General features: G+C 52.4%; 11 protein-coding genes and 1 long non-coding RNA gene across 19 annotated transcripts; 8 read left to right on the forward strand and 4 right to left on the reverse strand.

The window, feature by feature from the left end:
* Window positions 1-35,950: 35,950 nt before the first annotated feature.
* TAOK3 (TAO kinase 3) lies at window positions 35,951-80,239 on the forward strand. Its single transcript, XM_066562393.1, has 20 exons — window positions 35,951-36,040; window positions 37,193-37,403; window positions 39,964-40,035; window positions 40,876-40,977; window positions 41,244-41,289; window positions 41,882-41,978; window positions 43,968-44,081; window positions 45,675-45,766; window positions 47,635-47,728; window positions 49,071-49,152; window positions 51,804-51,971; window positions 54,695-54,901; window positions 62,597-62,731; window positions 71,355-71,591; window positions 72,347-72,475; window positions 73,181-73,384; window positions 76,291-76,530; window positions 77,593-77,805; window positions 78,162-78,344; window positions 78,715-80,239. The coding sequence occupies exons 2-20, from the start codon at window positions 37,284-37,286 to the stop codon at window positions 78,874-78,876; spliced, it is 2,697 nt and encodes an 898-aa protein (XP_066418490.1). The 5' UTR covers window positions 35,951-36,040; window positions 37,193-37,283; the 3' UTR covers window positions 78,877-80,239.
* A 917-nt stretch (window positions 80,240-81,156) lies between these two features.
* PEBP1 (phosphatidylethanolamine binding protein 1) lies at window positions 81,157-83,971 on the reverse strand. The gene is made up of 4 exons (XM_066562395.1): window positions 83,777-83,971; window positions 83,356-83,465; window positions 82,655-82,755; window positions 81,157-81,928 (listed from the first exon to the last, which is right to left on the reverse strand). The coding sequence occupies exons 1-4, from the start codon at window positions 83,909-83,911 to the stop codon at window positions 81,711-81,713; spliced, it is 564 nt and encodes a 187-aa protein (XP_066418492.1). The 5' UTR covers window positions 83,912-83,971; the 3' UTR covers window positions 81,157-81,710.
* A 762-nt stretch (window positions 83,972-84,733) lies between these two features.
* On the forward strand, window positions 84,734-91,126 carry VSIG10 (V-set and immunoglobulin domain containing 10). Its single transcript, XM_066562108.1, has 8 exons — window positions 84,734-84,859; window positions 85,072-85,356; window positions 88,053-88,334; window positions 89,091-89,384; window positions 89,465-89,575; window positions 90,186-90,198; window positions 90,310-90,470; window positions 90,586-91,126. The coding sequence occupies exons 1-8, from the start codon at window positions 84,775-84,777 to the stop codon at window positions 90,651-90,653; spliced, it is 1,299 nt and encodes a 432-aa protein (XP_066418205.1). The 5' UTR covers window positions 84,734-84,774; the 3' UTR covers window positions 90,654-91,126.
* A 502-nt stretch (window positions 91,127-91,628) lies between these two features.
* Window positions 91,629-94,044, forward strand: CFAP73 (cilia and flagella associated protein 73). Of its 2 annotated transcripts, XM_066562110.1 has the most exons (7): window positions 91,629-91,781; window positions 92,190-92,325; window positions 92,456-92,560; window positions 92,627-92,827; window positions 92,921-93,142; window positions 93,395-93,553; window positions 93,650-94,044. In XM_066562110.1, exons 1-7 carry the CDS (start codon window positions 91,723-91,725, stop codon window positions 93,743-93,745), a joined length of 978 nt encoding a protein of 325 aa, XP_066418207.1. In that variant the 5' UTR covers window positions 91,629-91,722; the 3' UTR covers window positions 93,746-94,044. The 2 variants fall into 2 exon arrangements, with proteins under 2 accessions (XP_066418207.1, XP_066418206.1); XM_066562109.1 differs by having other exon boundaries at window positions 93,395-94,044.
* An 80-nt stretch (window positions 94,045-94,124) lies between these two features.
* On the reverse strand, window positions 94,125-99,675 carry DDX54 (DEAD-box helicase 54). The gene is made up of 20 exons (XM_066562107.1): window positions 99,607-99,675; window positions 98,942-99,083; window positions 98,785-98,855; window positions 98,517-98,702; window positions 98,379-98,428; window positions 98,229-98,270; window positions 97,890-97,985; window positions 97,676-97,797; window positions 97,454-97,515; window positions 97,201-97,332; window positions 96,748-96,958; window positions 96,348-96,482; window positions 95,912-96,133; window positions 95,749-95,822; window positions 95,461-95,658; window positions 95,160-95,302; window positions 94,971-95,084; window positions 94,781-94,885; window positions 94,500-94,603; window positions 94,125-94,421 (listed from the first exon to the last, which is right to left on the reverse strand). The coding sequence occupies exons 1-20, from the start codon at window positions 99,643-99,645 to the stop codon at window positions 94,192-94,194; spliced, it is 2,478 nt and encodes an 825-aa protein (XP_066418204.1). The 5' UTR covers window positions 99,646-99,675; the 3' UTR covers window positions 94,125-94,191.
* Window positions 99,644-102,989, forward strand: RITA1 (RBPJ interacting and tubulin associated 1). Its single transcript, XM_066562469.1, has 4 exons — window positions 99,644-99,668; window positions 99,740-99,986; window positions 100,111-100,613; window positions 101,380-102,989. The coding sequence occupies exons 1-4, from the start codon at window positions 99,644-99,646 to the stop codon at window positions 101,598-101,600; spliced, it is 996 nt and encodes a 331-aa protein (XP_066418566.1). The 3' UTR covers window positions 101,601-102,989.
* Window positions 102,990-103,976: 987 nt separating this feature from the next.
* TPCN1 (two pore segment channel 1) lies at window positions 103,977-146,331 on the forward strand. Of its 2 annotated transcripts, XM_066562100.1 has the most exons (27): window positions 103,977-104,001; window positions 104,182-104,758; window positions 121,442-121,566; window positions 123,984-124,160; window positions 124,998-125,111; window positions 125,949-126,079; window positions 127,246-127,334; window positions 127,911-127,945; window positions 128,485-128,543; window positions 129,222-129,375; window positions 130,288-130,404; window positions 131,259-131,383; window positions 132,943-132,991; window positions 133,190-133,253; window positions 134,032-134,076; window positions 135,243-135,299; window positions 135,390-135,443; window positions 135,782-135,854; window positions 136,063-136,170; window positions 137,351-137,422; window positions 138,358-138,447; window positions 139,147-139,262; window positions 139,940-139,986; window positions 140,392-140,545; window positions 141,843-141,979; window positions 142,681-142,761; window positions 143,762-146,331. In XM_066562100.1, exons 2-27 carry the CDS (start codon window positions 104,647-104,649, stop codon window positions 143,882-143,884), a joined length of 2,508 nt encoding a protein of 835 aa, XP_066418197.1. In that variant the 5' UTR covers window positions 103,977-104,001; window positions 104,182-104,646; the 3' UTR covers window positions 143,885-146,331. The 2 variants fall into 2 exon arrangements, with proteins under 2 accessions (XP_066418197.1, XP_066418198.1); XM_066562101.1 differs by having other exon boundaries at window positions 104,000-104,758; window positions 129,276-129,375.
* Window positions 146,332-147,233: 902 nt separating this feature from the next.
* SLC8B1 (solute carrier family 8 member B1) lies at window positions 147,234-152,738 on the reverse strand. The gene is made up of 15 exons (XM_066562120.1): window positions 152,275-152,738; window positions 151,699-151,851; window positions 151,546-151,598; window positions 151,391-151,449; window positions 151,055-151,159; window positions 150,795-150,962; window positions 150,611-150,718; window positions 150,472-150,528; window positions 150,176-150,306; window positions 149,880-150,021; window positions 149,415-149,536; window positions 149,082-149,235; window positions 148,915-148,995; window positions 148,345-148,409; window positions 147,234-148,261 (listed from the first exon to the last, which is right to left on the reverse strand). Exons 1-15 carry the CDS (start codon window positions 152,410-152,412, stop codon window positions 148,064-148,066), a joined length of 1,734 nt encoding a protein of 577 aa, XP_066418217.1. The 5' UTR covers window positions 152,413-152,738; the 3' UTR covers window positions 147,234-148,063.
* A 1,287-nt stretch (window positions 152,739-154,025) lies between these two features.
* Window positions 154,026-158,346, forward strand: PLBD2 (phospholipase B domain containing 2). The gene is made up of 12 exons (XM_066562103.1): window positions 154,026-154,263; window positions 154,389-154,482; window positions 154,556-154,714; window positions 155,120-155,220; window positions 155,610-155,824; window positions 155,893-155,987; window positions 156,058-156,218; window positions 156,772-156,867; window positions 157,156-157,227; window positions 157,327-157,479; window positions 157,595-157,757; window positions 157,863-158,346. Exons 1-12 carry the CDS (start codon window positions 154,037-154,039, stop codon window positions 158,028-158,030), a joined length of 1,704 nt encoding a protein of 567 aa, XP_066418200.1. The 5' UTR covers window positions 154,026-154,036; the 3' UTR covers window positions 158,031-158,346.
* A 1,528-nt stretch (window positions 158,347-159,874) lies between these two features.
* On the forward strand, window positions 159,875-164,059 carry SDSL (serine dehydratase like). 2 transcript variants are annotated; one of them, XM_066562286.1, is made up of 9 exons: window positions 159,875-159,963; window positions 160,376-160,722; window positions 160,924-161,118; window positions 161,217-161,256; window positions 161,349-161,488; window positions 161,714-161,802; window positions 161,991-162,218; window positions 162,300-162,424; window positions 162,853-164,059. In XM_066562286.1, the coding sequence occupies exons 3-9, from the start codon at window positions 160,942-160,944 to the stop codon at window positions 163,044-163,046; spliced, it is 993 nt and encodes a 330-aa protein (XP_066418383.1). In that variant the 5' UTR covers window positions 159,875-159,963; window positions 160,376-160,722; window positions 160,924-160,941; the 3' UTR covers window positions 163,047-164,059. The 2 variants fall into 2 exon arrangements, with proteins under 2 accessions (XP_066418383.1, XP_066418384.1); XM_066562287.1 differs by having other exon boundaries at window positions 159,940-159,963; window positions 160,553-160,722.
* Window positions 164,060-166,024: 1,965 nt separating this feature from the next.
* Window positions 166,025-173,783, reverse strand: LHX5 (LIM homeobox 5). Of its 5 annotated transcripts, none has more exons than XM_066562281.1 (6): window positions 172,959-173,783; window positions 171,044-171,267; window positions 170,380-170,565; window positions 169,670-169,947; window positions 168,455-168,620; window positions 166,025-167,506 (listed from the first exon to the last, which is right to left on the reverse strand). In XM_066562281.1, the coding sequence occupies exons 1-6, from the start codon at window positions 173,129-173,131 to the stop codon at window positions 167,139-167,141; spliced, it is 1,395 nt and encodes a 464-aa protein (XP_066418378.1). In that variant the 5' UTR covers window positions 173,132-173,783; the 3' UTR covers window positions 166,025-167,138. The 5 variants fall into 5 exon arrangements, with proteins under 5 accessions (XP_066418378.1, XP_066418380.1, XP_066418379.1 ...); XM_066562283.1 differs by having other exon boundaries at window positions 169,670-169,932; window positions 170,380-170,433; window positions 172,959-173,782; XM_066562282.1 differs by having other exon boundaries at window positions 170,380-170,433; window positions 172,959-173,780.
* A 196-nt stretch (window positions 173,784-173,979) lies between these two features.
* On the forward strand, window positions 173,980-183,341 carry LOC136564297 (uncharacterized). The gene is made up of 3 exons (XR_010784703.1): window positions 173,980-174,051; window positions 174,530-178,881; window positions 182,481-183,341. It is a non-coding gene; the product is annotated as an uncharacterized lncRNA (long non-coding RNA).
* Window positions 183,342-270,589: the final 87,248 nt, after the last annotated feature.

The following is a 270,589-nucleotide window of genomic DNA, read 5'->3' on the forward strand; positions in this document are numbered from 1 at the left end:
CCTCACCGAGGGGAAGGAAATGGGTTTGATCTGAAGCTCTGAGCTCCAAAACCCGCAGCGCCTCTCCCAACCCGCCGAGCCGAGTGCCCAGAGCAGCAGCAGGTCGGTCACACCGTGTTTTCTGAGGGGCAGCAATAATGCAGCGCAGCCACTCGGCTTCCCTGCCGATCATCCCAAAGGTCTGTTTGCCCAGACTGACAATTTTTAACTCGGAACACCCATGCCAAGTATGCTCCGTGCCGCTTTCCTTAAGTCAATATTGCCTCTAACAGGGGACGGGGCTGAGGCACGGCCAAAAGTCGGCACCGCCCCCCCGAGCAGCTCCCAGAACTTCTGGGAGCGTTTTTGTCTCGGGACAGAGACCCCACCAGAGCTGCTCACCAGCCCTCCTTTCCCAAGGAATGCTGTGGGTTATCAGCACGTTGGAAACCCCTCCTTTCCCTTCTCCCCGCTCAGGCAGCGTGGCTGGCACGGCTGCCCGCGGCCCCGGGGTGAACAGGAAAGGGCGTGGTGGCGGCTGCCACATCGCATGAGCTCCTGGTGCCCACGGCTCTGTGCTCTCCCCACGCTCACACCTGCTTTGAGCTCCTAAAGCACTCCCCAAAGCCATCCAGACACTCTGCTAAAAATAGAAACGGGACTGCAGGACTCTAGAAGAGCTAACCAGAGCCCCCTCGGAGCTTTACAAACACCAGTGTTTCCCCTTTCTCCCCCATTTCCTGTCTGTATCTGTTCCATCTGTCCACACACTCGGCTCACAGGCTCCCCTGCCAGCCGGGTTTGTGCTGCTGGGAACACCAAACCAGTTCAAAGTGTGCCTGAACCACAGCAGCCCTCCCCAGGATCGTCTGCCCTGCCTCACTGCTGCCTCAGCACGTCCTGCTTGGAGCTGAGTGCCCTCCCAGCACAGCCCTTCGCACATCGGGCAGGTGCAGGCACCGACACGAGGGCACAGGAACCCCCTGAACAGGAGCCAGTGGGTAAAAAAAAACCTGCAAACTGCAGAACTTTAGCTCATTCTGCGGTCAAAACCGGGATCTCAAAGCTGCTGCTCCCTCCGTGCTAGTTCCTCCTGTTTAATAGGAGCCTGCTGGAGACACCCTCTGCTGTCATCTCTCAGGCATTCAGTGGGAACCCGAGGGAGGAGGCTCAGCTTTAAGGAATGCCATGTTTCCCTTACAAACGCAGAAACTTAACTGTCTCCGCCCCAAGGAGCTGTCAGGGAAAGTGTAAAGTTCTCTGTCGAGCTGTTGTTCTTGGCTCCTGCTTCCATCAGAGCTGTTCTCCTCACAACTCACTCAGTGCTTTGTACTCGCTCCGTTTGGGGAGAGATCTCTGCCTCCTGCTTGCTCAGCACCAGCTTTGCACAGGGCTGCTGACAGATGAGTCGTGCTCACTCTGCTCTTCTTTCCACTCGTAAGAAAGAGGGGGAAAAAATGGGTTCTGGAGCTCAGCTTATAAACAGGAAACTCATTGTGCGAAATTACTCAACTACATTGAGAAGAGCTGTGTTGTACCTTGGCCTCTGAGCACAGGACACACCAACACCCCTCATATGGGACTCAGGGCTCTCAGGTTTCTGTACCTGTGGTTTCACACAGCTCTCTGAGGATGGTTCTAGAAGCCCAAGAAGGGTAACAGCTGTCAGGAGCAAGTTGGCAGAATGAGGCTGCGTGAGGTACTGGCAGATAAAGCTCTGCTCCTTCAGTTTTATTTAGAAAAATGAAGTCATTAACCTCCCCTGTCAAATAAGTCTCTACAACTAAATAATGTTAAGGTTCAGAGGCCACCAAGTGTGGCACAACCAGCATGAACACACCTTACCCTGCCTCTGCTCTGAGCAATTCCTAACGCACAGCTCTCAACCCCTGCTACAGCTCCTTTTCCTTTGGGGCTTTGCTGGCAAATCCCAGCTGCTCCTTTTGGGTAGAGGGGCCTCTTCCTGCCACAGGACACACAGTCCCTGTCAGGGCTCCCCCAACACCTGCAGCACGGGACTGAGGACTCTGAGCTGCCTTTTTACTGGGCCCAAGCACTGTCCCCTCACACTGGTTGTGGGTCCCAACACCCCCCACACCTGAGAGCACTACAGACCCTGACAGTGCACACAAACAAACACACACACACCTCTGAATTAATTATGGGCCCTGACATCCCTCCACGCACACCCCCGAGTCTGATATGGCCCCAACATCCGTTCCCCATACTTGAGACCACTGCAGACCGCAACATCCCGGCACACACCTGAGGTTTCCATAGTCCCTGAAACCACTATGGGTCCGTAAGCCCCTCAGACACACACCTGAACCTGCTGTGGGCCAACGAGCCCCGCACACACCTGAGACCACTGTGGGCCCTAGCACCCCTCACGCACAGCTGAACCCCGGCACGAACAGCCCCAGCTCCGCCCAGCTCCCGCCGTGCCCCTCACGGCGCTCCTGCCATCGCTCTCCCTCAGAGCCCTCTCCCTCCGCGGCACCGCGCAGGCGCCTCAGTCGAGCGCCGATGGCTCGGTGAGGCGGCGCCGCTCAGCGGCCCGGCCCGAGCTGCCAGGCGGCGCAGCCGAGCGCCGAGCGGGGCCGGGCAGGAAGCGGCGGTGACGGGCACGGCCCGGCGGACACGCTCCGTCCCCCTCTCCTCCTTCTCCTCCTCCTCGTTCTTCCCCGCCCGGGCCCCGCGGACGTGGCCCGCTGCCGCCGGCCGGCACCAGGTGAGGCACCGGCAGAGGGAGCGGCGCCGCTGACAGGCGGGTCGCGGCGGGGCGCAGAGGGCAGGGGGCAGCGCTGGGGCTGGCAGCGCGTTCGGGGCTGATACCGGCACTTATCGGCGCTTGGGGCTGGTAAAAGCACTTTGTGGGGCTCGGCTGCCCGGGTGCCCCACGGCAGGGGCTGCTCGGGGCCGGGGCAGCTCCCGCGGGGCTGTGAGTGCGGGCTGTGGGGTGTGGGGGTCTGAGACAGCCCGGCCGGGCAGGACGGGGCAGCAGCCCCGCACCCCGTGCCGGGGCACCGGGAACAGCCGCTCCTCCCTTCCCTTCTCCCTTCGCTTCCCTTCTCTCTCCGTGCCTTCCCTCGCTCCTGTGTGCCGGGAGCTGTCCCCGGGCGCTCTCTGGAAGTGGGAGCTCCAGCAGAGCAGCCCCGAGCGGACGGGAACGCCCCGGTAGGAGCGTGAGGAGCGGAGGGAGAGCGGGCGGCTGCCTTCACCTGGGGCCGGGCAGGGCTCGGGAGAGCGGCGCTGCTCCGGGATCAGCCCGGGATCCGTGCGTGCCGGTGAATCCCGGGGAAGAGGGAGCTGCGTTCCTGTCAGCTTTGAGCGGAGTTGGAAGCAATGACGTCGGTGTGGTGCGAGCAGATGTCTCTGTCCTTTTAATGACACACAGAAATGGTTTGCTGTAGGTGCTGGATGCCATCGAGCAGCACTCGTACTTGCGTGGGAAGGAGAAGGAAGGAGGACACGAGGCAAGTAGTAAGCCTTCAGAATTTTGTTGTATAAATACATCTCCTCGTGTCTCCTCACCCCCCCCCCCTTCCCCGGGAACGTGAGTGGAATGAATTCCCTAATCCTACAACTATGGCAGTTCTAAACTTCATAGCCCTGGTAGATTCCTGGTTTTCCCTGCTCCCTTCCTGAACCTAGGCAGAAGCGAGCAGCAGCTCGGAGCTGGGTTTGCTGTCCCCAGCTGGGGGAGAAGCCCGTGGGACACTGCTCTGGGAGCTCTGTGGAATGCTGGGCTCACACACAGCCCAGCAGCAGCACCGTGTTTGTTTAAAAACAGCGAAGCAGGCAGTGCTGATTCCAGCCCTGCTTGTGCCAGGAGGATTTGGAATCTCCCTGCCTGTCTTTGTGGATAGTGATCCACGTAAGAAGGTGGAAGCAGTCAGGTTCTGCATCCACGTGGATGCAGTTGCACAGCACTCAGGGTGATTTCAAGTTGCTGGGTACAGCAGTGCTGGCTGAAGTTTGTGGTGCTTATGTTGTTTGAGAATAAGTGGGCTCCAGTCTTTTCCCTAAGGTCTGCTGACATATTTTAGCAAATGTTTAGAATGCTGCAGTGCTGGCAGTGATGCAGCTTGTTTCGCTAGTGGTCATTACTCTGACATATCCCATACCAGATCTGTGAGAGGACACGTGTTGGTGTTTCTGTGTTGATGGATTGTTTGTGGAGAGAGATAATACACCATGCTTGTCCTCTCTATGAGCTTAAAATGGGGCTGTTTCTGGTAGGTAGCTATTTTTGTGTTCTCTGGGGCTAATATAACAATATAGGGCATGTTTTACACGTAAATGCCTGTCTGTAATCTCTCTTTTAACACTGAGCTTTGTACAGATATCTGACAATTCTTTCATGCACCCACAGTGAGGCTGCAAACTGTTCCTATCTACAAAAATGTCTCATTTATCAAATCCAGATTTCTTATTTGCTGTCCAACTCATCATATAACTTCCTCTGGCATCTGATTTGAGGAAACCTTGTGCTGGGTTGTTTCCATCCACCTTTCTCTGTACAAGGGCTTTCAGATTGCAAACTAATTCATGTTTGTGTGTGTGTGTTACTTACAGTGATTCTCTCTAAGTACTTCCCTTTTGCATTGTTGCATCATTATGAGTTAAAAAGGATCTTAACAAGTGAAAGCTTTTAAAGGTGAGGTATTTCTACTTGTATGCATTCTAAATGTGGCTCTTGCACCAACAGGGTTTTACTGTTCGATTTGTTTTCCATTATGTGTTGCTGGATGGGGGAAACTTTCAGCAGGAACGAGCTCTGTTCCTTCTGAGTAACCTGCTGTGTTCTTTTAAAGGAAGAACCCTGTTTGAATGGAGCAGGGCTGGAGCTTGCTGGACTGCTGGGGAGCAGAGGAGGAGCAGGGGCAGGGCAGTGGTCGGAGAGTTTGGACCAGGAACACAGACTCGTTGTTTTCTCCTCTTACAAGTTTTTGTTCCAGGTTGTTCTGCAGCCTCGTGGGATGCTGCAACATCCAGGTTATGAGAAATGCCAGGGAAGGAAGTGTTTGTGGAGCATTTTACATTTTATTTATTTGTTGCTTTTGCACAAAAAAAAAAGGTGTCTAAGGTTAATGGTTTTAAATAGGAAATACATCTTTTGTTTTAAGACAGAGCTCAGAGTCTTTTAACAGGACCTCTCTACAGTTCACTCACAGCATTTACACCAAACTGAGTTTGAATAAAAGTGCAGTTTTGGCATCAAAGGTGTTCAAGAAGTAGATTTTTATGAAGTTCTCTTTCAGCATGTGCTCAGTTTTATTAATGGACATGATTTCACACATCAGAGAAAATTCAAAAAGTGAACCCAAAAGAGTATTTTGTTTTATGCTTACTATTTTCAAACTACTTCCTCCTTTGGAGGCCATTGATTAAACCAGAAGGATCTGCTTGCCCTTGGCTGTGTAATAAACATGATGCAATTGCCTGGTGCCTGCTTGGTCATCAGTTCTTCCAGGGGCAGCTCAGTGAGTTTCCCTGACAGTCTTTTTATCACTCCCTGAAATCACTCTGGCAGCTTTGTTCTCGTTTTCTGAGTGAAGTGCATTTTAGAAAGTATTGATCTGGTAAATTTAGGGTTCCCTCTGGGTAAAAAGAAGAAAATCTCCCCTCTGATTTTAATATGGGCAGCACAGGTGGTGACTTTTCATTGTGATTGTGTAGAGGAACTCTCATCTGTGAGAGTCTCAGCTCCTCATTAACGAGGAGGAAAGCTGAAATAGAAATTAAAGTAAATTAATTTGGTGTGGTCGTCCATCTCTTAAGGTACCTAAGGATGTTGGAAATCCAAATTATTAATGGTACTGTGGCAGCTTCTCAATTGTTATAAAGCCCCACTTCCAGCATTAAAGAGCAATGTTCCTAAAATGACATGTTGCCCTTATTCTGTAGAACTAAGCCATGAAATATGAAAAATATATATTTTTAAAGATCAGTAGGTTTTGCTCTAAGATTCAATAAATCTGGAGTACTGCTAGTATTCATTTAAAAATAATTTTAAATTTATTTAAATGAATTAGATACTAAAGTCAGGTTGGCTAATAAGTTTGTTCTTATTCAGGATGGCAACGTACACATTGGATTTGAGCAGGTTGGAAGATTTCTTGTCCATATACTCATGTTTGTGTCACAAATTGTTAGTTTAATTTGTAAGGGCAGGGAAATTTCAAATTTAATATAGGGAGCTTACAAAACAAGTTTGTCTGAGTTGCTAATGAACTAGGCACTTATGCCCTTGGACAGGTAATAGCTTGATGTTGATGTAATTACTTTTTTCCCCCACCCTGAATATTAGGTCAAACTGGACTCTGGTTGATGTAGAATTTAATGACACCAGTCATTCTGTGGGAGCCTGTGGTCACTCATGGTCCCTCCTTGGCTACTAAAGGCTTTCACATAGGGACATTCTCCCAGTTTGGTCTCCATTTGTGCCTCCTCCTGCTGTCACTGTTAATTATGATTCTGGGTTACCTGAGAGCCCAAGAAATTCCTCAAAAGATGGGCAAATTATGACCTTGGTGTTCCATGAGTTTGATTTGGGATGAGCAGGTTCTGTGCTGCAGGTGATGCTGTCTTTTGGGAAGAGAGAGAAAAAGCTGTTTTTAGGAAATAGTCACTGTGAGAGTGGAGAGGTTAACCCAAAATCCTGGATTAAACCTCCAGCTGCATTGCCCTGGAGTTGAAAACACACACATGGGTTTGGTTTGGGTTTGTTACTTTTCTACAGAAAATCCTTCAGGGGAGAACCCCAGGATCCCTGTGGTGCAGAACCTGGCACTGGGAGGAATGGATCTTGTATGCAGTGTGTGTATTTCCACACATATCAAACAGTTTAGGATGAAAGATGTTGGGACTACCAGATACCATCAACATTTTGTGAGCAGGATGTCATTATTAGATTGGAACTGATAAATGTCAAACATTGTGGTAAGTCTGTTTTTAGAGAGATGCAGACTGTGCTCACTTCCTAAATTAAACCTAATTTTCCTCTAATTTTTATGTGTGAGCTGTGATTCTGTTGCACAGAATCTGGCATAATATTGAGCAGATTTATTTAGTGTTGCCCTTGAACGTTTTGAGTGTTTAAGCCAGATTTACAGGAACACAGTCAGTGATGATTCATGTTGAGATGATGTTTTTCTCCCTTGTAATGGAACATATGGGACTGTGTAGCATATGGTACCACTGAAAATTGTTAAATGTGGAGCACTGATTTATTACACAGCAAAAAGGGTTGGGGTTTTCAGTCTAACACTGAGCAGAAAGCTTGTAAACAGCTCTGGCTGTTGGTTTGTGTTTGGGTGCACTACTGTGTTGTGTGGTAATTTCAAAGGATTCCTTTAAATGGCAACAGAATGCTTCCAAAAGTTGTGTGTCTGCCTTTTCACTATGGTACAGCCTTGCTCTGTGGGATGACAGCTTAAAAAACCTGAAAAAAATCCTTTCTCAGATGGGAAGCAGAGGTATTAAAAATACGTAAATATTTTTGTTCCAGTCTTACTATCCAAAACACCTTCCTTCTGTGTTTTGTTTGGGTTTTTTTGTCTTTATGTGACTTCTGGAGTGTTGGTTTGTGTTTTTTTTTACTGATGCAGGGAGAGGAGACAAACACACACCTTGGTCCTTGCAGTGCACAAGGGAAAGTGGACTAAAGTGCAGCTACAGAGAACATAAATTCCAGTCACCTATTTCCTTGTGCTCTGCTGTTTTTCTTAACTCTTCATCTTTGGATGATTGTAATCTCTCCAGAGCAGGCATTGCTTCTGCTCTGGCTCTGTGGGGTCTTGCTCCAGGGTAACTGAAGCTCCCAGGTGCTCTGGTCATACATTGGTAATTAATGGCTGGTCACAAATCTTCATTGATTAAGCTTTTTCAGAAATGATTTAAGCAAGAAACGTCATTTAAACCTTAAAATGGTGCTTGTGTTTGTCTTTTTTGTCTAACAACTCGATTTATTTGTACATCTTAAGGTGCTGATTAAAACAGACTTTATGCTAAATTTAAAATACATAATTAAGAAGAATATATATTGTAAATTTTTGGGATATAAGTCAGATGAGCCTTTTTTCCTCCTTACTTGGTTAGTGACAATCTGCCTCTGAGTTCAGGTTTTCTTGTGTGTCTCTGCTTATTCTGCCTGGTTCAGGTAAAGTTTGAGCATGCTGTGTCCTTTAGAATGGCAACAGATATTTGACATCATTAAAAACTGCTGTTATTTAATAAAAGGAAGTTGTACCTACCCTGGAGGGAATTAACTAATGACCTCTTGTTAACCATCGCCTTCAGGATCTTAGATCCTCCCTTTGCTTGCCTCATCCTTAGTCATACATTGGAAGAGGAAAACAGGCTTTTTTCCCTCCCTCCTTCCCTCCCAACTCTTGAGCAGTTTCTCAACTGGAGGTGAACTGATGGTTGACCTAAACCCTGTGAGGAAACTGAAGTAGGGACCACACTCCCATTCCCCTTGTGGAACATCCTACTGCTGTTAAAACTCACAGCATCTCCATTAACTCCAATTCCCAGCCTTAGCCTGCACATTAAATGTTTTTAAACAAGCATTAGCCCAGATGAATTTTAATTTCTGGCATTTCTAATCTCAACACTGGCAGTGGTGTCAGTTTTAGCTCTTGAAAAGAGGGGAAAAACATTTCTTATCTGGAAAGTATGCGAGTGGCAGAGCAGATAAGATAATTGAGCCCTAAATGTGAGCTGGGATGGAAACAGGCTCTGTTGAGAGTCAGGTCTCATCTGCTGTGCCACAGTCCAGTGGTGCTTTAATGCATAATAAAAATCCAGGGAGTTTGGTCTTCCTGGGCAGGACACAGAGAATTTTCTCTGTGCTGCTTTTTCATTAAGAGACACGAGCCTTTAGTTCTAGTGTGAGACATTCATGTTCTCAGAGTCAGGAGTTTTCTGTCATTTGGGAAGCAGCCAGCCAAAAATAGGATTTTATGCCTCTCCTGCCTGTAACAACAGTTAGCTGCTAAAGTGAGGAATAGAAATTAAAAACCTTCCAACTTGTTGTTCCACTCAGGCAGCCTTTTCTCAAAATTCCTTGTGTGTTTTTAAATGTGCTGTCTTTCCTCTGTGGGGGATCCCCACAGAGGATAACAAGTTTTCCATTTCCAGCTCTTCCCTTGGACTGAGCTCCTGCTGTGGTTTAGAGGTTGTGTGTTCAGCACTTGGGCATGGCCCACATGGGTGGGAGGGAGCAGCACAGGTACCTAAAACCAGAATAAATGAGCAACTACAGGAATTACTACTTTGCTACACAAAGCCTTATTTTTCTTCTGTTTACTCCAACACTGTTTTTGTAGTTTTCCACTTGGTATCGTAGGGTTGCCTTACTAGAAAGTACATTACTCCAAATGAAGTTAGACTCTTACAGAATGAGACATAAGAAGGTTTTTGTTGCAAAAATCAGTATTTGGCTTAATATTTTGCTGCAGGAATGGTAGCCCAGGAGTTAGACCTGCTGCAGGTGTTGAAGCTGTAGTGCAGAAAAAGATCTGCTTCTTTGTAGGGCCATATGGAAATGCCATAAATCAAAATATATCTCACTTAGGCATTTGAGACCTGCAGAAATGTCACGTAAATGTGTGATAATACAGTCTGAGCAGTTTGAATGATTAACTTGTACAAGTGCTCCAGATTTTAGATGTGTTGGGCACCTTTTCTACATTGCAGGTTTCCAGTTCTTGTATTACAGGGAGATTTCTGCCAGTCTGACTTGGTGCCTTAAAGAAGGAGAAAGCTGCTGACTCAGGCTTGTTGTAAATTTGCTTTTTCCTGCCTACCTGAGTATTTTAGAGCAACGCTGTTTATATTTTTAGAGCAGTGTTACATTTTTTGATATGCTGAGCCCAAGCCAGAGGTGGTCAAATGTTGGACAGTCTGTGCTGGATCCAGGCTCTGGAGGTATCCAGGGAGGCAGAGGGATGGGATCCCAGTCCCAGTGCTGTGCAAGCTGCTGCTTGGAGCCCCAGGCTACCAGTGCAGCTCTGCTGGTGTTTAAGGTCAACTCCTTGCAAATATTTTAGCAAGGCTTATATTCAAATGCTATTTATAAGACCAGACTAATTTCTTTCCTCCTAATGATGGCCTTTTGGCTGATGACAGGGCTGGAATCCTGAAGATCTGGATTCTGTATGCCACTAGTCAGCTGTGTATCCACAGGGAAGTTGTTTGCCAGCTTTCTGCCTCACTTTTTTATCTGTACTTAAATGAAAAAAAAAAAAAAGGCTGACTAATACCTGCCTCACAGGCTGTGAGAGCACAGTTAGTAGGCTCATGCTGTAGGATCTTTGGGAAATGCTGTAGGAATGTTCTAGGGGTTTATTATGGTTAAGGTCCTGCAATGAGAGAACTGGTTAAGCCTGGCTTATTGTTAGACCATTCATTAAGGAGCTTTAATAGCTGAAGCTGTGATAGAGGCTGTTCCTGCCTTCACCTGCAATTACCCTGGGCAGATCCAGGCTGCTGCAGCTCCAGAGGCTGGAGCAGAGCTGGAGCATCTGCAGGGTGTTGGAGCCTGCCTGGAGCGCCTCGCTGCCATTTCACGGCTGGCTTTGCATGCAGGTCATGCCGTAGCCTCAGTGGGTTTGGGCACTTCAGCGTGGTGATGATGACTTATTGTGCCACTAGTGAGCCCTCAGCACCTTTTCATGCCAAAAGAAATGCTGTAAAATCAGATGAGTTTTTCCTGTGTGTCCGCCTAGCTCGGAATTTGCCCTGCTTTCGCTTTGTAAATAGAACAAAATTAAAAAAAACCAAACTTTAAAAATGTATTAGCAACAGAAATTTTAGTATTAAAAGGTGTAAACCAACTATTAAAAATCTCTTGGATCTGGTGTGAATGCTGACATTGTGGCTTTTTTTTAAAATTAATTTGATAGTATATTTAGAAAATATCTATCAGAATTTCTTCCCTTCTGGCCACCATTATAATAACATAACTATGCAAGGAAAGGCAAAATCCCCATTTTTGGTAAAGCTAGATACCAGTGTTTATTTCCCAAACCAAGTAGTCATTAGCAATAGAACCTTATTAAACTTTAATGACTTTCTTAAAATTCACACTCACTTGAAAGTCAAGATGCAGCCTTGACAGCTGGAGGTCCTAATCCAGACAGTTTTATTTATCTTTGCAGTTTCATCTCTTCATTATTATATACAAAAGTTGTTTTCTTTGTCTTGGCAGATTGGAAATGTATTGACTGAAAGAAAAATAGAAACTTGGATTGCTGTTGAAACACAGGGCTGGAGGGGGTAGGGAGCAAGGGTTAGGAGCAGGAAATGGATTGGTGGTGAATTTAAGTTTTGAATTTAATATCATGAGTCTGCAAATTAATATTAATTTTGAGCTGATTTTAGAGCTAAATCAAAACCAGCTGTTATTCCACCTCTCTCCCACTGAGCTGGGCTGGCACAAACCTTTGTGCTACCAGGGGTGGTTCAGATCAGCAAACTGGTCCAGCTGTGAAATAACCAGGGCTAGCAAAGCCAGAGATCTGGAGATAGCAACAGACAGAGGATGAGGATGGATGGTACCAACTTCTCCTATTGAATTACACTGTGAGTATTTTTTAAAGAAAAAAAAAATAAACTAAACAAAACCCCTGCCACTGATGGATTTCAGTTAATGAGTAAATTAATGAGTTTCACTTTCTGTTTCTTGGGTGTGGGTTGGCTACAGCAGCTTTTGGGTTATCCTGGGGAAGACTCAAATCATTGTTATCCCTCCTTTCACTGGGTTTTATTTATTTGAAGTGCTTTTTTTAGGAATCCAAATTTTGATGCTTTGTATTACTTGCACTTGCTTTTTTTTAAGGCTTTGTATTCAGCTTTAACTGAGGAAAGGCTTTTCTGAAAGGCTGACACAATTTGCTGTATGTTCATTGCTCAGTGTTTCATAATTTACATGGACAAATATCCCTGCCTTAAAAAGTGGGGGAAAATCCCAAGCAGAATCTTTGTATCAAGGCACTGACAATATTGACTAGATGATGATACAGGTATTCCAAATATGAAGTTGTATTTCATATTTCAGGTATACAGTGGCTTTTTAAAATGTTAGGCCATGGCCCCATATGACAGGAAGGTGAAAAGTGAAGGTGAAAAGTTACTTCATAATATCAAATCAAATTTATTGTTTAGGTGTGAGAATTACTTGCAGTATTTAACCAAGATCCTCAAGGTAGAAAAGGAAGCACCAATTTATAGTAATTGTTTAGAAATAGACTGTTTCATTAATACAAATGAGGAGAGTTTGTTTGTTTTTTCTTCAGGAAAATCATTATTTTGGGTAAACAGTGCAGCACAAGAGAAGACTTTCTGAGCACTGCTAAGCCCACCTGGCTTCCAAAGCCATCCAGGAAATTTGTGATGGGTGTTTGAAGAATAAAACATCTCAGTTTAAAGAGCATTTGGCTGCTGGTGTCAGGGCCTCCCCATCCAGAGAGCGTTTGCAGCTGCCGTCAGTGAGGCTGTGGGTGAGCGCCCCAAGGGTGTGGAGAGAGGAAGTCAGAAAACTTTCATATTTCTGATCTCTGTCTCTGAACAAAGGGGATGTTTCATCAGTGTCATCATTCATAAATTAGGAACTCTTGCACAGCAGAGCTGAAAGGCTGAGGGGCAGGATGAAACCCCCTCTGTGTTCCAGCAGCTTGGAAATTGTGTCAGAGAGGGGATTGTGGGGCTGAGGAGTTCCCACTCACCCTGGCAGGAGGAACTGCTGTCACAGAGCCACGAGGCTTTGCTCTGCTGTTTGTGGCAGGATCTGAGAAGGGAGTGAAGAAACCAGGCAAAGCTCATGTTTTCATGAGTGAAGGGATGGCTGTGCTGGGCTCTGTGCTGCTGGGGCAGGCTGCTTTGTAAAAAGCAGGGGATTTAACAGCAAAGAGCAAAAGCTGGTGGTAGGAGGTGGCCAGGGAGCTGTGTGTGTGTGCAGTGGGGAAGGTTTTGGTTCCTGTTTGGGGATGTCCCCACCCTGCCCAGGCTGCTGTGCCCAGCAGGTATTGTTCCCTCTGGAGCAGGATGAGGTCAGCTCCACCACCTGGAGCCTTCTCCTGGCTCTGTTGGTCTTTTTGGTGTCAAGGCACCAGGAGAACAAAAATTATTATTGTTAAAATTTAGATTCCATAAACTGTCACGTGATGTATTCTGTCTTCTCAGGGGAAAATCTGTATGCAGTGTACAGGGGTTTTCTTGTTCAGGAATTTGTGTGCTGCCTTTTTTTTTTTAGGTCAGGTCAGGGGAGAACACTTTGCCTTTTTATTGGGAGCTTGCAAAGATTTTGGAGGATCTTTGCTGCTTTTGTAGGTTGCTCTGATGTCTTGGACCACCTTTGAGTGGGACATCTGCACAAGTGAGTTTTAGTTTTACATTATCCTCCATCTCCTTTTTTTTCCTCTCCTCCCTCCACTATTGCTTATCATCCTTTGTGTTCTATGTACAAAAAGTAAGCCTCAAACACATTTTAAAATGTCCTCCTTAAGAGGCTGCATGTTCAGGGGTTTGATCCCTGAATTGCCATAGCATTGAGATAAATGAATGTGCTGATGTTCTACAGTGAGATTGGGGGGGGAAAAAAAGAAAAACAGTTAATGAGACATCTGGGTGGAGGGAGCAAGCCTCAAATGAAAGTTGGATTTCTGTTTTACGACAAGTCAAAATATTTTGGAATTAAAAGCAAAACTGAAGCTGAGTAACTTGATTTTTTTTTTTTTGACCACTTATACTTAGAGCTTATTTTTTGTAATTACTGGGGCGTGACTTTAAGTTCTGGGCCGGACTTTGTGGCTTGTTAACATCGGGTTGAGCCTCTGATGTTGCAATGAAGAAGGAAGTGAGCGTGTGTCTGCTTGGGGAGGGGGACTGCAAAGCACTTCTGCCTGCATTAGGTGGGAATTGCAGCTGGCTGGGTATTTTTAGCTTCAGAATACCTCATTTTGAATGTGAATTTTGCTTTTTTTCTTGTTAATCTGTGTTTGGTAAATTAGGCTCTCAGTTACTGTTTTAAAGAGGTTTTTTCATACCAAAATGCACTAAACCAAATTTTTTTCATTAAAGATTTTAAGTTCTTTTTTTTTTAAACCTCAAGAGCTGCAGGACTGGGTGTGATGCATTTCCCAAGTGTTTCTTGTCCTCTGTTGGTTTTTGCAGTTTTACATCCACTGGTGACATAGCAGGGATTGCAGGGAGAGGTGAGGCTTCATAGATCAGCCTCTGTTTCTCCAGCTTAATTAAAGAAAAAAAAAAAGGAAAAATAGTGGATCTGATTTTGTTCCCTCCTTGTAAAAACATGCAGCAATAAAGACTTTTTCCTGGGTTGGAGGGAGAGGCAAGATAGCCTCAGTTTCCATCAGTGTTTTCCAGTCATTTGCTGTAACAGAAGTGATTCACTTCTGTTCAGTTGTTCATCCTGGCCTGAGGTGAGACATATAGAATGTTTCTATTTTAAGCTCTTCAGCATAATGGATGAATAAACTCACCCTTCTCATGGTTTTTGCCACAGTGGGTGAGTTTTCCTTCCTGGCATCTCTGTTTTGCTGCCCTGGCCTCAAATACTCACCCTCTGAAAGCTCTTGGTTTGCTGTCAGCACCGGTGGAAGAAAATGTTCTGACCATTTTGCTTCAGGGCTGCTGATCTTAAGCTGCACTGTTAAAAATAACAAGTTTTCTGAAGGCACACAGTGATGTTTTCCTGGCTCCCTGCCTCTTCTCCCCCATATTGATGTGATTAAATGCCACCAAAACTCAGCAATCCTTAGGTCAAGTGCATAGCCATGTGCGTTTGCTGCAGCATTAATAGTGGCTATTCCAGCTTTCTCAAAGAAAATTAAGGGTGTTTTCATAAATGGAAGTCTTCTGCTTGCCACAGTAAGTACCACACAAGCAGTTTATGTACCAGGGCATAGAGTTTTGAGATTATTTTCATACTGCTTTAAACTGTCTCATGCTGACTCAGTTTGGCTGTAAAAGGCTGAAGTCTTGTGATCTAGAGCAAGTTTGGTTTTTTTTCTGATGGGAGAACAGGTGTCTGGTGGAGTTCAGCTTTGCTCTGTGACCAAAACATTTTTTATGTTGATCTTGAAGGACCTGCTTTCCCCAAATACCATTTCACTCCCTGAGCTTTGGGATCAGTCTGTCTTTACCAGTGCTAGGGTGGCCCTTTCACATTTTCTGTTTGAGAAGCTGCACTGAAGTCTGAGTGTGTTATCTGAAATCAGACAGACCTGATGGTGAATGCTTTCAATTATGGGTTCATAAATCCACGCTGGAAGGAATGACAGGGCAAAAAAGCATTTCCAGGCTGACGATGGCAGGAGTACCTTCAACCATCTGAACTCCTTGTAGCTTTTCCAGGATCTTTCTACAGTGATCTGGGCATGTTCCACTGTTCTCAGAAGCAGCTTTAAAATGTTATCCTCCCTCCTAAATTACATGCCAAATGATGCATTTACTGAATTGAATCAAGAAACCTCTGGTGGTTGAAATGGCAATCTTGAGCCAATGTGTAAGGCTGCCAAATTTATCTGCTGAGGAGCTCAGAGAATTTATCTCTGTGGAACTCAGAGCTGGTAGTTAAAGAGCGCTGCTGCTTGTGTTGGGACTGACTTAAACCCAGATCCCAAACCATAAACATAAATCAGATTTTGCTGTGGAATTTGTTTGAAAAGCTTTTGCGTGCTTGTATTTAATTTTAATGATGATATATTTTAATTGGCTGTCAAAAAATGCTTCAAATGAATACAATGCACTTCTCTTCATGTGCTGGTCATCTTGTTCCTTGTCTTTAAAGTGCTTGGGCTCTGTATGTCCCTGTTTGGGAAGATAGTGCAGCCTTTTGAAGGACACATTTTCTATGCAGCCTTTAAAATCTCTCTGGTTTGTTGAGTGTTTGCCTTGGGTTACCCTTTGAGATTTGCAGGGCGGTTTGTGTTTGTTTTGACTGTTACTTTATCTCACTTTCTCAGAAAGTCCAGTCTCTTCTGGCCATGAGCGATAGGAGGGGAGGATGAGGAAGTTCTGGGAGCCTGTGTTTGGAATGCTGCACTTCAGGTGCCCACTTGGATTCTTTTCCTTAGCTTTGTGTTGATTCTGTGATTGAAAGAGCTGTAAAAGATACTGTGATGATGGAAATGAATTAAATGGTTAAATGTCTCAGTCATTCAGATGTGAAATGTCCTTTCTGCTTGTACTTCCCTTGTTGTTCCTGTGTATTGGCTAATCTTCGGTGACAAAACACTCCTTGTCCTGCCCTTGCACAGCAAAGGGGCTTCCTCAGCTCATTTATTAATCTTTAAGCTTAATATTGACATTTCACTTCCAGGTTTGGAAGCTGTTTTACGCTGCAGACAGAAGTCAGTGTCATATTTACAGTGTAGTGGTTGGTTCATATCCCCATGTTTGCCTGTGTGTTATTGTTCTGCACACACTGTGGGAATTGTTGTGTCTTCCTGAGAAACACTCACACAGCAGTCATGGACATGAAATGGGTTTTAAAACACAATGTAAAAATGGCAGTGCTCTCATTTAGCTCTTCACCAAAGCTATGAATGATGCAGTGCTGGGAGCTGGTGGTCTGCACACTGAAGGATTTGTGCAGATGGATTTCTGGGCGGGTTGATATTTTTTTCAAAAGCATTTGGAAGCTATACATGTTCTGTGTGTGTAGTGGGGTAGCTGAATCATCCTCTGTGGAAAAGAGCATTTTAAATCTACTTATTCATCCAGTGCCAGCAGAGGTGAAATCTTTGGGTCCTCCTTTTATCCAGGTGAGCTGAGTGCTGAGGTGCAATGTAGGGTTGCTGTGAGTTAATTCAGGCTGTGCTGAGAACTGAGCTCCTTCTGCGTCTCATCAGGGCCCCGGCAGCTGAAACTCAAACTGGGGCAGCCAGGTCAGTGCATGGATTCTGCAGATGTTCCTGAGGTGGAGCTTCTGGCCAGGCTGACCCCATGTGCCCGCAGCCCTTATTGCTGGGAGACACTGCTGGATCTTAAACCTTGGTTTGCAAAATCAGTTCTTGGAGCGGCAGTGCTGTGCTTGCCTCCATCAAACAGTTAAGCTACTTAGAAGCCACGGTTTTAATCTTTATGGAGAAGGAAATGGGAGTGTTGCAAGCACACCTTATATAATGCACATAATTACTGACGTTACCCACACTTCTCCTACTGATACCAAGTCCTGGGCAGGCAGCTGGCACTTCCCCAGAGAGGTGACACATGACAAATGTGTTCTGGCCATTTTGCTGAGCAGGTTTCCTGTAACAGCTGCCCATGAGCTGCTCTTCAGACTCCCAGAGACCTCTGACAAATCTGGTTTGGTTTGTGTTTCAGTGCTGCTTCCTGTAGCATAACTTAAAATGCATAAGGGCAAATGGAGGCCATTGTATGCACAGGCCTGTCTGTGCTCTTTCCTGATGCTTCAGGGAATTTGGATTTGTGTTTTTGGGAAAGCAGGAGGGACCTGGGAGTTGGGTAGACTTGTGAACATAGAAGTTTTGGTTATAATACTCAGATTTTGTGTCTTCATCTCCTCTCTGTAGCACTGATTGCAGCTATAAACAAGACACTCTATTAATATGCTTGGATTGACATCTGTGGATTCTGCTTTGGTATTGAATGAGTGCTGCTGGGCAACTGAAGGCCATATGATGTCTGAAAAGGAAGAAATTCTGATAAAATGGATACTCTGCTTCAGAACTAAAACCAGCTATGGATTCCTGCAGCCTGGCCTCTGCCTTACTCTATTGCTGCCAACTGTAGGGATCTGATACTTTGGAACAAACCCTTAATTTAGTGTAAATATTTGCAAAGTATTCAAGCTTTGCTTTACATCTGGTGTTTTCTGAAAAGCCCCTGACCAGGAGTCTTCTAAAGAAAATTCAATATCTTAGGGGGGAAAAAATAATTTTAGTTGACATCTGATGCTGGCAAGGGGTTCTGTGGGTGCTGGGGAAAACTCTGTGTATTAATAGTTCTTTGTTCTTGTTGACATACTGCTGCTAATTTATTATAGTAACATGGCAGACTATTCAAATGGGGTGCCACATTTAGCTAAACTTGGTGGAAATATATATATATATATATATATATAAGTTCATGCTTGGAGAACTTCATTGTCAGTATAAATATTGCAGTTTAGTGGGTGGTGTCACAATTCACCAAAAGGTTTGCCTTAAGAGAGCTGAAGACTGGTTTGGGGTTGCAGAGGGAGCCTGCATGAGTTTGGGGACTCATTCTCAGTAAAACCAAACTCTCACTTCTGGATTTATCTCTTTATTGGGATAGCAAATAGTTTTTTATCCTCAAACCAAGGGCTTGTGACCCTCTTTGGAGTCCCTTGGTGAAAATGAGCGAATCTTGTTCTGTGTCCATGGTCTTGTGTGAGCAGATATCCTTCCAGTTGCTGCTTTGTGGTGGGTTTGTTTTAGCTTCTCTCCATTGATGAATGAGGTTGTGACTTTCAGGTATTCAAAAGTGAGGTGGAATTTCTCTTTTGTCCTACTGGATTTTTATCAAGAGTCCTGGTAATTCAAGAAGGCCATGGTGTACTCTGAAGGTGAGCCTGGTGCTGTTTGGTAATTCTAGGAGCCCCAAGCCTTATCTGGAAGGGTTATTAGTTGCCTGCTTGCACACAAATGTCTGAGCTCTTGTCAGATTAGAAGTCAAACCCAAAAATGTGGCTTTAACCTGAAATACACAAGCAGTGCTCCAAAACTGCGTGAATCTTCATTGCAGCTCTCCATCCATGTGCTTTCTTTGCAGCTGTTTTGGTCATGGACTAAAACCATTGAACTTGATCAACACGGGATAAAATAACTTCCTAAGTTTGGTTTGCACCTTGAATTTTTTTTTTGCCTTGCAAAAGATTCCATATGTGCTAAACAAGAACTAGCTCTGTGCTGTCAGTGAGGCTGCCTTCCTTCCTTAGAGGCCATCTGGCTCTTCAAATCCCAGTTATTCTGGCCTACCTCAAACCTCAGGTAAATTTAAATTTTGCACATCACAGTGCCTGTGGTAACTTGTTTGGAAGTGAGAAGTGGACATGCCCAGGATGCTTTTAAGTTCAGGGTTTACTCCTGAGGCCTGTCTAGAGGCAGCAGCTGCTGTGGATGTGTCCTCAGAGAGGCTTTTGTGGGGCTGTCACAGGTCTGAGTGAGGGGACAGTGACAGATCCAGCTGTTGGCAGAGTGAGCACAAAGTGTCTCTGTGGTTTGGAACATCTGGGGATCCAGGGGGCAGCGTGGCTGTGGAAAATGAAGCATTTCTAGGTTGGTGTTTTGGAGTGAAGTAAGAAGGTGAGAAAGAGTTTGGTCCTCTGTAGTTTTGTCTAAAACAGAAGGTGTAGGGGGAGAGTTGAAAAAAAAATCAGTTTTTTATATTAATGATTATACTGTACTTTTATATTAGTATAGAAAAAAACCCCTGAAAACCAATGATTTGAAATTTAGGGAGGGACAGATGTGGTAAGAGATTATCAAGTCAGTGATGCAGCACTTGAAAATGGAGGCAAATGCTGTGGGGTGTTGCATATTTACTTCCCTTCTTCAAAATGTCCTCAAATTCCTGCAATTTATTTAAATTAGTTTCTCTTCTTCCACTCTCTTCTGACCTTTAACGTTTCTTGGCAAAATTTACATTGCATTCAAATTAAACTGGGGAATGTTTTCCCAAAACAATCTTTCTAACTGTAACCTCTTACTTGAAATCCGCAGCGAGTACATTAAATATAATGTACATTTATTGATAGAAGTTATTTCTTCTCATTTGTGTGGGTGTTATATACAGTCACATCACTGTTTCAATCACTGGCTGTCTGACTGGTTCCTAGAAAATACAGGGGAATTTCCTACCATGACTCATCTTGGAAGTAGCAGATGCTACACGCTCTCAAGCTGTGTATGGTAGCTCTGGAGTCTCAATAAAATTAATTGAGTGTTGGGGACACAAAAATGTATTGGATTACTCTAATGATTACACACTGCTACTATTTATCCCTTTTTAATGAGGATGCTTAAGCAGAATCTTTATAAAGGTGATGGTGCTTTATTTTCTTTCTGTGCTGTGGCACTCCTGTGAAAATATGTTTCTGTTTTGAAATTTCAGTTTTACCTTGCTGTCACTGGGGGGTGACTCTATTTTTAGTACTTTATAATTCTCAGAAACTGTCCCTATGCTTTTTCCTTTCCCCTTTTTTTTGGTTTTTATGCTCTTGAAAGTGACCCTGAGCCACATGTCACTGAGCAGCAGCAGATTGTCACTGGCAGTGGGTCTGTGCTCCTGGGGAGTTCCTGGGTACCTGCTGATCCCAGATACAGAAATGGGTTTGGGAGTGTGTCTTGGTTTGAACAGACAGGTGTCTGCTTAAGGAAGGCAGGAGCCTCCCCTGAAATGGAAAATGTAAACCCCCTCCCTCCAAATTATTATAATTCTGAAATTAAGGGGCTCTCAGGCAAAGACGTGGGAATAGGAATAACAGTTCTTTACTACGAAAACTAAAAATACAAATGCAACAGTACAAACAAACAAAAGAAAACCACTGGCAGAGTGAGAGCAGTCCCTGTCCCCTGTGTGTCAGGGGGTGGCACAGCCCCATCCCATGGGGGCTCAGCCCTCCTGCAGTGCCAGCTGTGGCTCTGCTGGAGCAGGGATCCTGCACAAGGGGGGAGTTTTCCTCTGCAGCTCCAGGGCTGCTGGAGATGGGCCTGGGCTCCCTCTGGCCATGCAGGGCAGCAGAAGCTGCTCCTCTGGGAATGCACTGGGCAAAGGCTGCTGTGCTGTCCCCAGGCTCAGATTGGATCCAGGTAGGAATGCTTGGCTCCTGCCCTGGGCGCAGCATCTCCCCATGGGATGATGGAATTGGATCAGCCCTGCAGGGACACTCAGTGGCCATGGACAGCAGAGATCTCCTGCAGGGAGGATTGGCTGTGGCAGAGATAAAGGAAAAACTGCCCCATGAACAGCAGAGAACTGCCCCAGCTCTGAGAGACGGCAGAGAGAATACACAGCCCCATTTCCAGCCTGAGACAGAATGTGGCATTCACATTCTCTGAAAAAATCCCTTTGCCCAGGATTTTTCTCCTGGGAAGCTGCGAAGCCTCAGAGAAAAGGAAAACAATTCGAATCTCATTTGCTTCTCCTGTGTTGTGCTCACGTGTGGAATGTGTTTGGAGATTGCTCACCCACAGGTGATTGTTCCATTGCATTCTGCTGGGAGTTGTCTTGGCTCTTTGGCCAATCAGGGCCAGGCTGTGTCAGGACTCTGGAGAGAGTCAGGAGTTTTCATTATTATCTTTTTAGCATTCAGTAAGTATCCTTTCTGTATTCTTTAGTACAATATAGTATTCTTTATTTTAATACAGTATCATAAAGTGCTGAATTAGCCTTCTGAGAACATGGAGTCAGATTCATCATTCCTGCCTTCATATATTCCCAGCCAGTCCAATAACAGAGTGCTGTGGCAGGGCCAGCAGGCTCACAGGGCCTCTGCAGGGTGTCACAGTGCAGGTTTGGGCTCAGTGGGATCCCCCTGGCTGTGCAGCAGCACGAGGAGGATGGGATCAGCCTCCTCCTGGAGCTGTGCCCTGCTGCCATGTCCAGCGAGCTGGGATTGAAGAGACAAGGAGCTGGGTGGAGGTGCTGGGGTGCCTGGCACGGAGCACAGCTCCCTCCTGCCATGGTGGGGGTGAGGTGGTGTGAAGGGAAATGGAAGGGAGTGTCTGTCCTGCAAGCTGAGTGTGCCAGATGAGATACCCAGCTCTGCCTTGTGGAGCCTCAGGATCGGTTCTCATTGCAGCATTATCCAAATAAACCCAACCTGCTGCTTCAGCAGCTGATGCTTCTTTCTGTGTGGAAGTCTGGATTCCCACGCAGGGATGGATCTTGCCTGGAGGCATATGGTGCTCCAGAGGAGCCCCAGAGAGTCAGTGGAGTGCTGTCATGTCCAGACCCACTTCAAATCCAAGAGATCTTGTGGCCTGCCCTTTTCCATAGCTAAGTGAGGGTTGGCTTGCTGAGAGTAAAATGTAAAGCTTTGGGAAGCAGTGGAATTGCCAGGCTGTTGGTGTACAGGGCTCTGTGGGATGCCCTGACCCACCTCCTTTGTGTAGTAGCTGTTAGACCTGGAGACACAGGACCATCTCCTGCTTGGGGAATATTCCTTGCATTTACTGTGTGGTATTTATCCCCCTGATGTGTTTTATGGCTGTATTTTAACAGGGGGCTTGCCAGGTTGGGATGTCACCCATCCTGGTGTTGGGGGCTAATCTGAAGTGAACAGCAAAACACTGGCTGGGTTTCCCAGCCCTGGATTTTGGGTGGCAGTTCCTTTGTTCAGAAACACAGCACAGCAACGTGTGCCTTATCTTCTGAGGCACACAGTGAAATATCTGAGCAAGGCTGGAATTACATTGTTACTGGAGGTTTTCCTGGGAGAAGGGCGAGTCCTTAAGTGCTTTTCTGCCTCAGATCTGGGTTGCAAAAATGGCTTTTGCTGACTGGAGGGAGCAGCAGCTCTCACTGGGAACCTGCAGCCTTGCCTTAGGCCAAGGAGCCAGCTCTGCAAAGCCAGGCTTAGCTGGTGGTTCCCAGCCCAGCCTGGGGTAGGTGGGACAGGGAGGAAAAGAGGAAGCCTGGAGCTGAGCCTCACAATCTGCACTTCCCTAGAGAGCAGGAGGAGCAGAGGCAGTTCCTCTGCTGGGCTTCATCTATCATTAATGCAGAGTTTAAGCACAGTATAGGCTTGCTCTGGAACCTTGCTGTGCTCCTCATATTCTCTGGGAAAGTTCCCTTCTCACCAAAGAAATGTGGAGCTGAGTTTTTCCAACAGCATCATCTCAAATGGCTGGAAGCTTCTGTGTTTGAGTTTGCGAGATAAATTCTGTGGTTGTTGCTGATTTTTTTTTTCCCAAAGTCACATAATAGTTAAATTTGGCTGGGTTAGCAGTATTCAGTTCTGGTGTGTGTCGTTTCTATACAAATATTCAGTGTTTTTCCCCTGTAGGTACACTTTGGAAAGTGTTGATTCTTTTCAGCATTATAAGGAAAAATCACCAAAATGTATAATTATTTAATGCAAAAAGCTTTAGCAGAAGAGTTCAGTGCAGCTTCCCCTGAAGGCTTTAACATTACATGTGTAAAATTCAGGGTGGCTCTTCTAGGACCATTCTTGTTGTCAGATTTAGTTATACATTTGTATTAGGTATTGATTAGTTAGGAAGACTCATAAAGGAGTTTTTTCCTCATTATTCCTGTCTAGAATATCCTTTTCTAGGAGCATATAAGGTCCTGTACAATAGTGACCCTGATCCAGGTGACTTTCTGAAGTCCCCTGCCCTCCTTCAGCATTTTGGGCTGACCTGACCATGAAGTAGAAGACTGAACTATCACAAATTTATTTGTTAATACCAGAATTTTTCATTCCTTTGATTAATAGCAATATTTCATTCATAGAGTGTCTCAGCTGTGCTTAAAATTAACCAGAACAAAAATAATGAGCCCTGCAATTGAGAAGCTGTCCCCAACTAAAAATATTCCTCACTTAGATGATGGGATTGGATTCTTTCATAGTTTTACTACAAATATCCCCTTAGGTTCATTATGCCTTGGATGCTGAATCCATAAAACAGGGCTGTTAATATGTACACCAGGCACCAAGTAGTGCTGGAGACTTTCAAAAACTGGGAATTCCTTGATTTATTCATAAAGCAGGGAGAATAAGTCTTGAAAATTTGATCAGATGCCAGTTCCTTCAGTAGCCACTCGATCCAGAAGCCTTTTTATAGCTGTGCTAACATCTCTGAGGACTGTTAGGCTTAATTAGTGTTTAAGACTCTTGTACAGAAGATGTCATGAAAAGGGAAGCTCTGCTGAGGGAGCATGGGGAGGCAGGAGGGAATTTGGCTTCAGGGAATGGGAAGGCAAAGGATGTAGCAGCATTTGAGTTGAGTAAGTTTGTGTCTATTCTCTCACTTAAAAATACCCTTGCTGTGTTTTTTGAGAATTACTGTTATTTGGGGTGTTGAATTGACAGGTGTGGATGCAGAATCCTTCACGTGGACTTTTCTTTTAGATATTTAAAAGCAATTCTAGGTTATAAAAAACACAGAATGGCATTATTTAAAGTATATATCTGTCACAAAAAAGAAGGCTCTTCTCTGTGGTGTGAGGATGGCTAAGCCTGATAAAATGGTTCTGAAAATGTTCACTGTCAGGCAAAACACTCTAATTTCTCCCATCTGCAAAACAGAATAATATTTATATTTTCTGAAGGGTCAAGTGAGGGGACCATCTCTCTGGGAAACTGAACATCTTTTTCTTGTACATAAACTTTTTATGGATCCAAAAATGAGTATTTTCTCATGAGCACTGACATATCCCTGCACAAATACCTTCAGGGCTATGCAGAATATCATCAAACAGCAGAAAACCTTAATCCTGTGGGCATGTCTGGTGCTTCTGGGCCTTCAGTGGGGTTGGGTGATATTCCTTATCAGGTGAAAATTGGCTTCATCTGTTGATATCTTGCTTAACAAAGGTATCAAACCCCTCAAACCTCATTTCCCTGCTCTTTTTCCTCAACACACACTTCCCCAAAATCTAAGTTATGAAAGGTAAATGGAAAATAAATTGTAATCACAAGATAGGAGTGATTGAATAGATGTTTGTGTATTTTTAACTGGGGGTAAAAGTTGGATTATTTCAAAAGAATTTGCCTTTAATGCTGTGAAGGATGTATTTTTGTGGTTTAGAACCCTGTATCTCACATAAATGCGTTTCTCAGAGGAATTTAAGCTGAGTATCTGCCCCCTAAGCAGGTGAGGTTCACACCATGAAGTGAGAGGAGAATGAAAGGTGGGAAAACAGGAGTTTTATCCAGCCCTGCTGCTGGGGAAGGACTCCAGTCTGTCTTAATAGAAAGCAGAACTGGAATAGACTGACGTAAATGGCTGATTTTTTTCTGATTTAAGTCCAACAACATTGCCTGCAGGGGAAAACACAGTTGGCAGAGACATTCCTGGTGATGAAAGCTTTACTGTAGCAGTTAAGATTAGTTCTCTTTAGACAAAAACCTCATGTTTTGTTTAATCTCCATTCAGGCTTTTTTTTTCCTCCCTGGTTAAAAAGGTAGCAAGTAGGGCATCAAGATCATATCAGTGAATGAACTATAGATGTTTTATTCAGCAAAAAGACCATTTTGGTTTCTCTTAGAAAAGTTTATAATTGCTTAATTGCATGAGATTTAAGATTACAATACTGAAATTCTACTACAGCCTTCAAAGCCTGCTTTGTTTAGCATTGATTTCAAGGCAAGGCTTGCAGGAAAAAAATATGGTGGAGCATTTTTTAAAAATAGAAAATGGAGAGTTTCTGTCAAAATTCAAGACTGAAAATCAAGGATGCCCAGCCTTATCTGGTGGTCTTGAGCTCAGGGTTTTTTCCCCCTGCAAAGCAGCCTTGCCACAGCAGAGGATGTAAATAAGCATTTGTGTAACTGGGGCCTTGCTCACACAGTCATGGTGGCTTGGAGCTATTTTATCTCAATATCTGTCCAAATAAACAAAGCTTTAAGTGGTCAAGTGATGCCTGAACATCTCTCTCTGGAAAGCACTGGGCTTTAGCTGCTCAAGTGGCTCTGAGAAAGTTGCTTAGATCAAATTAGGAAATTGTGGAACACTGGGATGCTTCAAAGCAATATTTGTAATGTTTTAGCTCTGGCCATGGTCAAATGTCGTTGTTTGTCAGTGGGGACCAGCCCTGAGCCAGCCTTGGTGGTGACAGGATCCACAGAATGCTGCCTGAGGTTTTGATCAGTGTTTTATCTACAGTAACCATACTTCTCGTGGCTCTGATTCCCAGAACATCCTTGGAATAAGTTTGACAGTTCCAAAGAGCCTTAGAAAGTATAACTTGAATTTGTCTGCTAGATGAAAACAAATCTACAGAGAGGAAAAAGAGGTTTTTCCTCTCCTTGCTACAGAAATTTACCAGAGAAATATGAAATCAATCAAGAGTTTTTATTCATTGTCTTTAGCTGTCACTCTAGATGTTGGAATGCACTGAAGTGCCATATAGTAATTGTTGGCAAGGATAATTTCTTACCAGGAGCAATAAACGTGGCTTAAACCAGGTTTTTTGTTCCTTGTCAGGGTAAGAGCAGGTTTGGAGTCAGATGGTTTGGGCAGGTGTGTGTGAAGGAAAGGGAGCAGTGACGTGAGGAGGGAACGTGCAGGATTGCTGTGGGAGCCTGCCAGGGATTTACTGTGAAATTCTGGATGGAGAGAGAGCTCCTGAGGTAAATCCATAGGGAAATGTGTGGTGCACTTGTGTGACTGAGGGGGGTCCTGAATTGCATCTCCTGAGGGATGGGGACAAACCCAGGAGGTGCTGCTGGACTCTGCCTTGCTCCTGGGCTCCTCACTAAGGGAATCCTCTCTGTTCCCCACTGCAGCCATCAGTTACCTGAGCTCTTCACTCTGAGCCTTGCACTCAGAGCTGCAAATGGGTGAATTCATCATTGAGAAGGTTATGTTGCTGTAATCAGAATAGAAACATGTAATATTTTTATGTCCATCCATACTTTTGGCCATGGCTTCTTGTCATTGCCTTTATCCCAACGCTCCGTTTGCCTATTTTTGACTGCCTCTGCCTGCTGAGCAGATGTTTTCAGAGAGCTGTCTGCAGCAACCCCCAGGTCTTTTTCCTGTGTGGTTACAATTAATTTAAAATTCAGCAATGTGTAGAGTAGCTGAAAATATTACTACTGCTGTCTGTTACCCTATTTTTGTACCACATGCATTTCAGCAACCCCTGTTGTGCTGCTGAGATCTCTCAGGTCTGAGTCACTCAAGGTGGACCTGGCTGTGTGTGTTTTTATCACAAAGTTATCTATGAGATAAGTGACCAAAACCCTTTTGGTGCTGCTAATTCAATATACACAAATCTGTGCCATTACTCCATCTCAAAAATAGAAAACTGCTCAATGGCTTTTTCTGGCGGCAATTCAAAATAGTAAATTATCATTAGAGCAAAAATAAAGCTCAGTCATATCTTAGAGCAATCTCCACATGGTTCTTCCTGTGCAGTGTTTGCCAATAAACCTGAATTTTTGTTAGCCATTGAGCACACATTCCAACATCAGCTGCCAGTCCCTTGGCTTCTCATGCAGAAATAGAGATATTTCTAAATTATGGTGGCCTTTCATTTTGCTTTGCTATCCTATTTGTGATATTTTCTTGTTTCAATGATGTCTCTGACCTGAATTTCTCTGTCCACCCTGCCCTCAAATGCCATAAGTGTCCACCAGTGCCACCCCCAGAAGTTCTCCTTGTCCCCACAGCCCCCTCCCAATGCTGTCACTTGGGATTTTTGTGCAGTGACCTGATGTGATCTGGGGGCTTGTCACAGGAGCTGGGCCAGCAGGGAGGAAGTTCATCCCTCCCCTCCTGCTGGCTTCCCTTTCCTGGGCTCTGGGAGCCCTCAGAAGGCTCCATCAGAGACCAGAACATTGAACTGGAGCTTGGATGATGTTTTTTCTCCAGCTGATATCCGTGGTGTCTTTTGCTGCATCCGTTTTTCATTTTTTGGGAATTCCAGCAGACAGAAATGCACTCAGTGTTTGTGCTAAAAGCTTTTCTAGTTGGTTGGAAGGGAACTGCTGCTCGCCTGATTATGTTCCTATCCTAGCAAATTGCCCTGCTGAAGTACCTCATAAAATACTGTTTCCATGGTGATCTACCTTCCACTTTTCCTAAAAGGACCCACTAGGTCCTGGGAGACAGACTCTACTTTCTTTGCCTGTGAGAAGATTAGTCACATCCCAGATTTTCCCCTTAGTTCTGCCTTGTTTTCTTTACACCAAGTACTTGGAGTTTACTGATCTTTTTTTTTTTTTCCTCTCTGCCTTTAACACTGAAATATGAAATCTCAGCACATGAAAGCTCCTCTGAGGATGTCCCTGTGCACAAGGATGCAGCACTGAAACTTGCATGAGGAATTTCGAGTGGAAAAAGTGAAATTTAAGCGTCGATTATTTAAAATGAGAATTAAAATCAGTTCAAACTCTGTAAAACTCTTCAATGCTGCAATGCTAATTTAAAAAACAGAGAATGCTGAGGGGACAGGTACCAGTTGTGCATCCTAATTCAGGTGACTTTCTTGTCCCTGCCTCTGCCAGCCTCCCTTTGGTGAAACCAAAACTGTTTCTGCCTGAGGAAGGCTCTGGCTTGAGCTGCAATGTTAAATTCATTTTACACATCTGATTCCAGTGCTCAGTGAAGCAAATTTTTGTTTGCCTTCCAGTTCTAATTTAAAATTGTAGTTTTTTTCTGCATTAAAGCAACATTAAGGGCCTTTTCTGACCTGATAAGACCCAAGATGACAAAACTTAAGACTGAAATCTCAGTTATTTAAAGAGTCTCTGGGTGTTGTATATTGTCATATAATGGCAATAATGTCATGGTGTGATGCTGTAATTTCAGTCTTAACTCACTTTTTTTTTTTTTAATCTGCTAAAGCAAATGAGTTATTTCAGTTTAGAATTCTGCAGGATTTTGGTTTGGGGTTGGTTTTTATGTTGTTTTGGGTTTTTTGTTGTTTTGGGGTTTTTTTTATTCTTTCATAGCTTTACTCTGGAACTTGTAATGGATCTATTTGACAACATATTAAAATTTTTCTTCCTTATTATTTCTTAATTTTATTTTTAAATTTTATTTTTCCCCCTTATCATGTGTGATGTCCCATTATAGCCTCCTACCTGGAAGGAACCATTCATTATTCCCAGTTATAACCCTGCATGAAAACTGGCATCATTCACTGTGGGTTTTCTTTCCATCTCAGCAGTCTCTCTCATGCTGTTTGGGGGTGGTTTGCTGTATTGTGGCAGGAAAAAAATCTATTTATCACTTTCCTAACCATGACACTTTGGTATTTTCATGATAACTGGGATAACTTGTGCATGCAGTGAAGGGCTGTGATTGTCACAAGGGTGTTCAAGTGATCCTGAAGAAGGGGGGATCCATGAGGGGGCTGTTGTATAAATACATGTGATGACTGATACAGCAAACTTTGAGTTCTCTGTGAATAAAAATCAGCACATGATCCTTTTTTCTTTCCAGACTTTCAGCCATCCAGTGCTCTTTTCATAGAGGATAGACACTCTCTTCTTGGACACAGTTATGAGATGATAATAAGGAGATTTTGGATGTTAGCCACTCATATTTCACTTCTATCCATGTCTTTTATTAATGGCCATAAAAATTGCAGGTTATAAAAGAATAAACTCAGAAAGCCATGGGTAACTCATGTAATATTAATGACTGACATTTCCTTGGCTGGTACCTGCTAGACTAAGTCTATCATCCTTTAATAATAATATTCCCATGTGAAATGGAGTTTGTTGGGTTTTCCCAAATAAGCTTTTTCTTGTTTGATTAGAACAATTTAAACTAGAAGCAGACTTTGGCACCTGAATGGAACAGGTGTAGCCATTTCTGCAGACACCAGCATGGAACAAATTCCTGTTATTTATGTTAATGGCTGTGCCTGTAAATGGGTCAGAGCTGCTGGATGTGCTGGAGAGTCACTGAGGGCAGGAGCAGCAGAAATGATCAAGTGAAGCAGTCCCAAAGGCTGTTTCCTCAGTTGTTATCTCTGCCTGGCACAGAGCAGGCAGGAAGGAAGGAGGGCTCAGAAAGGAGAAGCTGTAGCAGGGAGAGATTCAGGGGGCAAAGAAAGGGGGAACTGTAACACAGTGAAAAGGAGATGTCTTGGGGGATATATATCATGGAATTGTGGAAAGCCAGCTTGGGAATGTTGTGGAAATGTGTTGGAATGCTGTGGCTTTCTCTGCTTAATAAAGCAGCTGCAGAAGGGCAGGATGAGGAAACATTTCCATTTTATCCATGGAGAGCAGGAACAGCATCCACAGCACTGTGCAACTCACCTTCTGTAAAAGTGATTGAGGTTTGGGGTTGTTATGTGAGGGTTTTATTAACACTTGTTGTTTATTAATACTTTTATTAGTAGTCAGTCATGGTGAAGATTCACGGATTTTCTTAGAATCATGAAGAATATGCTTCACATGTACTTTCCCTTGTCCCTTGAAAGAGAAGAAAAAAGTTTAAAACCTACAATTTGGTTTGTTGTGAGAGGTGTTCTCACCCTGCATGACCAGGGAATGTCCTTTCTTTTCCTCCTTCATGCACACAGCCTGTGTCTGTTTCCTTATTTTGTGTAAGGACCTCCTGCATGATTCCTTCTGGCCACTTTTACTGTGGTGCAGCTGCCAGAAAATCAGTACCTGAGTTTATGTTTTCTTGCACAAAGAGAATAAACAGGGTTTTAAAATAGAAAACTCCTTTTTCAAAGTCAGCTAATGTTATGACAAAATCTGTGTAGCTACACCAGGACTCACTCACTACCCTGCACTTACATAATGAAATCACATTTTGCCCCAAATGGCATCACAGGATTTTTTTACATAAATATGTTCCTGTGCCTATCCTAAAGCACACCTTTTGCTTGCCTAGCACACTGTAACTGTCCAGTAACATAATTATATGTTCACCTCAGGCAGTTAAATCTAACAGTCCCTGCAGTTTCTGCCTTTAAGGGGCAAATCAGAAGCCAGGCCATTTAAGTCATGATAAGAAAACTACTTTTAAAATACAGAGAATTCTGTTGTGTTCAGAGTTATTGTGGCAGTCACTTCTTACACTTCAAGAAAACCTGAACTGGAGGTGGAGATGAGGTTTCAGCCTTGTTTGCTATTTAAATGACCTGGTGGCCACTGTGGTGGCTTCAGTGTCCCTGGGGATGCTGCAGCTCTGAGCTGTGATGCAGGTGAGAAGGAGCAGCTCAGATCTCACTGCACCATCACCCTGGACACTCTGGAAAGCTCTGGGAATAGATTTGTCAGTGGCTGGTTGGGTTTTTTGTTTTATTTTTCTTGATTATGTGATGGTCAAAATATAAACTCTTTTTTAAAAGTACCTAAAAATAGCTTTAAACCACAAAATGGATGCAGCTCTTTGGAAGCCATTACATTAATAGGTAGGAAACTCTGAGTGTGCTGGTGTCTCTTGAGGCTTCCACAAACAAATCCAATGACTTATTTGTGCCTCTGAGTAGCACACACAGCATAATACTCATCAATTTATAATGGTCTGGAGTTTTAAGCAACATGATGAAGAGCCTGATAAAAACATTCAAGAGAAAATAAAAGATGATGAAAACAGGGAGGCAATTTTCTCAATTTCATGACCCATCTGTGATGCTTTTTAGAGATGTTTTGGTGAGAAGATCTGATGAAATTTGTATTTCTGTGTATGATGCTACTTGAGCTTATGTATGTTAGGGTTTAAAATGATTCCCAGATCTTTCCTCCCTTCCAGATGTACTGCTGAATTATTTCAAGTGTGCCATGATGAAATATTATGAAATGTTGTTGCTGGGAGCAGGAAGCCTTTTTTCTTCCCTTTATTTTTAATTAGGCAAGGTTTATTTCATGACTGAAAGTGTTTAATCTTGTTAAATAAACCTGAGAAACTCTAACAATGCTCTCTAGATTTTATGGTAAAATACAGGTTCTAATCCAAGACATGTTAATTACCCTTAAACTTAACAAGGGCATACATATTTCATTAAATTGTTTTAAATTAAACTATTGAGAAGCTACACCCAGTCCCTCTTGCTTTTTCATTACATGTCTGTTGTGAGAATGATGCTGTTTGACTTTTAAACTGAAGCCCAGGCTGTACCCCATGATCTGGGGTAGCTGTGATTATACATATTTAGCAAAGCAGTGGAATTTCAGAGCACAACTGGGACTATTCCTTTGGGGAGGGCTGGCCTGTGGCTTGATTTCATACTTGTTGAAACATTCCTGATGACTAAAACTGATTGTTTCTTGAATTTAAGCCCACTGATTTTATTTTTTTAAAATTATTTTAAAATAAGGTTGTCTTATTTTAATTTTTAATGAGTTTATTGTCTTTTGCTGTAGAAATGGTGGTCATAGGGGAAGTATAAACTGAATATTTCCTTTGAAACTACTGCTCCTCATCAGGAAATAAAGCTGTTTTTGTGAAGGCATTTATCTACAACAAGCCCTGCAAGTTATTAGCTGGATTTCATCCCCCAGGGGCAGCGTGCAGCAGTGGCCTGGGTCAGAACAGTTGTGATTCAGGGTTTTATTAGCATGAGTAATGTGTGAACTCCTCATGACCTGATGCACACACGAGCTCTGCGCTGCCCTGACCCCCAAGCACAGCCCTGGGATGGAATTCCAGGTGCACTGCAGAGCCAACTCTCCAAAGGGAAATTGCTGCACTCGTGGAGGTGCTGAACAGCTGTGGCTGCCCCCAGATGTTCGTAGGAATGGGGCTGCCATTGACCTGGCTGTTCTGGGGAGTTTTTCCTTGGAAAAGCCATCAGTAGAGGTGGTGTTGGAGGAGCTGCTGCTGTGGTTGTGGTCAGTCTGTCCAGCCTTCCTGGCAGACTGTGTCCCCATGTCCTGAGCCTGCTCCTCCTGCTCTGTGCCCTCAGGGATCTTCCCTGGTACCTGCAGAGCCCCAAATGTTCAGCAGTATTTGTCCTTCCTGCTGAAGGTCACTGGGTACCTTCTGTTCCACTTCCATCCCAAGTGAATCATTTTGCTTTACAGAAATCTGAGGGAAGGACGTGAGAGGACTTGCTGCTTCTAGACCAGAGTGAAATCTTTCCTCAGTGTCTTGGAATTGGTGATTAATTTAAGCAAGTAAAGGCTGTAGTGGAGGTGCTTTTTGTATGTCTTGAAGTTTCTGTGCTAGGTGTGTGAATCTGCCTGGTTTAAGCATTAAAATGAGTGAAATGCCTGGAAAAAACACAAATGTTGTGTTCACTTACATCAAGTTAGCTGGGCAAGTAATTCTTAACAATCAAAGAAATGACACTGAACAGCTTAAAACGTGGAGGTTCCAGAGTGTTCTCCAAAAAGCTTCTCTGAAATAATGGGCTGTTCATCCAAGCTTGTGGTCTTCATGTGAGGGAATCAGCCAGGATGAAGGGTTTGTGTTTGGCCTGGCCAGCCAGCCATATGTACCAATTAAAGGGAAGGGGAAGAGCTCCAGCTTCTGAAAAACAACACAAAACCTGCCCAAATCAAACCAACAAAAAAACCATGTCAGTTTGTGAGTGGGGTCTGCAGGGGAACTTGAGCACCTTCCTTACTTCAAGCTCAAAAGGTTTCTTACTCAATTATCAGCTGAATTTATCTCAGAATTTCCTTCTTTACGTTGTGTTCCAGGTTTTGGAGAGACTGAAGTGATGAAATGGGGCTCTGTGCTTGCTATTCTTGGGAAAATAATTCTGGTGTGAATTTATTCCCCTCAAAATAGGCATCTAAAAATGGGTGCATGAGCCATGTCATGTTGCTCCTCCTCTGAGTGGAATCTGCTGCTGGTCCACCCTATTTCCTGTAGTTTGTTTTTCTGCATGGAGTGGAAAACTTTGTCCTTGTTTTGGGAAGTACCCTGGTGTAGTTAGGAACTAAAATTAATTTTGTGAGTTTCTGGGCACATCTGAAACAGCCCTATGGTGCTGTGAGATGCAATTCAAACTGATTTTTCACAAGCCACACACTCTGAGTTCTCAAGTTTATCTCATTGACTGACATAATTTTAGATCCATGGATTATTTGGAAATGTCAGTTTAGCTCCTCTTGAAGATGCTTCCAGTTGTGTTTTGTTCTTATATTCAGGTCAAAGTGGTTTTTTGTTGGTGTTAATACAGCACCTGGAAGTTTTAAGTGGTAGGAGAGAACCTTTGTGTAGCAAAAGTAGTTAATTAATGGTTTTTTAAATGGGAGGGTTGCTTAGCATTGAGGGAACTTTGCTGTCTGAACAGAATCCTGATCTCCCAAACCCCCAAAATCTAGAGTCACTTGTCACTCCCCTAAGTCACAGCCAGTGTGATTAATGATCTTTCCTTTTGAGGTCTTCAGGACATGCAGAGTCTCAAATGCTGCTTTACAAGGATGAAAAGCAGAAATCAGGCTTCTAATAGAAATTGTTTCTTGGTGTATTAATTCAGCACTTGTAAATGAAAATGACCTGGTAATGAAAAGGACCTGTTCAAATTTGCCATACCTTGACCTTGAGTGTTTTTTTTTCTCAACTCTTAGACTGCTCTGCCTTGATTTAAACCATTTCTATTTCAGCCTCCATATCTAGAGGAGAGTTGTGTTGTTAAGATTTGTGACCTTGCCAGCCAAATGAAGAGCTGTGATGTGTATCTGTGGTGTTTTACACTGGCCAGGACCCAAACTGTGGCTCTGGTGCTGTGGTGGTGTCTGCAGAGGGCTCTCAGGCTTTGTGGGATGCTGTGGATCACTCTGTGATCGTGTTCAATCAGCACAACTCAGGTTGCTCTTGATTCGCTTTCCATCCTAAGTTTTTTGATTTTCATTACTGGGCAATAATAGCCCTGCTGAGCAGATTTACCAGGAAGATTTACTTGCCTCACTACTCGTGTCTGCCCTAATTGGAAAATGACATTATTACTTAGGGCTTAACTCTAAGTGTTGACCTTTAGCCTCCCATTTTAAATACCTTGAATACTGGAGCTGCACAGCCTTTCTTAATGGCAGAGAGGTTCATTTGACTGGAGATGGATAAACTGTTTTCTCCATCAGTTTGTTTTTATTTTTTTAAAGACAGATGGATTTTTCTGTTGGCTGAAGAATGCCAGACCTGAAATACTGCATTCTTTGCCCTGTCTGCAGGGCTGTAGTAAATATAGCACCTTTGGGTGAGGCCAATCAGCTGAAAATGAATAAGCATTTCATTCATCTGGCTTTTGTTTATATTTGAGATTTTTTTTTTAAAGCAAAACAGTGCAGAACCTTTTTTTGGTGTTCTTCAAATAGCCTTTTAACAGCTTGATACTATTGGCCTGTGGTGAGATAAAGTAACAAAAATAACATTTTTGGTAATGTTAGCTATTAACAGAAAGATTTCTGCTCATTTATTTTTTCCCTAATAAAGGAGAGCATGAGTTAGTGTGTCATTAAATCAGGTGCCTATTAATTCAGATTTTGGCAATGTAACTATTGCACTATGCTTAACTTGGAAGCATTTCTGCTGTGCATGTAGCTACAGGATAACATTTTCCATGAGCTCAGGCCATTCCCAGCTCTCCCTGTGTCCCAGTCCCCTGAGGGGACAGCAGTGGCTCTTTGGGGGTGTCCCCACACCCATGGGAGCGGGTGGCTGCAGCGGGGACGTCCCTCACCGTGACCTGATTGCAGCTGGTGTGGCTCACTGGCTGCTGCTCCTTTTCCATCTTTTCATTGCTCATCCTCTCCCTGCTGGAATTCAGCAGTGTTTGATTTCCTGATTTCCAGGGCTTTCCCTGGAACCTTCTGTGTCATCAGGCAGAACTCAGAGAGTCAAGTAATGGACACAGCCTTGTCAGCTTGTGACAGAATCATGGCATGGTTTGGGTTGGAAGGGACCTTAAAGCCCATCCAGTGCCACCCCCTGCCGTGGCCAGGGACACCTTCTTCTGTCCCAGGGTGCTCCAAGCCCTGTCCAGCCTGGCCTTGGACACTTCCAGGGACAGGGAATTTTTCTGAGTTTTGTCCTTTTTATAGATTATCTCAAAAGCAGGGTCTGAGAGGGAACTTCCTGTGCCCTGGCAACCTTAAGAGTCTTTATAAAAACCAAAGAACTTGGCATTTAACCTCTTTGCCTGGTTTTCTGTCCTCCAGTGCTGTATAGTCCAAGGGCTTTGGAGCACAGGAAGTGCTTATCCTCACCTAAACACACCCCATTAGCATTCTCAGCCAGTTCTCCTTGTGCTTCCCCTGTGGTCACTGGCCTCCACTGGATGCGGTGGTTTTGTGTGTTAGAATAAGGTGTAAAACTTCAGAATGATGTTTCTAAATCCAGTTCCTTGTTTCTCTTTGCAGAGTAGGAGATTCTGGAGGGCTGGGAGCACGGGACAATGCTGCTGGGAGGAATGTGAGCCACGGAGCATGGTTGGTGCCACAGCTATCCAGGTGGGCTCCTCTCACTGCCCCTCTCCTCCTTGCTCCATCACTGACCCTCAGCCAGGCTGAAATTCTGCTTTCATCCAGATGGCACTTGAACTCCAAAACCTTCTAAAGCCTTTTCTATGTGTGTTTTAATTTGAAATTCATCTGATTTCAGCTGGTATCCCATTAAATGTTGCCCTGGTTTGTATCATGGTATAGCTGAAGGTCCTGGTGTGTGTTTGCAGGAGTTTGTTGAGCACAGACAAAATGTGGCCTCAGTAAAGGAGGTGCTGAACCACAGGTGTGAAATTACCTCCAGACTGATGGAAGCTGCTCCAAGTGACTCAGCTGCAGCTCCTCTGCTGCATTTTCTGTCAAAAGCAGATGAGTAAAGGCCCCCATCAGTGCTTTTCATATGAGTATTTAATGAGTCAATGCAGATTTTTCAAGATGTTTTCTTAAGAAATTGAAAACTTCCTTATATTAGGATGTTTCTTCCTTTTTTTTTTTCCCTCCCACACAAATAAAATTTTGGGGATGAATACTGAAAGTCTTCATTTAGATGCAGCTCAGTTCTGTGCTAAGGAAGAATTTAGGGAGGCAAAGATGTGCCCTGTGGATGGAGTTTAGGATTCTTCAAAAGCAATTCCATGTGCTGGGAGCAATCACAATCCAGCAGGGCTGGCTGTCATGCAGCTCTGAGTAAATAAATGAGAAATAACAATTACATGGCTGCAAAGTGTTGCTGTGGAATAGCAGCTGACTTTTCCACCAGCACCAGCTGGCAACTGGGAGTAGAGAAACAAAGCAAACAGCCCAGGAAAGTAGGAGGAACAACAGAGAGAGTCTAAAAACTGACACACTGGGAGCCTGGCGTGAAGGATAACAAACTCCTGTCACAGGATGTTTTGCATAGCAACAGGACTCTTGAATTCAAGTGGACTTCAGTGTCACTGCAGCACTTGCTTCCTGTGTGAGATAAAGAGCTGTTGTATCCTGAATGCATTTTAATCTCTCTATCTTAATAGGACTAATAATTAAAAAGAATTAGCTGGGAGGAGGAAGCAATGGTGAGGGCTATTGCTGCTGGAAGTGTTTCCTCTGGTGCTGCTGTCAGAGAAGTGTGAACACAACCACGTGCAGAGGAAGCAGATTCAAGATGAACTTTCCCAGCAGGTGCTGAGAGCTGTCTGCAAAGGGCTTTGTCGATGAGGGAAGGAATTGGCTGGGACTGGAGAGCACAGAGCAGTTCCTGACACGCTTCACCATGCGCAAAGGGGTGCCAAAGGACCCAGAGATTGCTGACCTCTTCTACAAAGATGATCCTGAGGAAATCTTCGTGGGTTTGCATGAAATTGGACATGGAAGCTTTGGAGCAGTTTACTTTGTAAGTAGAGTCGGTTCTTTTTTTGGAGAACAGAATAATTTCAAGTGATGTTTTGGAGACTTTTGAGCATTTGTAGAAGGAGATGTTCCTTGAGTTTTTAGTGCTGTGTGTGCATTGCTTTTGTGATAACACATCTCAAAAAGAAGTGTTTCTAAACCATTCCTGAGCTCTTGAATGTTCCAGATGTATTTATATTGTACTTACAGGGATCCCTGTGGCAGGGAAGAATGGTGAATCTGACTCCATGTTCTCAGAAAGCTAATTTATTACTTTTGATACTATATTATATTAAAGAATACTATACTATGCTAAAGAATACAGAAAGGACACTTAGAGAAGGCTAAAAAGATAATAATGAAAACTCCTGACTCTTTCCAGAGTCCTGACACAGCCTGGCCCTGATTGGCCAAAGAGTGAAAACAACTCACAGCAGAATCCAATGGAGCAATCACCTGTGGGTGAACTATCTCCAAACACATTCCACATGAGCACAACACAGGAGAAACAAATGAGATAAAAACTGTTTTCCTTTTCTCTGGGGTTTCTCAGCTTCCCAGGAGAAAAATCCTGGGCAAAGGGATTTTTTCAGAGAATGTGAATACCACATATTTATAGCAGCAGTTCACTATAGTCTTAATAGCGCACCCAACTATCCAGGTCAAGTATATGGTGTTTTTATGCTAAAAGTTGAATTTAAACAGCTGAAAATTAATTTGCCAAACTGGAATTTCAAGATACTTGGAAATCTCTACAATTTCCTTTATGGCAAAAGCTAAGAGAGAGTCCTCAGAGGAGTGGGAATTCAAACAGGAAGGATGTATGGCATTCATTGATACAGGCAAGAGAATTTAATCTGGAAATGAGAAAAATGGTGCTTTTACAGTTGGTATCAAACAAAGCCAAATCCAAAATGCTGGAATTGAAAATAATTATAATCCAGTTGGCATTAGTGAGACTGAAGTAGAATCAATATTGAAAAAAATCAGTTAAAGCCAAATTAAAGCTGTTGGAACCATGGTCAGCCACTCAGGAGGATCAGGTTCACTGGAGCTGGGTTTCTGAGTATCAGACAGTAAAGTATTAAGATAAGATCCCTGACACATCCAGCTATTGTTATAAGCTAATATAAGCTATTTTAAGCATTCCAATTCACTGTTTGGAGTTGTGTGAAGTGATGGAGGTGTTGGTGGAACTGGTTTAAGGAGAGGAGCCTTAAATTTTATGTCATATAAGTATTTCATGTGTATTTAGAGGGATAACAATAGAATTTCTCAAGGTATCATCCCAAACAGGCCTCAGCACATGGCTGTTCCCCAGGTGTGCTCACACAGCCCTGGAATTGTCTCAGCCAGGAGCATCCCAAGCTCTTGGAGCAGCCAGAACTTCCCCCAGCTCTGGGAAGGTGGCAGTGTGTCCTGCAGTGACAAATCAGCTGGAAGGACAGACACCATGGGCAGCTGGAGCTGCTTGGAATGGATGAGACAGGCAGAGAGAAAGCATAAATACATCTGAGTAAAACACTCTTGATATCCTCTCTGCTGAATCAGGGTGGCAAGTGCTGGGGAAGGGCTTGGCCTTATCCCAGAGTTATTCATTTTCAGCTTTCTCTGCCTCATTTGAGCTGTGAGGGGCCTGTGTCACCTCCCTTCAGTAATTCCTGTGCCCCACTGCTTCACTCAACACAGTTTTTCTTTGAAGTCCCCACATGCCTCAAAAAATGTCATTAGTTAATACATTACTTGAAAGGAGGATTTACCACATTTAGCTCCTATTATAGTTTAAGCTTTTAACTGTCACTAATTTTTTTTTTTTTTTGTCTCAAAAATGGTTGGAGGTACAGAGATTTCAGCAGCTGTTTTAAGACCAAAAGCTTGATGTTTTTTGCCCTTAACAAGCAGAAATGAGGGCAGTGCCAGTCCAGGCAAGGAGAGATCTTTCCAAACCTGAGTTTTTAGCCTCTAATTACCATCCCTGCATCATCCAAGCAGAAAAGTAGAATTTTGATGGCTGCATAATCTTCATTGCAAAACTAAGGTCTAGTGCAGTGAACGGAAAGCTTTTAAATTTAGATAAATTCCGGGTTGAATCATCTTCTTGAAGCTGGAAATTGAAATAACTGTTTAAGAATGTCGGTGTTGTATGGAGTTTTTGGATGAAATCATGGAGATTTTGATACACCTCTTTATTTGTTTCTTTGGCAGACATTTTGCCAGAGGTTCACCTAAAACTGCTTCTACTGTAATTCCAGTAAAACTGTGTTTTGAGGGTTCTCAGTAGGTGCAATATTGGGCCTTTTACTTATCAATAGAGAAGTAGCACAAATTCTGAGGAAGGAACAGTGGATATGGCCAGATAAAATCAGGGGAAAGTCTCCTAACAGTTGTGTGGTAAATCATATCCTGAGGAAGATGTCTCTGATATGCAGGAGCTTGCAAGGATATAGGAGAAAAAAAACCTTCATTTGCCACAGGCACAGCTCCCTCCGTGGAGAGGAGGGAAAAATGAAAATTTTTTCAATCTATTTCTTGCTTTTTTCAATGTTTCTCTTTCCCTACTCCAGGCTACGAATTCCCACACTAATGAGGTGGTGGCAGTCAAGAAGATGTCCTACAGTGGAAAGCAAACAAATGAGGTGAGGGGAATAAAGGCAGCTGTGCATTCAGGAGCTGTGGCAATGTGGAAATGGGAGCAGTGGAATGAGCTGCAGCTCTGGTTTGACCCCAACAGGGACAGCTTTTAATGCTCCTTTCCATGGGAATCGTGGAGGTTTGCAGAGAGAAAATGAGTTTATGCACATTTTGACAAATAGTTCAGTGGAAGGAAGCGAGTGGGGATTCAGAATGCATGGATGGGGCTTGTTTCAGAAATAATTCTATGAAGAGCACACTGGCCACTGGAGCACATCTCTCTGAAATTCTTGAGGATCTGTCAAATTGCAAAGAGCTGCTAATCTCAGTCTCATTTCAGTTGTTGTGTGTTTATGGTTCCTCTTATTTTTGTGTGGAACTTGGAGCCACTGATCCTTTGGACTGGTGTGTGGATGTGCAGGGTGTGTTTGTTTGTTAAGAGCAAACAGGGGTGGTTTAAACTCATTTTTCCTTGCTTTTTCTCCCAAATGTCAGAGAAGGTGAGCAGCTCACTGCTACTCTCTGTAATTTCTTACTAACTTTGAGGCCACTGAACACCTCAATTTGCAAAGCAGCAGCATTTAAGTGAAATGTATTGCAGTTAAAATGAGGAAGAAAATTATTTTGGCAGTCCTCAAGCTGTTAAATATATCTTGGGGGGGTATCCCAGTGCAGGAGGGGCCCAGAAAACTGATTTACAACTGTGCTTTTGCAACACTGACTTTCCATCTTCATATTGTAAAATCATTTTATGGTCATTCTTCAGACTGTGTGGGGTGCATGAAAGGATGTAGAGGACTAAGAAGAGAAATGTATTTATACTTTTTGCTTTGTTCTTTCATTAGAAATGGCAGGATATCATCAAAGAAGTCAAGTTTCTGCAGCAGCTGAAGCACCCCAACACCATAGAGTACAAGGGCTGTTACCTGAAGGAGCACACAGCATGGGTGAGTGAGGGGCACGTGGAGCAGATGGACCTGCAGCACTCAAACCCTCAGCACAGGCTCTGAAAATAGCTTTGAACAGTACTAAAAGTCAAATTTTGCATCTTCTGATGGAAAGCTAACAAAACCTACTACTTTTTTTTTTTTTTGCCTTAAATCAGGGTGTTAAAGCCACCATGTGATTTAAATTTGGAATGTAAAGATGTTTCTTAATTTCAAAATGCTTCCAGAGATACTTGAAGGCATGATGATCTCTTTTTTTTTTGCAGTTGGTTATGGAGTACTGTTTAGGATCAGCTTCTGATTTGTTAGAAGGTAAGTTTGATATATTTTGGATTTTCTTTTTGCCAGTGCTCCCCACCTGAGTTTGATGGGAGTGGAGTGAGTTTTGCAGATGCTCCATTCTCTAGGAACAATTTTAGGCTGTCCCAGTGCTACAGATACTTGGCATGCACTTTTTAATTCTGTCAAATGAAGGTATAAAAGTGTACAGGTATGTTCCTGTAATCTGTGCCTCTTTAGGCTGCCTGTTTTTGGAATATCCATAATAAAATCCTGCAGAGATCACCTTTGTCCTTGCCTTGCAGTGTTCAGGAATAATTACAGATGGGTTTTAGAGCAGGAGGTTGATGCGACCTCAACACTGGAACAGCACCTGCAAAGAAAGAGGGGAGTCTAAGTCAAAATAGGGAATCAAAGCCAAAGTTTATAAAAATTAGTGTTCCTAGGGGGCCAAGATCACAGGATCACAGTTTGTGTTCTTCCCTCACAGGGAAGAAGTCCTCCCTAATTTCTCTTTGTAGCAGATTGGTGGGATTCCTTTCTTTAAAACACACTTTCTCAGGAAAATATCCCATTTATTTTCTTCTGTTTTGTTTTAGTTTCTTGATTTTTTTTCCCCCTGTAGTTCACAAGAAGCCACTCCAGGAAGTGGAGATTGCTGCCATCACCCACGGTGCCTTGCAGGGGCTGGCCTACCTGCACTCCCACTGTAGGATCCACAGGTGAGGCTGGAGCTGCTGCCCTTCCATCTGCTGCTCCCTGGAGTCTCAAAGCTGCTTGGAAACTTATTCTACCAACCCTGGAAAAAGTTATTCTACCAACATTTTCTCTGCCTTGGTGGCAATTGTTCTGTGCAGACCCTGGTAACAAAGGCTACCCAGGAATGTTGCACTGAACACTAATAGGAGAATATCACCCTAAATGTGCCAAATAAATTGGAATTCACTGAGCTAGACTATTTCTAAGACTAGATAATTTTTAATATTTACATGTGAATAAGTAAAACTGTATTGGCTTTGCACAGCCTGGTTTTTGGTAGCAGGGAGGTCACAGAGATGTGATGGAATCACAGTTAGGTAATTGAAGTGTAAGTCGAGGATAAAACTACCTGAGGAGAATTCCAAGCACTTTTCCATGGAAGGTGGCAGAGCCCTGGAACAGCTGCCCAGGGAGGGTGTGGATTTTCCCTGTCTGGGGACATTCCAAACCCACCTGGCCACGTTCCTGTGTCACTGCTCAAGGGGAGTTCCACTGGGTGATCTCCAGCTAAGCCCAGCTATGCTGTGCTTCTGTGACCTGGATTTCATCCAAAGGGTACAGAGGCTATTCCAGCTTTTCCCTGCTGAGCTGGGGAGCTCAATCTGCTCACCCAGAAATGAGCAGCAGCGACACATCCCTGCTTCTGTGGCTGCTGCGACAGAAGGGGACAGGCGGGAGGGCGAGCCCTGCCTGGGCGGGGAGCAGCGCCGTGCTGCTGCCACAGCCCCACCGAGAGCTTCCTCTGCCTGTGGGAACGGCGAGGCCGAGGGAGAACGGGGAGAATTTTGGGGTCGGGGACGCGATTTTGGGGTCGGGGACCCGATTTTGGGCTTGGGTCCCGCGGGTCCGGCCCCGCACGGGGACCTGGCGCGGGGGCGCCACCTGGTGGCGAGGGAGCGGCGCTGCAGCCCCCGCGCGGCTGATCGCGCGTGGCGCCGGGGCTGGGAAAAGAGGGAATTCTTGGGGTTTTATTATTTAATGGCAGGCATTTTTTATTATTTAATGGCAGTTAAAATGATTGTTAAATTATTCTTAAATTATTAAATTAACATTATTATTAAAGTATCAAATTATTATAACATTATTGTTAAATTATTTAACTATTTCTATAATAATTAAATAATTATTTAATTCAAAGCTGGCAGATATGTTGTTGATACCTGATGTGGCTGTTGAGCCATGGTACAGAATCACAGCATGGTTTGGTTTGGAAGGGACTTTAAAGTTCTTCCAGTGCCACCCCATCCATGGCAGGGACACCTTCCACTGTCCCTGGTGGCTCCAAGCCCTGTCCAGAACACTTCCAGGGATCCAGGAGCAGCCACAGCTTCTCTGGGCACCCTGTGCCAGGGTCTTATCACCCTTATAGGGAAGGATTCCTTCATAATTGCCCATCTAACCCTGCTCTCTGTCAATAGGAAGCTATTCCTTGTGTCCTGTCCCTCCATCCCTTGTAAACAGGGAATAAATCCCTCTCCATCTTTCTTGTAGGCTCCCTTCAGGTGCTGAAAGGCCACAATTAGGTCACCCTGAAGCCTTCTTTTTTCCAGGCTGAACAATTCCAGTTCTTTCAGCCTTTCCTTGTGGGAGAGGTGCTCCATCCCTTTGGCTGTTTTCCAGGGAAGGTGACAGTGAAGGGGACAACCTGTGCTCTCTCTCTTGTACTTTTGAGGTGTTCATTCTTTCACACACAAAACTTCAGCACTTGTCCTGCAGCAGAAGTGTTGGGATGTAGCACCTGTGGGTGAAATATTCCATATATTACTTTTGAAGCAGTGCTGCCCAGGGAATGGGGGAACAGAGGCTACTCTGGGCTTGCTGCTGAAACACTCTCAGTGAATTCCTCTCTGTGTCCTGTCCCAGCATTACAAATTGCAGACAAAGGCATCTCACCAAAGTTTGCATCATGCTGAATTACTTCTTTTTCCTCTTTTTTTTTCTCTCTCTTAAAGGGATATTAAAGCTGGAAATATTCTTCTAACAGAACCAGGTCAAGTGAAACTTGCTGATTTTGGGTCTGCATCTATAGTGTCTCCTGCCAACTCTTTTGTGGGAACGCCTTACTGGTGAGTGAAGCCTGCAGTGCTTTAGTCCTTTATAGAACTGCTCCCTTCCCTTTCCAGAGCTTCACAATTCAATAACAATTCCTGGGTAAAATCTTCATTGGCCAAGCACTTTACCTGACATCCCTCTGTCCAGATCTTCAGGAAGTCTGTCCTTGCTCAGGGTCCATAAGGAGAGGTTTGGGCTGTGCAGTGCTTGGAAATGGCTCCACTCTTGCAGTGCCATTGGCTTAAAAATACCTCACACTTGCCCCAGGTGATGGCACTGAGGCATTCATGGAGAAAGGGGATTAAAAATACCTCACACTTGCCCCAGGTGATGGCACTGAGGCATTCATGGAGAGAGGGGATCCTGTTAGTCTGACTGGAAGTCACACAGCTACTTCAGTCCCGTTCTGAAGGAATTGCTGAAGGGTCACCCGAGTTCCTTGGCATTCCCAGCACTGAGGACCAGCACAGCTCCATGCTCCATTGATTTTGTGGCAGAGGCCCCAGGCAGTGCTGGGAGGTCACCATGGCCCAGCCTTGGAATGAGGCCGTTTGGCAGGAAGCCTTTTTTTGGAAGAACACAATTTAAGAGGCTGAATTTTTGCAGGCTGGGCCTGCTGCTTCTCTGTCCCCATTTCATCCCTTTATCCTGGAACACCACTGCTGCCAGTTTCCCTGTTCCATTCATGGCTGTACCCACAGGCTGCATTTGTCTGCTGGAAATGCTCCTGGTGTGCCAAGGGGCAGCCTGGGGGAGGGTGCAGGGGGTGCCTCTAAAGCTCTCCCAGCCCTTGCTGTCAACCTGTAGCTATAATGCCTTTGGAAATAGGGGGGTCTCCCATGTGCCAGTGTACTCTGCTAACAGGAAGATGATTGACCCTTTTTTCCTCCTCCCTTTTCCCCTTTTTTCCTCCTCCCTTTTTTCCTCCCCCCCTTTCTTTTCTCCCCCCTTTCCTCTTTTGCTTTTTTCCCCATTCATCTTTTCTTCTCCTCTTTCCCCCTTTTTTCCTCCCCCCCCTTTCCTGTTGTTTTTTCCCCTCTTTCCCCTTTCACTTCCCCCCTTCCTTTTTTTCTTCCCCTTTTTCCCCCTTCTTTCCTCTCCCTCTTTCCTCTTTCGCTTTTCTCCCCCTTTCCCCCTTCTTTTTTCTCCCCCTTTCCCCCTTCTTTTTTCTCCCCCTTTCCCCCTTCTTTTTTTCTCCCCCTTTCCCCTTCTTTTTTTCTCCCCCTTTCCCCTTCTTTTTTTCTCCCCCTTTCCCCTTCTTTTTTTCTCCCCCTTTCCCCTTCTTTTTTCTCCCCCTTTCCCCTTCTTTTTTCTCCCCTTTCCCCCTTTTTTTCCCCCCCTTTCCTGTTCTTTTCTCCCCTCTTTCCTCTTTCACTTTTCCCCCCCATTCCTCTTTTTTCTTTCCCCCTTTCCTCTTTTGCTTCTCCCCCTTCCTCTAACAAGTTTCTGCTGTGGTCAGTGCCTGTTCCATTCCAGCACACTCTTCCTCATCTCCCTGCTGTCTCTCCTGGCCTGTGCCTCTGCTCAAGGGGCTGGAGCCACCTCAGGTGATGTCCCTGGAGTGTCCCTGTGTGTCCCTGACTCAGCCTTTGCTCTGTGCTTGGCAGGATGGCACCAGAGGTGATCCTGGCGATGGACGAGGGGCAGTACGATGGCAAGGTGGATGTTTGGTCTCTGGGGATCACATGCATCGAGTTAGGTGAGTGAACACACAGCTGAGATGGGTAATTAACTCTGCAGTGTGTTAGGAACTCCTGCAAAAAGGGAAAATCCTTATTCCTCATCAGTTCTCCCCTTTAAAATGACTTGGAGCACCCTGACGGTTGAGTTCAATCTTTTTCTGCTGGCAAATCACTGATGCACTGTGCTTTCATGTTAGTCTGGTGTGCTCAGTTATTCCCTGGAGAGCCAGAGCATTTTGCTCACTCTCTTGAGTGAGAGGAAGCCATGGTTTGTCATCTGTGTTTTCCAAGCTGCACTCTGAGAAACTTGTCCCAGCTGTTGTGCCAAGGGAACTGGTGTCCTAAGGATTGTGTGTCAGAAGGGACCTGCATTTAATTTGCAATTCTTCTTACTTCCCTGCTCTCTGAAACAAAAGTCTTCAGCCTCAGCTGAAAAGTTTGTGCCATGAATCATCGTGGACAGTTTCTTTATGGGAAGAGAAGAAAAGGGTTTGCACTTCAGAGGGCAAATGATGCACATCCACAGAGCCTGGAGCAGAGGTGGATGTGATGGCAGGTACACAGAGCAGGCTCTAAGTGTGTGTTTCAAGTTTGAATATTGACACTGCATGTGCTGAGTAGATTATTTTCAAAAATCAGTCTTGATATGGATTCTATTTAACAGCAGTACACCAATAACTTATTTTGTGGGTGAGTTCACTGACAATGTCATTGGTGAATGTTTAATCAGCAGAAATGTGTGAGATAACAAAGAGGGGGATGTGCAGAAGTGCTGTCTCCAGAATTGAGATGGCGTAGATAACCAGTAACTAACATGGCTGTATTTCATGTGCCAGCATGCTGACACAGTCTGTATTTTGACATAAAGAATGCCAGAATTACAAGTTTTAGGCTTCTATTGTTGTGCATGACCAATGATTTTTGTTTGTGTGGAGTTCAGGTGTTTCACAGCCTCCCAAGGAGTAAATCACAGCAGCAGGAGAGACTCTGCAACCCTCTGTAGACACAGTCTTGGTACCAGCATTTCTGTGGAGCTTTGGACTCAGGAACCCTAAAGATGATGGATTTGCTTTCCTTAAAAATACCCTTTTGAGAAGCATGAAACTTTTTTAAACTTCAAACTTTGAATGGTTCCCTGTGTGTACACGAGCTCAGGCAGCAGAGGGGGGAGATCTAAGCAGCACTTGGCTTTCTTTGAATGCTGATGTCTTAATTCCTGGTGTAGCTGAAGTGAGTAGTGATTAAGGAAAAGCAGATGTGGCAAAGGCTCTGGCCTGAAAGAACTGAGAAATCCTGGCACCACTGACCCTGGGGAGAACCAGCCTCCCCCAGAACTGAGAGTTCTGCCCTCCTGAGAGGCCAGGGGCTGCTGGCCAGGGGCCCTCTGGGGGCAAGGACTGGGAAGGATTTCAGTGAGAGGGAGTTCATGGCATGTCTGGCAGGTGAATTGGGTAACCTGCCCCCCTTGCAGTGACACTTTTTCCTGTAATCCACATGTTCCAGCAGTGCATCCAACATCTGTGGGGACTGACACAGCATGTCCTGGCCCTGAACTGTGCCTGAGATTAGTTTTACTCAGTTTCAGCTGGTTTTGCCACAGCAGATCAGGTGTGAGATGTTGCAGTTAAAGTAAAATTTACTGCAAACTCTTCCTTATAATTTGTATCCTGCTCTCTTTGGATTTTGTCATCTCTTTCCAAGTGAACAGCAGCTTTCCTTGAGTGGGTGTCCTGGTCTAACTTGGAATATTAAAATAATTGGCCTAAGTGTGATGAGAACAGCACTGGGTATTGATTTAGCAGCGATACACTGCTCATACTTCCACACATTTCTCCTTTCTTTCCAGACAGCTTTATCACGCCTTTCTGTTCTTTTCTCTTTCCAGCTGAAAGGAAGCCTCCACTTTTCAACATGAATGCAATGAGTGCCTTATATCACATAGCCCAGAACGATTCCCCTAGGTTACAATCAAATGAATGGTAAGAGAACCATTAACAGCTGATTTTTGTTGTTTATTTCCCTGAAAATGCCCTGTGACACTGCACAGTTCAGGCCTGACAATGAACATGTTTGCTGCAGTGCACTGATTTGTGTATGCTTGCTCAATTCTGACCTTCTGTCACTCTGGCTCTTCTACAATCTGAAAGTGTGGAGGTGTTAATCCTGAGGTGTAGCTGCTGTAGGAATTAAAATACTCTCAGATGTGTTAAACCAGCCATGGCTGAGCATCAGCAAAGTTTCCAGCTCCCAAAGATCTCTTGGCAGAAGAGTTGTTAGCATTGCTGTGCAGCTGAAATGTGGAGAAAGGGAGGAAAATGTGGAGGTAATTGGATATTTTTGTCAGTGGAGGACTCCAGAAGCCCTGAGAGCTCTATGGCCAGTGAATGCTCCCTGTGCTCCAGGCTTGTTCCAGAATCTGAGCTTGGATACAAGAACACTTGGTTAGTCTGTGGGAGCAAAGCTTGCCCTGTTTCCTGTACCCAGGATTGGGAATGTTGCTGTTGGATGATGCTTGGCAGAATCTGCACAAGGCTTGAAATAAAAGCTCCTGCTGAGCTGTGGAGTTCCCTCATTTCTCTGCTGGCCATTTGAGCAGCAAAACTATTTAATTGCTGATCATTGTATCAAGACCACTCCAGTTTCCTGCTTTCATCCTCTCTGTTTTGCACATTTTTCAGGGTTCCAGGGGCTTGCTCTGCTGCCTGCAGTGTGGTCCCCACGTTCTGTGCAGGATTTGCAGTGCAGAGCAGAGGCAGCTGTGGATAAACAGTTCTGGACTGCAAGCCCTTGTTTACGGTGCCCTGTTTGCTCTCTTGGAGTCACCAAGGTGCCTTTTGTGCTCCTTTTGAGTCCAGTGGCACCAGAAAAATCAGTTTCCTTCTTTCCAGCTGGGATAAAACCTCAAATAAAGCCTCAAGTGTTGAACTGAGCATTGAGGCAGGGTTCCCTGTGTAACCTCCCAGAGATCAGTGAGTGCATTTCTGGAGTTCCCAATAATTCCACTGTCCTTTGTTTTTAAGCAGTTGAAGTAAAATCAGAAATAGTGACTGGTACGTGTAGTTCTCACTTGGTTTTCAGTTTGTGCTTGGGGATAGTTGTGTGTCCATGTTGTTTCAACAGCCTTTAATTGGGAAAGAATTGATGAGATCAACTTGGAATTTGGAAAAACCCAGTTACTTTCTCTGCCTTAGAACTTAAGAACAAATCAGACAACTTCCTTTTGCTTCTCACTGATAAGTTTGAATATATTCCAGATCCTGAGCTTCTTTTTTAATTTATATTTTTAAAATTTTATTTTATTTTATTTTTTGATTTTTGCAGGTCAGACTCCTTTAGGGGATTTGTTGATTACTGCTTACAGAAAATACCTCAGGAAAGGCCATCATCAACAGATTTGTTACGGGTAATTTATCAAATCTTTTCCAGAAATCTGGGGGGAAATCTGTTTGTCTACCAAAATAATTATAAAGATGGTGAACAAGTATTTGCCCTTACAAAAATCCACTCTTTGATTTTTTTGATTTTCTTTTTCCCTCCATTCATGCATCACACTTAGCAGTTAAAAATAGCTTTGAGGGGATAGGCCAAGGCTGACTTCCTCCCCTAATCAAACCACCAGACCCAAAAGTTGTTTAAATCCTTTTAATGGTTTCTATACTGAACCCAATTAATTAAACTCATTTTGGAAATAACTGGATCACTTTGGAAGGAGTTTTTACAGGTCCCTGATTGCTGAGAGCCTGTAGGAGGGGGACCTGGAGTGATGTGTGCAGAGTTTGCCAAGGGTTTGTCAGTGAATCATGAATCAGTTCCAGTTTCAGTCATTTGGGTTCAGTTTACCTGGGAAATAGAGGAACTGTTTACAGCTCCAAGGGCTTTGCTTTTGGGAAATTCAGGAGCAGCCTTCCATTAGAAGGTAGGGGGATGTGAAATCCTGTCCAGCCCCTTTTCCATCAGGCTTTTCTTTTAAGTATTGTCTCTCTTTAAAGTTGATTATTAGCCCTGCTCTCCCTCTGGCTGCCAATGACCTCTCCAGGTGAATGATGAAGGAGCTGTTTGTGCTCCCTTTGGCACCTGGTGTATTTTTTTATTTCCTGTTGTACATCTGTGCTGTGGTAAATAATCAATGTTTTGTTCCCTGATTCTACTTGTAGCACCCTGACCAGCTAATAGGTTTATGTTGTGAGTTTTGGAATGATTCATTCCTGGGGATTGGCAGCCTTGCTGCTCTCTAGGAACAGGCTGAGTTCATTGAAGGATGTCATTTCAGGAATACCTTAGATTGGAGTCTCTACAAACAATTAGAGCTGAGATCTGAGTGTGAAATCCTGTCTATTCCATATTTTATATTTATATTTTATTTATATTTATGTCTGCCCTATGCTTTTCACATGGTCACGTTTTAATATTTGAGTGCACACATAGAATGGATTTAGGTTCAGGATCATGGTTCCAAATGCTTTGCTGCTTTCTAAAAATGATCTACAATGAGATAAAAATGGGTTCCTTTTTTCCCTCATCATAAATAAGCTGCAGATTGTTACTGTTCACAGAGAAATAAATGGTGGTTATCTGCACTGAGGAGCAGAAATGATTCATTTTGTTTCTGTGTGAAATGATGTTAAGAACTTTTAGCTCTGATTCAAAAATAAACACCATCACTACAAGCAAAATTGGGTACTGAAATGACTGGCTGTCCCCAGTAGCAAAACTCAAATGCACAGCAGTTTGAATTCAATTAAAAACGAGAAATCAGCTTGTGGCATGATGCTTTCCTTGTTTATTTACAAATCATTAAAAGATGATTAGCTCATCCTTTCAGCCCTTTTGTTGAAGGCTCCTGTTTTAGGGTGGCTGGGGCTCCATGTGCTGCTCACTCCAGCTCCAGGGATGAGTTCTCACTCCTGAGTGAGCCCACAGGAGAGCTGGGAGGCTGAGCAGGCAGAGCTGCCCCTCCTGAGAATTTCCTTGCAGGTGGGTCCAGCTGTTGAGGCTCCAACAAAAGCCCCTTGTGGATTTGCAATGTGCAGCAGAGAACAACTCATTTTCACCTTTTTTTTTTCCATTGCCAGTTTTTCTGTTTTCACCATTTTTCTGTTTTTTTCTACAAGCATGCAGAGGATGTTTGTGCCCTAAAGCCATCCCTCTTGGGAGCTACTAAGCAGCACACCCAGCTGTAGGGATCCCATAAAAGCATTGGCAAGTGTTCACTCAGGTTGTCTCCTTTAGCCAAGGTTAAATGGGAAAGCTGGAGACTTTTATATCCACTGCCAGCTGTACAGTTCAGGAGAATGTGTCTGATAAATCAGAGAAGAGGCTTTAATCATGTTCCTAAATACCTTTAAGGAATTTATTAAGTCTGCTCTTAAAACCTGTGCAGGAGTTGTCAAGAGCCTGATTTGATTTCAGCTCTGGCTACAAAAGTTTTAGGTATAGATAAACTATGTGGTCTCCTTGCTGGTTTTATGTGTGAATTGGAATAATGGATACAGGATAAATCTTTGCAGGTTGATTCTTGTTTCTTCTGGATGCATTTTGTTCATTCCTGTGCCTCCAAGTTTTGAAGTGTCACCTTGTGTGTTTTGAGTGAACCCACTCAGGAAGGCACAAATCATCTGTGCAGCCTGGAGAGTTCAGAAAACCTGACCCTAGCAGGAGCTCAGTGTGTGTGGAGCCTTTCAGAAAGGCTATTACCAGTTAGTGAATATGAACAGATAAATTGCAAGAACAGGAAGTGTCACTTCAGGGGTCTGAGAAGTCCCCCATGGTCCCGGTTGAACCCCAGAGTCTTCAGTGAGGGGTTCTGCAGTCCCCCCTGTCCCAGTTGAATCCCAGGGGTGACCCCAGTGAGATTTCTGTCTCCTTTAACAAGTCCCCCCATGGTCCCATTGAACCCCAGAGTCTGCAGTGAGATTTCTGTCTCCTTTAACAAGTCCTCCCCTGGTCCCATTGAACCCCAGAGCTCACCCCAGTGAGATTTCTGTCTCCTTTAACAAGACCCCACTGTCCCAGCTGGACCCCAGAGTGACCCCAGTTCTGTCTCCTTTTCCCTAGCACGATTTTGTCCGCCGGGAGAGGCCACCCAGGGTGCTCCTAGACCTGATCCAGAGGACCAAGGATGCAGTGAGGGAGCTGGACAACCTGCAGTACCGGAAAATGAAGAAAATCCTCTTCCAGGAGACCCGGAATGGCCCCCTGAACGAGTCCCAGGAGGAGGAGGAGGTACTGGGAATGGTTTGTCACCCCATTCACACTGTTACCTGTCATTCCAGGGCCAGGGAGGTGTTCCTGTCCTTAGGGTGGCAGAACAAGCACAGCCTAGATGAGGAATGTTGTTGGAATCTCATCTGGATCAGAAGAGGATAATGAGTGAAAGTCCTTGCTCAGTGTTAAAGCTGCCAATTACTGTACATGTGGAACTTTGGATTTTTTTCCAGTGCTGCCCATTCTTCTGGAAGCTGTAGGGAAGAAACTCATTCTGAGGGAGGTTCTCTGTGAGAAGTGGCTCCCAGCCTGTGTGGAGGAGGGTCTTTGACAGCCCAAGCTTTTCTTTCTCATCTGCACAGTCAAAACAACTCCATTAATGTTAATATTTTTTCAATTACCATAACTTTACTGTAAAGTAATTGGCCTCTCATGAGCTGAAAAGCAAATCACTGAATTAGTAGGACTTATTTTTTTAAAATTCTTTAATGTTAAGGAAGAAAAAGTTTAAAGACCTAAAATGCAGCTTCAGTTTAAATCTTGTAATAAACAAGCCACTTAATCAGTGTATGATAATTGACCCTAACTGTGGCTGAGAGAAGGAAACCAGTCATTTTGCAATTGATGAGCTTAGATGGAAATTAATGTCACTTGGTGCAGGCACCATGCATAAATAAATCCATGACTGCTTCTCAATGAAAAACACTGACAGACGAATTGATGTCTGTGTTCCTTTGCCCCAGTGGAGTGAGGCAATAACACACAGTGAGGTGCCCAAGCTCAGAGGATCCTCAGGAGCTTGGGTTTGAGGTTTGTGGTTGTCAAATGCTCCTTGAAAGCTAAACTGATGGAAGAAATGGGCATGTGGGTCTCAGGTGGAGCTGCAGGAGGAGGGTGAAGATGTCCCCAGGGAGCAAGAACAGCAACTGCTGTGATTGAAGGTCCCCTCCAGCTTCCAGACCTGGAGCATAGCTGGGGACTGGGGAATTGTCAGATTTGTGCACTGAAACCTCCCAGTTTCTCTGCCCACAAGTGCCAAGCTGTGGGCAGAGTGCCAGGGAATGATTTCCCATTTGGCTGTTGAGCACTTGCAGCTCTGCAGGAAACACTGGTGGTGTTTGGCTCCAAGGTGTGTCTCTGTTCCTCCTGTCCCCACTCCTGAAGAGAGCAAGGAGAAGAGCTGTCCCTGCAGGGAGGGCAGGGATGCAGCTGACAGACACTCTGCATGTGCACAGCATGCTCTGCACTGACCCCTGAGCCCTGTCCCAGCACAGGAGGTGTCACTGCTCATGTGTGTGTGTGTGTCACTAACTGGGCAGGGAGAGCAGATCCAGCACGTGCTGCAGTTCCTGCTGAGCTGGGGACACAACCTGCCCCACTGGAAATGCCACCAGGCACTTCCTTCTTCTACCTTGGGCTTTCTAAGGTGGAAGATGAGCCTTAAAAATATTTAACATGCAAAATGTTACTAATGCTTTCCTCAGAACCCTCCCAAGAAGGTGAAAGTTGAAGTCAGGTTGCATATGCAATCTCATCTCTGTCCTTCCTGCATAAACATTCATTAATGACACAGCCTCAGATCCTTCATTATGTGATTTCTTCTGCAACTCTACATAAGCATCCTGAAAATATTTTCATTCCCCTGTGTTCTCTGTAAAATAGTATTATTCTGGATTTTAAGTGCTCTCACACAGGCTCTGAATGATCTGCTGATTGCTTAGAAAATAATCACACAATCAAAGGCAAATCTGTCAAGTCTCAATTTTATCTTCCTGTCGGTCTCCCACAAAATGAGTTCCCTGTTAATTGATTTGTAATGGAATTCTCCCCAAGCTCCCTTCAGAGGCCAGGGCAAACTGGATGCAGCAGCAGGCTGCTCATTTTCGTGAGTCAAGGCTGCTTCACCCCAGGAGCTGAAGGATGTTCAGAGTTCTGTCCTCACTGTGAGCTCCTTACGAGCCTCTTTGTTGCCACTAGTTCATTACAAAGGACTCCATAAATTCTCTCAATCAGTCCAGATTAAGTGCATACTCTGGCATTACTGTGCATCTGTGGGTATGGAAGAAGAAAAAAGGCTGATAACTCCTGATATTTGGCTGTAAAATCAAAAATACCTCTTACATGAGGAATCTTTATGTATATCCAAGTTTTTACCCCTATAATAATGCAGGCTCATCTGAGTCAGCTGCTAAGATTCTTCACTCACCTTTACCTTGGCTGTAAACACAAGGTTCAAGGGGTTTTTAGCTTGATAAAATGGAATTGCTGACTGCTTGGGACATGGAGGTTAAAACCTCTACACCATGTAAAATAGATAAAATAATAAATAGATTCATTGTCTTATATATTTCCTGATTCAGGAAATGTGTTATAGCAGATCCTGACTTGAAGCATTGTTTTAATTCAAACTTGGAGAATTTCTCTTAATTATGAGGCTCCTTGAGTATTCCTGGATGTCTCCTATCAAGCCAAGAGCCATGCCCAGACTTAAGGCTATGTGGAAAAAAAAAATGGCTTGAAACCTGATGTGATCAGATTGCAGGGGAAAGGCAGGAGCTGCCTGCCTGATATGGAGCATTCCAGAACCCAGACAGCCCTTTGAGATGTGCAGTTGGCAAAATAATGCCCAAAGACCCTTGAAGCCTGCAGAGTCACCTTTAAAACAAACTCTGGGCATTGCAGACACGTGCTGGGCAGGTGATCTCCTGCAGGATCTGTAACTGATGCCCCTTGTTTTATAGGACAGTGAGCATGGATCAAACCTGAGTAGGAAGATGGACAGTCTGGGCAGCAACCATTCCATTCCCAGCATGTCTGTGAGCACAGGCAGCCAGAGCAGCAGTGTGAGCAGCATGCAGGAGGTCCTGGATGAGAGCAGCCCTGAGCTGGTCATGATGCATAGTGACGAGAGCACCATTAATTCCACCTCCTCCGTTGTTCACAAGAAGGTACGTGTGCCCTGCTGCTCTGTGCTGAGAGCAGGAGCTGCTGCTGGCCTTGCCAGAGTCAACTTCTGTGGGGTTTTTGTCTTTAAAAGCATCTAAAGAACCTCTGCCCATGAAAAGAGGTTGCTACTCAAGGAGCTGTCAGTGCCTAGGCAGGGTCACCCAGGCTCCCTGCATGCCCAGCCCTGCATGTGCACCTCTTCCTCTGCTTGGGACATCCTTGGGAATGCCTGTGCTGTGCTCTGTGTTGGTCCTGGCAGCCAAGCTAACCCTCTGCCAGGCACAGTGTGTGATTCAAACCTGCCTGCACTTGGATTTCCCTTGTGAGGAGTGGAAGAGTGCAGAGCTTTGGACCCTTCCCACGAGCTACGTTCGGAGTCGAGTCCCACTCGATGCTTTCCTGCTGCTTTGCTGCATGCTGTGATCTGATGCCTTTCCTTTTCCTAGGGCTGGATCTCGAGCTGAGGTTGTCTAGCTGTAAGCCAGCATCTCATCTCCACTGTTTGTATGACTAAAATAGTTTTGGCTTGGCCTTGGCAGTGTCATTTGCTAGTGGGCAGCAAAATGTAGGTTGGTTGTGTTGGTTTCATTTGCAAGGAACTTCAAAGTGTACATGTGCTTTTTGCCAGAGGAGCTAAAACATTGCAGCAGCATGAAAAGTATGAATTTCTTGTTTGTAAGGTTACAGTAAGGCTTGGTTGTAACTAACTAAATATTTGTAAGCAGTTTTTCCTCCTGAAGTGCAGGGTTTGTGATGTTGAGTATTAAGAACTATTGAAACATTTTGTCTTCAACAAAACGTGATCTTACATATTTAAAGATACTGGCAGAGAAGTTGCAAAGGTTTTAGGGGTTTGCTTCTTTCCTAAAGACTCTTGACAGCATCTTTAGGGAAGATTGTTTATTCAGAAAGGTGAAATTAAGGTGTTAGTACCAAATGCCAGCCTGTGGAACTGTCCTGAATGAAGAGCAGCACCACTGATGGATATTCTGGGTGGTTATGATTGAAGCTCTCTCTTTGTGTAGGCTTTCAAAACGGGTGTTAACTTTTAATTTCATGTTGTTAAATTGCCATATTTACTTGTGCATTAAAATGGAAGTTTGAGGGACTGATTTACACAGAATTCATAGGTTATAATCACTGCTCAGAGTTGTTATATTTGATAAAAACAAAACATGAGCTGCTCCCACCAGACACAAATGGCATTTGTGAAAGGAGTGGAGTTCCTGCTTGTTTTAAGACTATTATTGTGTTTTATAATGGTTGTGTGACACTTATAAAGTACAAATACAGCATTTCTGATGCTGTAAATTCAGTCCTCCTAGACTTGTGTGTAGGATGCACAAACAGAACACCACATGGAAGTTTTTACCTGGTTTGAAAAAACCCAGGGTGTCTTGCAGACTTGTAACTGAAGTATTATAAAAGAAATCCCCTCTAGATCACTGAACACAGGTGTTTTAGGGTAATTTTGGGAGCAGAAAGCCCAGGTCTGCACTGATGGTCTTCACAAAACAGTTAATGATTGGCTAGGACTGCTGATCCTTGGAGTAGATTCCTTCTCCATTGGAAAATGTTCCCTTCTGCTGTAAGTCATTCATAAAGCAGATTTGGACTCTGCATAGCAGGACATATTCCAGTCTGCAAATACATTGCTTTAATTTAGTACACTATTTTTTTATTCTTTGTTACTTTGGGGAATGCAATTTTAAATGGAAAACTGCTTCATATGTGTACTAATGCATGTGAAGAGACTAAAATTGCAGATTGACATTTCAGGGGTGTTTATATTCACATACATCCCACTGTGTTTTCAAGGTAAAGTGCCTTGTTCTGCCAAGATTTCAGTTTGTCTTCGTGCTTTAAGTGCATTTCTGGAAACTGGGATGAAGCTGAGTTTTGGGTATCACTCTGGAGCCCCTCACAAACACAACGGGAAGAGTCTGGGGTTCAAGTTTAATTTAAGCTCTTGTTTTGCATTTAATCACCCTTTAAAGTCTAAAAAGAAAATACTGCTGAGCATATGCAGCATTTTGTGGGTACAAGGTCACATATGAGATGGTTTTGACATGGGTGAAGTCAAAAGTGTTGTATAAAATTGTGTTATTCCACAACTGTGCTAATGAACAACCTCCAGATTGTGGAAAGGGTCCAAGAAGGCAAAATGGTTTGGAGTGTTGATATTTTCTATGGCTCAGAGCTCTAAAAAGTCAGAGCCCCTCTGGTGTTTGGGGCCACAGCCCCAGAATGGCACGTGCAGGTAAAAGTAGGCGGGAGGAGTCTGTGGTGTGTGAGATGCAGTTCTCAGTCCTCAGTGCTCTCCTGGTGTGGAGAGCCAGGCTGGGCTGGCCTGGAGGAAACCAGGAGCTCCTATCAGATAATTCTGTTTAATATTTGAGAATGATTTTGACCTGGCAATGTCCCAGCCAAATCCCCCCCTTTGTTTGGATCATCCCTGAGTGCTGCTTGGCTGGGAGCAGCCTCAGGCACCTGAGGAGCACCCCTGGCATCTGTCCTGTGACCCACCCTGAGGCAGAGGCTTAGGGAAGAGGCTGATGGAGTAAAAGCACTTGTAAACAACTCATTCTCTTTCTTTTTTTTAACAGCTGCTAGTTGGCTGTAACTTCCAAAAATGTTTTGTGGTCACAGGGTAAGTGAAATGACCTGTTCTGATCTGGTTAATTGTCACTGGCTATGCTAGTTGATGGCAGCCAAGGTGCTTTGGGGTTTGCTGTACTTGGGATGAATCCTCTGTGGAAAAAAAACCCTCCCACAGCACAGCAGAGGTCCATGGTTTTTAAACTTTTACTTAAAACAAAAGTGACTCACGCCTGTTAGGCTGGAAGAAAAATCTCCAAAATATTGAAAATAATAACAGGCCATAATTAAATGTGCAGTTTTTTGTGTTATTTAGTTTATAGCTGTGTCCTGAAGTCCTGGGAGGAAAAAAAATGGTAATCAGTGGTAATCAGTGAGCTACTCAGGCAGGGAGCCCATGCTTGGGATCAAACCCTGCTCCCTCAGGAGGACACCTTAATCACCAGCATATTCTTTTCAGGAAATTCAGATCTCTGGCTTGGATGAGGAAGTTGTCCTTGCCCTTCTGCAGGTTGGTGAGCTCCTCCATGTACATCTCAGTATGTCTAGTGTAAGAACTCTCTTCTGAATACATTAAGTAACTCTGCTACTCCATGCAAGGGGCATCTTGCCTATGGATACACATTGTCACATCCATCTCCCTTCAGGAGTTTTCAGCTGCACAGGTTGGGAGCTGAAGAGTAAGTGATGGCTCTGATACAAACCCAATCGTACCTGAGAGCCCCAAAAAATGACAAAATGGGGCAGGGAGTAAAACTTCAAATACACTGTGCTTCAAAGACACATAACCCAGATTTTAAAATCAGATAAATATCAGTTAATTCATCTTAAAAATGAGGATAAAGATTTTTGGCTCCCAGAGTAAGACAATAAAGTGAGTGTAGGCATCAGCTGGTGCATCAGAGATGTTTTGTCACTGTTTTGTTCAGCACTGTGGGCACAGGTGGCTTCCCAGAAATATTATTTCATTGTCCTCAATGAATTTATTGTTATTTTATTTCTGCAAAACTATAATAATAAGATGTTGTAATCTTTAAACAAAAAGCCAGTACAATATTGGTTTTTTTCAACTGCAGTGCTAAGCTGTTGCTGTTTCTTGCTTCAATCTTAAAATCATCGGTGCTTTCTGAAACTTGGGCAGTAAAATGTCAGGGAAAACTTGTGATTAAGATCTGGTTTATAACAAAAAGATGGAAAAGAGGATCTTTGTAGTTGATCATCACAAATTCTCACCCAATCTCTGCAATAATAAAGTATATTTACAATAACTGCTGCAACTTGAGTGACTTCCCAGATGCTGTAAATTAACCTGTGCACATCTCCTGTTGCTGCTCCAATTAATTTCAGCATTTGTGAGGAATTTTGTGCATGGAGAGAGCTTAAACCTCCCTGTTGATTATCAAGGCACTTAAAGCAGTGTATTAAGACAAATGGTGCCACATTGCTGTTTTCCTTGCTCTTTAAATTCCTAGAAAGCACAAAGGGATTTGCTGCAATTCCATGGAAGTCTTTAGTGTGGCTTGGAAATTGCCTTTCCTATTTGTCTAGGAGACTGGCAGCAGTTAATGAGTCCTCCTGTGTTTCTGGAAGTTTTATTTGGTGTGCATAGCAAAGAACCCAATGGGAAAGGGAGTGTTCCTCCTGGGGAGAAGGTGGAGGTGTCCCAGCTTTGGGCTGGGCAGAATTTGGATGGCAAAGGCCTTTTTTCAGTGAGGAGAAGGATGAAAAGCCAGCGTGTGGTAGAACTGGGATGGGACTCAGAGCAAAACCCACTCTGTGTTGGATTTTGAGCTCGTGGCTTGACACCAAGTCATTGTGAGGTGCTCAGACAGTTCACAGGAGCAGCCATTCAGATCCAGCTGGGAGCACCACTGGAAGCTCCACCAGCTCCTGTCAGATAATTCTGTTTAATATTTGAGAATGGTTTTGTCCTGGCAATGTCCCACCCAAATCCCCCCTCTGTTTGGATCAACCTGAAAACTGTTTATGTGCATGATACAGTCAGAAGAACAAATGATTCCTTGAGTAGGAAGTTGAAGATTCTGGATTGTTGGCCCTGAAGAAAAGGATTTTAATGAGTTATGAGCTGAGCATGCCTAAAGTTGCATCCTTAAGGTAAATATTGCAAGAAAACCACAGAAAACAGGTGGGAAATGAAGTGTATATAGAAGATACTTTACTTTAAAAACAAACCAGGGTTTGAAATGCAGATTTGGGGCTGAGGTACCCTGACCCAAACTTGATGAGTTTCTGGGATGCCTTCAGTCAGATTTTCTTTCTTGGGTGCCATGAGCTGATGTGCCAATTTTGTGTCTTTGTTTCCCATGCGTCTGAAGCTAAAAGTTGGAAACAAAATTTCCTTATCTGTGCCAACAGTTGCAACTGCAGTGTCTCTTATCAGGTTTTTGGGAGAAGAATTTAGTTTTAAAATAAAAGTAGCAAAATCCCATTTTTCTAGGTTTGTGGGGAGATGTTTGTCATCGGTCACCTCATCTGAGGAAGGCTGGTGGAGATGTGGCTACTCAGAGATTTATTTCTCTTACCAGCTGAGTTTTTTGTCCCCTTGAAATTGGTCCTTTGGCTTGCTCAGTTGCAAAGGAATTTTCCCATTCCTTGTCCAGCTGAGTTTGAAATGCAGAATGTGGTTAATTCACATTCCTGAAGGGCAATTTAATTCTGCTCTGAGCTTCTCATGTGCACTGAGGTAACCAGAGATCCCATAAAACAAGGCCAGGGTGACACTCTGCCCTCTAAAAATCCACCTCTTAGATAACAAAAAGTAAATCACAGATTCATTTTCCAGTAGAAAAAGCAATTACAACTTAAACTTGTTATTTTAGGTGGTGTTTTGGAGCATTCTGGAAAGTCTGAATGCCCATTTAAAATGTTGGGGGGGGGGGGTTTCAGTGATTTGCAGCTTCTCTGGATATTTGCCATGCCAACATAATGGAGAGAAGGAAGATGATGCAGGGATTGGGGTATTGCTTAGCAGGCTTTGGGAACCCTGTGCACTCCCAGGTGCTGCTGCAGGCTCTGTGTGTGACCAGGGGTGACATTTGTCCTGTCCCCAGCTTCATTTCATGGCTGGAGCACAGCACTGGTGGCTCCTGGTGTTTCCTCAGTGGTTCAGGTGGGTGAGTTTGGGGAAGATCTTCACTACAGGGTTTGGGATCCCTCTGGTGAGGCTGAGAGTCAGATTAAAGTGAGAGATGCTGTTGGACTTTAAATGTTTAATCAGGATCTTCTGGAGATGGCTGTTCTAGAGCCTCACATGTGCCTTTCTCAGGAATGTGGGCAAGTCCAAGAGCTCTGCCTGTCACACCAACATGCACAAGTTGGAAATCTGAGATCAGCCCAATTTTCAGTGATTTCTCTTGTGATCTCACTGCCTTTCCTGTCAGACAGTGCCACAAATGCCCACTATAAGGATGTCCAGTATAAAATAAAACTGCAACTTTTATGACTCTCCATATCTATGTGGAGGACTCTTCTTTTAGTTGTTTTGGCACATTCTGTGTGCCTTGTGTGGGTGTAGAGGAGCTGGTGCAGGCTTGGCTCTGTGGTGGCCTTGGGTACTGAGCAAAGGCAAGGGAAAGGTGAGCATGGACTGGGAGTGCTCAAAGGAAGGATAAGGAAAGGTTTTGGGGTAAAAACACTGTTAATCAATGTGGTGTTCATCTCCTAATATCAGCATTTCTGCACCTAATTGGCTTTTGCTTGAACTCATTTCCAGAGTCCTATTGAAAAGGGCTGAGTGTGTGTGGGTGTGGGTGAGAAGCAGCTGGAAATGGAGGCCAGCAGAGGGGAAAACCAGGTCTCTGTGGGGTGGGAAAGGAGCATGGGGATGACAGGAGTGTCCTGATGGACACACCATTCCATGGATTCTTCCTGTGGGGCTCTCTGACCTTCCTGGTGTCTGCTGCACCATGGCAGGGTGGCAAAGCTGCTCCTGCTCATGGAGGCAGCTCTTCCCTGCAAGGGCTTTCTGGGCATTGGCAGCCTTTATTTTGCACCCCAAAGAACTGGAAACTTGATTTAATTCAGGAAGAGAATCTCAGTCTTCCTGAGAGGATTTAGGAGCTGGAGGTTGAGGATGGAGTCATGACACTGGTGGATGCCAGTGTGGCCAGGCAGGAGCGGGGTGTGCTGGGTGTCCAGAGGCTACTCCATCCCCAGGGTGCAGCCTGCAGCTGTGCTGACTGTTGGCAGTCACCATTCCCATTGGGAAAACCGTGGTGATGTGGATTTTTGCTGGCATTTCTGAGGAGGGTTTCTCCTGGAGCTTTGTTCCACTCCCAAATTTGCCCGTGCCATTTGGGAAGGGCACAGCCTCTCCTGGCAGAGCCTTGCCAGGGAGCAGAGGGGAAGCTGCACTAGGAACCATTCCTGCTAAAACCTGGGAGCTGTTGCTTTAAAAAGAAAAAAAAAAAAAAAATCCTTTGTGGGCTGTGGAGAGAAAGTGCTAGAACTGTGCAGGATCATGACTGGAAAGCAGGATCCCTGAGTGGTCACGGAGGCTTTCCTGGTGCTCTCCAGCCTGCCGTGGATTTAGCCAGGATGCTCGTCCCCCACAGCAGATAGCAAACGAGGGACAAAGAAACCCTGTCGAGGACACGGCGCTGGGCAAAGGGAATGAGGCAGGATGTTGCTGTGGTGTTAAAAGGGAACAGGATCTCCGTGCCTAGACATGGGAATCACGTTTTCACCGGGATCGCTGGCTTGCAGTGCTTGAACCCGACCTTCCCGAGGACTCCGATCGCCCTGCTCCGCTTCCTGCTCCCGCCTCGCTTTTTTCTGGCACATATGTAATACTGGAGGTTTAAAAAAAAAAAAAAAAAAGAAGGAGATTTAAAAAAAAAAAAAAAGGCAGCCCGATCCAGGGATTCGGAGGCATCCTGCTCGCGATCAGCTGACGCGCCGAGCCGAGCTGCAATGTGTTGCTTATTCATTTTGTACGGTGGGAGCTGCCGGGGCTAAGCAGAGAGCTGAACTATGCCTCTCCTACAGCCGCGCTTGTGCAGACAGAGGGGTGAGAGAGAGGCAGCCGCCGCGGGAAGAGCACAGCCGGACTTTCTCCTTGTTTTTATCCATTTCTGCAGGATCATGTATTTATAAGGGATGAGGTGGGCCACAGGGATCGCAGGCCTGAGGTGCGGCCTACCCAGTCAGTGCAGAATCAGGCCCTCCACTACCGGAACCGAGAGCGCTTTGCCACAATCAAATCAGCATCTTTGGTAAGAGCCCCCATCCCACCCCACCCCATCCCACCCCACCCCGCTCCCCAGCCCCTCGCTGCCATCCCTCCGTGCTGTTGGTGCTGTTGGCATAGCAACTGGATATTGCACTGAAAGAGATTTTACCTCTGTGTGTGTGTGTGAGATGTAAATGTGAAATATGTTTAATTTCTCGGTGCATTTCCAGTGTGAGATAGCCCACCTTCCTGGGTGAAGTTAATATCATCTTCATTTCCCACCCCACCCCTCCATTTCCCACCTGTCCCTTTTGTTAATATATTTATCTGCATGTGCATTAAGAGTGTGTGAGGGGTGTGAGAGCTGCTGGAACGCCGTGGAGATGCAGATGCAGATGGGTTTGGGAACAATAAGATCGCTGCTGCCCGCCCTGAGCTGCTGCCTGGTGTTTTTTTTTTTTATTTTTTTATTTCATTCATTCATTTATTTCAAGCAACTGTACCGTGACTGCATTTTCCAGCCTGATCCTTTGGAAGGATTGCTGGGCTGCGATAAGGGGAAGAGAGAGAGAGAGGGTTTACAGCGGACTGTGGGCTTACAAAGGGGAGGGGGATGGGATGAATCCATCAAGATTTGTACTATTGCAAATGTGATTGCTGTGGATGCCTTTGTAGTAGGGAAAGGGGTGTGTGCCGGAAGAGTTAGTTGTGTGCCGCCTCCCCCACCCCGCATCCACCCGGGCTGGGAGCAGCCTTTTCCAGGGACAGCAGTGAAAAATGGCCCTTCACAGGGAAAACCAATGTCCTGCTCAATATTTCAGCCCGCTGGTATTAGAGGTCAGATGGACGGGGAGCGTTAGAAAGTGCCCACGGTTTGGCCATGGCACTCGCTCAGTGCTATGACATCATCCTGGACCAACCCCGAAATGACACCAGCGAGCCCTCCCCTTCCCGCTCCCTCCTGCCTCCACCATGGGGGTTCTCCTTCCAGACCACCATTTCTGCATCCCCAGAATCGCTTCCCACTCCTTCTTGCATGCACAGGGCACGGGGTGTGCCTCTGTGTGTGTGTGTGTGTGACCACAGCTGAAGCTGGTGACTGGAGGCAAGCAGCAGTGCCAGCAGCCCAAATTTTTTTCTGTGTGATTGTTGCTGCTGCTGTTAAAATCTAGAATGATGCTGTGGCATTCAGGATTCTGTCCAGATGCTTCCTGAGAGCATCTGAATCCCATCTTTTGCAGGTGTGTTTCTGGGTGCCCATACCCTGAGAGCCCCCCAGGCTGGTGTCCCCTGCTCTCCCCAGTTTAAAGTGACCTAGAAATGTGTGTGTTAGAGGACTTCATGCAGCACACCTGACAGGGGCAGGATCCCTGCTCTCCTGGAGACCCTCTGCCCTGGGAATTTTTCCTTTTTGTGTGTGTGTGTTCACCCAGTGTAGTGCCAGCTCTTCTACTGCCTGCACTGAGCAGATAAAAGTGGGACCCAGTTAGGTTGGCTGGAGGGCAGAAATAATGAATGACTCATGTATCATACTCCAGACATACAATTTCATTGATAAATTGATATGTGTGATGAATATATTCATATTCTTTTACTCCCTGTGCAAAGTTGCAGCCTGCACAGCTGTGGCCTGCCTTCAGCAGCAGAGCCCACAACTCCTGTCTTCCCTGGAAATGTCACCCCTGGGCTGCTTGGGTGGCTTGAAGGGATTGCATGGCCAGGCCCCTTTGGGAGCCAATGAAAATATGGGCTGTGAGGGATTCCCAGGTCCCTGAGCTCTGGGGAAGACAGCTGATATCCCAAGGTCACTCCTAAATCCCACGGCAGCCTCCTGTGGGGCTGGCATTGTGTCTGCCTTCATTCCTCACTCACTTGGATTTGCTGAATCTCTCTGCTTCAATGACCAAGTGATGATAAAGATAAAATTCTTTTTGGGTGGGGAAGATGGAAAGATTTTTGGAGAGCTTCTCTTTTTTGGGTGTTCTGTGGAACATGCTCTGTTATCCCCATCATACACACACATCTCTCCTTCCCAGTGTAGAGGGAAGATCCCAACACACCAAGCTGGGCACTCCAGGAGGTGTTGGTGTGTCCTTGCTTCTGAGGTTGTGTGGTGGGGCAGAACTGACCCTGAGTTTGCCACAGAAATATTTCATGGTGCAAGCCCAGAAATTCAGGCTTTATTCATCTCTCTGTGTTAATTTACTCTTTCAATGGCAGCTGGAACAGATTTTTCATGTGTGAATGGGTGCCCAGGATCCCACAGGGGTTGACAACAAGCAAACCAGCAAGCTGTGATGGTTCCCATTCCTCAGCAGCTGGGAACATCTTCCTGCACAGGAAGGTTGTGCAGTTGGGAGCATCAGGTGGCCTGTATTGCAGAGAATCAAAAATGGGAGTTCTGGCCCCAAATTCAATTATATGGGATGATATTTGGGTGTTAAAGCTTCCTTTCATGGGATTTGCTGAAATCCACCCCCCAACACTGAGACCAGGACAGTGTTTTTAGAAGAAAAGCACCAAGTCTGGGGCTGTTCACTCCACAGCTGTTCCTCCTGGTGCAGTCCAGGACCTGGGGCCCTCAAGTCCTTGCTCTTCTCCCCATAGATCAGGATATTGCAGATGGAGGTAAGACTGGCATTCCTTAAAGTAATCCCAAGTTCAAGTTGGATCTCTTTCCAAAAACAAGCTGAAGCAGTTCAGGGAGTGCAGAGGTCACAGAGGAACTTGTGTTAGACAGCTGAGCACTCCAGGTGACCCAGTGGTTTGGAGAGTGATTCCCTTGCCCTGGTACTCTGCAAAAGCATCATGTGAATATGAGGGAAACTGGACAGATCTCCAGAGAAAATAGTCAAATGAACTCTCCACAAAGAAACAGGCTGTGCATATCCCCTTTTGAGTCTTGCAGTAGTGCTTTAATATTGCTCAGATTAAAGAAAATCATGAAAATCAGCAAATGTGAGTAAGAAAGATGAAGGAGCTTAACTTGGGTCATAATTCAATCAGCAATTTTAGTAGTCATTTTTTCCTGGACGACTTTTCTCTTTAATCAGTTTTGTGTGGTAGCAGTAACCATCACTTACCTGGAACAGTGCTGGAAAATACCCTGCATATTTCTGCTGTTGGAGTAAAAGTTGCCATCTGAAATGGCAGAGACCAGGCACCTACATCTCCATATTATTTCTCAGATTATCAGTGATGCATAAATTAAAAGTTACAACCAGGAATCTCTTGAAGCTCAGCAAGCTGTTGTTTGAAAAGGAGGGCAGAGGTTCTGCATGTTGATGAGACTACACCTCTCAATGTTTTCAAGGGAAAGCTTTTTTTTTTTTAATCTCTTCAGAGATGCACTGATCTGCACTTCTGGGTGTCTTTCAAGCTTGACCCCTTAGGTCCCCCCTTCCCCGTGCATCTCCTCAACAGCTGCTTTTACAGTTTTCAAAGGCAATGATCAAGTAGTTAAAACCTCATAGAATCCCAGAGTGGGGTGGTTGGAAAGGATCTTAAAGCCCATCTCATTGCACCCTCTGCCATGGGCAAGGACACCTTCCACCATCCCAGGGTGCTCCAAGCCCTGTCCAGCCTGGTCCTGGACACTGCCAGGGATCCAGGGGCTTCTCTGGGCACCCTGTGCCAGGGCCTGCCACTCTCCCAGGGAAGGATTCCTCCCTCACATCTGTGGCATCTCATTCCATAGAAGGATCAGACACTGAGGACTCTATCAAAGGCCTTGGTGTTCTCTTTGAAATCCAAATGCCAGCAAAAGAACAATGTGATCTCATCTGGGCCTGCAGAGCCAAGTGTCTGTGTCCATGGGAGCAGCATTCCCTGGATGTGGCCAGGGAAATGGCACCAGGGCTCCAGAGCCAGGCACCTTCACATGGAGCTGTTCCCTCTTCTGCTGGAGCATTGATGTTTTGTTCCACAGGGTTGAGTTTCTCCCAATGGGCTCATCTGGCTGCTGCCTTTGTAGACCTTTCCTCTAAAATTTTGGACTTGTTCTTTCTCATCTCCTCTTGCTGTGAGAAGCAGCTGGCAGCGTTTTGCTCCGAGCTCTGCTTCCTCCAGCACAGAGGAGCTTGGAAATTCAGTTGTCTAGAGGTGAAAACTCCTGTCTTTTAGGAGAGGGTTCAGTATCTTGGATAAACAGTGTAGAACAAGGAACTCTAAACAGCTGTTGGTTTGGAGGAGAAGTTGTGAGCTCAACTTCCTTACGTAAAGCTAAAATCTTGGAGGGGTGAAAGAAAGTTTGGATTTTATGGCAAATGAACTGTCTGTGGGAGTAGGTTGGAAAAGACATCTCTGTTCTCAGTTCTGTGTATGCCAAAGATGCAGAGAGATAAGAAACTGAGAAAATGTCATACCTTAATGAAAGCTGTTCTGGTTCATACAGGTTTTTGGTTCTCCTGATGAGCTGATTGATTGTTGTGTGCTGCAGGGAGGGCTTCAGGAAGCTGCAGCTTTCTGGTGTGAAGGATTCTGACATTTCCTGGTTATATGGAGAACAAATTTTGTAGTTATCACCTTTTGCCTCATCATAATCTGAGGAGTTGTTAGTGGGCTTCTTCTTGAGGGGCAGCTCCAATCTCTGCTTGCTGTGACCAGGGACAGGACCCAGGGAATGGCTGGAGCTGTGTCAGAGGAGGTTGAGGCTGGAGATCAGGAAAGGTTCTTCCCCCAGAGGGTGCTGGGCACTGCCCAGGCTCCCCAGGGCATGGGCACAGCCCTGAGGCTGCCAGAGCTCCAGGAGCACTTGGACAATGCTCCCAGGGATGCCCAGGGTGGGATTGCTGGGGGGTCTGGGCAGGGCAGGGCTTGGACTCCATGATCCCTGTGGGGCCCTTCCCACTCAGGATATTCCAAATAGTACATGGAGTTCCAAAATCTTTGCCTAAGAACACCAGAAGGGTAATTACTGAAACATCCCCAAATTTTCTTGTTAAAATGGTTGCTGGAGCTGTTCATTCATTAGGGGTTTAATCTTTAAAACCATAATCCTGGATTCATTCATAGTCTGAAGGACTTCTCTGGCACTGACCTGGGCATGTTCAGTCACTAATGTTCATTTCTGCCACATTCTGCCACCCCTGAGGTCACCATGTGCAGACTTTGTCTTTGAAGACTGTCCTGAGGACTGTTGGGCTTGACTGGAGGTTATGGTGATAAATGGAGTCTTTATCATGAGTTTACTGAGCAGGGACACTAAATCCATGAGATGTCCACCAAGTCTGCTGATCTCCTCTCCCATCTTTAGGATGAGACACTGCTTTTGTTTTCTTCTGACTTTTTAATGTCTCATCTTCTGTTGTGACTGGAAGGCTTTATCAGCTAGGCTTGTAATTAGCAATTGCATCCTTTTGTTAGGGATAAATATCCTAGATTTCATGGGAAATCTTTCCAAGATGGAATTCTTGTCACGATAAAGCTGAGCAAAATTGGAAATGGGGTGCAGAAGAACAGGGAAAAAAACAAGGATAAAAGTTAATGAGTTTTGCTGTAAATAAAACAAGTGCACATTCTACATCTCATTAGAGATGAGACCAAAGGAGACTGGCAAAGTTGCTGGAGGATCCTTAGATCCATTTTTTCTTAGGCTCTTGCTGTTTGCTTTGTTCTGCCAACATCTGGGAACGGAGTGTGCCGTGCAGAACATCCCATTGCTCACAAAAGGGCTGGGCCCCAAAAATAGCACATCCAGGAAGATCTGGTGCAGCTGGTGGCTCCCAGGTCTCCATTTCTCTTCAAGTGCCTGACCAAGGCTGTTCTCTCCCAGCTGGATGTCACTGAATGTTGTCAATGGCATGTGTGAAGTGTTGGTGGTCTGCCTGTCTTACCTGGCATCTGTCTCTTATCATTAACTTGGATTCTCAGAGAAATTTTCCTTACCTGGAAGCTTCTGGCAGAGATCTTATTCTTGCTGAGCTTGACTGAAATGTGCAAGTTCCTGTGAGCACTTCCCAGCTTCTTCCAAGTGTTGCTGTCCTTGGTACTCTTGGAAAAACCAAAAGCTTTTTGAGCTGTAGCAGAACACAGGGCTCACCCAGTGTTTGTGTTTCTGTGGTCATTCCTTCAATCCCACATACTCCTGGTGGCTGCCTTGGATCTGATTGTGTCTCAAGCATGTACAGGCTGCTCTGTTGCACCAGTGGCTGAGGTGTATTTAATCCAACCTGCTCTAGAATGACACTCTGAAATTTCTTGTAGGAAGGGAGTGGTTTGTCCATCACCAGCTGTGGGTACTCAGCCTCACTGATCACCCTGAGTGTGACAGTGCTGTGCTCAGGCTGGTTCTTTGGTTCCTCTGCAATCTTTGGGAGGCTCTTCCCGAGTTCCTCTTCACCCTCCTCCCAAGTCTTGGGGGTCATTTGAACCTGAGACAGGTGGCACTTGCTGCCTGCCTTGGGTCACCTCAGTCAGGGTGTTCATCTCTTGATTTTGGAGCTCTGACTTGGCTTCCTGTCACCTCCCAGCCCTGGAGCCAGCAAGTGCACTGGGATGGCAGCTCCCTAAAGCAGCTGCTCTTCTGTTGAACCTGACCTTCCCATCTCTGTAGGTGTACCCCATCCTACATCTGAACTTCAAAAATCTCCACAAAACTGCCTTCAAATGACAGCAGCACCATAGCAGGGGCCAGTTTTTGGGCTGCTGTGGAGGAATCCATCAGGAAGGTTACAGGAGGGACTCTTGGTTCATAAAGCTTCACTGATCACCTTCAAAGGCCTGAGCTCTTCACACTTAAGTGGCAAAGCAAAGGTCCCCTTGCACAGAATCAGGGGCTGCAGTTCCACACACGTACCAAGTTTTTGATTCTCAGGTCATATAAATGATCAGCAAATCTTCATAAGTTCCTGAGACTGTCTTTAAAAAAATAAAAACCAGTCTTGGACACTTTTCTTCTTTTTAAATGGAAGCATCACCATTTGCATTTTCTTCTGAACATGTTTGGCACAGCCTGTTGGTGTTTTTTTTTCTTCCTTTCACATGGATACACTTGGGCATGGAAATGAATGTGGAACTTGTGAGTTTGTTTCAGCTGAGCAGGGTTTAAAATCTGCTTAGACCATCTGATCAATCTTGTTAAGAGCACACAGTTCCAGAACAGCGTTCCCTTGTTAGAAAACTTTCAATTCTGGGAAGGAATGAGCTCAGTCTGCCATCATCTTGAATTTTAAGGGGAAATTTTGAAGGAGGCTCCTCATAGCAGAAAATAGATGTTGAGAGATTGAATTGGCATGGGGGTGACTTGAGGAGGAAGGAAGGAATGAGAGTTTGGGGGGGGTTCTGGCTGTTTCTTGGGAGTCCATGGATCTGAATAAGGTGAATAAGTTGAATCTGAATAAGGATCTGAGTCCTGCATCTGTATAAGGTGTCTGAAGAATGTTTTCTGTCAGCCACCTTTGTTTCCAGATCTCCTTCAGCATGTCCTGGAGTGATAATGATGCCTCAGGGTTTAGCTTTTATATTTTTCAGATTCTGTTCTGCTTTAGTGTCTAAGTCTAGGTTTCATATTAGGGGATGGTGAGCTCTCTTCACAGAGCAGGAAGACACAAAAATTCCTTCTCTAGCTGGGGACCAAGGGCAGCCGATCCAGATCTCAGACCCAAGAGCATAAACAATGGGGACTGAAGAGAGAAAAACAAGGATGGGACTTCGTGGGCTAAAGCTGTAACTGGACAATTAACTCAAATATGCAAATGGACCAGAACCTATAAAAGTGAGGGATCTTGTGAGTGATCATCCATTGTGTGGCCATTTTGGGTTGTGCTGCCCAAGGTGGATCTATTGAGGCCTCTTAATAAATCCCTACTTTGTTCTTTAGCTCTATCTAGTCTGTATTCTTGAGCTCCATCTAGTCTCTATTCTTGAGCTCCATCTAGTCTGTATTCTTGAGCTCCATCTAGTCTCTATTCTTGAGCTCCATCTAGTCTGTATTCTTGAGCTCCATCTAGTCTCTATTCTTGAGCTCCATCTAGTCTCTATTCTTGAGCTCCATCTAGTCTCTATTCTTGAGCTCCATCTAGTCTCTATTCTTGAGCTCCATCTAGTCTCTATTCTTGAGCTCCATCTAGTCTGTATTCTTGAGCTCCATCTAGTCTCTATTCTTGAGCTCCATCTAGTCTCTATTCTTGAGCTCCATCTAGTCTCTATTCTTGAGCTCCATCTAGTCTCTATTCTTGAGCTCCATCTAGTCTCTATTCTTGAGCTCCATCTAGTCTCTATTCTTGAGCTCCATCTAGTCTCTATTCTTGAGCTCCATCTAGTCTCTATTCTTGAGCTCCATCTAGTCTCTATTCTTGAGCTCCATCTAGTCTCTATTCTTGAGCTCCATCTAGTCTCTATTCTTGAGCTCCATCTAGTCTCTATTCTTGAGCTCCATCTAGTCTCTGCTCTGAAGGCAGCCTTCAGAAGGCATCAATAAGTAACCAGTTCCTTTATTTGTAATACGGCATTTTCAGCTGTGTTACTGAAAACACATAAAAGTCTCAGGAAAAGATGGGGGCTAAAAGTTAGGACAGAGAAACCTTGTGGCTTTGTGAAACCGAACAGCAACACCTCCCAAACCCATGGATTGCTGAGAGGAGCACAGCAGAGCAGGGCCTGGCTCCCAGTGAGCTTGTGTGGGAAGCAAGGCCATGGAGCACTGGCTGCCCTGTTCCTGCCCCCAGGTTACAAGACAGATCCATGAGCATGAGCAGGAGAACGAGCTGCGGGAACAGATGTCAGGATATAAGCGGATGCGGCGCCAGCACCAGAAGCAGCTGATCGCCCTGGAGAACAAGTTGAAGGCCGAGATGGACGAGCACCGCCTCAAGCTGCAGAAGGAGGTGGAGACACACGCCAACAACTCGTCCATTGAGCTGGAGAAGCTGGCCAAGAAGCAAGTGGCTGTGATGGAGAAGGAGGTGAGTGCTGGGAGGATCTGAGGACAGGAGAACCCAGGTGTCCAAGGGAGGTGCTGCTCAAACCCGTGGTCTGAGGTGCAGAACGAGAGGACAAGGTCTTAAACTGCCCCAAGGGCAATTTAGGTTGGATGTTAGGAAAAAGGTTTTTACACAAAGTACTGGAATGGTCTGCCAGGGGAGGTGGTGGAGTCACCATCCCTGGGTGTGTTTAGAAGAAGATTGGATGTGGCACTCAGTGCCCTGGTTTAATTGAGGTTAGGCTGGGTGCAACTCAATCATCTCAAAGGTCTCTTCCAACCTGGGGATTCTGTGTGACCTTGTGCTCCCTCGAGCAGCCTCCAGTCACCTTCCTAGCTGATGGGCGCTCTGTTGGCATCCACCAGTGCCACAGCTGCATAAAAGGGGCTGTGGGGTCCTTGGTGGGAGCTTTGCCTCAGCTGAGGGGGTGACAAAGCTGTCACTCAGTCTAAAAATCAGCACGTTAATCCACATAATAAACTGGTGTGGTTGTGCCCTCTGGGGTGGCTTTGGTGGGGAGGTGAGAAGCACAAAGAAGCCCTCAGACTTATGTGAGCATTTTCTGTGTGAGCAGCTGTTCTGTGGCTGAGTGCTCATGGCTTTGTCTAGCACAGTCACCAGAATGACTGACCAAAAATCAAAAACCACAGCAATAATTTGTGCTGGATTCTGCACCTGCTCACTCACCTTTTTTTCTTTTCTTATTGTTATTTTTTTCCTCTCTCTGTACATTGCAGGCAAAGGCAGCTGCAGCAGATGAAAAGAAATTCCAGCAACAGATTTTGGCTCAGCAAAAGAAAGACCTGGCGACCTTTTTAGAAAGTCAGAAGAAACAATACAAGCTTTGCAAGGAAAAGATTAAAGAGGCAAGAAACCTTCATTTTCAGGGCTGAAGGGGTGTGGAATGAACACGAACCCTCTTGTTTTGATAAACCTGGGCCAGCCCAGGGGTTTAAGGGATACTGTCAGGCTTGGAAGCAAATTTTGGATTCTCAGCAAGTAAATTTTCAGGAGCTGGGAGCATCTGGCAGCATTTCCAGAACAATTTGTGAGGGTGGCTACAGGTGCCTTCACAATTTGCTGTAGAGCAGAATCTTTGAAGCCAAGGTGATGAAGGAAAATGGGACTTCACAGAGAGTTCTTCTTCCCCTTTCTCCTCATCTGTATTTTTTATTTTCGAGTAATCAGAACAGCCATTCAATGTCCCTTGACTAAATGCCCTGTGATCACTTAGATAAATTAGGAAGAGAAATAACTTCATATGTACCAAAATGCATTATTTAAGAAGTGTCTTCACCATATTGCAAAAATAATTGGCTGTTAAGGTAAAGGTGAGAAAATTATTATCAAGGAGCTCTGTGGCCGTTTTTCCTCCTACTCTTGGTGTGGGTCCTGGTACAGCTGTAGGGGCAGCAGGGCTGAGCATGGCCACGTGATAGGTCTGGTTCTGTTGGTTCTGTAGTGGGATTTTGGTGTCCTTTCATGGCCTGAATGGCAGAGGAGGAGCCAGCAAGGTCCCCCATGTCCTGTGTCACTGTGGTGCTGAGGCAAGCTTTGTTTTGACCCTGCAGGAAATGAATGAGGACCACAGCACACCCAAGAAAGAGAAGCAAGAAAGGATATCCAAACACAAAGAGAACCTGCAGCACACACAGGCTGAAGAGGAGGCCCAGCTTCTCAGCCAGCAGAGACTCTACTACGACAAAAACTGCCGATTCTTCAAGAGAAAAACGATGATCAAGAGGCACGAGATGGAGCAGCAGAACATTCGGGAAGTATGGCACTCCTCACTTCTCTCACAGCCTGTTTTTACTGCTTTAGCTTCGTGTCTTGGCTGAACTTAGGTCTTCATGCTTCTAGTTGCTAAATAGAATTGAGAAAAATGTAACAAAATATGTTTTGGGAAATGGCTTTCCCTGCAGCTGTGGCTGCTTTGGTCAGTTGAGGGATGGCAGCGTTGACTGCAGACAGAAGCACCCTGTGGGCCCCTCCTCTGATGCCTCATCCCAGCTCCTGAGTGTTGGGTTTGGGGTTCCTGCCCCAGTTTGGGGTGTAGGGAGAGCTGTGGGATGGGGATATGGGCTGTCAAGGAGCAGCTTTTCACACCCTGCCTCCCCTCGTTGGTTTTTGCCCCTTGCCTCAAGGCTGCCTGTGGTCAGACACCCCTTTGGAGAAGGAGTTTCCACATGGAGATGCTCCTGTGGCCATCACTGTAATATCTGAATTCTTCATGGATGTTATTTTTGGATAAAGACTGTCAGATGAGAGGGTGTTTTAGTGAAAACTGAGTGAGAAGTGGTCAAATTTTTCCAATTGTGTTTGGCCTGCTATCCTCAGGCTTTCCAGTATCATTTGTTCTTGTTCAGAGCTTTGCTGCCCTTGAGTCCAGATGTGCCTGGGGCTGCTCAGCTGCTTTGCTGAGATCCAGATATCTCAACCCAGGCACCCTCAAAACTAGTGACTCCAAAAATCCAGATTTGAGCCCCCTTGTCCCAGCATGTCAGCTCTGTGGCAGGGATGAGATCAGAGTTCAGTTACCTGGCGTGGCATTTAACAGGAACACACCTCTGACCTCCTGCATTTAAGCTCTTATGAGAGACCTAATTTTCAGAATGATCTGAGTTTTTATTCCCTGAAAATTACATCCCTACTAGTTCAAATGTGCCAGTACTAACTACTTGGATCACCTGAAGTAAATAACACTTTCAAAATGTGTTTTCCATATTTTAAGTAACCACAGATGTTGTTTTTGTGCAAATGGGAAAGTGTTTGAGGGAAGTGGAATGACTGTGTGTGTTTATGCTGTGTGAACAGAAATCAGGTGTGGAATAGGCTTGGGAGAGGCTGGCTGAGCTATCTTGGGATGAAGGCACATGTGCCACAGCTCCCTGCCTGGTCAGTGCCCCACCTGCCTTTGGGAAGTCATTTTGGCACACCAGTACCTGTAAATTTTAATCTTGGCTGTCAAGGGTCGAGTTTTGCTTACATGTGAACACATGCTACACCCTTAGGGCCAAGAGGGCAGAGGGAAACCCTGGCCCTTTTTCCTCCCCCACCCTCTCAGCTCAAACCTGTCCCAGGTGTAGCAGCCACAGGGGCTGAAGTTTGCAGGTGTTGAGAGTTACTCTTAACTCCTGTTGAGAGTTACAACAGGATTACCACATGTGTGCAGCAGCTCAGAATAATTACATTTTTTTGCTTTTCCTGCAGAAACCCGTTAGGCTGGGGCAGCCCTGGGCTGGGCACGGTGTGGGGTGGGGCAGCCCTGCTGTGCCTGGCTGAGGCTGTAACCTGAGCCGGGATCAGGGATGCACAGCACCATCTGAGGGGTACAGCTGGAGTCAGCTCCGTGCTGCTCAGGGTGGGGCTGACACCTTGAGACACAAATGTGTGCAGTAATCAGGGAGGGAGCTGGTGCCTTCCCTTCCTGGGCTTGTGGCTTGGGCAAGGTTATCCCAGACTGTGGACACCCTGTGCAGGAGCTCTTGGTGAGCACTGCAAAACCGGTCTTGTTTTAAAGATGAGCTGCACCTTGGGCCAAATCCCAGCTGGGCAATTCACCTTCTCACCTGAGGTGGTGTTAGAGCCACCGACCTCTGCTTGGCCACTCTAGTGCAGGGGATGGAGGGGGGAGCTCGTTCCCGGTACCCACCAGGGGCACGGGGGAATTCACACCAGACAAGAGCCCCAATTCCATCACCCTGAGCATCTGCGATGTGTTCAGTGAAAGCGCCTGCGAGTTTCTGCAGGCACCCAGCGCTTGTGTGGGGTCTTGGTGCCACCTGCTGGGGACTCCCGGGGCCATCCCAGAGCAGGGGAGGGATGGACGGCCGGATGGCCGGATGGATGGATGGATGGATGGATGGATGGATGGATGGATGGATGGATGGATGGATGGATGGATGGATGGATGGATGGATGGATGGATGGATGGATGTTCACTCAGTGGTCACTCCTAGCATGGATGGATGGATGGACAGTTGGTCACTCAGTGGTCAGTCCTAGCATGGATGGATGGATGGACAGGTGGTCACTCCTAGCATGGATGGATGGATGGATGGATGGACAGTTGGTCACTCAGTGGTCACTCCTAGCATGGATGGATGGATGGACAGTTGTCACTCAGTGGTCAGTCCTAGCATGGATGGATGGATGGAGGGACAGTTGTCACTCAGTGGTCACTCCTAGCATGGATGGATGGATGGACAGGTGGTCACTCCTAGCATGGATGGATGGATGGATGGATGGACAGTTGGTCACTCAGTGGTCACTCCTAGCATGGATGGATGGAGGGACAGTTGTCACTCAGTGGTCACTCCTAGCATGGATGGATGGAGGGACAGTTGTCACTCAGTGGTCACTCCTAGCATGGATGGATGGAGGGACAGTTGTCACTCACTGGTCGCTCCTAGCATGGATGGATGGATGGAGGGACAGTTGTCACTCAGTGGTCACTCCTAGCATGGATGGATGGAGGGACAGTTGTCACTCACTGGTCGCTCCTAGCATGGATGGATGGATGGAGGGACAGTTGTCACTCAGTGGTCAGTCCTAGCATCCCCGTGGCGCTGCTGGGTTTGTGTTTCCCTGTGACACACCAATCCCTGCTGCTGGCAGAGCAGTGGGCAGGAGCTGCAGCAGGGCTGCCCGCTCAGCTCTGTGTGTGTGTGTGTGTGTGCAGGAGCTGAACAAGAAGCGGACGCAGAAGGAGATGGAGCACGCCATGCTGATCCGGCACGACGAGTCCACGCGGGAGCTGGAGTACCGGCAGCTGCACACGCTGCAGAAGCTGCGCATGGACCTGATCCGGCTGCAGCACCAGACTGAGCTCGAGAACCAGCTGGAGTACAACAAGCGGCGCGAGCGGGAGCTGCACAGGAAGCACTTCATGGAGCTCCGGCAGCAACCAAAGAACCTGAAGGTGCTGCCAGCTTTCCTTGCTCCTCCTCCAGCCTCTGTCCTCTGTGCAGCACCCCTGCTGTGGGACCACTGCTCTCCACTCCCTGTGCTCTCCCTTGCATCCCCTCCCTTTGCACAGAGCAGCTCTGGATAAGGGAAGTTGTGGGCTGGGATATCCCAGGGCACACACAGAGTTTTTTAAGTGCTGTGCTAATTGAGGCTGTAGTAAAATAGTCCAGTCCTAAGCAAAGTGTTAGAGAAGTTGTTTCTGACAAGCTGTGTGTTGTTCAGGCCCTCGCTGGTGTCAGCTTAGAATGATGATGAGAGGGGGTTGGTGGTGCTTTCAGAGTCCAGAGAGAACACAGAGCACTGTGAGTGTGTGCTGAGCTCTGTGCACAGCCCAGTGTGCTTACAGACCTCTGAGCTGCTCTCTGTGGTAGAGGCATGTTCCTCCTCCCAGTGTCACAGAATACCCTGAGTGGGAAGGGCCCCACAGGGATCATTGAGTCCAAATCCCAGCCCTGCAGAGATACCCCAACAATCCCACCCTGTGCATCTCTGGGGGCATTTTCCAAATGCCCTTGGAGCTCTGGCAGCCTCAGGGCTGTGCCCATTCCCTGGGGAGCCTGGGCAGTGCCCAGCACTCTCTGGGGGAAGAACCTTTCCCTGATACCCAGCCTCAACCTCCCTTACACAGCTCCAGCTGTTCCCTGGGGTCACTGGTCACCAGAGAGAAGCACATCACTGTCACTCTGTCACACCCTTGCTGGTTCCTAGGTCTGCAGCCTCCACATAGTGCAAGGTTGAGGTGGGAAGGACATGGAAATGGAATGATGCTGTGAAAAAGCAGATATGTTTTGGGAGGCAGGTGATGGGCTGGGTGATCTGCAGGAAGTGGGAAGTGCCCTGGGCTGAGGGGGTGCTGTTCCTGGCCAGGCTGCAGCAGGGTCTGAGCTGCTGCTGCTGCTGGTTAATCCCTGTGGGAAGCATGCACAGGGGAGCTGTGGTTCCCACCACCCCACCCATGTGGACCTCTCCATTCCCAAAGCCCTTCGTGCTCTTCACGTCGTTCCTTCCTTGGCAGGCTATGGAAATGCAGATCAAAAAGCAGTTCCAGGACACATGCAAAGTGCAAACTAAGCAGTACAAAGCACTGAAGAATCACCAGCTGGAAGTAACTCCAAAGAGTGAGCACAAGACAATTCTGAAGAGCCTGAAGGACGAGCAGACACGGAAGCTCGCCATCCTGGCCGAGCAGTATGAGCAGAGCATCAATGAGATGATGGCCTCGCAGGCGGTACGTGCAGGGGGCTCTGGGGCCTGGCAGCACCCTGGGGGGGACTTCTCCAGCCACTGAATTGTCAAAACTCTTTAAACAACACGTCAGCTGGCACTTTCCCTCTTGGAATAAGTGTCCTGTGGAACACATGTCCGTCCCCTGCTCCCCTGGTGTGCTGGGGTTTAGGATTGGATCTTCTGGGGCTCTGCCTCAGTATGAGCAGAGCAGCTCATGAAGGCTCATGAAGCCTTTCCTGCTTCCTCCCTCTGCCACCAACACCAGTGGCTTTGGGAAGAGTTGTTTGTGACTTGTGTGGGAGCAGAGGAATTCCCAGCAGGGTTTGTTTGAGCCTTGTTTTCCCTGTGCTGTCACAGCTCCGGCTGGACGAGGCCCAGGAAGCAGAATGCCAAGCCCTGAGACTGCAACTCCAGCAGGAGATGGAGCTGCTCAACGCCTACCAGAGCAAAATAAAGATGCAGACAGAAGCACAGCATGAAAGGGAACTCCAGAAGCTGGAGCAACGGGTGTCGCTGCGCAGGGCACACCTGGAACAGAAGGTACCTTCCAGAGGGGATTCTGGGACAAGGAAAGGTGGAGCTGTGCTGGGGGCTGTGCTCATGTCAGAGGGGATTTTGGGGATACAGGAGCCATGGAGCTGTGCTGGGGGCTGTGCTCATGTCAGAGGGGATTTTGGGGATACAGGGGACATGGAGCTGTGCTGGGGGCTGCTGACAATGCTCATGTCAGAGGGGATTTTGGGGACATGGAGCTGTGCTGGGGGCTGCTGACTGTGCTCCTTCCAGAGGGGATTTTGGGGGACACAGGCAGGGTGGAGCTGTGCTGGGGGCTGTGCTCCTTGCAGAGGGGATTTTGGGGATACAGGGGACATGGAGCTGTGCTGGGGGCTGCTGACTGTGCTCCTTGCAGATCGAGGAGGAGCTCGCCGCCCTGCAGAAGGAACGCAGCGAGAGGATCAAGTTTCTGTTGGAAAGGCAGGAGCGAGAGATTGAGACGTTTGACATGGAGAGCCTGCGGATGGGCTTTGGGAATTTGGTCACATTAGAGTATCCCAAGGAGGACTATAGATGAGGTTAAATTTCTTTGCCATTTAAAAAAAAAACAACAAAAAACAAAACAAAAACCAACAAAAACCACAGAAAGCAAACCAAGTAAGGATAAAACTTGCAAACCCAACATTCCCCATGTTGACGGGCGTGCTCTCTCTCTTTCTGTCTCTCTTACTGACATCGTGTCGGACCAGTGCCTGTATATTCTTATCCATCAGGGGCCCCTTTCCCCCGTCACGTCCCGGTGCAGGACAGCTCCTGGCAGTCTTTTCCATAGTATGTCACAGTATTGATGTCTCTGTGCAATGATTAAAAATGTTTCAGTGAAAACTTTGGAGACAATTTTAATGGAGAAAAAAAAAAACCAATATATATATATAAAAAAAAAAGCCACCAAGTGGATGTATGTTGCTTCTGAGCAATCACTCATTTTACCACCAATCAATGAAAGTACAAGCAAAAAAATATTAATAATTAAATGATATCTACGATCCCAGGGGGAGAGAGACTGAATCCGCAGCCTTACCTTAACTAGCTGCTGCATAATTTTATTTTATTTTTATTTTTTTGGTATTTATTCATCAGGAATAATTAAATAATAAAAAAAAGTTTTATTAAAGATTGAAAAAAAATTTGATACATTTTACAGAAAAAAAACTTAATCGTGCTGTACATATCAGTGGTGACATATTATTACTTTTTTGGGGGTGGGGAGGGGAGGGTGACGACGTGGTGATTTTTAGGAGAACCATGCCAGGGGCAGCAGGGACAAGCCCTGGCCCCTGGGCATATTCTTGATTGTATCATAATCATTTTCTGCTGTAGCAGAGAATGTGAATACACTTAAATGAGCCCACAGGATCCCAGTAGCACAAATTGGGCTTTGTCAAATCGTGTATTTTGTGTATAGAAGGAATTTAAGGAGAGCTTTTACTTATTTTCATATTGTATTTTAACTGTTTCTCTGATCAAAAATTTTTTTACTTCTTTCCCCCCCTCCCTTCCTGCTCCAGCCACCCCCCACTCTCCAGTTCTGTTCTGGAGCTCAACACTGTCTGTTAGATCATCCCAGCCCTTTTCAGTTTTTCTTTTATTTGTTTTTTTGGGGGGTTTTTTTTTGTTCCTCCCCCAAGTCCACCCCCAACCCCATGATCTTGGTCATAAATATTGCATTATTCACACTTTCAAACTGTGTATTTTCTTACAATAAAAAGAGAAAAAAAAAAGGCTTTACTTCTTTTGCATGCACTTTAAAAAAAAAACCAACAAAAAAAAAGGACAAAAAAACCAACAAAACAACAAAAACATTTTTCAGGTTCCAGGGAAGAGCATGAATAACTGTCAGAGCTTTTAATTATATTTGTAAATAAAAGTGTTCATCACAATGCCTGGCTGTGTCATTGTGGGAGGGGTGGCTCGTGGCCCAGCACAGGTGCAAGGTGGGGATGGGGAGGGGACACATTCCACAGGTGTCCCTCAGCCTGGGCAGGGCTTGGTTTCCTGGCACTGGAGGTTCTTAGGGTAATGGATTTTTAATTTTTTTTATGTCCTCCTTGCAGCCCAAGCAGTCTCAGGCTGGATGAGCCTTGTGAGCCCTGCTCCAGCCTTAACTCTGGTGGGCCTTGGGCTGGAGTAGCTGGGGCTGTTTTCCTGGAAAACCAGTGATCCTCTTGAAATGTTTTAATTGCTGGGCTGATAAAACTGCCCTGGGGCAGCACCATCCACCTGAGTTCTGGAATCCCCCATTTTCACAGGGGTGCTGCTGATTCCTGTTTGTCAGACCATGTCAGTGCAGAGCTGTGATACAGCAGCTTGAATAAAAGGGGGAAGGCTCCTGATTCTGTGAAGCTGAATTGCACTGGCTTCACCTTTTTATAGCCTACCAAAGGCTCATTTCTGCTCTAGGCACTTAGGGGAGACCCCCAGGCCTCACTGCAGAGCTGCTGGAGCAGCAGGAAGCACCTGGGACCTGCAGCTGGGCTGGGAAGTGGCTTCAGGTCAGGGAAGCTGGTGGTGCCCAGACTGACTGTTGGGGTGTCAGATCTGCTGTGGTGATGGGGGGGCTCCTGTGGAGGGAAGGAGCCCCCACGGGTCTGGGAGTGTGGGGAGATCCCTTGGGAAGGAACTGAAGGCTGGGAATATTTTTAAGATAGAAAGACATGATGGCTTTGAGCTGCATCCCTCCAGGAATGGGGAGCCCTGGCACAGGGTCCAGCCTCATCCCAGGAACACAACACCACCCACTGCTCCCTGAGCACTGCCCTCATCCCCCTGCCCCAAGAAGACAACCAAGCACACCAAGTACCTTGGGAAGTTTTTAATTGTACTGTGAGCACAGGGCAGGTCACCACAGGACTGAACAGAACAAAGTGGTCTCAGCTTTGGGTGGCAGCAGAGAACAGAAGGAAGTGCTCTAGGCCAGCTCCTGCCTCCCCTCAAGCTGCACCTTCACTACTGTAGTGGTGATGTGGAGGCACTGGCCAAATGCAGGAGGGGGGAAAGAAAAGAAAAAAGGGGGAGAAGTTTCCCTTGGACTGCCCTCTCCTCTCCTGGAAAAGGGAGTCTCCACAGCCAGCACCTGCCCCAAAGTGGTTGTGTACCCACACCCCTGCCACCTCAAGCCATCCCAAGACAGCAGAGACCCCCTGAATTGACACTAATTCACAAAGGCTACTGTTTCCCTTAAGCAGGTCAGTTTGGAGCCAGAAGCAGCTCTAGCTAGGATACCACGGGCATCAGCACAGGGACAGAGCAGGGACAGTGACAGTGACATTGTCAGAGCAGGACACTTGGCTTCAACTCATTAACAGAACACAATTAGAGCACCGTGCCCAGCCCCACCCGCAGGCCATGGCCCTACTTCCCTGAGAGCTGCTCGTAGAGCTTGGGCACGTACTCATCCCACTCGGCCTGGTAGCAGGTGCCCGCCACGGGCGCCCCCAGCCCGTACTTGCTGCGGAAGGCGGCCACCTTGAACTTGCCGCGCTTGTCCCCGGAGCGGTTGGAGAGCACGGGCTCGCTGCAGGCCAGCTGCTGCGGCTGCTCGTACACCAGCCACACGTAGCGGTGCAGCCCTGCGGGACAGACGGACACGTTCCAGCAGAAACCCTTCAGCCCAGCTGGCTCGGACTCTCTGCTCAGTCACAACATTTTATTATCGTTCCTTGCTAGCCTTCTGATGAAATCCTTGCTTCTGTTCTTTTAGTATAGTTCTAATGTATCGTTTTCTTTTAATATAATAATAATCATAATATCTTTTCTCATGAGAAGCTGAGGCCTCAGAAATCAGTTGTAAACAATAATTATCTGCCGCTGTGGAATGCAACAGGTGCATCTTTGATTGGTCTCGTGTTGTTGTTTTTAATTAATGGCCAATCACAGTCCAGCCGTCTCAGACTCTCTGGTCAGTCACAAGATTTTATTATGATTCTTTTCTGTTCCTTGCTAGCCTTCTGATGAAATCCTTTCTTCTGTTCTTTTAGTATAGTTTTAATATATCATTTTAATATATCATTAATATATAATTTCTTTTCATATATCATAAAATAATAAATCAGCCTTCTGAAACACAGAGTCAAGATTCTCATCTCTTCCCTCGTCCTGGGACCCCTGTGAACATCACCACACTCCTGTGCCCCAGGTGAGACCACAGCTGCTCAGGAAAGGTGCACTAAGGCTGAATCCCTGCTATGTGCAGCCCCCAGCAATCCTGCATGGATTGTTCCTGCAGGGTTCCCCCCACCCTGCTGCACTGGGTGTGATCCACACAGCAGCACCTGGGAGCTGCTGCAGGTACCGACCTGTTCCCTTGGGAGGCCCAGAGCCAACATAATCCGACATGACGGTCCCGCTGCCCACATTGTTGCCTTTCATGTTGGTCACCAGGAAGTGATGCCACTCTCTGAAAGGACAAGGCACAGAACACTCTGGCAGAGCCACAGATAAGAAGAACCTTTGTCACTCCAAGCTGCTGCTTTTCCATGAGGCTGTCAGCATGGAGTGAACAAAGAGCTGCCATTCCTTGTTTGCCAAACCCGAAGAGCACCAGTCCCAGAGCAGGCCCTGCTTTGTTGGGATGCACAACCTGCCAAAACCAGCCCCATGTGGCTACAGGAAACCCACAGCCTGACCTCTGAGAGTGGGGATTCCAAACACTGCTGAAGCTGACTTGAGGAAGGTGAGCTGGTCCCAGATTTAAGATTCTGCCGCCAGCAAAGACCTAATTCCAACTCACATATGTGCTAAATTAGAGCAAGCAGTAAATGCTGCGCTGCTCCAGCTACAACAGACCTTTGAGCATCCTTGATAAAAGCAGCTGCTCCTCCCCGTGCTGTCCCTGGCTCAAGGAGAGATGCAAGGACACGATTTCTATGACAAGCCACAGCCCCACAGCTGCACTTTAGGTAGAGCACAGCCCCACCTCCTCCTTAAGCCTCTGCTCAGCCCAAGAGAAATGCTCCCTTTTCCCCACGCAGGACACGGAGCTGTCCATCCCCACTACCTGAACTTCGGGTCCTTCCGACTGGGCGCATCAGGGTCTGTGAGAACCAGGGTGTAAAGCTTCTGGGGATCGCAGCCGTCCCACTCGATGCTGGTGGGGCGATTCTGGACCTGCAGGGACGATCGCGTTAGCACCGGCCCCGCTGTCAGCGCCAGCCACCCGCCCTGCACACCGGGCCAGCACGGCCTGCGCTGGCAGCGCCACCCGAGGGCTTCAAGGCCATTCGCGCCAGCTCGCCTCGGCTGTGAGAACCACGGGTTTTCTCTCCTGCGGCACGGCCGCCCCCGCAACTCAGCCCCTCTCTGTGCCGCGCACCCGGGGAAGCTCCGGCGGCAGCTGCCGGAGGGACAGCGCAGGAGGCCCGGCCGCATCCCGCCATTTTGCCGCACCAACCCCCGCGAGCGGGGCCGGGGCTGCTCACCTGAGTGGGCGTGAGCACCTTGCCCAGCTCGTCGATCTCCACGGAGCCATACTTGACCCTCAGCGGGTGCGCCGGCTTCTGCTCCACCTCGGAGAGGCTCAGGGGCCCGTCCCACTTGGCCAGGTCCACCGGCATGGCGACGTTTGCGGCTGCGACGGCGGCGGCTCCGAGCGGCCCGTGCCCCTTGGCGGAGGCACCGCCCCGCTCCTCTCCCATTGGTGGAGACGCCGCTATGCTCCCCTCCCATTGGTGGAGACGCACCGCCGGCCTCTCCCGCGCCAGCTCTATGGCGCCCCCAGGCGGAGCTGAGGGAGGCTGGCCGAGCTCCGGTTACCTGGGCCAGCACTGTCACCCCTACCGCTAATTAGGCTAATTAATAATTACTGTACCAGGGCCCAGTGGGGCAACCCTGTGAGTCTCAGCGCTCTGCTTCACGCACGCCTTTGTGCTTCCAAGCTGCCATGTGTAAGGTGTCCTGGAGAAACCCGAGGATAGTTGCACAGTTATGGTCCTCGCTGCGGGGTTACACAGAGGAGCAATCATTTATCTCTGCTCTTCCCGCTCCTCGGTTTGTGCGGTGTCTCTAAGTGGGTAGACTAGAGGAGTTCTCTGGACGTGCGGGTCGCTTACAGCTCAGAGAACACCCCTCAGCGCACACCGCGCTCTCCGGTTCAAACACTCCCGGTCCGTGGGCGGCACCGGGGGCAGCGCCGGCCCCGCTCTGCTGGGGCCGCCCCCGTGGCCGAGGGGGGGTGAGGTGACCCCAAGATGGAGGGCAGCCCCGGGGGGAGGGGGGGGTTCCAAGATGGCGGCTGCCCAAAGCGGCGGCTGTGAGGCGGCGGGACCTGCTGGATGGACGAACCCCATCACGGGCCCCTCACGGGCCTGGCGGGCGGGTCCCCCCGGCCGGGCACGCCCGTTCGCCCTCCCCAGGCCTGTCCCCGGGGCGGTGGCCGGGCAGCTCCGCCTCCGCGGGGCTCCGGCAGTGGTGCACAGCCATGCAGCGCCTCGGCGGGATGCCGCCGGCGCGGCTCGTCCTCGCCCTTTGCTTCTGGAGGCTGGTGCCGCGCCGGGAGGCCGCAGGTAGCGCGGGCTGAGGGGAGGGGAGCTGGGAGCTGTGTCCCTTTTCCTGATCCTGCTGTGCGCTGGTGGTTTTTAGTCACCTCAGAGGTCCCTCAGCAGTCCCGTAACAAGCACCCCAGAGGGCTGACACAGACCAGATATCCAGGTCTTTGCTGCAGAAGGTGGCTTTGCCCATTCCCTCCATCCCTAACGCCGTCCCCTCTCTCTTGCAGGAACAGATGAAGTGGTTTTTGGGCAGGTGGGAGGAAGCGTCCTCCTCTTATGCCGCAACGTGTCCAAGGAAGCCACCGAGGTGGTCTGGTTCCAAGGGGATCCGCAGTCCTTCCCACCTCTCTTCTCCTCGAGGGTCTCCTTCCCCCCTGATGTCCGCTTTTCCCTGGTGGACAACAGCTCCCTGAGCATCTCCGAGCTGCGTGTGCAGGACGAGGGCAACTACACCTGCAGGGAAGTGCTGAACAAGACGGACCACGAGCACAAGGTGCAGCTCCTGGTGGCCAGTAAGTCATCCCCACAGCTGGGCTTCCTCCCCTCGGCCTCCTACGTCCCCAAATGCATCTGGCACTGGTGGAAAGATAATATTTAGAAGGTGCAAATGGCTTTATGGTGCAGAATCTCTCACATCTACTCACAAGCACCAAAATGTGTGTCCAAATGATCTGTCATAGATCTAGCATGTGCAGGGGAAATGCCAGCTTTCAAGTCCTTGCTGTGTTTCTTCTTCATTGCTGATGATAAACGAGTTTTTGGGCACATCTTCCATTCTCTGTAGCTAATCTCCATAAACCTTGGGGTATGGGCTGCTGCTTGCTGTCTGCTTTCCCTTGTTAGGATAGATGTGCTGTGCCATTCCTCAGTGCCATCCTTTTAGTGGGAGAACTCTTCCCAGCTGAGGAGTCTTACATTGATGGAAGCATGAAATTCCTCAGGTTTATGTGGGAGCAGTGTCCTGGGAGCGTACCTGTTATCAGCACAGGCCAGTTCTTTCAGCCCTTCTGTGTCTTCTGGTGCTGTCTCCCTTTTCCATGTCTATTTCATCCATTCATTCCCTTAGAAATGTTCAGAGCACAGGTGGAAGTCAGGCTGGAAAGCACTCCAGCCAGTTAATCCTTCCTGCTTCTGCCAGGGACCATTATTTTGCCCTGATGCCTCATGTATTCAATGGGAACAGCCCCCTCCAGATCTGGTGCTGCTCTTAGTCCCCTCAGGATTGAGAAGAGGGAAAATCTGCTGCATTTTGGCCCTCTGTACTCCCTTGGCCCTTTCCTTTCTTGCTGCTCTTTCCATGTGTGAGACCTGTTTGCCTTGAGGGTGTTCCTACCTTCTACCTGTGTGTAAACACTGCACCTGTTCTGTACAGATTAACCTCTTGAAAGTTTACAGGAATAAAAATTCTCTTCCTGCAGCAAAGAATGTGCAGATGGGGGTGTGGAAGGGTTGAACCCCAGGCTGCTTCAGGGAATAGATATGTAGGCACTGGGCTGAGGAGTGGGGAGCCCCAAATCTGGAGCACTGGGGCAGAACACTTGGGAGCAAAACATATTTATGGGGTGCCAAGTGTTGGAGCTGCACTGCGGACTTCATTTATTAGTCTGGAATTAATTGTATCACTAATGTCTGAGTACAACAAAGGTGATGTGGGCATAGCCTTTGGTAGGTGAGGAGGAGATTTCTGGAGATGCTTTAGCTCAGCAGGAGGAGCATCAGTAAAAGTTAGAAGTTTTACCTCTGACCTGTATCAGGGCCCCATTTTTTTACAACCCCTGTTGGTGGAACATCTTATCCTGGCCTGGAGCAAATTTTGGACAAGGCCTTGGCACTGCTGTGGAAGAGCCTCCCAGAATATGTAGAGGTTTTTGTGGGAATAACCAGTTGACAGTCTTCAGCCCATCCCATGGGTGGTACCAAAAAGGTTCTCTTTTTGTTGGAAACTGCACTTTGAAAACCCCACAAGCAGTAAACATTCTAGTGACAGGACAAAGGTGCAGCCCTGCCTTGGGCTGTGGTTCTGTGTTTGTTTTGGATGGGAAGCACCTGTGAAGGAGACGTGCAGTTCCACACCTCCAGGGATTCCTTGGCACATCTGTGTGTGGGTTGATGCAAGAACTGTTGGCTCTCCTGGGGGTCAAACCACAACAGGTCCTTTTTGCTGCTGTTTTGTGAGGTTGAGAGGGTGGAGATTTTTAGGCTTTTGGTTTGTTAACTTTGTGGGAGCAGATTTCTTTAGACAGAGTTGTGCTGGGAGAGCCTGGGAGTTCAGGATGTAAAGCTGATGGCTTCAGGAGACTGTTCCTGAGCTCAGCACAGAAAGTGCAGCTCTGGCTGGACATCCTGGAGGGGCTGTGTCCACCTGGACATCCTGACAGAGCTGTGCCCCATTGATGTGGGGCAGTTTGTGCTGGTTCAGGCTGACAGGATGCCCTATTAACCACAGCCAGGGTTTGGGATCAGTTTGATCCTCCCCAGAGGTGGGACACAGGGAGTGTTGCAGAGAACTTTCTTGCCAGAGCTGAGTGGTTTCAAAGATCACCTGAGGTGTGTGTACAGTTCCTGCAGAGACAAGCCCCAGGAAGGTGTGTTCTTGCAGCTCACGTGAGAGTTTGCCATGATGGTTTTTTAATTAATTCAAGTAATTTCAAAGTCCTCTGAATAAATGCTCCCTAAAATAAGCCTCAGACATCCTTCTGACACCTCTGGTGTGGGGCTTGTTTTGGTTAGATCTCTTGGTGGGGTCTTGTTCAGCATTGCATTGGGCACAGTGTGTTAATCCTGCCTGGATCAGAGTCCAGAATCCCTCTGGCTGTTAAATCAGCACGTGTGTGGTGGATCTGTGTGTGGAAGGAGCAGCTGGGAGAGAGCCAGGACTGTGCCTTGCTCTCAAGTGATGACTCAGTGGTAGCTGTGCCATGAGGACCAGGGCAGTGGGATTTCATTCTCCTGCTGTGTTTATCTCATTTCCATTGGATAAAGCTGTGGCAATAATTTTTTCCCTCCCTCAAGGCTTGGCTGTGGGGACTGTCACAGCCTCTCTTGGTCCCTGCTGGCTGTCTCTTACAGCTGTGCACACCTGGGGCTGTGGGATGCAGGTCAGGGAGCAAGACTGGCAGGGAAACAGGAAAGATTTTTCAAGAGGGATGATGAAAAATGAATTCCAGCCCTGCAAGTGTTTCTGACCACATGCTGTCCTTGCTGATAGATCCACCACAGGCAGCCCCAAAGTGCTGGGCTGAGAGCTCCTCATCAGGGCTGATGCTGCAGCTGTTCTGCAGCTGGCCTGGAGGGTACCCCCACCCCACCCTGCACTGGAGAGAAGAGGGGCAGGATTTGGAGAACTCCAGCTGGGTCATCAGCTCCACCAGCTCCTCAGACACCCACATGGAGACCCTGAACAGCTCCCACCTTGCCCACAGGAAAGTCTTCACGTGTGTGGGCAGCCACGTGGTGAAGCAGGAGCAGCCTGCCTGCACTGTGGAGATAAGTGAGTGGATTGCTGCCTCATTGACTGCTAATGAAGCTGGTGAATGGGGGCAGGTGGGTATCCTGGTCATTCCCTGCTCTCCAGAGCACTGAGGAGGTCAGAGAAGGCAGGAGGTGGCATGGCAGGGCACACAAGTGCAGCACAAGGCACAGATGTCCTGCAGCTGAGCTCCATCATGGCAGAGCTGTAGGTGAGCTGTGTTTGGGCCAATCTTCAGGGGCCCCAGCAGTGTTTTCACCTGTGGAAAGCTCCCACACACCTGTGTGACAGTGAGAGGTGGTTTGGGGGCTGTGGGCAGCTTGAGATGAGGTTTGGTAAGGGTGGGTTTAAGGGTTATGTGTGCCCTTCAGGCATCTCGGGGATCTGAGTGGCTGATGAAAATTTGGGCTGTATTTATCCTCCAAGGGTTGTCAAGGCTTCACAAGAGCTCTGCTGATCCCAAGGGAAATAATGCCTGGGCTGCTCTTCTCCTCTCTGCCACCTACCTGCTGGCTACCCTCAGACCATTTTTCCCTGGGGATGTGCAGACAGGTGTCAGAAGAGACTGAGCACCATGAAAGCTGCTCAGGTCACCCCTTGGGAGGCTCCTGAGTGAGCCAAATGCCAAACCCATAGCACTCCACTCCCAGACTCCTGCCTGCCTCCCTTCTGTTAATGATTATTAATCAGCCAGAAGCTTGATTGCTCGTTATGTTAATTGCCTCCATTCCCTCCTTGACTCCTGTTTTTGTTTCCTTTTGCCCCGGGGCTGTTCAGAGCTCCCTTCCCTGGAGTCTGAGCCCCCTCAGACCTGCTTTGTGGGTGACAACGTGACGCTGACCTGCCGGGTGACCGAGAGCACGCCGGCAGCTCGGCTCAGCTGGCTCAGGGACATCTCCCAGCCCGAGGAGGAGATCCAGCCTGGGGGGAGGTTCCTCATCACCCAGGAGGGCAACGTGTCCCGGCTCACCATCCAGAACTGCTCCCAGGCCACTGATGGGGGCTGCTACGTCTGCAAGGCCCAGAACCCCGTGGGGCTCAGGGAGCTCTTCGTCTGCCTCACGGTGAAACGTGAGTGGGGCTGTGGCAGGAGGGCCTGGGGGTGCTGCACACCTGAGAATTCCTCATCCAGCTGTGTCCCCTCTCTGCAGAGCCGGTGAACATCGTTGGGGTCGTGGGTGCTGTGGTGGTGCTGTCTCTCCTGACTGTTCTCACTGTCACTGGGGTTGTGTTGTACTACAATCCCCTCCTGTGCCTCAGAGGTAGGGATTGGTTCCTCCTTCCTGGGGCTTTATCCCCAACCCACCTGTCCCTCCCCGTGTGCTGTACTCAGTCAGGGTTGCCTGTGCCACGTCTGGGCAGGTCACCTCCAAGTCTGTGCCTCTGCTTGGAGCTGCCTGGGGCTCCCTTGGGGGAGGCACAGGATTGGCAGGGGTTGTCCAGTCCAGTAAAACCAGTGGCACTCCCAAAGGTATGGTGATCACATATCTTCTGAGCAGAGAGAGACATAATTCTCTCCCAGGATTTTCCTGGGAAGCTGTGAGAAAGCTCAGAGAAAACAATTCTTATCTTAATCTCTGCACCTGTTGTTGTGCCCATGTGGAATGTGTTATGGAGATTGTTTACCAAAGAGTGATTCCTTAATTGGACTCTGGTGATAGGGTTTTAATTCATTGACCAATTAGCTCCATGTGTGTGTATCAGACTGGCAAGGGTGGTGGGTGTTTCATATAGTATAGTGTGGTAACAATAAAGCACTGATCAGCCTTCTGCAATCACAGAGTCAGTGCTCATGATTCCCCACTCAGGGGCACACTGCTACCATACAGAGGGGCAGTTGCTAACGTTGTCTCTCTTTTCTCTCCCGTTCAGGTGCTGCATTCAGGTGAGTTGATGTTCTTCAGCCCAGCCCCTCATGCATCACTACTCAGCCTTCCTGTAGGGCAGGGAACAGGCTCTCCTCAGCCTTTCATCCAGCTTGCTCTGCTCTTCCCAGGAATGCAGACTCAGGGGATGTCCTAATACTGGTGGACTCTGAAGATGACGAGGAGGGGAAGGGGTCTGAGGAGGCCCTGAGCAGCTGCAGCGAGCACGAGGCCATGGCGCTGGTGGGTGGGAGCAGGGCCCAGGCTGCTCACCTGAACCACCTCACAGAAGGTGAGGAGCTCCTGCTCCCTGCTGAGCTCTGGCTCTTCCCAGAGCAGCTGCCAGGGAGGGAGGAATTCTTGATGGCTGTTGTAGCTGAGATGCTGCTACTCTGTGCCCTGTGTAGGTGACGATGACGAGCTCCACAGTGGGGTCTCTGCACAGGAAGTGAGAGAAGAGGCACGAGGCTCATAGCTTCTATCCCTCCTTGAGGAAGCACACGGAGCTCCAGCTGGAATCCAGCATCAAGCAGGCCATCACTGTGTGTGGCTGAGCACAGGCTGTCAGTGCCGTGTCCCAGGACACTTCAGGCACCTCTCTCTCCACCTGCCACTTCCACAGTTTCACTCCATCCTTCTCCAGTCATGGTTCTCCATTTCTTCTCTCTTCCATTTTCCTCCTTCTCTTGGGTGTCCCTAAAACAAGGTGGCACCCAGCACAGGCAGAGCATGGGAGCACCCCCTCACTTCAATGCCTGTAATGGACTCGAATTCCCATGTGAGATTTTGGCTCAGTCCCAATGAGCAGCTCTGGGATGGACAAAGTCACCACAGAGCCCCAGTGGTCCTGGGGCGAGGGAAGAAACGAGGGCTGTGTGGGCAGGACATGGCTGACACTGACTCTGGGAAGGCTGAATTGTTTGTATTATGAATATTTTTTTTCTCTTCCTTCTGCAGTGTTGCTCTGTGTCCACATCAGGAGTTAATCCATTCCTTGTGTGGGTGTAGGGTAATAGGGACATGAGCACACATATAGGGGGACAAAGGGGACCTGACAGCACACGGGGGGATCTGATGGCTTGTGCAGAAGGGAAGCACTCCTGGCACATGCAGAGAGAGGCAGGGTTTGTGCTGTGGGTGAAGTCAGGGGGTCTGAGCCATCCCTGGGGTGTCAGAACAGTGGGAGCTGGAGCAGGCTGAGGGGCACAGGGAGGACTGGGGATGGTGCTGGGGTCTGGCTGTGCACAGTGGTCTCTGAAGGGCTGAACAGAGGGTTCTGAGGGGCTGGAGCAGGATCTGAGGGCTGGAGGGAACGGAGTGTGGGTGGAAGGCTGGGATGGTTTGAGAGCGGGAGCCCCCCTGCAAGCAGCCCTGGTGCATTCCCTGTGCCCCGCACCGCACCCTCGCAGCGGCGCTCGGAGCCGAGCCAGGAAAATCCCCGGGAGCTGCGGGAGCCTCTGGCTGCCCCTGGCAACTCTGTTGTGCTGCCAGCACCTCGGCTGTCCCGGCCCCAGCTCCTCGGGCGAGGAGGAGGCACCGCCGAGATGGACCCGGAGTTGGAGGAGCGGGTGCGAGAGGCTTTCCGGGACAAACTGCGGCTGCTGTGAGTGACACCCCTCTGCCCTCCCCATGGCAGTGACCAAAGGGCTGGCACCAGGCCAGCAATGTCCTGCGTACCCCGTGATCTCGGTTAGTGTTCCCATCTCCGGGATGGCTGTCAGGAAGGAGAGGACACTGCAGCCACGGGCTGGGGGCAGGCAGGGGGATTCCCCGGGGTCTAACAAGAAAGCTCAGATTGTGGTGTCACCTGTCCTTCCCTAGGGAACAGCACTGGTGCTGGGGGGCTCCAAATAGGGGAGGCTGAAGTGGGAGGGCAAGAGCATGAATGCAGGCAGGGCTAAGGCTGTGTGCCTCCTGGCACCCGGGGGAGCGGGCCAGGCACAGCGGCGGCCCCTGGCAGCCCTGCCCGTGGCACGGTGGCAGATGCCCTGCCCAGGCTTTCCCTCCGCAGCCCGGCCGAGCTGCACGCAGCCCGTGGCAGGACGGGGGCAGCGCGGGGCCCCGCCACGCTGCCTCCATCCACCCGTGTGCTCCTCAAGAGGCGGGAGGCGGCCGAGGCGGAGCGGGAGCTGCAGAACCAGCGGCAGGTGAGGGCGGCCCCAGCCCCCCGGGCGCTGCAGGCGTGCCGTGGGGACAAGGGGCTGGCAGGGGTGTCCCCAGCTCCCCTCAGGTGCCCACAAACGTTGGCGATACTCCCGGCGCCCTGCCATCCCGCAGGAGTTCCAGCAGCGGATGCAGCGCCTGGCGCAGCGCCGGCAGCAGCTGGCCCGGAGGCAAGAGCAGCACCGCGACGCCGTGCTCAGATTCGAGTCCTTCCTCAAGGTGCCGGACCGGGGGCCGGGGCCGGGCAGGCCGGAGGGTCCCCGCTGACCCCGTGCCCCCGTGCAGGCGGTGGCGGCCCGGCGGGAGCGGGCGCTGCGGCGGGAGGGCGAGGAGCGGGCGCGGGCGGCGGCGGAGCGAGCGGAGAGCGCCCGGCTGCAGCGGGAGCTGGAGCGGCTGCTGCGGCACCGGGAGCGCCTGGCCCGGCGCCTGCGGAGCCTCCGGCCCTTCGGGGACTACCTGCGGGACGTGCTGGCCAGGATGGGGCAGGTGAGCTCCTGCGGTGCCACCCTGCGTGTCCCCAAGCCCCTTGGAGGGGCCATCCCTCCGGCCCTGCCGCCTCAGCCGCCTCCCACCGCCCAGTTCCAGGACGTGCCGGCCATGCTGGTGCATTTCGGGGTGCTGGCAGAGGTGCGGGCAGCCCTGGCACGGGAGGCAGAAACCGGGCAGGAGCAGCTGGCCCAGGGCAGGGCACAGCTCCAGCGGTACCGTCAGGAGAGCAGCACCCAGCTCCTGGGCACCAGGAACGAGCTGGCCCGGCTCCACACACGCCTGGAGGCTGCCCGCCGGGATGTGCTCCAGTGGGTAAGGAGGATATGGGGTGGCCCAGGACCCCCAGGGGGAGGGGGCAGTACAGACCCCAGGTGTGCTGCACAAGGAGATGCCCAGTGTGGTGGCTGCACGCTTCTGGGCTGAGCTGAGGATCCTCACATGCTCAAAAAGCAGCAGCTCTGCATGGGGGGGGATACACAGCCAGGACTCCTGGGTCCCTCGGGCATGGCCTAGGGGGCACAGAAGGACACAGGGCAGTGGCCAGGAGCTCACTCTGTCCCCCAGGAGTCCTGCTGGACCCGCATCCAGAGCACAGCCACCCAGAAGACCCTGCTGCTGGGGCAGATCAAGCTGGCTGTGCTGAATCTCTTCCAGCAAACCACAGCACAGCTCAGGATCCCCACGGACGGAGCCCAGGAGGATACAAAGGCCCAGCTGGACATGGTCAGCACAACACTCTCCCCAGGACAGTGGGGCTGGGGACACACAGGGGCACTTACATCCCTGGATGGCTGTGGCAGCAGTCTCCCACCTCCACAGGTGCTGCTCTGCATGCAGGCCCTGGGTGACATCTGTGCCACTGGCACACACCCACAGCACCACAGGAGTGCCAGGCTGCTTCGGGGCCAGGAATAGCCCCTGGGGACACCTGCCTGCTCCTGGGGCTGGGGTGGGGCTGCCAGGGCCAGCATGGAGCCACAGGACCCACGGGGCTGGAGATAATTCCCTGCAAGTCTGGAAACCCCATGTCAAGAGACAACATGGACAGCAGTGGCACAGTCACACTGGGCTGGCATCACACCCAGGCAGGGCCAGGGCACTCCCGAGGTTCCCTCCTGCACAGAGCACCCCAGGCAGGAGGATGAGGAGGAGGGAGCTGCTGTTGGCATCTCTGAAGGTGCTTCACATCAAAATACACCCAGCCATGCAGCACAGCACTTGCTTCTTCTTGTGTCTCTAGGGAAAGAATCACCCCAGGCACGATGCTTGGAGCAAGGACAGACGGAAGCTGGGATGCAAAACCAACCAATATTTACTGTCCCCTTGCCCAGCTCCCAGCCCAGGCCCAGAGGACGTGTGCCCTACATCCTCTTCCTGAGCTTGCCCTTTTTGGCAGGGCCGGCGCGGCGGCCGAAGGCCATGAGCCGCAGCTCCTGCACGCGCTGCCGCCCGCGCGCCCGCAGCCGCTTCAGGCCCCCGCTCTGCAGGAAGCGCTGCTTGGCCGCCTTCTTGCGCTGCTTCAGGATCTGCTGCTTGTTCCTCAGCTCCGAGCGCACCCTGCCCTGCGCCGGGGGCTGCCCAGGGCCTGTGCCTGCAGGGGACAGGGCTGTGCTCAGAGCCAGGCTGAGGGGAACAGTGCAGGGCTCTGTGGCTTGTCTCAGGTACTCACCGTGCCCACGCCTGTGCTTCCCTCTGAACTGCTCCCTGCTGCGTGGCCCTTCCTCATCCTCATCCCGCTCGTCAACCTTGTACTTCTGCTTCCACTTCTCATAGCTGGATTGGGTGGGTTAAGGGAACATGTGGGGGACTCTTCACTTCACCCTGTGCTGTGGTTATCAGACTGTGCTCCCTCCCCTGGTTGCTGCCCTGGCAGGGGTTGGAGCCCTGACACACAGGTCCAGCCCTGCTCCCGCAGTGCCCAGGCAGGCAGCAGTGCCCATGGCAGGATACAGGTTGTTCTTGTAGGAGCTGCTGATGTAGCGCCCGCTCTCCGTCCGCACCTTCTTCTTGTCCTCCTGGCCCGTCTGCCCCACAAACCGCTTCTTCTTGCGGTCCCTGAGAGAGACAGAAGGGTGGTGGGACCAAGCAGTGCCACCCCCAGTCTTGATTCCCCTCCAGCCCATGGGCAAAGCCCACTCACCACTTGAGAAGCTGCTTGTTCTTGTTGAGGTTGTGGTTCTCGTCGCCCATGAGATCCAGCACGGCCCCGGCCGCCTGCTGCTCGAAGGCGCTGCCCTCGCCGCCCACGCTCAGCCTGCCAAGGGGGGTGATGAGAGCAGCCCCCACACAGGCTGGGAGGGGACAGCAGCAGCAGCCCCCCCGAACTTACCCCCGCTCACTCTCAAAGTCCTTGGGCCGGTATGGGATGTAGAAGTCCTCAGCCTGCTGTGCCGGCTGCTGCGGCTTTTTCCTGGGGCCATCTTCTCCTCGGCCCCGTTTTCGCTTCTGGCCCCCCACATTGGAGAACACGTCCTGGATGGGGACATGGAGGGTTCAGGAGCCACATCCTCCCAATATCCCCACAAGTCTCTGCACCAACCTCCAAACCCCAGCACAATCTGGGGCCCTGGTGCTGCCAGCACAGGGCTAAGGCGGCTCTGCAGCAGTTCCTGCATCCATGACCCAATTACCTGGAGGTCTTCCTGCTCTCCTTCCCCATCCTGGGGCTCGGGAGGGGCCGGGCACATCCCCTGCCCTTTAAGTGCTGCTGCCCGCTTCTCCTGCTGCCCACGCTGGAACTTCTCGATCAGGGCATGGTCGTGGCGCCGCTTTGATCGCATCACGGTGCTGGCCGGTGTCCGGGACGTGGCATTGATCTCAAAGATAGTCTGTCCCCAGGGCAAGAGCATCATTCCCAGTGAGCCACATGGGCATCCCATCCCATCCCATCCCATCCCATCCCATCCATCTCAACTCACCGCCTTGGACTTGTAGGTTTTAATGCTATCCACCAACTTCAGCCTCTGCAGCTCGGTGTCTTCGAAGCGAGCTCCTGGGGAAGGCAGGCAGGGACAGGGGCACAGATTAGTTTCATGGGGAGGGCAATGGGGTTCCCTCCCTCGGCATCCCGCCAGCACTCACTGAAGAGGGGGTGCATGCCCAGCTGGGACACATCCAGGTCCTTGGCCCTCTTGATGGACTCAGGCGAGGGGCCGGGCCGGGAGCGCAGGTACTGCTTGTGGGCGTTGTCGGCGACGCGGCGGAGGCTGCGCAGCTCCAGAGAGTTCTCGTGGTCCGTCAGCAGCAGGCATTCCTCATCATCCACCAGGCTCTGCGGGACACGGCCCAGGACCCCACCAGCATCTGCAGCCCAGAGCAGTGTGTCACCTCCCCAGCACCCAGCCTGCATTTCTCACAGCAGAGCTGACAGCTCCAGGGAGCTTGGCACAGTTCAACCAGCATCCCCCACACACAGAGTGTATCACAGCCCCCAACACCCCATTTTCCCCACCACAAGACCACAAACTCCAGCACTGGCCAAGGAGAACACCCCAGTGGCCACACAGCCACCCCTCACCTGCAGGCATCTCCTGGGCTCCAGCGAGGACGAGTGGGCGCCCCAGGAAGAGGTGGAGGTCAAACACGTAGGGCATCTCGTCGGGAGCCACCAGCGAGTAGGCAGTGCCACTGCGGCCAGCTCGGGCCACACGACCTGGCACGGGCAAGAGGACAATGGGAAACCATGCCCAGCCTGGCCCCACCCAGGCAAGGGATCCCCGGTGTCCCTGGTAGTCTACACACGTGACATTTACCATGGGGGCATGGCTGGCAAGAAGCAAGGGGAAACTCTACAGGGAAGGTATCAATCTTGCTCCCAAGAGCCCTCACAGTCCAGCTGGGACATCAGGGACCCTGACACTGCTTTGTCCCCAGTCTGTCCCTCAATACCACAACACAGTGAGGGCACTGGCACCCACCGACACGATGCAGGAACAGCTTGCCCTTGGCAGGGAAGCTGAAGTTGATGACATTGTCCAGCATGGGGATGTCCAGCCCCCGGGCAGCCACATCGGTGACCAGCAGCACTGGGCACTTGCCCTGGGAGAACTTGGCAATGTTGATCTTGCGGGCAGTCTGGTCCAGAGAGCTGTAGATGTGGGTGCAGCGGATGCCCTGTGCCGTCAGCAGCTGGCAAAGGGAGAGAAGATTGGATGGCTGTGCCCTCAGCAGAGAGACAGGGCCAGAGACTCCAGAGTGGCCACCTGCACCTCCAAATCCTGAAGTGCTCCCTCCTCTCTCTGAGGGGTGAATGGATGCAGCACTTCCATGATGACATATTCTGAGATTTCTCCTTCAAACAGAGGGAGAGATTCCAGCAGGGACCTGCCACAGCTGCAGAGCCCACATGAGCACCCCCAAATGCCACTCACCTCCCTCAGATATTCCGTGTGGTGCTTGGTGGCCACGAAGACAACTGTCTGGTCCTGGGGTTTCACCACGCTGCGGAGCAGGTGGAGCAGCACGGCCGGTTTGTCGTCCCCACGCACGTGCAAGAACACCAGCTGCAGCACGGGGGCAGCGCTCAGCCCCATGCCACCATTGCCACCCTCATCCCCTCCTTGGCAGCAGGGGGCTTGCAGCGGGTAGGGGGCACAAAGCCCCTCTTGAATTCCCCCATCTCACCTTGAGCTGCTCACTCAGCTTGGACTCCACATCCAGGCGGATCAGCATGGGCTCAGTGAGGCCTGCGGTGACACACAGGACATGGGTCACTCAGGGGTGTCCTGCTGGGGACACCCGCTTGGCCCAGCATTAATCCAGCCTGGTTTTCCCAGTGCTAGGCTTGGCCTGGCTGTGGGGCTGTGCCTGTCCCTGTCCCCAGTGCCACCTGCCCCAGGTCCTCACCAGCCCGGGCAAACTCAACGAGCAGCTTGGGCAGCGTGGCGGAGAACAGCACGGTCTGGTGGCAGTCCGGGAGCCGGGCAATGATCTCCTGCAGCTGCTCAGCAAAGCCCATCTCAAAGAGCCTGCAGGGAGGGGATATGGGACATGGCAGGTCCCTCCCTGGGCCTCTCACCCGTGTGGGGACACTGCCAGCCCTGGGGACAGCCCTGCTGACCTGTCGGCCTCGTCGAACACCACGTACTCCACGGTGTGCAGCTTCAGCTTCATCTCCACTGCCACGTGCACCAGGCGCCCAGGGGTGGCTATGATTCTGTGGGGACAGAGAGGGTGACAGGACCAGGCCAAGGGGGAGACAGTGTCCCCACACCATCCTGGGAGCAGGTCCCAAATCCAACCCAAAGATGACACAATAGAGGCCCAGCTGTCCCACAGGAAGTTGCTCCAAGGGAACACCAGGAATGCCCATCAGGCACAACAGCTCTAAACACCAGTGATGTTCCCAGATGGCAGGTGGCCATTTCCCCACTGGGTCCCTTCCCTGTGCCCCACTCACATGTCAGGGTTCTCATGCAGGGCAGCAAACTGGTCCTCCATCCTGTGAGAGAGGGGAGAGGCTGGGGTGGCACCGGGCAGCTCAGCCCCTCACCAGGTTTTGGGGAGGCTCAGGGAAGCAGGGATTGGAGAGGACATGGGGACAGCTTACTTGTCTCCTCCCAGGATTAGGGCTGTCTTCAAGCCAGTGAACTTGCCCAGCTGCAGGGCAAGCAATAAACATATTGGTGGGATGTAGAACCAAACCCATTGTCCCCATTGTTCCCACTCATCCCCATGTCCCCTGTACCTCCTTGGTGAACTTGAGGGTCTGCAGGGCCAGCTCCCGGGTGGGTGAGAGGATGAGGGCGCGTGGCCCGGCCTGGCTGGGCGCCTTCAGCCGCTCGAACATGGGGATGAGGAAACAGGCTGTCTTCCCACTGCCCGTCCGGGCCATGGCCACCACATCCCGGCCACGCAGGATGGCAGGGATGGTCTGTGGGACACCATCGTCACTGTCACTGTCACTGTCCCACTGCCACCCCCTGGGACAGGGACCCACCGCTCCCCAGGCTCACCTTCCTCTGGATGGGCGTGGGCACCTTGTAGCCCTTCTTCATGATGCCCTTGAAGACAGGGTAGCTGAGGCCTGGGGGAACAGGGACAAGTGAGGGGGCATGGGCAGGAGGGGACAGTCCCTGTCCCAGGGACAGCTGTCCCCTGCCTCACACGCACCCATGGACTGGAAGCCCCCGGATTTCTTCTTCTTCTGGTTCTGGGCCCGCACCATGGCCTGAGTGTCCAGCTCAGCGTCAGCGTCGGCGCCATCGTCCTCTTCGGTGGCCGTAGGGAAGGCGGGCAGTGGGGTCGCAGGCACCTGGGGACAGTGGGGGACATGGCTGTGGTGATGGGCCAGGTCACTGCAGCTCTGCACTGTCGGCACGGCAGGCAGGGCCACCAGTGCTGGTGACTGTGGCTACTGGGGACATTTGCACTGGGACACGGGTACTGGGGACACTGGCACTGGGACAGTGGCATTGGGACATGGGTATTGGGACACTGGCACTAGGACACGGGTACTGGGGACACTGGTACTGAGACACGGGTACTGGGGATTAGGGTACTGGGGACTAAGGTACTGGGACACGGGTGCTCAGGACAGCGGCATTGGGACACTGGTCGTGGGGATAGTGGTACTGGAGACACGCGTACCAGGAATATGGGCACAGGGGACATTGGCACTAAGGACACCGGTACTGTGGACACCGGCACATGGACACCGGGGCCGCAGTACCGGGCGCAGGGACACGGGGCGCAGGGACACGCCTCGCTCGGGCCAGCCCGTTTCCACCCCGCTCCCGCCCCGTCCCGTCCATTCCCGTCCCATTCCCGCCCGGTACCGGCGCTCCGCGGGGCTGGCGGCGGGCTCGCGGCGCCATGTCGGTCCCGGCGGCGGATCCACGTGTCGGGGGCGGGGACGGAAGGGGGCGGAAGGGGCCGGAAGGGGCCGGCCCGGTCCGAGCCCGCCCCGAGCCCGCCCCGGGGCCGCGGCCATGCGGGCGGCAGGTCCGGCCCCGGCCGCTGGTGGCTCGGCTGCCGCCGCCACCGGCCGCCCTCCGCGGGGTCCCCGGGGCCGCCGCCGGGTGCGGCCGTCCTTCGTGGACGAGTCGCTGTTCGGCCGGCCCGCGGGGGCCCGCCCGCCGCCGCCCGCCTTCCCGCCGCCCTGGGCGGCTCCGGCGGCTCCCTCAGCGCGCGGCTCCCGGCCCGGCGGCCAGTGCAGGTGAGCCGTGCCGCGGGGCGCTCCCTCCGCTGCCCCGCGTCGGTGCCCTGCGGAGCCCCTCGGCTCCCCCTCTGCCTTCCCCCGCTGTAACCAGCCCGTGTTTCTCCGCTTGTCGCCCTGCAAGGTCCCGAAGCCACGCTCCGTCCTTCTGTGACGAGTCCCTGTTCGGTGCCAGTCCGCAGGGTCCTGCCTGGGCAGCTCCGCGGATGAGGAAGGAAGATGTAGCCAAGCTCCACTCGCTGCTCTGGAGCCCCCCGCCCGTCCCCCAGAGCCAGCCCGGCCTCTCCCCACGCCGCCGGGGCGCTCCCCTGCGAGCCGTCCATCCCCCGGCCTCCGCGCCCCCGGCCACATCCGAGCCCGGCCACAGGGAGAAGTTGTGTGCCTGGAGACACCCCGGGAGCGATGCTGGCCCCAAAGGCTGGGCTGCTCCTGGCAGAGCACGCTCCCAGTCTGTCAGCCGGCTGAGCACCCCCCCGGACAGGATTCGCCTTTCTTCCAGCCTCGGCACAGAAAGGTGGAAGAACCAGAGCGCTCCAACAACCCCTGCTGCCCCCCAGGGCCCTCTGGTGAGGGGTCGGTCCAACAGCGTGTCCGGATCTCCTGTGCCCAGGAATGCCAAGGCAGCAGGTGGCTGCACAGCCAGACCCCCCTGGAAGTGATGCCAAGTGTCCCTCTGGATGTACATCCAGCCTTAGTCTGCCTGAGGCCAAGCCCACCAGGACCCTGGGCTTTTCCATGGCTGGAAACGAAGGATGGGGCTGTTCCGTGCTGGAAGCCAAGCCAGGAGCCAGAGGCGACCACAGTGCTGGGAGCAGTGACCTCCTGGTTCAGGGCACACCCCATGGCACCAGAGCAGGAGAACCTTGGTGGGAACAGCACCCCGTGATGTGCAGGGGTGTCAGAGGAAGTTCCTGCTGTCTGGGAAATCCAGCTGGGAGGTTGGAGCAGCAGGAGACAGGAGTGCCCCCAGTGCAGTGCAGGGCCTGTCCGGGCACAGGTACAGGGACATTGTGGGGACAGGCAGGGGCTTTGCAGCTCCCAGGACAGGGGGTGCTGCTGGGGTGGGGTCCCAGGTGAGTCTGGCTGGGGCAGTTGGGGTCTGAGGGCCTGACAGAGACCTTTGCTGAGAGCAGTCCTGCTCCATCCCACCTGTGCTCATGCCTGCATGAATGCAGGACATCCCTAGTCTGACCTGCTTGAGGCAGGTCCAGTCAGGTGGTGGAAACCCCTAGGAATAGAGGCTGCACAGCCTCTCTGGCCTCCTTCCCACTGCTCCACTGTCCTCAGGGTGGAAATTTTCCCTTTATCCAGTCAGTACCTTTCTAATTTGATTTTGTGTCCTTTCCTGAGCACAAACCTTGGCCCAGCCCTCATGGCCGCCTCCTCTTTGCAGGTATTGAGAGGCTGCTGAGGCCCTCCCAAAGGTTCCCTTCTCCAGGAAATGAGCTCCATTCCTTCTGCCTCCATGCACAGGATGTGCCTTGGTGTCTCCCTGCTGTCCTTGCTTTGTGCCACCAACACCTTATGGACTCCTCTGACAAAGCAGGACGAGGGAGGACGAGCACAGAGGTGAGGAAAACACTGCCCTGGTCCCAGGCTGGGTGGGATTTGTGACACACAAGGATCTGTCCAGGGATTTTGGCAGCTCGTGGTGATGAGGTGGTGCTGAGTAGATCCATAATTGTGTGGCTGAGGGTTGTGAGGTGCTCACAGCAGTGCCACGGTGTCACCAAATAAGTGCTCTGAAACAAATCTAGGATCTGTGGGATGCTGCTGAGGGACCTGTGCACCTCCAAAGCTCCTCCACTTCCTTTGCTGAGGTGGGAAAGAGCAGCTCTGTGTGTATGGAGGTGGATAAAGGACATGGGGTGGGTGATGTGGGTTTGCAGCCACTGCTCCCTGGGGAGGGAGGCTGCAGTGAGGAGCTGCTGGGGTTACTGGGAGTTTGGTAGCTCCCATGCTGAGGGAAACACTCACATTCACCCAAGGACACACCAAGCCAGGTTAAGAGCATCATTCTGCCCCCAGAAATGATTTTGTTGCACCTTGAGCAGCAGCAGGATGGAGCCTTGACCCACTCCAGCAGGTGGAGCTGGAGCCAGCCAGGAGCCTGCACTGAGGGGAATTTCTGCTCATTTCTGGGCCTGACAGGAAGCAAGCATAACCTGACATTATTAAAACCTGAGAAGGTGAGTGAGGATCCTTGTGATTCACTCCAAGCTCTCAGATCTCTCCTTATGCTTCCCACTGAGGCAATCCAGCAGCTCTTCTCCACTTGGGGTAAAATTGGAGGGACAGGAAACAACTGTGGCCTTCTCAGAGGAGGGGTTGGCAGTGCTGGTGTCAATCCCAGCCTGATCAGCTGTGTTTGGGATGTAGGCGCAGTGATGTGCAAGCTGTGAAGGCTGCAGGTGTCACTGGGCTGGGAGAGAGCCCAGATGTGGTTTGGACACTAGATGGAGACAAGAGGGTTGAGGATTGACACGGGAGCAGGAATGCTGTTCAGCAGCACGTGGGAGATCCAGAGAGGCGAGTCCTCAGCAAACTGGGGGAACTGCCCTGGAGTCTAAGGGAAGCCTCTTAAAATAAGGAGAGATTTAATCTGAAAATCAAGTTAACAGTGGCCTGTGTGGCCAGGATTGGCCACTTTACCCCCATTGCTGTGCTCAGGGTCTGAGGAATCAGTGGGGGAAATTAGAGCCCATCTCATCAGCCACACTTTGCAGTCCCACACTGGCCCAGGTTGTCACCAAGGCCTTCCAGGAGGTCAGAATTGGCACTTCTTGCTATTTACACGTGAGGACAATGTTGTTTAAGTATAAATGTGTTGTTTGTATTTTGTTCCATGATTCTCACTCACATTGGTGCTTTACTGTTGCCTTGTCCTCTTGTTCTGCCAAAGCTGTGCAGCCCAGCATGAGAGCAAAAGCTGCTCTGTTACTGCTGGAGCTGGTGCTCACGTGAAAAAAAAAAAAAAACCCACATTAAATCTGAATGAAATGAGGTGGGGGAAATGTCCAGTTGTTTCCTCCCTGCAGTCCAGCCTGTCACTGGTGCCCAGCTCAGGCCAGAGTTATTGGTACAGAGGCCTGTACCCAGCTGGGGATCCTCCCTGCTGCTGCTCTCGTTTTTCTGCCTGCTCAGCACTGACACAAATCTCACTCTCCACCTCTGACCGCACCCTGCCTTGTTGCTTATTGGGGGTTGAAGCTGTGTTGCTGCAGGGCTGCTTTCCACTGAAACCAGCGGAGCACTGGGCTGGAGTGGGACCCTCCAAAAGGAGCTGAGCTGGCAGAGCTGACCTTGGCAGGCTTCGTGTCCTGCAGGACCTTTGGAGAGCCAGCGCTGCTGGATGCCCCTCATGGCACCCACTGTGCCAGGGCACGGCTGGGCTGCACTCGGGCCCGACCCGTTCCTACCGCCAGCAGGATCTGCGCACAGCGAGGGCCTGTCTCCCTGTTCTTCTCCGTGAGGCCCGGGGAGAAGCGGCTGTCCCGGACCGGGAGCACCGCGGGGTCCCGGGCCCGCTCCCCTCGGTCCCCCAGCCGCTCCCGCCCGCGTTCCGCCGTTGCCCGGTGACCGCCTGACCTTGGGGCGGGGCCTCAGCACAGCCAATGGCAGCCCCCGCTTCACTCCCCCCCAGAGCCCACCCCTGCCACCTCGGACCAATCAGCACGCCCATCTGTCTTGAGGGACAGCGTTGCTATCCAATGGCGAGGCGACGTGCGTGAGGCGGGGAGGGGAGGCGGGGTTAGCGCGGATCCTCTGGCAAGCGGTGGGGGTAGGCTGTGTGCGCGGATTGGCGGGAGCCGTGAGGTCCCGCCTCCTTGGGCGGGGCCCGTGCTGTAGCAACCAATGGGAGGCGGGGGCGGGGCGCGAAAGAGCCGCGTCGCTGCGGGCGCCGGTTCGGAGGGGCCGGGCCGGGCCGGGCCGGGGGGTGCGGGGGTCCCGGGCCGGGCGATCCCGGGGGGTTTGGAGGGTCCGGGGAGTCCCGGGGCCGCGGGCAAGGGGGCTGGTAAGGAGCGGGTTCACCAGGGCTGGGAGGAGGGCGCTGGGAGGGCGCCGGGCCGGGCCTCCCCGTCGCGGTGACAGCGGCGTGCCGGTGTCCCTCTCACCGGACAGGGACAGCGGCTGTGAACTGTCCCCGTGGCGCCGTCCTGGGCCTGCCTCATCTTCCTTTTCCATCACCTTTTAGAGCAATCCGTGACCTTGTGGCATCGCGCAGTTCGCAAAAGCGCTCCGGGAACTTGATGTGCGCGGACTGCCGGCGGCCCCGGGTGCTGCGGGGCACGGACGGAGCCATGTGTGCCCGGGACACCTAGCGCCATGCCGGCCCTGCTCCCGGAGCCTCGGCACCAGCAGCTCGCCCAGGAGCGGTTCGTGCTGCGTGCCCGGGCCGGGAGGGGCAGCCCCGCCGTGTGAGCTGAGCCCTCACGGCCCCACCGAGCCCGCACGGCCTCACCGAACCCGCACGGCCCCACTGATCCCGCTGTCCTGCGCTGTCCAGGGAGCTCGGCGCTGTCCGGAGATGGGTGCGCGCTGCGCGGTGTCCCGGTGCCCCGCAAGCCGCCCCGGGCTCGGGCCGGCCCGGCAGAGCTGCTGACCTCGCGCCACCCCAGAGAGCTGCGGAGAGCCCCGGGGCCGCCGCCGGAGGGACGGCATGGCGGTGAGCATGGACGATGATGTGCCGCTGATCCTCACCCTGGACGACAGCGGGAGCAGCGCCTCAGCCCCTCTGGATGAGCCGGACCGGGAGGAGCTGCCCAACGAAAGTAAGAGCGCTTTGTCGCTGCCCGCACGGGGTTTGTCGCGTTGGGGTGGCCGCTGCTCCCGCTGGGACCGGCAGAGCTGGGCTCGGTGTCGGGGCTGCCCGGTAAGAGCGGGTCCGGCTGCTGCCGCTCGTTTATTGCTCACAGCTCCCTGTGACACCGCGGGGCCGGACAGGTCCCACCAGTGCTGTTTGTACCATACAGTTTTGTGGTTTCCCCCATGACCTTAAGCCCTTTCCTGCGCGCTGTCCTTCCCTTGGCGCTGTCCCACTGCAGTTATCTCATGTCTTTTCCTAGCACTGTAAACATCTGCACTTTGTGAGGCTTGTTTTGTCTGTTTCTAGTTTACATCCTGATTTTTCCAAGAAGAGAAGTATTGGTAAATGCCTTCCACGTCTTTGTTGTGTTCTTATCAAAGAGCCTGCAGTAGTTTTAGACAGTATGTGCTGTTCAGTGGGGCATCGCCAGCCTGTGAGCACTGGCAGGGGGAAAACAGCAGCCACCATCCCTCAGAAGCTTTGCTTTTCTCCTCAGTGTGCCTTCATTAAAGCCCTCGCCCTGCAGCAGGCTGGATGTGGCAGCAGATGTGTCTGAGTGTGTTCACAGAGTTTCTGGTTGGTGTTACGCCTCGTGGATGGATCTGTGCAGTTTTGTCCAGCACATCCCCATGACTTCCAATTGCAGGTGCACACACAGAGCTCTTGTGATCCAGCCCTTGCTGCCACAGGCTGAACTTTTGGAACAAATGCATCATTTCCTGGCCAGGCATCCCTTTCTTCCATGTTATAGCTCTGTGCCATACTGCCTCTGAGATTTAATACCTCTAGCAATAAGATGAGTTCCCTTATGGCTTCCCAACCCAGGAATTAATTTTGGATAATCAAGATTCTTCTTCCCTCCTCCTCCTCTGCCACCCCACAATACAGATCCCTGAATAAATTGCCCAGTTGACTTTCTTTGAGCTCTGTTTTATCCTTGCTTCATCCCATCTGTTTGTCTTTTAAAGTTTAGCCCTCTATTTTTAAGTTAAATAGAAGAGAGATTTCTTCCTCCATCCACGGGTGTATTTATAGGATTCCTTGTGACTAATTTTAATCACTCTTCCCTCTTTTCTTTCCCTCGCCTCCCATCCCTTCAAAGAAGAAGTTGTGTGAGGCTTAACAATTGCTGGAAGCCAGCATGACTGTGTTAAAGCACAGGCATGAGAATGAATGTATTAATAAATAAAGTTCTACACATTGAAATACAGGGAGATTCTTTAGGGACCAATTTTGTGCTTCTTACAGGATCGCTGTGTGGTTTTTGAGAACTCATTTCCTGGCATCCTTCAAATGAAATGTCTCTTATTTGTATGTTTTAATCACTGTTAAAGTTGGATTTACTGCAGAAATATAAAGCTTATGCTCTGGAAGCAATGGGGAATGATACAGAGCCTTCTGAAGTCAGGGTGGGATGAGGGATTAGGAAGGGAAGGCTGGCATCAACAACTTGAAAGGCACCTTTATCTCTGGGAAGCGGGAAGCTTAAATCAGGGAGTGAGCACACTGACAGCAGCACTGGCAAAAGTAAGCTTGTTTAAAAACCAGCACGTGTAGCCCAGCTTTTGCTCTTTGCCTGCACAGAAAATCTGCTGTGAAATGCAGCAAAGTTGTGTCTCGTGGAAGCTGTGAGGAGTCAAATGTGTCCCCTCTGCTCTGCCTCCCCTTGGCTGCTGAGGGCTGAAATGGCATTAACAGAACTGTGTGATGTCACCTTTTCAGTCAGAAGCTTTTATTTTCCAGGGGAAAAGTGTGAGAAGTGCAGGGGAGAGAGAGCCTGCCAGGGTTAAGGTGAGGACATGGGGACAGGGAAGGTCAGGAGGCTTTTTCCTTCTGGCTTTGCTTAAACTCTCATAATTGCATATTCAGCCAGAATTTGGAGGAGCAGCTTCCTCATTACTGTGCCTGGCCATCATCAACTCCAAGGGATTCAATGGCAGGTTAACCACAAAACTTTCACTGAGCTGTGTCCCCAGAACAGGCTGGGACTGCAGTGAAGGACCCCCCCATCCTCTCCAGGTTGACACCTGGGGAAAGACAGAGTGGCTGTAGCTGCCCCTTGTTCAATTTCAATCACATGTTTGAGGTTGCAGATAATTAAATCTCACCCTTGCTTTGTGTTCCTGTGTGCACAAACTCCTCTGAATTGTAGTCCATTCTCCAGCCTGTCACAACCATGTCACTGAGTGCTGTGTGCCTCTGGGGTTCAGTGGATCAGCTCTTGTGGTTTTTAAGGAACTTCTTGTGCTTTTAAATTAAAAAAAAAAAAAAAAAAAATAACCTATCCATAGTCTGGTTTTGTTCCAGTCAGGTCTTTGGATAAATGAATTTGTAGTTGTGGATTCTTGGTGTTGATTGCCTGGAACTGGAGACAAGTTTCTGGGTGGAAATAAGTAGAAACAGGGTTTTCTGAAAGCAAGCCTGTAGCAGATGTGAAAAGAAAGGACTGAAGTGCAGGAGTGAATTCCTTTCCAAACCTTGCAAGGAGAGTCCTCTCCTGGGTAAGTGGGTGTCTTGGGGTTAGAATAAAAGAGAGCTAAAGGAGGAAAATTGTGTGGAAAATTGCATTCTTAAAGAAAATGTCCAGCTGCAAAAATTAATCTCCCAAATCCTCCAGCTCTTAAGCATTTAATGAGAGAAAATACTTGCATGGGGAGGAATATTAAACTCTCCCTTGCTTGGCTTGTGCTGGGATTCAGGACTTCCAGGGAGTTCCCATCTGCAGCCACCACACAGGGTCAGAATCCTGCAAAGTTGACAGGAATTCGGACCACATCCAGAAAAATGTGCTCCCTGTGGTGCTGATGGTTTTCTGACTGGGCTGGGTAATTTTTCTTTGCAGCTCCAGCAGCTGAAGGAGACAGGGAGAAGCTCTTGCATCACCTGGATGCACAGTAATGAATGTGAGCTGACCTTCCCCAGCTCATCTTATCCGAGCATCTCACACAAACTCCAGTTAAGCTCCCCAGCCCCTGCCCAAGGGCAGTGACTAATAGGAAACTGAATTTCTGTAGAAGGCAAGAAGGGAGATGTGAACCTGGCTTGGCCTTTCCCAAAATCCTGTCCTGAGAGTGATGAGAACCTGCCAGGGTTTAGTGATTTCCCATCCCTCCTGAACTCCTGGGAAATGTTTGAACAGAGCTCTCAAAATACCTCCTAAGTGCAGTGTCTGTTTCCATCTACAAAGGCAGCCTGGATAGCCTTGAAACTCCAGGACAGTGTCTCTCCTTGAGCTGATGGGAGCTATAAACAATAAATGAGTGCACATTGATTTATCCTGTATTAGATCAGAGACAAGATTCTCCTTTGCCTCCTGCATGGAAATTGCTGTAGCCTCAAGTAGAGTTGCAGTGTGTTCAGAGCAGAAAGTACAGCTCAGAGTGTTGTACATGGAACAATGGGATATTGTCTGTTTTGTCACTCAATGGGTGGTGGCAGGGGGAAAGAAGTCATCTTTCAACTCTGGGTTTTTTACAAGAAAGCAACTGCATCTGCTATTGAGGTAAAAAATCTAATTATTAGGGAGGTGGGGGAGCAACTGCAACAGCCAAGAGCGATGTTTTCTAGAAGGATTGTTGGAAAATGGGAACTTATAACTGCTTTGAGTGGGTGCAATCTCACTTTCTGCTGCCTGAGAAGTGAATTGTCAGGAAAACCAGAGCCAGCCTGGCCTTTTGGGCAGGTGAATTGTTTGGGAAGGTGAATACATGCCTGGCACTGCTGGGGACGAGCAGGCGGCCCAGGGTATGTGAAGTAAATGAGATTTCTCTGTTGGTGAGGGTGAAGGGGCTGCCCCAGGAGTGCTGGGTGAGGAAAGCCCAGGGCCAGAATGTGGAGTGTGCTGGAAGGGGCCCTCTGCCCTTGCCTTGGGACAATTCCCTGATGGAATGTGGGAAGGGGCTTTCAGCAAAGCTGTTCCTTTTGTAACTGGCTGCTGGAGACTCAGGTGGTGGTTCTGAGCACAGACTCTAATTACAGCATCAATGGATGTTGTAGACACCCAACTTGTCTTAAAATCATTTACTAAGCCCCAGGTAGACACTTGAGATTTGGGGCAGTTAATGTTCTTTTTGAGGCATGTGAATTACCTGGATTTTGATGTGTTTGGTAGCCAATCCAACCTGAAGTGACAGAAATCTCTTCTGTGTTGGATCTGGTTCCTGAACACGTTTGTGTTGGCAGTGAGAGGGTTAAACCTGTCCATGTAGTCCACAGCTTCATCCCATCTGTTCATGGCATCATCTCAGAGAATCCTGGAATGGTTTGGAATGGAGGGGCTTCAAAACTCATCCTATTCCAGCATCATTCCATGGCTGAGGTTTCCAGGTATAAAACAATTCCTGAAGGGCTGAGGAAGCAGAGAATAAACACCTGAAACAAATTTCCCACCTTTGGGAAATGCTGCAACCACACAAACTCTTGGGACCTGTGCTGCTTGTGGAGTCATTCTGGCTTTGCTGCCTTTGGGGGAAAAGAGGCATTTCAGCCTCCTGGTAGATTTAATAAATCCTTCAGGATCTGTAGGTTTTGATCCTTGCGTGGAAGCAAGGGTTGTTCCAGAGGGGCTGTCTGGGCTGAGGCACTGGGTCTGAAATGCTGCAGCTAATTAAGGTGAAGGAATGAAGGGGATGAGGGAACAAGCAACTGCTTGCTTTGGACCTGGCAGATTCCAAGATTTCTGACAGCCAGGCTCTTAAACAGCCTTTTGGATTATCTGGTGCCTTTCTTGGATGCTGTGCAGGATATTTCCTCATGTCATGGCCCCTAGTTCTACCAATTTGCCTTTAATTAGTTCCAGCAGCAGCAGTGCTTCTGCTGCTGCCTTTAGAGGTGAAACATGGCCAGAGCACAGGACTGGGGTCTCATTTTGGGGAGCGGCTCCTCCTTGCACCTAGGGTGAGTCAGGTAATGCCACTGTGGGTCACAGTCTCACCTGGAAAGTGCTGATTGCACCTGGTGCAGGAGTAGACAGGTAGGCTTCATTCCTTTGTAATGAGGAGGTGCTGTTTTGCATTGCTGTGCATGATTAATTTTTCTTAATATGCACCTGCTTAAAATTTATAGAGAGAGGAATTTTTACCAAAGCACGAGTGGTGGTTTTGTGGTGGATTGTTGGTTCTACCTCTGAAAGTCTCATTTCTCTGACCTAACAGCCTTGCATTCTGCAACTTCTGCCAGGGCTCCTCTAATCCTTTCCTGGCCTAGATGACTCAAAATGAATGTTTTAAGCAAGCAAAGCGAAGCAAAAATTGCCTCTGAGATGAGTGAGGGGTGAAAATCTTGGAAAGGGAAACGAACACCCAAAACATAAGGAGATTATTGTTTTCTCCTTCAGTACAATTGGTTTCCCTGGGTGATGAGCTCTGTAAGCTCAGAGGAAGGAGGGAAATGCTGCTTTTTAGAAGATGTTGGGGATCTTTTGCTATGATGTTAGAAATAATGAAAAATATTTCTGCTCTGAACCTTCCTCTGGGATCTCACTTGTCCTGCGTATTCAGGTTTTAAGGCAGGGCTGTGCTTAAATACTTGTGTAGAGCTTTCTTTGATGAGAAAGAGCCCTGTGTTGTCCAAAACTCAGCAGCATTTGTGTGGAGACATTCTCACCGTGGCTCTGTGGTGCCTGCAGAGGAAGAACCCCAAGCACAGTGAAGCACCAGGAGGTATCGAGGGCTGCAGTCATTGTGGGTATTTTTTCCAAGCCTTCCTTGTTTTCTGAGCTCTGCAGGAGAGTGGTTTGCACAATGCACACGTTGTGTGTCTCACAGTGGGATGCTCTGTCAAACAGAATCTCTGCACTGTTGACTCTTTCACGCAGAGAGAAAAAAAAAAAAAGAAAAAAACCCAGTGATTTTTGTCTTGAATGCCCCATGCTGTTCAAATCTGGGCTGACAACTGCATCTACAAGGTAGAGAAGACTTGGGGTAGTGTTCCATTATCCTGGAGTCAAATGGTTCTTTCTCCTTTGTCATCTCCTGCAGCACTGGGGATGGAGATCACCTCACACTGTAAATCCAGGGGGGGATCCTGCAGAGTGGGGCAAGGAGTCTGGAAGCTCCACAATCCCTGAAGATGAGAGTGATGACCTTGATGCTTTGAGGGTAGGAGCCCCTGCCCTTTGTCTCAAGCACATCTCCCATCTTTTTTGGGCTTAGAGCAGAGGAACAGGGTGTTTCCTCCCTGAGCTGACTGCTTTCATTGGAAAGTGTGGGATAAGGCCATGTGTTGTGTCATCAGGGGGCTCTGCTTTTTTTTTTGAACAGGTGGTCCTGGAATTATAAAAGATGTTAAGGAGTTTGAAAGTGTTGGAGCTGCAATTTTCGATTGACAACTTTCCAGCTCGAACCGGTCACTCCTCAGCCACCACAGCTGACTTGGAAACATTTGGCTCAGGAAGCGGAACAACAGTTGGAAACAAACAGTGATTAGTTTTTTCATGGCTTCCCAGGGAATGCATCACTTTGTTCGTTTTCCCCCCTCATTTTGTGGTTCCTGTGGATTTTTAAGGCACTGTAGATGCAGGATGTTCACTTTAGCCAAGCCTGCGTACTGGCAGATTAAAATGAGCAAAGGCTGAGCACGCTGAGTTCACTCATCATAACCAATATGATGCTTCTCAGAACTTCCTTTGCCCTTGGTATCTTCACTGAGGAATCCTGCCTGCTGCCGTCAGCCCCCCTGCGTTGAAATCCCATTTTACCCATTTCAATGCTGTAAGAAGTGCTGTATAAACTAAACAGGAGCATCTGGGAAGTGGTTAGAGTTGTTGTTGATTGCCTTTTCCTTATTGCCTTCAGGGGATTTAGGCTTGAATTTGCTGGAAGTAGAATTTATGAGGCAGAACGCTCCATTTCTGATCCTTAAGCTGGGGAGAGTGTGGTGAATTTGATCGGGCTCTTCTGCTGCCTCCCGTGTCTCTGGCTTTTGATCTGCACCTCGCAGGGCTCTCTCTGTGTCTTTACCATAATTGCTTTTTGCATGTGGAGAAGAAGGCTGCTTTTCACATGGCTGCTTGCTTTCTGGGAGCTGCAGGAGCAGGGTTAGGGTTTGGGCCATCTGTGAGCGGTTCTGCAGGATGCTCAGGCACCTGTGCCTCACCTGGGGACACCAGGGAGGTGTCACAGCAGCACCTTGGCCTTGGGGACAGATCCTGGACATGGCCAGAGGGCACTGCTGTGGTTTGAATCACACTGAGCATCCAGTGCTGCTTTCACAATCTCAGTCTGGTGATGTCTGTTTGGAACAAAAGGCTTTTCTTCTCCTGCTTGTGTGTAGGGGAACAAAATTTAGGATGTTTCTGTCTGCACAGATGTGTTAAACCCCCTGGTTCTGTGGGGCTGGACAGCTCAGCTGCACTTGTATTTCCCACCTAATGTGTGTGTGGTTCTTTGTTGCCACTTGGGAATGCCTGTGGTTTATTCCAGCTATCACTGGTTTTGCAGAGAGAGAGTATTTTCACTATCCCCCACAGATCTGGGGAAGATTTTTATGGCACAAAAGCAAAGTGGATTTCACTAGAATGCACCAATATGTTCCTGGTCTTCATTAACCAAATGAAGAAATGCCTGTGGAATTAAGACTAAGGGATGCATGCTGGAAGTGGGAGCACTGAGGAAGATTTTGACATTTGGGTCAGAGGGATGAAGTGACCAAGTCAAAGCCCTTTCTCTTCAAATACAAAGCTGGTGGCAGGACCTTATCTCTAGTGGTTGTGAAGGAGAAGACTTAAACATTCAAAATTTTCTATACTTTGAGGCAGCACAAATGCCTAGAAAACAGAAATGTTGATGGAGGGTTTGCAGGTGTTGGAGAGGCAGCAAAAAGTCACAGTACCACATCTGAACTGGCTAACACAAAATATATACAGATATGTAGATAAATATATATCAAATGAAGGAATAGCACCTGGAGTGGAGGAGAATCCTGAAGAGAAATGTGGTCAGCGGAGTTAAAGGTGCTCTAAAGGACTTGAAAAATAAAAAAATCATATTAAATAATTCCAGCCTGTCAGGAATTCAGGGTTTAAACACTCCAATAGCATTACAGGGAAGCTCAAGAAATACTGAATATATTCTATATTTGCTGAAAAGTCAGATGACACAGTCATTGTATGACATATTCTTTCATCCCCACAGTAAATAGAGATAAAACAGCTGATTCTAAAGGCTGGCATTTAAAAATCAGCAGATGACTTTTGATTTCTGCAGCTGAGGCAGTCTGAACATTGCCATGAGAGTGACTTTCTTCCAGCCCCAGAAGGTGTTTTGCACCAGGCAGGAGATTGCAGGCCAGCCAGCCAAGATTTCCAGGCAAACAATGGGAAACCAGCAGTAGCTCTTCTAAAATCTGGATTCAAAGGACATATTTTTTGTGTGTGTGGAAGACTTTTGAAATCAAAGTTGTCCATTTTCTGAAGATGTGGTTCTGTATGAGGGCTGTAGGACTTGAAGCAAGGACCAGTTGAGGGAAAATCGGCTGTTCAGCAGATGTCACATCAATGGTTTAACTCCTTCCTTCCTCTCCAGCCACTAAATGCAACCTCCAGTTGCTGCCAGCAGTGGTTTCCACCAAATGTGCAGAAGCCTTTTTTCCTAATGGAGAACAGCTCCCCAGCTCTGGGGACTGGGGTTTTCCCTGCTCCTTTACACGTGTCTTCCTCTGAAGTTGGCAGCTTCTCTTCCCTGTGTGAGGGACAAGGCAGAGGAGATGTGGCAGTGTTGTATTTCAAAGGAATCAGCGTGGTGGAGTCGTGTTCTAACATTACAAAACACAATTACCTTCTTAGCATTGCTGCACCACAGCAAATAACTCTAATTGGTCTCAGCCTGTCACGGGAAGATGTTGAGAGTTTGTTATTTAGCTTTTAAATTTATGTTATTTTCCTGTTATCCCTCTTTCTTCAGGGAAAAAAAGGTCAGTAAGGCACATACCTTATTACTGCTTTCTTCATTCTAGTGCTGCTTTGGCCCTGCTGGAGGTTTGTTACCCAAATTAATCCTGGTTTCTCCCAAAGCTTCCTCTCTGCTTCCCAGTGCTGAATTTGTGACTTCCCTGGAGAGCTGCTGGTGGCTGGAGCTGGCAGTCAGTCCTGGCAGCACACTGCTCTCCTTTAAAAGGCCAGATTGCAGCTTAATCAAACATCTTTCCAAGCTGCATCAGGGAAATCCAGAGGCTCTGCTTTGGAGAATTGAAATGAGGAACGTGCTCCTAAACTGCTGACATTGTGTTGTTACTGAAGCCAAAGCAGATCTTTAATGTGTTAAAAGCAGGAGACACTGGTTTCCCTTTTTGGAACAAAAAGAGGAAATACCTTCATGTAACAGGATATGTTAAAGAAATGCTAGAGCTGAGGGACTCTGATATTGTCTCTTTCCATTACTTCCTCCAAAATTATGAATTAGAAATGTGTGTGTGTGTGTATTTCACGTCTGGCCTCTCTCTCTGCCTTAGGCAGAGCTGTCTCTTCTGTTTTTCCTTTTTGGTTCGGTTCAGCAAAACCTTAACTGCTTCCAATTGTTTTTCCCATTCATTAGTTGTTCCATAGAGCCCCTCAATGACTCAGATATTTAATTCCAGTTATGGTATAATTTTATCTCAGTGTGTGTGAAGCCTTTGTTGCCGTGATACGATCGGAGTGATGAGATTATGGAGCATATTGGCTGCTGAAAGGATGGATAATGTGAGTCGTAGGTGATCCTTCTGTTGTGGCTTTGGCTTCTCCTTTCTGGTGGTGTTGTGGTTCATTTGTTGAGATAAGAAATAAAGGATATGAAACCAGCAGCAATTTGGCTTGACACAAGTGAGGTTCTTAATTATAGCTTCCTAATGCAACCTTTCATTTTGTGGGACTTTTACTGAGTACAAATGCTTTGGATTGGACTTGGCAGCTCTGTTAAGGCAGGAACTCCTGTGCTCCACAGTTTTATTTTGCAAGAGTGCCTGCTTCCAGCTCTCCCTGTGGTATATCATGGACTCTCAGATGCAGGAGGATTTAATCCCACATCTGTCAGGAGGCAGCTTTGTGGAGCAGGGTTTAGACAGGGGGTGGTCTGCATCTGTCAGTTCATCTTCAGCTGCTGAAGTCTTGCTAACCTAATTGTGGATTCCAGACATCCCAAAAAGGAGGGATCTGCCCCTCTGCCTCTTGCTGCTATGTATTCAAGAGTGAAAGTTGTCCCAGGATCAAACAGTTCCTGGCCAAAACTTCCCACATCATATTTCAAGAGGAAAAAAAAGCTGGAGTGACTCAGGGATGAGATCAGAGGAGAGCAGGTGTCCTGGGGAGACAAGGCACTGAACTGCACAGATGAGGATCTCCAACCAACAGAGCTTGGCTTCTGTACATGGGGAAAATTATCCTCATCCTTATTTTCCTGGAAGTCTTTAATTTTTAAATTTTTTTTATTCTTGCTTACAAATGTCTCTGTCCCCAGGAGGGTGGTGCAGGAAGTGAACATCCATGTGAATGATCACAGCCCTTCTCCCAGGCCTCAGAACAAAGGGTTAACTGGCTGTGCCTCACTCAGAGCTCCCTGGATGGAGCCAGGCTTTCTGCTGGGGCTAAACCATTTCCTACCATGCTTTAGCTCTTCTGGCATGGTGCTCATTTGTGCCCAGGGGGTTTTCCATGTGTGCAGTGCAGATGTTAGCGAGGATGCAGCGCTCCCCTAATTAAACAGCGCTGCCCATCAGCTGTCTGCCGTGGAAGGAGCACGACTGAGAAGAGGCAATGATATAGAAAATGTGACTTACCATGCTGAGGGACATCTGCTCCTCCTTCACGAGGATTCAGCTCCCTGTGGTGATGGAGGCAGGATGTGAGCTCGTGTTGCTGCATCCTCGAGTCAAGGCGAGGACGTCGCTGGAGTCGCCTTTCGCAGGAAGTGGCAACGTCCGTGTTTTCTAAAACAACTTTCCTGTGTTAAATAGGAAGCTGAAGTGACTTTATTTGTTGAGCTTCACAGCAAGTGAGTGCTGTGAGAATACAGTAAGACAAAGAGCCCTGAGGCCTTTGCATATGTTTCTGCTGTGCTGTTGTCTCCAAGGAAGAGCATGACTCAGTTATGCTGGCTCGAAATATTCCAAAGTAGATTATTTCTCCTGTAGCAGAAGGGCTTGGCACTGCTCTCTGTTGGAGATGCCCTTTTTTTCTAGGCAACAAACTGACAGCAAATTGTTTAGACTTCCCCATGGCTGTTCTCTTCCTTCCCACAATGTCCCCTGAACCAGGCACTGAGATGTTTTGGGCAGCAGGGACCAGCCCTGCGATGCTCCCGTTGGCACGGCACTGAGCTGGCAATCAGGCAGCAAAGGCAGAGATTTCCCTGTCTGTCTGTCTGTCTCACCTCTGAGATGTGTGGCCAAGCGCCAGACCAGCTGTGCTTTCCAAGCAGCTCCCAGCTTTTTTTCTCCGGGGTAGGTGAGCCTGGCCTTGAAGAGACAAGCCCATGTGTGTTTGTGTCTCAGTGCTTGGAAGGAGCAGTTTCTTATCACCCTCCTTGGAGGAGGGAGGGAAGATTTATCCTCTGGAGGTGAAGCTGCATGGCCTGTGAGCCCTTGGAAGGGAAAATGCCCTCATTGGTGCTGGGACAACTCCAATACTTGACTAAAATCTTGGCTTTGGGACTGGAGATGCCTGCACAGATTGTGTTGGGGAAGGGTAGGCATCTACCTTGTTTCCATGTTTTTTTATGGATTGGCACCTTCTGTAGTGAGTGTTCAGCTGATGAGAGCTTTCCAGGAGAGAGGAATGCTTGTGGACTGCTGTCCTTCTTCTCCTTGTCCATCCTCAGCACAGCCTCAGGGAGCAGTGTGGCTGAGAGAGCCAGAAACCTCAGCCAGCCCAGGGCTCCTGGGTGTGAGCTCAGGGAGATCCAGGAGCACCAAGAGAACCTTTGATCCTGCTGGGATCTGCCTTCTTCCATGGGCTCATGTTCAGTGCTGTGGGATGCCTGGTATTATGTTTGTCTTAAACCAAAAGCTTGGGCTCTGTGTCTGAGTTTGGGAATTACAGATCCAGTGAAGATGGAGAAATAGAGGGGGTTATGGCAGTGAGGAATGCAAAGCCTGAAAAAAAGGACTCCAGTTGGATGGTAGAATGGTAAAATCATGGAATGCTTTGGATTGGAAGGAACAGACACATTTTTGGAGAACAGGTTGCTCCCAGCCCCATCCAGCCTTGAACACACTGGTGCCTGGACACTTTGACCTTTCCCCAATGCAGGAGGTGATGCTTTCCTTCCTCCTCCCTCTTTTGGTGGATCAGGGACCTTGCAAGGCCACATGAATGAAGATGTGTCCTGTCTCCAAAGCTGTGTGTCTTTGGCATTTCTTTTTTTGCCTGTCAAGAGAAACATTACTCACACATGGAACTCACTGGAGCAACTTGCATATTGCATCTTACATTGACTCCACACGTGATGCATGAACAGTATGAATGACAGAATAAGGATATTTTTTGCTGGTTTAAGTCACTTCTGCCTTCATATGTTCTGCAGTGTTCTGTCATCACAGATGTACTTGATAAAATAGCAATATCTGGGCAGGATGGAAACTTATCATCCAAACCATCCTCAAGCATTTAGGAGACAGCCCTGGGAAGTCCAGTGCAGGCTTTGGAGTAGGGCAGTGAGCCAGTAAGGGAATCTCAGTCTGTTTCAGTGCAAGGCCATAAAAAGTGTGTGCTGTCTGGCAGGCAGAACATCTGGCAAACTGGCTAATGAGAGCCAGGCTGGGGGAGCTCCAAGGCAAAAGGAAGAGCTGCCCTGTAGGGTTGGTTCATAACTCTCTGAATTTGTAGGAGGTTACTAGTTTGTTGGAATTTTGAAAAAAATACTATTTATTTGAAGAAGTGCAGACATCAAAAACCAGGAATTCCAGAGTGACTTCAGTTTGATGTATAATAGCTGGCTGGAAAGGGTGATTTATCCCAGCCTCCTGTGGATGTTTTCTGTCCCTTATTCTCCTCTCAGCTCTGCCCTAGAGATCCCCCATGGCTGCATGAGCTCCTCCGAATGAGAGGAGTTTGTTTGCTCTCGGCCCATGGAGAGTTTTTCCTTCCCCTAAGCAGGGAATTTGTTTTGCAGAGGGAGAGGTTTGGGCTCTGGAAAGTTTATGCTCCTTCTCTTTCTTCCTTGTTTTTTTTGTTTTTTATTGTAATGATGACATATGGAAACTATTTACACAGGAGCATGCTCGGCTGCACTGAATGGAAATGCTGGAGTCCCGGCAGTCTCGTTCTGGATGCCTTGTGTAAGCAGCCAGCTGGTTTTGCTTTTCCTTTTTTCCTTTTTTTTTTTTCTCTTTCCCCCCCCCCTCTTTTCTTTTTTCCCCTCCCTCCCTGCCTCTCTCTGTTTTCAGGGAACGCCTGGGATAAGTTACACAAGTGTAAGGAAGGAAGCTTTGCCATCTGTGACCGGCTCACTTCTCTTCCTTTGGCGTGCCCCTCGCGCCGCAAACTTCACCAAATATCTGTTTTCTTTTTCGTGCTGGAGATCCCTTGCTGTGCCTGCTCAGCACTTCCACTCCTCTCCCCGTTAGCTCATCGTGAGCAACTTGTGCTAAATGCCAAAACACGAGAGCGCAGCACATTCGCCAGCACCACGCTTGTGCCTGGCAGCTCCTCGTCCTGCAGCTCAACCTTCCCAAATCTCACCCTGGGAAACACCCAGGCAAAGGATCTCACTCCTCATCCTGCAGCTCGACCTTCCAAAATCTCACCCTGGGCAACACCCAGGGAAAGGATCTCTCACAGAGCCCTTCCTCAGAGGGGAGGAGGGGAGAAGCCGCTCACTTCTGCAGGCAGCAGAGCAGGATCTTTTGTGCGGAGCTTGGCCCCGAGGAGCAGCTTTGGGAAGGAAGGAGAGGCAGGAGCGGCGGGCTGCGAGCACCAGGGGCTGCCATGCAGTGGAGGGAGCTGCCTGCCATCTACCTCGAGGATCCCGGGAGCCCCGTGCAGAGATCCTCCTATCTCATTGAGCTCCATACTGATGGTAAACGCCGTCGGGGATGTGGTGCAGCACAAGCGGAGCCGAGCTTGCATTAGTCTGTGTCATTGTTATCATGGGAGCAGCTGAGGAAATTAGCTCGCTGGAGGGCTGCCAAGCACACAGTCAGAGGGCTGCTCTTGGAATTTATTATTATTTTTATTATTATTTATGACCCAGATGATGCTGTTGCCTCAGGGATGCTAGATCAACCTTCTGGTACCTGATGGGGAAGGAGCTGATCCACAAAATGCAGCTCCCCACCGGAACACTCGAGTGCATTTGCTGTTGTCTGTGCCTGGTTTAGACAGCAGGAAAGCATCTTGATTTCTAGAGCTGTTTTTTGGTTCTGATTTGCATCTCTGAGTGCTGTTTTGTATTTGCAACCTTGGTGTCAGAGCTGGGACAGCTCTTCTGTGGGAAGCACAAGAGCCGGGTCCTGTCCTGGGTTTTGCTGGGGTGTGTCTTTCCTTGTGTCTGTCCTTTCCAGGGAGGTTAATTTTTGCAAAAGAGCTGCTTCAGGGTTAAAGGTGATTTTGGTATCTTTGTCAGGGTTAAAGGTGATTTTGGCATCTTTGTCAGGGTTAAAGGTGATTTTGGCATCTTTGGGCAGGGTCCAGTGTGTTGATGTTTAGGTTAATGCTGCAAACCTTTGCTGTTTTGGTCACAGTGTGTTTTGATCCTCATAAATTTTGTATGTTCTGCAATGTAAAGTCCAGGTTCTGATGAAGATATGCTCCTCCTGTAACTGTTTATCATCAAATGTGAAAAGGTTTTGCTCTCAGGCTGCAGTTTGAGGGAGTCTGTCTTTTTGGGACACATCCCCAGCAAAACCTTTGTAAATAATAACATTTAAGAACTTTTTAGAGCTTGCAATATAACGCTTCTGATTTTTGCATATGGCTGTCATCTCTTAGTTAAAAAGCAGACAAACCAGAAGGCTGCCATTCCAGCTCCGTGGATAAATAAAAACTCCATCATTCAGTTTTTTTTTTTTTCAAGAGCTGTGCTAAATCAAGGGGTGTGGGGGAGGAACCGGCCTCATTCAGACATTTGTCCAGATTTTGAGTGGTATTTTAAGGGTGTGGGGGAAGCAAGGAAGAGAAACAGGCTTCGTGCTGCAGAATGCTCAGCAACCTGAGTGTGCAATCTGGAAGGTCTTCACAAACCCCAGAGAAATGTTATCTTAATTTGATTTGGGGGTGGAAGAGGCAGCTGTGGCTGTGCACTGGTGAAGGGGCTCTGATTTCTTCCCACTCCCTGCCTCTGCCAGGAGCACATGGTGCCATTTCTCTTGGCGGGTGCAGAGTTTTTGGCATGGGCTCCCTCTCCACTCCAGAGGGTGTTCTGGAGAGACTGAATCAGTAATTCATCCAGGATTATTTTGTCACAGCAAATCTTCAGCAGGCTGTCATGAGAGGGGAAGAGAACCTCGTGGTGCTTTTTGCCCACTCTCAGATAACAACTCTGAACACAGAGGGAATGAGCTGCCACACCACAGCTCCTGTGCTCATAAAAAAAGGGGGAAATCAGCACTGCTGTGCTGGCAAGCTCCATTTTACATGTACCCACTTTGGGAACATGAGGCACTGGAGGAGGGAAGTCTCTTCTGAGAGCAGGAACAACCATGTGATGTGGGGAATGTTTGAAACTCTGAAGAACTGAGAGTGTGGCTAGCTCCACCACAGGCCCTAAGCAGGTGTCACTGCTGGGGGTTCTCTGCTCAGTATTCTTTGTCAAAGGTAAAATAAAACCTCCAGTCCCAGAAGAGGAAACCAAGTGACATTCCTTTTTTGTACAGTAATTGTCTTCTTGCTTAGTTGTCATCTGTCTTAATAGTACTGAGGCTGCAGAATGCAAAAATGGCAATTATTTTGGAGTTTTCATACATGCCCTGTATAACTCTCCTGTGGGAAGGGCACTGTGTATGTACAGCTCTTCTTGGGACTTGCTTTTTTGCAATTGAATTGTTTTGGGGTTTTTTTTAACAAAATCTTTATTTACAAAATCTGTTTAACACATTCAGTATGGCATTGTTCTGTAGTTCTTTGCTGGTGAGAAGGACAGGCGCTCAGAAATGTCAGAATTAATGTGTGCAGTGTGAACAGAAAATTCATCTTGCGGTTTGTTTGCATCAGAGGGGTGTCAGTACTCATCAGCACCTCAGAGTGTTGATGTGTTATTTAGTGAAGTGCTGGGAGAAATGGGGCTTTCTGCTCCAAGTCCTGACAGCTTCTCTCCTCACACTGGTGCCCCATGGCAGGGGCAGTGCTGTGTCCATCCTTCCATGGCCTCTGCTCCAGGGACACGTGCAAAAGCTTTCTGCTCCTGCAGCAAATGCTCTTCTCCTCACTGGGCTGGCCACCCTGGGAGGCTGGTGGCTGTTACCTGCCTGCTTGTAGATTGTGATGCTGATAGCAAGCTTCAGGCATGACAGCACACACCCCTGAGCCAGGAGAGCTGCTTGCTGTACTGAGTAGGAAGCTGTCTCTTCTGATGATCTTCTGGGAGCCTCCCCGTGTGCAAGTGCTGCGTTTCAGTGTCTCTTTAAAGCTCCTACCTGCCAAGAGTCAATTTGTCAGTGTGCAGCTGCCTCTTTCCCAGCTGCCCTGGCTGTCTGTGATCCCAGAGCCTGCTGATGGCTGATCCCTGTTTCTCTGCTGCAGATGGAGGCAGCTACGACGTGGTCAGCGATGCCTCCAGCCCCGCGGCCAGGGAGTGCTGTGCCCAGCAGAGCTCTGCCCGCCACAACTGGGAGATGAACTACCAAGAGGCAGCCATCTACCTCCAGGTGAGCCCTGCTGCATGGGGGGACAATGCTCTGCAGGAGCTACACTGCTTCTTGGCCATGGGAAACAAACAGCTTCTGTTCTGGGCCTGAAAATTCAGTGCCTTGCCAAGGATTCTGCTTTGGGAGTGGGGCGGTGCTGGGGGCACCTCCAGTTAGGCTTTGGGAGTCATTTGGGGCAACCAACAACAAAATCCCCAAAAGGGATTTCCAAAGGACTGTGCTGGCTGGGGTTCAGGATGTGCACAGTTCTGCCACCTTGGCATGGAGGTTTCTGTAGCTGATCACAGATTGTCATTTCTGCAGTTGCTCCAGGGGGAATGGTCAGTGCTCTCCTGTTCTGCAAGTGCAGGTCCCAACCTGCCTAGGCCATGGGGTGGCCCAGTTAGTGTCAGTCAAGTCCTGCAGGTCATGTGAGACACAGGAGAAAGTAGAGGTCTTGATTTCTACAGGATTAAAGGATGCTGGGATTAGGATCAGCCCAGGAGTGAAATTTATATTTAAAACAGCAAAGAATCAAACCCCACCCATCCTTCAGAAACACCATCCTTACTGCAGCTAAGGGTTTGCTTTTTTAAGGTGCTGTACATCTGGTGTGAGCAATTAGCCACCAAAACTGAGCTTCTCCCAGAGCTGTCCAGTCTGAAGTGGTTGCTGGTTCCATTAGTGTCCGTCCTTCCTTCTCTTTGTTCCCTTTCAAAGCTCTGGGGTGCTTTGGACCCAGCTAGGTTGTTTTTTTTTGTTTTTTTTTTTTTTGTTTAAACCACTGCAAGGTGACAGAAACTATTTGTTGTCTGTGCTCTGACCCCACAGGACTGAGAAATCTCACTTCTCAGATATTTTAAAACAGTGTAGGCTGGACCTTGACAACACTTGAGCTCTGTGGTGTGCTGTAGCAGCCCTGACAATGGCAGGGTGGCTCCAGCCTCCATCCCAGGCTTTTGTTTAAACTCCTGATTATTGGAGCATCTCTGCAAAGGGTCATTGAGCTGTGCAGCTCTGATGGTAATGGGCACAGCAGGCCTGGCCCTTTGGATGGGGATGATTGCTGCTGCTGCCTTCACCAATGGCCACGGTGACACTGTCCTTGAAATGAGGTAGAATTGCTTCAAGAGAGGTTTGTGAGCAGTGGCTGCAGGCAAGTGTTGGGTCTGGATAAGAGGGCTTTGCTGTCCAGGCACGTTTGGAATTGCTTGGCTCCCAAGAGGCAGGATTTAGGCTGTTTGTCATTCCACAAGTGTCTCCTGCCAGGGTGGATGGGAAAGACCCTGCTGATCCCAGCCTGGGCTCTGTGCAGGGCTGGCTCTGTCCTGCTCCAGCCCAGCTCTCTGACCCAGCAGTGTTTGTTCTGAAACCCAGTGTGAGCTGGAGTCAGTGAGACACATTGGGAACCCTCTCCTGAGCGAATCTGGAGAATGCTTCACTTCCTAAAGGAGAGTTCCCTGACCTCGTTATCCTTTTGCAATCACAGCTATTCTGCTTTGATAGTAATAGCTTGGCTGTCCTTGCAGTAATTGCCTGCCTGAGAAGATGTTAATTTAAATAAAACCTCACCACTTCTTGTGCATCTGTGTGGCCCTGCTGGGGAAAAGTGATCTCTTATGACAGTTCCCAAGAGGCAGCAAGTTTCCTGTGAGTAACAAAAGCTCCCTTGCCAGAACTGTTGACTCTAGAAAAAGAAGAAGCTGTTGGGTGGTTCTGATGAAAACCCTCTAAAATCTCCCCAAACTAAGTTTCATCCTAGGGGTAAAAATAGTCACGATGTAGCTGTTTGAAAATCAGTTGTAGGCAAAGTGTTAAGATGGAGTATCTGACCTTTTAATGTTAATTAAGCTTTCTAGTTAAGAGGGAATGACAAATCAGCATAGAGACTTGTTAATTTTGCATGGAGTCTGTCTTATATTCCTGAAGCAGAAAACACTGTGTGTGCTCCAATGTTTTCTCCCAGACATTTTGCAAGGCCAAGATAAGGAGGAACAACTGTCAGCCAGGTGCCCTGGAGCTTATCTGGGTGTTTTCGTGTTCTGTCCTGGAGAAGTTTAATCAAATAAGTCTGTAAACATGTGGAAGTAGTTGCAAGTAAATGAAGTGCTGTGTTTGTGTTGGGATGTCAGCTGAAGTTTCTTTGCCTGCCTTTACAAACTCTCCCAGCTCTCTGCCTCATTGTGAAAAGGCTCAGGGGTTTCTGAAGCAGGAGTTTGTGGATATTAAAGAGTTTCATTACTGAAATGTGGTTATGAATAGAAGGGGATATCCCGTGTGTGTAGAGTCCATTCCTCAATAAACACATTAACAACAGGCTGTAAATGGGAATTGTCTGTTGGGAATTGTATCTAATCCCTATAAAATCTGCATTCTTTACTCTTTTATAGCACCACGAGTCACTAATGCTGTTCCCTTCTTTATTCCTGCTGCCCTAGGAAGGAGAAAATAATGACAAGTTCTTCACCCACCCCAAAAATGCCAAAGCACTCGCTGCCTACCTCTTTGCACACAACCACCTTTTCTACCTGATGGAGCTGAGCACAGCCCTGCTGCTGCTGCTGCTGTCCCTGTGCGAGGCCCCAGCGGTCCCCATGCTCCGCCTGGGCATCTTTGTGAGTACTGGCCCTAAATGGCAAAGTCTGCTTGCTCTGCAGCCTGGGGAAGAGGAAGATGATGGCCAAACAGAGAGGAAGGAGGAGGCAGTAAGAGGAAAAAAATCCACCTGGTTTGTTCTGTAAATGGTTGACAGCAGATAGGCCAGACAGCAAAACTTCCTTTTTTCCATCTGATCTAGGCAGACCACAATGAAAGTGATACTCATTTTGTGTTATCAATTTGTGCAGTTCTTCATTTAGTAACAGAAATAAGTGGGTTTTTCCTTTTTCATGAGATAACTCAGCAGACTGTGGGTTTTGATGGGGTGGTTTCAAAGCTGTTGTCAGGGCTGGTGCCATTACCCCAGCACTACCACTGGTTCCTAGAACACAGATCAGGACCTTCTCTGTGATTGTCCAGAATTCTAATTCAAGGAAAAACCCTTCTCTCCCTGCCCAGAAGCTCTCCTTCCTGTGTTCCACTAAAAAAATTAGTCTCCATCTTTTTCGAAGTGTTTCTGCTCAAATTGTTGATGTCTTGGCCTTTTGTTTCAAATGTATCAGTAACTTTTTTCCTGTGTTGCTCAAGCCCAGAGGGGACATGGATTTCAGGAATTTCTGGCCTGGTACTGCTTAGAGAAAAACTGCACAGGTTTTAATGAAAGCACAAAGCAGTAGATATAGAAATTTTGAAAAACACTGCTATGATAGCTGTAAAAGAGTGGCTTGGGGTTTTCCTGCATGCCACAAGGCAATGCTCAGACTGCTGTCAAACCCAGCTGCTCCTTGGAAAAGGAGGGGCAGGAGTGTGGCCTCTGCTGTGCTGCTCTTCTCACCAAGCCTGTGCTGTGGCAGGTCCACGCTACCCTGGAGCTGTTTGCGTTAATCGTGGTCGTCTTTGAGCTCTCCATGAAGATGAGGTGGCTGGGCTTCCAAACCTTTATCAGGCACAAAAGGACTATGGTCAAGGTGAGTTTTCTTGCTTGATTGTCAGGGTTTCTCCTTTAGCACCTCCAAGAGCCAAAGAGCCAGATGCAATACTGGCCTGCACTGCAGCAGGGTGACATAGCTGCTGTGTCCCAGCTCCCGGATGATTCATGTGAGATCCCTCAACTCTCAGGTCTCAGAATCTCTGCTGCTCACAGTGACCCCAAAATACGTTAGAAAGTCTAAGAAGGAGTCAGAACTCTTCTGTTCTCGTTCTCAAGGTTGTTTATTGTATCTTATTTATAAAATTCTTTCTCTGGCCTGCTGAGGTCCGTTCAGCAGGTCAAACAGAGGCACACTGACACCCTCAGGGTGGTATTATCTTTTTATACTAAAAACTATGTCTACATTATTTACCATAACTTCCCAATACCTATCACCCAATACCTATCACCTATGTTAGACAGTGAGCTTCTACTCTAAACCAATCCAAAAATGCCAGCATCACCCAGAAGATGGAGGGTAGGAAGAAGAAGGAAAAAGGACATGGCACGCCCAAATTCCTCCATCTTGTGACCCTGAGCCCCCATTCTAAAAACCTCAAAAATCTTATTTTTTCACCCCGTGACAAACTAACTATTATTCTACTTAAACTCTCTTGACTTGTAATTCCTTATATAAAGGTGGTTATTTGCTCCATGGGTCAAGATCAAAGGCACAGGTGTCTTGGGCTCTGTGCCAAGGGCTCTGAGCCCCCTGGGCAGGGCAGCCAGAGGAATTTCCTGGGTTCTGACACTCAGGGACACCTCCCATCCTTCAGATGTGCAGATAAACAGGTGGTGAGGCAGAGCTTTGCCTCTGATCCCCCCTTTCTTGCAGACGTGTGTGCTGTTGGTGCAGTTCATCGAGGCCATCGTGGTGCTGGTGCGCCAGACCTCGCACGTGCGCATCACCCGCGCCCTGCGCTGCATCTTCCTCGTGGACTGCCGCTACTGTGGGGCTGTCAGAAGGTGATGCTGGGCTCTGCCCTCCCTCCTGGGGCTGGGCTGGAGGGAAAGCACTCAGATCCTCGAGCTGGGCATGGGTCTTGGGTCTTCAAAGAGAGAGGAGCTGTTGTTGGTTGGTGTAAGGTTGTTTATTGTGTGAATACATCAGTCTCAAAGATTTCAGAGTACTGAGGTCTGTGCTGAAGCTTCCTGGCATAGAGTCCTGATGTTCTGAGCAGCAGCTACTATCCCTTTTTTCCTTTTCCTTTGCACCCCATACAGTGGGATTTTATTCATAAATCATCCAATCAGCTAAAAACACGATTCTAAAACATTCTTCCTATCCGAGCTTGATTCTAATGTGTGAAAGTAGTGTCAGTTCTTACCCAAAATCTACACATGTACTTCTGTCTGTTCATGCAAATAATTCTGTCTGTTCTATCCAGAAATGCAAGCAATGTTCTGCTGTTTTCATTATGTCTGGCACTAAGTAAATTTTGTGAAAGGTAACGCTGCTGAACTTTAAACTAGGCTTTAGGGCTTTTACTAGTTAACACAGTTTCTTAAGGCACTTAAAATATATTTCTACTCACTTAAAACTAAAGCTTACACTTTTACTTCATGTCTGTGTGGCTTAATATATTTCATTTTCTCTAAAGGTTCCAATTTAATCCCTGCATTCCTTTCTCTCTCTGAGGGACTCAGAGAGGCTTCTATTTCATGCATTCCAACAAAATCCCGCAAACATCCCAGGAAAGTCAGTGCTTTCACTGGCATTTGTGTTGGAGATTGTTCCACTGTGAGCTAAGTGTGGATGTGCTGGTGGTGCACAGGGCTTGGGTGTATAAACCAGCTCAGGGAGACCAGCACAGGGTGTGGCTGCACTGGCTCTGCTCCTGTGCTTGCCTGGAAGATGCACAGTGAATCAGGGCTGGTCTTCAGTCTGCAGAAGGAGAGCTGACAACATGACATTAGTGTTGTTTGCAGTACCTGAGAGCTGACTGCAAAGGACAGATGGGTAGCTTGGAAATGATCCTAATTTAGCAAGCTTTCTACTTTTAATCCTTGGAGGGAGTGGGAAGAAAGCCCTCAAGTGTGGGGGGTGGTGGTGGGGTTTTTTATTTCCCCTGACAACCTGGAGGAGTAAATGTGCAAATTTTAATTTATTAATGTTTTCTCTTATTTTTCAGAAATCTGCGACAGATCTTCCAGTCCCTCCCACCATTTATTGACATCCTTCTCCTCCTGCTTTTCTTCATGGTGATTTTTGCTATTCTGGGTGAGTTGTATTTATGGGTGGAGAAGTGATGCTCTTAACCAGTGATTGTCCAAAAGCAACGTGAACAGCCTGGTTGAATATAAATTATCAGATCCAAAGTGTTGCCAGGATCTTCCATTTATCCCATTTCATCTGCAGTCTGGAAGGCAGAGTTAAAACATCCAAAAAATCTGAAAGCTGGGTATTTAATTTTGAGACTAAAGTCCTTTTGACCTCTTCCAGAGCACAGTCAGTGGTGTGTGTTTTCAAGCTCTGCTTCCACCAGCTCTTCCTCAGTGTAACACTTTATTCTGCATCCCCACAAATGCATGTGTCTGGAGTGTACTTGCTACAGCCCAAACCACCCCCAGAAAGTTTATTTTCCAAAAGGAGCAGTGAAATGCCAATGACATCTATTGGCAAATCTCTGTGGAGAAAATCTTCCAGATACTCCCAATCTCAGGGTGTCAGAGAGGATTTGCTGTTAGTGGGACCTTTCCTTTGGGAATTGCTTCACTGCTCGACATTGAACTGACTTTATTTTTGTTTGTTTTTTCTCCTTTCACTCCTTCTCTATTTTCTCTGCTGCCTCTTTAGGTTTTTACTTGTTTTCTCCTAACCACTCGGATCCAGTGAGTATCTCAATTTTTTTCATTAAGAATTCAACATTACAGTGCAGTCATAGTGTATTAAACCATGTGAGACCAAACACTGGCAGCTCCTGGCAGTGTCACCCTGCTTTACCCTCAGTGGGGAGGAAGACTGTGGAAGGAACCTACTCCAAGACAGGATGTCCCAAAGGGAACATTCTCAGAGTTGTTCCTTGTTCTTGGTGCCTTCATTCAGCCAAAAGAGCCACCTGCCCCTGTCCCCAGGGGAGGAGGTGTCTGGGGCAAAGCTCAGCCACTTCCACTGCTGTGGTCAGAGTCCAGCAGCCACTGGTTCCTGCTGCCTGGGAAAAAGTACTTATAAAAATGTGCTTTTGGCTTAACCCTTCACACACAATTTCTCAGGGAACTTTAAAAGTGCTGTAGTACTTTTCCCTAGGGAAGGCATCAGGGAATTGTGGGAGTGCCTGAATCCAAAGGGGTTGGGGGACTGGTTGTTTCTTTGAACAAAGTGTCCCTATGAGTTCCTGCTTGCATTTTGTCATGGGAATTTTTTCTTTCAGTACTTCAATACCTTAGAGAACAGCCTGGTGAATCTCTTTGTGCTTTTGACCACTTCAAAGTAAGTTCATGCTCTTCTATCTCAGTCTTTCCCTTGTCCCAAAGGAGTCTGGCAGAGCCAAGAGTTTATCTGCAGAAATGCTCTGTCCCAAAATGTGTGACCCCTTTCCTTTGCCTGAGAGAGAGAGAGATGTCCAGGGTCAGCCTGCATGGGAAGAGCTGCTATTCCACTTTACTTTAGGACACTGTGACCTCAGCTGCAGAGTTATCTCTAAGGACTCAGATGTCTTCATCACTGTGAGGGCAGTAAGGGGGAAACAGCTTTGTTAGGCCTTGGTCCAAGAAGGGAAAATGTGTTTGTGCTCCTTTGTCAGCCAACAGCTCACTGTTGAGAAGTAACTTCCCATTCCTGTGCTGCACTTCCCCTGTCTGCTAGGAAATTGGGATAACAGCAGTGAGTAAATATTGATCTGCTGTCAGGGAGAGCCCTGGGGATTAGGAGATTAGCAAAGGATGGAAGAAATCTGAGGTGGTAACACCTGCACCAGGGCTGTACTGCTGTTGTTAAGTACCAAAGCATAGCCCTTAACCACACCACAAATCCCATTTGGTGTTTGGGGTGTGTGAGGAATGCGCTTGCCACATTTATTATTTTTCCACAAGTTTTGTACAACTGTGCAGATCTTTAGGTGTGAGTTCATACACACACACTCCCTTCCCTGTGCCTGTTGCTGTGCAGTGGGCTGTGTGCCATGAGGTTTTTGGGGCTCACCCTTGTGTCCTTGGGATGCAGTTTCCCTGATGTGATGATGCCGTCCTACGCCCGCAACCCCTGGTCCTGTGTCTTCTTCATCGTGTACCTCTCCATCGAGCTCTACTTCATCATGAACTTGGTGAGTCCCCAGGGGAGCACTTCCCTTCCCTCTGCCTGCTTTTGGAGCTCATTGCTCAGCAGTCTTCCCCATTCCCAGAACTGCTCTGCAATCATCTCAGACCCTTTGGCAGAACACTTCTAGAAGTGGCAGCTTGGCTACAGATAGAACTCTTTTAATGTCTAACCATGAGGAATTGAACTAAATCACAGAAAACCAAATTATATGAGCATCTTTCAACTACTCTCCCATTAATATCGTGCTTGGAGTGACATACTCAGTTACATGAAATTTATTATCCTTCTCTGTCTTAATTATTTATCATAAGATGGCATTTTATTATCTGGACTTGCCCGAAATACTTTGTAAATCAGTTTGAAGGGGATGGAATTACTCAGGATGGCAGGACTGCAGTGCTGATCACTGCAGAGTGAGAGCACGGCTGCCCAGGGGAGGATGTGAGTGCTGGAAAAGGCCTTGCCAAAGGAGCTGAGGACTTCTGCAGCCCAAGGTGAGGGATTTGATGCTTGTGGTTGGATTTCACTGCCTCCCCAGATGGAGGGTTAGCTTTGCTCTGTGTTAGCCAAAGCTCCCAGGAAGGGTGGATGCAGAGAGCAGCCCTCAAACCCTGCTTTCCAGGAACAGATCAGGGCATTTTAATAAATCTTTTGATATGGCTTTCTGCTGGCACTTGTGTAGCTCTTAAAACCCACTAGCAAGTGTTGAGAGACCAGAAACATCTGGACCTCCTCTAAAAAGTGGATCAGAGCTTGGGGATCCCTTTGTGGGATCCCTGGTGCCAGTGGGACCTCACCAGCTCCATCAGCAGCATTCCTGCTTGCTTGATTCTCCTTGCTTCCCTGAAACCCTGCAGAGTATAAAGGTCAAAACAGCACTTCTTTTTTTTTTTTTTTTTTTTTTCTGTCTTCTCAGCTTCTGGCTGTTGTGTTTGACACTTTCAATGACATTGAGAAGAGGAAGTTCAAGTCCCTGCTGCTGCACAAGCGCACGGCCATCCAGCACGCGTACCGGCTGCTGGTCACCAAACAGGTACAGCTGGGCCAGCAGCACCCTGGCCTGCCTGCTGACCTCCAAAAAAAGGGCTTTTTTCTCTGTTCATTGTGATCAGGCTCACCAGGGGCTGGTGGTTTTTTCATTCATGTTCACCTCTGTTAGTGGAGAAAAAGCAGAGTGGTCTGAATTTCAGCCCTGCGTGAGGTTATGGCTTGGTAAAATGAGAGAGGTTTGTTCTGGAGTGCATGTGATCATTGATTTCTCTCTGAATCAGCCTGGGTCACTTGAGGACTTGTTTGGCTTACCAGGCATCACTACTGAGAGGAGGGATGGGTCATACAATTGAAAATATAATCCATTCTCTAGATCCTGCACAAGTGAGCAGTGCAGAAACAGAAGGAATTCACCTACAAACAGCTTTTTACAGGGATAAGCACTGTGGGGAGAGGGTTGATTTCTTGCTTAACTTGTTGGAGCAGCAAGAGAAATAAGACCCAAAAATAACTAACCCACTTCTAGTAGATTAGTTCATGTTTAGTGCACATAGCTGATGGTCTTAAAAAAGTGCCATGATGGGATCTGTTAGGCTGCCTGCTAATTTCCCAAGAAGAGGGGTTGAACTCTGCTTGGGGTGTCTGGTTGGACAATTTTCAGGTGATGGGGCAGCAGGGAACAGTTCTGCATTTGCTGGAGGGACCCATTGCCAGAAAGGCTTTCTGATCTCTGTGCCCTGGGATGAGCTTGGTGTGTTAAAATAATAGCTCAGGGTGCTTTGGGGGCTCAGTTATAACGTATGAAATCCTGCTTAAAACAAATCCAGAGTGAGAATTAAAAGCTCTGTTCATTCCTGCCTGCTGCTGCTGCTTCTGACAGCATTCCTTTGTTGCCAGAGGCCATCTGGAATTTCCTTCAAGCACTTTGAAGGGCTGCTGCGGTTCTACAAGCCTCGGATGTGTGCCAGGGAGAGATATCTCACCTTCAAAGCACTGAACCAGAGCAATACCCCTTTAGTCAGGTAGGATGGTCCTGCTGCTGTGTCACTCACATATTTTATGAGAATCCTTTCGCTAGGATTTTTCTCCTGAGGAGCTGAGAAGCCTCAGAAAAGAAATGTAAACAGTAACTGTCTGATGGCTGTGGAATGTGCTCTGGAGACGGTTTACCAACAGGTGCATCTTTGATTGGCATCATGTGGATTGTTTTTTCTTGATGACCAATCATGGTCCAGCTGTGTTGAGGCTCTGGTCTGTCAGAGATTTTATTACCATTCTTTGCTAGCCTTCTGATGTCTCCTTTCTCTTTCTTTCGTGTAGTTTTAGTATGGCATTTTTAATATAATATATATCATAAAATAATAAATCAGCCTTCTGAAACATGGAGTCAGATCCTCATCTCTTCCCTCATCCTGGGGACCCTCAAGCACCAGCACAGTGCTGCACCCAGAGCAGGGAGCTTGCTGCACTCCCTGCAGCTGGGCTGTGCTTTGGAGAGGATGGCTGGGTTTATGCAGGGTTTTTCTGGCAAGCAGGCAGCTGGGAGGGGTGGGTACCCTGAGAGATGAGGTGCTGGAGTTCCTGCCCTCTTGTGGATACAGCACTGCTGGCACTCCCAGGCAGGAGCTGCTCCCCTCTCCCCTGGCAGAGCAGAGGCAGGGGCTGGGGAGCAGCACTGGAGCCTGCCTGGAGCATTTCCTCACTCAGCGCAGCCTCGCAGCTTTTAACAAGTTTTTGCTTTTTTCCAGCAGCTGGCTGTCCCCCCCAGGGTTTTGTTAATTAAAATTTGGTTCTACTGGTGCTTTCAGGGCTGCCATCCTCTGTGTTATGAGGCAGAGAATTGCCATTCTGGTGGGGGGTGGGTGCTGCTAACTCCAGCTAGCAAGGGAGTAGAGGGAATTAGAGCAGGAGACCTTCTCTTCCTTTTCCTTTGTTCTGCCCACAGACAGGTTCCAAGTGACTCTCCTATGAAACTGGTGCTGATGCTTCTCCTTGAAGTCAAGTGCCACAGAGAAGTATTGAAAATGGCACAGGGAGAAAGACTGAGTTGTGAAATTTAGGCACCAGTGTCACCAGTAAGAGTCTGAGAAGTTCAGCATCCTCACTTCCAGACACATAAAAGCTGTTACAGGCCTGACCCTGGGCACCTAGACAGGCACTCATGTTCTATGAGTTTCTTTGCTTTCATGTCCTTTTTCAAACTTCATTTTTACCTTGAAAAGAAAATGTGCAAGGATGTTAGAAAAGGACTGTACGAGTAATTAAGCCAGTCCAAGACTTCTTCATGAAGAGCAGTGCAATCTCCATCCCTTGGAACTGGCATCTAAGCCTCAGGTCTTTCCTCTCACTGGAGTTCAGCAGAGTCAGAGTTTCCCTTGAGGCTGAAGCATTTCAGAAAGGAGATTCTGGCTATTGTCAATCAGGAACCTTTGGCCAGGCTGGGAGGAGGTCACTGCTGGGACCTGTCAGCTGTGGCTGCAGTTCTGATAAGGAGTTAATAACTTCCAGGACTCTCCACTGGTGATGTCTGACAGGGACAATTAAGGATCTCTCTGATCAGATGTTTCTTTCTGTTTTGCAGTCTAAAGGATTTTTACAATTTCTATGAAGTTGTTGGCTTAAAATGGAAGGTAAGAGTTTGTTGGGTGGAGAGGAAGCAAACCGTGTGTGGGAGGGAGAGAAAAGGAGTGGTTAGAGAGGAGCTGGGTGAGAAACACAGGCAATCTAAGAGAAGCAGTGCTGGGGGTAGGGTGGGTCTCCATCCCTGCCCTGTTTTTCTGGCTGGGTGTGGCTCTGGCTGCTGCTGACCGTGGCTGTTCTGCTTCCAGGCCAAGCGGAACCGCGAGCACTGGTTCGATGACCTGCCACGGACTGCCTTCCTTATCTTCAAAGGTAACTCACCCTTGGCATGGCAGCATGGGCTCAGCTGGCAGGAAGAGCCTTTCTTTACAAAGACAGGACACTCTGAAGGGACTTTCTCCTGTGTCCCTGGCAGACACCTGAGGGAAGGCCTTCTAACCAACTCCATGTGCATCCAGAGCCTCCGAGGCCAGAGACTTGGATTCAGAGTCTCCAGGGAGGATTTCTATCCTGGAAATATTCCTGCAGTGGCTGTGGACTGGGATTTGGGTTGTCACAAAAGCTCTCAGGCTGCCTGGTCCCATTCAGGTCAAGGACAGCAGTTTGGGAAGGGAAGAAAGGCCTGAAACCCCCATCAGAGTCATGTCTTGCCGATTTACCTCCTGTGTCCCAAGTTCCCTGACTGGATGTCACCATTCAGAATTAAGCACCTGCAGCTCTTCTGAGGTGGTGTGTGCTCCTGGGGAGCAGCTGACACCCTCTGATCCAAACACAGCTGCCACAGGAGCCCTCAGAGCTCTGCTGATGCTCCCAACCCTCCTTGTTGTTCCAAACACAGAGCATTTACCTCTGTCCACCCCAGAATTAGCACTTGGAGACCAAACAGGGCATCCTGGGGGCTAAGGATAAGGATTTCATTGCTGCTAAAATTCTAAAGTATATTTAAACTTGTTCCCAAAAAGTGGAAGCTAATAATCTGCTGATCTGTTTAGTTTCTATGGAAAATGTCTCTAGGGAGAAGAGAGAGGGGTCTGTGGTGTGGAGGATGGTGTAAACCATGGTTTGTTTTGTCATCCTTTCCTTCACACAGGCATCAACATCCTGGTGAAGTCCCGTGTGTTCCAGTACACCATGTGTGAGTAGGAATAATCTGCTTGGCTCCCTTGCTTGTGTGCCTCTGGTCTGCTGGCTCTGCCAGCCCTCCAAGGAACTTGGAGGAACTTTCACAGAATCACTGGGCTGGAAGAGACCTTGAACATCATGGAGTCCAACCCAGCCCCAGCACCTCAGCTAAACCCTGGCACCCAGTGCCACATCCAGGCTTTGTTAAACACACCCAGGGATGGGGACCCCGCCACCTCCCTGGGCAGAACATTCCAGAACTTTATCACCCTTTCTGTGAAAAACTTTTTCCCAATCTCCAACCTGTATTTCCCTTGGTGCAGCTCGAGGCTGTGTGCTCTGGTTGTGTCAGTGCTGCTGGAGAAAGAGCCCAGCCCCAGCTGAGCACAGGCACCTTTCAGGAGCTGTGAGAGTGATGAGGGCAGCCCTGAGTCTCCTTTTCTCCAGGCTGAGCACCCCCAGCTCCCTCAGGGGTTCCTCACAGGGTTTGTGTTCCACCCCTTGTTGCCTCCTCTGGATGCACTCAAGCATCTCAATGTCCTTCCCAAACTTGGTGTGGTCTGAGCTGTGGTTCATGGACAAATTTTGGTGCAGAGGGAAGGAACTGCTGCATTGTCCCAGCAGCCTGGGCTCTCAGCTCTTGTTCTGGAGAGGCTCCCTGGCTCACTGCACAGCACCTCTGTGACCCTGTTGCATTTAGGTGGCTTGGTGGTCAGCTTTCCCAACCTTGGGGGGTTTATCTTGCAGCTGAAGGGTGCTGGATGAGGAAGTGCCTCCCCAGTGAGCCACATTCTGTGTGCTCTCAAGGAGCTGTGAGCATCCTCACTGCTGGAGGGATTGCTTGGCAGCTGAGCTGCCTGAGACAGGGAGTCTGTGCCTCTCTCCTCTAGAGGAGGAAGAGTGCTTCTCCTGCTGCTACCTGCTGGCTTCTAAGTGATTATTCCTACTCAGTAATTTGGGGTTTTTTTTACATTTTAGTTTTGCTTCTTTTTGAACATAAAGGCACTGCATCTCTTAAAGACCTGGAGAAAGACATGGGGGAAGACTCACAATTTATGAGTTCCCTTTGTTCACTGACTTGGAACCAATGCCATTTGTCCTATATTGTGTTCTTTTTGTTGGCCTAAGAAATGGATACCCAGGAGTGGTTTTGCTATGGGTTTTTCCTTTCTTTTCCAGACACTGTGGTGGCTGTGAATGGAATTTGGATTCTTGTTGAAACCTTCATGCTGCAAGGTAGGAAACAGCACAGCTTGTTGCTCCACCTTGGTGCTGGGGGATTGGAAAAAAGGGAGGACTTGAGAAAGCTGTTCTTGTGTCTTGCAGGAGGGAATTTCTTCTCCAGGAATGTCCCTTGGAGCTACATAGTCTTCCTCACAAGTAAGCTGATGCCTCCCAACAGAGCTGTGTCATTTCCTGAGGAGCTGGGAAGGGAATTGAAGTTATGGGTGTAGAGCCTCCATCCAGAACAATGGTGTGCCTGGCAGGGATTGTTTTGTAGACTTCTCCAGAGAGAAATCTCCATGAACACAGGGAAATGTATTGATTTGGAGGGGAAAAGTCCCTTTGGCACATCACTGAGAGTGAAGAGGATGGGTGGGGTCAATTAAACCCCTGTTTAACAGAAATCCTTTAAAACCACCACACATCCATGAGGGCAAGGCTTCCCATGGGCCTTTCCTGTGAGGCTGCTCATTCCTGATGCTCTTGTGTTGCAGTCTATGGTGTGGAGCTGCTCCTGAAGACCACTGGGCTGGGGCCTGTGGAGTACCTGTCCTCAGGCTGGAATCTGTAAGTGCACATCCATCTTTTTGGGTTGGAAACACCAACTCCTGAGCCAAGCCTGGAGAGAGGAGGCCATCAGCCAGCTGTTAAAATTCTTCTGCCCCTGGCCTCGTGCATCTTGTTAGGCTAGAGCAGCACCAACCCCTCTTCTCTGCTGAAGCACTGCTGATAAATCATTACTCTTACATTTATTTCATTTCATTTTTCTTTCCAGCTTTGACTTCTCAGTCACCCTGTTTGCATTTTTGGGGCTCATGGCACTGGCATTCAACATGGAGCCCTTTTACTTCATCGTGGTCCTGAGACCCCTCCAGCTGCTGAGGTGAGCTGGGAAAGGCTGGGAAGGAGGAGTTCCAGAGAGCAGGTGGGAGAAAACAGGGCTTGTTTTCCATCAGTCCCACTGGGGACTGAGCTCCTTAGCAGGAGAGGGCAAGGATTGCTCTGTGGGAATGTGACCGTGGCCAACAGGAATTGCGTGGGGTAATGGGATTAGCCTGAGTTATCAAAATGAGAGATAACAAAAACTTGGGATGGGATATGAAAACCCTGTGCTTTGGAGCTTAAGCTGATCTCTAATAGAGATCAAGGGATTTACTGGGGACAGATTATCCTGTGTCTGCCTTCGTGGGGTTCTTACACCTCCTCTAAATTGTCTGATGCTGTTCAGAGAAAAGCTTTTCTGTCAGGGTGAGATGGTCTGAGGCAGTTTAATAATTTCCATTGAATTACCAGAAATTACAGTTTTCAAAGGATGCTGCTTTCTAGGGTGAAGTACTGCCCTGCTCCAACTGCATCTCACCCTTGGAGCAAGACCATGGCCTGTCACCTCTCTGCAGTTCAGGGAGCTGGGGCTGATTAACCCTCTCATGTCGAGGTACCCTCACCTTCACAAACACCTCCAGAGCCACAGGGGGAAGGGATTTGAGGTGAAATGTTTCATTAAAAACAAGCTGATGTAATTTAGCTCTTCAGTGAGGATTTTAAGAACACTTCATGACACTCAGGAGGGGAAAAAAAATAATGTTTTCTCTGTTCCTCTCCTGCCAAAGCCTGTTTGGCAGCTGTGTTTCTCTGTAAAGGCTGATGGGGTTGCCAAATCTTAAATTAGCAGGCACAGTGTAGTTTTCTTTCATCAATTTTTATTGGGTCATGGGGGAAACACAGAAAAGCTTGTGTCTGGGGGAAGCAGGAATGAATCCTGACCCTGTACACAGGTCTAGTGTAAGTTCTTACAATTTTTAGGAGTTTTAAATAGCTGTTTATGCATCATGCCATGTAAAAAGACAGCCTTTTTTTCCCTGAGATCCTCAGTCCTGTGGAATGTATCATAAACATTTAGATGGGACTGCAGAGAGGTGAGCAGACACCACTTGAGCAGAAAGTCAGGAAACTTCACTGTCATTGACCTGCAAGGTAGAGAGGGCTGGGATTCTCCTTTTTGCTCTTTCCCCCAACACCAGGAGAGCTGCAGGCTGTGGGTAACTCCTGGCCTCTCCTTTCAGGCTGTTCAAGCTGAAGAAACGCTACAGGAACGTGCTGGACACCATGTTTGAGCTGTTCCCTCGCATGGCCAGGTACCACCTCTGCTCCTGGGGTGGTGGCAGGGACAGGGGAATGAAGGTTTGGGGTCAGGCTGGGGGACCTGTGCAACCTGCTGAAGGGATTTAGGGGTGATGGCAGGGGGAAGGCAGTGAAAATTTGGGCTCAGGATAGGGGCCTGTCCTGCTGAAGGGATCTAGGGGGTGATGGCAGAGAGGGGAATGAAGGTTCGGGGTCAGGGCAGGTCCCTGTCCAACATGCTCTGATCTGTCAGTGGGTAGTTACTGATTCTTCTCAGCCAGTGGAGTGTTCATCTTCCAATTCCTTGGAACAACAACAGTCCAGCACCCTGGGCTCCTCCTGCTTTGGTGGTAGGAGGATAACTAAGAATGATTTTTAGTTTTTCTCCCCCATCCCAGCTCTTGCTGGAAGACAAAGCCCCTGTGGGAAGAACATTGGCACAAATCCCCTTGGCCCCAGCTGTTCCCTGTCCTCAGCAGAGCCCCTGAGAGCGTTTTTGTGGAATGGTGGGGCAGAGGGAGCCTGGAGCTTGAGTGCTGCTCCTCAGCCCTGCCTCCCTGCCAGGAGTCCTGAGCTGGCTGGAGAGCCCTGCTCTTGGCACAGTCCCTGCCTGCAAGGATGTGGAGAGGGCACAAAACAGTGTGTGGTGTTCTTTAGTGAAGGAGCTGTGGAGAGATGTTTATTGAACAGAAAAGGACAGGCTGGGAGGGGATCCAGGCTGCTCTTTGCTTTCTCTCTTCAGTGAGTGGCAAACTCCTTGTCCAAGGGCTCTCTGAATGAGAGCAGGAAAGAGCTGCAGAGCCACAGCAGCAGGGAGGGTGGGCTGGGGTTTCCAGTGCTGCTTCCCATCCCTTGGAAATTCCTCCCAGAGCAACCAGCCTAGGATTTTGTGTTTCCCTGCCTTAGCAACTCTTCAGCAGCACAGTACTCTTTCTGTTTCTGCCTCCAGCCTGGGTTTAACCCTGCTGATCTTCTACTATTGCTTTGCCATCGTTGGCATGGAGTTCTTTGCTGGCGTGGTCTACCCGAACTGCTGCAAGTGAGTACCTCAATCCAGCCCCCTCAAGAGTGCTTTTGGTGCTCAGCCAGCAGCAGGGAGCTCTGGCAGCTCCATTTCCCTGTGGAGAAGTGGCCTGGGGCTGAATGGAATGGGGTTTTGTAGCTAAGGCAATACATGGCAAAAATCCAGGAGATACTTCATTTCTCTTGCCCCATGCCTGGAAGTGTCCAAGGCCAGGTTGGACAGGGCTTGGAGCAACCTGGGATGGTGGAAGGTGTCCCTGCCCATGGCAGGGAGTGGAAATGGATGAGCTTTAAGGTCCTTTCCTACCCAAACCATTCTGTTTCTATGATGCCAGAGTTGCTTGTCCAGCAGCAAATTCACCCAACATAAATTCACCTGCTCCTGGACTCTAAGCTGTGCTTGTGCCCTTTTCACCTTTAATGATGGCAGACCACTTGGAAATGCCAAGCTTGAAGGGTGTGAGCCAAGGAACTCAAACTCTCAGTTTCTCTGGTATAGTATTTGCTGAATGATTAGAAAGACTCCATGTACTCCATGTGCTCATGTGCTGTGAAGGGGAGAGGATTCCTTTCAGAGGAAAAGACAAATATTGGCCAAGAGGTAGAAATTGCCACTCTTCTTACCACCTTCTAGAGGGGCTGGGGTTTATAACTTTTTAGATTTCCCTTGCTTTTCCAGTCTCTGCTGATTCTTTGTCCTGTTTTCTCCAACCAGCACAAGCACGGTCGCAGATTCCTACCGCTGGGTGAACCACACAGTTGGCAACAAAACAGTTGTGGAAGAGGGTTATTACTATCTCAACAACTTTGACAACATTCTGAACAGCTTTGGTAAGGGCACTTTTGTCCCTAGAAAAGATTATCCTGTGTTCCTGCAGAGCTGGATGGCTCTGTAATGCTCATGTGAGCCTGGGACTCTCCCAGGCAGTCCTGCTAATGCACCTCACTCAGCATCCTGCTCTTTCTGTCTGGAGAGCTCCAGCTGACTGACTGTGCCAGGACTGCTCTGCAGGGGAAGCAGAGGTCTCTCAGAGCCAGCTGGAAGGCAGCAGATCTGTTCTGGCTGGTGATCACACCAGAGGTGTTCAAGGAGGGCATTAAGGCACTGCCCTTCTAAGGAACCAACAGCCTCTCTTTAAACACTCTGATGAAGAATAATTTGAATGTGTTGATTGCTCTCCATGATTTTTCATAATGTGTGAGCAGAATGATTATCTCCTGGAGATTTCAGAGGTCTCCATGCTCTCTGGTGAGGAGTCAGGTCTGATTTCCTTAGGAAACAGAGATGGAGCAGTGCTGGAGGTTCTGTGTGTCTGACCCTTTGTCTGAAGGAGCTGCAGTGGGGAGGGTCTGCATTCTCTCTGGATTTGCTGTTTATTTGTTTTTATTCAAACTTGGCTGGCTTGTGTCAGTCTTCCCTGTCAAACACTTCATCTAAAAATCACTGTAAAGCAGGTCAGGATGGATGAAACAATTACCTGTGTGTGTTTGCTCCCTCTTGTGTGCAGTGACGCTGTTTGAGCTGACGGTGGTCAACGACTGGTACATCATCATGGTGAGTGAGCCCCTGCAGGCAGCACGGGCTGCCAGCTCAGGCACACCTTCCACAGCACCACTGCTTTCCTCCCGTGGTGGCTTTGTTGCCAGGTGTCTTTTGGCCCTGATTGTTGGGAGGCATTTGACCCCTGCCATGCTGCTGGGCACGTTTCAGGCTTCACAGGCTGGACAAATGAAGTCACCCTGTACTCTAGTTTGTCACCCTGCTGTCCAAAGCCACCAGCTTTGGATGTTCTGTGTGTTTGCCTGTAGGAACATCTCTTTTTAGCTGTTGGGGCATTGAGCATTGCACAAGCACTCCCTGGGGGCAGAGTGTTTGTGCAGCTTTGTGCCTGTTGATAAGCAGTTAACGCTGCCTCTCCCTCCTTTTGTGCACTGCTCACTCCTTCCCTCTCCTCTTTAGGAAGGTGTGACATCCCAAACCACTCACTGGAGCCGTCTGTACTTCATGATCTTCTACATTGTGACCATGGTGGTGATGACAATCATCGTGGCTTTCATCCTGGACGCTTTTGTGTTCCGCATGAACTACACTCGGAAGAACCAGGATTCAGAAGGTCAGAGCTGAGGCCTGGCTGACCTGCAGCCTTGTGTCTTCTCTCCCTGGTACTTCATGTCTCTAGGAGAAAATGGGATTGGCCAGGAAAAAACAGAGTTTTTAATTTTCTTTTTTTAACCTGACATCCTGAGCTAATTCTTTTGCTCATTGTTCTTTTGCTTGAGCTTGTTCTTTGTGTTATGTTTCTGTCTGGTCTTTCTGCTCTGCCCTTCATCTCTCCCCCAGAATTCCCCAAAAAGCATGAGTGGGTGTATTTATGTGGGTTTTATATATATCTGTGCACACACACACAAACTTCAACCACTTGAGCCATTTCAACCAAATTCTTTGAAATAGGAAGTCCATGTGCATTTCATGCAGGGTTTCTAGGAAACATTGCAGCAATGATGTAGCAAAGCTCAACGAGGGACCTTGCAGGAAGGGAAGATTGATAATTTTTTTAAACCAATTTCCCTTCCTCACTAATACACTCACTGGTGGCAGGATGTGTCCCCAAGGTGATTTGCCAGCACTTTCTGCCATGACCTGGAGGACAACAGACACTGCCTGTGCAGTTCTTCCCACATTTTCTGGTTGTGCTCAGGCTGCTGACTCTGTGCTGGTTCTGGATGTGCCTTTCCCTCTAGGAACTGGCAGAGACTGGGCTCTGCATCCCCCTCATCCCTTACTCACTGTCCTGTTCCTCCTGAGCTGGGGTCTGGAACTGCAGGCCCCTTCCTGACCTGCCAGTTCAGGTGCCAACGCCACATTCGTGGCTCACAGCCCTTCTCCTGCTGTTCCTTCAGGTGAAGGCTCCATCCCCCTGGGGTTTTAGGTGCCAGAAGATCAAATTTGTGTGGCCCAGGAGCTGTTAAGTAGGGAAACACTTGTGATCCTTCCTGCACCCAGTTTGAAGGGAGCAGTGAGGGACATTGGTTAGCCCTGGGCTCCCAAGCTCTCTTAGGCAGGTGAAGGTCAAAAGGCAGAAACTCTTGTGTGATTATTTGATTTCTTAATTTACAGGTTAACAAAAAAGCTACAAGATTTACTTTCTTTTAAGATACCAAGGAGCCTGATGAGAATAGTTTGAGTCAGAAGGTTTGCTGGCCCTTCTCACTAGTTAACTTTCTCCCTGCCTTGTTGGGGGTTGAACATACCCAAGTTCCAGTCACAGAAGCAGGTACAGACTGTACCTGACCTCTGGCTTGGTCCTGTGTGCTTTAGGCTTTGCCTTCCAGGGTTATGGTAGCAGCTGGTGAAGCAATGCTCATCTTGCTGACTTTTGTTCCCCCTCTTTCTGTTTCTTGCCTCTCCAGAAGATAATGGCATTGTTCTGGAGAAGGAGATCTCCAAGGAGGAGGTGATTGGCATAATTGAGCTGTACAAGAGGACTTCAGCTGCCACTGAAACAGCTCAGCTGCAGAAGATCGTGTTGCAGATGGACAAATATGGGGTAAGAGGAAACACTGAGAGTTCTCACCTTCAGGGAGGGAGGTGTGCCAGGGCCCCTTTGCCTGTCTGGAGAGAGGAGATCCCCCTGCCTGTGTAAAGTTCAGGGCTGAGCTGCTGGAGGGACTCTGCAGCATCACAGAATTTTGCTGCTCTGGAAAAGCAGCAGCTGCTCCTTGCTTAGCCTTGACAAAGTCTGGTCCCTGCTGCCTGACAACTTCCCTAAGAGCTGTCCTGGCCTCTGCTGACTGGAAAAAAAGCATATTTATATTTCCTCTAAGGAAGCCACTCTCTCCTAATTCTCCTGCTTGTCTCTCTGTGCCATCAGAGAGCCCTGAGGCTGGGACAGTCCTGGAGCATTCTGTAGCAGCATGATGGCGTTGGTTCCTGATCCTTCCTTTCTCCATGACACTGCTTATGCTTCCATTCTAAAACGCTCTACACTGGGAAAATGAGCTCTTGTCTCAGAACTGTTGTGTCATGCACCTGGGCAGAGCTGAGTGGTTGTTCTAGCAATGGCCACGGTTACCCCTGTGTCACCATGGCACAGGGCAGGTGCTGCAGCCTCTCAGGTGACAACAGAAGGAGCCTGAGGTGGCCTGAGCTCATCAGTGGGTGATGGGTGTCCACAGGAAGGATGCTTGAAGTTCCAGCTGCTCAGTGACTGATGAATGTCTTGGTGTTTGCTCCTTCCCAACTCTCCAGCAAATGTCCACAGTGTTCCTGGGACGCAGGTCCAGGACCAAGAGTGACCTGAGTATGAAGATGTATGAGGAGGAGATCCAGGTATGTGGGGCTGAGCTGGAGCTGCCAGCAGGTCTGTGGTGAGAGCATTCCCTGGAGTAACAGCCCATCCTGTCAAACACTGCTTTCCTCTGAGCCCAGGGTTTGTTTCCCCACAGGGCCCATCAGAGCTCCTCAGTGGGTGCAGGAGTGTCAGGCCAGTGACAGTAACCACCCTGGGGGTGTGCACAGGCTTTGCTGAGCTGCCCTGGGCTCCCCAGGTGTCTGCTGGGGCTGGGAGCACGGTTTGGTGCTGCCTAGGGCTTGGCTGCTGAGCACAGAGCTCTTAAACCTCTGGAATGTGGTTGTGTTTGAGCTTAGGTGTGTCTGTCTGACACAGGAAGCAAGGCTGGCTTGTCCCAGGCAGGCCTGCCTGGTTTGCAGGCTGAGCAGGATGGGAGACAAGTAAATCAGCAGATTCCCTGGAGTTTTAGCACCTTCCTGCCAGTGCCACCCATGGTCAGGAGCTTTCTGCCATGGGTTTGGTCACTGCTAAAGGTAGTTGAAGGTTGTGGGCTAATGTAATGATAAGTGCTGAAAAAAATCAATCTTGTAAGCATTTGAATCTGTCCTTTGTCCCCAGAGCAGACAGAGTGGGGGTGAGTCTTGAGTCCCCCTAAGGAAAATGCACATTATTTACCATGGGGCTGGGTCACCTGCAGAGAAACTTCCTGCCTGTTCTGCTTGGTCTGTGGCTGAGGGATGTGACATCCTGGCACAGCCTGGGTGCTGCCCAGCACCAGGAGCTGCTCTGCAAGTCCCAGACATCATGGGAACAACCATCCTCAAGCCCTGGGTGTTCAGGAGGGACATCCTGAGGGTGGGAAGTTTCCTTGGGCTGTGGCTGGGAAGGCATGCTGCAGTTAGCTGGGCTGTTCCAGGAGGTTAAGCTGCACCCAAGGCTTTGGGAAGAACCCTCTGTGCCTGGAAAAACATGCCCCCGCTGCAGGCTCTGCCCTTTTGGGGTGATCCTGATCCCTGCCTGTTTCCTCCCCTGCTGCAGGAATGGTATGAGGAGCACTCCAGGAAGGAGGAATCTCAGCCACCAGTGCAAGAGGCTGCATCTGCTGCCAGCAGCTCCCTGAAGCCCCTGAGCCTCCGGCAGCGCTCCCAGACTGTCATCTAGGCCCAGCTAACACAGCCACCTTCTATGCAATAACCTAGAGTATTCCTGCCCAGCCAGCCTGGATTTTGGGAGGGTGTATATAGATCTGTCAGTGTTCCAGTGTAGGGATCAAACCTTGCCCCCAGCAGTGGTTGCTGAGAAGCCAGAGGCCCAGGGGGCTCGGGGAAAGGCTGCTGCACACAGATGTGAGCCCTTGTCCCTCTGAGCCCCTTCCCAGGCTCCAGCTGCTGCTGCTGCTTGTCTTAGCTCTAACAGACCTTGGGGAAAGGGATGTGTAATCCATTAGCAGCAGGGAATTCGCTGAAGTCACCTGCTTAACAGTAAAACTTGGGCCCTTTTGGAAGATCCCTGTTGCTCAAAGGGTACCATTAACCTCGGGACAAAAGATCAGGGAGTGAGTTTTTGTTTCTGCTCCACCTTCCTTACGCAAAGAAAGGGGAGGTGGTGTGAAATCTCAGCACTTTTGGAAGGGCAGCCTGCCCTCCCCCTCCTTTTTGGCACACCTAGATGCACTCCAGCAGTAGCTTCAGCTCTGTAGTAGCTCCAGCTCTGATTACTGAATTTTGCTGTCCCCAAGTAGTTCTGAGGCAGAACTGAGGGCCAGCACCCCATCATGCTATGGCCATAGGGGGGGCAGGGCTTTGGGGACTCTGCATCACTGCTGGTCACTCCTGCCCCTGGCACTGCCTGGGCTTGGGTCACCTCTGCAATCCCCAGAGCTCCTGTCTCTGCTCAGGGAGGGGCTTCTGAGGGTGCCATGGCTGTGGGGCTCTGCCACTTGGCCACCTGCCCTGTGAAACCTCTCTGGCTGGTCCTTAGCTGGCATAAATGGCTGGGAAGAAGAGTGGAAGGTTTTGCAGCTCCAAGTCTGGCTTTCTTCTGCCTAGCTCTGGGTTAAGCAGAGCTCCTGGGCATCACACACTCCTGCTGGTCAGTCCTCATTCCAGCTGAGCAAGTCCCAGCACAGACTGGGGCTCCTCCCTTGCAGGAATGTTTCTCAGGCTGGAAAAGTTCAGCTCAGTCAGGTGTTGGTAAGATCCACTGAAGAGCTCTGCTGTTCCCCTGGGTTTTGGTTGCAGGAGAACGTGGAAGTCAAGGATTCTTCTCACCTGCCTGCTTTTCTGCACCTGAGAGCTGAGGGATAAGGAGGAAAGGGGAGAAGGGATCCCTTCCCAGCTCTGCCACGTTTGAGGGATTGTGGCAGTTGTGTCACCTTTGGACCTGTCTCTCCAAGTTGTTCTTTTCCCTGTCAGCACTGGAAGTTCTGAGGGCTGGAAGTCCCTGGCAGCTGGGAGGTTCCCTCACCTCTTGCTGCTTATCTTTCCTCAGGTTCAGATTAAAGAGTGGAGCTTCCTGAGGAGGCTTCCCCCTTCTCCCAGTGCCCCAGGCAGTGGGAGATGTGTGTCCCCATCCCTTTGTCCCACATGCCTCTCTCTTCATGGCCTCACCTCGTGGCAGAGGGCTGATCCCACCTGGGCAGCTCAGGAGCGTTTCCTGGGTGGGTGAGACTTTGAGAGGGAGGCAAGACAGAGCTGCTTCTGGAAATCTCTCCCTCCATGGCACAGTGAGAGCACTTGGAAGGAGTAGGAGAGCAGCACACACGCACCAGTGGCTGCTCCCAACCCTTGCCAGACTCCCTGGGTGCCTCACGGCAACTCTTTGTTTTCTTTCTGGATACTTGCAGGTATGAAACCACTTCTGAGCTGACCCATGAAGGACCTTAAAGGGCTGTTTTCCAAACCATAAATTCAACCACAAAATGAAGGAGCAGTGCAGTTGTTGCTCTTGCAGTTGCTCTGCGTGGAGTGGCAGCCCGGGAGGTTTATCCAGATTAGTCCCGGGGCTGCAGGAGATGGTGTTTATTGTGCTTTAACTTGTGGCCAGGATGAATGAGCATTATGAAGGTTAGTGGGGAAAAAAATGTGGCTGTGGTTAATCTCCACATTCCCCTACAGCTGATTTCTCCTGGCAGGGCTATCAGTGACTTTATTTTTTCTTTGGGGGTTGTTTTCGGGGTGCGAAAGGAGCTGTGGCTTTAAGCTGTGCTGAGGAAGGCACTGAGGGCTGATCATGCAATAAAGGGCTCCCTGGAGGGCTGGGGGTCAGGGTGCTGCCTCCAAGGTGTTGATCCTCCCCCACATACCCCCTGTGTTCATTAGTTTTGTATAACCAAGGAGGGCAGCAGCAGTTTGCTTCTTCCATATGTCTTTGGAAGGAAACAAAGTTTGAGTACGGGGCATCCCCTTCTATTTATCCTCCTCTCCCTCCCCCCACACACAGACTGACAATGGAGACAATCATTTTGTAGGGAGCACGGGAGGAAGCACTGCAGGATTTTGTATGCTGGCGTTTTGTTTATAAAAAACCTGATTTTATGGACGTGTCTGTCAGATGTTCTCTAGATTTTTTTCAGGCGCACTAATAAAGAGCATCCTCGGCTTCGTAAAGGCTTCCTTTCCTCCTTCCCCTCTTACTCCAGAGGTGGGGTTGGCCAAGCTGGAGCATTTCCAGTGTTTGAAGAGGAGCCTGCCTGCCCTCTCTGGTGGCAAGTGCTTGTGTTGGGAATATTTTGTGTGCACGCCTCACTGAGCTGCTCCACATTCCTGTTCCAGGACATTACAGAGCCTGCCTTCCCCCTGCCAGCTTTTTCCCTAAACATCAAGATTACTCTTTCAAAGTTAGGTTTGTTAAGGTGCAGTGCTGAGGCCAGCAGGGGTGTTTGACCCTGCACCTCTGTCTGGGACGTGTGCCAGGGTTTGGGTTGCTTTAGCCCTGCCTGTGGCAGGAAGTGGGCGTTGTGTCCCGGATCATTCCAGCAGCTGCTGGAGCAAGGTCGGGGCAGAGCCGATGGCTGTGGGCACAGGGAGGGTTATTTTTTGTGAAAGCTGCTGGTGTCTGTTAGAAAAAGGAGAAATGCTCCTCAGGCCCAGGAGGAAAGGAGGAGGAGCCTGGTCTGACAGTTGTGGTGTTTTCTCAACACCCCCTCTCCCGTGGGGCAGGGTGAGGGTGTCCCTCTGCTCCAGCCTGTGCCCTGTGTCCTCTCCAGCTGGGAGCAGAACCCCCAGCCCACCCCTCCATTCTCCTGGCACTGTGGGCCCTGCAGGAGTCCCTGTCCCCAGGGCTGAGCTGTGCTGACCCCGTTGCCAGTGTGACAGCACTTGAGTGCTCTTGGGACATCAGCTACTGGAAACCACTTCCCCAGTCCCTTGGGAAAAACCACTCTGGGTGTCCCAGGCTCCTCAGCCCTGGCTGTTCCCTCTTACCCCAAAGGCTCTGTGCTGAGTAAGGGCTGAGTCAGACCACAGAGCAGGAGCAATGGCCCTTGCAGCAGGCAAAAGTCAAGGTTGGGTTTGTGTTTGTGTTGTTTTTTTTATTGCAGTTTTTTACAGTGCTTAAATCTAGTCCTGCCAGAGGTCAACACTGTGTGTGGAAACCTCCAAGTCCTTTCCTACAGCTCTGCCCACCACCCTAGGAGGAGGAGAAAAGTAGGATCTGAAATTCAGGTTGAAAAACATTACTAAAAAAAGCAGGGGAAAAACCAGCCTCCCTTGGTTTGGTGTTTGTTTTTCCCTCAGGCTTTGCTTGCACTAAACCCAGTGCATCCCTGAAGCACTGTGTCCCCTTAACCCTGTCTGGCTGTGCCCTGTCTGCTGCTCCAGCCCATGGTGCCAGCAGGACAGTCCTTCCCAAGGACAGATGTGTGCCTGGGCTGTGGCAGTGCCACCCTCTGCTGCCCCAGCTCTGTCCCAGAGCGTGCCATGGGGCTCAGGAGGGGAAGGTGGAGCTGAGGAGGCAAAACCCGCTGTCAACTGCCCCAGCTTGTCCCAGAGCATGGCAGGGAGCTCAGGAGGGGAAGGTGAGCTGAGGAGGCAGAACAGGCCCTGCTGTGCCCCTGAGCTGGAGCTTCCCCATCCCATGCTCCTGCTCTGCCCCCGACACAGCTGAGGTGTTGATGCTGCTCCTGCCCAGAGTTCCGTAAATTACAGATTAAAGGAGAGGATGTGGGCACTGAGAGCTCCTTCCCCAGAGCACAGCAGGGCCCGAGGGCTGGCTGGCACCTCCAGCAGCACGGTGAGGTGGAGGTGCCCTTGTCCCCTGGCAGGGACAGGGGAGGGCAGGGCCAGGCCCCGCTGGGGTGGGAGGCAGAGCGAGCTCCGGGGCTGGAGCTGCTGGGGCCGCTCAGGGGGTGGAGAAATGGATGACCCTGAACTCGGTGAGCAGGGCCACGCACAGGAACAGCAGGTAGGAGGCGATGAGGCAGACGCCATAGGGCTGTCCCAGCTGGAAGCACTGCGCCGGCACGGTCACCAAGGAGAACACCAGGCTCAGCCCCAGCGCCCCGGCCAGCACCCACACCAGGGGGCTGTCAGGCTCCAGCTGTGGGGAGAGCAGCGTGATGTGGGGTGACAACGGCTCCTGCTGCCAGCCTGGCCTGTGTCACCGTGTCACCACGGCCTTACCTTCACCAGCGGCTGGCTGCTGGTCATCTGCAGCAGGCAGCCCAGCCCCACGCCGACCAGGATGTCTGGAGCACGTTCAGGACGGACACACAGCACTGAGCCCATCCCTCTGCCCCCCATCCTCCTCCTTCCTGCATGGCTGAAGCATTCTCTCTCTCTGTGCCAAATGCTACCCTGAGCACTCGAGGAGAGGCTTCACCCAACACCCACCCGAAAAAGGCACAGCCCCCTCCCCTCCTTCCCTTTGTAAGATCCCAAATCTGCCACGCTGCAGCCCAAACTCCCGCCCAGCTGGGGCTGGGGCAGCTGTGGGGACAGGGGGGTCCTGTACCCACAGCTGTGGGTCCTGTACCCACAGGGGGTGCTGCTGGCTGGGTGCCTGCCCCTCCCCAACCCCTCACTGTCCCCTTGCACTGCGGGCTTTGCCAGCGTTGGAGGGACTCTGGCATGGATCCCAGCTCCTCTCCAGGGATCCCACAGCACAAGGGGCTCTCCTGGGCTGCAGGCAGGGAAAATTGGGCAGCTCCTGCCCCACATGCCAGCACGCTGGTCCTGGCATGCACAGGATACTGAAGATGATGCCCCCGAAGCAGGCGGAGAAGGCCATGCGGGGATAGCCCTGCCGGGCCATGGTGAGGTCGGAGAAGGTGTCTGTGGAGGGACAAAAGGAGACCTTGGGCATGGCAGGGGCACCCCAGCGTGTCCCAGGGGGGCACTGGGAGCTGCAGAGCCCTCACCCCCGATGCTGTTGCCCCAGGCCAGCAGTGTGAGGCCCAGCACGGTGTTGCTGAGCTGGAAGATGATGCCCAGGGTGCGCAGGATGTTCACCAGCTCCATGGCCGCGGCATTGATCCACATGGCACTGGCCAAAAACCCAAGGAAGGCAAACACCTGATGGGAAAAGGAGCAAGCTGGTCCCTGTGTGCATCCCACAGGACCCTGCACACCTCCCGGGACATTGGAAACTGGGACAGAGCTCCAGCTTCCTGCTCTGCCCCAGGAGCCCCTGCCCAGTCTGGAGCAGGCTATGCTGGTCCCTGGTGGGTGCTCAGGGCTGGGGGACACCTTACACAGTGATACTTGGGTGGCTCTTCATTGCTCGTGGTGATGAAGATGATGAGGGCCAGGGCAGAGGCAACCAGTGTGACCAGTGCCCAGACTGGGAAGATGCCCTGGATCTGGTAGAGCCCATCTGCACATGGTGGGGAGAGGAGGGACAGAGAGGCTTGAGGTGGAGATAAAGCCTTGTCAGCTACAGCCACCTCTGCCTACATCCTTACAGAGCTGCTCCCCTCTGTGCCTCAGTTTCCCCAGACTAGGCCAGGCTGGGCCTGCTCCATTTTCCCCCCAGGACCTGGATGGGGCCCAAGCCCCCTTGCAGGGTGTATCCAGCTGCAAACAGCTTGGCTCTCCCCTGCCCATCCCTCCTCCCCACAATGGGGAGCCAGCTCTGATGCGCTCCTGCAGTCCCCAGGGCTTTGGTGGCCTCTCAGTCCTGTCCCCTTCTGCAAGCTGGGACTGGCCCAGGCTCTTACAGGCGCCTGATTTCAGGGTGAGGACGCAGAGCAGGGGGCTGGTGACGATGTGCAGGCAGTTGAGGGGTCTCTTCCAGTTCAGGTCATCCTTGTCGGGGTCCACAACAGGAACGGTGAGCAGCAGCACCAGCTCCACGGGCACCTGGCACGGGGACACCCATCTGGGACACCCTGCAAGGTGCTCCCAAACCCACTGCCCCTGCCCCAAAGCCCCGGGGGGACAGAGCCCCAAGGGCCAGCAGGGATGGGGATGCCCCTTGGGGGGCTCCTCCTGGCTCCTGTTGCCCCCTACTCACCCTGAAGGCCTTGAAGAGCCGCCAGTACCACGGCTTCCTCCTCCACTTGCGGTAGTCCAGGGGGCTGAGGGCCACGGTGAGGATGCGCAGGGAGCTCTCCCGGGAGGGCAGCAGGGGCCGGTACTCCTCCCCTGCGAGGGGCCACGGGGCTGAGCGGTCTGGGAGCTCCCTGTGTGTCCCCAGGGAGCTCCCCCTGTTCCATGGGCTGTCACCCCACGGGCTCAGTCACTGGGGGGCTCTGGGACCCCCGAGGACAGAGCAGAGCCAGCCCTGAGCCCACAGGAACTGGAACGTACCATAGTCCCCGCTGTTTGTGCTCGAGGGCTCCGGCTCTTCCACATCTGTCGGCATCTCTGTGAGGAAGAGGAGAGGGCAGGAGCACTGGAAGGGCACCCCCACACCCCGGGGGTCCCATCCCAGCTGGGCAGCCCTTACCTGGCTCCCAGGCTCCGGGAGGGGCCAGCCCGTCCCCGCGCTGCCGCCGGTGGATCCAGGTGCAGAGCACCACAGTGAGCACATAGAACACGTAGAGCCCCAGGTAACCTGAAATGGGGGAGTGATGGGGGGGTCACGGCACCCCCAGGCTGCTCCCACCTTGCCCAGCTCCCACAGCGCTCACCCAGAGCCTCTCCCAGCCTGATCCTGCCCAAGTAGAGCACCACGAAGGTGAGGAAGACGGCCACCATGTAGAAGATGACGTCCCTGAGGAAGGGCCTGGAGGCGGCTGTGAAGGGCTTGACCAGGGCAATGCCCCCGGCCACCACCGTGGTCACAAACACACCGGCACCTGCCAACACAGGGGGACTCTCTTGGGACAGGGGAACATCCCACAAACCCAAAATGTCACCCTGTGAGGACATGGCACTGGGGCTGCCTTACCAAAGATGGCCCCGATGGCCAGCCCCGCTGTCCGGGGGTCAGAGAAAGCCACCACAGCACTGAAGACATCAGGAGCCCCGTTCCCAAAGGCCAGGAAGGTGACACCATGGAGAGGGGACGTCAAGGAAAAGACCTGGTGTCCTCCTCCCCGTGGGGACACGGGTGCTGTGCACCTCTGTCCAGTGCCAGCACATGACCACTCGTCCCACTGAAACCTCCCAATGGGTTTCCCCTGGCATGGCACCAAGGGGACACAAAGTGACCCTGTCATGGCCACCTCCCCTGCCCTGTCCCCACATCCCTCCTAACTGAGGCCCCTGTGATTTGCCAAGGATACTGCCACGTTGTGGGACAGCTTCAGGTTGGTGGAGATGGCTGATAAATTGGGGCAGAAACTGGAAGGGCAGAAAAGCAGACAGAGAGAGGTGATGGGGCTACCTGGGGCTCCTGCTCACTCTGGGGACAGTCCCCTCCTCTGCAGGGCCACTCACAACTTCTCTGCTGTCACACCGAGGATGATGAACAGGTACAGGAGCCAGAGAGCCTGTGGAGTCAGGGGTGGCACAGAGAGGGGGGTCAGTGGGGTCCCTACCACACACCCCCCCCAGCAGAGCATCCCCAGCACCGCCCTTTCCCGTCCTTACATAGAGGGTGACAGCCAGGGGCAGCAGCCGGGGCGGGAAGACACAGAAAACCCCATCGAGGTAGTCGAGGAAGCCCCCGTCGAGCCGGCAGTCGGGGTTGCTCCGGATGAAGTGGCACCACTCGGAGCTGTTGTGCTTCCGAACCTCCCAGCACTGCGGAGCACAGGGAAGGTGCTCGGCCGGGCCCCCCCGAGCACACAGCGCCCACCCCGAGGGGACGCTGCCCCCCAAGCGCTGCCATGGGGCGGCTTTGGCAGGTCACTGTCAGCCCTGCCTCAGTTTCCCCACCTGAGCTACACATGCGTGGGTGCAGGGCTGCGCCAGGGCCAGCAGAGGTGGAAACCCTTGTCCCCACCCCATCCATGTCCCCACACAGCCCACACCCACCCCGGGCCATGGGAAGGCGCCGGCCTGGCAGGCAGAGAGGTTTTCGGAGGAGAAAACCAGGAGGGGAGGAAATCCGGGTGAGATCCCTGCTGCGATGGTGAGGACATGGCAGCAGGGACGGGACGGGACCCCACCACCCCGGCAGCACCCAAATCCCTCCCCGAGTCCCCCCCAAATGCCCAGACTTACATCCAGGCTCCGTGCGTGGCTCAGAGCATCCCCGGCGGGAGGCACCGTGCGTCCCGCGTCCAGCAGCAGCGGGGGCCCGGCTGGCAGCGCCCCGGGCAGGCTGAGCGCCCCGGGCAGCCCCGCGGGCCCCTGCCCCATGGTGCCCTGTCCCTGGCGGGGACAACCCCGGGGGACACCTACCAGCGGCAGCGCTCCCCGGGGACACCGAGCGGGGGCTGCCCCCGGAGCACCATCCCGCGCTCCCCGGGCGGGGCCAGAAGGGGTTAAAAATGAATAGTAAAACTGGAAATTATAATTAATGCTAAAAATAATAAAACGGATAAAAAGCAGAGCCTCCCGCGGGCAGGTTGCGCCACGGCCCCGCCGGGGGAGCCCAGCCCCGGGGGAATGGCACCCACACCCCGCAGAGAGGGACCCGGGGGCACCCCCGGGGGCAGGGAGGGGACAGAGAGGCCGCGGGCGGGTGGGGACGGTGACCCCGGGGGTGTGGGGGATCCCGGGCGGGGATGCGGGGATGCGGGGATGGATGGATGGGGGTACCGGGGGAACCCCACCCGCGGCGCGGCCCCACCGTGTCGGCTCAGCCCCGCTCCGAGCACGGGCAGCTGATCCCGCCGGCCCCCCCGCCTTAAAGGGGCCGCCACCCTCCGCCCTTAAAGCGACAGCGACACTCTCCCACACGGCCGGCCGCCCACAGGGGACACACGCGGCTCTGTGCTCCGTGCCGCCCCTCTGAGGCCGGACACCTCCCACACACAGCCCCACACGGGTGAGCCCTGAGAACGGGCGGGCTCAGCGCGGGATGTGTCCCGTGTGGGTGGGACAGCCTCGGCACCGGGCTGCACAGACCCCGCGCCGGCGGTCACACACCCCTCAGAGGGCACGGGCTCCTCTCCGCAGCGACGTCCCCAGCTCCAGGACACCCCAGCCTCAGCCGTGCCCCCTGCAAGCGCCGTGCCCTGTTTGTGGGGTGCAGGTTGGCCCTCACGGCCGGAGCCCCAAGACTCTCATGGGGTTCAAAGAACCCGTGGGATTTAAAGAACCCATGGGATTCAAAGGTCCATTTCCCAACCTGGCCCGTTTCCCCCCAGCGCTGCATTCTGCCCTTCCCCCGGAGAGAGGCGAAGGGAATTGCGCAAGGCCGGGGCCGCCGCTGCCCTGGGGCCCGAGGGAAGCAGCAGCGCCCCGTGTGTTCCCCCCACCCCGAGCATGGGGACACGCCGGGCTGTGACAGCTCACACCAGGGGTCCACGCGTGTCCCCCGAAGGCGGGGAGGAGGAACCTGCGCCCATCTCCTGAGGGCGTGGGGCTGGGAGAGGCGGGAAGGGAGCGGGGTTATGAGCGTGGGGCCGGGACCGTGGGTATGAGCGTGGGGCCGTAGGTGGCATGGGGGGACAGGGGCGTTCTGGGGGGGTCTCAGGGGTCCCCACGCTTTGGAGCGGTTGGGGGCGTGGCCTAGCAAGAAGCCGTCCCCGTCCCCAGTCCCCGCCCTGTGTGAGATGTTTATGCAGGATAGATCTGTGGGGGCGTGGCCAGTGCACTGCCCCGCCCCCAAATCGGGCCATCCCATTGATACCCGGCAGTGCCGATGGGGGCGTGGCCACACTGACGCTCCGGCCCCAATCCAGCCCCGCCCCACTAATACAACGGCGCGCAGAGGGGCGTGATCACCATGAAGCCCCGCCCCATCCCCACCCATTCACACGCGCCCGTGCTGATGGGGCGTGGTCCCTCCCTAGCCCCGCCCCTCGGCGTCCCCGCCATGGCGGCCCCGCGGGCGCTGCTGGTGGCTTCGCTCCTGTCTCCGCTGCTGTCCCCTCTGCTGTCCCCGCTCCTCTCCGCCGTCCCGGCCGCCGCAGCCCCGTCCCCGGTGCCCCGCAATGTCTCCGTGCTGCTGGAGCCGGGCTCCGAGCGGCTGCGCGTCCTCCCCGGCCGCCACCCCGCTGCCGTCGCCTGGGCCAGCCTCGATGACCGCATCCCTCACGTCGGGTATGACCCGGGCCGGACCGGACGGGACGGGGCCGCTCAGGGATGAGGTGGCGGCAGGGAGCCGTGGTGGGTGGGGCGCCCCGTCCCAGCCGTGTCCGTGACCCCCCGTGCCCGTGTCCCCACAGCTGGGCCTTCCTGGAGGTGGCCACCAACGCCTCGTACAATGACAGCCTGCAGGCCTACGCTGCCGGGCTCGCCGAGGCTGCCGTCACCGAGCAGGTAAGGGGGACCCGTCCAGGAATGCGTGCCCTGGTGGCTGTCCCCAGCGGTGACGCGCGGCCCTGTCCCCCAGCTGATGTACATGCACTGGATGAACACCATGGTGGGATACTGCGGCCCCTTCAAGTACGAGAGCGAGTACTGCCAGAAGCTGCGCAGCTACCTGGAGGCCAACCTGGCCTGGATGGAGGAGCAGATGGAGAAAGGGCGCAACACTGAGTACTGGCACCAGGTGAGGATGGGGAACCCCCACCAGGGGAGCCCCCTGGGTCCTCCTGGGCCTTTAACCCAGAGCACAGCACAGGGCAGCGAGCTGTCCTGGCCCAGCTCCAGGTGGGATGACAGGGATGTGGTCATGCTCCTTCCTGGGGTGAGTAGAGGTGACTCGTGACTTTCTCCTCGCCAGAGCCTCGCATGCTGCAGTTGGGGTGCACAGGACATGGCTTTGTCACCCTCGGTTGTGGGTGCTGAGTCATGACCTTGCTGACAGTGACACTTCCCCCCTGTGCCTCTGCAGCAGCACTGAGACCCAGCTGATGTGCTCTGTCCCCTGGGGGAATGAGGGAGCCTGTCCCCCAAAAGCTCTCAGCCTGCCTCCTCGCAGGAGCCAAGTGCCAGCTCTGTCCCCTGTCCCCAGGTGCGCCTGGCCCTGCTGCAGCTGAAGGGGCTGGAGGACAGCTACAATGGGCGCCTGGACTTCCCCAGGGGCAAGATCACCCTGGCACCCTTTGGCTTCCTGTAAGCTCCTTCTCAGAGCTGGGAGAGAGTGGGGGAGGGTTGTCCTGGGGTTTGGAGCGCTGTGGGGACAATTCCTGCATGTCCATGAGCAGCCAGTTCTACTCCCAGTCCACCTTTTCTGGGCATTTGGGGCAGGTTGGAGCTAAGGCAGGTTGTTCTCTTCCCCACCCCGTGGGCTAGGTGGTGGGTTCCCCCTGCAGCCCCTGCCTCAGTTTCCCCACTGCTGTGCTCCCCCTTTCCTCCATGCTCATGCCTCCAGGGTGCTGCCAGCGCAAGTGCCTGCCCTGGGGTGTGGTGGATATGGACAGACAGACAGAGAGCTCTGAGCCAGCTCAGCTCCAGGCCTGCGGCACCCCTCACCTGACATCTTTTGCCTTGCTTCTCCCCAGGCTGCTGCAGCTGGGGGGGGACCTGGAGGACCTGGAGTCTGCCCTGAACCGCTCCTCCCCTCAGCGTGTGCTGGGCTCGGGCTCCTGCTCGGCCCTGGTGAAGCTGCTGCCGGGCCAGCGGGACCTGCTGGTGGCCCACGACACCTGGAGCTCCTACCAGGCCATGCTGCGTGTGGTCAAGAAGTACACGCTGCCCTTCCGCACCTCGGCCGGCGGTGCGTGGGCTGGGCTGGGGGGGCTGCGCCTCACACCCCCCCTCTGATGCTCTGCATCCCCCCTGCAGGCAAGTCCCAGATCCCTGGGAACGTCCAGGTGTTCTCCTCCTACCCCGGCACCATCTTCTCCATGGATGACTTCTACATCCTCAGCAGCGGGTTGGTGAGTGGGTCTGGTCCTCGGGCACCTCCCCTCGGCCCTGCTGCCCTCCCCATCGCTCCCTGCCCTGCAGGTCACGCTGGAAACCACCATTGGCAACAACAACCCGGCCCTGTGGAAGTACCTGGAGCCCCGGGGCAGCGTCCTGGAGTGGCTGAGGAACATCGTGGCCAACAGGCTGGCCCGCAGCGGGCCCGAGTGGGCCGCGGTATTCCAGCGCTTCAACAGTGGCACGTGAGTGGGCTGGGAATGGAGCCTGGAGGGATGCTGGTGCCTTGGGAAGGCTGATCTACAACAGGGTTAAAAAATAAAGTAGGGATTTATTAAAAGCCTCAATGGATCCACGTTGGGCAGCACAAGAGCCCAGCCAGGGCTGCACCCAAAATGAACCAAAATGGTCCTAAAATGCACGACCAGGCACGGGGTCTCTCACTTTGATCAGTTCTGCTCCATTTGCACATTGGAGTTAATTGTCCACTTATAGCTTTAGGTTATGAAGTCCCATCCTTCTTGTTTTTCTGTCTTCATTCTGCCATTGTTTATGCTCTTGGGCCTGAGATTTGGATCATTTGTCCTTGGTCTCTAGATAGAGAAGGAATTGTTTTGTCTCCCTACTCTATGAAGAGAGTTCACCATCCCCTGATATGAAGGTCAGAACTACACACTAAAGCAGCACAGAATCTGAAACATAGAAAAGCTAAAACTTAAGGCATCAGTGGGATGGGATGGGATGGGATGGAGGGTGCCCAGGCTGCCAGAGGGATGCATTCCTTGCTCTCCATGCCAGGTACAACAACCAGTGGATGGTGGTGGACTACAATGCCTTCACACCGGGCAGAGCGAGCCCAGCGCCAGGCGTGCTGACAGTGCTGGAGCAGATCCCGTGAGTGGCTCCGTTCCTCCCTCAGCCCCTGCTGTCTCCTCTCCATCCCTGTGGGTTTGGGAAAACCCTGGGGGTGGTGCCCGCCCAGCCCAATGGGTGGTCACAGGGCAATAGGGCTGTCTGTGGCTAAAGGCTCTGGGGGTGCTGGTACTGAGGTGATGGGTGCCCAGCACCTCTGGCTGGGATGAGGACCCCCAGTGTGTGTTCCCCCCACCCCAGCATGCCCCCCACTATCCCCAGTGACTTTTCCCCCCTCTGCTCTGACCAGTGCTCTTCCTCCCAGCACAGGGGCCTGGTGGTGGTGGCTGACCAGACAAAGCTGCTGTACCAGCAGGGTTACTGGGCCAGCTACAACGTGCCGTGAGTGCCATCCCTCCCCAAGGCCTGCCCTGGAAAGAGGGGCAGCAGTGCCCACCTTGCACCCCCTTGGTGCCAGCTTGCTGGGTTCCCCCTCCCCAGGTACTTTGAGCAGATCTTCAACACCAGTGGGAACCTGGAGCTGGTGAGGAAATATGGTGACTGGTTCACCTATGACAAGAACCCTCGTGCCCAGATCTTCCGCCGGAACCAGACACAGGTCCATGACCTGGACTCCATGATCCACCTGATGCGGTGTGTGCCGGGCACCCCACACCCGGAATTCCCTGAGGAACTTCCCCCAAGGGATTTTCTGTCATCTGTGGGCTTTTCCTACATCTTTACTGGGCTCTGTCCCCTCCCTCTGCAGGTCCAACAACTACCTGCAGGACCCCCTGTCGCGGTGCAGGGGCTGTGACCCCCCCCAGAACGCCGAGAACGCCATCTCTGCGCGCTCCGACCTCAACCCTGCCAATGGCACTTACCCCTTCCCCGCCCTGCGCCAGCGCTGCCACGGCGGCATCGACATGAAGGTGTGCCAGCCAGGCAGCCCTGCTCTCCCCACAGGGGCTCCTTGTGGGGCTGTGCAGCCTGTGCCCAGCGCTGACTCGCTGCCCTGCTCCGTGTCCCCACTGCAGGTCACCTCCTCGGGCATGGTGCCCACCTTCGGGCTGGTGGCAGTCAGCGGCCCCGCCTGGGATGACGTGCCACCCTTCCGCTGGAGCACGTCCCCCTGCAGCTCCCTGCTTCACATGGGCCACCCCGACCTCTGGACCTTCCCCCCAGTCAAGGTCCACTGGGACTGAGCAGGCGCTGGTCCGGTCTGTCCATCTGTCCTGTGGGGGATCCCTCTGGGGGTGTGGGGGGTCTCAGCTCTGTGTAACAGGGTCCCCCCCCCCTGTTCTTTCTGCCTCTGGGGGTCCTGGCTGTGCTGCACAAGCCCAGCGTGTCCCCTCCCTGCTGTGGGGCTCTCCAGGCTCTTCCCTGGGTGCTGATGCCTGGTTTGGGGGGGCTCTTCCTGGAAAAGGGGCATCCTGGGAGGCTGGGGCTCGCCCTCAGCGCAGACAGGAGGGCAGTGAGCTGGTTTGGCTGTGGTAAATAATAAAGTGCTCTGTGCTGGTGGCTGTGCTTTGCTCTCTGCTGAGGTTCTCTGGTGGCTTTGTTAGGGCTGGGCTCCCTCAGGGGTCGCCGTTAACAGGGTGATCTACTGCTCTGCTGGTGGGAGAGCCTGTGCCCAGTGAGGCTTTTGGGGTGCAGGCTGTGCAGGGCTCTCTGCTGTGGGATGGGGGAGCCCCACTCTCAGCCCCCAGGAGTGGGAGACCATCCTCATCACGCCTTTTGTCTTCCTTTCCTCTGGCACCTGTGTGCCCCGTCCCCAAAAGCCACGGTGCAAAATCCTCTTAGGCAGCTCCCTTGATCCGCTCTGGCTCGTTAGGAATAACGAGGTCATTACTGGGGGATTAATGAGCTGTGCCTCGGCAGAGCTTTGAAGGCACCGGGTTCCCACCGGGGCTGGGGGCCCCTGGGGGCTGCAGGGGGGTGGGAGGGAGCAGCTCTGGGCTGTTGGGGTGCTGGCACCCCAAAAACTGGGGTGGGTGCCCTGGGAAAGGCAGGGTGTCTGTACCCTGCTGTGCTGGGACAGATTGCAGGTAAGCCTGTGTCCCCATGGTGGGGGGACTGCTTTTGGGCTCTCTGTGCCTCAGTTTCCCCAGACAGATCGCCATCTGGGAGGTGAGCAGCAAGGAGGAACAGGGCATGCTGGAAATGCCACAGTGTTGCTGATTCCCTTTTTTTTTTTTTTTTTTTTTTTTTTTGTTGTTGTTGTTTCCTTAAACATGGAAAAACAAACAAAAAGTTGTTAAATACCATCCCAGCTGCTGCCACAGTGTCAGCCAGGGACGCTGGCCAAGGGAAGTGACCAGGTGGCAGCCTGGCATGCCTTCCTCATGGCAGGGATGGAGCCAAAGGGGAGCAGAACAGGCACAGGGAGGTGGCTCTGGGGTGCAAGAGGACCCTGGAGCACCCCAGGGCTGAGCTGGAATGTGGTGTCCTCCCAAGGGGGTGTCCAGCCTCACCCCTGTGAGCTGGGACAGGCTTCTCACACCCCTCCCCAGCTCCTGCTGCTGTCCCACCCTCATGGAAGTGGCTGCAGTCTCTGCCTACTGTGAGGTGGGGGGGTCACTCCAAAGGTCCCCAGAGGGACTGGAGCTGTGTCCCCCTGATGGCCCCATTCAGGAAATCCTCCTCATTGCCCTCCTTTCCAGGCCCTTGTGTCCCAAAAGCAGCGTGGCCCTGCAGAGGGGCAGTGCTGTGCTCTGTGCTGCTCTTGGGAGCCCAGGGATGTTTTGTTGGTCCCGAAGATCAGCTCTATGAGGAGCAGGACAGACCCAGAACTCTGTCCCTGCTCTCTGCCTGCCAGCAGGGCTGCTCTGGGGGGGTTTGCAGCCCACTTTGGGTCAGGGCACTAAAATCCCATATTGTGTTTTCACTGCTGTGTGCAGAGCTGGGCACACTGTGGGGTTCCCAGTGCTCCCTGTTTGGCCCGTGTTGGTCCCAGTGCAGTGTCCCCCCCTCAGGACTCCTTGTGCCCTTGGCTTCCAGGCTGCTCCAGCTTGGCCAGAGCAACAGAGGAGCCTCCTGCGGCTGCGGGGCTGCGGGCCAGGGCTGGCCCTTCCTCCAGATCCCACCCTCCTCCTCCTCCCTGCCTGCTGTGCACAGAACCAGCCCCTCAGAGCAGAGGTAGGACTTTTACCCTGGGCTGTCACCAGGGCTGGGTGACAAGGAGGGGTCCCAGAGGAAGGGAGGGGGCTCTGCCTGCTTTGCCTGGGGGCTGCTGGGCCTTGGGTCTGGGCCAGCCCCTCCCTAAGGGATCTTTGTCCTCGGGGTGCCTGGCATGGCCAGCTGGAGCAGAGGGGCTCATCCCGGGGGTCTGCCCCAGCTGGAGGGGCTGAGCCCCCTGGGATGGGAGCCTTGGAGAGGATTGAAGGGCTGCCATGGGGTGGGGGCTTGGCAGGGTGAGCAGAGGGGTGTGATGGCTCTTTTGGAGGCAATGAGAGGTGTTTTGGCTGGGAGTTTGGGGTGTGCAGGCTGCTCTGGCTACACCAGGGCAAAAATCCTAAAATCCGCTGGTATGTGTTTTTGTCTGAACCAGATAATACCCACTGCAAACCCTTGAGAGCCCCCAAACTCATTTTGTGAGCTGCCTTTCCTCTTCCCCCATCTCCTGGGAGCCCACATCCCGTTTCCCGGGCATGTGAGAGCTGGCAGGGCCACATGTGTTTGTCCCCGCGGGTCACCGGCAGCGCTGCAGGCTGCAAAACCCGCGCAGGGCTGAGCAAACAGCGAGCAGCCGGGGCAATGTCCGAGCCCTGCCCTCTGCATGACTGAGCACGGCGACCTGGGGACACCGGCACGGCCCCTCGGACGTCACCTGTGCCTCTGTGTGCCGCAGGCTCGGCGGCGGGGGAGGACAAGCAGGGACATCCCACGGGACAGCAGGTAACCCCAGCCTGGGGACAGGCCAGGCTGTGCACCTGGGGACACCGCGAGGATGCAGGAGGGGCTGGCACAGCCTGTCCTGGGATCCTCCAGGGAGAGCTGCTGCATCCTAGACATGGGAGGGGACACTGGGGACAGCCCCGTCCTCATCCGGGAGTACCCTGGGGAGCAGCTGGTGACTGCACCGCCTCTCCCGGGCAGAACATTCCTTGTCAGGCCATGGCAGCCCAGCCAGTCGGGGGGCAGAAGCCCCAGAAGCCCTTCCACGTCGTTACACCCGTCCTGGAGAGCCTGTCCCTCTCCAAGGCCGTGGGAACCAAGGTCTTCATGAAGATGGAGAACGTCCAGCCCTCGGGATCCTTCAAGATCCGGGGCATCGGGCACCTGTGCCAGGATGTGAGTGCGGGCATGGGGTGTGCGGGGGGTGCTCCTGCCCTCGCGGGGGGCACAGTGGGGGCACACAGCCGTCCCCTCGCCTCTTTCTCTCCTTTCAGGCTGCCAGGAAGGGCTGCCGGCGCTTCGTCTGCTCCTCAGGTAACTCCACCCCGAGCCGGGGGGATGCTCCTGAGCAATATGGGGATGTGCGGGGGGGTCGAGCCGTGGCTGAGCCCCCTCCCATTGGGCAGGAGGGAACGCGGGGCTGGCAGCAGCGTTCGCGGCCCGGGAGCTGGCCCTGCCCATCACCGTGGTGGTGCCCAGCAGCAGCGGCCCCACCCCCGTGCGCAAACTGCAGGAACTGGGGGCCACCGTCGAGGTCTACGGCAAGGTACCCCCAAAAATGGGGTCTGGGGGGGTCCAGAGAAGGCTGAGCCTTGGTGCTTGGCAAACCCCATCCTGAAATGTCCCCTCCTGCATCCCCAGCATCACAGCAGGGTCAACCCTGGGAGCCCTCACCCGTTCTGGTGTCCCCCAGCCCTGCAGGGACACGGGACCCACTCGGGGTTCTGAGGGCTCTGTGCAGCCCTGCTGAGCCCCCCCTTGCCCCCACCAGGTGTGGGATGATGCCAACAGCAGAGCCCAGGAGCTGGCTAAGACAGAGGGCTGGGTCATCATCCCCCCCTTCGACCACCCCTTGGTGTGGTGAGTGCTGGCAGGGCTCAGCTCGTGCCCCCTGTCCCCATCTCCGGGACCCAGGGGAGCCCCCGGGCTGCATCCCCAGCTCCTGTCCCCATCCCCGGGGAGCCCCTGGGCTGCATCCCCAGCTCCTGTCCCCTGTCCCCATCCCCGGGGAGCCCCCAGGCTGCATCCTCCCGTCCCTCCCCCTGCAGGGAGGGTCACGCCAGCCTGGTCCGGGAGCTGAAGGACTCTCTGGAGGCCAAACCAGGGGCCATCGTGGTGGCGGTGGGTGGCGGGGGGCTGCTGGCCGGGGTGGTGGCCGGCCTGCAGCAGGTGGGCTGGCAGGATGTCCCCATCGTCGCCGCCGAGACGCTGGGCGCTCACAGCTTCCACGAGGCGCTCAAAGCCGGCCGGCTCGTCACCCTGCCCGACATCACCAGGTGAGCAGCCGGGCGTGCGGGGAGCTGGCAGGGCTCGCCGCGGTGTCCTCGCCCTGACCGCCTTGTCCCCTGCTGTCCCAGCGTGGCCACCTGCCTGGGAGCCAAGACGGTGGCGGCGCGGGCGCTGCAGTGTGCCCGGGAGTGCCAGGTGATCTCGCAGGTGGTGCAGGACGAGGAGGCCGTGCGGGCTGTGCAGCAGTTCCTGGGTGAGCGGGGTGACAGGGACAGCGCCGGGGTCAGGGTGACAGGGACACTGCCGGACCCTGGGGACTCTGGGGTCAGGGTGACAGGGACACTGCTGGACCCTGGGGGTGCCGGGGTCGGGGTGACAGGGACACCACTGGACTCTGGGGTCAGCGTGACAGGGACACGGCCGGGCTCTGGGTTTGCTGGGGTCGGGGTGACAGGGACACCACTGGGCTCTGGGGACTCTGGGGTCAGGGTGACAGGGACACTGCTAGGGTCAAGGTGACAGGGACACCACTGGACCCTGGAGTCAGCGTGACAGGGACACTGCTGGGCTCTGGGGGCACTGGGGTCAGGGTGACAGGGACACCGCCGGGTGCCGGGGCCGCCGGGTGCCGGGCGAGCTGTCGCTCGGTGGGTGCCGCACGTCCCCTCTCTGTCCCCGCAGATGACGAGCGGGTGCTGGTGGAGGCGGCGTGCGGGGCACCCCTGGCCGTGCTGTACTCGGGGCGGCTGCAGCGGCTGCAGAGCGAGGGGCGGCTGCCGAGCCCGCTGCGCTCCGTGCTGCTCGTGGTGTGCGGCGGCAGCAGCATCCACACGGCCCAGCTGCGGGCCCTCCAGAGCCAGCTGGGGCTGCAGTGACACCGGGCACGCCTGTGGCAGAGCCCGCCCGGCAGCTCTGCTCGCTTTCCTTCACAAAGAACCGGAATAAAGGCTGGGGATGGGGGGCTCCTCTCGCAGCTTTTTGCAGCACACAGCGCCCATGCAGGGATGGGGAAACTGAGGCACGGGGGTAGAAGTGCAGGCTCAGGGTGGTGCCTGTGCTGAGGGGGGACTGGGACCCCCACACATTCCATTTTTCCCCTGGGACGTGCCAGGTATTCTCCTCTGCCCCTTCTCCTCCCTCCCCGTGCTCCTCCCCAGGCTGCTCGAGCTGCATCTCCCCACCTCAATTAGCAAACGCTCCCTCTCTGACTAATTACTTTGCTACTGTCTTTATGCATTATTATTGTAATGATTATTAATTATTACAATCCTCTCCCGTTCCTGCCACGTTGGCTGTGGCCAGACGAGAACAGAGCTCTTGTTATGGTGATTAATCCACGGGAATCCCCGGCCGGGTTTAACGCCTGCGGGCTCCGAGGTGCTCTGACATGTGGAGGGGATATACCCCATCCTAGACCCCCTAAGATCCCTTTTCCCCCCATCCCACTCTTTTTTCCGTTCTCTCTTTCCCCCGGGCTTTCCTGCTCTCTCTGTAGCGCTGGGTTTGCTTTTAGCCCTTTGCTGTGGCGCCTCCTGGGGTTCTTTTTGTGTCCTCCCAACATTTCTCCCCTCTCCTTCCTCCCATTCCGGGTGATGCAGGGTTTTGCTCCTGCTGGCTCTCCCCAGGCCCTCGATTCCCTGCTGAGCCTGTGCCCTGTGGGTTGGACAGGGAGAGAAGCATTTTGCCAGCCCCAAACCCCTCTCATCCTCCTCCCCTTTGGAGCCGGCGGGTGTCAGCCCCAGGAGCAGCTCACCCACATCTCCCCACAAATCCTGACCTGAAGCCCCTCCCTGCCCTCAGCCCCTTGCCCTGTACCTCCCACCGCTCGGGCCACCTTCCCAGGTGCTTCGTGGAGGCCAAACCCCCATAAATCACAGCTCTGCCACTCCACCGTGAGCAATACCTTATGTAAAAAGGTGTTTCCAGGGAGCACCGAAGGCTGGAGAATCCTATTACGAGGCACACTATTAATTATAAGGAGTCAGCCCAACCTACTCTGGCTATTTTTTATCCCAGGTCCAAAACCTGATTACTTTCCACCTTCTGCAGACCTTCCCCTTTCCCAAAAAAAAAAAAAAAAAGGCAAGAAGGTCAGGAAAAGAAAAGAAAAACACAACAAAACTGAATAGCTTTAAAAAGGAATTTATTCCCGTGATTCTGCTCGGGGTGGGGTCAGGGCAGCCAGGAGCTCCCCATGGTGATTCCTCAGCACAGAAGGGTCATTGCTGGGGGTGGCCCGGGCAGACTGGGGGGTTTGGGGTGACCTAGAGGGAGCTTTTCCCCTCCTTGCCTTCCCCTGGCCTTTGGGTGCCAGCTGGGGGCTGTGGATGTGCCTGGCAGGGATGTCAGGTGTAGGGTGGCTGGAACACCCCTGAGCTGTGGTCGCTCTGCAGCTGGAGACAGGCAGGAATCCTGGGTGCTGCTGCCTTCCTGGCACCTCCAGGGTGATGGGGAGCCCGGGCTGGGCTCCCGCACCCGGCTCGGAGCTGCAGAGCTCCTCTGTGCCAGGGGATTATTCCTTGGGATCTTCCCTGCTTTGATGGCTGCTCCTGCTCAATCCCATCCTCCTGGGAGGTGGCAGCTTGGAGCATCATCCCCAACCCCTCCTGCAGCCTCTTCTGTCCAGGTATCACAGATGAGGTGTCTCAACAGCCCTCAGCTTTGTGCCTTGAATTTTGAATTAATAATAATAATAATAATAATAATAATAATAATAATAATAATAATAATAATAATAATAATAATAGCAACCAGTGTTCACCCTGTGATTGACCATTTTTTACTCCCCAAAATGATGCTGTGAGTGGGTTATTTACCAACACATCACCCTGCCCTTATGAAAATTCCCCATTGCCTGCTAACACCGACAGCCTGGGAGCGCTGGAGCAGCCAGCTGTGCTCCTGCCTCAGTTTCCCCGTTTGGGAAAAGGGGAGAAGGTGTTTTTCTTGGGGATGGGGGTGAGGGAACCTCAGTGTCTGTGCTGGCCCCAGCTCCTGTCTGAGGGCTGACTCGGGGCTCAGTGTGGCTCCTTGGCCACCCCGTTATTATAATGCCAGTAATGGTATGGGAAGGATAAATTCCAGCACTTGGCTGAACAGAGAAAATATGCAGAGCTGTGGCTGGCTTTCCATAAATCATTGCTGCTCCCTGCTACAACCGAGCCAGGACTTAAAATTCAGGTCAGGAGAGAGGGACTCTGGTAAGCCAGCAAGGGAAGGTAATTTATTCTGTTTATATCGTTTTACTGCAAGACAAGGAGCGGGGGGGACGGGGAGGGGGATGTGGCGGGGAGGGTGAAAAACTCTGCCATGATTTTGCATTTTAAATATTAGTTCAGAGCTGCAGCCTGCCTGGGACTTTTTATTTTTATATCTCAAAGGATAGAAAGCAGGAGAGAAGGGGAGTGAGCTGGGGTGCTGGGGAGGAGACCCCCTCCAGGGAAAATGGGGCAAAATCTGCGGCTGGCACTGCTGAACCCCAGCTTGGGGTGTCCCCCGGGGCTGCTCTGCCAGCGGGGCTCAGGTGCCCCTGGGCTGCCCTGGGAGGGTCTTGGGTGCTCCCCAGGAGAAAGAAATTGTGCATTGTGCTGTCTGCTGTGGGGAAGGGGCTGAGCTGGGTAATGTGCCCCTTCCCAGTGCCAGGGAGCTGTGGGACTGGGGGAAACTGGGGGGAACTGGGGAGGGGTGGGGGCTGCAGCAGCAGCATCACCTTGTGCAGGTGCACATCTCTCACCCAGGGCAGCGCTGGGAGCTGGGCTGGGGGACGGTGGGGGAGCCCGGCCAGCGTTCCTCACGGGCTTGTGTTAAAACAAATCAAAATAAAGTAAAATGAAAGGGACCAGGTGACCGAACAGTAGGTAACTAAAAGGTTTTTTATTCACATTGAACAACAAGAGCCATTCACACTAACAGCCTCCGCAAGAGGCAGCGGGGACAGGAAACCCACGACGCTTTCAGAAAACAACTTTATTTTTCTTTCCTTTTCCATTCTCCTTCCTTTTATTCCCCCCCCCCCTCTCTCTATGCTCTCACCCCCCCTCCCCGGTGCCATCCCCTCCCTGCCTTCAAAATAGAAAAAATTCGGAGCCTCCGATGACTAAAGTACAATAAATAATCAGTAAACACAAAAACATACTTTATTTGTTTCTCCTTTATACAAAATAAAGAAACTAGAAGCAAAAACTATAATACATCCTTAAATTGGTGGAGCCTCTGGGAATCGTTGGGGTGGGACTCGGCGTCGAGGCTCGGGTGAAATTTCTGCTGCTGTGGTTTGGGTTGGTTTAGTTCGGGGGTTTATTTTTATTGTTTGTTTGGGGTTTTATTTTGTTGTTGTTGTTGTGTTGGTTTTTTTTTTTTTTCCTGTTTCTGCCTCTTTCTGGCGTCTGTTCCACCACGTGGGAGCCCAATCTCAGCCAGTCACTGGGGCCTGGCCCCGCTCAGCCCCCTCCTCCCCACCGCCAAAATCCGGCTCCAAACCCACCTTCTCCTCGGGGGTCAAACGGGAACAATAAAAACGAGGCCAGGGAGGGGCCACGGGGGGGGTTATTCCTGCTATTCCCCATTCCCCCCCTTCCTGTGGCAGGGGATAATTAAAAAGGACGCTAATTAGCAGGGGGCAGCCCTGCCGCAGCCCCTCCCCCGGTGCGGGACCCGTGTCCAGGCGAGTTCAGCTTTGGTCCGAGAGGCGCTGGGCCCGACTCCCGCGGGGTCTGCAGGGCTGGGCACCCTTCACTGCCCCCCAGAAAGCGTCGGGGGGAAGGTGCCGGGAGGGGGGAGGTAGCGGGGTGGCCCCAAGCTCCCGGGGGTGCGGGGATGGGGAGGACGGGCGGAGATGCCGGGAATGCGTTCGGGGGGGCTCCAGCGGCCCCTGCTGCGGGGCGAGGAGGGGGACACGCGTGGGCTGGGGGGACCAGGGGGGGTTTTTCTCCCCCCTGCACACACGCACACGCGTGCCCGGGCCGGGCCTACCACACCGCCGCCTCGCTGAGCTCCGGGTTGGGGTGCGAGAGAGCCCCGCTGTAGCCGCTATTGCTGGACATGGAGAAGGGCGGGCTGGGCCCCCCGCTGAAGACCTCCCCCGGAATGGGGTGCAGCGAGCCCGTCATGCCCGGCTCGGGGCTGGGGGTGTCGGGGTGCGAGATCATATCCGTGTACCTTTGGTTTTCTGAGGAGTGGTGTCCGCTTAGGGGAGGCTCCAAGGGTCCCAGGGGTGTGGAGCCGGGTCCTGAGTTCTGAAGGTAGCTGGAGTCGGCCGGGGACTGGGCTTGGGAGGGCGGCCCGTGGGGGAAAAAGTCATAGTTGCCTCCCGGCCCGTAGTAGTCACCTTGGTAATCTGTGGGAAGAGGGGAAAATGGATGGATTTAGTCTCCTGAAATCCCTCTGCGCCCCAAACCCTTGCTGTCCCCTCCGAAACGCTCTGCTGGCTCCCAAAGGGGGACCCCAAGGGCGGGTGGGATTTAAATCCAACCTGAGAGGAATGAACCCATCCTGAGAGCTGCACTGCCCATCACCCTCTCTTTGCCCAGCCTGGAGTGAGGGAGGGCAGCGAATTCGGGCTGGGAGAGGTGAGGGGGCCGGGAAAATGGGCTCAGTTAAGTGCTTAATTAATGGGAGAAAAAAAAAAAAAGGCATGCATATATATATGCATATATATTTATATATGTGTATATAAAAGGAGAATGGGGAAAATATAGATATAAAAAGAACGGGCAAAAATGAATATAAAACGGGAAAAATGTATATAATGGGAAAATATATATGTACATTGGGGAAATTATATATAGCAGGAAAAATACATTAAATATATATATATATATATATATATATAATGTGGAATTAATATATGTGTTTAAGCAGCTTGGAAGTGATCTAGGAACTAACTGCAGGGCAACAAGGGGTGCCTGGAAAGCCGCTGGTCAGATGGGAGGCTTTGAAAAGGCAGCTTTAGGGGGGGCTGTGCGGGGAGCAGGGGGAGAGGGGAGGCTCTGCGGGGCCGCCCCGCTGCGCCCATCCCGCCCCGCCGGGACAGCGGGGCCGGCCCGCACTGACCCTCCATATGCTGCGGGCCCGCGAGGTAATTGCAACAAATGCGGCCTGAAAGGGGGACAAAAGCCCCGCAGCTGGGGCTTTGTTCGCGGGAGAGGGGCCCCGCAATGCCGGGGGGTGCGTGGAGCCGGCTGCGCGTGTGCTGCGGGCACGCGTGTGAAACGGGGACACCCGCGGGGAACGGGATGAGAGGAACAAAGGACACGAGGGCGACAGGGCAGGGACAGTCCCTCACCTCCGTAGTAGGTGTAGGGCGTGGAGCCGAGCATCTCGGACTCGTCGAGGCGGCCGCCGAGGGGCCGCATCCTGCGGGGGCTGCGGAAGAACGCGTGCCGGCGGGCGCCCAGCGCGCTCAGCTGCTTCATCCGCCGCTCCTTCGACCGACGGTTCTGGAACCACACCTGTGGCCGGGCTGCTGTCAGTGCCCGCCGCGGATGGGCGAGCAGGGACCCCTCTGGGTCACCGACATCCCATCCCTGGGGAAATCTTGCACCCACACGGGGTTTTCCAATACCTGTTTGTTTTTTGGTTTTGTTTTTTTTTTACCAATACCGACCCCCTTTCCTGCTGCTGCTCAAAAAGTACATGGGGACACCGCACCCCACAAATATCCCGGTTATTTAAAACCCTGCTCCTCCTTCCCGCAGCTGCACACCCTCAACCTCTCTGCCCCTGCAGATGGAAAATGCAGGAGGGGGAAATTTCCCCTATGGTTAGGGGAAAGAAGGGAGGAAACGTGGGAAGGAAAAAAGGGGATCTGGATCATGGCAGGAGCGGGCAGAAAGCGGAGAGCAGGGGGATGAGCACCTGCGGCAGCAGGCAGGGATTCAGAACAGCCGGCGGTGAGGGTGGGAATAAAAGGGAAAGGGGAGATGTGGCCGCCTCTCCACGGGCATTGCTTCTCCGAAAGCTCACGCCTCAGCAGCCTGGTGGGGCGCCTGGATTATTGTCTCACTCCCCCAGGGATGGGGCAGCTCAGGGGGACGAGCACAGCGCGCTCCTGCGGGACTCTGCCAGGAGCCGGGAACCGCAGCTCCGCTACCGGCAAAGCCGGAGAGTCCTCCCCTATTAATGCCTCTATTAAAGCCCATTAATCCCTACATTTCCGCAGGGATTTTCTTCACGGGGGCAGCGCGGTGAGGAAGTGCCGGCTGCCTGCAGAGCGCGATGGATGCAAGGCTGGAGCATCCATCTCCCGGCACGCCGGGATCCTGCTCGGCCCCGCGCAAAACCTCGCGTGTTGGGAATGAAACGCCTCGTGTTTCATCCCTTCCCACGGCTGGGGGATCCCCGCTCACCCACGAGAGCGTGGGGGGGCCGCAGGGCTGGGCTTGAGGTGGCGCTGGAAGGGGACAAATGGGGTTGGCCCGTCCCCACTGTCACAGTCTGGGACACCCCCGTGCTCCCCCCCGGGACCCCCTGTGCCCCCCCGGCGGTCTGTCTGTCCTACCTGGATCACTCTCATGTTGAGGCCGGTCTCCTGGGCCAGCTGCTCCCGGATGTGGCGGGTGGGTTTGGGGGTGGCGGCGAAGGCGGCTTTGAGGGTCTCCAGCTGCTTGGCTTTAATGGTGGTGCGGGGCCCCCTCCGCTTGGTGCCCGAGTTCTGCTCCTCGTTCTCGTTGTTCGTGGTCTCCTTGTCCGAGGAGGTCGAGTTGTCCGTTTCCTTGGTGTCGTCCTGCATGGGGTCCTGGAGATCCGGGGACAAACTCCTGTCTGTACATGAGGACACTGTAAAGGAGACCCAGAGAGGAAAGGGGGGTGGATGACTTCGGGGAGACATTGACCCCCCTCTCCTCTGCCCCCCCCCGGCCCGCCTGCTTTCCCGGAGAGGGGTTGGGGGGTGCTGGAGAGCAGCAAGGGGTGCAGACGGCCTCTGCCCCCCTGGTTCCCCTAAAGCATCGCCCCCCAACACCACGAGGAGCTCCGGGCACCGCTCCAGCCCTGTGGAGGGAGCTGGGCAGGGGGTGACCCCCGTACCCGCGCTGCCCCCCGCGCTCCCTCTCTATCCCCGTGCCGGGAAAAACGCAGCCGGTCCCTGCCGGGGTTTGGGGAGCCCCCCGGTCGCTGCCTCGAGCCTGGCTCACCCCCCCGCCCCCAGGCACCGTGTTCCCCCCGGGGACCCTGCAGCCAGCACCCCCCCCAAGGCCAAGCTCTACTCGCCTCGCTCACAGCAGCGGCCCCACTGACTGGCGTGGCAGGATCCGGCCCCGGGTGCTGGACGGAGAGAGAGCCCACGGAAGGGGGTGAGCAGGGGCGCCCGGCATGGCTGGGACAGCAGGAGGGGGCCTGGCCCTGCTCTCCTGACGCAGAGACAGCTTCCAAGGAAGTCAAATGGGAGCTTTGCCTCTGGGTGAAAGGAGGCGAAGGATCAGGCCCGCGGCGCGGGGGGAGCGGCCGCACTCGCAGGGGGGCTCTGGGGAGTGAGGGGCTCCCGGGGCAGCCCTCGGGGGGATCGCGGCTCCCCCCGCCCCGCAGCCCCGCTGGATCAGGCTGGAGCGGGGAGCTCGCCCCACGCGTGTGCGCGTCCCACGGGGGGGGGCACAGAGGCTTCCACCCGTTTCCAAGCCTTTCACCCCCCATCGCTCCCTCCCCCGACGGGCTGCGGGGTGCAGCGCTCATCCCACAGATCCGAACCGGGAGGTACCGGCAGCTCGGGGCTTGTGCCCGGCGCTCTCGGCGCTGCCCGTCCTGCCGGGGCCGGGGCCGGTGCCAGGGATTGCCGGGGGGTCGGGCTGACCCCTCACCCCACAAATCCAAAGCTCCTGCCCGGCCCGGAGGAACCGGCGGCGGGAACGGAGCGGTGGGCGGGCTGAGCCGCTCGTACCTGAGTTGAGGCTGCCTTCCTTCAAACTGGGAGAGTTCAAATAATCCTCTTTGCAAACAAATTTGTTTTCGTCGATGATATAGAGTTCCTCGCCCGTGGAGAGCTGCTTGTTGCAGACCATGCAGGTGAAACAGTTCAGGTGAAACACTTTATTCCGGGCTTTCCGGACGAGGTCGCTGGGAGAGATCCCTTGGGAGCAGCCGGCGCATTTGGTACCAAACCTCCTGGGAAGGGGAGAAAAGCGAGAGCTGGAGCCCCGGCCAGGCTGGGCTGCGGCGGGGGCTGTGTGTGTGCTCTGTACCGACCCCCCCTCCTCAAGCCCCCCGCGGGAGCCCCGCTTCTCCAGCACGTCCCGATGGAAGATCTGGGGGAGCAGGCGAACCGCAGCTGTGGGGCAAGGATGAGGAGAGCCTTCATCCCCGCCAGCCCTGGGGCCGGGCTGCGGGCACAGCGCGAGGCTGGGGTGTCCCCACGCGCGGGGGACACGCACCAACATCCTCGGCCGGGTTTGGCCCCGAAGGGACGCGAGGGAGGGGAGAGGGGCCGGGGGTCCCCCCGCACTCGGTGGGGCAGGATTTGGGTTCAGCCGGGAGGGGAACGCGGGGCTCCGGCCTGAAAATCCCCGAAAATGGGGCTGAGCACGGCCGGAGAGACGGAGAAAGGAGCGGCGGGAGCGGGGATCAGAACAACGGCGGCGGAGGAGGGAGCTGCGCTCCCCAAAGCGTCCCATGGTCCCAAATCCCCCATCCACTCCCCAGCCCGTCCCGCTCTCCCGAGAGGGAATTTTTTCAGGTCGGGCAGAGTGCTTTGAAAATCTCCGGTTTTCCTTTGCTTCCCAGAGCGGGTCTGGATTCAGGTGTGGTTTTTTTTTTTTTTTTTTTTTTTTTTTTTTTTTTTTTCAGGAGATTTTTTAAAAATTAAAAACAAAGAAAAGAAAAAAATTTCCAGGGAATCCGAATCGACTGGGAAAAGTCTCCCAAGGGAAAAAAAAAAAAGGAAATAAAAAGAGACAAAACCAAACAACCAAAACCTGCCACAAACCCCACAAAACAAAACCCAAATCCCCACCAAAAAAAAAAAAAAAAGAAGCAACAAGAACAAAACATAAAACCCACGGCAAAATAAACAACTAAAAAATTCCAAGAAAGCCCCCCAAACCAACTGAACAAACAAAAAAGAAAACGATACAAAGAAAATGAAAAAAACAAACAAAAAATAAAATCAACCCCCAAAACAAACAAAAAACCCTCACAGAAACAAAAAATCTGCCTGCAGAACAGGGAGCAGGGGCTGTCCCCGAGGTCCCCGGGGGCTGCCAGGCCCTGGGGTGCCCACGCAGGGTCCCCCTTTTCCCCTTCGGGCCGCGGCACCAGCGGTGCCCGTGTCGCTGCTGGCCGTGACGTTGATGTAGTGCCAGCATTAGGAGCCATAAGTCACGGCCCCCCCTTGCCACACCGGCCCCTAATTCCCTCCCGGCCCTTATCGCGCTCATTAAGGGCGTTTAAGGTGCGGAGCCCCGGGGGGGGGGCGGGTTTGGGCACCGTTTCCAGCGGGGCCTGCGGTGCCGGGGGGGAGCCGGGGCTGCCAGGCCGGTGCTCGGTGTCACCGGGGCCCGGCGCCGCGGGACGGGCGGTGGCAGCGGCGGAGCGGGGCCGGGGCTGGCGGGGGAAGGTGCGGGGAGATGGGGAGGGGGGCACAGCCTCGCCGCCCCCAGCCCGGGCTGCAGCAGCGGCCGCCGGGTCCCCCCGGGGCTCCCCCGGGCCGGGGCTGCTTCCGACAGAGCAGGGAGGGACCGGAGGGGACCCCCCTGAGCTCCCCAAAACTCCGGGGGAAACCCCAGGGAGGCCGAGCGCGGTGAAGAGCTCCGCTCCCTCCGCTCCCTCCGCTCCCCGCTGGGGTGGGGGTGAGGACTCACCTGAAAAAGTCATTTTTGCAGTAGAGTTTCCCTTCCCTGGAGAAGCATTTCTCGGTGAGGTTGCACTTGCACTCGCAGCACTGGACGCATTTGATGTGCCATGCCCTGTCCAAGACGTTCAGTAGGAAGCGGTCCAAAATCGGCCTCTCGCAGCCCGCACAATGCACCATCATAACCTCCGCCGGGGGATGGAGACGCTCAAAAGGAGAAGCCAGCCCCGCGCCGGCACACGGCGGCGGCAAAAAAAGAAAAAAAACCCAAAAAACCAAACAAAAAAAATCCCCCCAAGACAAACAAACAAGCAAACAAACAAAAAAGCGGGGGAAAGGAATGGAAAGATAAAATAAAATAGGGAAATAAAAAAGGAAGGAAAAAAATGAAAATCAAATGAAAGGAAATGAAAAGAAATCAAATAAATTAAAAAGGAATAAAATAAAGGAGAATAAAAATAAAATAAAAATAAAAAACCCAAAGGAAAATAAAACCCGAACGAAGCAAAACAAAAATTAACAAAATATAGAAGCAGGAACAACAAAAAATTCAGGGGAGGGCAGCGGGGCGGCTGTCAAGTTCTTCCCCCTCTTCTCTCCGGAGCCTCGACGACGGCAGGGAAAAAACGATGCCCCCCCCAAGAATAATCCAAACCACCCCCGAGAAATAATAACAACAATAATACTAAAGAGCCCCCGAAATCGGCCTCCTCCGGTGCGTGCGGAGCGGCCCGGGAGGCGGCGGAGCGGCGGCCGCGCTGCTGGCGGGGTCTGCGGCAGCGGGCGCGGCGGGAGGGGTGCATGAACCCCCCCCTGCAGCCGGCAGCCCCGGTGCCTCGCTGTGCTCCGCCGCCGCCGCGCCGCCACTCTCATGCTGTCCCCATCGCCAGCTTTGTCCCCCGCCTTAGTAATTCGCGCATCCTTATTCAGATTTGGTGACGCCGAGGGCAGCGTCACCCGGGATGCGGCCAATGGTTGGGGGGTAACCATGGCAACCTCTTAATTTATAGCATATCTAAATTGGCTCCAGCCTTGTGCTTGGCACAGAGGGAAAAAAACAACGCGCCTCTATTGTTGAGGGTGGCTTGTACCTGGGCCGCGAAGTGAGTACGCACCTGGCTGGGGGGCCGGGGGGGCAAGGCCGAAAATCCGCTGGCCCGCCGTTTTTTCCTTTAATTTTTATTTTCATTTGCATTCATTTCTCTTCAAGGGATGCTCGGGGAGGAGTTGCGGGGTCCCGAGTTGCTCGGGGGCAAGAGCATCGCCTGGTTTTGGGGGGTTTATTTTGTTTTGCGCAAGGGGAAGAGAGGCTTTTGTCTGGAAGAGCAACAAGTGGGAAAAAGAAGAGGGGGGGATTGATTTGGGAGGGGGGAGGGGGCGGTGGGGATGGGGAGGAGGCCGGGGGCTCCTTCCCGCAGCGGAGCGGGATGCAAAGTTCCCCCGGAGGTATGCGGCCCCCCCGAATCCCCGCGCTTTGTCCCCCGGGCCCTTCCCCGCTGCCCGCGGCAGGAGCGGGGCCGGGCCGGCCCGGGGGGCGGCGGCCGCGCCCCCTCCCACACGGAGATTTCTCTTTAATTCCAGGTGCGGCGGAGCCGAGACCCCGCGGGAGGGAAGGGGCAGCGCCGGCCCCGGCCTGGGCTCGGGGGGTTTGGGGAGGAAGATCCAGCCTGGGGCCGGGGCAGCTCTGCCTCCGTTCCCCGCGGCTTTCGGGAGGGGACGAGGCAGCGCTGGGGTCCGGCCGTGCGGGGAGGAGGAGGAGGAGGAGGAGGAAAGCGGCGGGGCAGGTGAAGGCCGAACATTCCTTCCCATTCCCCGTCGTTTTCCATAACCAAAATCCCTGTATTTTTATATTAAATATATATACTTAAAAAAAAATTATTTTCCACCGCTCCGGCCCGAAATAACCCGTGGCTGTGGAGCCTCCTGGCGCTAGGAAATGCTCCTGGTAATGGCAAAAAAAACCCCAAACAACAAAAAAACCCCAGAAAAGCCTCATGTCAAAATCCTAACAAATCCTCCCTCGGCGGGAAGTGGAGCAGGTTTTGTGTGTAGGGATATTTATGGAAAGAGGGAGAATCGAAATGAGAAAATAAACAGAGAGAAGAGATTCAGGGAGGAAAAATAAAAGAGAAGGAAAAAAGGGAAATAAAAAGAGGAAAAGCGCAGGAGGAAAAAGGAGAAATGTATGCAGGAAAAAAAAAGATAGAGAAAGGCAAAGGAAAAGAAAGAGAATGAGGAAAAATAAATTAACGGAAACGAAAAAGGAGCTAAGAAGAGACAGAGGAAAACCACAGAAAAACGAAGAAAAAAAAATAAGAGAAAGGCAAAGAAGCAAAGAAAGAAGAAATAAATGAACGAAAGAAAAATTGCACAGAAATAAAGAAGGCAAGGAAGAAGATGGGGGGAAAATGAAGGAAAAAGAAGGGAAAAGGAAAAATAAACGGAGGAAAGAAATAAAAATACAGAAAGAACGGCTAGAATAGAAAAGAATGGAAACCAAAAGGAAAGGGCGAAGGAAAAGCGCCAGAGAGAGGGAACAAGGAAGAGGAGCAGGAAAAAAAGAAAACAAAGACAGAAGGAAAAAAAGCCACGGAAGAGAGAAGAAAGGAAATGAAAACTGCAGCGAGTTTAAAAGGGGAGAAACGGGCAAGAAATCGAAGGCACGGGAAGGAGGAGGAGGAGGGACCGGAGCCGGGGCCGATCGCGGCCGCGCTCTGCCCAAGTTTGCGGCATTCCCTGGGCGCTCCTGGGGAATTTGGGATGTGCGGGATGTGCGGGGATGTGCGAGATGTATGGGATGTATGGGATATATGGGATGTATGGGATGTATGGGATGTATGGGATATATGGGATGTATGGGATGTATGGGATGTATGGGATGTGCGGGATGTGCGGGATGTATGGGATGTATGGGATGTGCGGGAATGTATGGGATGTACAGGATGTGCGGGATGTATGGGATGTATGGGATGTATGGGATGTATGGGATATGCGGGGATGTATGGGATGTACGGGATCTACGGGATGTGCGGGATGTGCGGGATGTGCGGGCCCCGCTGCCAGCGGAGCCTCCACTGCTTTCGGGGCAGGATCCAGCACGGGAGCGGGGTCGGGGCATCGGGAGCAGCGGGCAGGCCCCGCTCCGGGCACGGCCGGGGTGTCGAGGGGCTGGAGAGCCGCGGGCACACGCGTGTCCCGGGCAGGGCTGTGCCCTCCCTCGGCACCGGGCTGAGGCACCGCGGGCTGCCCGGGGCCGCGCCGCCGAGAGCGGGAGTGCGGCTGTACCCTATGGATAACCTATGGATAATCTGGGCTGTATGGATTGCCCCTGCTGGGTGCGGGAGCGGCACCCGCGCTGTTGGTTTTGCCCACGCACACCCCCGTGGGGCCCCTCCCCGCCACCCTCTGTCCCCCCCACCCAGCCGGGACCCCCAGCCGGGGACCCCCAGCCCGTCCCCCGCTCCCCGCGGCCGCCCCCGGTTCCTTTTTCGTTTGAAAGTCGAGGAATAAAAAAATCCAAGGGGAAAGGGAGGAGGGGAAAAGCCACCCCGAGCCCCAAGAAACTCCCCCCGGCCACATTCCCCCACGGGAACAGATGGTAATTCAGGGCCCGTAAGACCGCCTATATGTAACTAATAAACCTTTTGTGCTTTAACAGGGTAATGCGTGGAGAAGCAGCGTCGCTTATACAAGATGTTGATGGAATTTACTATATTATTAAAGGAAAAAAAAATCCCCTTTCAAGAATAAAGTGTATCAACTTACAACACAACAGACGGCAGAGGGATAAGTGAAACAGACAAAAGACAAACAAGATAATAATCTGTTTCCAATCAGTTAAGCCCTGTAGAATTTGTAATACGCGGTTTGCATATTCCCCCTGTGTTTTGTAATTAATTATCTATCTGTTCGGATGCTCCGCCGCCGACTCCGTAGATATTCCCAACTATTTTTGGGGTTGTAGGCGGCGATCTCGCCGGGCACGGAGCGCGGAGCGGGGCCGGGCTCCGCGGCTCCGGCCGGCCCGAGGATGCCGAGCCCGGGCGCGGTGGGAGGCGGCGGCTCCGCGGCCTCCGCGCTCCTCCGCGGGGCCGCTCCCCCCGCGCTCCCCTCCTTTCTCCTGGTAAGAGGGGGGACGGGGCAGGTTTTAACATTAAACAAACCCAGCAAGCATCTCCTCGCCGGGCCATAGGCGTTTCTGAGTGACTGCGTTACAAATTGTAAATTTAAATAGCTCACAGGATTCATTACCTCCCGCGTCTGATTTCACCCAGCCGTGAAAAATTGTCCTGGTGTACCACTGAGAAAGGGTTTGCTGCAAAGAGCCACAGTCTAATCACCAGCTTTCTCTCGCCAACAAAAGTGTAATTATTTTGTTTTGGGTGTAAATATAACCCACGGTACAAAAAAAAAAAAAAAAAAAAAAAAAAAGAAAGAAAGAAAGAAAAAAAGATAAACCTCCAGCAGCGTCTGAATGCATTACAGGGCTGTTTAAAAAGATCCGTCCTAAATTAATACCAAGGTTAAAAGGGGAAGGCAGCTGGGACATGGAAATTTCCGTATTATTGGGGCGGGGGGGGACACGAGGTGAGTGTGAGTGTGAGTGTGAGTGTGAGTGCGGGCGTGCACAGCGCGGGTGAACAATGCGGCCCCCCCGGCCCGCACAAAGCCCCACGCAGCCCCCACGCCTCCAGCCGGGCCCCCCCACCCGCGGCTGCTTCTCCCCCCTGTCCCCAGCCCAAAAAGGGGCCCGGGGAAGGTGCCGGGCACAGGGGGTGCCCCAGCTCCTCGCTGCCCTCGGTGCTGCTGGAACGGCCGCGGGGGTGTGAAAAAGAAAACAAACAAACCAAGCGCTCCAGCCGCACCGCGGATAAATACAAACGAACAACCGGGGGGGTTTTAATTCGGGTTTTTACCATTTTTACTTCGTTTTAACGAATTTTTGTTTCCTTCCCTCCGAGCTCCGGCACGGGGTTTCGGTGGGAGAAAAGGCACAAAACGAGCGGCGATGCCGGCGGCAGGAAGAACAGGGAGAAGCCCCGGCAGAGGCCGAGCGGCCGCGGGACCGCGCTCGGTTGAGGCCGTTTAACGGGAAAAAAGCGAAACAAAACCACACCAACAATTAAAAAAAAAAAAAGAATGGAAAATAAATAAATTCCAAATCAAAGTGAAGACACAAATATCTGGAGCGGGGGCAGAGAAGCGGCTGGTGGAGCTCGGAGAGCCGTCGGTGCGGGCTCGGAGCACAGCGCGGTCCCCGGAGCGCCACGAGACCCGCGGGACCCCGGCCGGGGCTGCTGCTCCCGGCTCTGGGGGCAGCCAGGGCCGAGCCAGGTGCTGCTTTGCCCTGCTCCCCTCGACCTTTCTACATCCCCCATCCTTCTCCACAGCCATTTTAACCAGTCCTTTTTTTTTTTTTCCCCGCGGGTTGCGGTAATTGGCAAAGCTTTAATTGCACCCCCAGCCCCTCCTGGCTGCAGCACGATGCCGGGACCCCCATTCCCACCGCCCGACGCTTCCCCGGGGCTAAGCCGGCCCTGGCTGGGGTCCCGCTCTGCGCGGAGCCGCGGGTGGGCACAGCCCGGCCGTGAGCAGCCTGTGCTGACAGAAACCAGCCGGAGACGGGAAACGCACACCTTCGGAAACTTAGTGACTTGAGGGGCATGCGGCAAAGAACTCGCTCCAAATTTCCTCGGGTGATCCCCGGCCCGCTCCAACCTCCCGTCGATGCGACCGCCCCCCCGGAGGGGCTGCTCGAGCCGTTCCCAGCCGCTCCCCCCGCCGCCTCCCCGCTAATGAGCGTGTGTGTTGACACGGCGAGGCGATGCCCCCGTTTGCTTTTGTTTGGGAGGTGTGAAAGAGGGAATCTGCATGAGAAAAGCCGGCGGCAACCGCGGAGCTCCGCGCAGCAGCGGCGGGACGGAGCGAGCCCGGTGCGTGGGGAGCCCGCCCTGGGAGCGGGGGGGTTCGGCGGGCACACGGGGCAGGGAAGGGAAGGGAAGGGAAGGGAAGGGAAGGGAAGGGAAGGGAAGGGAAGGGAAGGGAAGGGAAGGGAAGGGAAGGGAAGGGAAGGGAAGGGAAGGGAAGGGAAGGGAAGGGAAGGGAAGGGAAGGGAAGGGAAGGGAAGGGAAGGGAAGGGAAGGGAAGGGAAGGGAAGGGAAGGGAAGGGAAGGGAAGGGAAGGAGCCCCGGTGCTCCCGTCGGGGGTCGTGGCTGAGCAGGGCACTGGCGGGGGTCTCACCCCGCACACGGGACCCCCCCAAAGCTGTCGGGGCGTACGGTGACCTCCTGAGGCTGCGCCCCTCGGGGTCCTCCTCCCTCCCCTGGGGTTGTTTGGGCAATGGGAGGGGAAGAGCTGGGGCCGCACCTGCGGGCGGGATGGGGGGCGCGACACGGGGGACACACCGGGGACAAACAGGGGACACACGGGGGGACACAGGGCGGGCACACCGGGGGACACACGGGGGGCTGAGCGCGCCCCGCAGCCACGCAGAGCGAAGGATGCCGGCAAAGGAGGGGGAGCAGCTCCACGGGAGGGGCTCGGGGCGCTCTGCAGGGGGAAAGCGGAGCAGGGATGCCTCTCCTTGCCTTGCACGTCCCAAGTGGCAGAGGAGCCCCGCGGCAGGACGGAGGTGACAGCGATGCTTTCAGCAGGGCTGAGCCCCGGCATGGAGAGCCCTGCTGGGACCGCGGTCCCGCCGCGCCCCGCTCGGTGTCCCCGGTGTCCCCGGGAGCTCTCCAGGGTGCTGAACCTCGCCGGGCCCGGCCCTGGCCCTCGCCTCGTCCCGCGGGCACCGGGCACGGCTGCCCCGCACCCTGCCCCATTCCCCGTCGCCTTCGTGCTCTCCACCTCGATCTTCCCATCTTTGCTTTCCTTTTTTTCCTCCCTTGGTTGGTTTTCCTTTTTTCCTCTTTATTTTCTCCCCGTTTTCTTTATTTTTCCTGGTTTTCTGTATTTCTCTCTTTTTCTGTGGTTTTCCCTGTTTTTCTCTTTTATTTCTTTTTTTTGTTGCTGTTGTTTTTTTTTTCTTTACCCACCTATTTCTCTCACATTTTTCCCTGTGTTTTTCTCATTTTATTTTTCCTGTTTCCTTTTGTTCTTCCCGCCGTTTTCCCTCAATTTCTTTTTTTTTATTTGCCTCCTTTCCTTTTTCCTCCCTCAATTCTTTCTCTTTTCCTCTCTCGATTCTTCCTCCCTTTCTCTCCCCTCCTTTCTCTCTCCCCACACCCTCTGCTGCTCTATTTTTCGTTTTCCCCTCTCATTTCACACACATTCCCTTCCGATCTCTCTGCCACTCTCTGTTTTTCTCTCACTTCCCGTTTCCCTTCTCCCACAGAAAGACTGGAAATTTGGGGAACACCTCCATAGAATTATCAGACACCCACCGGACCCCCGCGATGCCCCCCACTCCTTCATCCCGAGGGGAGGGGGCTGCGCTGCCCAGGACCCCAGGATCCGTTGGGACAGGCGGGATCTCAGCGCGGGTTTTGGTTTTTTTTTTTGTTTTCACTTTAAAAACGATGAAAAACGACCCCAAAAAGCCGAGTGCCAGCTCAGGGTGGGGGGAAGCTCACGGCGAGAACGAAGCCCCGAGTGTCACGGAGAGGCGACGCTCGGGCGTTTGTGCGAACGCTCCTGTCCTTGCACGCTCGCACGCCCAAAGCACAGCGAGCAGGGGCCGCCTGCGGGGTGTCCCCCCCTGGGCTGGGGCTGGGGGTGTCCCCCTGGCCGCCCGCAGAGCTTTTTGTCCTCCTCAGCCTCTCCCGCATCTCCCTTCCCTTCCCCGCCCGCCCCGTACATCCCCGCATTCCTCCGCGCGTGTGCGCGGCCCCTGCTCACACTCGCAGCCCAAATCCTCTCTCCCCCATCCCTGTTACACACCAAAGCAAGCCTTGCACACGCACGTTCCCCCCGCAGCACCCATGGCCGTGGCCCTGCCTTCTGTGACGTACCCAGCTCCGGGGAGCTGAACCATCCCTGTGCCCCATGGTTTATGTCGGGGATGAGCTTTGTGTGTCTCCGTGCAGGCCAGGGGACAGAGCCCTCTCTGGGGGTGTCCTGGCCCCGGGGATGGGGCTCAGAGTTCGGCCTAGGTGGCTCCAGCAGCGCTTTCACAGCGCGGGGGATGCCTGGCGTTGGGCAGGGATGGGATAATTCCTCCATGGCCTCAGGGAACGGGAAAGCGGCCCGGGACCTCTCTAACCTCATCAGCTGCCTGATGTGCAGCCGTGCTGGGTGTGCTCGGACTGTCACTGTCACCTGGGCGCAGGGCCACGCTGCTTTCTCCCTCCTGCATTCCCCTCTCCTCCAGCCCTGCTCCCATCTCCTGGCAAGTCCTCGCTGGAAATGCACCCCTGCCTCCTTTAATTGCAATCAGGGTCACAAAAACGGCTCCACCCGCTCTGATTCAGGGGGTATCCCGATGATATCTGGGTATCCTGGGCTTCCCAGGGTGTCTGGAAGACAGAGGATCCAGAAGCAGGGTAATCTGTGGGGCTGTGCAGGGTTTAGAGGGGATCAGAGTCTCTGGGGACATGGGAAGCTGTTGGTTTCTTCCATTTTTTTTTTTCTTTTAATATTTCTGATAGGTTTTATTTTTTTAAATTAAATTATTTTTTAAATAGCAAGAGGAAAAAAAAAAACCCATCAGGAGAAGAACACAGGTTTAGCTTTTCCATTGGAAGTAACTCCTCACAAAGGGAGACAGGGATGGCCAAGGATCAGCCCAGCCTGGGTGAGTCCCGAGGCAGGGGCAGCCTTAACCCTTGCAGTGCCTGCGTGATGACAAAATCCCCTTGTTCCAAGCACTGGGAAGCATTGGACAATTGAATAATGAGCATTAAACAGTTGAGGACTTGCTGGGTGCAGTGCTGCTCTCCTGAATTCCCATAAAGAAATGGGCAGCTTCCCATGAGGGCTCATATCAGCACGACAGGGGAGTTTGGCAGGCATTTTAGGCCAGGCTGATGCTAATTATGAGAGGATGAGGTGTCTGTGTGTATACATGTGGATGTGAAGGTGTTCCACACAGGCTCTAAACCCCCACAAAGCACCCGAAGCTTCCCCTGACACCCCAGAGTGCTCCTCTCCACTTTGTGGGTGTGCAGGGAGTGGGGCTGGAGGGGGGAGCCTGCTCCTCCCGAGCCCCCAGGACCCCAAAGCACAGCCAAAGAGGCCATTGTCCCTTTGCCTTGGAAGCTGAGGGGGGTTAAACCTGGCAGAGGCAGGCTCAGGTCTCTGGCTCACAAATTCTTTGTCCAACTTCTCCAGACTTCAGCAGGACAGAGCTGGGAGCAGCGCCCAGCCCTGGCTCCGAGTTTCTCTGTGTTGGTGCATGAGGGAGAGGCTGCACCTCTGAGCTCCTTGGGCACAGCTCCTCCAGCTCCTCTCTTTGTTCCCCCTCCCATCCCCATCCAAACCCTCTGCAAGCCTCTGGCTGCCTGCAAACCTCAGGCACCAATCCTGCTACAATTCCTTTATAATTCTCTTATTCTCTTTTTTTTTCTTTTCTTTTTTTTTTTTTCCCCTACAGAAACACAAGGGACAAACACAATAATTTCCAAGAAGCAAAAGCTTCCCTCTGGAGAAGCCAAGAGAGACCTGCAGCAGTGTCCTGGTACGGTGTGGCAGTGACACTGATTCCATCTGACACCTGGGTGTCTCCAAAGCCATCACATTGTGTGCTGCAAATGTATATTATTAACATTAGTATGCATTGGCACAATATGGATCCATTATTCCAAATGCTTATGAGAACTAGGTGCTGTCTAGGAGCAGCTGCTGCTTTTTAAGCCTCAGAGCATCAATAGATTCATAGATTTTAGGGCCAGAAGGGACCCCAGCGAGCCTGGAGTCTGACCTCCCACCGAGTGGGAGCTGGGGGTGATTTTTGCATCCTGCCCCACAACTTGTGGGCTGCCAGCTGAGGAGGGGTTGATGTCTCCCTCTGGAAATTTGTTCCCTTGTTTTATCACTTTCCTCGTTAATCCTAAAAGAGCAGATTTTCATTTCAAAGCTCAGCTTGTGTAGGTCCAGCTTTCCACCTCTTGGATTTGCCTCCTCTGTGTAAGAAAACCCATTTTCCCTCTTTTGTTGGAGTAGCAGCAATGTTGGAGAAAAGAAAAACAAAATCAATGTCCTGGAATGTCGGCTGGAAAAAGGATTGGTACTTCTTAAGGGTGGAAATGGTACCTGGCAAGTGTTCAAATCTTGGGTGATTCCCTGACTGTAAGCACTTCAGCTTTAGTCTTTGTTTAAAAAAAAAAATAAATCTGCATTTTGTAGAGAGGGGTGATGCTGGAGGACTTTGGGTTTATAGTGCTTCCAGAAAATGAAAGAAAAGAGAGAATGAAAATCCACTAAATCAACGAAATAAAAGGAGCTGAAAGTCCTATATTATGGTCACAACAATTCTTCACACAAACACCTCCTGGGTGACAGCTGAAGATGGGTAATTATCATTCAAACCACCTCTGATCCCCAAATCCCTGGCAAAACCTCGCTGAAGAGTGAGCCAGGATCAGATGCTGAGTTTGCCTTCCTGCAGGGGTTTGTTCCTTCTGCTTTCCCCTCTGCCCCTCGATTTGGGGACAGCAGCTCTGTCCCCCATTGTCCCCCATCAGATTGGTGGCTTCAAGTGGGGTGCCAGCCCCAAAACACAGCAGGTCCCCAGCTTTTCTGGAAACCACCACGTGTGAGCCTCTAGCCAACCTCACACCCAAATTTTAAAGCAGAAACCAGTTGAAAGTGGATATTTTCCAGGAACATCACCTTGTGCCTACTGCTGAACACGTGGGAAAGGAATGATCAGTTGATGGGCTGGGTTGGAAGGCGTTATCCAAAGGAAAAATAAGAATAATTTGGTGCCTTCAGTTTGTGCCTCATGAGAAGGGAGTCACTGAGAGCCATGGGAGAGGAGACAACCCCAGCACTGGGGTATCAGAAATCCAGAGCAGGGATACAGGGATGGGACAACTTCCCTGGGGTGGGACAGCACTGGGGGAGGCCTCAGGGGCTGGGATGGGGCTGAGCAGGGCCTGGTGGCCACGAGGGATCTGCCCTGTGCCCTGCCCTGGGGTGATTCCCAGCTCCCTCCCCATGCAGGATGGAAAGCTGCCCTTGGCATTCCCAGGGGAATGTCCTGGCTGACCTCAGGAGTTTTTTGCCTCCTTTCTGAGGTTATGTGATGTCCCTGGCAGAATTCCCAAACAGGCAATGGGGACCAAACCCCATTTCATGCCTTCAGGTGCAGGTGGCAGGGGTAAGATTTAAAACAGGTTGTGCTTCTTGCAAGCAGCTATCTCTAGAACTCCTGCTGCAGGATTGAGAGGAAACTGGGCAAGCTCTTAGGAGAGAAATTCCTGGAGGATGTTGAGAATGCTGAGCCCCAGGAGCACCCTGAGGAGCTGTGATTTGGTCTCCTGGGAGCAGCAGGCTGAGGGATGTCCTCTCCCCTCTTGGGATGGGCCATTCCTCTGTCCTGGGGTGGTGGCTGCTGCTGTCCAGCTCGGTGCTTTCTCCTGATCTGACAAAGGGAGGATCAGCTGCGCTCCTGGGAAGGAAAGATGTCCCCAGCACGACTCCTCCTACCCCACCTGGCATGAGCAGCTTCCTTCTCTGCTGCTCAGCTGAGTCCTGGTTTGCCTTTTCCACTGCTGGGTTCATGTGGGAGCAGACACAGCCCTCACCTCTCCCAGGCTCTGACAATGAGCAGAGGAAATTAAAAAAGAGTATTTAGTATATTTTTTTTCCTCTGACGAGACGATTCGTGTAGGAAACGCTTTCAAAGAAGAGGGATGAATCACACAACCACAGAAATTAGAGATGGAAAAGACCTTTTAGGTCAGCCAGTCCATTTTCCTGTGAATGCAGAGAAGCTTCTGAGTACAGTTAGATTTTTTTTTCAAGGACTTTGTCCAGTCTAAACCAAATTTAGCAAGAAAGCTTCCACTTAAATCCATTTTAAAGCAGCTGTAGCTGGAAGAGGGATGGTCTTCAGCTGAGTGTCATTTGAATGCTCTGAAACTTCCAGGGCAGGTGTGAAGCTCTTTCCTGAGGAGGAGTTGCAGAGCTGGAGGCCTGGAGCAGCCAGCAGATCTCTGCAGCTCAGCTGGCTGGAAACCAGCCCCTTGCCAGCCCTCAAAGATCTGGGGGATTGCATGGGTGTCTTTTATTGTAAAACACAAGCACTTATATACTGTTTTAAGGAGACTAGTAATGTGTACTACAATAATTAAGTTAACATACACAAACTTATACATATTAAACCATCTCTTGCTTACAAAGTTTAATGAGATTTTTTTTCTCCAATAAACCCATTTGATTGAATCTTCTTACAATCCAGGTCTAACTTTCAAAGTTCCGCTTGCTTTTCCCAAAGCATCCTGTTATCAAATCTCTTATGTTAACTAAGTCCAAAATCCATCATCCGTCTTGCGTCCCCCAGCATTCCAACACATGGGGAGATTCCAGCGGCCTGAGAGCGAGGGAGGGGCTGTGGGAGTGTGGCTGCAGGGTGATGGGCACAGATCTGCTGGCACCACCTCGGCTGGGAAGCCCAGAGCCTGAGCTGGGTGGCCACGGGGTCACCACAGAGCCACAGGATGGGCCAGGCTGGAAGGGACCACAGCAGGGTCACCTGATCCAGGCTCTCTGCTCCAGCAGGGTCACCCCAGAGCACAGGACTGTGCCCAGATGGTTCTGGAATATCCCCAGAGAGGGACACTCCACAGCCTCCCTGGGCAACCAGCTCCAGTGCTTGGTCACAGGAAAAAGCTCTTCCATGTTCAGCTGGAACTTCCTGGGCATCAGTCCCTGCCCGTTCCTCTTGTTCTCTTGCTTGGCACTTCCACGAGGAGCCTGCTCCGTGCCCAGCCCCTCCCTGCAGATATTTACCTGCTCCTCCCTTTGCCGGGGTCGGGGCTCTGCCCTGCTCAGGGCTCCGTGCATCTCCTCGGGCCGCCACGATCCACGCTATGAATGGCAAAGCAACCATTCCCACCCCAGGCTCTGAATTCAGCATCCCAGGCCACCTTCTGAGCCGTGGAAAACCTCCCTGGAGGTCAAACTACAATTAACTAACAATGCAGCCGGAATTAAAAGGGAGCAGATCCGCTCAGACATTTCATCTCCAACCGGAGCCGCTTCACACACAGCCCCAGGCTGAGCCCTGAGCTGCTCCCAGGCAGCTCCTCCTGCTCCCAGCCTCGGTGGGAGCCGTGTGGGGACATCTGAGCCTCGGCCCGGGGACACGGGAAGCTCCTTCCTTCTTCCCAGGGAAGGAGGAGGGTGCCAGAGAGGTGGGCAAGGGCAGGTGAAGTCATGATGATGATGATGATGATGTTCAAAGGGAGCTCCCCAGCCCGGGGGTTTGCTGTTGAATAGAGACTTTTGGCCGCGTGAACTCTCCCTCAGTGACTCTGCAAATCCTTATATTTACCTTTTTTTGGGGGTGGTTTTCAAAAGCCACCTTGCCTCCGAGCATGGCACGCAGGCAGGAAGGGCCTTGCTAATTAACCCAGGAGGGGGAGTATCCCTCTTGCCTGCTCTGACCCTGCACGGCGAGGGAAGGAGCAGGATTGCCAGAGCTCCCCTAGAAACGCTCCCTTAATCCGCCTCCCCAAAATCCCCGACCCCTGATCCGCGCAGAGACAACCATTTTAAAGAGACAGTGTCACCGTGTGCCACCTCCTTCTCATAAGTGGTCACCTGCCAGCTTCGACTGAAGGCGTAATTACCATCCTCGAGGCCTGATCCATCTTATTCCCCTTGAAGTCGATGAGGAAACCTCCCCGACTCTGCTGGAAGCGGTGTTAAGATTCCTTTCCCTCCTCCCCATCTCTTTTCCTAGGATTTATCTCCTTGTGAGGCTGGAGGATCTCCCCAGCACCGAGGCTGGAGCGGCCGGGGATGGAAGGAGCTGCAGGGAGGCAGAGCCGCCGGGAGGGAGCGGGTGAGAGGGGGAGAGAAAGAAGAGCAAACACAGGTCCATTAATCCGCAGTTAGTCTGCCTTTTTTGTTAGGAAGATGAACTTGATGAGTTAATTAAGCCACAGCCTGTAAAACCAGTTTATTTGCATAGCAAACTCCTGGGCCAGTGTGCTGTGAGCGGGCATAGACGTGCAGACAATTCCGGGGAAATTACAGCCTCATTAATATGCTAATCTGGTTGCAGGCCTGGAACGAGTTTTGGGTTTGCGGTGCTTTGGGGGGGGTCGGGGGGGAGGGGTTGCTTAGCAACCCTTTCCTCCAGGTAACCCTTCTCTTCCTTGCCCTTGATATCCCCCAAGGGCCGCCGGGGAGGGGGGCTCGGGGCCACGCACCAGCGAGCAGAGCGAGAGGCGAGCAGGGAGCGGGGGGATGGCTGCCCGGGCACAGCATCCGCACCCCAAAATCGGGGACAGCTCCCCCTCCTTCCTTCCTTCCCTCCTTCCCTCCCTCCCGGGCCGGCTGCGAGGATGCGCGGCCGCGGCTGCGAGCGCGCAAATGAGAGCGGGCACGGCCCGGGCTGGGCACGGCCGGGGCTGGGCACGGCCGGGGATGGGCAGCGCCTCTCCACCCCCCTGGCCGCCGCCGCTCCCCGGGGGCTGCTCCCCGCCGAGGGAACCGGAGATGGGCAGCGGGCACCCCAAACCCTCCCGGCTCCGCTCGCCGGCCCAGCAGCGCTCCCCAGCCTGTCCCTGCCGTGTCCCCTGCCAGCCCCGAGCAGCACCGAGCCAGAGATCTCTGCCTGTGCCAGCTCCCTGCGGCCCTGCTGGGGATGGGAGGATCAGGGATCTCAGGGGGGATGCAGCACCTCCACCCCCGCCATCTCCTGCAGCTCCCGCACTGCCTGCCGCGGCAGGACAGCCTTCCCTTCCCTTCCCTTCCCTTCCCTTCCCTTCCCTTCCCTTCCCTTCCCTTCCCTTCCCTTCCCTTCCCTTCCCTTCCCTTCCCTTCCCTTCCCTTCCCTTCCCTTCCCTTCCCTTCCCCACTGTCCTGCATGGGAAGATTTGTGCCCCAGCTGTCCCGGTGTCCTCCTGCATTCTGCAGGAATACTGGGGCTTTCCCAGCACCATGGCACCTCAGGCAGTGTCTGTACCCTGAGGGTCAGGAGGACAAAGCTGCAAGAGGAGATGGAGTCTGGGAAAGCCCCACATCCTCCATCCCAAGGGATCACACTCGGGTTCATCCTCAGCCCTTTTCTCCCAGCAAGTGCTCCTACCTGCCAGGTCTCTGTTGACAGATAAGCAATGGGGATTCTCATGTCCCAGTGTTGGCTCTCCAAGCACGGGTTTCCAACCCTCCCCTCGGTCACCAGACCTATCCTTCCTCTCCTGACCTTGTTTGGGATTAGAAGATTTTCCTCCTCTGTTCTAGGCTGCTTCCCTGGGAGCTCACCCATGGCTCTGGGATGAGCTGGGGCACTCCTGTGGCACCTGACTGGGTGCCAGAGCAGTGTGACTTTCTCCCAAAGCCCTGTTCTGCACGTTTTTGTCATCCAGAGCAGCTCCAGCAGAGCTTTTCACCCTGCTGCTCTCCTCAGGGTGTGGTGTGGCTGTCACCTCACAGACACCAAAACCTTGTGATTTAGACCCAATACCTGCAAAACAAGGCCAGGCCAGGTGCCTGGGGCTGATGGTGACACCTGGGGCAGGTCCATGGAGTGCTCTGCCCTCAGGACATTCCCTCAGCTGGAGTTTAGAACTCTGGAGGTGCAGCACAGCTCCCTTGCTCTGCCACCAAGCCTCAGGCCAGGAGAATCCACACCTGGCTGCAGGAGGAGTTGGACCTAATTAAAGCCTGAAAAGCTCTGAGAGCCCTTTGCTGACCAATCTGGCTCTTGCTCAATGGGAGCAGAGTGCTGAGATGGAGGAGGTTTCCCTCTCTGCACAGGTTTGCCCTGTGATGCTTGGAAATATTCACCTCTACTCATTCCCCAGCCCAAACATTTAAGTGTGAACAAATGTGCTGGGCAGCGAGTTTTAATGTCAAACACTTCCCTGCCAAGAAGAAACTCTGACTTCTCAGGAGGAGGCAAATTCCCTGGCTCTCTGCTGGAGACACTGCCATGTGGAAAGGAACTGCTGCCTTCCTACCTGGGGAGTCCCAGTCTCCAGGGTTATCCATCCGTTAACCTTCATGAGCTCAAATATTTATTATTCATATTACCCTGAAATGTGCTAAAAAGATGAAAAAAGGAATTAATGTGCCAGATCTTGCATCCACCTTTTAGCTTATTACAGTGCTAAAGCAGTATTAACATTTACAGTGTGTGAGCTCTGCTTTGCTTGTGCCTGAGGCCAAGGGGTTTAAGCCAGTGCTGGAGTTAATAGCAAGCTCTGGTTAGAAAAAGCCCATTATGTCATAAAGTTGGAATTTGACTTGGGCAGTGGCCACTGGCTCTTTCCATTTGGGATGCAGTGCCACCCCCTCCATCCCTTTCTGCTTCGCTCTCCCTCTCACAAACAAAATCAGAACGGGGAAATGGTGGGAAAATGGTGTTTTCTTTTCAGTGCTGCTGAGAATTGCTTCAAACCCTGGCCAAGGAGATTCTTGTGTTGGTGCTGGAGGTGCCATGCAGTCAGAGGTGTTCTTGGGCCTCATTCCCCCTGCTGGGTTCCTTGACACCTCCTCTTTTACAGCTTGAGCATATTTATACATCCAGCATCCCTGTGTTCTGCTGGAGGGTGCCTTGTTAGCATCTCCTCCTCTCCTTAGGAAGATCTCTATAATTCTGTGAGGAGCAGCTCTGCTTTTTTGGGTTCTCCCTCAAACCTGACAGCCCCACCACGAGGCAGGGTCTGCCCACGTGCCTGCTCCAGGTGACCAGACCTGTCCCTGAACCTGCTCTCCCCTGTCCCCACAGCCCTTATGGCTCTTGTGGGCAGTCCATGGACAGAGGTTCCTTGGCCAGCCCTGTGGCTGCCAGGACTCTGAGGACAAGGCTTTACCCAGCCAAAAGCACTCACATTTCTTGGAGAGGTTGGAATGGAGCTTGCTGTGCCCTGCTGGGCAAAGGGAGAGTGCTCCATGGAGCCAGGAAGAGCCCTGAACGTGAGTTTGGTACAATTCAGCTTGGTTTTGCTGCTCTTGAGGCTCAGCTGATTTTCTTCTGAGCACGGGGTGTGTTAAGGTTTTTGCTATTTTTATAACTCAGTTCTCCTCCTGTGTTCCTGCTCACAGGGTAGCTCTTCCAGTGATCCCAGCAGGAAGAGTTTATTTGGAGGAATAACCCTTCAGGAAATCAATATTCCTTCCAGCTCTCCTTGTCCTTGGAGTGTGGGACCAGCAGTCCCAGCTGGGGGTACCGAGTACCCAGCAGGACGAGTGACAAACCCCCAGCCCTGTGTGCTGGAGAGCTGCTTTTCTGGAGGCTTTGCCACCTGGATTTTAGCAGGTGGCTGCTTTTGGATGCAGCAGAGGTGTGGGAAGGCTCTGAGATCTTGGTGGCACTGGGACAGTGGCTCCTGTCAGCGCACCAGGGCTCACACTCACCTGAGCACCCCTTCACCTCCACTCAACGGGGACTCGTGTTCTGCAGTTCCCCCCCTGGTGATGGCAAGGCCTTTGGAGCACCTTCTCCATCAGGAGACCTCTGTGACCATGGGGCAGCCCAGTTCCATCCCTCAAACCCCTGTGCAAGGCCAGCACTACCCTGAGCACCCAGGCATTGCACTGAGGCTCTGGGCAGGGATGTTCCCTCTGCAAATGGAGCTCCTGGGCTCCTTCCCCTGCCTGCTCCCCAGCAGAGCCACCCAGAGCAGGAACACAGAGCTGAGACCTGCTTGGAATTCAGAGGGCACCACCAGTCCATGTCATTGGCAGGGAATAAATAAATAAACACCTCTTGGAGCACGCCAGGAGTGATGTGCTGCTGGGCTCAGCCAAGGTCACATCCGTAAACATGGACTGGGGAGGCACTGAGCAGATCCAGGCTGGATCCAGCCCTGGCTTTCCTGCAGGAAAAATGTCCCCCCTGGCTGCAGGAGCACCCCCTGGGGGAGAGGGTATTGGAACAAGGCACCCCTGACAAAGGGGAGAAAGGAGGCATCTGACTCCATCTTATCAGAAGGCTAATTAATTATGATATGATATTTATTATATTACATTACATTGCATTTATCATATTTATATTATATTATATTATATTATATTATATCTAAATTGAATTTGTTAACTACTTAATTGGGTTTTTTTTATAATATTTTGTGATTGTTAGCTGACAGTTTTGATACACACACACATGTGGATTTAATTGGTCAATGAATGAAAACACACTAGAATTTAATTACTAATTTTTTTAGGTAAACAATTTTTTATAATGTACTTTAATTGTGAGCAACACAGGCGCAGCAAATGAGATAAGAATTGTTCTGATCATTCTCTGAGGCTCAGGGAATGTGAATCTCAGAAATATTTTTGTGTTTTGCATTTCTCTGTGAAGAGAAGTGTGGCGATAAGAGGGCAGTGCTGGGGTGTGCCCTGTCCTTGGAGGTGCTGGCACAGGGCTGGGGTGGCTGGGAGGGGTCACAGTGACACTGGGCGGGCAGGGTGAGTTTCTGAGGGTGTGAGCTGTGTGTGACATCCAACAAGGGGTTTCTTCCATGAGAGTGCCTGATCCTGGTTCAGAGGCTGCCTCAGCACCCCTGGTACCCGGTGGATCCCAGTGGGACTCTGTGTCTGGAACAAAACCTCCCTGGGGAGAGCTCTGCTCCTGAGGTGAAGCCCAGTATCACCAGCTGGGGTCTGTGTACAGATCACAAACGGGACAGGACTGCCAGGAACTGCCTTGAGCTGTTTTATTTTCCAGCATCAGTCTCATTCCATGGTTATGGCAATGGGAAGATGCCAGCAGCTCACATCCCAGGCAGCAGACCAAGAGCTTAATGTTACAACTCACTTTATAAGTTTTTTGCCCAATCACACAAAGCAAAAGCACATTGACAGTAGTTCCATCCAACCACTATAAGCACAGGTACCTTTGGTTAAACAATGCTTGCTTATTTCAAATACAATACCTGCTTGTAAGCCTTAAAGCACAATGCACAGAGCTCCATTATTAAGCTTAAAACTTCCTAATATATCTCTAGATAAACTTTTCTGTAGCTTAGGGAGTTATTCTAGACAAGCATTAATACACAGGCCATTGTTCTATTTGTCCTTACTTTTCTACTTTTTAAATCATTTTTCTGCTGACCAATCTCATGGCTACTGCTTAGCTGCAATCACAGTTCTGCTGTCTCTGAGGGCTGCCTTCTGCAGCTTTCCCAAAAACCTTCTCAATTTATGGATTCCCACAACCCAGCATCTCTGTGGTTGATCCAGCCTCTTGTCCACAGCCCCTTGCCCTCTGCAGGCCCTGCAGAGCCCCTTGCTCTGGGCAGTGCCTTTCCCTGCTTGGCTGTAAAGCTGCTCCAGGGCCCTGCTCATCCCCAGGCTCCCTTCCCCATGGCTTAACCTATAGAAGAAGCAACCAAAGAGAGGGAGCCCAACAGAACCCCACCCTTGTGTCACTACAGGACATGAAATAACACAACACAGACATGCTGCTCTTTCAAGGTAAAAAGAGACCTTTTAATTTCTGACTCCAACATTTATAGATTTACAAAAGTGACAGTGGATTGGAGGGTGACAGTGCCACCTCTCCAGTGACACTGGACAAACCAAGAGCCCATCAAGTTTCTCTTCCATAAAAGAATGCAAAACAATGAGTTATTTACAGAAAGGGTGTGAGAAAGTTTGTTACAAGAATGTAAACATCAGAAGGCTCAGAAAAACTTCAAAAATCAGGGTGACACCCTTGCTGTGCCAAGAGCCCCTTCCTCCCATGGCAGGGCAGGGACCCCAGGTCCGAGGCTGCTCAGCTCTGTCTCGGTGCTGCTCCCTCACCCTTTGACAAATCCTGGCATTTGCAAAGTTATTATACCTCATTATGAATTGGATTTTAATCTAGTGTAAATAGTCCTACCATTATAGTGTCATAAGAAGCAATTAGCCCCCCTGCCTGCTTCTATGCATGAGGGGAAAGCTTTAATATCACGGAGCTGTGAGGGCTTGATGGGGCTTCAGCCTCCACGTGCAGGCAGAGGCTTTGCTCTCCTGGCATTCCCTGCCCAGGCTGTGCTGGGCTGTGTCACCTGTGTGTCCCCTGTGCAGGCTGTGCTGGGCTGTCCCCTCCATGTCACCTGCCCAGGGTGTGCTGAGCTGTCCCATGTGTGTCACCTGCCCAGTGTATACTGGAGTTGTCCCCTGTGTGTCCCCTGTGCAGGGTGTGCTGAGCTGTCCCCTCTGTGTCCCCTGCCCAGTGTGCACTGATCCATCCCCTGTGTGTCACCTGTCCAGTGTATACTGGAATTGTCCCCTGTGTGTCACCTGCCCAGTGTGTGCTGATCTGTCCCCTGTGTGTCACCTGTCCAGTGTGTGCTGATCTGTCCCCTCTGTATCCCCTGTCCCATGTGTGCTGATCTGTCCCCTGTGTGTCACCTGCGCAGGGTGTGCTGATCTGTCCCCTGTGTGTCACCTGTCCAGTGTGTGCTGATCTGTCCCCTCTGTGTCCCCTGTCCCATGTGTGCTGATCTGTCCCCTGTGTGTCACCTGTGCAGGGTGTGCTGAGCTGTCCCCTGTGTGTCACCTGTCCAGTGTGTGCTGATCTGTCCCCTCTGTGTCCCCTGTCCCATGTGTGCTGATCTGTCCCCTGTGTGTCACCTGCCCAGTGTATACTGGAGTTGTCCCCGGTGTGTCCCCTGTCCCATGTGTGCTGATCTGTCCCCTGTGTGTCCCATTTGCTCTCCATCTCCCGATCCCGGGCTGATTTTGGCGGGGATCTCTCCTGTCTCCGCCTGTGCCCAGCAGCACGGCTGGAGCTCCTCCTCCCGAGGATGGCCGTGCTTCCAGCAGATGATAAATCGCGATTTCCTCGCCTTGCCCCAGCCCCAGCCACACAGGGGATTATCCCCGGCAGGGTGAGACCGTCTGCAGGCGCTCCCTGCCTCGGGGTGATTATTTCCAATCTCTCCTGCGCAGGGAATTCATCCTGCGCAGCTCCCGCACGGCTCTGAAGCAATCCCAGCCTGTCCTGTGTCACCTGGAGCCCGGGCACTCCCGGCAGGGCTGTCCCCACCGGGGAATGTGCGTGATTAACAGCAGCCAGGTTAATGGCTCTGAATGTTCTCAGCTCCTCAGCTCCGAGCAGGGCTTTGATCTTTGTTTGAGGGAGGTGTCTTTGTGCTCCTGCTGCCTGTGTGGCTCTGGACACCGAGGGCTGAACGACACAGGCAGGGCCAGGTGTGCTCCAGGGCTGGGAATTTGGAATTGGAATTGGGAATTTGGAATTTGGGATTGGGAATTGGGAATTAGGGTGTTTGTGGTGATGGATGTGAGTTCAGTGCTGGCCCCATGGATCTTGGGGGATTCCGGTACAGGGTGGGGGATTGCTCAGAGGGTGGCACAGCAGAAAGATCCATCCTTGTGCCATTTTATCAAACATTTTATCAAAATTATCTTTTTTTTTTTTTTTTTTTTTCTCCCTGCACTGTGGCTGTAGCAGAGGAAAGGCTTTAACACCCCCAAGGATGGGAAAGGACCCAGTTTGTGCATGGAGGGAAACCAGGGCTGGGCAAAGGGGGCTGTGGTGCATCCCTCCCTGCCCCCAGGGTCCTGCTCACAGCCTGGCTGTGCTCCCTGTTCCTGTGAACAGTCCTGCTGGAACTTGCTCTCAGGGGATGGGCACAGAAAAACACCCCCCAGCCCTCCCCATCCTTTCTTTGTCACATGAAAGAAAAGCTGGCTGCCTGTTAATTACATGAACCTTCTCATGGGCAATTGAGCTGGCCCTGTGTGTGTGTATTCATGCTGCCTGCGAGTTCTTGTCTGATTCGTGTCACAGGTGACTGAAAGGAAGCCAAATTCTACAACAAAGCAGGGCCCTGCTGGCTGTGTCAGCTGCATCCGGGGCTGTGCACACAAGGCATGGCTCTGGCTCCCAGGGCAGGGACAGGGACAGGGACAGTGCCACCTCCATCCCAAACTCACTTTTGGAGTGCTGTGATGTCTCACCCCAGGGCCAAGATGTTACAGAGCCCCAGAGGTGGGGACATCTCTCTGCCTGTCCCTTCCTAACCCTGAGCTTTCCCAGGGAAGCCCTTCAGCCTGAGTCTTGGTCCTTCCCCAGGGGGATCTGGCCCCTTCCCCTTTCCCCTTCCCCTTCCTTTTCCCCTTCCCCTTCCGCTTCCCCTTCCCCTTCCCCTTCCCCTTCCCCTTCCCCTTCCCCTTCCCCTTCCCCTTCCCCTTCCCCTTCCCCTTTCCCCTTCCCCTTCCCCCTTCCCCTTCCCCTTCCCCTTCCTGGAGTCTGGAGCTTTGGGCAGGGTCTGGGGTTTGATTCCAAGGGGGGCAGGGGGAGATGGAACAGGTGACACAGAGGGGACATCTCAGCACACACTGGGCAGGGGACACAGAGGGGACATCTCAGCACACCCTGGGCAGGGAATGCCAGGAGAGCAAAGCCTCTGCCTGCACATGGAGGCTGAAGCCCCATCAAGGTTGGGGGATCATCCTTGTGGGGATCCTGCTGCTGCTCCGTGTGTCCCAGTGGGGCCCAGTGACCCCGCTGGCTGGGGACAGCCTTCTGGTGGTCCTGCCAGCCCTGGGACTCCAGTCCCCATGTCTGGCTGCCCTGTGTGCACACAGGAGCTGCTGGAAGCCCAGGGAGGTGCTGGTTCCTGGCTCTGCATCCCAGATGCTCCTCAAGGTCCCTTCCCTCCCACTGGGATTTGCTGGGAATGTTGGCCAGCAGGGCTCCCAAAGCCTCTCTGGACACATCCACAGGGCACAGATCAGAGCTCTGCTCATCTCTGGGTCTCTCCTGGCACAATTCTGGCCCATTCCAAGCAGTGCCTTCCCAGCCAGTCCCTGGGAAGAGCCGAGGGTCGGCCCAGGACACAGGAGGGGATGTGCCCCAGCCTCCCGTGACTCTGCAGCTCATCTCCTCCCTGCCAGCTTGATTCCAGCCTCTCCTAAGCTGAGTCTCCAGGCCTTCATTTCCAGCTCTCATTGCTATTCATCGGTGCATCTGAATATTTTAATCCTTGGGGAGGGGGGCCTGGAGAGCAGCATCCTCCCCCTGCTTTCCCAGGCACCTTCCCTGCCTTATCTGCTGCAGCCAGGGCCAGGCTGCCCCGGCCTCTGTGGCTGAGACAAATCGTGCAAGGAGCTTAAAGCAAGACCAGCATCTCCCACCTTGTGCTGGGAGGGGGCTGGGGAAGGAGAGGAGGGAGGGGGCGAGGGAAGCAGCTTGTAATTACAGAGTAAGAGGCAGCGATAAAATGATAATGGAAGAGTTCTGACCCGCCTGAGCCAGTCCTGCAAAGCTGTGAAATAAATTTAGCAAAAGAGCGAGGGCACGGGGGGCTCCCGGGCTGGGTTACAGCTGAAATGCTGGTTTCACAAACAAGACGTAAATTGGATTGCAAACATCTAATTAACCTCCTTGCTTTTTTTTTTTTTTTTTTTTAAGTGGGAGAGGCGACAGATTCCAGCTAAAGCTGATAGCGTGGCTTGATTTCCCTTTGCAGGAGAGAATCTGGAGGAGAGGAGAGGCAAATGATGCGCTGCTTTCACCTGCTGGCTCCCTCCTTGCTGTCCAGGCACCAGGGAGAGGAGGATTTGCAGCTCCTCTGACCCTTCTGCCTTGCTGTGGAAGTTGTGTGTGCTGTTTGTGACAAGCTCATCCTGGAAGGAGAAGGTGCTGCTGGGGCTTCTGCCCGTGTCTCTTTGTTCTTCACCTCACTGCCAGGGGCAGGAATGGGGGCATGGGGATGCCCCTCGGCTGCTGTTCTGCCCTGGGCCACAGCTACCGACTCACTTTGGGGTTTGACCCTCCCTCTTTGGAGAGCAGAGTAAGAGCTGGAAACCCCCTCTCCTCCCTTCCCTGGCCTCCAAGGGTTGCTGTTTATTTTCCTGGAGAGCAACCATCCCATGTGGATTTCGGCTCTCTGTGTGCCCCCCGCTCCCTCCCCAGCCCCTCACCGCCTCCTGCCTCCCCCTCACCCCAACCCCTTCTCTTTTCCACCCCACCTTCCCCCAGGGGCATCCAGCCAGTGCAAACGGTCCCTTGGCAGCAATGATGAAGATGGATGTGTGATTGATTCTCTCTCCTCTGTGCAGCCCCCTCTGCAGCCCCCCCTTTTCCCTCTCCCCCCCTCTCCGTGCCCTTCTGGCAGAAAATTAAAAGGCTATTTGTTAAAGGGCGAAAGCCCTCAGGTGCAGCCCCCGGCTGGACAATTTGTCTCCATGAAAAGGATGCTATTATGAGAGCGGCTGGATCCAGGAGGAGGGGGAGAATTTGCCAGCAAGAGAAGGGAGAGGTGGGGAGGGGGAAGGAGGCATCTCCCGGGGACAATGAGCTCGGCCTGGGGGGGACACGGGACATTGTCGGGGCTTGCCGGCTGCGCTGCCGTTCTCCGGGAGCGCCGAGGGGCGGGAGAGCCGTGCGCCGGAGGGAGGGAAGCCAATCCTCTTGTTCTGAGCCCGACCTGCCAAATCCTCTCCCACTTCAAAGGGAACAGACGCTCGGGCCGGCCGGGCACCCCACGGAGGGCTGGGACCCCGCCTGGCCTCTCCCTGCTGCTGCCGCACGGCTCTGGATGCTGCTGGGCTCCCCTGCACGGCCCCGGGGCTGGCCGGCCTCTGCTGTGCTCCAGAAAGGAGGGAAAGGAGGGATTAATGTCCTGCTGTGCCTCCTGGCCACCGAGCCCAGCAGTCAAGTGTCTGCTGCACCCCGAGCCCTCCCTCCATCCCTGTCCTGCCATCCCCCCCTTCCTTTCACCCTCTCTGTCACCCAGCAGCCCAATTCCCCCACACTCACCTGTTTGTCTCTGATTGCAGGGTTTGATGGGACAAAATCAAAGCCTGGCTGTGTGCTCCCTGAGGATCTGCACAGCAGCCTGGAGCTCGGAGCCTGCAGCTCTTTCCCTCTGAAACTCTGCAAAAACTCTCTGACAGAAGTCACTGCTGTGAGGAAACGGCTGCAGGAGTGGGATCCTCTCATCCAGGCTGGAATTGAGCCCTGAACTAAAGAGTCTGAGCATCCTGGAGCTCATTTCTCTCACACTCACCTGTTTGTGTCTGATTCCAGGTTTGATGTGACACCTGGCTCTGTGCTCCCTGCCTGGAGGAAGGTCCCTGTGAGACCCTGCAGCTCTGTCCCTCTGAAACTTCAAAAACTCTTTGACAGAAGTCACTGCTGTGACTGCAGGAGTGGGATCCTCCCATCCAGGCTGGAATTGAGCCCTGAACTGGAAGAGTCTGAGCATCACTGAGCCCATTTTCCCCACACTCACCCGTTTGTGTCTGATTCCAGGTTTGATGTGACACCTGGCTCTGTGCTCCCTGCCTGGAGGAAGGTCCCCATGGGAGCCTGCAGCTCTCTTCATCTGAAACACTGCAAAAACTCTTTGACAAAATCACTGCTGGAATTGAACCTGGAAGGGTCTGAGCATCCCTGAGCTCCCCTGGGAGGCACCAGGGCAGGGCTGAGGCCTCTGCTTCACCCCTGACCCCTGGGAGCTGCTAACAGCAGCTGAGATGACAGCAGGGGGACTGGGAAGAGGGTCCTGAGGGTGCTGGGGAGCTGCCCTGGCTGTGCTCTGTGCCCAGCAGGACCCTTCCACCATGAGCACGAGCCTGGATCCACCTCCTTTGTGTCCATGGAGCTCCTGCCCTTCGCTCTTCTGCTGTGCTACCCCAAAAATGAGGGAAGCCAATTGTCCCTTCACCTGGGAGCAAGCAGGAAAGCACTCTCAGATGGCAAGAAACAGCCTGATCTAAAAATAAAATTGGCTCTGCCAATAACAATAACATAAATATGGATGAAAATGGCTCTGCTGGAGCAGTTTCCAAGGGGTGTTGCTGCTGTCCAGGGTGGTGCTGCAGCTGGGGAGATGCTGACCCACGTGGTGAGGCTGCTCTGGAGAGCTCAGCAGGGCTGGCTGGGTTTGGGTGGAGGGAAAGGCAGATCTGGGCAGGGAAAGCATCTCTGCAGGGACCCTTCCTGAAGGCCAACCCATGGGACAGGAGCCTCTGGCCATGGCCACGGGGCAGGACAGAGCTCCCTGGCAGTGTCACCAGCTCCCTGCACTCCCTGAGGGCTTTTCCCACTTTCATCTTCCTGCCAAGAGTGAAAATAGCTGTTAATAATGGCTGAATCCAGCAGCTTCCCAAGACAGGATTGCTCAGGGCTATTTTGTCCAACATCTTCTAGAAACTCACTTCTCCGTCGAATAAAGAAGGAGAAAAAAGGCAGCTGTGAGTAGGGCAAGGGCAGGTGCTGTGTGCATTTTTGGGGTGTGCAATGGGGAGGGTGAGCCTTGTTGGAAGTCTCTGTGTCCTGTCTGGTGTCCCAGACTGCCCTGACTCTGTAGGACAGGAGTCAGCTCTCCCTGTGTGTGTGAGCAGGATTACACTGAGTGCTAGCTCACTCTCACACCTGCCTGAGCCAGAGGTGCAGCCAGGGCTCAGAAACCATCTCTGAATTTGCATGATTCCCTTCTGCCCCTGACTTAAAACCCCCATTTAAAAAAATTGCTTTATTTCTAAATTTTTACTCAGGACAAATTCAAAATCCACAGTTTTTCACAGGGGAAAGGATTTTTACCTTCAGGCAGAGACTGGAGCTGCCTTGGCCTTAACCATGAAAACCAGGGATTGCTCTGCTTTCCCTGGAGTGTTTTATTTTGGTTTTGCCTTTAAAGCCTGTTGCCTCCATGCACAGCCCTGGATATGTGTTCTAAAGCCAGCTAAAATAGGTTCCAGTGTAAGATTTAACGATTCAGCATTTCTCTTGCCACTGATTTACTGACTGATGCTCAACTTTTTCTTTTTTTTATCAGTCAAAGAACTGCTTGGCCATCGAGAGCTGCAGGCAGCTGCAAAGGGAATGAAATAATAATATCTTTGGGAGATAAAAATGCCTGGATGGAATGGAAAAGGAAAAGTCAGGATAGCAGCTCAAACAGGGAGGAGATCCCTTCATGAACTTCTGTTACTTAACACAGGCCTTAACCCACAGACATGCCAAGGAGGCTTTTAAATTTATTTTATATGAACCAAACAATCCCTAACGGTTTGATTTGAGGAGACAAAGTGCTGCTTTGACTCTGTCTGAGGTTTGTGGGAGGGGTAACCAAACCCCTCCATGGGCCCCAAGCCCCCTGGCAGCAGTGACCCAAGGAGGGCAAAGCCCCCAGGCCATTTTCCTGCTCCCCAGAAGCTTTTCCAGCTGGGGCTGAGTGAGACACCCCCATTTGTCCCCAGGCCCATCCAGGGGCAGTTCCCAGCACAAACAGCCTGGCAGAGCTGGGTCCTTGGCACCCCCCTGCCTTGGGTGGGATGGGGGCACAGCCAGGCACCCCAAGTCCTTCCAACACCAATATCTGGGGGTTTTTACAATCTAATTCCTTTTTTTCTCCCTAAACTCAGGCAGATTTTCCCAGGACATGAAAGCTGGACTTGTAATCCAGTCCCAAACCCACACCCTGTCATTCAGTCAGGCAAAAATTCAAACCCAGCCACCTCCCTGAGTCCACATGCAAATGTTTTTCCCCTTAAGCTCACGATGCTGAAGCAGCCTCAGAAACAGCTGATCTTCATCCCTTCTCTCACCACAGACCCTCTAACCTTGCTGGGCTCTGGGTTCCCTGTCCTGTGCCATTCCCAGCAGTGTTGTTCCCTCACCCCTGCTGCCCTGGACTCGAACAGAGATGTTTGCGTCCAATTCCTGCTGAAGAAAAGAGCAGAGGATTTGGGCAGCCTGGAATTGAGAGGCACCTGGGGGGATCTCAGGGGCAGCCCAGACACCCTGAAGGTCCACGTGGCTCCCTGGGCACGGGCAAGGAGCTGCTCCACGTGTGCAGGGAAAATCCCTGATGGGATTGCTGGAGATCAGGAGGGAGGAATGGTTTGCATCAGGAGCAAATGGCGGAGAGCTGTGGCTTTGCCAGCCAGGAGACATGGATGTGGGGCAGAAGCAGTGCCCTGGGGTTAGAGGAGGCTCTGCAGAGAGGTCTGGAGCTGTCTGAGAGCACACAGGGGGTGAAATGAAAGGGGTGTGAGCACTGCTGGGGCATCCTGGAGCACCTGGCACACTTGGTCAGGGCCTCCTCTTTGAGCAGGCCCAGGGCAGAGCTGTCTGAATGTGCTGGGGGGCAAAAACAGTTGGGAAGAAAAGGTGGGGGGGAAAAAAGGATGGCCAGAATGCAAAGGCAAAGCCCCTCTGGAGACAGCCAGAGCTGCTGTGTGCTGGTGCCTGCAAAGCACGCGGAACGTGAAGCGGAAAGCAATGAAGCACAGTGAGCACGGGGAAATGAGCCCTAATTGAGGGACAAAAACAGGAGCAGATGGGCAACCCTGCCCACCACCCCTTTCCAGGGGTCTAATTTGCCGTGGAGGCCGGGGAATGGCCGTCCCTGACAAGTGGGGGCTGCTGCTGGGGCTGGGGGTGGCCTTGTCCTGGTATGTTCCTGGAGGGGCTCCAGGGTGTCCGTGGGAGGGGGCTGGCAGCATCCCACAGCCACCACCCCTCCACAAAACCCTGCTGAGGCTGGGGGGCTCAGGGCCTTCATCCTCAGGGCCAAATCCAGTGACTGCAAGGGCTCAGAAAGTTCCAGAGCTCCCCAGGTGAGAGTGGTTCTTTGCTGGCACAAAACAAATGGGTATTTCCCCTGACATTTTCATTTTTGCCACAAATATGTGAGTTAGGGGGGGTTGTTTAACCAACTCTGTCCTGCTCTGCAGTCAGAGCCTCTCTGTGTTATATTCTGACACCCTCTGTGTTGTTTTAGGACAAGTGCCAGCAGGCAAACCCCAATTCCATCTCAAGGAGCACTCCTAGCATCTCTTTGGTGGTGCTGAAAATCCCTGTGTGGTGGTTTTCCTTTGACCCCTGAAAGGTGCTGCAAGTGGGCCCACCAAGGAGCCCTTGTGTCTGCCCACCTCAGCCTCCATCCGTGGGGGAAAGCAGGGAATTCCCTCTGGAATGCCTGTGGAGGTGAGGACCGAGGGATGCTCACTGGAAGCCAGCACCAACCCCTTCCTCCCTCCCACCACGGCCTGGGGAAGCTTAATGAGTTAATGCTGATTAAGTGCTTTCAGATAATCAGATAAAGGTGTCATAAAAGTGCTTTACAGTGATGATGATGTGTTTTATGGTGAGGAGAAACTGATGATCCTAAATAAAAATCCAAATTAAATCGGGGGGGAAGTACAAAGGTGTCTTCAGATCTGGGGTGAACTTCACATTAAGGGCAAAAAAAGCATTCAAGCGTTCACCAGGTTCCCATCTCTCCTCAAACCGTGCCTCATTTTGACCTCCCCCCTCCTTTCCAGGAGCCTTTCTGCTCGAGACCAAGATTAATTACCTCCCTCACAGCCCTTTGGGCTTCCCCCATCTGATAAGGTGTGAATAAGGCTGACAGGACCTGCTAAGGGTCTCACAGCTTTCTCAGCTCCGTGTCCTGCCTCGAGCACATCCCGGCCTCGCTGCATCCCTGCTGACCCCCAGCCTTGCTTAACTCCTCAACTTTTGGTATCCATGGAGTTGGAAATGCAGGGATGGAGCTGGGGTAAGAGAGAAATCAGCCCCAAACCCTGAATCCGCCCACCCCACACTGCCAGGTGTGGAGCAAGACCCTAAATAAAGCAGGTGAGAGCATTTCCCCTGCTCTGAGAGCTGCCTTTGTCCTGGCTGTCAGGGACCCCAGAGTTGAGGGACACATGTTAAGATCTACAGCAATTAAAAGGGGCTCCAGCCTTAATGTGCTCAGCTGAAAGCCCAGGTCCCCAGGTTGTGCACGGGAAATTGGCTGCTAATTTAGCGGCTGCTGCCAACTGGCCGCATCTGTCCGGCCTTGCATGGATGTTCCTTCCTTGCTCTTTTCCAAGCACTCCTCCTGGCAGGATTACAGCCTGGGGAGGAGGCACAGCCAGCTCAGACAGCCTGCTCGCTGCACACACTGCTTTGGGTTCATGGCCATGGCTGGGCAGTGCCCCCACCCAGGGCTGTCACCTCTGTCCCCTCTGTGCCTCTCCCTGAGCTGCCTTGGAGCAACAGGACCTGGCACAACAAATTCCCAGATCCTGGCTCATCTTGGCTGGTTTATTGGGGAAAAAAATTTCATCACCCTCCCCCAAAATAATTTATTTCTTCTTTTATTTGAGTTGACTGAAATGATGGGTTAAAAATAAAGCAGCTCATACTATTTTTAACGTGTTTTTTACTCTTCTATCAAAGGGAAATGAAAGGTCTGAATTTGTTTCACTTCAGTTGAAAACATCAAGTTGAAATGATCCAACTTCTCCAGTGTGGTATCTCTGTTATAAACACATTTATTTAGGCAAGCTGCTTTGCCAAATGTGACAGGAATCTGTGGCTTTGAGCTGAATTTCCCAGCCATCCTGAGACAGCAGTTTGAAGAACAGTGGATTTGTCTGACAATATTTCCCAGGCTGGAGCCCACTGGACCTTCAACCCAAAGGATGTGACAAAATACCAGAGGAATTCACTTTCATCCTGGAAATGCAGGGCTGCAGACTTGAGCTGAAGGAGAAGCTGAAGGTTTTGCTCAGGTTTGCCTTGGGGAAGTTGAAGGGTGGTGACCCCAGAGATCCATCCCAAGGATGAAATCATTTCCCCATCATTTCCCCACAAACCCACGGTGATGCCCTGTGCCAGTCCAGCAGCTCCAGGATCCAGGACCAGAAGGAGCTTGGCAGCTCTGGCAGGGCTGGCTGTGCTGCCAGGCTGCCCTGGGACACCTCAGCTGGGTGGAGGTGACAGGGAGGGACCTCAGCAGGGGTGCAGAGGGTGGCAGAGCTCCACCACCGTCAGCTCTGGGTTCTGAATTTGGGATCCTGGTGCTGGCAGAGCCTGCTCGGAGCTCCAGCGCTCCCTCGGGGCTGTCAGGGCAGGAGGAGGAGGAGGAGGAGGAGGAGGAGATCGGGGATGGCTCTTTGCTGCTCGGCTGGCAGAAATGAGGAGCTCAGCACAGCGACAACGCTCCGGGTGCCGGATAAAACACAGGGGACTGCTTTCCTCCCCGAGGGAAGCCACGCTGCCCTTCAAAGCTCCTTGACCCCGTGGCAGAGGGGCTCAGCCCGTCATCTGTGGCCCTGGGGACGAGCACCCAGCGAGGGCTGCCCATGCATCAGCCGGCGGTCACGCTGGAGCTCCCGTGTCACCGCCATCCGTCTCTGTCCCCTGCTCCCTGTCACCGCCAGCGCCGCGGGGGAGAAGGGCAGGCAGAGCAAGACGGAGCCAGGGAGAAGCAGGAGGAGAAAGGGAGGCACAGAGGGTGAGGGAGGTGGTACAGCCACCCACGTCCTGTTCATCAAAGGTGGCTTCTTTCCCTCCTGGAAACTCCCAGCTGAGGGCAGCTGCTGGCCGGGCAGGGATGCAGGTATCCATCCTGCATCCCAAGCAGGCAGAGAACCTCGGGAATGCCTTTTGGGATCCCTCCAAACATCCCAAAGCTCAGGATTCCTTTGCCTCGAAGGCAGGGGAGGCGATGGCCTCTCAGGAGTCACCTGGCTCTGGTTTGTCAGGACCTGTGGCACAGAGCAGGAGCCCAACCTGATAGGCTCTTTGTGCTGATTTGTGACCTCTGGAGGTGCCCGAGGCCAGGCTGGGCTGGTCCCCGATGCCGTGAGTGCCATCCCTGCCCACGTCGGGCGCTTGGAATGTGGTGACCTTCGGGCACAGGTGGGACGGGAGGATGCGGGGCTGAGCCAGGAATTCTGTGTCCCTCACACAGAGATGGTTTGTGCACAAATCCCCTCTCTCCGTGCCCGTCTCGGAGCTCTGCAGGGGAATTGGCCGCGCTGCTGCCGGCGGGCGCTGCCTTTGTGCCGAGCTCAGCCCCGCGCCGCAGCTCCCGCCGCTGCTCGGGGTCATGTTTGTTATGTTTCCAGGAAGCCCCTCCAGAAAAACATCCTCGAAACACAGAGGTTTCCCTTCTGCCGGCATACAAATGAACCCCAAACAGAGCCCACTTCAAAGAGCCCGGCTAATGAGCCGCTCTCTCCCCGGCCCGCCCCGGTTTCAGGAGGGCCCTAACGATGCTGCGGTGTTACAAAGGCGTTTGGAGGCTGTTCAGGGGGAAAAAATAGAAGGAGAGGGGGCAGGGAGCAGCGGGAAGCAGCAGGGACATGCCAGCACAGCGGCTGTGGGATGGTCCCCACACCCCTGTCCCCGTCCCCACTCCGGGAATGGGGCACGGCCAGGGCTGTGGTGCCATCAGTGCCACCCCCGGCAGGGCAGAGCCCAGCTCTGGGCACAGGGACACGGCAGGGGGAACTCCAGAGGCTGCCGGGGCGGTTTTGGTTTTCCCTCAAGGATAAGGGTGGGCGGAAGGGGGTGAGGGGGAGTGTGGGGATCTCTGGCTGCTCACAGTGACCCCGAGAAAAGTTCGAAAGTCTCTTTTCCCAGCCCAGCGCTTGAAGAAGGAGTCAGGGCTCTTCATTTCTCAGTCTCAAGGTTGTTTATTGTATCTTATCTATAAAAATTTTCTCCTGCCCAGCCGAGGTCCATCCAGCAGGACAGTTCCAGGCACTCTGCCTGCCCCCAGGGCAGTGTTATGTCTTTATACTAAAAACTACATATACAATGTTTACAATTACTTTCCAATACCTATCACCTATGTTAGACAGTGCGCTTCTACTCTAAACCAATCTATAAGTGCCAACATCACAGCAGAAGATGGAGGCCAAGAAGAAGAAGGAGAAAGGCTGAACATGCCCAGTTCCCTCCATCTTGCCCCCTGAACCCCCATACCAAAAACCCCAAAATCTACTTTTCCATTTCATGATAACTTCACTAATATTCTACTTAAACTGTTGTGGCTTGCTGATCTTCATACAAGGTTGGTAACTTGCTCCATGGGTCATAATCAAAACCACAGGGGCATTTTGGGCTCTGTGCCAGGGTCTCTGAGACCCCTGGCAGGGGTCCTGGCTGCTCGGGACAGCCAGAGGGATCTTCTGGGTGCTGACAGTGGAGGAGGCACCCCTTGGAGCATCCCCTTGCATTGCAGTGGGGTTTTATTCTGCTGAGCTGGTGTTTCCAGCTTCCCTTGGAGCTGCTGCTGCTGGCTGTGGTGGCCCCCCAGCCCTCCCAGCTCAATCCCAAACTCCATCGAGCCCCTGGGGCTGGACTGAGCTGTGCTGGGTGGCTGCAGCTCCCTCCCAGCCCTGGGAAGGGCACCCGGGGGTTTGGGGAGCCCAGCCCCCCCGAGCTGGGGCTGCAAACGCTGCCCTGAGCTCCCAGCACGGAGCTTCCATCGGCACCAGGGTGGGATCAGCCGAGGAAACCAGGAACCATCGCTGCACAGCCCAAATGAGGAGCTGAGCTGGGAAACCAGGCTTGAAGGGTGTTTTCTCACAAAGTGTTCTGAGGTGGGAACAAACCCAGAAATTTTCTTTTGCTTTGTTCAGAAGTTTTCCTTCTGTTTCTAGCTAGTGAAAAGTAGCATTTTTCTGATTATTGCTTACCAAAAAAATAAAAGATGTTTTCACACTTTCATTTCATCCACAATTGTATTTTTCTCTGGCTGAGGAAGCATTTTCTGCTACGGAAATGTAAAACAAAACTAAAAATAAAGCCTTCCTGCTCACGAGCTGTAAATATTCACTGTGCTCTGCAGTTCCCTGTATCAGGTGGAAATTTTTCCCATCTAGCAGCAGCAAGGACGTTTTACTCAGGATCATTTTCCTGTGTACACCCAGGATTGCTGCCACCATTGGACAAAGGTTTTTGGTTCAATCTCTTCATCTCTTCATTCCTCCACTCAGGTAATTTTTCAGGAGAACATCAGCTCCCTGGTACAGAGCTGAGCCATCAGTTTAGGGCTGTCCTACCCTTACCAACACTTTTTATTCAGAGCCAAAAAATTACATTTATGAGAACCTTAAAGGTTTCACACTCTCCAGACTGGACCTGCTTAGATACTTCCATCAGAGAGAATTTAATAAATAATTTTGCATCAAGAGGAGCAGAGGATTCTCTGGACCTGCTTTCCAAGAGTCTCACATCCCATGGAGCTTCCTTGCAACACAAACTGATGGTGCTGGGAGCTTCACCTGCCAATTTCCACTAGATCTCAACATTCCCTTCCCCTCTTCACCTGGAGGATGCTCCAAACCCCAGGACCTCCCTCTGCCCTCAGTCAGAACCTTTGGACAGATCTGGGTGGAGCCCAGAGGAGCAAACTCCTTCCTCTGTGCCCTCAGCACCCCCCATCTCCCAGTACAAATAAATAATCTGCAATCTCAACGCGCTCCCAGCCCCGGGGGCCGGAGTGCTGATGGAAACACCCAGCCAGGCCATTGTTCCCCTGCTGGATAATAACAAATCTTCAATTTCTGGCCGCTGTTAATGCCTTTGAGCCGGGCTGGGCTGTCCCTGCAGCGGGCCCGGGGATGGGGACAGACCCTGCAGGCACGGGGACAGGGACCGGGGCCACCAGCACGGATCAATAGTGCTGATCAGCTCGGGCATTGATCCGGAGCCCGCTCTGCCCGCTCTGCCCACTCCCCTCGCTCTTTTCTCTCCTGATAGGAACAAACACACACCAGCAGCGGGTGCCGGCGGTGCCTGGGCTGCTCTGGCTCTCGGTCTGGGATTGCTGCAGCTCTGAGAGTCCAGCACCAGCCAGAACCCGGCCAAAACCTCCAGAGCCTGGCCTAGAGCCGAGCCCTGCCCGGCCCAGAGCCCACGTCTGCCTTGGGCAGCCTGTGAGGAGGGGTCCTGGAACGGGTGGAGGAAGATTTCCCTCTTCCCTCTGGCTGTTGTGCCCCAGCTTGTACCCTGTACTCCCAGGGTGTGCCCCACACTCTGTGGTTGTACCCCACACTCTCAGGTTTTGCCTCACACTCCCAGGCTGTACCCCACTCTCCCAGTTTGTACCCTACATTCCAGGCTGTACCCCCAATTTCAGGCTGTACCCTACACTCCCTATTTGTACCCCACACTCCTGGTTGTACCCTACACTCCCAGTTTGTACCCTACACTCCTGGCTGTACCCCCACTTTCAGGCTGTACCCTACACTTTTGGTTGTACCTTACACTCCTGGCTGTACCCTACACTCCCAGGCCATGTCCTACAATCCCAGGCTGTACTCCACACTCCCAGGCTGTACTCTACACTCCTGGTTGTACCCCACACTCCTGGCTGTGCACTACACTCTATTTGTACCCTACACTTCCTATATGTACCCTACACTCCCAGGGATGGAGCTTCACTGGGAGCCCAGTCCTGCAGCCAGCTGGGTGGCCTGGTGTCACTGTCACATTTCCTGAAAAATCCCTTCACCAGGATTTCTCCTCCTGGGAAGAGGAGAAGCCTCAGCTTCTCCATGTTTTGCTGCTCTGGAATGTGGTCTGGAGATTGTTTATCCAAACATGTGAATTGTTTTTAATTAATGACCAATTACCATCAGCTGTGTTGGACTCTGAGGGGTCGGTCAGTCACGAGTTTTTCATTATCATTCTTGTTAAGCCTTCTGATGTATCCTTCTCTTTCTTTAGTATAGTTTTAGTATAGCATGATATGATATGATATGATATATGATATGATATGATATGATATGATATGATATGATATGATATGATATGATATGATATGATATGATATATAATATAATATAATATAATATAATATAATATAATATAATATAATATAATATAATATAATATAATATAATATAATATAGTCTTCTGAGAACATGGGGTCAAATTCTCATCTCTCACCTCATCCTGGTGACCCTCACAAACACCACAGCCTGGTGGCTGCTGTTTGCAGCTGGTCTCACAAGATGAGGAGCCAGGACTGGGGACAATCCCGTGTCTCCTGCCACACCCCATCCACAAGGGAAAATCAGCAGGAACTGGGGAGCCGCCCCCTCCATCCTCCCAGCTCCATCCCCCTGGAGCACATCGGATCCGGGATGGGGATTCGGGAGCTGCAAAGAGGAACAAACAACCAACCAGGCAGACCCCCCTGCTGGTCCCCGGTGGCACGGGAGGAGCAGAGCCCTGCAGGAAGGGCTCTCCGGTGAGTAATCTCTCCTTCAGATGTGTCCCGGCATCCCTCGCCATGCGCAGCCACCACTTGAATTAGCACCAAAGGCTTATGGGAGCCAGAGTCATTAATCTAGGTGACAAACAGGACTCTGAAGGAATATTTGCACCCCGAAATTGAAAAGATTAGGCCATATTTGTCAAGGATTGGTAGGCTTTATCGCCTCCAGAGCAGATGCTGTTAAATATTCATGAGCTGCATAAGTGGGAGAAGACCTCGCTAGGCCTGATGACTTTCAGAGAGAGAGAGAGAGGAGGGAAGGGGGGGACGAGGGCGGGGGGACACGGTGGCACTGCCACACGGGTGGGTGGGGATGGGGACACGGGGCTGCCGTGCAGGGCAGGGGCACAGAGGCTGGAGGGGATGAGGGGCTGTGGGATGATCCCTCTGGACGTGAGGCAGCACATCCAGCTCTGCATTCCCGGCACCTGCACGGGCAGGTTCTGCCCCTCCTGCTCTGCACGGGGCACTAAAGGCAGCTGGAAGCTGGGAAGGGGCCACTGTGGTCACCCCAGTCCTGGAGGTGGCTCACAAATTGTCCCCCAAAGGACTGAGGTGGGGAGTGAGCTGGGCTTGAGGCTCCAGGACTCGTGGGCCACCAGGCTGGGACACTGGGTGTCCCCACACACGTCCCCCAAGATGGAAAGAGGCTGTGAGAGAGGGATGGGAGGATTGGACAGCAGGGGGAAGGTAAGGAGGTGGGGAGAGGAGCTGGATGGGGAAAGGGGTGGAAAATGGGGAGGAAGTAGAGGAAAGTGTGTTGGGGAAGGGAAATGTGAGGAAAAAATACGATGATGATGATGATGATGATGATGATGATGATGATGATGATGATGATGGTGAAGAGAGGATGGAGGGATGGTCAGAACAAGAGAAAAAATTAAAGGAAGAGGAGCAACAGGAGTAGTACACAAAAAAGAAGCAGAAAAATGGTGCACAGTCAATGTCCTCTCCTTCACCTCCTGATCCCTATTTCCCCTCAAGTTTAACAATGACCAGTCTGAGAGCTGGTGGTGCCCATTGCAGTCCCAGACTGGCCCAGCTCAGCTGGGGACAGAGGACTGCAGTTAGCAGATGTGCCCAGGCCAGCCAGGGCTGCAGAGCAGCTCCCAGCCTCCCACAGCACATCCCTGAGCTCATCTCAGGGCTGGCATCAAACCCTCCCACACCAGCTGGAGTGTCCCAAAGTGCAGCAGAGCCTCCTGGGAACAATGTGGAGTCTCAGCTTTCCTGGGGAGGCTGCAGCCCCAGGAGCTGCTGCCCTGCTGGCGCTTGGCAAGGAGGCCCCAGGAACGCCCAAACCACGCGGGAGGGCTGGGATCTGAAATCTCCCTGCTCTCCCCAAGTTTCTCCCTGTATCTATCCCATACACATGGTTGGGTGGGATCCAATTTGAACCAAAACCTCCAAATCTCCCCAAACCAGGGAGAATTTCAGCAAACCAGAGAGCTTGGTTTGCAGCCAGCTGTTTCTCCTCGTGTCACTCAACTGATAAAGCGAAAAGCTGGGGCTGGCATTAGGAAAAGCAGCGAGTAAGCTGCAAAACCAGCAGAAAAAGGCTCCATTGCCAGGCTGGGGGGGAGACAGACACTTAATTTAGAGCAGTCCAGGGAGTTTTTTTATAATGTTAGTGGAAAATCCTGATTCATCAAAAGCCTGGCTCTCAGAGAGAGCAGGTCGGGCCCACCAGCGCCTTTGCTCAATTTAGAGAAAACCCAAACCAATAATGGTGATTCAGAAATTCTGTACCTGACCTCTTCCAAAAGGGAAAATTGTTTGCTGGTGGGTGACCATGGATTGAAATTGTTTGCTGCTCCAGAGGTGATGGGTGAGCATGGAGAGGGTGCACCTGAACCCCCCTGCACACAGTGCTGGGCACAGCATCCTTCCCCAGGATGCTGAGAGCAGGCAGGGGGAAAAGCAAATGAGAGTGCTTGAAGCTGCTGGATAATCCACTTCCCCAAATCCTCGTTTCCATCTCAACCTTCAAGAGATCTTGGTGCAGTTCCTGGCTTCAATCTGTGCACAGGATCTCCTCCTCCCGCTCTTCCTGCGCTCCCCAGGCCCCTGGCAGCCCTCACACAATTTAATGTCTTACAGCTCTGTCCCTATTTGACAAACAGGTGATTTTGCTAATGAGGAATAAATGAGATTCACAGGATGAGAGAAAGGGAAGAGCAGCTGTCGTGAGCGCAGGATGTGCTGGCTTTATTAAAATAATATATGGCCACATGCTTGGTATTAGGGCTCTCAGTTTGAGAACTCCCATCTCATCCCTCCTGGCTCCCCCTCCCCTTGGCTCCCTGCTCCTGCCTCTCCCTCCTCAGCCCCTGGAACATTTTCCAATCAGTGAATTACTGGCTGGAGAGGCCAGGCTGCCCCAGCCCGTGCAGGGGAAATACAGAGGGAAATAGAGCCCACACAGAGCCTGGTGTGCTGGGAATTGGTGTGTGTGGGGAGGGAAAGGGAAAATGGGAAAATGGGAAAGTGGGAAAATGGGAAAGGGAAAATGGGAAAATGGGAAAGGGAAGGGGAAAAGGGGAACGGGAGAAAAGGGAAAATTGACAGGAATGGGAAAGGAATGGGAAGGGAATGGAATGGGAAAATGGGAAAGAAGGAAAGGGAAAATGGGAAAGGGAAAATGGAAAAGGGAAGGGGAAGAGGGGAACAGGAGAAAAGGGGAACAAGAGAAAAGGGAAAATTGACAGTCAGGGGAGGGGAAGGGAAGGGAAGGGAAATGGGAGGAAAATAAGGGGGAAAAGGGGGGGAAAAGGGAGATGGAATGGAAGGGCCATTGAAGGCATTGTCCGGTTCCAGACATGCTTCCCAGAAGCACCGACTCCAGCCAGGTTTCAGGGGTGCAGGCAGATGTGCACCCCTTTGCCTGTTTGCCCAGGTGCCCTCCTGCTCCAGGGACAGGCAGGGATCAGGCTGGGCACCAGGGAGGGCACCAGGCTGGGCACAGGCAGGGAGGGAGCCCCAGGCCCAGGTAAACAAGTGCTCAGTGAATAATTCACTCGCTGAGTGACAGAGGAATTGCCGTTTAACAATTTGCTGGGCAAATATTATTTGACCATTTCTAGAGCTGCCTGAAGAGTACAAATATAACCTCCTTCTGCTCGGGGAATAATTCATTGGGCAAAAGCAGGCTGCAACTCATCAGATAAATTATTGAGAGGGGATGATGCAGCCCCGTTCAGGGGTGGCACAGCGGGCACCAAAGCCCCCCTGGCACAGAGGCACAGATCCCTTGGTCTGTGCCATCCTGCTGTGCCAAGGACAGGGGCTCCAGGAGGGTCTGCCTGGCACCATGGGGGATTGCTGGCAGGGAGCTGGGCCCCTCTCTCCAGGAGCACTGCTAATCCCATGTCCCCACGTCCCTGGGGGATTAAGCTCCCATATGAATGCTCCTGGGGAATGGGAGGAAGCAGCTCAGCTGCTGCTGAGGGGCGCAGGGGGTGGAGGAGGGGACGGGCTCAAGCAGGGGGTGGGAAGGACCCCCCTGCCCAGCTCAGGTTTGGGAACAAAAAGCCGGAGTTGCATGAGGAGCATCCCCCGCTGAGGCCCCGCGGCCGGAGCTGCTGCCGCCGCTATTGAGGCGGCTCTGGCATGCATGGCTCCAGGTGCTCCAGCCCAAATCCTCTCCCTGCATCCCTGCATCCTCCCCGCGGCACTGCCAGCTGCGGGATGGAGGGGCCAGGGAGGGGAAACGCCGGCTCTGAGCAGCGCTGGGGGCTGGAGCCGCTGAGAAAATGCCTTTGGTCACTCCGTGCCTCAGTTTCCCCGGGGGTTTGCCAGTGCAAAGCTACTCCTTGCTAACTGTACACCTCAGGTGCTGGGAATGGAAAAAGATTCACTGATCCAGAAAAAAAAAAATTACTCTAAATTACTCTTCTGTGGAGATCTTGAAATCAAAATTGTCAGGTGCTGTGGAAACAATTAATTGCCGGAAATAGAACAAAATTTTGAAGAGGAAATGTAAAGCTAATTTTTAAAATATTAAATTTAGAAATCAGAAAACTTGGGTGGCTCCAAGTTTGAACTCTGGGAAGTGAAATTAAAAGCAAGCCTGGTTTTCAATCAGCAGCACTGGCAGGGTCACCTCACCTCTCCCTGTGGCTCCACACAGACACCTCTGGACTCCTTCTCCATTCCATTCCATTCCATTCTAAACCCACTATTATCTTATTTATTTTGGCTTCCCTCCTTGCCAGTCCCCCTGCTGTAAATTAAATGATTGCCGAGTTAGATTAGCAGAAAGCATATGTGGAAATTACCTTTTAATTTCTTAATTACATTGCACTCACCTGCAGCTCAACCTGCCAGGGTAAGGAAAGTGTGAAGTTAATTTCCATTGATATATTATCTGCGTTTTTATAAATGAGGATGCTATTAAAGAGGAAGCATATCAAGAATTCATTGTTCCTAATCAGTCCCTGGGACATGGTTGAGATCTTCTTTCAGCCTCCAGGGATGTCTCACAAAACCAGGGCTGGCTAAAGGGCTCTGGGAATTGATGCCTAAGCCTGGGCTGCTCCAAGAGGATCTGAAGGGATGTAAGGAAATAAAATTCACCCTGAGAATAAATGAGCAATAGGGGGCAAAGAGAATTGTGGGATCCCCATCCTTGGAGGTTTTCAAATGCCTGAAAAACCTGGTCTGAATCCAGTGTTGGGCTTGCTTTGGACACAGGGTTGGATTACAGACCTCCTGAAGCCCCATCCCACCTGGAGAAACCTACATCCAGTGTGGGCTCTGTGCTGCCAGGGGCTGGAATTGTGCTCTGCCCAGCATTTTGAACATGGTCCCGAATTTCTGCTTTAAAGCCCTGCCCACCACACCCAGAAATCATCAGGAGGGGACACAGTTCGGTTGCAAACCCAATGAATTCACTTCAAGTCGAAAATGTCCAGTGAAATTCCAAGCTAAGACAGAAGATTCCTGATTTTTCCTCCCTGCTCAGTGCCTTCCCTCACTTGACCACGCTGCATTCATTTAAAACTCCTCATTCCCCACCCAGAGGTCACATCCTCTATTAATCACACTGAAGAGCCCCTCAATTATCTGCAACCACGATTACCCCAACCCATTCCACGTCCCCCATGACATTTGGATAACTGAGGTTGTTCTGTATTATTATTATTTTTCAATTGTGGTAATTATTGTACATTAAACCATTAGCATTCATTACTCCTACAGTGTGTAATTAGAACAATGGTGGATGGATTGCTACCGACTCTAATGAAGTTTTTATAATTGTAATTTATGGTCGTCAAATTACCTTTCTTAAAAATGAAGGCTAATATTAGCCTCTTAAGTTATGGGGAGGGGGTGGTAATTACTGCTAATTGATGCTGCTTGTTTGCTCTCCACACAGAGCAATGCTGATCCCATCCTGGAGGAGGGGGGCTGGGAGGGGGTCCTGGGGGTGTCTGTGACAGGAGGATGGGCCAGGCTCTGCTCAGTGGTGCAGAAATTGAAGCTGAAGTTCCACCTGAATGCTGGGAAAAATTCCCTCAGGTTTTCCAGGGGGATTGGAGGAGTCTCCTCCTCTGGAGACACCCAGAGCTGTGTGGTCACAGCTCTGAGTGAGGTGCTCCAGGGGCTCTGCTTGCCCAGGGGGTGGTGGGTGACCTCCAGTGCTCCCTCCCTGGGCCTGATCTGGGGATCTGGGGATCCATCCAGTCTTCTCCTAGCCCAGGATGGAGGAACATCCTCAGAAAGCAGCACTCACCAAGCCCTGGCCAGGTCTGGGAGGGGGTGCTGTGGATGTCTGTGACAAGAGGATGGGCCAGGCTCTGCTCAGTGGTGCAGAAATTGAGGCTGAAGTTCCACCTGAATGCTGGGGAGAATTCCCTCAGGTTGTCCAGAGGGATTGGAGGAGTCTCCTTCTCTGGGAGACACTCAGGGCTGTGTGGTCACAGGGGTGGATTACAGACCTCCTGAAGCCCCATCCCACCTGCAGAAACCCACATCCAGTGTGGGCCCTGTGCTGCCAGGGGCTGGAATTGTGCTCTGCCCAGCATTTTGAACATGATCCCATGGTGTGATCACAGCTCTGAGTGAGCTGCTCTGGGGGCTCTGCTTGGCCAGGGAGTGGGTGGGTGACCTGAATGGTCCCTCCCTGCCCCAGCCACTGATCTGGGGATCCATCCAGTCTCCTCCTAGCCCAGGATGTTCCTCAGAAAGCAGCACTCACCAGGCCAGGCCACGACACTGTGATGGGATGGAGGGATCACAGAGCCATGGAATATCCTCAGTGGGAAGGGTCCCACAGGGATCATGGAGTCCAAGCCCTGTTCCTGCACGCACACCCCAGCAATCCCACCCTGGCCAGCCCTGGGGGTGTTTTCCAAATGCTCCCAGAGCTCTGGCAGCCTCGGGGCTGTGCCCTGGGAGCCTGGGCAGTGCCCAGCACCCTCTGGGGGAAGAACCTTTCCCTAAAATCCAACCCAAACCTGCTCTGGCCCAGCTCCAGCCCTTCCCTGGCTCACAGGGAGCAGAGATCGGAGCTGCCCCTCCCCTGCCTCCCCCCGAGGAGCTGCAGCCCCCAATGAATCTCTCATTGGTCTCCTCCAGGCAGAAGAACCCAAATGACCTCAGCTTTGTATGGAGGGAACTCCACGGGAGCCGAGATGGGAGCGCTGCTGGTCCGGGGGGAGCGGCAGCGCTGGGCTCAGAGGGCAGGGACAGGGTGGGGAGAGGGGACAGGGCAGAGAGAGGGCAGAGAGAGGGACAGGGCAGAGGGAGGGCAGGGAGATGGCAGGGAGAGGGCAGGGAAAAGGAGAGGTCAGAGAGAGGGCAGGGAATGGGCAAGGAAAGGGAGAGGGCAGGGAGCGGGAAGAGAGAGGGTAGGGAGAGGGCAAAGAAGGGGCAGAGAGGGCAGGGAGAGGGTAGGGAGAGGGCAGGGAGAGGGCAGAGAGCCGGAGAGGGTGGGAAAGGGAGAGGGCAGGAAATGGGCAGGGAAAGGAAGAGAGAGAGGGCAGTGAGAGGGCAGGGAAAAGGAGAGGGCAGGGAGAGGACAAGGAGTGGGCAGGTAGCAGGCAGAGAGAGGGCAAAGAAGGGGTAGAGAGAGGGAGAGGGAAGAGAGAGGGCAGGGAATGGGCAGGGAAAGGAAGAGGGCAGGGAGTGGGAAGAGAGAGGGCAAGGAATGGGCAAAGAGAAGGCAGGGAGAGAGCAGAGAGAGGGCAAGGAAAAGGCCAGGGAGAGGGCAGGGAATGGGCAGGGAACGGGCAGGGAATGGGCAGGGAACGGGTAGGGTATGGGTGGGGAATGGCCAGGGAATGGCCAGGGAGAGGGCAAGGAAAAGGCAGGGAGAGGGCAGGGAGAGGGAAGCGCCCCGGCGCTGGCCATGGTGCTGAAGGGCCCCTCGGCGCCCCGAGAGCTGCGGGGCAGGGTCGGGCATCCCCCCGAGAGCTGAGCCCGGCTGGAGGGGCCGGTGCCACCCTGCCCTGTCAGGGCTGCTGTTGTGGTGGTTATGAGCTCCAAAGAAGCCGCGCCTCGGCGTCCCCAGCGGGGGGGGCGAGTTTTGCTTTAATTGCCTCTGTTTGAATCAATTTAGGCTCAATTATGCTCCTCCTTAGGTGTAATTGAGATGTTGGTGCCTATCTCTCGGAGGTGGGTGCGATCATCCCCCGAAGCACAGAGGCAGGGCAGGGGCTCCATCCCCTCCCTAATGACTGATCCTGGGTGAGCTCAGGGTGAGGATTCCCTCAATCCCCTCGCAGGGAACAGGGAGGCCTCTAAACCAGTTAGGAAGCTGCAGCTGTTGGCACCTTTCTGGGTTGCAGCTGTCACTGAGGTGTGCCAAGCAGTGGAGAGGACAATCAGAAGAGCCCTCGCCACCAGAAGGCTCCAAACTTTATGCTGCACATGACAAAGATGATCAGGAATTGGTTTTTATGGACAAGGTTTCCTGCAATGATGGCAAATCTCCAAGCTGGAATATCCAGCACCCATCAGGTTGGCCTCAAGCTCTAGGTGCAGGTCTTCTGCTCGGCCACAGAATGAAAATTTAATTCTAATACACGAGGAAGAGGTGAATTGTCACCAGTTTAGCAACACTTTCAAGTTTTGTTTTTTTTTTTCTTAGAACTAACAAGAGAAGGAAAAAAAGTGATTTGAGTGTTTTTTTTTTTTTTTTTTTTTTTTTTTTGAGGTGGTAGTGGTGGTATTTATTGGGTTGGTGGTTTTTTTTTTTTTCATGACTGCAAGGGGACAATTCACTGTCATTTTCCTGCTCTGCTGAGATCTAAGGTAAGGCTAATCAGAAAGCAAAAGGCTGATCCAGAGACCTCTGCCTCATTCATTGTCACAATTAGAGAGCTGCTCACTAGAGGGATTTTTCAGAGGTTTAAAAAAAAGAAAAGAAAACATTTCTCTGGTTGTGACCTTCAGGAGGTTCATGTTTTCTCCCTCAAATGCAGCACAAACCCAGCAGTTACCTCTCGGTGGTACTGGCTGTTCCTCATCCCCAATCCTCACAAAAGTGGGAAAAATACCTAAAAATGGAGTGGAAGAGTATTGCTGAAAAGTGTCAGTGCTGAATAGTGGCTCTTTTGTAAGGATGGCTGTGGCTTTTCAAACAACCCTTGATTTCACTTAAAAAACAAAAATAAAAGGGGAAGGGAAGGGAAGGGAAGGGAAGGGAAGGGAAGGGAAGGGAAGGGAAGGGAAGGGAAGGGAAGGGAAGGGAAGGGAAGGGAAGGGAAGGGAAGGGAAGGGAAGGGAAGGGAAGGGAAGGGAAGGGAAGGGAAGGGAAGGGAAGGGAAGGGAAGGGAAGGAAAGGAAAGGAAAGGAAAGGAAAGGAAAGGAAAGGAAAGGAAAGGAAAGGAAAGGAAAGGAAAGGAAAGGAAAGGAAAGGAAAGGAAAGGAAAGGAAAGGAAAGGAAAGGAAAGGGCTCCTGTAGAAGTTTGAAACCCAAGGACTTTGTTTGTGGGTCTCAGGTGCAGTTCTTGCCTGTGAAGCACCACGAGCACCCTCCTCACCCAGAACAGAGTGCAGGTGGTGGGAGCTGGGCTGGCCTTTCCCTCCTGCCTCCCACAGGGATTGCTCTCCCATCAGCCAGGCCCCAGGAACGGGGAGAAGCAGCAAGGATTGATTCATGTCCCACGAGCAGCAGTGCTGAGGAGAGGCCAAACACTCTGCTTTTGGGCCTGAGGACCACTTGGAACATTCAGCTCCATGGGATGGTCCTGGCTCTACCTGGGGTTTCACCAGGTCACCCCCAGACACCTCCTGCAGTGACCCTGGAGCCTCCTGCTGGGGCCGCCAGCAACTGGGGCAACCTGGGCCAGGTCTGCACTGGGATTCTGCACAGAATTCCACGGGATCAAGGAGTGGTTTGGGTTGGAAGTGCCCTCTGAAGGCCACCTAGACCAACCATGAGGCTGCTGGGAGCCCCATCATGAGTGACCTTGAGTGTTTCCAGGGATGGAGCATCTCCACCACTCCAGCACCTCATCACCCTCGGCACAACAAAACTCCTCCTTCCTGTCACTGTAGGACAGGAAACAACACGAGCACACACTGCTGTTCTCAAGGTGAAAAAAGGGAATTTAATTTCTGACTCCAACATTTATAGATTTCCAAGAGTGACAGTGGATTGGAGGGTGACAGTGCCACCTCTCCAATGACACTGGACAAACCAACAGCCCATCACCTTTCTCCTCCTCCATAAAGGAATGCAAAACAATGAGTTATTTACAGAAAGTGTGTGAGAAAGTTTGTTACAAGAGTGTAAACATCAGAAGGCTTAGAAAAACTTCAAAAACCAAGGCAACACCTTCCACCTCTCCTGAATCTCCCTTCTTTTAGTTGAACCCCTCGTTCTGTTGCTGAAGTTTGTCCCCAGCTCTCTTGGAGCCCCTTCAGGCACTGGGATCTCCTTTTTTACTCCAGGCCGAGCTCCAATTCTGTTGGAATTTTTCCTGGGAGAGCTCTCCAGCCTTTGGAGCACATCTGTGCCCTGCTCCAGAGCTTGGAGAGGAGATTTCTGATTCTTGGGGACCTTGCTGATCCCATTCCCACCCACAGCAGCCCCCGAGTGCAGGATCCCTCTGTCCCAAGCCATAACCCAGCCTGGCAGTGCCCAGTGCCCCTCCCTGAGCCAAGCCTGCCCCGGTTCAGCCTGGCAGTGCCCAGTGCCCCTCCATGAGCCAAACCTGCCCTGGTTCAGCCTGGCAGTGCCCAGAGCCCCCTCCATGAGCCATAACCCAGCCTGGCAATGCCCAGCCCGTGCCCAGAGCCCCTCCCTGAGCCAAGCCTGCCCTGATCCTGTCCTGGCCCAGCCTGGCAGTGCCCAGAGCCCCCTCCATGAGCCAAGCCTGCCCTGATCCTGTCCTGGCCCAGCCTGGCAGTGCCCAGAGCCCCTCCCTGAGCCAAGCCTGCCCTGATCCTGCCCTGATCCAGCCTGGCAGTGCCCAGAGCCCCCTCCATGAGCCATAACCCAGCCTGGCAGTGCCCAGCCTGTGCCCAGAGCCCCTCCCTGAGCCAAGCCTGCCCTGATCCTGTCCTGGCCCAGCCTGGCAGTGCCCAGAGCCCCTCCCTGAGCCAAGCCTGCTCTGATCCTGCCCTGGCCCAGCCTGGCAGTGCCCAGCCCGTGCCCGGTGCCCCCTCCTCGCTCCCTGCCCCGCACAAAGGCGCTGCCTGGGGCCGCTGGCAGTGCCTGGGCGCAGCCCTGATTAGATCGCTGTCACCAGGGAACAGGAAGGTTAATTGCCATTCTCTTTGTGTGCCGCGCGGAGAGGAGACCAATTTCAGCTCAGTAGCAACAAAGTGTTGCCTGCTTGCTTTGGAGGGGGGTAGGGGGAGAGCAAAGAAAGTGGAGGGCAGGGAGGGAGGGCGAGGGGGGTGTCGGACAAGCAGGCAGGATTGTGCACGGACTTTGAGCAGAGCTGTGTCTTGTCTGGTCTAGCAAAAGAGAAGTGCTTAACAAGTATTAAGAGACACAAATAATTCTCCTTTTCTCCTCTCGCCCATTCTTTTCTCTCTTTCTCTTTGCTTGTAAATCCTGCTTATCGCATCTGAATAGCAGAATGGTTTCACACCGGACCTTTAATCTGGCCCAGAGCAGCCCCCAGAGGGGCAAAGTGGCTGAGGATTACCTTTTATTTTATTTGATTTTTTTTAGCTTTCTTCCATTCCTCCCCTCCCTTGTGGTGGTGTAGGTTTTTTTTTTCCCCCCTTTTTCTTTCCCCTTGCTCTGCATTTGTTCTTGGAAGGAGTGAGGAGCAAAGGCTTAAGGGGGGGAAGGGGGAAAAAAAGAAGTGTGTAGGGGGTGTTACAAACTTAAGGGGATCTGGATCTATTCAGAGAGACTTGTCCATAGCCTTGCTGCTTTTGTTCGCCTGCCATTCTTTAGCTGATTTCTTCACTCTGGTAAAAGCCCCTTAATTCCCTTGTAGATACCGAGAATCCCTCCTTCTCCTGCTCTGCCCTCCTTCTCCTCCTGCAGCCCTGTGCACCCTCCTTCACTTTCTCAGACTCTTTATCCAGTGTCCTCCTAACCACCAACAAAGCCCAGAAACCATCAGGTTTCCTTTCAGAAGGATGAAAGAGGGAGAAGGGGCAGGAGGAGGGAGAGGAGATGGGGAGCAGAGAGTGTGTGTGTGCATCTGGGCACACCTGAGCCACCCTGCAGGGCTTTGGGGGCTCTCCCTGACCCTTTGTGATGTGGGATTTGATCTTTATCCACATTCTGTTCAGCTCCAGGTGTAGGGCACAGGGCCAGGCCCTTCAGGAGGAGCCAGGCAGCCTTGGGGGATGCAGCCAGGTCTCACACCCAGGGCTGTCCAGGGGCTGCTGGAGCTGGGAAGTGTCCCCAGGACGCAAGGATGGGCTGGAGACTCCAGTACAGACAGGTGGGTGTACCTGCCCAGGTGCACAGCAGAGCACAGGCCCCTCCAGGCACTGAGGAAGAGTTTGGTCTTCTCTCAGGTTTCTGTGCTTGAGATGACCCCTGAGGTGTTAGAAAGTCTCTTTTTTCCCAGCCCCATGACTGAGGAAGTCGAGACTCCTCAGCTCTGCTTTTCAAGGTTGTTCATTTTCTCTCATCTATTCCATTCCTTCTCTGACCTGCTGAGCTCTGTCCAGCAGGTTGGGTTGTGGCACAGTCCCTGCCCTTGGGGTGGTGTTGGCTTTTTATACTAAGAACTACCTGTACTTTATTTACAATAATTTTCCAATACCTATCACCTATGTTAGACAGTGAGCTTCTACTCTACACCAATCCAGAAGTGCCACCATCACAGCAGAAGATGGAGGACAAGAAGAAGAAGAAGAAGGACAGGACACACCCAGATTCCTCCATCTTGCCTCTTGAACCCCCATTCTAAATCCCCAAAATTCTACTTTTTCACCCTGTGACAAATTCACTATCATTCTACTCAAACTCTTGTGGCTTGTAACTCCTCACACAAAGTTGGTAATTGTTTCCATGGGCTAAAATCAAAGGCACAGCTGTTTGTGACTCTGTGCCAAGGTCTCTGAGCCCCTGCCAGGGTCTGGAAGCACCCAGGGCAGCCAGAGCAATGTCCTGGGTCTGACAGTGTTCTGCCACACTGAGCCAGGAGAGACATTGCAGGGGGAACACCCGTGAGCAGAGCTGGGAACCACCCTGTGCAAAGCTCAGGGACGGTGCTGCCAGCCCAGGGGTGGCAGTGCCTGCCCAGGCTCTCACTCACAGCTCCCTGGGCTCAGGAGGGCTCCTTTCCCTGTGATTCACTCCCAGAAACTCAGGCAGCTGCTCAGCTTCAGCTGGAAACAGGGACAGCAAACAGCCTGAATCTGCTGCATTCACCCCTTCAGCCCATGGCGCTTTATCCATGGGGGTTTATCCATGGGTTTATCCTCAGGTGTGATCCCCAAGGTCTCACAGCTGGCTGGGGTCACTCCTTATCAGCCTGCAGTAGCTGATAAGAGCAGCTCTCCATCCTGGCCCATGGCTCTGCTCAGGGATGGGGATGCTCCTGCTGAGGAGCTCTCCTGGAGACAGACAGCCTGGAGCAGGGAAGGGACAGACACATGCCCCAGTGGGGCTGAGCTCCTGCACTGCTCCCCAGGGACACTGGAATGTGCAAACCACTCCCAGCTGGTTTCTCTCTGAGTTTTACTTGAGTCTGGTGAAGTCCAATGCTCTGAACTGGCACTACCAGCCAGCAAAAACACTTGGGCCAAACCTGGTGTTTGTGGAGAAATTCTCTGAGCTGTGATGTCCCTGCTCTCCTTCCAGTCACTGCTCCCTTCTTCCAGCCCTGCCTGGGAAGCTGGGAAAGCTCCAGGAGAGCCTGGAGAAGGCACAGGGAGAGGAAGAGGAGCAGACTGAGAAGGCCAGGCTGGGTGGGGCTCTGAGCAGGCTGACCTAGCAGGAGGTTTCCCTGCCCATGGCAGGAGTTTGGAGCTGGAGGAGCTTTGGGATCTGTGCCACCCCAAGCCATGCCATGGTTCCATGATTCAGTGGCTCTAAAGGTGTTGGACAGGCCACCCAAACACAGCTGTGCCCTGCCCTGCTCCTGGAGGGCCCTGCTGCAGCACAGAAAGGGAGATGTGCCTCTGTGGTGGAGCACAGGGGGAGATTTCCCAGTGCTGGCTCTGCAGCAGGAGGTGATAAATTCCTCCCTCTTCTCCTGTCCCACCTTTTGACCCCAGAGTAAATCAGAGCCTTGGGCCTGCCTGTAATGCTGAATGCATTGAATCAAAGCCATCCTCACAGGGAGGAGCTCCTGGGGCTGCCTGAGCACTGACCATCACCCTGCAGAGTGTTTGGAGCCAAACTGGCTGTGCTCAGCAGCTGGGTGAGGTAAAGCCCCCAGTGCCTGTTGCCAGGGCCCAGCTGAGCACCCCAGCCTGGAGACATGGCCCAACACTGAATGGAGTCAGAGTTTTTAGCTAATTAGTCCCAGCTGATTAATAAACCCAGCTAGAGACACAGGCCTAGGGAGAGAGACCTGGAGTGAGCCCCATGGGCTGTGAGCAGGCATCCTGCAAACAGGGAGCTCACCCACACAGGAACCAGAGGTTCCAGCTCCACCACCTCACCCTGGCAGTGCCAGGCTCCCTCTGCCCTGAAGGACCAAACCCCTTCAATGTGCTGCCCTGCAAGGAGAGAAGAGGGCACGACCCAGGTACCTAAACTAAAAATCTCACAGTGGGGATCAAACCTTTATTGAGCTGATCCCTGATGGGGAGGGACAAGGCTCATCCCAGCAGAGATGAGCCTTGTCAGGGCCCTGAGAGCACCCCCTGCCCTTCCTTGCCCTAACCAGGACAGGCTCATGAGACTCTTCCCCTCCCCAACCACTTCTCCCACTAATCCCAGACAAAGCTCCCAGTGCTGGGCTGAGCTGCTGGGTGGTGCAAACCAGCAGTGGGGATTGCTCACCATCAGCAGCCTGCACCTCGAGAAAGCTCATTTGGTGTTCATTTGGTGTATTTTCATCTCTAATGCCCCTCCTCTAGTGCCAGGGCACAGCTTTCCCTTGGGAGCACATAAAGCTGCCACCACCAGCACCACGAGCGCTGTGACAGTGGCAGTGCTGTGACAGTGGCAGGCACAAAGGGTGCTCCTGCTTTTCCAGATGGTTGCATTGCTCCTGTCCCCACGGTGGTGGCACTGGATGGAGCCCCAGGCCGAGCACAAGAGCAGTTTAGTAATGAATGATTCACACAGTGCCAGCCAGGAGTAATTCAGGCAGCAGCCTGTGGAGCACAGCTGCTGTCCAAGCACCTGGCCTTCAAAGGGTGAATGAACATTAAGATTGTTCCATAAAAGCTGGTCCAGCAGTTGCTGGTGGCAGGGGGATGTTTTATGAATGGAGGTGGCGACTGGCCCCAGTTTTTGCAGGACTGGAGGATGATTTGTGCCATGTGTTTGTTGGCCAAGGGCTGGAGCAGGCTGGAGCCTGCTGGGGAGGCCTGAGGAATGTGGGAGGAGGTTTGGGAACACCCAGGAGTGAAGGGAGGTGGGACATCATGAGGTAACTGGGAGGAATTTCAGGGTGGATGGGCAGCCAGAATTTCCAGGGATGTGTCTGGGGTTGTTTAGGAGACAGAGAGGAATGGACGGCATAGGTTCCATCTGTTCTCCTCTTCCTTGAGGAAAACCCTCCAGAAGTCCCAAGCAGCAGGACACGTGTGTGGCTGAGGTCACTCTGGAGCTCTCAGCCCAGCAGGGGCAGGCTCAGCTCTGTGCTCAGCAGAGAGGGGCTGGTGAAGGGCACGCTCAGTGATCAGTGCAGGCACCCCAGAGCCGGTGGAACGAGGAACATCCCAAGAGAAAGCACTTTTGGCACTCCCTCTGAGCTCAATGCTGATCAACCCCTGGCCCTGAGGTAGAATTCAGCTCCCTGGTGCCTTCACCTCTTCCTCCAGGTTCTTGTGCAGCTCCACCCTCACCTGCCTGTGCCAGAGGTGACATTTCTCATCTTGTACTGGGACATGGGCCCAGCACAACAGAGGACCTGGAACATCAGTTCAGCACAGCTGCTTCTGGCCAAGGGACAAGGGAATATTCCCCCAGCAGCTCCAGAACAGCTCAGTTACTTCTTCTGTTGGAACTGCAGCTGGGAGAGGGATTTGAGTTGAGCATCAGCACCCAAAGAGGGATTAAAGGCCCAAAAACCCCACCCAATCCTGACTGTCAAGGGGCAATTCTGCTCTGCAGCTGAGTCCCAGCTCTTTAGCAGTGCCAGCTTCACCCAAGTCCCTGCAGCACCCTCAGTGTCTCCATCCAGAGCTCAAACCTCGTTTGAGGTGGAAAACACAGCCCCAGGAAGTCATGCTGAGCATGAATGTATTTAATAATTTATTTTGGACAAAATGTTCCAGCCACAAGCCACCACTGTCCCCGTGGCTGCTCTGGTGCAGGTGCTTGGTGAAAGAAATGCTTCATCCAGGGGGATCTCCCCCTCCTCCTCTTGGAAGGCATCCTCAGCCTCTCTGGAGCCCAGGCTGGGGAAGGCGTGCAGAGGAGCAGGGGAGGGAGAGGAGGAGCTGGAGATGTTTGCTAGCAAATAAAGGACTGTGTGCTCAAACACTCCTGCTCTGCCTGTCCCTCCCTGCAGCGTTTGCTCAGCAAACAGAGCTAATTCACCAGCTTCCCAACGTTTGATTCAGTCTGCAAGAGCAAACCTTGCATCCCACGTCCCCAGGGGCCTCCTCTCCCTGCTGCTTCACCCCCAGACCTGCAGCTCAGCACCAGCCCTCTGCTCTTCCACATCCCCTGCTCTTCCTTTCTTCCCCCAAAATCTGGGAGCTGAGGGGCACAGGGTGGGCAGGTGATGGAGCAGCCTCCTCTCCTATGCTGCCAGCCCTCAGAAATGTGGGAAAACACAACCCTGGGCAGCGTTTTCCTGGGATGTGACCCATGCCCAGGCATCTGGGCAGGGTGAGCACAGCCCTGACTCCCTGTGGGTTTGGCCATGAGAGGGGTCATGAGCCAGGTTATGAGCCCATCTCTGCCATGGGACAGGCACAGATGGATCCTTTATCCCTTTGCAGCAAGGCAAGAGGTTTTGCAGAGGAGTGGGTGGGACTTCAGCTCTGACTGGGCTCAGAAGCCTTTTTTAAATGTGAATGGTTCCTTGTAACCAGTGGTCCTTGGCGCAGACATCTTTTATGGAAAATCCTTTCCTTAGGATTTTTCCTCCTGAGAAGCTGAGAGGCCTCAGGAACAAAATGTAACCAATGGTTATCTGCTGCTGTGGAATGCAACAGGTGCATCTGGGATTGGGCTCATGTTGGATGTTTGTAATTAATGGCCAATCACAGCCCAGCAGGCTTGGACAGAGCCGAGCCACAAGCCTTTGTTATCATTCTTTCTTTTTCTATTCTTAGCCAGCCTTCTGATGAAATCCTTTCTTCTATTCTTTTAGCATAGTTTTAATGTAATATATATCATAAAATAATAAATCAGCCTTCTGAAACATGGAGTCAGATCCTCATCTCTTCCCTCATCCTTGGACCCCTGTGAACACGGTCACAGGTCCTGGTAAGGACACAGCCCTGAGCTCTTGGCTGCAGCAGTGGGAAAAGGTTTTCTTGCTTGACTGGTGCCTGGTAAAAGAGTGGCTGTTTGAAGTTATCAAACTGCCAGACACAGGAAACCAACCTGCAATCATCAAGTTCATCCAGACATTGTTTTAGACAGAGGAGTCACCAATAGCTGTGTGGAGGCACGACAGAGTGTAATAGTTATGATAATTAAGAGGCATTGGTAATGAAATCCAATCTATTTTACAGGGACACAGATGCCAAAATGCTTCAGCAACTCCAAAATGCTGAGTTTGAGTCAGGGTATAACATCCTTTTCATTTTGGGATGGCAGTGAGGCCATTCTTCTGAAATCTGAGAATCTTTATGTTTGGAAAATCCCTCTAAGATCACCAAATCCAACCATTGACTGGTCACTAATTGCAGTTTGTGGCTTGGAAATGTTTTCCCAGTGCCGTGGTGAGGTGTGAGGTCTGCCTGGCTCAAGCTGTGCTTGGACAAGGGATGAGAAGGACCATGATGGCCTCAGGGCTGTGCTTTCACTGTGCTTCTCCTGACCACAGGGCTGTAAACATGCACAGACCCTTCTGCTGCTCAGTCTTTGGTCTAAATTAGGGTCTAAAGACCCCAGTCAGAGCCAGGACCAAACCTGGTTTGGGTTTCTTGGCTCTGTGGCTGTGGCTGTGTGGGGAGCAGCAGTTCCTTTGTCCTGGCAGGACCTGGTGCCCTGGGCACCCAGGGGTCTGTCACCACACTCAGGTCACAGCCACGCGTGTGCTGGAGCCACAGCAGTCCCTGCCATGCTTTGGGAAGGGAGAAGCTTTGGGACAGTGATGGGAAGATCCCTGTGTCCCTGAAACTAGCTGGGAGCCCAGGCAGGGACATTTTCTCCCTTCTGCCCCGTTCTGCAGCCGCCTTTCAGCACAGGTGCTGCAGGGGCCCAGCAAACCCTGAGCTGGCCCTGGAGCCCAGCAAACCCTGAGCTGGCCCTGCAGCCCAGCAAACCCTGAGCTGGCCCTGGAGCCCAGCAAACCCTGAGCTGGCCTTGGAGCCCAGCAAACCCTGAGCTGGCCCTGGAGCCCAGCAAACCCTGAGCTGGCCTTGGAGCCCAGCAAACCCTGAGCTGGCCCTGGAGCCCAGCAAACCCTGAGCTGGCCTTGGAGCCCAGCAAACCCTGAGCTGGCCTTGGAGCCCAGCAAACCCTGAGCTGGCCCTGGAGCCCAGCAAACCCTGAGCTGGCCCTGGAGCCCTGCCTGGGGCAGGAGAGCCGGGGCTGGCAGGGTGGAGTTACCGGAGTGGGGCTGGCAGAGCGGATTTACCAGAGCAGGGCAGGAGAACTGTGGCTGGCAAGGAAGATTTGGCAGAGGGGGCTGGCACTGCTGATGTACCAGAACAGGGCTGGCATCACTAATGTACCAGAGTAAGGCTGGCATCACTGATGTACCAGAACAGGGCTGGCATCACTGATGTACCAGAGTGGGGCTGGCACTGCTGATGTACCAGAACAGGGCTGGCATCACTGATGTACCAGAGTGGGGCTGGCATCACTGATTTACCAGAGCAGGGCTGGCAGAGTGGATTTACCAGAGTAAGGCTGGCATCATTGATGAACCAGAGCAGGGCTGGCATCACTGATTTACCAGAGTGGGACTGGCACCAGCAGTGAGGGCCAGGGGGCTGCCCCAGAAGGAGGGAGGGACGGAGGGAGGGATGGAGGGAGGGATGGAGGGAGGGATGGAGGGGGGCACAGCTGCAGTGTCAGGGAGCAGCTCCAGGCTGCTCTGCCTCTCTGCCGGCTCCTAAATCCCCTCCGGGCTCAGCCCTGGGTGTTCAGGAGGGACAGGGGAGGTGCAGGTTAAAGCAGGCACTGAGGCTGGAGGATAGAATGGGTTGGTTTTCATTCTCCCCTTGCTGTCCTGGTGAGAGCAGTCCTTCCACAGAGGCACTTGTGGCCCAGCTGCAGGTTTGGGGTGGGGTTTTGGGCTTGGCTTCCTATCAGGAATCAGCAGTGCCCCTCATGCTGTCTCATCCCTGCTGCTGCCCAGGACAGCGTCCCTTGAGCACAGTGTCAAGCCCTTGCCTTGTTTTAGTTTTTGATTTTACAGCCCAAATCTCAGCCACCATCCCGCTGTGTCCTGCCCAGCCTCTCAGATGTCCTTAACGCTGAAAACACCCAGATTTTTCTACAATAATTTCTAAAAGACCTTCCATGCTCTCAGCAGAGCCTCCTGATCCCCTCCCAGGCATCTCTGGGGTTCTCAGCACTCCTGGACCAGAACAGCCCAGAGCAGGTCCTGTGCCCAGGCTGCCTCCAGCATTCTCCAGGCTGTCCTGGGATGTTATTTTTAATTTCATTTTTGGTTTCTAGAGTGAAATGCTGAGGTTTAATCTGTTCCTTGGGAAGAGAAACAACCAGGAGCTGCCTCTGCCAGACTTTGCAGGCAGCTGGAAGAGAAGAATCCATGTGAAAGGATGGGAAGTCCTGCACCACCAGCAGAACTAAACCACGACAAACTGAAGAGCTGCTTCCCCCAGCTGTATTTGGGGAGAACTTTAGGAAAACAGGGTAAACACTGTTTAAAAATTAAAACCACTTTTAAAATAAAAATTAAAAACAATTTTTAAAATAAAAATTAAAACACTTTTAGCTGCAGCACGCCCAAAGTCAGAAAGAGGAGTCCTGCCTTCACCACCTGTGTTTCTCTCAGGTCATTTTGGGGAATAATTAGGTTTTTCTGGGAGCCTGGTAGGCTAAAGCGAGTTTCCAACAGGAGATGTGGCTGCTCTGTGTGCCAGGGGAGATGAGTATGTGGGAAAGGATGGAAATTGTGACTCCCTTTGCCAGGTGCAGGCTGGCTGCTCAGGGAACCTCTTGAGGAGATGGGAATGTTTGCCCTACAGACGGGCTGCAGGCACCTGTTAAAGTGGAACCACCTCCCTCCAGTGAGCAGATTTTCCTCTAGTGAGGAGCAAACTCTCCTTGGAAACTGTTGGAAGGGGCTCTCACCCTTTTCTCTCAGCTCAGCACACACAAATACTCCATGGAGTCTTCTAGGGTGAGGGAGAAATCCCCAAATCTCCTATTTCCGCCACCCATCAGACCTTCCCCAGTGCCTGAAAGTTGGGAATGGGCTGGGGGAGGGCGGATGTGCAATCCTGGGGATTTGTCAGCTCCCAGAGCTCTCTCTGCCCGCAGATGAGAGGCGAGCTGTGATTTTGCAGCAGCATCCTTTGATTTGGAGCAGGGCTGGGAGCAGAGCCTGGCAGTTCAAAGGCAGCTGGGCTGCAGCAGGCAGCTGGCACCACTCCTGCCCTATCTCTGCTGGACACAGCTCAGCTTGGGCACACGAAGCTGAGGATCTAAAACCCGGCGTGCCTTTGAAAAATCTTCACTCAGAAACGTTGCTTGACATAGAGATGGACAAAAAAGGCCTTGGAGCTGTGCAGGGGCATGGAAAGAGCAAGATGTGAAGGAGAAGTGCTGCTCCTTATGTGCCAGTGCTATTTTGGTGCCTTGACTCTGAAATAAATGCCCCAACAGGTGCTGGGCTGAGGCCTCCTGGCTGATTCCTCTGCTGGGCCTTGGAAACCCCATCCCCATTTGCTTGGGAAAGGAACCCCTTGGGAGGCTTTGGGGTTTTTTCATTGTTCCTACTACCCAGGTTCTTGTGGGGAGCTCTTCAGAGGGTGTGAAGAGCTGTGAGGGGCTGGGTGAGGGGGGACAGGCAGGTGTGACAGATGTGGGAAACCTGCAGGGACTTTGCCACCGTCATTGCAGGGATCAGGAAGTGATGGAAGGGTTTGGGATGGAAGGGACCATGAAGATCACCTTGTTTCACCCCTCCTGCCATGGGCAGGGACGTCTGCCACCAGACCAGGTTGTTCAGAGTCCCATTCAGTGGCCTTGGATGGGGCACTCTGGTGCTGTCCAGAGCCTGGCCATGTCCTGGGAGAGGCAGGGAGGAGATGGAGCCCATGTGTGAGCAAAGAGGAGCTGTGCTGGTGCTGTGGCACCACTGCAGAAGCAGCTTGGAGCAGGCTGGGATGACCTTTTCCCACTGTGTCCCACGCGTGGGTGCTGGACATGTCCTGTGCTGGTCACTCCTTGGCCAGGAGAGGCCAGGACAGAGCTGTGCTGTCCCTGCTGTGTCCCCAAAGCGTGCTCCCCTCCTTTATCCCCCCCTCCTGCGTTATTATTTCCCCCCCTCTTTAAATTCATCTCCCTCCGCCAGCCGGGGCTGTCCCTGCTGGAAAATTACTCTGACAAAAGCTCCCTCAGCAGTAATTACCTAAATGGGGGGAAGGGAGGGGACATCCATTTACAATCCACTTCATTGCGGGATTAGCTAATTAATTAACGGTTTCACTGACAACTCGAAGGGGAAGAGTGTGTTAAATAGGAAGGCTCTGGAGCTTGATTTATGCGATCTGACACCCACGCTCTCCCCGCCAAGTCTCCATCCCGCCTTCCCCCGGCCGGGCCGCCGCCTCTGCCGGGATGCGAGGGGATGGAGAGGGGATGGAGCCGACCCGGCCGGGGCTGCCAGAAGGCTGCGACACGTGTGGGGACAATGGCGAGGTGCAGGGAGCACGGGGTTATTGGCTGGCAGATGAGGCAGGGCTGGCAGGGACACCCATCTGCCCGGCTCTGGCACAAAGAGCCGGCGAGGAGGAGCAGAGGAGGAGGAGGATGGTCCTGACCCGTGCTCCCTCCCTCGGTCCCACCTGCTGTCGCTGGGTCTGAATCCTCTTGTCACCAAACTGTGCCTGTGTGGCTGCAGGGTGTCCCCGGGTGTTTGGGGTGGGATGAGGGGCAGGGCTGGTGTCCCCTCACTAGGAATGAAGCTGCTGAGAGGCCCCAGCAGCACAAAATCCTGTCCTGTATTGCTCTAGGACACAAATTAAAACTGTGCAGACACTGGACTCTCCAAGGTAAAAAAGAAGCAAAGTTTAATTCTGACTCCAACATTTATGGATTTCCAAGAGTGACAGTGGATTGGAGGGTGGCAGTGCCACCTCTCCAGTGACACTGGACAAACCAACAGCCCATCAAGTTTCTCCTCCTCCATAAAGGAATGCAAAACAATGAGTTACTTACAGAAAGTGTGTGAGAAAGTTTGTTACAAGAATGTGAACATCAGAAGGCTCAGAAAAACTTCAAAAATCGGGGTGACAGTGCTCTGCTCCAGGATCCCTGGACAGCCCTGGGCATGTCTGTCACCCCCACAGAGCCTCCTTCCCTGCCCATCACCACGCTGATGTGGTGACCACAGGCCTGAGAGGACACTTGGAGGTGTCCTGGCTACCAAACCTGCCCCTCTCAGAGCTGCCACCAGCCCAGTGTCCCTCACCACCCAAACATCCCAAAGCACAGCAGGGATGGGGCTGGCAGGGTGGATGTGCAGAAGGGATGACCAGCACGGTCCTGTCCACGGCCAAAGGGGATGGGGACCCTGAGGGACGCAGGGCAGAGCTGGCAGTGCCCCTGGCATGGCTGGAACGAGCTCATTTGGTCTTAGACGCTGCTCTGAGCAAGGGGATGGTGACTCCAGCTCCTCTCTCCAGCATCCCTTTGCTTTGCCTCTTCTCTGCCCACCTTCCCTTCTGGTTTTTGGGTTTTTTTGTTTTGTTTTCCTTTTTTTTTTCAGGTGACTGTCACCCACACTGGCATCTCAAGGGACATCCAGCTGTGGATTTGGATGGGGAAAAAAATACAGCTTGAGAGTTTCCAGCTGGATTTGTTAATTTGAGGCAAATGTTAAAACGTGTATTGAAAAAAACCCTCGGTGCTTTTCCTGGTTAATTTGCATTTGTTTGTTTGTTTGCATTCTGCGAGGGCTGTAATTCCCTTTGGAGGGAACAAAACTGCCAAGTTTCACACCTTCTCTGGAGGTGAAAATTTCTCACGTTGGTAGCAAACCCAGGGATTGGTTTGGGGAGAGGCAGGAGGGGGGAGAGAGCAGTGGGGCTGGATTTCCTTCCACTTTCATCTGCTTCTGCAAGCATGAAGGGGAATTTTTGATTATCAGTTGCTCCAGAGCTGCAAAAATAGAGGGGGACTGAGGGTGGGGACAAGGTGAGACATCCAGACTGATGTCCACAGGATGGGCATGGAGAGCTGGGCTCATCCCAGCCTCTCTGCCCTGCTCCTGCCTCCCCTGGTGCTTCCCCAAACCTCGCCCTGGCGACTTCCAGAATTGTTCCAGCCACTTGAGCGCCGGAGGCAGGGAGTGGGTTAAATCCAAATAAACAAATAAATAAATAAATAAATAAAGGCAGTTGTGGGGTGGGGCACACCCGTGTCTGGCAGGCCTGGATCTCCCCCCACCCACCCCCGGGGAGCACTTGGATTGCTTTTTTTTTTTTTTTTTTTTGATGGCTTCTAAATAGAGGCGCCCGATCGCATCTGGGAGGAAAATGAAACAGATTTCATTTTTCACACGCGGCACAATGGCCGCCCTGACAAAAGAGGAAGGCGGCCCATTGTCCTGCTCTGCATCTTCACATCCTACCTCTGTCCCCCGAATTAACCCCTTTCACCTCGGCCTTTGTGCCCGCGCCGCTCCGGAGCTGCCGAACAAAGGCGGCAGAACGGCCCCGCCGTGTCCGGGCTGGGCGCGGGGATGTGCCCGTGTCCCCCGTGTGGCTGCCCCTGTCCCGGTCCCTGTCCCTGTCCCTGTCCCTGTCCCGGTCCCAGTCCCTGTCTCTGTCCCTGTCCCCTGTCCCTGCCCCTGTCCCTGTCCCCTGTCCCTGTCCCTTTCCCTGTCCCTGTCCCTCTCCCTGTCTCTGTCCCTGTCCCCTGTCCCTGCCCCTGTCCCGGTCCCGGTCCCTGTCCCTGTCCCTGTCCCTGTCCCTGTCCCTTTCCCTGACCCTGTCCCTGTCCCTGTCCCCTGTCCCTTTCCCTGTCCCTGTCCCTGTCCCTTTCCCTCTCCCTCTCCCTGTCCCTGTCCCTTTCCCTGTCCCTCTCCCTCTCCTTGTCCCTGGCCCTGTCCCATCAGGACCTTCCCCATCAGGTCCTACCTGCTGCTCTGGGAGGGGGAGTTTTGTGTTCCCCCCCCTCCTCCTCCTCAGGGGTTGGGGTTTGCAGCAGCAGCTCAGACAAGGGAGAAGCTTCACCCAGGGGGTGTCAGCACCCCAGGAGCTCTGGATGCTTCAGCATCGTAGCCTGAGCCATAAAGCACCTGCAAGCATCCCTCTGCTCCTGCTAAACCAAGACCCAGAGCTGTGGTGACCCCACTAACCACAAATTTTATTTGCACATTGAGGTGTTTTTTTTGTTTCTTCCAAAGCTTTTTATTCCCAGCTCTGTGGTGGTTTGGCTCATCACGCTCAGATCCCAGCAGTGCAAAGCCACAAAGCTCAGGGAGGAAAAACCCCAAGCTCTGAGGGGTTTGGGGGTTGCTTGGGCTGGTTTTGATGTGAGCCTCGTGCCCTCAAGGACAGGGCAGGGTGGGCACAGCCAGGCCCAGCACGGACAGCAGAGCTTTAATTCCATGGGGAAGCAATTTTGGAGATCACAGCATTCCTTGGAGCTGGGGAGATCTCAGGATTGCTCTCCCCAGCCTGCTGCTTTATCTCCTGGGGGTCTGGTTGCTGTATTTTGTTCTCCAGGATCCTTTTGGCTCCTGTCTATCTGACAAACCCTTCTGTTCCGAGATGACACCGCCGCGATGACGCCTGCGATAATTCCCTCCGTCCCTGCAATCAATGCCCTCTCCTGCCTCCAGCTGCAGCGGGATTTCGAGATGAAAAATCCCATAAAAATCACACCCAGAGATGTGTTTTTCTCTTTCCAAGCTCACTCTTTGCAGCAGCTGCTCGTGCTGGGGTCCTGCATGTATGTGCTTCCCTGCTGGGATGTCCCTTGGATTTGGGGAGGGGGAAGGACCAGCCAGGCTGATATTCCTGGGGGGATTTTGCTGGCAGCAGGATTTCCCCTCCCCATCCAGAGGGACACCATGAGCGCTGCAGAGAGCACCAGGAGCTGACCAGCCCTGTCCCTGGTGGCAGCCCTGGCTGTGCCATCCCTGTCCCTGTGAGCAGCTGCCTTGTGCAGTTCCCAAGTGCAGCATCCCTTTAAATAGTGAGGGACTGCACTCCCACCCGGGGCCTGCAGAAGGTTAGATAAGGGAATACAAACCACAATGCTTGCCCTTTTTCCTTTTTTTTTCTTTCTTTTTTTTTTTTTTTTTTATCTTTCCTTTTTTATTATCTTCTTATGGCTTTCGAATTATCTTCACAGACACTACATGAATTTAGTCAGGGCAGGTAAGGTCACTGGCAGACACAGTTGCTCATATTTATGTATATTCACCAGGCAAAGGAGATAAATGGGAAAACAGGCTCAGAGGGGGACAGGGAGGGAGGGAGGGAGGGAGGTCTTGGGGGAGGATGGGATGCAGCAGCCCCAGGGCAGGATGAGGAGGGGCAGCGTGTGGGCACCCTGAGCTGGGTGTCAGGAGTGTGACAGGGGGAGAAGAGCAGCACCTGGGCAGTGGCAGGGCCCAGGGTTTCCTGCCAGGCTGGTGGGAAATCAGCCTGGAAAACGATGGGGTTTGGGGCAAGGCCTTTCCTCTGCACATCTGGGAGCCAAGCAACATCACAGGTGGGGTTCTAAAGCAGGGCTCAGCTAGGTTGGGGTTTGGTGGCTCACTAAGGACACCAAAAAGCTGGGTGAGATGATTCTTGCACCTGATCCTGGGCACAGAGGGTGGTGCCATGCTGGGTGATATGTCCAGGCTCTGTCCTGAGCATTCCAGGCCAGAGGAGGCCGTGGGAGGTGACCACACCATGGAGAGATGGTGACCACACCATGAAAATGGGGGTGACCACACCATGGAGAACTGGGGGTCATCACACCATGGAGAGATAGAGGTGACCACACCATTGAAAATTGAGGTGACCACATCGTGGAGAGATGGAGGTGACCACACCATGCCATGGAAAATGGAGGTGACCACACCATGGAGAATTGGTGACCACACCATGGAGAGATGAGGGTGACCACACTGTCGCAGACATCTTTTATGAAAAATCCTTTCCTTAGGATTTTTTCTCCTGAGAAGCTGAGAGGCCTCAGGAACAAAATGTAACCAATGGTTATCTGCTGCTGTGGAATGCAACAGGTGCATCTGGGATTGGCCCATCTTGGATGTTTATAATTATTGGCCAATCACAGCCCAGCTGGCTCGGACAGAGGGTCTGAGACAGCTGCCTTTGCTATCATTCTTTCTGATTCTATTCTTAGCTTAGCCAGCCTTCTGAGGAGAGCCTTTTCTTCTATTCTTTTAGTATAGTTTTAATGTAATATATATAATAAAATAATAAACCAAGCCTTCTGAAACATGGAGTCAGATCCTCGTCTCTTCCCTCAACCTGAGACCCCTGTGAACACGGCCACACCACACCATGGAGAGATGAAGGTCACCACATAACGGAGACATGGACATCATGACAACATCCTGGGGAGCTGGGCATGACCATGCCATGGGGAGATGAATTCCCCACACCCTGGGGAGGTGGTGGGTGCCTGTGCTCTCAGGCTGCAGGGGCCAGGCAGGAGCTGCAGTGCCTTCCCTCTGGGCAGCAGCTGGTGGTGCAGGTGCTGCTCCAGCCTGACCTGAGGAGGATCTCAGGGTGCAGGACACTGGGAGGGGCAGGAGGGGTGCCTGCAGCCTGGGGAGCTGGGATGGAAGGAGCACAGAGCAGCTGGGAGCAGCTGGGGGCTCTTTCCTCCTGAACTGTGCCTGGCATTTCCCAGGGACACTGGGCAGGGGGGGACAGTGGAGAGGGACAGGCCTGGAGGGGACAGAGCCCTCCAGCAGGAGTGTCCCCTTCCCTGGGGGAAGCCACATAGCTGCTGGGCACGTAGGGGACAAAAAGACCTCTAGCCCAAGGAGGGAGCAGGAGGGACCTCAGACGTGGGCAGGGTGACAGATGCCCTTTGTGGGGCTGCTGAGGTGGCCAAAACACCCCCCTCAGCTTGGGGTGACCCTGCTCTCACTCAGCTTCTGCTCCCCAGCACCTTCTCAAAGGAAGAAAAGCAGAGTGAGAGACCCAAAGGGCTGCTGAGGTCAGGCTCAGCCTGGCCCATGCCAGGTGACACCTCCCCTTTGCATCATGAGCCCTGGGGTCACCTGCCCTGGGGTCCATGAGCATCCCTGAGAATCCTCTGTTTCCTGCAGGAAAACCTTTCCAAGCTGGGACCCCACAAACTGGGCAGCTGCCAGTGAAATTGAGCAATAAAGTGGATTTTGCAAAGGTCTCTTTTCATGGGATGGACCTGGACAGGAGGACAGGGACAGGGAACAGGGCTGGACATCAAACTGTTAATGGCAGGAGCATTCCTGGGAGGCTGGGGACCCACATGAGTGGTGTGTGATGCTATTTCAAAGAAAAGATATAATGCACCTAAAGAAATAGTACAGAAATTGCAAACAAAGCAGGAGGATATAAAATAACCAGCACAAGGGCATCCACCGATTATAACTTGATTTAAAACCACTTAATTCACTAAATAATAAATGCAGATTTACCAGAGGTGTCAGGACTAAAAGCATGCCTAACAATGCTTTTATTTAATAACTGTTTGCTCTCAATGTCAGGGCACTGTGTCTAGAAAATACAGGCAGCAACCAAAGGCTGCATTTTTTATTCTTTTTCCCAAGGTCTAATATATCTAGGGGAAAAAAAAATCAAAAAAAGAGAAGTCAGAAATTGTAATGATCCAGCTGAGGTGAAACCCAGCTTCCCTTTTCCCAGGGATGGAGGAAACCCCCATGGGAAGAACAAATCCACCAGGGGTGTGGATTCTCTGCTGGTGCAAAGGGTTTGAATGGAGCCTTCCCAGGAGAACATCAGCCTGGGGAAACAGTCACAGAAATGGCTCCTTGTTCCCCAGAAGGAAGGTGACCTGTGGTACAGGATCAGCGTGGGTATTCCCAGGATAAATTAAAGAGCTGGATGCTGTGCTGGTGACCTGAGCTGCTGGTGGGAAGTTAAATGAGTGCTGGGCTGGGCTGGCTCATCCCCATGGAGGTTTAGGGAGTCATTTTTAGTGGTTTGGTATTGTAAATGCAGGGCCACCAGCAAAGGAAGGAATGATGAGGAGCACTCCATGTTCTCAGAAAGCTAATTTAGTACTTTATAATAAATATACTTTAGTAAGTATCTTTTCTGTATTCTTTAGTATAGTATAGTATTCTTTAATACAATGTAGTATATATAAAATACTATATTATATTAAAGAATACTATTCTATACTAAAGAATTTGGAAAGGATGCTTACTGAATGTTAAAATAATAATAATAATAATGAAAACTCCTGGCTCTTTCCAGAGTCCTGACACAGCTTGGCCCTGATTGGCCAAAGAGTGAAAACAACTCCCAGCAGAATGCAATGGAACAATCACCTGTGGGTGAACAATCTCCAAACACATTCCACACGTGAGCACAACATCAAAGGCTGGTTTGTTGTTCACTCCATGAGATGCCCCATGTGCTTCTCCAAGGCCACCTTTGCCCCTTTCTGTGGGAGAACCCAGCTCTGTTCCCTGCAGCACCATTCCCCAGAGCCTCGGGGCTGGATGTGGCTGTGCTGAGCCAGGGACAGGTCCCTGAGGGAGCTCAGGCCCTTTTTGGGGTGGTTTTTTGGGTGACCCCTGGCTCTGCCCCTGTGTGGCACAGGGTGGGATCAAGCAGAGGTGCTTTGCTTTTCAGTGGCTCCAGACCCCAATCTCCTCCTGGCAGCGCTCCCTGCCCCCAGAGAGGGTTTCTCTCCCCTCCCCACCATTCCCAGCATTCCCGAGCGCTGCAGATCCAGCCCAAGGGGCACACAGGGGCTGTCCCATCCCTGTCCTGTGTCCCTCAGGGTGTCCATCCCCGCAGGAGCTGTCCCTCCTCCCTCTCACGCACCGCGCAGGGGAAACACAGCCCCAGGTTTGTCTCTGCTCTTCCCCGGTGCCTCCCATCCCTGAAAATCCCGATTATCTCCCCCGAATCCCGCTCCAGCCCCGCACAAAGAGCCCCCAGCCCCTTCCAGCCCTCAGCGGAGGTCTCTGCTGGGCTCCTCTCCCTTATCCCCCCTCACCTCCCTCCCCACCGTCTCCCTGCCTTATCTGCTGTTGTCTTCTCGTGGAAGAAGAGATAAAAGTAATTCTTATGGATGCTTCTCCAGCGGAGGCTCGCCTCCTTCCCCCCTGCCTCCCCCAGCATCTCCCTGCTCCGTCCAGATAAAGGGTGAGGACCAAGCACATGTCATTTTCTTTGTGCAAAATCAATATTCAGCAAAGTTTATCTGTCCGACATAGCAGGAAGCGCTAATTTCATCCACGTCAATTACTTTGATGAACGCTTCTACTGTTCAGGGTGCGAGAACAAGATAAAAGAATTACTGAAATAAAAAGCATACATGGCAAAGCACCCCCTCCCCTGCCCTGCTCGGCTCTCCCCCACCCCAAATCGCCCCTCCCGGGGTCAGGCGGTGCCGAGAACGAGGGGCGGGGATGCCCAGGCAGGGGGAGCTGCTTCTGCAGGAATGAGCCAGATTTGGGTGCAAACCCCCTGGTTTGGGGTGGGTGAGGAAGGAGCCAGAGCTCCCCAGCTCTGGGTGTCACTCAGCAGTGGGTATATCCCACGGGGGGTTGTGTTCATACATTGATTTTTTTGGATTTTTTTTTTTAAATTTTTTGAGCCAGATTTGGGTGCAAACCCCCTGGTTTGGGATGGATGAGCTCCCCAGCTCTGGGTGTCACTCTGTGGTGGGAACATCCCACGGGGGGTTGTATTTGTACATGGATTTTTTTGGATGTGCTGGGAGGAGATCGTGGGCAGCTCCAAGGTTTTCTGGCTGCTTTCTCCTCACTAATGGATGGAGGGAAGGATGGATGCCCAAACTCAGGCTTTGAGGTCTGCCTGGACAGGGTAAAAGCTCTTGCTGAGCTTGCCAGGACAAAACCTGCCCGTGATGCTGCAGCACATGAGAAATGACCCCGGGGGAAGGCAGCGGCTCCTGCAGGAGCTGCCTCAGTCCCTGCCGGGAAATGGGGCGTGACAATTTTATGGCACTGCCACCACAGACCTGAATAAGCAGATCTCGGGGCCCAGGTCTTTAATTAACCAGCCAGCCTTGATTTTTGCAGCAGGGCTGAGTGCACACCCACGTTGTCACAGCGTGGCCCAGACCTGGGGGACATCAGCTCTCCCCCTCCTCTGCAAAACCAGCCTGGTCCTGCCACTCGTGTCCCCAGCATCAGGGTGACAGGAGGGGCTGAGCACTGGTGTGCTCACACTCAGAGCTCAGCCCTTGGAGGAGGAGGAGGATCTGATCCAATTTTTTTTAATTTCTGGAAGCTCATCCCGTTAATTCTGGGGTTTGGTGGACACAAATCCCCTTCTCCCTCCACCCCAAGCTCAGGGAACGACTCCTGGCTGGGCAGAGAGAGATCCTGCTGTGCCCATGGGCTCAGGAACGTGGACAAATGGCCTTTATCAATATCTGTGACACCTCTGTCCCAGGTCATTTGTCAGTCCCCTCCTGGCCCTGGGTGTGTGGGGACACAGAGTGACACGAGCTGCCTGCTGAGGGATGGGGATTTTCCATGGGGATCACTCAGGTTCTTGTCTAGGACAGAAAAGCTGCCACAGCCCTGGGTAAAGTCTCATGGTCAGCTCGATTTTGTCCCATTTTCTTCTGGGGAGAGAAAAAGAAAGAGAGGAAGAGAGGAAGAGAGGAAGGGAGGAAGGGAGGAAGGGAGGAAGGGAGGAAGGGAGGAAGGAAGGAAGGAAGGAAGGAAGGAAGGAAGGAAGGAAGGAAGGAAGGAAGGAAGGAAGGAAGGAAGGAAGGAAGGAAGGAAGGAAGGAAGGAAGGAAGGAAGGAAGGAAGGAAGGAAGGAAGGAAGGAAGGAAGGAAGGAAGGAAGGAGCAACCCATCCCATCTGGGCAGGTCTCACCCCACTGGACGATCCTACAGGAAATAAAACTCAGGATGGGGGGGATTCTGCTCCAAAACCCCCTGATCTACTACAAACCTTTGCTATGTTATCACATGAGGCACAAAGTGATCCTGGAAAATCCCAAATGCCTGGGGAGGGTGAGGGGCTTGCCAGGCTGGACAGAGCTCCCTGGGGATGGGATGGGATGGGGTTCAGCTGAAGCTGGGGCATCCCCAGTGGGGCAGGACCATGCCTGGCTGCCAGATCCCTGCTCCCGAGGGAGGTGGCCGTGGCTGGGGAGCCGCTGAGCTCCATCCCCTGCAGCCGGGTGACCCCTCGGGCGCCTGCAAGCAGCACAGGGAAATGTGGCTTAAGCAGCCAGCGCTGCCTGCCATGTGCAGGGGGCTGGGATCGTGCACTGGAGCGATTTCCACAGCTCAGCTCGGCAGCGGGAATTTGTGAAGTCACGGCGATTTGCCAGCGCGGGGTGCTGTGATGGAGAGGCTGTCCCCATTTCCAGCCAGCTCCGTGTCCCTGCCATCCTGCCAGGGCTCCCCAAGCGTGGCACCGGCACCTGCGGCGTCAGGGCTGCCCCTCACCGTGCCATGGGGGCTTCTGGCACAGCCCTCACCCTGTCCCTGTCCCTGCCCCTCTCCCTGTCCCTGTCCCTGTCCCTGTCCCTGTCCCTACCCCTGTCCCTGTCCCTGCCCCTGTCCCTGTCCCTGTCCCTGTCCCTGTCCCTGTCCCTCTCCCTTTCCCTGTCCCTGTCCCTAGCCCTGCCCCTGTCCCTGTCCCTGTTCCTGCCCCTGTCCCTACCCCTGTCCCTGTCCCTGCCCCTGTCCCTGTTCCTGTCCCTGCCCCTGTCCCTGCCCCTGTCCCTGCCCCTGTCCCTGTTCCTGTCCCTGTCCCTGCCCCTGTCCCTGTCCCTGTCCCTGCTCCTGCCCCTGTCCCTGTCCCCTGTCCCTATTCCTGTCCCTGTCCCTGCCCCTGCCCCTGTCCCTGCCCCTGTCCCTGTCCCTGCCCCTGCCCCTGTCCCTATTCCTGTCCCTGTTCCTGTCCCTGCCCCTGTCCCTGTTCCTGTCCCTGCCCCTGTCCCTATTCCTGTCCCTGTCTCTGTCCCTGCCCCTGTCCCTGCCCCTGTCCCTGTCCCTGTCCCTGTCCCTTTCCCTGTCCCTGTCCCTGTCCCTCTCCCTGTTCCTGTCCCTGTCTCTGTCCCTATTCCTGTCCCGGTCCCTGTCCCTGTCCCTATTCCTGTCCCTGTCCCTGTCCCTATTCCTGTCCCTGTTCCTGTCCCTGTCCCTGTCCCTGTCCCTATTCCTGTCCCAGTCCCTGTCCCTGTCCCTGTTCCTGCCCCTGTCCCCGTTCCTGCCCCTGTCCCTGCCCCTGTCCCTGTTCCTGTCCCTGTTTGGGGAGCACAGGTGCCCCTCCCTCAGTGGCCGTGTCACTTGCAGCTTCCCACCCCAGGGCGGTGTCCCCGTGCTGGGGCAGGCACAGGAGCGCCCAGAGGAGGAGTTTGGGGTGCAGCCCGAGCTGGGGACACCCGAGGAGCCGCGGGGCAGGGTCCGGGCTGGCAGGGCACGGGGGAGCCCTGGCTGGGGGGGCCGGGGGTGCCTCTCTCCCCACCGGCTACAGGGGGAGCCAAGACATCGAGCTGAGCCGGGATGTGCCTTTTGTCCACGCAGGAAGGTGGGAAAAGCTCACGCTGAGGACGCGCTGGCACCGGGACCTGCTGGGGGAAAGCCACCAAATGCACAGGAGTTTTTGGGTGCAGCACCCCAATGGGGAATGGCTCCTGCAGGGCACAGCTCTCCCTGCTGCTGGAGCAGGCACCCAGCCCGGTGCTCACCTCTGCACTGCACCTGCAGTGGGGACACTCCCAGCAGGGCAGGATGTCCCCAGCCCTGAGCCCTGCACTCAGCATTGATGGGTGGCCAAAGATGCGGCACAGATCAGAAATACACAGAGGCAGGGCAGGATCCTGGCCTCCCATCCCCTGGATCCTCTCGAGGCTGATCCAGCAGCTCTTGCTGGTGTCAGTGGTGTGTTCCCGCAGGTTTGTGCAACAAAAAAGGACCCAAAAGAGAGGAACTGAACTGAAACCCAGCCACACAAATGGCAAAGTGCATAAACCAACACAACACTGCAGGACACCATCCCTTCCAACCAACATCCAGAGGAAAACACACAAACCCCAGCCTCAAAAACTGCCCAGTGAAGGATGATTTCATTTCGGATATAACCCCAAATAATTTATTTATTTGCTCATTGGGTTTTTTTCTCTGTCTTTGTTAAACGAGTTGTTAACAGCACTTCAAGGGTTTTACAAGTGACAAATAAAAAAAAGTCTCTAATTAGCAAGACTTTGTTTAGGGAGAATAATCCTTCTTTGTTATTATTTGGAACAAACAGGCGTGGGTGGGTGGGATGTGTGTGTGTGAGAGGGAGAGACCAGCTGAATTATGCAACGAAATATTCCAGAGGGGATGTCAGGACAGGAGGCTCGAATTTAACTGTGAGCATGGTCCAGCTCAGCCTCAAGTGGGGCTGTCCAGGCGCTGGGAGCGGCGCTGATGTGTCCCCAAAAAGCCCCTGCAGGCCGGTGTGGCAGCGCTGGCTCGGGATGAAGGCTGGCAGAGCAGGGAGGGAGCCTGGGGCTGGATCCATCCCCCAGCACGGAGCCTGCCCCATCCCCCCGGCCCCCGCTCCCTCCCCGCTCCCTCCTGGAGAACACAAAGCTGAGACTTGGATTATCTTCATTTCCATATGGAGAGCGATGTAAGCCCGTTCAATGCATGGCCGGTCATTTTGTTCACAACTTTGCAGCGAGCGGGAGCAAAACCCGCTGGGGAAATCAGCGATTCAGCTCCTCTCACCTTGTGTGCACACGCTCGGAGCAGCGATGCTCTGCCTCCCACCGCCCTGCAGCTTTTTGGGGTCCGGCTCCCCCTGGAGAGCCCCGCTGGGGACAGATGGCAGCGAGGGGTGGCGGCGCTGTCGCTGCATCCCTGGATTCTGGTACCCTCGGTGCCCCCCAGGTGCCCGGGCTGGATCCAGTCCCCTCTCCCCGCGGCCTGGCAGCCCCGAGCTGCTCCGTGCCTGTTCCCAGCGGTGTCCCTGCCGTGTCCCCGCCGTGTCCCCGCTCCTGCTGACCTGCAGCCCCCTCTGCCGTTCGCCGCTCCCGCCTGGCCCCGGCGCATCCCGCAGGATGCATCCCGCAGGGAGCGCCGCAGCTCTCCGGGCTGCCTGTCCCCTCTGTCCCCGCCGTGTCCCCTCTGTCCCCACCGTGTCCCCTCTGTCCCCAGCGTGTGCCCTCTGTCCCCAGCGGGTGCCCTCTGTCCCTGCCTGTCCCCTCTGTCCCCAGCGTGTGCCCTCTGTCCCTGCCTGTCCCCTCTGTCCCCGCCGTGTCCCCTCTGTCCCCAGCGTGTGCCCTCTGTCCCTGCCTGTCCCCTCTGTCCCCACCGTGTCCCCTCTGTCCCCAGCGTGTCCCCTCTGTCCCCGCCGTGTCCCCTCTGTCCCCACCGTGTCCCCTCTGTCCCTGCCTGTCCCCTCTGTCCCCACCGTGTCCCCTCTGTCCCTGCCTGTCCCCTCTGTCCCCGCCGTGTCCTTTCAGCCCTGCCGTGTCCCCTCTGTCCCCGCCGTGTCCCCTCTGTCCCTGCCTGTCCCCTCTGTCCCCAGCGTGTCCCCTCTGTCCCCGCCGTGTCCCCTCTGTCCCCAGCGTGTCTCTGCAGCCCTGCCCTGTCCCTCTCACAGGGCTGATGTCGCTCCTTTCATGAGCCCTTGAGGTGACGGAGGGAACTGAAAGCCCAAACTTCAAAGAATTCAGCCCAAAGCGTCGCCTCCTTCTTGCCCTGCTTGGGATCTCCAGCCCTGGGAGCAGCGGGGGCGATCCTGGGGACACCAATGGGTTCCTGTGCCACATTGCCATGGCAGAGCCTGCCTGGCTGGGGACACCAATGGGTTCCTGTGCCACATTGCCACGGCAGAGCCTGCCTGGCTGGGGACACCAATGGGTTCCTGTGCCACATCGCCACGGCAGAGCCTGCCTGGCTGGGGACACCAATGGGTTCCTGTGCCACATTGCCATGGCAGAGCCTGCCTGGCTGGGGACACCCCCCCATGGAGCCCTCCAGGGTGGGGCTCAGCCCCGAGCACCCCCGGCTGCTGGAGGAGGATCCCGGGTGTTTCTGTGCCCCAGCACCGGGCACTGGGATCATCGTGTGTGCCCCAGGGCAGGGCCAGAGCCCCCACACCCCCAGGAGCCCTCGGATTGCCCTTGGCTGGCCCTGGCACCCTCCCTGGATGGGCAGCTGTTGTCACACCCACTCCCAAAGGGTCACATGAGCCCTCCTGGGGATTGCTGAGCCTCAGCACCACCCCTGCCCCCTCCATTGCCCGGGGAACTGACGGGCTCAAAGCCTGGGGGCAGGTGAGAGCCAGGGGGGACACTGGGAAATTGTGGGGTGACCCCACTCTGGCCAGCTCAGCAGCCAAATCTGAGCCCCCCAGCAGCCCAGGCCAGCTCCCACCCACGGCAGCTGCCTCGGAGGGGAGAGAAGAGCCCCTGGCACAGAGAGACCCCTGGTGCAGCCCCCCTTGGCATCCGTGGGGACAGGGATGTCCCAGTGCCACCCCGTTGGCACCCAATGGGACAGGGATGGCCCAGTGCCACCCCCTTGGCACCCAATGGGACAGGGATGTCCCAGTGCCACCCCGTTGGCACCCAATGGGACAGGGATGGCCCAGTGCTACCCCCTTGGCACCCAATGGGACAGGGATGTCCCAGTGCCACACCTTGGCACCCAATGGGACAGGGATGGCCCAGTGCCACCCCCTTGGCACCCGTGGGGACAGGGATGGCCCAGTGCCACCCCGTTGGCACCCAATGGGACAGGGATGGCCCAGTGCCCCCCTCTGGCCCGGGACAGGGAGCAGCCCAAGCTGCCCCTGCCTGTCCCAGAGCATCCAAAGGCCACCCTGGCTCTGCCCCTTTGCCCCTTTTACTCTGCTTTCTTCTGTCTTTCTTTATTTTCCTTCAATTTTTTCATTTTTCTTTTTCTCCCTTCTCTCTCTCTGCCCTTTTAAAATCATCTTCTCCCTTTTTTTCTTCTACCCACCCTTATTTTCCTTCTTTTTCCTTCCTTTCCCCCTCTTGTTTCATTCTTTTTTCCTTCTATTTTCCTTTCTAAATTTTTCTTCTTTTTGCTTTCCTCTTTCTTTCTTTGCCCCACTCCTTCTCTTCTCTTCACTTTCCACTATCTTCTCTCCTCAGAGAAGATTTTCCCCCTTCTTTTTTCCTTCTTTTATTTTTGTTTTTCTTCCTTTTACTTGGACCTTCTTCTTTTTTCTTTTTCCTTCTTCCCCCACTCCCTTTTCTTTTGCTCTTCTTGCTCTTCTTTTTTTCCTCCCTTTTTCTGTTTCCCTCCCTTTCTTTTTCCTTCTTTGGTATTCTTCTTTCTTCCTTCTTTTTTTTTCCTTCCTCTTTTATTCTCTTTTCTTTTGATCTTTTTCTTTTTCTTTTTCCTCTTCTTCTTCTTCTTCCTCTTCTTTTCTCCTTTGCCTTTTTTCCTTCTCTTCCTCTTCTTCTTCTTTTCTCCTTCTCTTCCTCTTCCTCTTCTTCTTTTCTCTTTCACCTTTTCTCCTCTCCTCTCCTCTCCTCTCCTCTCCTCTCCTCTCCTCTCCTCTCCTCTCCTCTCCTCTCCTCTCCTCTCCTCTCCTCTCCTCTCCTCTCCTCTCCTCTCCTCTCCTCTCCTCTCCTCTCCTCTCCTCTCCTCTCCTCTCCTCTCCTCTCCTCTCCTTCTCCTTCTCCTTCTCCTTCTCCTTCTCCTTCTCCTTCTCCTTCTCCTTCTCCTTCTCCTTCTCCTTCTCCTTCTCCTTCTCCTTCTCCTTCTCCTTCTCCTTCTCCTCCTCCTCCTCCTTCTCCTTCTCTCCATCCTCTCCTCCTCCCCTTTCTCTCCATCCCTCCTCCCTCTCCCCTTTCCCCCGCCATTCCCAGCCCTCTGGCGGTCCCACGGCGCTGTCGCCGGGTGTCGGGGCGGCGCGGGTGACAGGACACGGTGACAGAGCCACCCTCACAAAGGCTCCCAGACAGTCTATTAGTCAGCAATTGTCTGCCCGGCCGTGCGCCGCCGCTGATAATGGCCAAGAACAAAGATGGCAGCTGCTCTGGAGAGGGACAGATTTGTGGCAAATCGAGATAAAATAAAGAGGAAGGAGAAAGGAGTGTAAAGAAAAAAAAAAATCGGTGTAAAAAAGGGGGAAGAAGGGAAGAGGAGCGAGCGGCGGGGGAGGAGGAGGAGGAGGAGGAGGAGGAGGAGGAGGAGGAGGAGGAGGAGGAGGAGGAGGAGGAGGAGGAGGAGGATGCTGCGTGCGGAGCTGACGGGCGGCCCCAGCAGCGCTGCGCTCCCGGCTGGGCCGGCCGCGGGAGGAGGGAAGGGAAGACACCGTGGGAGGAATGGCAAGGCCTGGTGTGCACGGGAAAACATCCTCAGCAGGCTGCTGGAGCCACAAGTGCGGATCAGCACCCGCCCGTCCCCTCCCGGCCATGTCCGCGGGTGTTGGGGGCACAGCCCCGCTCCCAGCGCCCTGTGCCAGCTCCTGCAGCACCCCGAGCCTGGGGGCGAGCTGGGGGCTCACCCATCATCCCCTCCGTCCCTCCCTGTATCCCATCCATCCCTGCATCCCCTCCATCCCTGCCTGTATCCCATCCATCCCTGCATCCCCTCCATCCCTGCCTGTATCCCATCCATCCCTGCATCCCCTCCATCCCTGCCTGTATCCCCTCCATCCCTCCATCCCATCCCTCCCTGTATCCCCTCCATCCCTCCATCCCATCCCTCCCTGTATCCCATCCATCCCTTCATCCCATCCATCCCTCCCTGTGCTGGCTGAGCCCACGGCAGGGAAGGGAGTTCTGCCCTGCCCAGGTGAGGCCCCACCTGCAGAGCTGCCCCAGCCCGGGCACAGCTCAGGAGGGACCTGGAGTGAGCCCAGGGGAGGGCAGGGAGCTGCTGCAGGGCTGGAGCCCCTCTAGAGCCAGGCTGGCAGAGCTGGGGGTGCTCACCTGGAGAGGAGAAGGCTCAGAGCCCCTGCAGGGCCTGAAGGGGCTCCAGGAGAGCTGGAGAGGGACTGGGGACAAGGGATGGAGGGAAGGGACACAGGGAATGGCTCCCACTGCAGAGGGCAGGGCTGGATGGGATATTGGGAATCAGGGTGGGCAGGCCCTGGCACAGGTGCCCAGAGCAGCTGTGGCTGCCCCTGCAGCCCTGGCAGTGCCCAAGGCCAGGCTGGATCTCTCCAGTCCCTGCTCCTCCTCCCACATTTGGCCCATGGATGTGGAACTGAAGGAGGTGCAGACAGTGCAGGAGGTGGAAAAGCTCTTGAGGCTGGCCTGGCTCTGACTGGGGACTGACCCCAGCAGCCACAGCCACCCCCTGATGCTTGAGGACAGTTGCTTATAATGCTGAGCAAAGGGGGGATCAAAATCTATTTAAAAAAAAGGAAATGAAAAGGTGGATGTTATAATTAAAAGCTGATTTTTTGTTGAAGCTGGGTTTTTAATGTAAATGAATTACATTTGCCTTAAAAACTTAATTGAATTAAAATTAAAGTTAACATTATGGTAAACCTATGTTAAAGCCTGAAGTTAGAATAATCTATTCACATTGAAATTAAATATATATGTACAATTTTAAATACATATGTAAAAAGATAACTGCACATATTTGCTGCTGAAATTTTAAAGGAAGTTAAATTACTGAGCCATCCAAAAGTTGTCTGCTAAGTACCTCAACCCCAAATTACCAGAGTGGCCTTTGCTAATAACATTCAGTGTGTAAAATACTTCCTATTTTATTTCAGTTTCCTCCATGGGTGCTGGTTTGTCCAGCCTGGGAGGGGAATTGGAAGGCTGAAGGCAGGAAAATGTGGTTTTGTCTTTCCCCTTGGGCAGGATAAAGCTGAGTGAGGAGTGGTTTGCTGAGGGGTTTGGGTCCCTTGCTGCAGACAACATTCCCAGCCTTCCAAGAACTGATCCTGTTTGATGTGTGGGAAATGCAAGACCTTTTATTCTGATCTATTCAGCTTGTACAAAATTTGGTTAATGTACATAAAAAAAGTGAATTCCTATTTTTGTACATGTTTTATTGAACTCCAATTCCCATCTGGCTGGTGCTCAGAAAAACTAACAATGACCCAGAGGGCCGGGTTTGGGGACAGAACTGCTGGGCCCTTGGGGCACCTGGCACGGAGTGGGGTGGCAGTGCCAGGGCTGTGCATGGCCAGGTGAGCACATTGACTCCTCCCAGTGCCCCTGGGTGTGAATTCCCGTTCTCCTGCCTCTCCCAACCCCTACCCACCATTCCTGGGGCATCCCAGAGGAGGGAAGGGCCAGGGGTGTGGCAGCAGCACGGAATGGCCCTGTGGACACCCCTGGACCATGCCAGCATCCCCTGCCCACCTCCCCAGGGCCCTGGCACGGCTCTGGCCCCGTCCCTCCAGCCCTGCTTTGTCCCAGGAGCTCCCCCAGGGCCCAGCTTGGGGTTAGTTCAAGTCTAGCCTATTTAGATAACCTTCTGGTGGGTCTATAGAGAGCCCGATATCCCTGCTGGAGGATCTCACTACAAATGAGCCAATCCTCCTAATCTCCTTATCGTTGTAGGCCTCAGCCTCCGGGCCTGGTTATCTGCGTGGATAAAAGAGAAGGGACACTGCACAGCACCTATCCCAGCAGAGACCCCTCCCCTCTAATCCTGCCAGCCTTGTTTCTCCCTTTATCCCCCTCTCGCAAATCCCCGGCGAGCATCCCGCGCCCGCGGGGCTGAGCAGGGATGCTGGGGATGCTGGGGATGCTCTTATCGCCCGCACCTGGAGCGGGGAGCGGGGCTGGGGGCGCAAATCCCCCCGGCCCCGGCCGGCAGGGGGGCTGCGAGGGGCGGGGGGCGGCTCCGGAGCTCCCTGCCTGATAAGTGCCTTAATCACTCAGGGCCAGGAGTCCCCCGGGGCGCGGGCTAAGCCCCGGCGCATTCCTGCCGCACACAATCGGGGCTCCTTCCCCCCTCCCTCTGCACATTTTTCCCTCGCTGTCATTCCTGCCCTCCACCCTTTCACCTTTGCAGCAGCCCCCTCTTCCCTTCTTGGTCCCCATCCCGTCCCTATTTCTTCCTATGTCTTCTTTCCCCCTCTCAAATCTCCCTCTTTATCCATTCTTGGAGCTTTTTCCACCTCCTTCTCTCATCCCATCCTCTTTCTTCCTCTCAAATTTCCCTCTTTATCCATTTTTTGAGCCTTTTCCACCTTCTTCTCCCTTCCTGTCCTCTTTCCCCCTCTTAAATTTCCCTTTTTATCCATTTTTTGGGAGCCTTTTCCACCTCCTTCTCTCATCTCATCCTCTTTCCCCCTCAAATATTTCCCTCTTTATCCATTTTTTGGGAGCTTTTTCCACCTCCTTCCCATGTCCTCTTTCCCCCTCTCAAATTTCCCTTTTTATCTATTTTTGGGAGCCTTTTCCACCTCCTTCCCATGTCCTCTTTCCCCCCTCAAATTTCCCTTTTAATCCATTTTTGGGAGCCTTTTCCATGTCCTTCCCTCACCCCATTTTCACCCCTACTTTCCTCACATCCTTCCTTCCCTTGCTCCCCTTTCCCCCTTTTCCCTGTTTGCTCTTTGTCAGCCTGTTCTCCATCCCTCAGCCTGCCTCTAATTTCTGATTAATATGTTCTTAGCCAAGGAAAGGGGAGAGAGAGAAAGGGAGCAGCAGAGAAAAGAAGGAATCTTCTAAATAAATCATTTAGTCATGTGAGGAGCTAATCTCCAAGTGACGGCCTGTGTTTATCTAGTTTTTAGCAGTGCATGTTAAATAGTGATATGGGACTAATTTTTTTTCCGCTGGAGCTGCTGTGAAGGGATTTTTAACTTCATTTCCCAGAAAGAAAAATGGTGAAAGCAGAGATAAGGCCCCCGAGCAGCTCTTCCCTGAACTGGCAGCCAGTGCAATTAAACACGGTGCCACCGAAAGGGCAGCAGAGCCCACAATGCCAATTACTGATGCCTCCCCCTGTGCCAGGCTGGGAGCAGCATCCCCGGGACCCCCTGCCCACCCCTGCATCCCCCTTGTGCCCTCTGCCCCCTGCCTGGCCCTGGGCTTGGTGCAGGACACACAAAAACCATTGCTGTGCCCTGGGCGGCGTTTGGGATGGGTCACTTTGGTAAAGGAAACCTCTGGTTGTGCAAAAAAGGGGGCAAATATTTCAAACCCAAAAACATTTGCCTTTTTCTGGGGATTCATAGGTTTTTTTCCTCTCTGCACTGGACGCCTTGGCAAAGCTGGCCTGAATTTTGAGCTCTTTTGAGATCCTTTTTCCTCTCTGCACTGGACCCCTTGGCAAAGCTGGCCTGAATTTTGAACTCTTTTGGGATCCTCCCCCTCAAGAGATGAACACACAGAATATTTTTTAATATATGTATTATTCCCTAACAATTCTTTTTATCCTTTTTTCATCACTCTCCCTCCTGGCTTGCTGAACAATCTCACCTTGCCAGGGTCACAAAATCTCGCTGTGATCCCTTGCAAGCCCCTCATCCTCTGGCTCATTTGCCAGAGAGGCAAAACTGTTCCCTTGTGGTCCCATCTCCCTCCTTCCAGCAGGAGCTCCCTGCTCCCAGCCTGGTGCTGCACAGCCCCTTCCCCTTCCCCTGCCTCTTTTTGAGGGGAAAAAGTCCCAGAATCACAGAACCATGGAAGGGTTTGGGTTGGAAGGGACCTCCAAGCCCACCCTGTCCCACCTCCCTTCCACTCTCCCAGATTGCTCCAAGCCCTGTCCTTGATCACTTCCAGGGATGGGACAATTCCAGCTCTTGGGTGACAATTTCTGTCTCTGCTGGGTAAGGAAGGGTTATGGCAGTGAATCATCCAGGAGAGGAGGATGAATAGTGAGAAAAGGAAGGTGGAAGCCATCCCCACTGCTCAACATCTTTTAGAAGCCATCTCCTGCTTCCAACAGCTCCTCCAGGCATTCCCAGCTGCTCCCTGGGCAATTGGAGGAAAACATTCAATTATACAGACTTATTCTGAGCTCTCCAGGCAGCTCCCATGCTAAGGGGCCCTTCCCTGGAGCCCAGAGAGCCCCTTGGGAGGCACCCAGCCCTTCTCCCTGGCTGCCTTTGGTGCCTCCTGGCTTGGGTGGATAATGAGTGGGCAGGAGAAGCAGCTAATTCCTGATGAGAGCTTGGAGGGGGAGCTCACCAGCCATTGCAATTAAGCCCTGAGCATTAAACCCCTGGTAATAAGGGGCTGGGCTGAGGGGAGGCAGAGCAGTAATTTAAATGATGGCCAGCTCAAATCTGGAACGTCTGAATGCTCTCTCGGAGAGATTTATACGAGCACGGGCCCACCTCGCTCATTTATTTCCTTAACGAGCTCCTCACTGGTGTCTCTGCTTGTGGAAGAGGGGTGGAAAGAGGGACATGGGATCCGTGGTGGGATCATGCCTGGGTGTGCATCCTGCTGAGCCCTGGGAGCTCCATGTGCCCCACAAAGCTTGGGCAATGCCTCCCATCCCATCCCATCCCATCCCATCCCATCCCATCCCATCCCATCCCATCCCATCCCAACCCATCCCATCCCATCCCATCCCATCCCATCCCATCCCAACCCATCCCATCCCATCCCATCCCATCCCAAATGAGGATGTTGAGGAATTTTCTCCCTCCTTTGCAGCTCCTTGGTGCAATCGGGGCCCAGATCTGTGAGGTGATGGAGGGTTTGGGGCTGGGGGGGGGTTCAGGGGCACTGCCCATAGCCCCCCTTTGGTGTGGCCTCACCCTGACTGTGGGCAACAGCTGATCCTCGGGGGGATCAGTGGGAAAAAAGCTGGATTTGCCCAAGAAGTAGGAAAATTGAAGAGGTTTGTGATGCATCAGGGTGAGGGTGGGAGTGGGAGCACGTGCTGGAAGGAGAGACTGACCAAAAAACATCTGGAAAATGAGCCAGAGGATGAGGAGGTCTCAAGTGATCACAGCGAGATCTTGTGGCCCTGTTCAGTGAGATAAAACAAGGAGGAAAGGGGAAATTCCTTGGGACAGCAAATCCTCCTCATCCTCCTGGAAAGGGGAAATTCCTTGGGACAGCAAATCCTCCTCATCCTCCCGGGGCAGGGCTGGAAGCTGATGGGAAGAACAAACCCTCAAAACGCTGGAATGGGAACATTTCCCACAGAAAGAAAAGCACCCATTTCCCACAGCACCCAAAAACTGCCTGCCCTGAGTGGCTCAGGCAGCCTTGGGGACACAGCAGAGTGGGGACCCCTCCCATGGCAGCCCCGCCACCTCCCTGCTGCTCCCCCTCTGGAGCATCCCTCGGGCTGGGAACAGCTGTCTGAGAGCTGAGATCTAATGGCTGCCTGGAGAGCAGTTAGTGGATAATTAATATTTGCAGCACAGAGCTGTGATTGCTCTACATTTTCCTGCTGACAGAGGCCTGGGCAGGGAGAGATCCCAAATCCAGGCTTGGAGCCCTGGGAGCAAGCAGGGAGCTCGACCAGTTCCTTCACACAAAATGCCTGGAGATCCTTATCCAAGGATAAAAAGCCCCTGGATGCAGCAAAAGAACATCACAAGGTGGGTGTGGAGCCAGTGGGGCTCCATCCCTGCATCCCATGGCAGAGCCAAGGAAAACTGTCCTGGGAAATCCCCCCTGTGAGATTTGTGGGTGTGGAAATGCTCCCACCCTTCACTCAATTTTTTATTTTTTGTCTTTGGACAGAAAACCTAAGCAGAAAGGTGACTCTGATCTCCCTTGGGAAAAACCAGTTTTGTTTCCTGTGCTGGGGACAGGCAGGATGGGGATGCTCTGTGTGTCCAAACCATTGGGATGGGCAGTAGGAGCACCCAGCCCTGCCTGGCACAGGGAAGGGCAATGGGAGATGCAGGACAGAAAACCAGGAGCGAGGAGAGAGTGGGACCAAGTGCTGGGACAGGAACATGAGCAGCCAGGGCATGAATCCCCCCAGGGGATGCTCCAAACACCATCTGGGAAGGCAAAACCCAAATGCTTGGCCTGGCTGAGCTGAGCTTGGGACAGACCCAGCCAGGCTTTGACCTTGGGCTGAGCTACCAGCTGAGCCTGGAGCAAATCCCCAGCCCTGGCAAATCCCTGCTGGGCTCCCAGGAAAGGGAGGCTCCAGCCAAACCCCAGCTCCGGGCATCCCCATCCCACTCATCCCCTGAGGGAGCAGCATCCTGAGCACAGAGCCCTCCCAGCCGGGGAAAGACAGGAAACGAGGCACAAGAAGAAAGAAAAGGCTCTGTGCAGCAGGCAGGGACTCAGTTATCCTTCTTTATTAGCGTTGTTTTCCCAGGTTTTTTTTGGCGAGGAGCAAATCCAGCCGTCCCTGCTTTGCTGCAGCTCGTGGCACGCAGTTAATTCCCTGAACTGTTTAATTGAACGGGCTCTGAGCGTGCAGACAGAGCTCTGGCACCTGGCTCTTCCCAGAGCGGCCTCGGGACCCAGCCAAAAAAGGGAAAATGCAAAGGCTGTACTTGGGAAAGGCTCAAATCCCGCTCGGCTCCTGCTCCCTCTGCCGGCTGCAGCTCCTGGGGCTGTGGAACACACGGAGGGGGGCAAAGCAGGACGGGCATGGAGCCCGCAGGGAGGGATCCCACTGCCCTTGGAGGGTGCTTGGTGGGGAGCATCCCCCTAGGCTGGGCCCTTGCATGACTGCTCTGAGGGGCTGGGAGGGTAAACACAGCTGGTGTCCAATCCCATCCCACCCCATCCCATCCCATCCCATCCCCTCCCATCCCCTCCCATCCCATCCCATCCCATCCCATCCCATCCCATCCCATCCCATCCCATCCCATCCCATCCCATCCCATCCCAACCCCATCCCATCCCCATCCCATCCCCTCCCATCCCCTCCCATCCCATCCCCTCCCATCCCATCCCATCCCATCCCATCCCATCCCATCCCAACCCCATCCCATCCCCATCCCATCCCCTCCCATCCCATCCCATCCCATCCCATCCCATCCCATCCCATCCCATCCCATCCCATCCCATCCCATCCCATCCCATCCCTTCCATGGGGATTTCAAGGAGCTACATCAGGCTCCACACCTGGGAAGGTGCAGGAGGATGTGGGAAGCCTTTCCAAACTCAGTTGCAGCCCTGAGAAGGGGGAAAGGGAGGGAAGCCCCTCCCTTGGGGCCCTGTGTGACCCCACAGAGGTGTTGGCCATGGGGATGCAGCAGGACAATGGGATCTCCAGGAGAAGAAGATCCTTCAGGACCATGTGATGCTTCAGGACAACCCCAGCCCAGCCTTGACTCCAAACCCATCCCCAGCCTTTCTTTGGAGGCAGGATGGGAGCAGGGTGTGACCCCACATCTCTGTGCCCAACGAGAGGGAAAGGAGGCTGTTTGTGCCCAGATTAAACAATCCCATAAAGAGTGGGGTGTGCCCCCACATCCATGCCCCCAAGAAGAGGGAAAGGAGGCTGTTTGTGCCCGGATTAAACAATCCCATAAATAGCGGGGTGTGCTCCCACATCCATGCCCCCAAGAAGAAGAAAAGGAGGCTGTTGTGCCCGGATTGAACAATCCCATAAATAGCGGGGTGTGCCCCCAACAAGAGGGAAAGGACGCTGTTGTGCCTGGATTAAGCAATTCCATAAAGAGCGGGGTGTGCCCCCACACCCATGCCCCCAACAAGAGGGAAAGGAGGCTGTTTGTGCCTGGATTAAACAATCCCATAAAGAGTGGGGTGTGCCCCCACATCCTTTGCCCAACAAGAGGGAAAGGAGCTGTTTGTGCCCGGATTGAACAATCCCATAAATAGCAGAGTGTGCCCCAGTATCTATGCCCCTAACAAGAGGGAAAGGAGGCTGTTTGTGCCCGGATTGAACAATCCCATAAATAGCGGGGCGGCGGCACCGCCCCAGCCCCGCTCCCGCCTGATCCCCGCGCCTCCGGAATTATCCCTCCAATTTCTGCCGCAAAGCCCGGAGTGCCTGCGCTTGCACACGCGGGAATTCACACCTAGAGAACAGAGCCTTATCTCGGCGCTGTGTGCAGGACAAGGCTGGTTTACTCCTCCCTCCATAACCCTCTTAGACTTAATCCCGTCTTTAATGCCGCTTGCAAGGGGGCTTTGAACGGCTGTGCAGCCTAACTGGCTCTGACCTCTCCGGCTGCTCTCTCATGGCCATTTGGAGAACTCCGACTTTCAAAGAGATAACAGAAGCCCGGTAAATCCTCGCTGGGCAGCTAAAGCGATTGTCACACTTAGGGGAAGTTTACTGGCCAAGCAAACTTGGAGCAGCTTCCTGGCCCCGGCACAGGGGGGGCTGAGGTGGAGGGGAGGGTGGAAGCACCCAGAGGGTTTTGGTGATGCTGGTCCCTGTGTTTTGGAGGTGTGGATTTGGGATGCAGCAGCTGAGGGAGGATTTCTGCAGGTTTTCATCCACCTGGGAAGCAGGGATGGGTGCTCCCAGCTCTCCTGTGATGCTCTTCCCTCATGGATTGCCCCCGAAATAAAGCAGCTGTGGGCTCTTCAACACCTTGCTGTTGTTCACACCCTGCTTTGGACTCTTCCCACCCACCCCACAGCGCAGGAGCGGCCATCCCAGCACTGATCCCACAATAAAGGGAATAAAGGGAAGGAGGGCCCTCCCCGTGCAGCCCCGTGAGGTCGCCGGCAGCGCTGGGAATCGACACCTTTCTGTTCCACTTTAAATTAATCAAACCCACAGCCCCTATATTAATACTGTGGTGGGAATTAAAATCATGCAACGCATTAAAGATGTAATTTAAAATTAATAACTCATAATTATTTATCATGGCGTATCAGCTGGGCTATGAATTTTCCCTTCTCACCCGGCATTCATTTCCTTCCCTTCCCTCCTTCCCACGCCTCTAATAGCTGCCGGACCATTATGGATATCTGAGAGGGATTTTTGGGGAGATGCTGAGCTTAGGATGTAACAATGCCAATTTTTTATTTAATTTTTTTCTTCCCCCCTGCTCCCGGGTATTCCTTGGGGTTGATGGGAGAAGCTTTGCTGTGGTGAAGAGGAGAATGCTGAGCCTCAGGGTGCTGCCTCCTGAACGAGGGTCCAGGTTTTGCCACGTGCTGATGACTTTGGAGGAGCCAGCTGTGCTTGGCATCCAAGAAAAGCCTTGGAATGGTGAGCAGCTTCCATCTCCACCCTGCTTTGGGCCACCAGGAGCTTCCTGGGGCCCTTCCCCATCGCTTCTCCAGGGGGAAGCACGGCCATGAAGAGCAAGATGGATCCATCCCTCTGGCCATCCTGAACCCTGCTCCTGCTCCCTCGGCAGCCAAGAGGGACAGCTCAGCCATTTTCTAGGGAAAATGTGGAAAAAGCAGCGGTGAAATCAAGGTGGGAGGAGGAGAGGCAAGCCCAGCATCCCTGCAGGTCCTGCACTCCCCTGCCTCCCTCAGCGAGCTGTGCCTGAATCAAATCCCAAAGAGCAGCTGGAGAAGAGAAAACTCACAGGAGGGAGAAGAAAAAAAAAAAAAAGAGGCAGGAGCAGCTCTGTCTCTTTAAAAATAAATAAATAGATAAAGACTAAAAAAATGCAATAAGTATATGCAAATGTGTTGAGCCGAACATCGCTGTCTGTGAAACAGATGAGGGAGAAAGTGCTTGAAGCTAGAGAGGAATGAGGCAGCCAGCGCTGACCTCGGGGTTAATAATTTTTACTTCTCCATCTCATTCCGTCCATAAAAAAAAATACGAGGGGGGAAGGAGGGAGGGAGGGAGGAGGCGGCGCGGGAGGGAGGGAGGGAGGGAAGGAAGGGCTGCGAGCCGGATGCTGAGGGGAGCCAGCGGCACCCGGAGCTCGTCCCGGCCGCGGGAGCCGCGGGGGCTGCGGGAGAGGGGCTGGGGCTGAGCCCGGGGCTGTTTGCAGCTCCCCACGAGGCGCAGGAACACGGCAGATGCAGGCTCCAGCTCCCTCCGGGTGAGGACGGTAATTGGGAACGAAACAGCGCCGTAAATACCCCAAATATTGTGAGTTTCCAAACCCCGTGCCTCGCGTGGGGCAGCTCTGTGAGGATGCTGGCAGGGTGATGGTGGAGGGGAAAAGCTGCTGCTGCTTCACCCAGCTCCCTGCATCTCTGTCTGTGTCCCTGCCTGCAGCTCTACCTGCTTTGCCTCAAATCCCTGATGGAAAACCCATCCAGAGCCAAAATTCCAGCAGCAGCAGCAGCAGCATCCTGCATGCCCCAGCCCTGCTGGGCTCCCCCACGCTGCACCAAGAGGTGCTTTCAAACTGGGCACTCCAAAGAGGATAAAACTTCAATGTATTATGTGTGTAAATATCTCTCATCCCCTCTGGTATTCCATCAGGCCCTTTGGCTGTTCTTTAAATGAAGCTCTAACATTTGCCAGGGATGTTGGAGAGATGCAGCCCCAGCCCAGTGCTGCTGTGCTGTTCCCACTTTGCTGACCTGCAGCTGACTCTCAGCATTAACCAGACAGACATTTCTGCTTCCTTTCCAACCCAGGCTGGGTTTTTAGCTACAAAAATCCTAAAATCCCTCCCTGGGTGAGGGAGCTTCTCAGGTGTGCCTGATAATTCCCACATTCCCAGGTGTTTGGAAGCACACACTCATCCTTCCTGCTTTTTCCCTGTTATGTATGACCCTATTCCTCAAACACTGAATTAAAGGAAAAGCTGCATCATACCCCAAATAATCCCAAACCATCATATCATGCCCCAAATAATAACCATCATATCATGCCCCTGCTGCAGCAGGTAGGGCTGGGGCACCCAGCACTGGGGCAAACCCACAGCCCTGCACCCACAGCCCCTCAAACACAGGGCAGCTCCTGTGGGAAGGCTGAGCCCCACAGGCCTGTGGGGTGCCCAGGGTCTCACTGCCTGTTGTGGCTCCTCCCAAAGCCCAGCCCTTCCCCTCTGCAGTGCTCCCCACACCCTGTGTCCCCACTGTTCCTCCTGGGAGCACAGAAAGGGATCAAGGGGACCTCCACGTGCCCAGGGCAGCCATCACCCTCCTCCATCCCTGCTGGAGCTGCTGCTCCCTGGGGAGGATTGCAGGAAAGAACTCCAGCTCTGCTCAGCCCTGGGCAAGCCCAGGAGCTCCCTTTTCCCATGGGAGGGTCTCAGTGGAAGGATGGAGCCCAGCCCCTCCTGAGCTGGGCAGGGGAGCTGCAGTTTGGCTGTGCCCACGCTGGCACCCCAGAGCTCCTCTTGCCTGCTGAGGGAGTGGCCTGGAGGCCTGTGCAAGCCTTCCTGCATCCCTGCATCCCTCCCTGCTTCCCTTCTTGAATCCCTGAATCCCTCCATGCATCCCTTCCTGCATCTCTGCCTGCGTCCCTGCATTTCTGCCTGCATCCTTCCCTGCATTTCTGCCTGCATCCTTCCCTGCATTTCTGCCTGCATCCTTCCCTGCATCCTTCACCACGTTCCTCCTTGTGCAAGCTGCTTCCCACTGTCATCCCTTCCTCGTGCAAGCCTGCATCCAACCCTGCACCCCTCTTTGTGCAAGCTTAATTCCAACCCTGCCATCCCTGCCTGCATCACTCCCTGCATTCCTCCTTGTGCAAGCCTTCATCCTTCCTTGCATCCCTGCATCCCTCCCTGCATCCCTTCCTGCATCGCTCCTTGTGTAAGCCTGCATCCCTTCCTGCATCCCTGCATCCCTCCCTGCATCCCTGCATCCCTCCCTGCATCCCTTCCTGCATCCCTCCATCCCTGCCTGATCCCTGCATCCCTCCCTCCATCCCTCCCTGCATCCCTGCATCCCTCCCTGCATCACGCCCTCCCTCTGCCCCCACATCTCTCCCCAAGAGCATCCCCTCCCCCGGAAGGCTTCTCCCCCGCCCCGTTTCGCCCCCTCCCGAGCTCCCCCCGATCCAGCCCGACACCCGGAGCTCTCCCCAGCCCCGGCCCGTGCCCGTGACCCCGTGCCCACCACCGCGGCGTCGCTGCCGAGGCCACGCCGGGGAAGCGCCTCCTCCCCCCCGGGCTCGGGCGCTAAATGGAAGCGGCAGATCGATCCCGAGTGTGCCAAACTGACACGGAGCCTCATTAGGGGTTAGTTTTCATCCTCCTGCTCCCTGGCAGCCTTCACATTATCCCATAAAATTTATTTACTATTTCATGAATACATAAGCAGCAGGCAAACGCCGGCTTTTTATATATTTACACTGTATATATTTCACGGGAGAGTTATGTGTGTCTCTGAGGCAGAGTGGAGGGAGCGAGAGGGGAGCAGGAGCAGAAGGAGAAAGCAGCTGTGAGGGAAGAAGCAGGAAAGCAGAGCCGGGGGGGAGGACGGCGATGGAGCACGCCCAGCCTGGGCGGGAGAGGCGCCCGAGGCACCGAGAGCCCCGAGCAGCCCCTGCTCCAGCCCAGCCGGCAGCTGCGAGCACCAGGGCTGGGGGAGGATGAGGAGCTGGGGGTGGGTGAGGAGCTGGGGGTGGATGAGGAGCTGGGGGTGAAATGAGGAGCTGGGGATGGATGAAGAGCTGGGGGTGAAATGAGGAGCTGGGGGTGGATGAGGGCTGGGGTGGATGAAGGCTGGGGGTGGATGAAGATTGAGAGTGGATGAGGAGCTGGGGGTGGATGAGGGATGGGGGTGGATGAAGGCTGGGGGTGGATGAAGATTGAGGGTGGATGAGGGATGGGGGTGGATGAGGAGCTGGGGATGGATGAGGGTTGGGGTGCAGGGTTGGGGCTGGGGTGCAGGGTCTGGGCTGGGGGAACACAGGGACCATGGGTTCAGGTTGTTGGGAACCCCCCAGCACCATCCAGATCCCCCCAAATCCGTTATCCCACAGCAGAGTGGGAGTTTCCCTGTCCCTGCTGTGCAGCACCAGCCCACAGCGACTCCCAGGGCAGCCCAAGGGCACAGTGAGGGGCTCCTGCCACCCTGGGAATGGTCCCCAACCCCTGGCACCCCGAGCTGGGCCAGGCAGCCCTGGCTGGAGGGGCTGGATCTCCTCCAGCAGCTCCCACCTCTCCCAAACACACTCTGCCCCCAGGAACCACTGAATGGTGAGTGTGTTAAAGCCCTGTGGCTGTGGGGTCACTCATGGTTGGTTTGGGGACAGTGGGGAGAAGGAAGGGACAGCAGAAAGGGGGCTTCATTCACAGTGGGGCCTGGCAATGTTATCTGTTTCCTTCAAACCCAGCAGAGATGTTTCTATTAACCCCAGAAATTACAAGAGCATTGTTTGCAATCTCGTTTGGTTTTCCCTCATTCAGGCTGGCTTGAGGAGGAAGATCCCTCATCCTCCTCATGAGGTTTGGGATGTTGTGTTGCAGCTGCTGATTGCCAGTGCCAGAGAAAAAGAGTTCAGAGAGGGGAAACCAACATTTTTGGGGGTCTGAAGCTGGTCTGAACTTCTGAGCAATAAACTTGGAGGGGCTGAGCTGCATTAATCACTGAGGCAGCTGGAATATGTGGATATGGATTTATATAATGGTGCAGGGAAGGCTTGGGGTCAGAGCAGCCTGTGCCAGCACCCAGCACAACCAGGGCTGGTTCCAGCCTGAAACCCCCATGTTTTAGGAACCTTTGTCCCCCAAAACACCCCAGAGCCCAGCCAGGAGCTGTTTCCATGGCCTCTCAGTGCTCCCAGAACCAGAACCCCACTGGTTCCCATGGCTCACAGGAGCACAGCACCTCCACCCCAGCAGGATGGGGCCAGGGGATTTAGAGGAGAGCCAGGAAAACACTGGGAGCACCAAGCAGTGGATGGGGTCCACACAACCCCTTCCCCTCCCTCAAAAGCCCATTTGATTCCCTGTCCTGAAGGAGGGGTGGGCACCTGGCCCCAGCACTGCTCCCCCAGCTCCATTTGGTGAAAACATCAAAGGATCTGCTCCCTGCAAACCCCAAAAGCACAGGAGCACCACGTTTTAAGATCTCTGCACTTCCAGACCTCTCTGTATTCCTGGAATTTGGCTGACATTTCCTCAGAAGGGGACAGAGGGAAAGGGACAGGCCCAATCCCTTGGGAATGCAGCTGGAGGAGAGCAAAGACCCCCCCCCCCCCCCCATTGCCAGAGAAAGGAAAAAAGAGAAACCCATGGGGATGGTGCTCATTTTAACTGCTCAGCCACTTGGACCTGATGCCATTAGAGGAAACCAACAGGTGAGAGGCACTCGAACAGGAGATGGGAACAGACACAAAACCAGGGCTGGGAGACAGAAGGAAGCACCGTGGCTTCCAGGAGAATCCAGGTCCACAAAGTTGGCAGCAATCCCTATAAAAATCCCTGTAAAAATCCCTTTAAAAGGCTGCGTGGGCACAGCCCTGCCCCAGCCCATGGGGACGGTGACACGCTGGTCCCCAGGGGCTGCTGGAGCCGGGAGGGATCGCTGTGGGATGGATCCTGCTGCTCCTCCCTGATCCTACAGCATCCCTGAGCTGTGGGATGGATCCTGCTGCTCCTCCCTGATCCCAGAGCATCCCTGAGCTGTGGGATGGATCCTGCTGCTCCTCCCTGATCCCACAGCATCCCTGAGCTGTGGGATGGATCCTGCTGCTCCTCCCTGATCCCACAGCATCCCTGAGCTGTGGGATGGATCCTACTGCTCCTCCCTGATCCCAGAGCATCCCTGAGCTGTGGGATGGATCCTGCTGCTCCTCCCTGATCCCACAGCATCCCTGAGCTGTGGCATGGATCCTGCTGCTCCTCCCGGCTCCCACAGCATCCCTGAGCTGCCGGGGTGGCTGCCAGCGCTGTCCCCGGCCGGTGATGGACGAGGGGAGCCGGCACCGTCCCCGCTCGATCCCTCCCGGAGCGCGGCCATTCATAGCCCATGATGGATGCGCCCGTCAAGGGGAGCGGCCGCGGCTCCTGCCTCCCCCTCCGTGCGCCGGCAAAAGGTGTAAATTTGGCAGAACAGCTTCACTAAGCGCTGGTTGTTTATTTTCCGGGCCGCTGCTGCATCCCGTGCACCGGGAAAAGGGGGTGGGGGATGCTGAGGGACATCCCTCACCTGGAGCAGGGCTGGGAGCACGGCCCAGCAGCAAAGCGAGGCTATCCGAGCACTGCCTGCCTCCAGAGGGGTGTTTTGGATGTGTCTGTCACCCTGAGCAGGCAGAACCCCCTCCCCTGCCACCCCTCCAGGTCCCCATCCCTCCCTGGCAGCAGGAGCAGGGGATCCCTGCAGACCCCACAGAACAGATTCGAGCCTTGGTGCCACCTCCTCGTGGCACTGCCAGCTGTGGGACCCCTGAACCACCCCAAACCCCCTCCTCTCACCCACAGCTGCCTCAGGAGGACCCGACAGATCCATCCCCCAATTTCCCTGGGAGAAATGAAGGGATTTCTGCTCTTGAGCTGGGGACAAATGCAGAAATGGGTTTGCTTTGCCCACTTCCCTCTCCCTTCCCACCGTGCATCACCTTCCACCCCAGCAACTGCAACCACCAGGACAGACACTGGGATGGGCTCTGAGGCTCCTGAGGCTCCAAGCAGCCCCAGCCTGGGCAAACAAATGGAATATTCATCAGCCAAAGGGCTGCAGCAAAAGCTGGGCAGCAAACAGGGCTGGGAAAAGAGAAAAAAGGGGAAAAAGAGGAGGAATTGCAGCGCTGAGGGGGTCAGGGGTGGGGGAACTGAGGGGCATCAAGGGGTTGGAGCTGCTGGAGGTGAGGGGTGGCAGGAGAAGGAGAAGGAGAAGGAGAAGGAGAAGGAGAAGGAGAAGGAGAAGGAGAAGGAGAAGGAGAAGGAGAAGGAGAAGGAGAAGGAGGAGTGGCCCCATCTGCTCCTGGTGTCCCCTGTCCCTCCTCCCAGGCTGCAGAGCTCTCAGTGCCATTTGCCTCTGCCCCCGAGGCGTTTGGTGATGGAAGATGCCTGCATTAGCACGAGGGGAAGCAGCAAATGTCTAGAGATAAAGAGAATATATATAGTTTTAAAAAAAGATAAAAATCAGGTGAGTTCAGGAGGTGGATGCTGCAGGGTTAAGCACAGTTTGTGGGGCAATGGACACACCTGGAGGGAGCAGGAGGGTTCAGTCAGGGGGAGGAGCTGCTCCCCTGGGTGTCCCGGGTGTGCTGGGCTCTGTCACCCCCTCCCTGAGCCCTGCACCGGCCAGAGCCAGCTGTGAGCAGCAGACAAAGGGGGAGATGGCCCGGCCTCCCTGCAGGTGTCACAGGTCACAGGCAGGCCACAGGCTTTGGTGCTCCTGAGATGCCCCAGGCACTCAGAGGTGCTGCCAGTCACCGGCCCCTGCAGCAGCTCCTGGCTCTGGGCTTTGCCCAAAGCCCTCCCAGGAGCACAGCTGGGACCTCTCATCTCTGCCAGGGAGGTTCCAGATTTGGGGATCAGAAATCATGGGATGGTTTGGGTTGGAAGGGACTTTCAAGCTCATCCCATCACACCCCTGCCATGGCAGGGACACCTTCCACTGATCCTGGTGGCTCCAAGTCCCATCCAGCCTGGCCTTGGGCACTGCCAGGGATGCAGGGACAGCCACAGCTGCTCTGGGCACCTGTGCCAGGGATTTACACCCTCCCAGGGAACAATTCCTTCCCAATACCCAACCTAACCCTGTCCTCTGTCAATTTAGGTCCATTCCCCACAACTCCAGGCCTTTATCACCAGTTCCTCTGCAGGTTTCTCCAGTGCAAACCAGAGTAACAGCCCCAACCAGCCCTGACCCTTCCCAAGGACCAGCTTTTCCCAGGCCACCACACCCATGGCCAGAAGGTTTGTGCTAACAACAAGGCACTGACCTTCCCTGCTCCCTGCACAGGGACTTTCCCAGTGGGAAAACCCTCTCCACACCCAGGCAGGTGCTGCACACCTCAGCTGAGGTGCAAACACAGCTTTTCCCCACACTTCCAGGCAGGGAAAAGGGAGCAGCCGGTGCCAGGGAGGTGACAAGGGCCACCTCTCCCTGTCCTTGTCCCCAGCCCCAGGTGCCTCTCCCAGAGAAGGATGCACCAGTTCTGGGTGGGTATTTCAAACATCAAACTGAAAAACTGAAGGGAAATGAAGAGATGTGCTGAAGTGGCTGCTGTGCCACTCCTGCTGGAACATTAATATTTGCCAAAAATAATTTGTCTTTAATCAGACACAGCCATATATTCAGTTTTATGTCCGTTCTGGATCAGACTTTATTACCTGGGGCTGCTTCAGCTCCTTCCTGGCCTGCCAGGGACCGGCATCCAGGAGGGCAGAGCTGGTGGCACCCAGGGAAGTGTCCCCAGGGCCTGTGTGTGCAGGGGGAGCCCCAAAGGCAAAGCACTGCAGGAGAACAGCCACAACAAGAAGCAGTTTTGTGTTTCTGTGGGGTGGCACACAGCTTGGAGGTGGATCAGGGGGTGTTTAATTCATTTCTGATCTGGTACAAACCCTGTTATTTTCCCTCCTGGCCCCATCCAGCAGCTCTGTGCATGCCCAGGACAGTTCCCCAGGGATGACAAGCCCGCTCCTGCCTGGGTTTGCACCTCCAGCTCGTGCCAATTACTGAGGTGTCACCCCCAGGTGTCCCCCTGAGCCTGCCCTCGCCCTCCTGCAGAGCTCTGTGAGCCCCTCTCCCCAAACAGGGGGTGCCCAAATCCCAAAGGATGGCCTGGAGGAGGGAAACCCAGCCCCCAAAGCCCAGTGCCAGGCTTCCTCCCAGCAGGGAGGCTCCAGAGCTGGGCAGAGCAGCCTTGATGCAGAATCTGCTCCAGAACAGCCCTGCAGGGACCTGCCAGGGGAGCCTCCTGCTCCAAACCCCATTTCCAGAGGCAGAGCTGTGAAGGGAGGGCTCCAGCTGAGCAGGCTCCTGAGCCCCTGAGCTGGGCAGGCTCTGCAGCCCCACACAAACACAGGAGCAGTGATTTTGGGGGGCAGAGCTCGCTGGGGAGGTTCGGGGGGCAGCCCCAACACTGCCCTGCCCAGATGAGAGCTGAGCTGCTCCCTGAAGGAAGAGCTCACCACCACTCCAATATGACATCTGTCAGTAAATGCCAGAGTGCAACACCCCAGAGCTGGCTGGAGGCACCACCAGTGATTTTATAGTCGTGGAGATCCCCACTAAAACCACCCACAGGTGTCCAGGAGCCTCTTAGAGCCCCCAGGGCCAGCCCCGTGCATCCCTCACCCCAAACACATCCAGAACCTGCATCACTCAAGGCTTCTCCTCCCACCCAGTTCACCCCACAGACACTCAGAGAGTCCATTTGAAGACCATCAGAAGTGGAGAATTTTACAGCAAAGCTCAGAGCTGGCAAGACAAGGCCAGGTTGGATGGGCTGGGAGCAACCTGCTCTGGTGGGAGGTGTCCTGGGATGAGCTTCAAGGACCTTCCCAACACAAACCATTTAATGATTTTAAGATCCAGGCTCCCCTTGGTTGAACATTCCCCCCAAACCCACAGTTGATTGTATGGGGTGGGCCCAACCACAAAACAAAACTCAGAATATTCATGACCAAGGCAGTCAGGAAAGGTTTGTGGAATACATTCACATAATTAATATATATGAGAACATTGCAATTCCCCTCTTTGCTGGTCCACAAACAGAAAGAAGCTAAATTCATTAGATTAATATTTGTTGAGATTTATTAGTTTAGCTCTAATTTCATGATCAGATGGCATTTTGGGGGAGTTGAAAAGCAAGCTCTAAAGATTCATTGGATCTAAATCATGGCATTGAAGAGCAAGGAATTGTAAAAATTTCTAGGAAAAGAAATTCCCTGCTGCTGGTTTGCTTCTAACACCGCTCTCCACCAGCTGGGGAATCAGGCACTTGTGTTCCTCACCCAGCCCCAGCCCTGGTTGATATTAAAGCACATAAACAGCTTCTCAAAGCTTCCAAAACGGGCTGGCCTCTGGCTCTGATGGTGCCACCACCCATGAGACCTAAGCAGAAGGTCCAGATGCCTTTAGGTCCCCTTCTCACTGATCTGGGTGTTGATCACACCTGGGCTGACAGGGGTGGTGTCCCCATCCCCAGGGTGACCCCAGCCCTCTGTGCTGCAGCCCAGCAGAGCCCTGGCCCCTGCAGTTGTTCCCTGGAGCCCTCACCCCACAAAGCCAGGGCAGGAGCACAACCCAGGGCTGCCGACCCTGCTCCTGGTGTGAATTCCTGCAAGCCCCCGCAGCCAGGGGAATAAATTTCATCCCAAGGAAGGCTTTGTGCAGCAAAAAAAGGGCCTCACTGTGTGCCCCAAGAGCAGGGAATGCTCAGGGGATGGCTGTCCAGCCAAACTCCTGCCCCAGAACAGCTCGGGATGCCGGAGAATTTCCCAGACTGCGCTCTGGCGGTGCTGGGGAAAGCTGGACACGTCCCCCGAGGCCGCCTGGGGAAGGGCACTGCCCTTGCAGGTGACACCATGCCGCATTCCTGCACCCGAAGGAAACTTCCAGGGAGGCAGGATTAATTCAGAAGTGCCATTATCTCAATTAGAGCCCGGCAGAAGCCAAGGCTCTCGGCTGGCAGGAAACCACAGCGGAGTTCTGGTGGCTTTGCCCCAGCTGGGCAGAACCCAAGGCTCAGGTGCAGCCTCCAGCTCCATGCCCAGGGCTCAGAAGCGCCCGGGGCTCAGCGCTCCTCCCTGCAGTGGCCAGGAGCTGCTCGGGTCCCGGCTGGAGGGGTCAGGGCCGCGGGGCAGCTCCGTGCCCGGGGGCAGCGCATCCCCGGGGGCGCTGGCAGCTGCGGGCGGGGTGACCCCCGCGGGTCCCCGCGCTGACAAAAGGCCTATCTGCTCTCCGCCTAAATGATTTAAATTCTAATCAAACATCATTTATAGCACATCTCGGAGCCGTCTCCCGGGAGCTGGTCCCACGTGAGCCGTTGCCAGGGCAACCGGGGGGTCTCATTTCAGAAATGTCAGATTGCATTATTGTCTTCACACTTCTCTGATAACCCGGTGTCTCTCCCTCTCCTGCCAGCACCAGCCAACCCCCACTCCCCGGAGGAAATCACCGGCTCCGTTTCACTCCCTGCCCTGCCAGCACCACCCTCCCCAGGCAGGGTCCCCGTGGGCTCTGCTGCCAGCCCGGTGTGCCGGTGTTTAGGGCGGGAGGGACAGGGAGGGCTGGCTTTGTGGGGACAGAGCTGGGGTGGAGGTGATGCTCTAGAGAGAGGAGCTGCACGGGGCTGCTTGCTGGGCTCCCAAAAAAAATGAAAGGGAGAAGGGTGGACAGAGCTCAGAGGGAGGTTTTGGGGTGCCTGGATGAGCCCCACTCTCCTGCAGCTCTCACAGGGATGTCCCAGCACATGCAGAGCAGGATGCAGCCCTGAGGGGACCCTGCAGGGCTTCCCCTCTGCCCCATGGCAGTGAGGGACTGACCCCAAGGACGCCTCCTGGAGCGTGCCTGCTCCTCTGCTCCCTGGATTTCCCTTTCCCCCTTCTAGGGAAAGGTGTCCCTGCCCATGGGGAGGGGTGGAACCACTGGGTCCCTTCCAACCCAAACATAAACTCCAGCTTCTCCTCATTCCCACATCTTCTGCAGCCACCAACAGCTCCCTGCATCCAGCTGAGCTGCTCTGGCCCCCTCCATGACTCCAAGGAAGCCCCCAGAGGTCCTTGTTCCCAGATCCAGCCTGGAGCAGTGACACCACAGATGAGCCTTCAGGGAGGTCCTGCCCAGCCCTGAGATGTCCAAACCCAGCAGAGCCTGTCTGGCACAGCCGTGGTTCTCGGGCACTGCTGGGAATGCAATCCTGGGGAAAACAGTCCTGGCAGGGTTAGGCCAGGAGCCAGTGACCCCAGGGAAACACTGAGGTGTTTTGATGATTATTCTGCCACAGCTTAGGGGAGCTGGGTGCATAAACTGTGCCTGGTGTTGTGGTTCAGGTGGTTTCCCGCAGGAGCTGTCCCTGCTCATATCCCACACCATCCCAACAGCCCCCATTCCCCTGTTTTTAGCCCCGTGTCCTGCTGGAAGGTGACAGGGCAGTGGTGGTGTCATCCCCACAGTCCCCAGGAACCATCAGGAGCCCACATGTGCTGTCCCACATCCATGCCTCCATCCATCCATCCATCCATCCATCCATCCATCCATCCATCCATCCATCCATCTGCCTGATAAACCCCTAATGAACCTCCCAACTCTGCCTCTTCCCAAAGAATAAACCAGCCCTGGCCCAGGCGGTTAATATTTAACTGAATAAGGGCCATAAATATGGAAAATGGGACTTTTAATTAAATAAGCAGCTTTTAAAAGGGCCCTTGGGCCGAAGAGGCTTTTGTTTAAATATGATTGATTTGACACGTCCTTTCCCTCCCGCTTCCTCCCGCTCTCTCCCTCTCCTGCTTGGTGCAGGGATGGGAAGCAGGGATGGGGAGCAGGGATGGGGAGCAGGGATGGGGAGCAGGGATGGGGAACAGGGATGGGGAGCAGGGATGGGGAGCAGGGATGGGGAGCAGGGATGGGGAGCAGGGATGGGGAGCAGGGATGGGAAGCAGGGATGGGGAGCAGGGATGAGAAGCAGGGATGGGGAGCAGGGATGGGGAGCAGGGATGGGGAGCAGGGATGGGGAGCAGGGATGGGAAGCAGGGATGGGGAGCAGGGATGAGAAGAAGGGATGGGGAGCAGGCTGCAGCACGGTCCTGCTGCAGCACCCTGTGCCTGCCTGTGCCCCCAGACCTGCCCACAGCCTCGGGCACCAGCTCTGGGAGCGTGGGGGCACCTGGATGGGCACCCAAGCACGGGCAGCTCATCTGGTTTGTAGCTCTAAATGGGAGCAGGAGGTTTGCCCTGGCTGCTGAGCCACCCCAGGGGTATTGGGGTGCCCCTTGCACCCCCTGGGGCAGCACTGACCCCCCCATCACGTAACCCTGTGATTGTCCCCATATGGAGGATGTGATGGGTCCCTTACAGAGGTGACAGAAGGGAAACTGAGGCAGGTGGCAGCTGGGCAGCACAGCCAGGGGAAGGGAAGGGACTTTTCCTGGTGCTTTGGGGCTGGATTCGCACCCCAAAATTTCCTCACAGACAGACTCTGGGAGCAAACATGGAGTAAAACCAGGTCTTAATGACTCTGCTGTCCCTGACATTTGGGCACTGCCTGCTGGAGCAAGCGGCACTAATTACTTCTCCTCAGCCAGGCACGAAGGGAGCAGGGGGGTCAGGGAGTGCCAGGATCTTCCCAGCCTTGGGGAGACCCTGGGGAGGTTGTTGGGGTGTGGGGGGCCCTGTCCAGGCCCGCAGTGTCAGCCCCTGGGCTGATGGACCCAGCGTGCTCCCAGGAGCAGCACCAGGCCTGGCTCTGCGAGGAACAGGAGTGGGGTGAGCCCGTGGGGGGCTGAGGGGCAGGAATCCTTGGGAAAAGGTGGGAAAAGCATCAGAGCTGCTCCCACGTGGGCAGGGGAGGATGCAGCGCCCATCCCTGGCTCCTGTGGGGGGCTGAGGGGCAGGAATCCTTGGGAAAAGGTGGGAAAAGCACCAGAGCTGCTCCCACGTGGGCAGGGGAGGATGCAGCGCCCATCCCTGACTCCTGTGGGGCACAGAGAAGCTGGGAAAGGATGTCCCCAGATCTGAATGGCCCAGACTGAGGGACAGGGACAGAGCAAGAGAAGAGGCAGCCCAGGGAGGGCTGTTCTCAGCTGGTTCCTCCTGTGTTTTCCACCTGTGGTTGTCCCAGTCCATCCCCCACGGATGGCACAGCCCCCAGGCTGCCATGGCAGGTTTCAGCTGAGAACACACAGTTAATTATCTCCACAAACTCGGGGCAAGCAAAGTGTTCCCTGGGCCCAGACCTGTTGCTTGCATGGGATTTCATGAGTGAGGATGTGAAATGGGGAAAAAAAAAAAGAAAAAAAGGGGAAAATGTGGAAAAGAGGGAAAAGAGCAGGTAAGGATTCACAAAACTTCTGGGTATCCTTGGGTGTGGAAATGCCCAGCACGAGGTGCCCAGAGCCAGACTGTGCTGCTGAGGGTGCTGTCCCACAGAAATGTCAGTGGGATCCCCTCAGGCCGGGTGATCCAGGGCTGAGGCCTCTCCCTGGGGAAGGTGCCCAAACTCTGCCCAGTGCTGGGTCCCCAGAGGTCTGGGAGCAGGCAGGTGTCCCTCAGTGGTGGCACTGCTGGGTATTTCCAGGCACCCTGGGGCGAACTCCAGATCCTAATCCTTCAAACCCATCACTAAAGATTTTGTGTTTTCCCTTAAAAGGAGCTGAGGCACAGCCTGGATCAGTTGGTGATGAGCTGCTCCCTCCCAGGGCTCCTCTCCTCCAAACCCCCCTCTGGCACCCCCAGGTTTGGGTGCCCATTCCAAGGCACTGCAGTGTCCTCATTTTTCTCCCTCTGCAATCTGGGCACGTCTCAGCCCTGGTGTGCAGCTTCTGAGCAGCAAAACATCCCTGAATCCTGGTGTGCCCTTCATCCCATCTTCCCCCAGCCCTTCTTCCCTCCAGGTGCCAGGGCTGCTGGGAGGACAAGGGAGGGATTTTGGAGGGGCAGCTCAGGAGGTGGAGCCAGGGGACAAACCTGGGCAGGGGTTTCTCAGCTCTGCTCATCTCCTGCTGGTGCCACCTGAGGGTGTAAAGGTTTTCAATGCCTGAGCAGATGACTTGAAAAGCAAATTATAAACCTCTCCCAGCTGGAGATGGGAGAAACCCTTGGCCCATGGGTTGGGAAGGAGTGTCCTGAATGGACCACCATGAGTGGATCAGTGTGACAC

The sequence above is a fragment of the Molothrus aeneus genome, chromosome 18, assembly GCF_037042795.1.
Source record: "Molothrus aeneus isolate 106 chromosome 18, BPBGC_Maene_1.0, whole genome shotgun sequence".
NCBI lineage: Eukaryota > Metazoa > Chordata > Aves > Passeriformes > Icteridae > Molothrus > Molothrus aeneus.

What these genes read in the sequence shown, in the direction of transcription:
- TAOK3 (XM_066562393.1), top strand. Translation starts at nt 37,284, where the DNA reads ATGCGCAAAGGGGTGCCAAAGGACCCAGAGATTGCTGACCTCTTCTAC. An exon ending in CATCAACAGATTTGTTACGG is followed by an intron (nt 49,153 to 51,803) that starts GTAATTTATCAA and finishes CCTTTTCCCTAG; the next exon opens with CACGATTTTGTCCGCCGGGA. An exon ending in GCAAGGAAAAGATTAAAGAG is followed by an intron (nt 72,476 to 73,180) that starts GCAAGAAACCTT and finishes TTGACCCTGCAG; the next exon opens with GAAATGAATGAGGACCACAG.
- PEBP1 (XM_066562395.1), bottom strand. Translation starts at nt 83,911, where the DNA reads ATGCCGGTGGACCTGGCCAAGTGGGACGGGCCCCTGAGCCTCTCCGAG. An exon ending in AGGTGCTCACGCCCACTCAG is followed by an intron (nt 83,466 to 83,776) that starts GTGAGCAGCCCC and finishes TCGTCCCTGCAG; the next exon opens with GTCCAGAATCGCCCCACCAG. An exon ending in TGGGCCTCCCAAGGGAACAG is followed by an intron (nt 81,929 to 82,654) that starts GTCGGTACCTGC and finishes TCTGTCCCGCAG; the next exon opens with GGCTGCACCGCTACGTGTGG.
- VSIG10 (XM_066562108.1), top strand. Translation starts at nt 84,775, where the DNA reads ATGCAGCGCCTCGGCGGGATGCCGCCGGCGCGGCTCGTCCTCGCCCTT. An exon ending in TGCCTGCACTGTGGAGATAA is followed by an intron (nt 88,335 to 89,090) that starts GTGAGTGGATTG and finishes GGGGCTGTTCAG; the next exon opens with AGCTCCCTTCCCTGGAGTCT. An exon ending in CCTGAACCACCTCACAGAAG is followed by an intron (nt 90,471 to 90,585) that starts GTGAGGAGCTCC and finishes TGCCCTGTGTAG; the next exon opens with GTGACGATGACGAGCTCCAC.
- CFAP73 (XM_066562109.1), top strand. Translation starts at nt 91,723, where the DNA reads ATGGACCCGGAGTTGGAGGAGCGGGTGCGAGAGGCTTTCCGGGACAAA. An exon ending in TGCTGGCCAGGATGGGGCAG is followed by an intron (nt 92,828 to 92,920) that starts GTGAGCTCCTGC and finishes CCCACCGCCCAG; the next exon opens with TTCCAGGACGTGCCGGCCAT. An exon ending in GCCGGGATGTGCTCCAGTGG is followed by an intron (nt 93,143 to 93,394) that starts GTAAGGAGGATA and finishes TCTGTCCCCCAG; the next exon opens with GAGTCCTGCTGGACCCGCAT.
- RITA1 (XM_066562469.1), top strand. Translation starts at nt 99,644, where the DNA reads ATGTCGGTCCCGGCGGCGGATCCAC. An exon ending in CGGCCCGGCGGCCAGTGCAG is followed by an intron (nt 99,987 to 100,110) that starts GTGAGCCGTGCC and finishes TCGCCCTGCAAG; the next exon opens with GTCCCGAAGCCACGCTCCGT. An exon ending in CAGGAATGCCAAGGCAGCAG is followed by an intron (nt 100,614 to 101,379) that starts GTGGCTGCACAG and finishes TCCTCTTTGCAG; the next exon opens with GTATTGAGAGGCTGCTGAGG.
- DDX54 (XM_066562107.1), bottom strand. Translation starts at nt 99,645, where the DNA reads ATGGCGCCGCGAGCCCGCCGCCAGCCCCGCGGAGCGCCG. An exon ending in CCACGCCCATCCAGAGGAAG is followed by an intron (nt 98,703 to 98,784) that starts GTGAGCCTGGGG and finishes GGTGTCCCACAG; the next exon opens with ACCATCCCTGCCATCCTGCG. An exon ending in GAGAGCAGGAAGACCTCCAG is followed by an intron (nt 95,303 to 95,460) that starts GTAATTGGGTCA and finishes GTCCCCATCCAG; the next exon opens with GACGTGTTCTCCAATGTGGG.
- TPCN1 (XM_066562100.1), top strand. Translation starts at nt 104,647, where the DNA reads ATGGCGGTGAGCATGGACGATGATGTGCCGCTGATCCTCACCCTGGAC. An exon ending in GGAGGAGCTGCCCAACGAAA is followed by an intron (nt 104,759 to 121,441) that starts GTAAGAGCGCTT and finishes TCTCTGCTGCAG; the next exon opens with ATGGAGGCAGCTACGACGTG. An exon ending in TGAAACCTTCATGCTGCAAG is followed by an intron (nt 135,300 to 135,389) that starts GTAGGAAACAGC and finishes TGTGTCTTGCAG; the next exon opens with GAGGGAATTTCTTCTCCAGG.
- SLC8B1 (XM_066562120.1), bottom strand. Translation starts at nt 152,412, where the DNA reads ATGGGGCAGGGGCCCGCGGGGCTGCCCGGGGCGCTCAGCCTGCCCGGG. An exon ending in TCCCGGAGCCTGGGAGCCAG is followed by an intron (nt 150,529 to 150,610) that starts GTAAGGGCTGCC and finishes TCTTCCTCACAG; the next exon opens with AGATGCCGACAGATGTGGAA. An exon ending in CACAAACAGCGGGGACTATG is followed by an intron (nt 150,307 to 150,471) that starts GTACGTTCCAGT and finishes GGCCCCTCGCAG; the next exon opens with GGGAGGAGTACCGGCCCCTG.
- PLBD2 (XM_066562103.1), top strand. Translation starts at nt 154,037, where the DNA reads ATGGCGGCCCCGCGGGCGCTGCTGGTGGCTTCGCTCCTGTCTCCGCTG. An exon ending in ACAGTGCTGGAGCAGATCCC is followed by an intron (nt 156,868 to 157,155) that starts GTGAGTGGCTCC and finishes CTCCCAGCACAG; the next exon opens with GGGCCTGGTGGTGGTGGCTG. An exon ending in ACGGCGGCATCGACATGAAG is followed by an intron (nt 157,758 to 157,862) that starts GTGTGCCAGCCA and finishes TCCCCACTGCAG; the next exon opens with GTCACCTCCTCGGGCATGGT.
- SDSL (XM_066562286.1), top strand. Translation starts at nt 160,942, where the DNA reads ATGGCAGCCCAGCCAGTCGGGGGGCAGAAGCCCCAGAAGCCCTTCCAC. An exon ending in ACCCTGCCCGACATCACCAG is followed by an intron (nt 162,219 to 162,299) that starts GTGAGCAGCCGG and finishes CTGCTGTCCCAG; the next exon opens with CGTGGCCACCTGCCTGGGAG. An exon ending in GGCTGTGCAGCAGTTCCTGG is followed by an intron (nt 162,425 to 162,852) that starts GTGAGCGGGGTG and finishes CTGTCCCCGCAG; the next exon opens with ATGACGAGCGGGTGCTGGTG.
- LHX5 (XM_066562281.1), bottom strand. Translation starts at nt 173,131, where the DNA reads ATGATGGTGCATTGTGCGGGCTGCGAGAGGCCGATTTTGGACCGCTTC. An exon ending in TGCAAAAATGACTTTTTCAG is followed by an intron (nt 171,268 to 172,958) that starts GTGAGTCCTCAC and finishes TCCCCTTCCCAG; the next exon opens with GAGGTTTGGTACCAAATGCG. An exon ending in GCCCTACACCTACTACGGAG is followed by an intron (nt 167,507 to 168,454) that starts GTGAGGGACTGT and finishes CTCTTCCCACAG; the next exon opens with ATTACCAAGGTGACTACTAC.